The 285,415-nt window shown below is 43.3% G+C and overlaps 6 protein-coding genes across 27 annotated transcripts in view; 3 read left to right on the plus strand and 3 right to left on the minus strand.

Moving 5' to 3' along the window:
* Positions 1-16,159: 16,159 nt before the first annotated feature.
* Positions 16,160-34,794, minus strand: TM2D1 (TM2 domain containing 1). Of its 3 annotated transcripts, none has more exons than XM_042874080.1 (7): positions 34,652-34,794; positions 33,976-34,049; positions 32,251-32,359; positions 27,987-28,078; positions 24,651-24,724; positions 23,358-23,476; positions 16,160-17,372 (listed from the first exon to the last, which is right to left on the minus strand). In XM_042874080.1, the coding sequence occupies exons 1-6, from the start codon at positions 34,792-34,794 to the stop codon at positions 23,366-23,368; spliced, it is 603 nt and encodes a 200-aa protein (XP_042730014.1). In that variant the 3' UTR covers positions 16,160-17,372; positions 23,358-23,365. The 3 variants fall into 3 exon arrangements, with proteins under 3 accessions (XP_042730014.1, XP_042730013.1, XP_042730012.1); XM_042874079.1 differs by lacking the exon at positions 16,160-17,372 and adding an exon at positions 21,728-22,186; XM_042874078.1 differs by lacking the exon at positions 16,160-17,372 and having other exon boundaries at positions 21,728-23,476.
* A 154-nt stretch (positions 34,795-34,948) lies between these two features.
* On the plus strand, positions 34,949-177,796 carry PATJ (PATJ crumbs cell polarity complex component). Of its 8 annotated transcripts, none has more exons than XM_042873691.1 (46): positions 34,951-35,314; positions 41,709-41,791; positions 42,949-43,004; positions 43,083-43,249; positions 44,871-45,062; positions 46,404-46,543; positions 48,258-48,456; positions 50,104-50,232; positions 51,768-51,980; positions 53,922-54,024; positions 55,695-55,786; positions 57,008-57,143; positions 57,390-57,482; positions 63,470-63,546; positions 66,222-66,278; positions 67,604-67,738; positions 70,807-70,971; positions 72,692-72,826; positions 86,666-86,875; positions 87,431-87,562; positions 90,099-90,464; positions 91,059-91,179; positions 92,448-92,598; positions 93,863-93,934; positions 94,780-94,957; positions 95,831-95,941; positions 96,688-96,765; positions 99,758-99,875; positions 121,991-122,187; positions 129,399-129,490; positions 136,657-136,729; positions 139,920-140,012; positions 144,042-144,113; positions 144,585-144,702; positions 145,137-145,270; positions 157,894-157,977; positions 159,857-160,050; positions 161,875-162,022; positions 162,817-162,903; positions 165,575-165,692; positions 167,138-167,175; positions 167,452-167,574; positions 168,675-168,779; positions 171,751-171,854; positions 173,431-173,554; positions 175,064-177,796. In XM_042873691.1, exons 3-46 carry the CDS (start codon positions 42,983-42,985, stop codon positions 175,208-175,210), a joined length of 5,643 nt encoding a protein of 1,880 aa, XP_042729625.1. In that variant the 5' UTR covers positions 34,951-35,314; positions 41,709-41,791; positions 42,949-42,982; the 3' UTR covers positions 175,211-177,796. The 8 variants fall into 8 exon arrangements, with proteins under 8 accessions (XP_042729629.1, XP_042729628.1, XP_042729625.1 ...); XM_042873688.1 differs by having other exon boundaries at positions 34,952-35,314; positions 167,135-167,175; XM_042873692.1 differs by having other exon boundaries at positions 34,952-35,314; positions 55,698-55,786; positions 167,135-167,175.
* Positions 177,797-181,567: 3,771 nt separating this feature from the next.
* Positions 181,568-199,604, minus strand: KANK4 (KN motif and ankyrin repeat domains 4). 4 transcript variants are annotated; one of them, XM_042873698.1, is made up of 10 exons: positions 199,541-199,604; positions 191,921-191,998; positions 189,373-191,265; positions 188,205-188,316; positions 186,729-186,959; positions 186,055-186,142; positions 184,995-185,214; positions 183,393-183,535; positions 182,557-182,757; positions 181,568-182,401 (listed from the first exon to the last, which is right to left on the minus strand). In XM_042873698.1, the coding sequence occupies exons 2-10, from the start codon at positions 191,934-191,936 to the stop codon at positions 182,309-182,311; spliced, it is 2,997 nt and encodes a 998-aa protein (XP_042729632.1). In that variant the 5' UTR covers positions 191,937-191,998; positions 199,541-199,604; the 3' UTR covers positions 181,568-182,308. The 4 variants fall into 4 exon arrangements, with proteins under 4 accessions (XP_042729632.1, XP_042729630.1, XP_042729631.1 ...); XM_042873696.1 differs by having other exon boundaries at positions 189,373-191,268; XM_042873697.1 differs by lacking the exon at positions 199,541-199,604 and adding an exon at positions 194,111-194,351 and having other exon boundaries at positions 189,373-191,268.
* Positions 199,605-206,991: 7,387 nt separating this feature from the next.
* On the plus strand, positions 206,992-217,852 carry USP1 (ubiquitin specific peptidase 1). Of its 2 annotated transcripts, none has more exons than XM_042873229.1 (8): positions 206,992-207,077; positions 208,348-208,471; positions 208,826-208,933; positions 209,392-209,552; positions 210,080-210,798; positions 211,520-211,690; positions 212,695-212,896; positions 216,260-217,852. In XM_042873229.1, the coding sequence occupies exons 2-8, from the start codon at positions 208,409-208,411 to the stop codon at positions 216,987-216,989; spliced, it is 2,154 nt and encodes a 717-aa protein (XP_042729163.1). In that variant the 5' UTR covers positions 206,992-207,077; positions 208,348-208,408; the 3' UTR covers positions 216,990-217,852. The 2 variants fall into 2 exon arrangements, with proteins under 2 accessions (XP_042729163.1, XP_042729161.1); XM_042873227.1 differs by lacking the exon at positions 206,992-207,077 and adding an exon at positions 207,315-207,484.
* Positions 217,853-219,825: 1,973 nt separating this feature from the next.
* The window catches only part of DOCK7 (dedicator of cytokinesis 7), an 88,709-nt gene continuing 23,119 nt past the window's right edge, over positions 219,826-285,415 (minus strand). Inside the window, exons 8-50 of one of the 9 annotated variants that reach the window (XM_042873224.1) lie at positions 283,738-283,804; positions 282,416-282,565; positions 280,406-280,486; positions 278,719-278,884; positions 277,904-278,046; positions 275,901-275,994; positions 274,167-274,329; positions 259,705-259,822; positions 259,136-259,206; positions 258,307-258,445; positions 258,012-258,113; positions 257,429-257,515; positions 256,442-256,673; positions 255,103-255,267; positions 254,046-254,215; positions 249,785-249,877; positions 248,514-248,603; positions 247,412-247,507; positions 247,144-247,284; positions 246,860-246,973; positions 246,345-246,515; positions 245,154-245,293; positions 241,510-241,679; positions 240,089-240,243; positions 239,344-239,526; positions 238,740-238,875; positions 237,914-238,010; positions 235,704-235,800; positions 234,899-235,033; positions 234,032-234,184; positions 233,474-233,632; positions 233,136-233,236; positions 232,433-232,625; positions 231,742-231,885; positions 230,947-231,078; positions 229,961-229,975; positions 225,404-225,529; positions 224,404-224,493; positions 223,463-223,699; positions 222,915-223,058; positions 221,962-222,068; positions 220,815-220,982; positions 219,826-220,346 (exon numbers count right to left, since the gene is read on the minus strand). In XM_042873224.1, the coding sequence (XP_042729158.1) occupies positions 220,304-220,346; positions 220,815-220,982; positions 221,962-222,068; positions 222,915-223,058; positions 223,463-223,699; positions 224,404-224,493; positions 225,404-225,529; positions 229,961-229,975; positions 230,947-231,078; positions 231,742-231,885; positions 232,433-232,625; positions 233,136-233,236; positions 233,474-233,632; positions 234,032-234,184; positions 234,899-235,033; positions 235,704-235,800; positions 237,914-238,010; positions 238,740-238,875; positions 239,344-239,526; positions 240,089-240,243; positions 241,510-241,679; positions 245,154-245,293; positions 246,345-246,515; positions 246,860-246,973; positions 247,144-247,284; positions 247,412-247,507; positions 248,514-248,603; positions 249,785-249,877; positions 254,046-254,215; positions 255,103-255,267; positions 256,442-256,673; positions 257,429-257,515; positions 258,012-258,113; positions 258,307-258,445; positions 259,136-259,206; positions 259,705-259,822; positions 274,167-274,329; positions 275,901-275,994; positions 277,904-278,046; positions 278,719-278,884; positions 280,406-280,486; positions 282,416-282,565; positions 283,738-283,804 (5,578 nt within the window). In that variant the 3' untranslated portion in view covers positions 219,826-220,303. Of the gene's footprint in view, positions 220,347-220,814; positions 220,983-221,961; positions 222,069-222,914; positions 223,059-223,462; positions 223,700-224,403; positions 224,494-225,403; positions 225,539-226,156; positions 226,164-226,218; positions 228,438-229,960; positions 229,976-230,946; positions 231,079-231,741; positions 231,886-232,432; positions 232,626-233,135; positions 233,237-233,473; positions 233,633-234,031; positions 234,185-234,898; positions 235,034-235,703; positions 235,801-237,913; positions 238,011-238,739; positions 238,876-239,343; positions 239,527-240,088; positions 240,244-241,509; positions 241,680-245,153; positions 245,294-246,344; positions 246,516-246,859; positions 246,974-247,143; positions 247,285-247,411; positions 247,508-248,513; positions 248,604-249,784; positions 249,878-254,045; positions 254,216-255,102; positions 255,268-256,441; positions 256,674-257,428; positions 257,516-258,011; positions 258,114-258,306; positions 258,446-259,135; positions 259,207-259,704; positions 259,823-274,166; positions 274,330-275,900; positions 275,995-277,903; positions 278,047-278,718; positions 278,885-280,405; positions 280,487-282,415; positions 282,566-283,737; positions 283,805-285,415 lie in introns of those variants that run through there. The other 8 variants (XM_042873219.1, XM_042873225.1, XM_042873222.1 and 5 more) reach the window with 8 other exon arrangements.
* On the plus strand, positions 264,869-273,418 carry ANGPTL3 (angiopoietin like 3). The gene is made up of 7 exons (XM_042873230.1): positions 264,869-265,449; positions 266,402-266,512; positions 267,290-267,410; positions 268,062-268,175; positions 269,034-269,129; positions 270,335-270,607; positions 271,884-273,418. Exons 1-7 carry the CDS (start codon positions 264,952-264,954, stop codon positions 272,063-272,065), a joined length of 1,395 nt encoding a protein of 464 aa, XP_042729164.1. The 5' UTR covers positions 264,869-264,951; the 3' UTR covers positions 272,066-273,418.

The following is a 285,415-nucleotide window of genomic DNA, read 5'->3' on the forward strand; positions in this document are numbered from 1 at the left end:
ACCCTAAGAATTGCAGAGCTTGCTCTGAAGAACATCCCATAAAGTTCAAATTGAAGGGACGGTCCTTTAAGCCCCCCACAAACGAGATGGAGCTCATCTCGCAGGAGATTTCTTAATGGGCAGCAGTTAACCAGGTACCCATGCTTGACCCTTCTTCACACCAGACTTCCTCATATTAGAAGAAAAACCCTTTAAAAAAAAAAAAAAAAAAAAAAAAAAAAAAAAAGAAAAAAAAGAAAAAAAAAAAAACCTCATGTGGTTGTTTAGTTTCATGCACAGTTGCAATATTTTTCTTCAAACAAACTCTGTACAAACTTTGGGCCCGATTCATAAAAGCTCAGTTGCTATTAACACGGGACTCTGGTGGGCTTTTCTTGTCCAAAATTGGGGCTCCCTCTCTCCCTAGCGCACTCCGGCCGGGCCTCCCCTGCAGCTCTCACTCCTCTCCCTCCCCTTCCCCTCTCCACCTCCCAGACTCCGAACAAAATCCATGGGAGTGGATGTGGAGACGGAGCCGAGAGCAGCGGGGCCCCGAAGCCGCGCTCTGGCCCTGGCGGGGTTCCGTCACTTCGTGGTACAACGCTATTCGATGGCAAGGGACATTTTGTCTGTACCAGAAAAATACGCTAGATTGCTACCTCTGAGCTCTAGAGAAAACCTTCGTAAAGGACAACACTTGTATACAATGTGAACTTTTGTACTTTGTACGCTTTTTTTTAGGGAAGACTATTTTCCACTTAGTTAATCTTCTATGCTCGAGCATGAACAAAAACAATTGTGTCAGTGAAATCCCTCCTTTTATCTGCATCCACAAATTAATATGAGGGGAAAAAACGAAGACGAGTTTCTAGATGGAGCACGGTAGGAAGCGTCCCCAGCTTAGCACCTGCCTCGCTGCTGTGGGCGGCCCTTGGGGAAAGGCTGAAGGATTCCTGGCTTTGGGAACGCCACCCAGGAGCAGTCCCCATTTGGGGCAGCTCCACGGTTTCCCCCATGGCAGAGCTCGGCCCCAGCCCCGGCCGCTTTCTGAGCCTGGTCCAGCCGAGTCCCTCGGTGTCACTTTTCAATCCAGGGCACTAAAATTTCCACTGGCCGCGGGAAAGATGTGCTGCAAATTCACTTGACACCCGTGTTAATACCATGTCGTGTTCATTTTTTTATGAGTCAGGCCCCTCGTGCCTCTAGTATACTTGTATTGACTCTCATAGTTACCATTTTAGTTTTACTGTGTTCTGTGAAAAAAATTGTAATTGGTTGAGAATCACTGTGGGCATCCATTCTTATTCAACTAAGTCTCCGCAGGTTTTTTGAGCTGGTGTGGATTAGTTTAACTCTTGTATTCAACCATTAGTGCTACCACCTTCTCACATTACAATACAATTACTGGAAGCAAGTACTGCATTTCCTATGCAACAAAAAAGGAAAATAAAAAATTGCTAATGCTACCAAGCCGTGTTGTTATTTCCTTCGCACAGGGCTCGGGCGCGGACGCGGGGCTGGTGCGTCTCCGTGCTGTGGGGGCCCCAAATCGCGGCTCTGGGTTCACACGGAACACATCGACGCTGAGCCTGGATCTGGCTGCACCTCCTCACAATTATCTGAGATTAATTCACTGTGCGTGTATCTCTAGGTGCAGTGCAGTGGGAGATGTCACCTGCTCCCAAAGCTCGGCTGTGTGGCCGCGCTCTGCCCATTGCGGCACCTCCCTGCAAGGCTTCTGTGGGTGTGTTGGGCAGAAAATGGTTTTCTTTACTGCACTTTGAAGCTGTCATGCATCACGTGGCAACTTTTCCTTAAAAGATGGGTGCAGAAGTTAACATTTGCAGAAAGTAATTTCTCTCATTTAAGCAATTCTGCCCATTCTCTGCTTAAAAGGCAGCGCTGGAGCTGATGGCCAGCTCTGCGAGAACAGGGGAAGGGGACAGTTGGGCACACAGCCCTGCCCTGGGCAGCTCTTCCATTCTCTTTTGGGGAAAATTAGTGCTTTCTTACTCTAGCAGCTCGCAGAGCACCAGTATTTCTTTTCTGACACTTCCACCTGATTTCAGTCTGGGCTACTCGAACAGGACGGGAGGTTTGGGTCACGCACAGATTTAATGTCACTGTCCTTTGCGGTCCCCTTGGTTCCCCTCATTGCACCTCTGGCCCTGTCCCAGCCAGCAGCTCTGTGCAGCATTAGGACAGAGGCACATCCCAGACCTGAAGGAAGGAGCCGGGGTGGTGCCAAGTGATGTCCCCAAGTGCCACATCCACACAGCTCTGGAACTCCCCAGGGACAGCGACCCCACCACACCCTGGGCAGCTGTGCCAGTGCCTGTCTGCTCTTTGGAGAAGAAATTTCCCCTTACATTCAGTCTTTGATGTGGGTGCGTGCTGGGCATGGTGAGAAACACACCCTTCGCAGGCAACACGGGTGGGACCTCACAAATACACATAAGGTTTCATTTGTCACCATCTGAGTTTTCACTAATGGAAGAAATAAGGGCTTCCAGCTCCAACTGGCTAAAACAGCAGCCCGTGTTTCTCCCCTCCTGCATGGCACAGAGGCAGACAGGCCGGTGGTGAGAAAGCATTCATATGGTGTTTCCACCTTTCCCTCCCCAAATCAGGTTGTGCCCAACTTTTTTTGTTATCAGTGTTGTACAATCTTCAGAAATTTTCAGTCTTACTTATCACAGAGATATCCCAAAGGGACTGTTTACACGCCACAGAAGAGCAGCCCTTTAAACTGACATCGGTGGCAAATCTGACTCCTGCATCTCTTCCTTAAATGCAAGAGCTCCCTATGGTATGGAAGGGGAGAGGCTGGGGGGTGTGAGCACAGCAGCGGGATCCTCTGATGCCTTTCATCTGCCGCAGACAAGCTGAGACTGGAAATATTTATTGGTTCGGTCCTTCAGCAACATGGTATTAATTGCCTCCGAGTCTTTTGATAGGTAGTTAGCACAAGGGTATTAATGAAAATAGCACCACTTCATTTCAAAATTAACTACTTGGCCATTCAGCAACATGAGCTGATAAATTATGGCAATAAATTCGCGACTGAGATTTATGCAACGGCGACGCGCGCTCCCACGGCGCAGGGCCCAGAGCCCTCAGTGCCCCACACCTCCCTTGTGCATGGGCAGCTTTACTGGTACTTTACATCCTTGCTTTAAATGTGGGACATCTGAGAAGGCTCTGGTGCTCTGCAGGAGAAGCAGGTGCTCAACGGACTGAAACCACCACAGGTTCTCCATTGCTGTTGCGCTAGTTCTCTCAGTCCCTGGGTTTGGTGCCCAGCTGCTCCCAGATAAACCACGCAGTCCTCCTCAACTCCCCACACCTCGGAAGCAGGGAGGCGGGCTGCAAATCAGCAACATGCAACGTTTTTGTTGTTATTATTTTTGACCGAGGAACGGCCTTGTGCTTACCAACACTGGACCTTCGCATTTGTTCCCATCCCTCTCTTCCCTTCCAAGAAGCAGAGGCAAATCAGCACTGCGATCCAGACCAAACCCAAGCCCACTCCTTTCTCAGAAATTGACTGCACCTTCTGCTTATGATGACTTGTGCTGGTCCTGGGCTGCATGCAGCCACTGGGGCACAACCAAGGAGTAAAACTCACAACACTCACAGCACAAACCTGCCCCGGCCCCGGCACAAACCGCGCTCACCTGGGACGCAAGCCATTCATGAGCACCCACCATAACCCACTTCTTTTGACAAAGAAATATTAATCTGTGAGAAATGAATGGCAACTCCCTGCCTTAGGCAGCAAAGAAATTGGAAAATGTTCCTATAAATGTGATTCATACGACATCATACCTGCCTGCATATTGCATTATCCAAACCCATTAGAATGGAGATGCAGCCAACTATTTTGTCATATGGGGTTTAATCTTTTTCCCTATTGTTCATTATTGCCCTACAGAAATTTCATAACCCAGTGTCCTTTTTTTTCCCCCCTTGTTAATTGGGCTGGTGAGTGCAAAAATCTATGACCAATGGGATGGGAAATACCCCAAAATGCGCTCAACTCCTGTGTGCTGTGGGGAGAGGATGCAACACGGCCAGTGGCACAAATCTGGGATGCAGTGGATGGGAATTTAGGTGGTGGCACCTGGCTCTGGGCAGGAGGGTGAGCAGTGCTGCACATCTCCCTGGGCACTGTGCTCCACAGACACACAACAGTGTGCCCAAAATGGTGCATTCTGCTACTGAAGGGAGACGCGTGAGTTTTACAGAAAATTCAGCTAAATATTGCATTTATTTATAAATGTGACAAATTTAATAGGGTAGGAAAGGTATTTGAATTATTGATTGTTAAATATTTAAGCTCCGAGTACCCATCCATCAGCATGTGTGAGAAAGCTTGGGACAGATTTATGATGTTGGAGTTTTCCTGGTTAGCTGGCACTTGGCATTTCTATTAATTATAGCCCACACACTCATTTTTTTCAGGATTTGTTAGAAGTATTTATAAAAGATGTCCCTATTATACAATTTAAATATTGTTTGTGCAACTGGAACATGTTTTCTATTGGGGATTAATACACTGTTTGATTTAGGGGAAAATTAAATTAGAAGGTGTAAGTCCCAGGAGACGGGTGCTTAATTTGAAAAGGGTTTCCACCACTGGAAAGCACAAAGTTTTTCTTTTACAGATAAATATTTTGCTCCCGGAGTCCCTGGTGGGAAGGAAGCAGTGGGCTCAGCCGATGTTTCTCTGCAGCCCAGAGCAGGTGGGAGGCTTTTGGCCGTGGCTACTTTGACCTTAAATCACGCAAAAGCCAACAAAGTTCTTTGGTTCTCCCCAGCATGGTGTCAAAGCTCTTGTTCCAGCAGGTGGAAAAGCCTCCGCTCCCCATTGTGGGGTGAACTCTCTGTCACTGATGGGGATGGGACCTTCTAAGCCCAGGTGTGGAAGTGTTCTCTCCACCTTCTGAACACATTCCTGTTCATCCTCAAACTCTGTTTTTGGCAACAGGAGGGTGGGTTTTGTCCCTTCCTGTGCTTGATGGAATCTTAGAAAGGTTGGGTTGGAAGGGACCTGAAGGTCCTTGCCATGGGCAAGGTGGGGGCAGGATGCATTGAATCACGTTTGTTATCTTCATTATAAACACTCACCTGGACCCCAGTTGTTTCCCAGGATGGGGGAAGGACACAAACATCCGCGTGGCAGCCCCACACCGTGGAAAGGTTCATGCAGCAGGAGGAAACCACCAGGAGCAGCAGGTCAATAATGCACCTCCTGAAAACCAGCGCCATAAACGTGCATTGGGATGATAAATTATAATTGCTCAAGAAGAGCCATTATGGCCTGTTAGGTCAATACTCTGCATTTCCAAAGTGCTTTAATTAATATATATTTACATCAGGTAATAGCAGAGATTTCTCTGAGCCATGGTATTAGGCCAAGAAAGGCTCCTAACTTTCATAATTCAGGGAGAACATTATTGTAACTTGCAGAAACGCATCTGGTGCCACATGGAGCATGGAGGCGTCCCTCCAGACAGCACACGGGGCGCTTCGGGGATGGGCACGGGCACGCAGCAGTGACACCAAAGCTTTGCCAGCTGCAGCCACTGGTCCTTCCTCTGCTTTGTTCTCAGAGCCATAAATAAGTTAATGGCAACATCTATTGCTTTGCTGCTTGCAGGCGCCATCACAGAGGTTGGCCTCGCCACAAAGCAAAGCCCGCATTCCCATTCTTGCCTGGTTTCCTTGCCCCAGAGGTGTGCAGTGCCCCAGGGTCGCAGTGCCAGCCCTACCACTGGGCAGTGCTGGACTCATCCTGGTGCCCTGCGGTGGTCCCAGGGCCAGCCGGTGCCCCAGGTGACAATGAGCACACCAGCGGAGTGAGGTTATTGATTTCTATTTTTCATTTTTTTTCCTTTCCCCGAGACCACAAATTAGAAACGGCGCTGCTAAAAATCACTGCTCTCTCCGCAAATTTTAATTAAAGCCCAAATAAATCATTTCGGGCGCTGCACTTGCCTATAAACAATGAGGGAGATGGCACCCTTACAACTTCTTGTCAACATTGGGTGACTAATGAGTCACTGTGAAAATACAATCTGAAGCGACCGAATTGAAACCAGATTCCGGTGCTAACGAACGGCACATGCCCGCTGCCGCAGCACGGCGGCCCGGGGCCCCCGACCGCCCTGGGGGGAGCTCCGCCGCACAGCCCCGGCCCTTATTGAATAAAGCACAACGCTGTAATGTGATCTTGCAGCTGCAGCCTTTTTGCCACGTTGTGGAGTCATGTTTTCCCCTGTCCTTGCAGCAAACAATAACCATATGCTGCGTGTGTTACCAAATGTTTATTTTATTTCTTCGTCAGGACGCGAAGCGGGCTCTGAAGAAGGGCTCGCGCTGCTTCCAGTGATCGTTAAGCAGACCTGCGGGGCTCAAAGAGTCCTGGCCGTGCTTCAGCATGCAGGCACTGCTCCTCCCAACCACAGCACCGTGGGGCCAAAGAACACCCCAAGTTCAGCACCTAGTCTGACTGCCTTTGGACAACTGCCCCATATCCGCTGGGGCTCCAGAACCCTAAAACCACAGACTGGTTTGGGTCAGAAGAGGTTGTAAAACCCACTCAGTTTCACCCCCTGCCGTAGGCTCAGGTGCCTGAAGCCCCATCCTTGGCCTTGGGCACTGCCAGGAATGGGGCATTCAAACTGCTCTGGGCAGCAGTGCCTGGGCCTCACTGCTCTCATGGGGAAGAATTTCTTCCTGGCATCCGATCTACACTTACCCTTTTACTTTAGCCTTTTACTCTAGTCCCAAACTCCCTGACAAAGTGCCCCCTTCAACTTTTCTGTAGGCAACTTTAGGTGCTGCAACAGTGAGGGCTCCCCAGGTCTGCCTTCTGGCTGAACACCACACCTCCCTCAGCCTGTCTCCACACCTCCAGCCCTCTGAGCATCCTTGTGGCCTCCACCAGGCCCTCGGGGCTTCTCCTCAGTGCAACTCTCCATCTACTCATCCCCCAGCCTGCATCTGTGCTTGGGATTGCCCCAACCAAGGTGTGGCACCTTGCACTTGGCCTCATTGGACTCCTTTGGCCCACCTCTCCAGACCCTTCTGGATGGCATCCCTTCCCTCGCTGGGCCACCAGTCGTGCTTAAACCAGCAAGCTTCCACAAATGCCTTCACTTTGACTAAACAATGCTATCTTAGGGAACTTTTTCCCCACCAAACAGATAAAACAGATGTAATTTTCAGAGTTTTTCCACCAGAAAGGCTATCTATTGCACAAAAACTCCCTGGACAGCAAAGACCAAAGCAACAAAAGTCTTCATCCTAAAATGCCCCAAAATTATGTCATTTCCACACAAGATTGAGGCCGTTTCCACCTAAGAATCCCACTGAGCCGCCCCGGTCCCACGCTGCTTTGCTCTTCTTCATTCCTGTGTTAATGCTGCCTTACGGATACCAGTGCTGCAGTCATTCAGTCCTGAGGAACCTGAGCAAGGAGCTGTTCCTGTCCACCATTTCACCACACTGCACCTCTTGCCTTGGTGACACCAAGGAGCACTGGGGGATTTTGCAGCTCCCAGAGCTGCTCTTCCCACACATCTGGGTTATTCAGCCAGAGCAGCAGACAGACAGACAGCCTGTGTCCAGTGCATCTGATAGCTGCTGGTGTCTGCAGCCTGATTCCCAGATTCCCAATGGGTCTTCTCCAGGGTCAGAGCTCAGCCCTGGTGCCACAGAAATGGGAACAAGGCCTGCTTAGCTCGCCTTTTTTTTATTATTCTCTCTGAAGCATGCTCGTGAAAAGAAAGAAAAATATTATGTTCTGTGTGTCGCTTCTGCGAGTCAGAAAATGATTCTGACAGGGGGAAAAGAAGGGGAAAAAATCCAAAAGCTCCCAATTGCAGCACATGCTCATGGAAACAAGATGTGGAGCACATGAGGCTGTCCCAGAGAGAAAGTTTTCTAAAAATAACATATGCAGATTATGTACATAAAATGTCATGAAATATCAGCACATAAAAACGTGTGGTAGTTCAGGCTGTTGCAATTACAGCTAAAATGTGCCAGATGAACGACACGCAGCATTTGGTGCTGTCTGCAGCCAATGCCAGCGGGGCCGGCGCCCAGCCCTGCCGCAGGCCAGCGGCAGCAGGAGTCAGCACCGGGCCGGCACCACCGTACCACAACCCTGCATGCTCTGGTTGACCAACAGTTGACCTGTGGCTGACCAAGGGTTGATCAGCAGTTAGCAAAGAGGCAGCAGTTGGCCAAGAAGGCCAATGGGACCTGAGGTGAGCATGGCCAGCAGGTGAGGGAGGTGCTCCTCCCTTCTGCTCTGCCCCGGAGAGCACAGCTGGAGCACTGCAACCGGCACAGGGCTGCCCAGTTCAGGGCAGAAAGGGAACTGCTGGAAAGCCCAGTGGAGAGTGCAGAGATGGTGGGAGCCTGGAGCACCTCCTGATGGGGACAGGCTGAGAGCCCTGGGGCCGTGCGCATGGGGAGGAGGAGGCCAAGGGGGATCTGATCAGTTCTTATCCATATCTAACAGTGGGAGTCAGGAGGATGGGGCCAGGCTCTGTTTAGTGGTGCCCAGCAACAGGGCGAGGATTAATGGGCACGAAGTGGAACACAGAAGTTCCATACAAACACGAGGAAGAACTTTATTGCGAGGCAGCAAAGCCCCGGCACAGCTGTCCAGGATGACAGGGACCCTCCTTCTCCAGAGAGACCCAAACTCACCTGGACGTGTTCCTGTGCAGCTGCTGCAGGGAACTGCTGCAGGGGAGTTGGACTTGAGGAGTGCAAAAGTCCCTCCCAACCCCTATGGTTCTGCGGTTCTGTGACCTGCAGACAGATAACGTGCGGGAGCAACCAGGCAGCGCCAGTGACCAAGGCTGTGTGAACACCAGCCATGTTAGGAGGCACCAGGCCTTGGCCATAAAGCACTGGTCATGAGTCCAGTCCTTCGGCCTGTCCCAAAGCTGCATCTGAACTCATCTTGGCTACTCATTTAATAAAATATTCATTTCTTTATTTGTTATGGGTTTTTTATGTGGCATTGGCCCCCAGCAGCCCCCGCACTGCATCCTGCACTGAGAGACCCCCACACCCACCATCACACAGCCCAATATTCCATTAAGCTGCACATTTCGACCACTTTTCTAGCAAACAGGGGTTTGATCCAGCTAGCCGGCCAGAATTAAATTACTTCACAGCAGATTTTTTTCCCCCCAAGGATACTTTTTATTTAGTGCCGCAAATGCGCGCTGCCGGCGGCTCTAGGGGAGAACAAGGCCTTTTGTATCGAAGTCCAGAAAAGCAACATGATTCATGGCTTTCTCATTATTTTGTCCTTTCGCTGGATATTGCCGGGGAATTTCCCCCCTCCTTTCTTTCCAGCCCGTTTGAAAGGAGCTAATGGAAGGAGGAGAATATTCCTCTCCCCACGTCGCTCACGTGGCTGTTGGGCGGCGGAGCCTCTGCAAACTTTTATGGCCGCCCAAAAGCGGGGATGGCCGCTGGAGCTTCGTGCCCTTGGTTTGCCTGCAGAGTTGCAGGAGCCCCGGCCTCAGTCGCTGCCCGGCGCTGCGGCGCGTTTCCCTGCAGTGCGGGGTTGGCTGTCGGCAGGAGTGAATTGTGTACTGCGGCAGGCGGGAGCGTTTTATTCCCATTGATTTCCTGTTAATCGCTTTTGCCCTCCTGAGCCGATGAGGCGGGCTGTGCCGCGCTGCAGCGTGGTGTCCAGGGCTGGGCAGGGGGCACCGGAGCTCTCATGGGGACCTGGTGGGGACATGGTGACCTCAAGTTTGTGGCTGGGGAGTTTTTGTCCCACCCCATCCACAGGGAGCCCTCACTGCAGCCTCGGTGTGCTGAACGGCCTCTGCTTCTCCATGCGAGGATTTACCTCTGCAAAAGGGGTGACAGCACCAAGGTCCTACGTTATATCTTACCATGACCCTGCTCCCTCAGCACCACGTGCCTGGGCCACCCCAAGTGCTGCCTGGGGAAAATCTCTTTTGCTAGCATTTCTCCATCTGGGATGCTTACCTGGTAGAGATCCCACATCACTGTGCATGTCCCCTGCTTCACAGCCTTACCGTTGCATTTTGGGGATGTATTATCATAATGAATCAGATGTGTGGGACACAGGCCGTCTGTCTGTCTGTCCGTCTGTCTGCTGCTCTGGCTGAATAACCCAGATGTGTGGGAAGAGCAGCTCTGGGAGCTGCAAAATCCCCCAGTGCTCCTTGATGTCACCAAGGCAAGAGGTGCAGTGTGGTGAAATGATGGACAGGAGCAGCTCCTTGCTCAGGTTCCTCAGGACTGAATGACTGCAGCACTGGTATCCGTAAGGCAGCATTAACACAGGAATGAAGAAGAGCAAAGCAGCGTGGGACCGGGGCGGCTCAGTGGGATTCTTAGGTGGAAACAGCCTCAATCTTGTGTGGAAATGACATAATTTTGGAGCATTTTAGCAACATACCAGTGTTTTGGTCTTTGCTGGAGATACTCAGCTGCAGCTCGCAGTGCTGCCAGCAGGCACGGACAGGGCTTGCAAGGAAAAAGCCTCCAGGTCCCTTGTGGGAGAAAAAAAAACTTTGAAAATGGGGTCTGCTTTAAGTGTTCAGTAGAAAAAATGTTCCCAACAATGATAGCATTTTGTCAAAGCGAAGGCATTTGTGGAAGCATTTTTGTTTAAGTCTGACTGGTGGCTCGGCATTACTCTCACCCCAACCCCAACCCCAACCCACCACACTCCCAGCACAGCGTAGCTCTAAGGAACACCAGCTGAAGATGTGCTGCAGCCATCAGCTGTATCCCATGGGCTCCTGATTGCCCCAGGTGGGTGGGGAAGGGCGTTAGAACAGAGCTGGCTGCTTGTTGGAGGCTTTCTCTGAAGGTTGCAGCTAACGGTGCCAGGCCCAGAGGAAGGCTGGTGACACGTGGTGCTCCTCAAGGGGGTGAGTACTGAGATTCTGTTCATCTCTGTTGGTGATGTGGTGGTGAGTGCATAGGAAAGGGGCAGAGACTCAGCAGGACATGTGGAGCTGGGCATGGCGCATCCCAAAGTACTTCTGCTCTCTTGAAGGCAGTGGCTCAATACTTTGTTGCACTCATCCCAGAAAATCCCCATCCTTTCTCATTCTTCTAAGCGCTGTCTCAGGTGTGTTCACCTGGGAGAAAGTTGTTGGTCCAATTATATTCAAGCTGGAATCAGTTAGAAAAAGTTGTGACATACAGTGAAGTCAGCAGCCACTCCTGTAAGTTGTAAGATTTCCTCCTTTGCCAGTACTGGTTTTAAGGAAGAAATGGCTCATTTGCAAGCTAAAGGTTTAATTAGGAGAAAAAAAAAAAGGTCAGCAGAGATCAGATGTGAATTGCAAAGTGCTAAAGAAGTTTACTGCAGCCTCGTATTTATTGAGAGGCATGCTATAGATCTGCTCCTTTGCTGCCCAGAATGCTAATAGCACCCCTTTCAATTCTTAACATCAACAACAAAATCACTGATGATACATGGGATGCTTTAGAACTGCTTGGTACCTGCTTTCACTTTCTGATAATCAGAGGGCTTTGCTAAGACCCAGCAACTCCCTTACCCATCTTGTTAATTGTGGATCGCACTTCCTGGGTCAGGTTTCCAGAATGTGACACCTTTCAGGGTGCTGCTTCCTCTCCCATCCGTTGCAATCTGAGCTTTGTGCAGGGTATTTATTGCTCCTACTGATCAGGGACATAGTCACGGAAGTAATGTAAATTGTGCCAGAAATACCAATGTGATGAAAATTCATGGAGTTTCTTCCTCACCTCGCTGTATTCTGGCTGCTTTTTACGGGTGTACAAGCTGCAGAAATAGGGAGCTCTGTGAAAGCTCTCCCAGAAGCAATGGGGAGGTGATTGCAGGAGGGGTTGGCTCATGGGAGAGGCACAATTGCTTGCGATGGCTGCTGGCATGGAGATGATTTTGGTGACTTTTGTCTGGGTGAGGAGACTGGCAAAAGGCAGTGGGCCAGGTGGGTTTTGCTGCTCCTCAGTTGGGCTGAACGGGGCCTGAGCGTGCTGAACTGCACCAGAACATCATGGTGAGGAGCTCTGTCAGATGTCACGTGTAGCTAATAGCTCCTCAGCAGCTTGTGGCAGTAGGAATGTAGCAACGGACCAGATACAGCAATCAAAGTGGAGTGAAATCAAAATGGCATCTGGACTTGGCCAGGGGAATAACAGTGATTTTTACAGTCGCTTCCATTTGTTCCAATATCATTCAGCCTAAGCCCAGTTCGATTACATACTTTGCTTTTGGTTTGCTTTAAGAAGCACCATGTGAAAAAGGACAGACTGGAAACCAATGACAGTAATTTCAGTGGGCAATGTTAATTCTCTGAGCACCTGAGACTCGAGTCCATTGCTCACCTTTGATGACATGAATTTTAATAATTCCAGCAAAGCAAACTTCATGAGCCGCAAGCTGAGAATGGAGGTGGCTCCTTGCTCTTTTGGAGGATCAGAACCTCACAGCAATTATTGGCCAGCAGTTCAGTAACTGAAGAGTGCAACAAACACTGAAGCTCAGACCAGAATCAGAGAGTCACAGCATGGTTGGGTTGGAAGGGGCGTTAAAGCCCACCTGGTTCCAACCCCTGCCGTGGGCAGGGCTGCCACCCACCAGCTCAGGCTGCCCAGGGCCCCATCCATGGCCTTGGGCACCTCCAGGCATGGCACAACCTCAGGAGAGAGGTAATTATTTTGGAGCACAGCTGTTGCCCATCTTGGTGAAAAGAGGGTGAATGGCACAGACCTCAACGCGTCTCCCTTACCGTAAAGGGTAAAAACGCTCCTTGCACGCTTCAGGTGGGATCCCTCCAAACCATTGACCATTCCTTCTTGATGCCACCCAGAAGCTGTGCTACCTTGGGCAAACCACACTGCTATTAAAAGAACTGGGCTTCTACGAGCGTCTTAAGAGGAGCAAGAGAATCGTTCTGAGCGTGCAGGGAAAATTCAGCAGCTCTGACAACCGCACTGTGTTTGGTATCATCTAACTGCCTTGATAGAGATGTCAAACGTGAGAAGATAGCAGAAGTCTGCCTGGCAATTTAATTGGCTTACACTTTTGTATATCATATTTTAAAAGTAAGGCCTTTAAAATGTGATTTGGACAAGAAACTTGTGCGGGGCTTTATCCCAGGCAGTCTCACAGTCCTCTTAGCAACAAAAACAGAACAGCGCTTAATACGAGCTGCATGTACGGTTGGATTTATGGAGTATTCATTATTTTAATAGCACTTATTGACTTAGGGTCAAATATCTTTTTCCAACATTTTTTTTCTTTAAGGAAAGAGCCCGTATGTCACAATCTCATGCCTCATCTAATTGGATAAGTGTTTCCTTTGTCCTTGAAACCGAAAAGTAGAATGCGTATCCAGGAGCTACAGAATGAAAAAGCATCTGCCTTTGGTATTTGGCATGCTTCAATTAAAAAACCCGCTGCCTGTGCTATAATTTTTTGAATTCTGACCAGCGCACTTCTGCTCAGATTCAAACAGACAGTTCTGAAGGTCGAGCTGGGGGCATTTATAAAACAAATCCTTTGGAACAATACGTAGAACATTAATGTTTTACATACAACAGAGAAGAGGCCTGGAAACGGCGGCGCTAAGTTTGCGGTCGTGCTGAAATCATGAGTCCGCTTTCAGCATTCCCTCCTGTTCCCACGAAGCCATGCTCTATGCATAAAACACTTCCATCTTTAAAAAAAAATAATTGAAAAGATGCACCCTGAAGTTCACCGGATCAATCCCTCTGAATCATTTTATTTAGGAGACACTTCATTGTGTCAAAGATGTAATGGAGAGGTTACGATGCCCAGCCTTCAGAATGTCACTGCATTAGAATGGAGCGTTGTGGGGAATGCTAAAATCCCCCTAGCCGACTCCCAAGCAAAACTGACAGATTTATGAAATATGAAAATTCTTATGCAGAGTTCAGAGAAGACATAGGCTGCAGAGAAAGGAGCACTGCAGCCAGAATCCTTCTACGTGAGTCCTGCAAGCGTGGGGATGAAGCTCAGCAGCCCCACTTCCCGGTCCTTTGCCCTTCCCATCCGACCCTGGGAGCGTTTGCTGCATCTCTGACATGCACATCGTTTTGCGAGAGCAGTATTTCCCAGCACACTTGATTAAATACCTCCCCTTGTTATTTACTGCCCATTAAGCAACATATCTTCTGCATGTACCTTTGGCAGACAGAGATCTTTGCTACCAACTGCAGAGCTCAGCATGTCTCAGGCCACAGCATTTACTGCAATGATCTCGATGTGGGGCTACAGCTGAGAGCTCCAGCGCTGCAGGTCAGATACCTGCTTCAGGTTTGCCCTACTTTGCTGTGTTTTGCATGTCTTGGTACGTGTGATAACACAGAAGATGTCCAGAGGCTTTTTTTCTCCTCTCTCCTTGGGGAATGTCTCCCCTCAGTGCTGCTGGAGCTGCGATCCACCGCAGCACTTCTGGGCTGCAAAGTTTCAAGTGAAACGGAAGGGTGGGGGAAGGAATGACAAGTTCTTTTCACTGAGATTCTCTCCCCAAATGGATTTGGCAGAGCCCAGCTCTGCTGATCTTACAGCAAGGTTTATCATTTGTGCAGGCTGCTGCCTGAAGGGGGAGAGGATCTTTGAAGTTCTGACTGATGGAAGGGTCTCCCCCCGCTCCCTCTCGCACATATTTTAAGGGTGGGGACTGAGAGATGCTCAACTGCCCTGAGTCAGGAAATTACACGACAAATTAAACAATTACGTGTTTTGGTGCCGAGCAGCTACTTAGATGCTTAGTGCCACACATGCATTTAACATGAGCTCCACGGGCATTTATGGGTACCCCATTACCTGCAACTCAACACCGCATGGCTTTGCTGCATGTCGAGAGCACCCTTGCTCCCCTGTCTACACCTTGAGGAGATTTCTTTATCATTTATTACAGAAGGCACTGCCTGGGCACTGTTGGAGTGACAAGGACTATTTCCTTAATTACTGTACATTGATAATAGCATTTACTCTGGCAGCTCCAGTACTATTCAATCAAGCAAGATTCAATACAAAAAAGCTGATTTGCCAAAAAAGAGATTAGCATAAGTGCCTACAGTCACATTCTATTTTTGAAGGTAAAGCTACTGTGTCTGTGAGCTTGCTTGTGGGAACTTTGTAAGGAGAGATTAATCTAGTTTATCTCCTTCAAAAGATGTTTGGGGAAATCACAGAGAGTCAGTGTTTAGATTCCTGATAATATTTTTTTTATAAACACACACGATAAAGGACTGCACAGAAAGTGCTAATCAGAAGCAGGAAGGTGCATTTTTTTTCCCTTACGTGAATGCAGATATTTGTTGTGAAAAATTCCGCGCTCTCTGGTTTGCTGTTGCTGTTCTTTGTCATTTGATCAAGTGGTGACTGTGGCTGCTGCACTTTAAAATTAAATGCTATTATTTATGGTAGAACTTGTGCTAGTTAAAAATGCAGAGCTCAGCACTATGTGCGTTTGTAAGCAGAAGGTTAAGCAGGACGTTTTAAATGGTAAAGCAAAGGGCTTAATCAAGGCTGAAGAGCAAAATGCAGTGGGATAACAGATATAGTAAACAGGCATTAATCACCGTACAGGCTTAATCCAGGTATTAGGCAGTCTTGGGGCTAATACGAAGACTCACTTACATAAGGGCTCATTCTATCAGCTCTTAAGTATGTGAATAACTTTATTCTTGGGAGAAATTTCCACGAAGTCAGAGGCACTTGCAAGACCGGGCCCATATTCTGCCTTTGTAAAATGGTCATTGCACAATTATTTTGCTTGAGGGGGATTTCTGAATTAGAAGACACATGCAGGGGTGTGGCTCAGGAAGGAAAAGATTGGACAGCCAGAGCATTAGGAGCCACTTTTCCATGTTTTTTCCCTCGACGCTGTGCCTGTGACATCAAAATCCCAGCTAAGTACTGCTGGTCAAAGATGGGCCAGATAACATCACAAAGCTGCTATCATCTTGTGGGAGACAGCTCATTGTCTTAGTGACAAATTTAGTGCCTACAAATCCAGGCTTAGAACATAGTCTTTCCCTAGCCATAATCCAGCACTTGCAGACCGGATTTGTGTTAGTTACTGATGAACTGAAATTCCAGTTTTAAGAAGATAACAGCACATCCACAGGCATGAACTTCACTCAACAAAGTTCTTTTATTAGATGCTTAGAAAGATTGAAGTGCTTCCACCATTAACTTGACATCAAAATTCCAAGCCTTCATGTGAATGTGCACATCACATATACTGACATCCCAGCCCCAAGGAGGGATGTGGCATCCTGGCCAAGCTTGCTGCCCCTGCAATGGAACGTGTAGACTCACAGCAAGCACAGAGTGACCTAATGTGAGGGAAGGAGAATGAGATGGAAGTGGGGAATGGGATAGATGGCCGCAGTTTATCTATTCAAGGAGCAGCAAGATGAAAAAAAAATCCACAAACCTTTAATTGTGAATGTGGAAGAGGGACAGTGATGTAACTGTTCCCAGGGAACACTATTCTTATTTTGTAGAGGGAGGTGAGCCAAGATACTTAAGCTCTAGAGAACCTTTAACACAGGAAGCTATTTATCATAACAAGCTTGGTTGATACTGCTCCCATACTGAACCAATTAGATTAGCCTATTTCGTCATACTTCATAACTTGGGATGATAGGTTTCCAAGCATGGTACAGTGCAGTAATTGAATTTTGATCAAACACACATGGCCCATAACCCAGTATGTGAAACTTTCAGAACAGTTCACAGCTTTTAAATATCCAGTCAACATGTTGCCAAAAGTACAGGATGTACTTGATGCAAGTGGGAGAGGAGGGGGGAGCACGAGTCCACGCCGTAACTTGGTACAGCTGTAAAACAAACATTTTTTTGTTCCGATTCTGTTCCTACTTTAGTGAAGGAGCTGGGAGGAAGACAGTGAATGTCAAGTAAGTCGTTTTTCTCCCCAGCCCCCACGCCCCCCAGGCACACATTTCCCTTTTAACATTCTTAGATTACCACAACCTTTTAAATTCACTATACTGTACTTTCATACTGTATTAGACACACCAGCAATTATGTTTGTTAGCATGACACATCCATTGCTTACACTTAGTTAACAAAATAACTTAAAAGTCGCATGCATCATCCTCTTAATAGGGTTATAATCAATGGGACCATGGAACGAAAGCCCTAAAAATTACCCCCCACCTCTGCATTCCCTGGGCTCCTGCCTCTGCCAACACAATCCATATGTCGGGCAGTCTCTTCGGGCTCAAGGTGAATGCTCTGTTCTTTGCAGTCAGTGATCTCCTCTTACATGTTTCTGCTATGTTTTTCCCCACAGTAAATCCAAGGAACTTTGAAGAAAATTCTGCGTAAAGGAAACAGAATACATTAATAATTTAATTCCTACTACTCTCCTGACTGGGGGCAAAACACCCACCACAGAACAGGTTTGCAATGAGGAACCTTGTGCTAGGCTTTATGCTGAGCGAGTTATGGCCATCCATATCAAAGCTGCTCTCTGGCCTCACCTAACGGCCTGGCATGCCTAAGTGATAGGGCAGGGTAACCACAGCCCCTGCAGATGATATCTGCTGGCCTCCTAGCTCTGAATAATTTGGCCTGAATGGCAGCTGGAGGCAGAGCAGCTCTTCCCCCACCCCAGGGCATCTCGGCCACACAAAAGGGAAGCAACGGCAGGCAGAACCTCAGTTTCAGCTGAGCTGGTGCAAATGCCATAAAAGGTGGGCATTATTGCGAGAGACCTCCAAAGAGGGTAGAATCACACGCTTTACCCAAGAGCTTCTGACTGCGCTCTGTGGATCATCTGCCTCCAAGACATCTTGCACTCATGCTCTGCAGTACAGCTGTGTAAGAAAAGCAGCCGTGGGTTCCAAGATACTTTTTGGAGGTAACATTTCATTCAGCCATGCTATTGGCTGGGGATAGGTATACTGCACAACTACAAGCACCCTGTCTGAGACAGAGTGCAGGAGGATGCATTGGAACCCTTCTCCCTCCCCCTTCCACTCTCAACTAAGTTATGATGCTGCAGAGAAAGGACAAAAAAAAAAAAAGGTGGGGGGGGAGGGGAAAGAATTCAGTGTTCAACTTATCAAACTCGGTCTGGGTCTCAGCTCAAATCAAGGTGAAATAGGCCTGTTCTAAGCCTCTTAAAGATAGGATTTATATAGTAATTACAGTAATGGAAACTGATCTTGATAATTTTTATATGGCCTAGAATTCTGCTGTGTCATACGCATCTGCAGAGCCCAAGAAGTGCGCTTTTCGGAGAGCACTGCAGTCTTCAAAGCAGCCATTCATATGTATAACGGAGAATTATCAGAGTATGAGTATGGTGGAGGTATAATGAATGACAAAGAATCCGACATCCTGGGAAAAGCAAGGTGCACACGCTTGAGGAAAGTTGTATTTCCAAAACAGTTTGTTTTCTTGGAAGTTTCTGGAACTACACCTTCATCACCGCGCTGCAAACAGCACTGAGAATGCCCCTGTATTTTTATGTTTCCTCTCTTTTTCTTAGGTCTAGAGAGACCAAAACGCTTCTTGGCCAGCTGCAATCCTCACATCCTCTTTCCAGTTTTCTCTGTTGAGCAAGGAAAAATACAGGAGTGCTGTCTTTGCTGTACGGTAAAGAAAATCTTCAGGAGATTTGGAGATCTGATAGGGGGTTTGGCTCCACCTTCAGGAAGCAGAAGGCAAAGAGACAACACGATTTTAAATTTCAGACATACTTTCTGCCAAAACTAAGCCTACAACACCCTTGTTGAGACATTGATTCCTCCCCAGTGTGTCTTTGCTTCATACAGATAAAAGATTCCCTAACCTGATGCCGTGCTATTTCTATGGTTTTGATTCAGCTCTGAAGAGTCCAACTCCTTGTGGAGCTTCTTGAGAACTCGTGGAAGGATGTCCCAAACCAGCCAATAGATCAACAAACAGCTGACGTGTGGACAAAGAAAAGCAGCTTTGAGGTGAGAAAATTAAGCTGCCACACATAGAATGTTGCAGTCCTGTATCAATTATCAGTAATTTACACCCTCAGCGCTTAGGAAATTTTCTTGTATACCTCACAGAGATTAGAAACGTTCCCTGAGTAACACAGATGAATTGAGAGGAAGAAAGCTGGAGGAGTCTTGATCAAACTGCAGCCCAGCAAAATACCTGAGTAAGACTTTTCTCCCCAGATTCAGGCAGTGAGTGCAGAAGATGCAAACTAATCAATCTGTCACATTTCACCTCTTGGTTGAGGTTGAAAAAGTTTGAACCCGGAAAGTAGCAGCTGGTTAAAAAACGTTATTTAAATGAATTAAAATGCATTCTTTTAAAGAAGCTGTATAATATATTCTATAATGATGAAAATGACAAAGCAGTTAGAGCTGAGACTGCCCTTAGTTTGAAAGACTTTACCTTATCAGTGAAGTAAAAGGCAATCACAATTGGTGACAGTCCTGTAAGGCAATGGAAGTGTATGGCTGCTAGTGAAACCAGGCCCTTTCCCCAATGGGGCGCTTAAGCCCCCAACCCAACTTTATTGCATTCAACATCATTTTCTGGAGGAAACGGGTTTGAAAACTGCACAGCAAGCAGCAGGGATGGCTCTCAGTGCAGAAATGGACTAAACACCTAATGAATCTAAAAATAAAATAATAATAAAAAAAAACAGTGCTGAGAAGAGATGCGAGGAGACTGAATAGACATCGCTGTGTAAGCAAATATAACTGAATATACTCCTGAGGAACAAAGGAAACAATTCTTGATGGGGTGACAACAGATGTTCTCCAAAAAAATTCTAACGGAGCATTTCAAACACAAAGACTTTCCTGTGGAGCTGAGAAGTTTTACTGGCAGGCACACTGGTAATCCATCTTTGGAAACATAATAAACCCTAACATTTAAGGTGCTATCACGTCCTGAAGGCAGAAGTGATATCTTCATGTAGTAAGCAGTGGGTGGTGGTACAGAGGGAAACAGTTAAGATAACAACATGCTGTCACAAGAAGTTGTTGTAGCATGGTCTTGATTTAAATGGCTGGAGGGAAAACTAGTCAGAGAACTTCTAAAATAGTCTTTTGAAAACGTGCTTTCTACTCAGGCTAAGGATGTGCAGGTTGGTCTTATAGAACAAGCACAATCCACAACAATTGAATTGTGTGGGCACACCTAAGTGCAGCCACTTGTACTGTGTGAGTGAAGGCAGTGCGTCCAAAGCCAGATGTTCCTATGGGCTACTGCCCTTTCACATCGTGGTCAAGTGTATTGCAGAAAACTCTACAATGTAGATTGGGGAGAAAAAAAAAGTCCTCTCTGCAATGACTGAACTGCCCTGTTACTTTGGGAAGATCTTGATTTAATTATTTACTTCCTGGCTTCGTTCTGCAGAATCTTAACTTTGCATAGGCTTTTAAATGTGAGGCACTTCAAATTCTTTTTTTTAAACTCTTTATTTTTTTTTAATGCCTAAGATAGAGAATAATACTTCTGTCTTTTGGGGTTCTTGAAAGATCTCCTGAGCATCTGCAAGGCAAACATATCATTTTTCTGGAAACAAGGCAGGAGGATGACACAGTACATCGTTTAATTGCTTCTATTGCTTTTCAACTACTTTTGAGAAAAAGCTACAACCAAGAGAGATTATTCCAGTGCAGTAGGAGCCATCAGAACCACAGAAACGCTAAGATGGACAAGTTGATTGACAGGTGAATGCTAAAGCAGACAGCAACACAGAAAATCATCATAGGACAGACGTTTTGGTAAATATTACCGTAGCCAATTTATTATTAACACAGTGGGACAGCTTTACATCTTGCATCACACTTTTCACAGTCCTTATGGTAAACGTGCCGTATCTGACAATTACAAGATGAAAACGAAGACCTCACTAACTCTGTACTGGCCCTGCAGTACTTATCTACTTATCTACTTACGCAGTTAACCCTCTCTAAACTTCAGCTGTTCAACCCAGCACGCGTGTTCAGATATAGAACATAATTTCAGTCATGTGCTATACAAGCTGCAAGGGTTATGTCATCTGTGACATTAATTTCTACAGGACGCTGCAGAAAATGGAGAGGGTTATGGAAGAAGTGGAAAGTTGTTAGTTCGGGAAGAGGATGATGTGGAATGCCATCATCTAAAGAGAAGAGAAAAGCCTTGTGCTGATGCTCCAAATGCCGTTCTATCTGGTCACCCTTCTGTCTTGCTGCTACGACAGAACAGTGCAGTCCTGAGAACTGGGGAGGCATTGTGAGACATCACAAATGGAGGATTGGGATGAAAAAATCCCACAGTGGCTTTTTTTACTCTTTGGATTGGTTCTGGATTAATCTTCTGTTTCTACAGAAAGACTGTAAATTAACTTAGAATAACTGATCTTTCCTTCTGCTGACCACTTTATTTCTGGGAGTAACAATCTATCTGACAGACCTCTTAACTAATCATATTTTCATCTGATTCACACAAAATGGTCCCGGCATTCTTTTAAAAATAATGAAGCACAAGATGGACTGCTGCAGTCACCAAGTCGAGCCCTCTGCTACTTGTACATATGGAGATCCATTTTAAAATGAAATCTTGTGAGATGAGTTCCCCGAGATCTTTTTTTTTTTTCCAAATTGAATTGTGTGTAGTGTTGTGCTATTTTCAGAGCTATATTATCAGCTGCAGCGTTAGAAAACAAAAAGCAGACAAATCACAGGATGATATGAGCCACGGGATTTTATTTGATTCCAGCATTTATTTTCCATCCACTTCCTGTCTGGTTTTGAAAGTGCTCATTTCAGAAACTGAAGCTGACACGCATAAAGAGCATTTGGTGAAAGACAAAGGGGAGATGCAACAAGTGTCAGGCAGGTGAACGAATCTAATGGAGTATTCTTGTCTCTTTGAACCCATAAGTAGAGTGTGTTAGCAAGTATTAACAAAGTTATGTCTTTTCATGTAAGTACAAAGTGTTGTGTGTAGTTGATTCTCATTACATCATACGTCAGGTTTCACTGATTTGGAAAGCAAAACAGGATTTTTATTTTACAAAGCTTCCTGTGCACCAAGTCTTAATGTAGGTTTAAAAGAGACTAACAATTGTGCATTGAAAAATCAATTCAGGCATCAATTTTTGTAAAATATTGGTTGCAGACACTAACAACGTTTCGAAAGTTTCATCTGAAAAGCAAAAGGACAGCCCAAATTACTGAAGGAAATCTACACTGAAGTTTATATAGCGTGGATGTGTCATTCAGTTACTGCTGGTTTTCATAAGAAGGTGAAGGGAATGTTTAAAATTGGTCAAATAGCATCAAGATTCTGTTGACACGTTTTCTGTCTCTGTGTATACGTTTTTCTTTGAAGAAACATCCACGTAAATCTTGGCTATCCTAAAGAATTTGGTCAAAATGCTTTGAAGGACACAGGATTTATTTCACAGAAACACAACTGATTAAAAAGAAGAACCTTCTAAGGGCTTTATTCAAACAAAGAATTCACTTTTTGGACATTCTGTATCTGTAAAACAGATGCATAAGTTTCTTTTCAGGAAAAAAAAAGGAAGTATGTATCTTACTATGGGTAGTTGCAAGAGAGGAGGGAAAAATATTAGTTAAAAAAAAAATCAGAATAATCATAACAGCTATATGGTATTCTAACCTCGGTGCACCCAATGGTCACCTTTCTATTTTGTCACCCATGGTACTATTTTTTAAGTAGACATGTTTCTACTGTTGATTAGCATTGATCAAATTGTACAGCTTGCCCCAAATTTGTCTTCAAACTTTACAGAATTGTTTCAGTTAAAAGGATTTCACATGCTATGCCAGCACAAGTTTCAGGGCCACCTGGACTTTACCTAACAGGATAGAAAGAAAGGCCATCTGCGGTTTTGGTTCATTTCCAAACTGTGATGCTTGTTGCAACACAACAACATGCAACAGTTCTGAAGACAGATCCAAGTGCCTTCCTGGCCCATTCATGATAAAACTCTCACTGGTTTCAGTGCACTGAAGACCAATGCAGTTCTTCAGAACTACCTCCTTCTTCCCTTCAACCCTGTAAATTATGCTGAGGCACGGAATAACATTGTGCAAACAGCAAAAGCCTGCTTATTTCATAACTGTACAACCTCACCACAAACTGTGTGCTCACAGAAACAGAGCAGTCAAAGAAACCTGGCTCCTTTGTGGTAAACTCATGCATTTGATGAATTTTCGTATTTTATCATCTTTGTTCAAAGTGTGTCTAATCAGTTCTGATGAAGTGTAATTAATAAGTCACCAGCAATTCCAGTGGACGACTAGATCCTTCTGTAAAACTAAAGCACACTTCTGCATGTGACACTTACTGCCAGGGTTAAGGGTAGGTCTGCATCTTCCTGAACGTCGTGTTGGTAATAGTGAGCCGTGTCAGCCTCGCTCCATAATAATCTATAATGTAACTAGAGCCATCAGAAGGTCCAACAATCTACAAGAGAAAAAAAAAACAAGACTTTTCAATATAAAGTGAAATATATGCTTTGTGCTAATGTCTCAATTATTGCTAATTTTCCCATCATAAAATTAGTCATGCTTAATTACCCAAACAGAAACTAGATTTATTTTGAAGTTATGCCGTAGTTTAACTATTTTAGCGAGCGCTGTCTCAGGAGGAACATTTCCCTGGGGTTTCTAATCAGCCAAATTATAGAGCTGGGCACTGCTGCTAGGTTAAGCTGATGAGGATTTGAGTCACAAAATCAGGCTTACAAATGAGTGGGTCCCAAAGCACTTTTCTTGAACAAAGGCAGGCAGGTAGGAGAGAATTAGGCTGATGACAAGAGTATTTGAAATACTGCACAGGTAAGCAACAGAGAGACGGAGAGAAGATCACGGTGTTTTTGTTCTGGAAATGCTAAACTGATGGAGAGTCACCAGGGAGATGAATAAGGAGAGATGAAAGATACTCTCAGTGTGTCAGTAAGCCATGAGGCAAAACACACTGATAGTAAAGAAAGAAAATTGAGGATACACGTATTTCAAAAGTTAAACATTTTTCTATTCACCCATATAAATAACTTCTATATCCTCAATGTTTTTTGAGTTCACGATAGGCGATGCATAATTTGTGCTCAATGGATGCACTGTAAAGTAAGACAATTTGGCAATTTTATGATGTCACAACATGTCACCCCAGCTGGGAATTTAACCATCAGGAATCCTACAGCAGCAGCTCTCTGGTGATGTGGGACTTCAGTTTGAAGAGGCAGGAAGAAATGGGCAATGTCTTCTCAAGCGCATGCTGCCTAAACATCCCAGGTCACAAAGCAATGTAAATGCAGAGCTTCGGGACTCTGGGAACACCAGGACACCTCTCAGGTGTCACAAAAAGAGCTCAGAGGTTCTGACACTGAATTTATGGTGCTACAGATTCCGAGCTATTCTTTCTAAGTATTTAAAGACAGTTCATTTTCTCATTTTAATATAAACAATAAATACCTTTTGCCCCTGTGTTCTACAGCATCAAGCCGGAAACAGAGCCACAAGAAATGCCTTGATTTTTCAATACACAAGAGTTCTTAGGTTAAAATGCTAACAAGGAATTAGTAATCAAAAATTTAGCAAATACAGATTTGTATCTTGCTTTGAAAGCACCGACTTACCTGCATTGAAATAAGTATGAAATCAATTAAGCTACCAATTCCACAAAATCCTACAGTGCAGAACTTTAACAAACCTAAAAAAAGAAAATAAAATTCAACAGTAGCTTTACCAGCGTTTATGAAGTCTGTATGCTGCTGGTTGCAATCACATCCCAACCCTCCACTATATATATATATTATATATATATATATATTTAGAACTGAAGTCAAATATCTTTAATTATCAGGGGAAACACCATCTGAACATGCATCCTGAATGCACTTGAGAGACTGAAGTAATGTTCTTTCAAACAGATATCTATCCTTGAACAAGTCAAAAGTTGATAATCAAGATACTGGAAAATTTCATTTATTTGCAAACAGAAGAAAATCCCAAGTTGGGCTACAAAATTTACTTATGAATAGAATAGAGGGAGACTCTCCATTGTGACTTGGAGCATGTAATGATTTGACTTAGAGAACATGCTACTTCAGAAAATTGTTTTAGTATCACTCCTGTAGTTTTGCTGAAATATGAATTTATTTTGAATATATATACATGTACATGCACAGAAACACTTCTTTTTAATCAGTATTCCAAAAAGGGTGGGGGGCTTTTATACAGATAAATGAAAGATTCATAGAAAATATATGGGAATAGCAACTAGCAAATAAATGTTTCATTGAGAGGCGGACAACTTTTGGAAAGTGTGTTTAGAACAAGATTGACTCATTTTTTTTTACTTTTTTTTAATATCAGTAGTTTCTTGTACAATCAGTATAATACAAAGAGTACTATAGATATTACAAGTTGATAGTTGCTGAGCTAAGCAAACATCTAAGTTATTTTGAGAAGAAGAAGACATTTGTCTCTTTACTGCATCCTCACTGTACTTCCAGGGACCAGTATGCCTCTGAGGTGAGGAACAAGCATGCTGATAACAGCACACAGGTAGTATCTTGTGGCACTTCTTGCCCACCAACAAGTCGTGCTGTGCTGCTAATGCCTGACATTAGTGAGAAAACACACCAGTTTTCCCCAGCCAGCTCTCAGTCTGACGCCTGAAGGTCTCCTGACCTCTGCCTCCTCCTCTGAGCTCCCCTCTCCCTTGGAAGCAGCGATCTGCCCAGCACACCACCTCCTCTCCCCCATGCCCTGTTTCTGAGGCTCCACATGGAGAAGAGTGGGGGAGTAACGGCTTGCACACTGTGGGAAGAGCATCCCTCCGTCTGGAGACAGCTCCCATTGCTGACAAGATGAAAAGAGCTGATTTATAAACTTTAGTGAGACAGTTTATCATCATTCCATGGAATGACAGTGTAGTCAGAGAGAACAGAGAAAATACATCTAATGACCAAGAGGATGAATAGCAGGACGGTCTTCCAGCTGATTAAAAGAAAAGCCCACCTGCATATTACAGCTGAAGTTGTGCCACTTATATGTGCAAAAACTCAGGCTAAAACAACTCATCCCCAGAAACTGACGGGTGAGATTTGCTGTGGTCAGATATGGTTTGCCTGGTATCAGTGCAAACGTTACGTAACAAAACAGAAGGGACACAGCCACCAAAAAAAAAATAACTAGCCCTAGGAAAGAGCGGTTAACATGATTAAATACTATCAAATCCTTGGTGACCACATTTACTCTGTTTCTACCTCACCACTGAAATATTTCTTTGTGACTCTCACTATGCCATTTCTCTCCAGCTGCAGTCCCAGAGCTCGCCGTCAGCTCACCTTTTAGGAGCCCAGCAGTTCCCTTACCATGCCAGTTCCAGCAGTGGCTCCAGTTCACTCAAAGAACTGTCTGCATCCTGGTGAGCCACCCAGTGTTCCGTTACTGGATGCAGAAGTACTATTTCTGAATGTGGCACAGGTTTCTGGAGCATGGAGTAAAGTTGATTTTTTTTTCCCTGCCCACTAGCAGGTCACACTGAGAAAATAACCTGCTCCAAAGCATGGGGGTAAAAACAGCAGTCTTAGATGGTAATAACTCATGTTTAGTTCACAGTGTGTGGGGGAGGAGGAGTTGCCCTCCTATTTCTTCACATTCAGTAGCTTGTTTGTATTTGTGCTCTCTTTAAGATAAGAGGAGGGGGAAAAAGGCAAGTTTACACACTTCATTATGTTTGCACAAAATATTTAAATGCTAATCCCTTTCTTTATCATTTTTGCTAAGGTATGGATGCCCTAAAAAAATAATTTGCCACCACGAAGGAGTCCAATTTATTGATTTTATTTTTCTTTTCAACTGTTGAATTTTTCTTGTTTGGCTTTTAAAAGACAAATTTTTGTCTTTAGAGGAGTTTAATTTTAAGTCTTTTGAATACTGGCTACAGTATATTCCTGTGGGGTTAGTAAGCATGAGCCATACAGAACTCTTATATAGGAGCAGAATATTTCCATTTACTGCACTGCAATATACTGCAAAATAAATACTGCAAATTATTATTCCAAATCCAATGATACAACAAAAATGTGCACCTGAGCAATTCCCAAAATATCTTCTTAAGAAACAGATGGACAAAATCAGAGCTAATTATGGAATCTCAAGGAAAAAAGACACAGATGTGAACCTGAGATTAACCAGAAGGAAAACAAAACAAAACAAAACAAGGATTTCTATTTGATGGGCAGAAACTCAAAACTCCCAGCTGAAAGGACAGTAACATGTCCAGCTTTTTCAATTCACTGCTCCATGCTATCTAGACTTAAATTTACTCCATTTGTCTGGCTCAGAAACAGAGAAAATCCAAGACAACGAAAGTAATTCTAACATACTGAAGTCCCCACGTTATTTAAAAGCCACTGGCACCATCTCCCTGGGAATCAGGTCCTAAAAGCTGTAAGAAGAGGCAGTTCCTATTAAAGGTCCCAGCTTCTGCAGAGCTACTACTAATACCATGCGCCGTCTTGGCAATAGCACTTGCCAGAATAAATCTACATCCCCAAACCCTGGGTTTACCATAAAGTTTGTCCCCTATTTACCTGTTAGAACAAAGCACCATTTAGGTAGCTGGCACATCAGCCAAAACGACTTCTGTTCCACTGGCTGACAGAGAATGCAGAGTTAAATACCAGCATAAAGCAGAACAAATGGCAATAATCATGTTTGCTTGTGAAGGTTTTGTCTGCTGGATAGCTATATATCCATTTGTCATCACTGACTCCGACAGGATAGGAAGCAGAGGCATAATAACCCAGGATTTTATCTTATTTGAAAATGAAGTAAAGCTTCTAGATGTAAATACCAAAACTATGACAGCCAGCACTTTTTATTCAAAATATATATTCACACAAACAACTCAGTCATTACAATAAGCTTCACCTCAAAGTAAAAATAAGAAATAAACTTACCTAAGGCAGGATAGCCTAGATAAAATCTATCTGCTCCCAGCCATCCAAGGAATAAGGACAGAGCCACTGCCACTTTGTAAGAGTATCCATTACTGCCAAAAGAAACGAGAAATGTAGACTGCAAAATATATGCACTCCTATTTTTGAAAATTAAATAGTGACTCATTTGCTGCTTCGGTTAAAATAATTCAAGTCATATTTGTTATTTATCTTAAATTAACAAAGACAGAATTGATGTTAAGCTTTCAAACTTCACAGACATCCTCCATAAAGCAACCTCGGCTTTCCCAATTCTAGAATACTCTTGCAGAATACTGATTCTTTTGATGGTTATTCTGGAACTAAATCATCATTTCTTGTCAAGAAAGACATAATTCAGTTGCTGATACATTCCCAGTTTTACAGAGCATTTTCTAATAGGTCAGCCCTATTGAGACAACACCGGAAAGCTAAGAGGTGTACGCACACTGTCTGTAGGCATTAGCCTCACATCCAGCCAAATAGAGAGGAACGGGGTAGACAGGTGAGATGTCAGCAGAGACAGTAATTGCAATGAGATCTGAAGGAGAAACGAACCATGGCCACGGGCTGAAGAAGCCGCAGGAAGGATTCAACAAAAAGGGTAAGACGTGCAGCTATCCACGTACTACACACTAAGGGCAGTAAATGGCACGCGCTCTTACAAATGAAAAGGACTGTGAATTGTACGAGGATGTCAGTGGCAGACAGACACCTGGAAGCTACGCATCCCACGGCCAGTCACACCGAACACACAGATACAACAGGCTTCCTGAGATCCACACTAATTGGCACCGCTCTTGCCCACAGCTGGAGTGATGTGGCCACCGAACCATTTGCAATTTTCAGTCACTGCTGATGTGAACTTTATGCTAATAGGTAAGCCAGAAATGTACGGCTATCGGTACTAAAACCATCCTCTGCTGCACTGGCGAAAAGCTACCCTCTGAAAAGAGCAGAAACCCAAATGTAATTAGGACTTTAAAAAATCCAACAATTTACTGTTCTGATATGTGCATTAATACGTGCCAGCAATTACTTAATAAGCCCAAATTAAACTCTTGGTTGACAGTTGAATAAAACATAAGAGTTTCACAAAAGGCAGTAGCTGAGAATGGTCCAAGCACCTTCATTAAGCGCTTTCAATGCCAAATAAAGATCTACATTTTTGCTTATTATCTAGATTTACCGACTTTAAAACTTAATGGCAACATTAAGTGATTAAACGATGACTCCTACCTCAATATTTGTTATTTAGTGCTTATTGGCGACATAGGACATAGTGGGCATTTCTGGAACCTAATGTAATGTAAGTGACCATCTTTAGAACTGTCTTGTTTCCACTGTAAAGAACACTACTTGTTTTACTTAAAAGTTAAGGTAAAGTTGGAAAATGTTTCTCAACTGAGATGCGTCAAGAAGTCATCCAAGGACACCAATACATAGAACTCTCGCATAAAAGGTGGGGACACACTTTTAGATGCTCCTGATCAGAAACAGTAATGAAGCAAACTTAGCATCAACGCTGCATTGAGATGCTTTGAACAGGAGACCAATCTGCACCTCAGCAACAAAACTGAAGGGCAGAAGAAATCTACCAGGAAGTGGAAGCATGTAGATGCTGTTAGCAAGGGTGCATCCACTCTTGTATATCCTTTCTCATTCATTCTCTCAGATAAAAATATGTGCCGAAGACTAACGCAGCAAGTAAGAAAAGAAAACTTCCCATTAATCTAAAGCAACTTCTGCAATTGGGTAAAAATACAATTCCTTCCCAGTTGCTTTTCCAATTTTTCTTATTTATTGGCCTATTCAGTCTTTCTCTGTATGTTTCTCCCAGTTTCTATTTAAAAACTTCTCTTCCTGCTCTTCACACCAGTTGATACTACACATGGGGCTGCTATATGTGATGGTGTTTTCTGTGCTCTTTCAACATCTCTTAGCACTGCTGCAAGGCCTGCCCACACTCAACTTCAGGACTTGCACAGCCTACCGCTCTAAGGGCTTCTTGCTTGGAGCACTAAAACTTGAACAATATATATTTTGAATAATCAGGGCTTGAACATATTAAATGCAATAAATGATAAGTGTGCCAATTTGGGGAATTCCAGAACTTGGCAAAAATCTACCTCCAAAACATTAAATCAAAACCAAATCAAATCAATCACAGCTCCCACTTCTTTGTTGTAGCAACAGGATTAGTAATTACAAGCTTTTCCATGAACAAATACTATGAGCAACTGAATTTGAACACATCCTCTTGAAACAGACTCATGGCCTTGCTCAAAAAGAACAGGATCCCTGAACTGCTGGTAAATTAGGGTTTTGGCCAAGGACAGCATGCTCATCTGCCCCTTCCAAAAGCCAGGGACAGACATTAACCTGCTGCCCCCACACTAGGACGATCCTGCTGTAGGAAGATGCCTTCTCAGACCAATTTTCTGGTTAAATGATGTGCGGTTATTTGTGCCAGAATACAGCTAGTTTTCATCACATCTCAGATAAGATGTTGGAAAATCTCCAAAAAGCAGCAGAAAGTGAAAGCGTGCCGTTGTAATATCAAGCTGGAGAATTCTGCTTAAAATAATGTTTCTAAGACTTAGGTAAAAATACCTTATAAAATGTTGATATAATGAGAAATAATCAGACTTTTAAACAAACATAAGTACGAAGGATAGCCATTTTAATCTTGCTGCCAATTTTACCTGGTTTGGAAGCTTTACCAAGGGCATGCCTATTTAACTCTTCCAACATTTACAGCTGAATTTCTTAGAATTTCCAACAAGCCCACAAAGGGTCCTCTTCCATGTCTGTCATACAATCATAGGATTGGAAAAGCCACAGCAAGTTGCTTTCATAGTTGGACCACTGATTATTTTATTACAAACAACAGTCACTGTAAAGTGACAGACATCAGAAGAACAACACATTTCCTGCCTACGTAGATTGCTTTTACAAAAAAAAAGAAACAATTTTATTAAATGAGTGTAGTTCATCTTATTCTCAGTCCCCCTCGCAGATGGGACTGAAACACAATTGCTTCTGGACAAAAATGTGACTGAAGTCTATTTTGCTAGCATTTAAATTTGATTAGATTTAATAATATGTTTTCTACAATTTGCTGAGCTCTGACTGTTGAGAAGACTATATGCAGAGAAAATATTTATGAAACTAAGAGGCAGAGCTGTCCTTCTGAGTTAGACAAATTATTGAGCAGTACCCCATCAGAGTTATCTGCCTACTAGAGCAATACCAGGGTTAAATTCTAACCCTAACCCTGTGAATACGCAGCAAACATTGCAACTGGAGTTGTAACTTCCACAAATTTCACAGCTGGACAAAAGAATAAGATTCCTGTGTGAATCTAAAAAAAAAATATACTAAAAAAAAAAGAGAAACAAATGGTGCTGACAGGTGTTCACTGATCATTACCACTGGCCAGTTGGAACATTGATTGGTGTCCTGAGCTTTCTGTTGCTCAGTGTGTTTCAGTAAAAATACTAGGTTCACCATTTTCAAGTTTCAGAAGCAGGCTCTTAAATAACATGCAAGACTTGATTAAACACAAAGGTTATTCAAAATTAGAGAGCAATTCCTCTAGAAGAAATTTTCGGGGAACTGGAGAAAGACCAAAGCTCCCCAGTATTCAGGCATACAACCTAAGCTGCAGCTACAGGCACACTTCAAATCAGCACAAACTGGCTGCTGAGCAGTGTAGCACATTCCAGCCCTCCTTCATCCACTCTTTCTTACCTTGATTTAGCCTCATCCCAGTTGCTTGCTGGCACAAGCACTTGAAGTGACTGCACTGTGACTCAGACTGGGGAACTGATCCACACTAGTTCAAACATAGATCACTTCCCAGACTGAGTATACACTGGAGTACCTCAGGGAAAGGGATGGAGAGGAGTCCCCAGATAGCTCCTTTCAGCAGCTGTGCTGATTTTAAGCATATGTGAAATGTAGCCTTAGAATTTGTAGCAATTCTTTGCCAGAGTAAGTACTAAGGTAGAGCAAAGACACAAGCATAAATAAACAAACAAAAAGTGTCCAACACAAAGACAGATTTACTTATAAACACACATGTTGTATCCTTTTATTACTTATAATGTTTATTTGGAGGTGAAATACTGGGCAACACGTGTACAGTATTCTATATTCTTCCCTCTGTCAAGGCATTGTACCGTTTTAGGAAAATTTCAATGTAAAACAGGCAAAATATGACAAAAAACGATGGCGTACTTACACATTACGGCATGCAATAGGCTTGTAAAATCCAACTTCCTGACCAGTAAAGACTTTTTCTATGCCCAGGTAATCTCTGCAAGTAATATTTGGTGCTGGCAGGCACTGAACTGAGGACAAAAAAAAAAAATATTTGAGATTAAGCAGTTACTGACTGGGTATTGTGGAATTTTTCTGGCAAGACACAAAATTACACTGTACAACAGCTTTGATACAGAGCACACACAGGCATGTTATGTAAAAAAATTTTTTAAAGCAAGACCTATGACCAACTTGTCTTTTTGCACAACACAAAACAAAATAACAGAAACCGAATTGCTGCCAATTCGGTTGCCATTTCCATTTTTGCTGCATTAGGAGACAATGGGAGATCTAATAGAGAAAAAGGATCATGAGAACAGTCAAATATTGGAACAAGCTGCCCAGAGAGATGGTGTAATCACCATCCTTAGAGGTTTCCAAGATCTGGAGTGGACAGAGTCCTGAGCAGCCTTCTCTGAATTCATTGCCAATTCTGCTTTGAGCTGGAGGTGGGACTGTATGACTTCCTGAGGTCTCTTTCAACCCAAATTATTCCACTATTCTAAGCTGAGGCTTGATTTATAAAAGAGCCAAACTGGAAGGCATAGCAGAAAATGACATCTGCTAAAAGTCTGCAATGTATTAGAGGAATATTTGACGCTCTTCAGTGTTTTAGTGAGTTGTTTTAAAAGAAAAGAAATGCAGTCCTTTACACACTTTCTGTCATCTTTCAATACTTGCAAGTCCTGCTGATTAGTTGCAATGGAACTGCTAGCCAGGTTCAACATTTCTTTCTGGATTTTCCAATAAACAAGGATTTAGATTTTTTTTTTAATTATTTTTTATTATCTACTCATATTGCATCCCAAAAAAATTAAGTAGAGTTTGGATGCTTTGAATTAAACCCCTATTGGTTTGGATGATGAAATCCAGAAATGTTTATAGACTGCAGTAGTGTTCAAGGATGAGCTATATGACTAACTTTTTATTACACAGATAACACTGTAAGAGGAAGCGACTGAGATAATATAGGGACAACCAAGCCTGCTGTATCTGTAAAAATTCTATACAGATATAGAAAAGAACATGTTAATTAATTTTGCAACTTTCCCCTCTCTGAAGAAAACATATGGTGTCTTAAATGCAGTAATATGGTAATTGGTTAGACACAACTACCAATCTGATCAAACTGCAGAACGTTCAGCTCACTGACTGGCTGTTTATCATCAGGAACACATATGAAATAAACTAAGGGACCAATTTCAGCATGTTTCTGTTGTACGCCAAAGAACATCAAAATAAATGTAACTGCTTTCAAAACAGAGCCTCATGGCACCAAAAAATCTTGATGACGGAGGGCACCATCTTTCCTTGAAAGAAATTGTGAAGATTTTGAGCCTGTTCTGTCAGTTCTTCTAATAAGTGTGTGCAAAACAGAGTATGACAGGGATGGTTTGTTCTTATCACAGGAGTGGAGAATGGAGCCTGGAGGATATAACATACTTTGAAGAAATTTATTAGAAACCTCACTTACAAACGCCCCGATCAGAGTAATTCTTTCAGTAAAGCATCCAATGTATGCAAATGCGTAAGCTTTCATACTAATGACATTACTGATTCCATGTTTTAGAAGCTCAGCTAGCAGGTACACGAATGTATGAATTGGAAAATGCAATTACCATCAATATACGTTAGAAATCCTTACCATATGCCGTGTGATTTGTGCAATTCATTGGTTCCTGTGTGCTATTGTCTATTTTAGGCTCATCACACATATATGTTCAGGCAGTTGAGGAAAACATTTTTCATATCAAACACTCCAACAGGTTTAACGCTCATTTATTCCTCCCTCTCTCACCTTGGAGGATTTAAGACCTACCTTGATGCCAGCTTCCCTTCTTCCCCATCCCCCCAATAGAACAGCACATCGCCATGCTGCAAATCTGCTAATCCAATTTAATACACCACTATATTGCGTAAGCTGCGCGTTAATTAGCACCGCAGTCAGGACGACCTGAGGGAACCACAACATTTATTTGTCACAGCCTCTGCGCTGGGGCAGCACCCCGACCTCATTTCCTGCCTTATTTCAATACAGAGTAGCTTCAAACTGAGGCTCTGGGCTGAGCGTCCTGACAATAAAAATAAGAAGGTAGTGAGGACGGGGGTGCCTCATCCAATAGGATTTTTTCGTTGAAAAACAAAAAGCCCGACCATGCTCGCGGCCACACAGCACAACAGCCCCAGATAAAAGCGTGGCACAGCGCTCGGCTCCCTCCCACCCCTTCCTCAAGGGGTCCAGGGTTGCTCTGACCCCCTCCCGTCCGTCCCTCACCCCGGCCCATCGCCATAGCAACGCGCCCCGCCCGCGCTCAGGATATTGCCCCAGCCGCAGCTCCTCGCATTTGGGCGGCGGCTCCGGGCTCGCCGCTGCGTCCGCGGCTGCGAGCCACAGGAGAAGCAGGAACAGGGCCTCCAGCTCGCCTCCCCGCCGCCCCGGGCCGGCCGGCAGCCGGGCGGCCATGATGGAAGGAGCGGCGGCCGTCAGCTGACCCGCGGGGAGGAGCGGGTGCGCTGCGGGGTGAAGCATTGCCTTCGGGGGGGACGGAACGGGGGGAGCTGAGCTTATGTCTCGGGTTGCTGAAGATGCTGCTTTGATATTTCTTTATTTATGTTGTTTGTTCATTTTGAGGGGTTGAACTTAGCAAACATGGCTCCCGAGGCACTTCAGGTCAGCGCTGAGGACGGAGCGTGCCCGTACTAAAGATGGCGCTGGCACAGCCTCCTCAGCGAGCTCGTTCCCTGAGTAAAGATGGCGGCGCCCGCTTCAAGCTTCAAGCGCGTGGCGGCGCCCTTCTGCCCTCACTCAAGATGGCGGACCCACGGAGCGCCGTCTGAGGGGGAGGCTGAGGGCTAGAGCGGCGCGGGGGCGGTGTCTGGAGGAAAGGATGGAGCAGGGAGGTGAGCACCGCCCTCCTCTCCTGAATACCAAAGTAGTGACTACAAACAGCCGGGCATCCCCGTCTCCTGCAGCGCTGGGGCTCGTGAGTATCCCGTGCGTTGTCCTCAGTGCTCTGGGCTCCTCTGGAAGAATTTGAGGAATAATTCTCAGCGCTGATGAGATACAGCAGGTGTCCTGTGCCTGCTGTGTGCTGCCGGGGCAGTCCCTGCAGGAAATAGTTTGAGATTGTTGTGTTTTCACATAAAAATGGTTCTATGCTTCTAGAAGTTTGGGGTTTTTTTTTTTTGTTTTGTTTTGTTTTTGTTTTTTTGAGGACCTGGAGCAGGCAAGCTTTGTCTTCAGCGTGTGCTTTTTGTAAGGTGTTTTGTGGTGATTCCTAACCTTTCCCTTTTCTCACTTTTTTTTTTTACAAGGTCAGTTCCTATTTTTCTAGCATTTTTGACAATTCCAGTTTTCAGCTGTGAGCTGCAGGGGACTCCAGGCTGTTGGCATGGGGTGAAGGAACACTGAATGGCAGATGCGCCCAGGGCAAGCAGCGCTGCTGCCAATAGGCTTCCTTCTGCTCCAGAAGCATTTCCTGAAAAACACATGGGGACCCAGAGACTGAAAACAATCACAGACTCATTAAGGTTGGAAAAGACCTCTAAGATCTCCAGCCTACCCCACTCACTAACCATGTCCCTCAGTGCCACCTCCACACATATCAGGAACATCTCCAGGGACTGTGACCCCGCCGCTCCCTGAGCAGCCCATGCCAGCCCATTGCCACTCCCTTCTGAGAGTTTTCTGAAGCCCTTCTGAAAGTCTTATGTTTTCACGGATGGTTATTTTCTTGAATGAATGGTGACTTAGGAATGGATTTATGGATATGATCTGTTGCAGTTCCAGGCATTCAAGGAATCGGTGAAAGTGTGGACTCTTAAAAATACATGCATGTCTGACAAAGATCTCAGTGATGTGAAACAGTGCTAACAGCTTCTGGGAGATTGGTGTGTACTGAATTTACAGTGCAGAGTTCAGCAGATAAACTATGCAAATGAAAATTGATATTCCCTTCAGCAATTGGGAAAGAAAGGCCATGGACAGAGTGCACTCTGCAATGAACTCAGCCCTCCGGATCGAGACTAGGGTGATCCGATGGGAAAAGTGCTGTGCTTCTGTGTCTGCATTGTAACTCGAGGATGGATAAATACCCGGCTCGCTGCTCATCACTGTCAGGAATGTTGTCACTTCTCACAAGCACTGTGTTAATTAAAGTTGAGAGTGAGAGCTGGGAAGATAGGCATCGAGAAGCTGAGGTTTTTTTTGTTCTTAAAGGGAGGATGGAATGGTGTGTTCTTAACATGTTGTATGCTTTAGTGCAACTGCTATTGAATAGAAAACAAATTGGGGGGGAGGGAAGGGGAAGAACATTAGGAAGTGTGTTGCTAGTTTGATGTTGAAATTCACTACAAAAGGTTTGAAAGTGCTTACCAAGTGCAACTGGCAGGGCTGTGAGAGAGCTGCATATGAGCTGGGTAGCAGAATAGAAAGGTTTTGGTTTGTTTTTTGTGAGCTCTCATTTGATGTTTTCTCCGTATGTGTGTGTGTGAGCAGACATAGCCATGATCCAGAGGCACTCCATATGAAAAGCATTACAGCTGCTTAGCTCCGTCCTGTCCCCACACTTCCCAAGGCTTTTCCCATCTCTGTCAGCGATAGGGTCGGCGCTGCAGAGCACGAGCACAGCTCGTGTCATCCCTGCAGGATTTAGGGGCTCGGACCGCCTGAGCCCAAGTTTAGGCGTTGCTTTACTGCGCATAAGCACACGTATCGCTTCTCCACAGCTTCTTCGTTTTGTTCTCGGCTGACCTCCCGGCCGGCACTACTAAAGGCGGCTGAGGGCAGCGGGCCGCTCACGCCCGTCCCATGGCCGCAGCCCGGCCGTCCCCCGGGAGGCGGCTCTCTTTCTCTCTCTTTCTCTCTCTCCCGCCGCGCCGCCCCGGCTTCCTGCGCCGCAGGTGAGGCGCGTTGGCTTCCCGCTTCCGCCCAGGTGAGAGCCGGCGGCCATCGCTCCACTCCGACCGCCTCCTCTTTCTCTTTCTTCTCCTCCCGGCCGCAGGTACCGAGCGGCCGCCGGCCCCGCGCCCACCGCCGCGGTGCGGCCCTTCCCTTGGCAGCGTCCCGAGGGACGGCGGGCGGCCCGTTCCTGCCGGCTGCCCTGCCGAGGCTCGCGGTGCTGCGGGCGGAGGGGTGAGCCCGGCCCGGGGCGGCTCCCGCCGCTGTGAGCACCATGGGACGCCCCGCTGCGCCCGGTGCGGGTGTGGTGTGTGTGTGTGTGTGGGTGGGGGGGGGGGGGGGGGGGGGGGGGGGGAGGGGGGGCAAAGCCTTTGGGGGCTCCGGCTCCGTCACTCAGCGGGCTGTGGACAGCTTCCACCGCTTGGGGAAACGGTACCCTTAAGTTGCAGCGCAGCAGGTTCCGGTTGGATGTTAGGAGACTTTTATTCTCCCGAGAAGAGTTGGCCAAGCATTGGGACGGGCTGCCCAGGATTACCGTCCCTGGGGTGTTCCGTAGCCGCAGGGATGTGGCACTGAGGGATGTGGGCTGGGGGGCTGGGCTGGGATTGGGGACCTTAGAGGTGTTTTCCAGCCTTGGTACATTTGTGACGCCTTTCGTCAGCGCCTTTCAATTCCGAGGTTCTTAACAAAATGATGTTTTTAATTACTACTTATTTAGGGATTGATTAATGGGAAAGCTGTTCATTGCGTTCTTGTCAAATTTTCAAGATTTAGAAATGGAGCATGGCTCCAGGTTTAACAGTTCTCCTCCACAGCAGAGTGGTTTATCAGCTGAGAGTGCTGTCATCACCAGAACTGGAGGACTCAGTGTCCTGTTCCACTCAAATTAGCTGCTGTTTAGATCCCAGAAGCAAATTTTCCACGAGTTTTGCTAGAACAAGTTTCATAGCATGTTCACTGTTGCACTGAGTGGCCTCAGTGTGAGCTCAGCTTTCAGTCAGACATCAGAGGCTCTGTGGCAGTGCTCCCCTCCGGCCCGGAGCCCGCAGGAATTCAGGTTCTGCCTGTGGGAAGCTGGCATGCCTTGGACATGAGTAAGGCTGCTCTCCAGGCTGCTAATCACAGGTACACCAGATTCTTTTGCTTTCCTCGTCCAGCAGTCACTGAGGGTTTCTGACGCAGAGACAGTTTCCCCACAAAGGTGATTTATGGATATTTGACGGTATTTAGCTTTGGCCTGTTTTTCTCTGAAGACCTTTGGTGTGTTTTCATTGATGTATTTGCAGCACCATTCACTTGTTTGTTTCTTCCAAGAGCCTGGAGCAGCCCACATACTCTGTAGTGATTTTATTAAGACTGTAGTGTGACACAGCACAGCAGTTAGTGGTGGTTTCATCTGAGAGGTGTGGGCATGTTAAGTTTAGTTGGATTGAATTTGTCTGTGTGTTCTAAGGTGGAAAACCAAGCAGAACAGCAAAATGTGCTACAGTGTTGTTGTTTTTTTAATCAGTACACAGCTGCTTGTAAGCTATATTATTTTTAATACCACAGGTTACAGTTGATGCTGCATTAGGACCATTTTAAGATTAAATTCACACTGAGAAATGCTGTTTTCTCTTACTTTTGCCGTTGCTTAGGTTGAAATTTTTCGAGTTAGAGATGTTCCCAGGACCGATGAAGATGAGCCGTGCACAAATCAGTCATTCCTTGTAACGGGGCTAGGAAAAATTACAGCTGCACCAGTGCAGAAAGGTGACTTTGGATCAGGATGTATCCTTGGCTGTTCCCTGCTCAGATGGCCCTGTAAGGAGCCTTTGAAAAATAGCAGCAGTTAGCACTTGTGTGGTGAGGACTTGAGGTGTTTAATGGCCCAGAAGGTTACAGTGACACTGAGACAGGATTTCCCCTATGAGCGCAGCTCTTGGAAGGATGCAGGTTGTTGGGGATGAAGCCATTGTAGTTGTTAGGTGAGAGGGGGCAAATGGGCAGAAGCATCTCCGTTGGCTATACCATGCCCTCCTTCAGCTCCCGGCAGAAAGCCCCTTGGTTTCGTCTCCCAGCAGCCTTCACAGGGCAAGTGCTTGTCAAGGCCACTGCCAGAGGTGCCGTGTTGCTCTGAGCCTGGGATGTGCCGGGCTGAGTGCCCCGTGGCAGCTCTGGGGGGTGATGGCAGGGGAAGACTTAAACCTTTCAGCTCTTCTGATGACCTCTGCTGGCACCAGCATGGGGGAATTCCTTTTTTCTTAGTTTGCTTTTGAAGGAGATCCAAGTCTTAGGATTTCATACAAAACCTTATGAAACTTTCCCGCTCCCTATGATGCGTTGAGTTCAGCTCTCAAAAGTGAAGACAGTAAAAACCCCGATGCATGCTGTGCTGAAGAGTGAGGGTTTTTTTCTGGTGTTACAAAACACTAAGCTTTCTGAAATTCATGATTTTCACAATGATTTTACGATTACACTGGGAGTTGTGACATGAATTTTGAACTTTGAGGTTTGCAGCTTTGTCTACCAATAAGATAAATAAGTGGCTGTAGAAATCTGAGAATGGAGTTGAGGAAGTTGAATGCAGAGTGGACAAACTGTTTTTAATAGGACAAACCATGGCATTTTGGTTTACTTCAAAATTATCACATAGGAATGGACCTCTTAATTTGTCAATAATCTGTTGGCACCCTGCTCAGCATGGGTATTTGGAAATTGGTTAATGATTATCTATCTGGGTCCTCAAACATAAACAGGGCTACAGTGGGTGGAGCTGTGTGCTTCTCTGGAGCCCAAACTTCGGTCTTAGGGACTTGTTCTCAATTACTTGAAAACTTGGAATTAGTTTGTATTCTCAGGGATCCCCTCACAGCAGAAGGAGCTGTCTACCTTAAAAATAAAGCACACTTTCCCCCTTCCCCCCCCCCCCCCCCCCCCCCTCCCCACTCTTTTTATGAAAGAAAGGAGAACAAAGAAACACTGAGAGTGGTTTTAACATATTGCAAGCTGTCTGGAGGCCAACTTTAATCACGAGGGATCCCAAAGTGCTGTGTAAACTTGAACTTTCCTGCTAACTGTACCTGAGGTCCACTTCAGCATCTGCTGTTCTGCAGTGGCTCTCAGCAGTGCTTTGGGGCAGCTCAAGCAGGAAGCTGATGCTTTCTTCAATGTATTTCTTTTTAATTTTATTTTACATTTTCCTTTTTTCACCTCCTTCTCCGGGGGGACTTCTGCACGTTAGATGGAGCCTAGATATCCTACGTACATTTTTCTGCTCTAGTTTTTCTTTCTTGGATCTGCACCCGTTGTCATAATTGCTATTGTTACACCCGCCGTAATGGAAAAAAGATTAATCTTGGAGACTGTCAGCGCGGCTCTTTGAGGCTGCCTTTGAATGACGCAGGCTATTTCTCATGGTACAGTTTGCCAGCGCAGCTGAGCTGCTGCAACTGCTAGCTGCTGCTGCAAGGTGCGGTCCTGTTCCCAGCCCCATCCCATGTGCTGTTGTTTGAGCACTAGGTGGGCAGGAGGCTCGGGCCCATCAAAATGTGGGGTGCTTGTTGGGTGTTTAACTCCCTGCTCCAGTTCACTGTGGGGTCGGATGAATGAGTGCAAGCCCAGGTGGGATGGGAAGGAGAACAAAATGCACGAAAGAAACTTTGGCTTCTTGGTTCCAGCTATCGGATGGGTACAATGTTGTCCAGTTGTCATTATTTCCTGCCATGCTGCATTTCTTTTCTGGGTTTAATCTTCACCCTGCTGCTGCTATAAAGGTGTTTCAAGTCGCTTTTCCTCATAGGAGTTCTTCTGTATCTCGCTGTTGTTGGTTTGCTTTATTTTTGACGTGAGGTGGGAAAACGGGGAAGTTATGTTGAGAATAAAGGGGAAAAAGTTATGTTGAGAATAAAGGGGGAAAAGTTATGTTGAGAATAAAGGGAAAAAAGTTATGTTGAGAATAAAGGGGAAAAGAAAACCCTTCATATTCCTGTTTCATTAAGATTTACACAGTATTTTTAGCTAAGGGGAAGTTTTGTCTTTTCACTTTAGGTGAAGACTCAGGGATATATAAGGAAAAGGTATTTTCATCTGTACTTCAGAATCAGATCTCAGTGCGGAATCAAAGGCTGCTGCTGTGTTGTTAGAAGTGTTTTATTTCAAATAGAAAAGGAAATAAAGCTGCAAAACTTACATAAGTTCAAATGCATTCCTGAAAGTCTTTTAGGAGTTGTGTGCCTCCTCAACCCCTCCTATGAATTTGATTTAAAGTGACCTCTTAAATCTGTTAATAGCCTTGCAAAGGGAATCATTTTGTTTGGCCCTGGGTGGAAACCATGCGAATCTGCTGAGTTCTGCAGGGATTCCTGTAGAAGCCAAAATTGCTTAGATACAGCAAAGTGTACCTAAATTTGAAACTGTGGTCAGTGACATACCACCTATATTATTTTTTTTTTCTTTCTTTTTCATCTGCTTAATTAATATTCTCTTCTCTATTGCAGTGTCCTCCTGGAACTCCAGACGTTTTCAGCTGGGACGTGGATAGCATCAGAGGAAGAGCTGAAAGGCTCAGAGGCTCTGCTGGGTGAGCAATGCACATATGACCATACTTGCTCTTGGACAGCAAGATTAACAAAGTAAATGTAGAGCTTTTTTTTCAGTAGAGATTTTTTTTTTTCCCCAAGTAATTCCAGATGTATATTATTCTGAAGTTACATTGTTACATACAGGACATAGTTTAAATTATGTAAACTGAGCTATTAAATGGTTGAGTTCTTTCAGAAGAGCTTGTACTAAGTGAAGAAATCTTGTTTCTTGTGTTTTTGATATAACTACCTTGACAGGTTTCAAAATGACAGGCTCCACATCAACATAATAACTTGCAAGTGAAAGTACAAATTTATCATCAGTGCTAATTGCAAGTCAGTTATTCTGCCATCTAGGCCTCAGCTGCAGACCTGTTCTCTTTTGCATTGCAGGGAGGGTGGGAAAGGATACTGTGTTCCTTCAAAGATTGTCTCAGACATAGGAAAGAGAAAGGCAAGCACGTGGACGAGGACAGAGTTTTCTCTCACCTGTTTGGCACCGAAGCTGTGATTAAAAAGATGTTGGGCTAGGAATTGAGTTAGCCAATTTGGGGCCTTAATGCTACACTGTCCTGTGAGTGGAGGGAACCTCATCATTTTATGGGAACTTCTTGAGGAGTTGTTAAAACAAGGTTTCACCTGTATTGGCATGTGGCAGGGCCAAGCTTTTGTGAGAACACTGCAAATAATTAAAGCAAGTGGAAGTGCCTATTATATATATAGGTTATATATATATAGGTATATAGGTATATATACTATATATAGGTATATATACGAAGATTTAGACTGTGTGTATATTTGAAAAGATGACAGTTCTAATGCTCTCACTCCAAATGATTTGGTTGAACATACCTGCTTCAATTTCTTTGACCAGTTTGTTGTTGTCTTTGTTTTATAACATGTATTATTCTTCATCTTTGAAAGAGTTGTTCATCTTCCTTTCCCAGTGTAAAAGAAGCAGCACACAGAACAAGGAGAAATTTTTTGAGTGTGCTGGGCTGCTCTGCAACTGGCTGAACTGGAAAGCTAACAGCAGTGTTTTTTAATTAATTTGGTTATAGTTGATATTTTATTGCTGCTTTTATTGACGTTCTACCTTAAAGTGTTCTACTCAAAGGTATCGTTTGTTTGTTGTTGTTGTTTTTATCTCATCTAGATTATTCTGAGTAATTCCAAAAATACCCTCCAACATGCCTGAAAACCCTGCTGCAGGTACGTAGTCTGAAAGTGAATAGTGCCAAGCGGTGGGAAACGAAGCTCCGTGCCTAACATAACTACTTTGTGGTGCAGATAAACAGCAGGTGCTGCAGATCATTGACCGTCTGCAAGCAAAACTGCGTGAGAAAAGAGATGTCCAACATAATGAGAACCTGTCTGTTCTGCGCAGCACGCTCAGGAGCCCTTTGTTTAACCAGATATTGACCCTCCAGCAATCCATCAAGCAACTGAAAGATCAAGTGAGTGTAGAATTACAGTTGTTGGTGTGATTCTAACTGTACTGAAGTTGGAACAGAACAGTCTGTGTAGGCGTGTATTGATGAGGACAGTCATTAATAAGCTGTGACTTGGTGCTGGCCTTTTTCTTGTCAAGCTGGTATTTACCAAGTCACTACTGAAGTGAGAAGTGATCTTACAACACTCTAGTCGTGGGGCAACATGCTTTGATAGGGATGTAGAAGAGTGAGATTCTGAGAAAAGCATCTGCGAAAGACATCAGCTCTAATATGAGTTCAACTGTGATCAGAAACTGAGATTCTTTGTTTTTCTCAGAAACTAAGTACTGTTTATCAGCTGACTTGCAGCACCTTCTCTCCTATCTATTTTTAATAGATATAGATTATTAGTCTGTAATTAACTGTCAGTTAATTGCTGCTGACTTGTACAGGAATGGTTATGATGCTTTGGAAAATAAAACGTAGAAAATCACCCTGAAGATGTGCCAAGCTCTGATGCTGACATATCCAAGCTAGCTTTAAAGTCAGTTAGGTGTGGCAGTAGAAGTGACTTGCATGGATTGGTTTACAATGCCAGTAGGTGCTTAGATCTTGTGGGCAAGGATGTTGATGACACCTCCACCATGCAGTTTGCCAAGTCAGGCATGGAAGCTTAACACTCAGGGACTAACTTGGCACACTCTATGCAACAGTAATCCCTGTCTTTGCAGTTACTGAACCTGTCCAGCTGTAGATACGGTGGGGTAGGTCCCAGGAGAATGGAGCCACCGTGCTGTCATTGCTAAATACATTGCCAGTACTGCTGCCTGGATGGCATATAGTGGCTCTGCCATTCATACTTGTCTTCTTCCCTTGTTTGCATTGTTGGAGCATCTGTTCCCATCTTCCAAATCTTGAGTGCACGTCTGCAAGCTGTTAAAAGTGAGCAAAAATCCAAATCTAGGATCGTGCATCCTAACTGTGGAGTAATGGATTTTTTTATCCAGAATGCTCAGGCTTAGTATGTCTAAAAAATTAGGTTTTCTCATAGTTTTTTCTTAAGCTTGTCCCCTTTGAAAACTTCCGTTCAGGAGGGGAATTTTTTGGTTTACTTTGTTGCACTGGGAGTGATTCAGCTTTTCTACCAGACTGAAAATTGAACTGCCAGTTGTAGCAGTGGTAGCGTGTTCAGTAGTTAGCTTGTGCCCTAGGCTCTCTCTGTACAGACCAGGCATTTGAGTGGTTAAGTGACTCTTAAAATTTGTGATCCTTGTGTGAAAACTGTCTGAATTTGCCTGCCACTTCCACCAGTGTTGGAGTGCCTCTTTAAATATCAGGGAGAAATGAGGAGGATGGGCAAAAGTAGTGAAGAAGAATGGTAGAACTGACAAAAACGTGTAGAGTAGAAACAGAAACAGCTGAATCATTTAGGGAACATTCCTTTCTGTAAAACAGTTTGAAGTTGGTATGCTAGCTTGATTATAGTTTACACCTTAACATTACCTAAATTATACAGGTGAGTACCTTTGTAAGAATATGGATATATAAATGTGTGTGTCTTTGTCAGCCTTCACTCAAAATTATGTACGTTGAAATCTGTGTTCGTTTTTGAAAGTTTTACTCCATCTCTGTTCATTTTTAACAGCTCAATTACATGCCACCTGACCGGTCAGTGGATTTTGATTTTACTAAGAGAGGACTGCTGGTATTTGCTGACAAATCAGTTACTGCTGGAAATGTGTGTAAACAGAGCAGTTTACCGGAACCCAGAGCATCTACCTTCATTCCAAACCTGGGGGTTAATGAGTTCAATACAATCATCCAACAGATGGCAAAGGTAAGGCTCTTAGGTTCAGTCAACCAGGCTTTAATGTCAAATCATGCAAAATCTTGCATGATTTGGAGTACTGTTTTGTTCTATATCCTGGAGTGTGATGCAACCTAAGCCTACAGAGGTACCAAGGGCTCTTTTTTCTTGTCCCCTGTGAAAGACAATGTCAACAATGGAAAGTATTTTCTTTGCCATTTTTTGATTTTCTACCCAGCACACCGATGTAGAAATGAAGTCTCAGTTGCCAGAACACTTTTTTTTTTGGTATTGGATGACACTTAATTGAAAATGGATGTTTTCTGCAGAAACTTGTTTTGATGGAAAGATTTTTTATCAAGTACATTTTGAATTGGAAATGTACCAGCTTTGTTGATATATGAACAGTGCAAATGATTAAAAGAGCTGGCATGTAATATTTTATTTAACTCTTCATTTAATATGTCTCAACTTTGCCAGACAGATGCTGATTTCATTAACATGATGTAGCATGTACCAGATGCTTATGGAAGTCGTACAGGTGCAGACATCTACCCATGTGCAATTGGCATTTATACCATGAGTGCATTGTTCTGTGTTACTTTGAGCCATTAATTTAATTGGTTAGTCGTGCCTTTCTATATTAAGTAACTGTTGCTAATTGACTACCTTAATGTAGCTGTAATATTTTCAGCATAACTCTTCTTGTTAGCATGTCATTAACTCATCTGATAAAAGATTTAACAGTAAAGGCTGCACATTATTTTGGATAAAACAGCTGTGATAGAAATGCTTTCTCTAAGTAACGCTTCCCAGTAAACAGCCCCAGAAATTATGTGTTTGAACTGAGAAGCAGGCAGTTGCAAAAGCAGAGTTTTGTTGTTGTTTTGATTTTTTTTGTCTAGTTTGCATTACCTGTGAAGTTGCAGGAATGAGAAGGAAATTAATTTCTTTATTTAAAAGCTGCAATCTTTTGAGCGTGTACCTAAAAATCAGCATTAAAAGCTAAGGGAGCCAAAAGACAAGTAATTTAGTTTAACTGTGCAGCATTTCCAGAAACCCCAAATATATTGCTATAAACAGCACTTTGTTCATAGTTTTCATCCAGTTTGGAATTCATCTCATAATGTGAATGAAGTGTGAAAGCAGCTCTTAAATTCCCTGAGGTTTCAGAATCTCAGAGTGCTCACATATCCAATACTCTGCTATATTAAAAATAATAAATGGAGGAGCTTTTATACGAATAACATATTTAGTATTTTGCCTTTGTTTAGTCTTAGGAGGGGAATAATTCTCCTGGTGCATGAATTTTGAACTAGCTCATTCTATTGCATTAAAAATTAGTTAATCAGTTTTTTTCTGTTTTACTAGGGGAGACAAATAGAATCAATAAAGATTGAAAAGCCTTCTGTCGGAGGTCTCGGATTTAGTGTTGTTACCCTTAAAAATCACAACTCAGGAGAAGTTGGTATCTTTGTCAAAGAAGTTCAGCCAGGAAGCGTGGCTGGCAGGTGAGATCTTTATAATTGGAAAAATTGCAGCAATTCTGTAAAAAGAGAAGGCCTGATTTTTGCATTGGTGGCTGTCAATGCTAACGTGTTTGTTTGGGTTATCTGGTGGGATACTTTGGTGGTGGTATCTCGAGTTCTGGCTTTGCAGCTAAACAGACTCATGTTTTGAGGATCAGATTTTCAGATGAGTTTCAAATATCCATGCTGTTCACAAATGGAATTTCCAGAAAACATGACTCACTTAAGAGAATCTTGAGTGCTGATTGAAAAACAAAGGCAGCCTGGAAAAGAGTACGAGGAAAATAAAAACTAGTCTCTGGATTTTTATTCATTGTATTACTGAAAGATTTTTTTCCCCCTTGCTTCTTTATTTATGTGCCTATGACAGTGCTCTATTTATAGTTGGGCTTACTGCACGTTTCCTGTGTAAATTAAGATCCAATCCTTCCAGCAGATCCCTGCACAGATGTCATCATAGAACCGAGGCTTCGGGCAGTTTTTTCTGTATTATCTGTGAGTTCTCACCCAAAAACAAAAGACAGAGCAATCCTGGAAAAACAAAATGATTGTAAAACCACAAGAGTTGGCATGAGACAAATGCAGTGCTTGGAATTATGTTTAAAGAAAATGTGTCTAGATTACAAGTCACTGGTGTCACTTTTTAAATAACACATGTCAGGAAGTGCCAACGCAGGATGACAAAGAGAGTGGGGAGAGGTTGGAATGATAATGGCTATGGGCCCACAGAGAACACACCAGAGAACACTTGCAAGAAAAGCATATTAGGCTCTTTCAAAGTGGAGACAGATGGACTGATCTGGATGTCAAAGGAGGGTGAATATCTCACTTTAGGATTTGATGACCTGCTGCTCACTTTCTTTGATGAGAGTCTGAAATATGGCGAATGCCTGAAGAAAGGCGTTTCAGGAAAACATCTTAAATGTGGCACGACAATAATGAACTTGAAGTGCATTAGTTAAGATGTACAGCTATATTGTTTTGGAGGTTTCAGAAATCTCTCCAGCATGTTTCACGTTTTGGTTCTGAGATGAGATCTCCTGGAGCCTTTTTTGGATTCCTACAGAGCTTTGAAGGCAGTGTCTGTCTATGTAACAGTTTGGTCTCGTGCTCAGAATGAATATTTAACAAAGCAGAGAAGTGATGGTTTCTGTCTTGTCACAAATCGAAATTCATCACTCAGATAAATTAACTGTGAGATTTATATTATCTTAAGGTATGATGTAACTTGAACTGTCTGCTGCCTGAAGAAAGTTTGATGTCTGAGTTTTGATAATATAATTTTTGAGTAAAATATAAATATGCAGCTTGACCATCTTTAGGATCAGACGATGGTATGAAATAATATTGTAGCCTGAGCTGTGGACACTTAGATATAATGTCGTGTGATGCTAAAAGTAATGAAGAATAGTTCCTAGTTTGCTGTATAACTGCAACTTTTTTTTTTGTCCTATAGTTTAACATCATCAAGAAAGTGAGGAGATTTAATTGAATTTTAATAGTCGAAGGAAAAAATTGTCTAAACTTGCATACTGTGATAAAGTTAGGACAAACTTTGGCTGGGCAGTTCAGCACGATGTGTATTCATGTCATTTGTAAGTTGAAATCACTCTAATGAGTAGATTTTTTTAATGTAAACTTTGCATGGGAAGTCACTGTGCTGCATTTTGAGATTTCTTTTAATGTTTTTGTTAAGGGATCAAAGACTAAAGGAAAATGACCACATACTGGCCATTAATTGCACCCCATTGGATCAGAACATTTCTCATCAGCACGCTATTGCTCTCCTCCAGCAATCCACGGGATCTTTGCATCTGGTTGTTGCTAGGGAGCCAGTTCAAGGAAACAGCAGAACTTCGCCTGTCTCACTGAGTGATACAAATCCACCTGGGACTGTAAGTTGCTGTAATACAGTCAAAATCAGATTTTGAACTATGCTGGATGCCTTTTTTTTTTTTTTTTTTTTTTTGTAGTTTTAAGTGTTTTACATACAGGGTTTGGGGATTTTTTTTTTAATCATGTTTTGTCTGTAGGGACATTTGGTTTAGAGATCATGCAGTAAGTATAACACTTCCATTGCAAAGCTGCATGAAGTTGTTACAAAATAGGTCCTGGGTTTTTATGTGCTAGAAGTTTTAGTAAATCAACATATTCCTAGCAGCAGGGGCTGTTCAGCATAGTCTGGATAAAGTGTTTTATAAGTGTACCCAGCTGAAAAATGCTTGCACTCAGCAATTATGCTCTGATTACATCTTAAAAGACTGTAAACATAACCTATCGTGAGCGTATCGAGTGCTTGAAATACCAGAACCAGTGTAAACTTAAATTGCTCAAAACCAAATGCCTTGCCTTTGTGGGTTTCTGAAAAATCTGCTGAAGAACCTATCCATTCACTTTTTTTATCTTCTTCTTTAATCTACAGATTTCATTCATTGTGAACCCTTTTGTTGTCTTTAACAAGGAGTGATTGTCACTCAGATCTAATAAGCTAAGGCTGAGCTTGCATCTGTGTTCAAGCCATATGGTCCAGGTGGCTTCATTGAATTTGGTTGAAGTGCACACCTAAATCCAGGGTTTGCAATATTGGAATCTTAATTTATTATGCTAGCAGGTTTTGATGAAAATCTGGTTAAGAGCAGTGTTTTTCCTTATTCTCAGTAATTATTTCCCTTGTGATTATTACAGAGGTAGTGAAATCTGAAGGTTTTAGTGCGTAATCAATATTGTTTATTGCACTGAAAATTTTAAAGAATTAAACTTCAACTGCTTTTTCATTGAAAGATCTGCACTGAACAGACTAACAAAATAAAATACAAATATATATCTCTACAGGGGGTCTTTAAACTCCTTTTATGATATTTAACTGGCTTTGGCAAAGACTTTCAGTATGCTAATAAATCCTTTATTCACAGAAGACTTAAATCTGCCTACTTTGCTCCATTTTGGTTTCTATGAGATATTAATCTGACAGAAACACTGCCTGCGTTTGGGTTACTTAACAGCTTTGTTATTTTCAGATTGTCTTGTAGAACATAAGGTCATCGTACAGCGTAGCTTAGAAACATGCTTCCAATTCAGCATGGAAGAATTGATACTGCACTAATAATTCAGCATGTACTGTGTTGTTTGGAGTGTGTGAGTGACATAACAGATAGAAGAATTTGGGCAACGCTAAGTGAAAACTAGGCCAGTAAAAGCTTCTGGACTGTTTTTCTGCTTGCAGTATTCTTGATTTCTGAAACACTGGAAGGATAGTTTTCATTTTGGCTGAAAATCTTAGAATTACTTCTTCTTAGTCAAGCTTTTTCCTAGTATCCTGTTATGAAAGTAAAGGACAAAGTGTATGCTTAATAAGAGATGAGAAAATCCCACTGCATATTTATAAGGAAATGAATCCAATGGAAGAAAAATCCAAGAGATCTCCAGTAAGTGGCAAAGAGAGAAGAGGTGCTTTGATTTTTTTTCTTGTTGCTGGTACAGGTGAAACTGAGAGACGTTAAAGATGGACTGAAATTAAAGTCTTCTCTTCTTATTAATTGCAGATTCGTTGGGGCCACGTTGAAAACGTTGAGCTGATTAACGATGGCTCGGGATTAGGCTTTGGAATTGTAGGAGGAAAGCTGAGTGGTGTAGTTGTAAGAACCATTGTTCCTGGAGGATTAGCAGATCGGGTAATTTGTTATATTATGTCACTTCTTATTTGATTGCAAAGTATAATTAACTGCTTTTGACAGCCTTAAAATAAACTAGTATGCTTAAACAAAAGGAAGCTGATAGCATCAAAGTCTGAATGCCAACATATACTTTGTAAATAAATATGTTGAAGATATGATTGAGGAAAAAGTCCGCACCTGATACAAATTAAGTTGTTTCTCAGATGTGCTTTGGCTTATACAACATTGTTGAACATGCAGAAATGCTAAGAAGTTGTCTAACCTTCTGATAGTTTCAGCACTTCTGATACTTTCTGCAAGACTTTCTGAAGTTTCTGATATCTTTTAAAGTTGTGTAAGTTTGATTTGCAACTTTTGATTGCCAGTCTTGAAACATCCAGCACTGAGTGTTGCTACATTTCTGGGGTAGAACACATGCAAGATCTGGATTTCTAATGTGAATTTGGTCATGAAAAGTTGTTGCATTGAGAACTGGAGCCCATGTAGTCCATACAGTCAAGACCCAGTAGCATATAAAAGAATGTATGTTCTATTAAATTACTTCCTCTAGTATAGGATGGAAACAAAAACTGGAGGTTCGGGAAGCTTTAATGGAAAATGCTGGCTCTTATTTTACTTACTTTCCTAAACCTGACATGTATATATGAGTATTTTTTAATTATTGTGTAGCACCTGTTTTGCTGTAAGGAATAAAGTGTCTTGGCTACAAATGAAGCATGTAAGTTAAGAACTCACCACATCATTCTCAGCTGAATGAGACATCATTAAGAACATGTGAAATAATGAGTGCATATATATATGTTAAAATTGGATGGATTTGTAAATGAGTTTGAGTTAGTCCTGGAAATAACTCCACTATGATTGCTATATAAATCAGTGCACCTAAGATGGTAGGGCTGTGCTGATCAATACCAGCTGAGCATTTGGTGCTATGAATGCTTGCTTATACTAGGAGTGATGATGTGGGCCATGAATTATAATCATCACATGAAAGATGGTTTGTGTGTGTGCAAAGCCCTGTTACCTTCAGTGGAGTTACTCGCTTGAGTTGGAGCCGGTCGTGTGAAAAAAGAATTGCCAAGTTAGTACAGAAGCATTATTAGCAACTTTAAATTCTAACCCCTGTTCTGTGCAGTTTATTCCAGGAAACTGCAGTATGTAACAGCCTATAAGATTATATATTTTGGGGTTGGAACTGTATGTCTTTGAGATCCCTTCCAACCCGAGCCATTTTATGATTCTAAAATGTTGTTGCCCTTCTTTTCCTAAATAAGAAAAGCAGCCATTTCCTTAGGAACAGTGGTATTCAACCTGTGCATATCTTAGTTTTGAAAAGCCTGATTTGCCATGGTTTACTGCTGTGGGAAAAACAGCACTTCATATTTTGAAAACATCCTTGAATTACTTTATATGTTACGATGATGGTCAGCCTGATTGTGTTCTGTCGTATTGGCTATCATGAAAATTTCCATAGGCAGTTTCAGCTTTTACATCCTGAAAAAAATTTTTTGCAATGTTATTTATGTTTGAAGGATGGGAGGCTGCGAACTGGAGATCACATCTTACAGATTGGAGGGACCAACGTGCAGGGAATGAGCAGCGAGCAAGTCGCCCAAGTGCTGAGAAACTGTGGGAATTCTGTTAGGATGGTTGTTGCGAGAGACCCGAAGTGTGAGATTACAGAGAGTCCACCAGCTCCTGCGAGCTGGCCAGTCAGTGCACTGCCTTCATTTCAGAATGGAAATGTAAGTATCTGATGTCTGCTGATGGGTTTTGTTTTTTTTTTTTTTTAAGTATGTTTGTGGCTTGGGACCAGAAAGGAGGGGAACAGAGAGCATTTTTGACACCTGAAATGCTTCTCCTCATTTTCCAGTTCTTATATTTATATACTTAAGTGATCATTACTTTAGCTCCATCTTCTGTGATTTCCTCCTTGTTTTTAATGTTATTAATGCCCCTAATCTTGGGATCAAAATGACCGCCTGTGTGGAATTTATTTCAAAGCATTCACTTAATTATCAGGGCCATGAATGTTATCAATAAATGGTGCTTCTAGTTCTCCTGTTTCATGAATTACATTTTTTTGCTAATCAATCATTTGTAAGAGGATTTAAAACCTTGGTGTGAATTTCCCTAGTCTGAAAGCCAGAGTGCCATGGCCAGACCAGAATTATTCAGCACTAACATCTTTTTATGAAGCATAAGTGTGATGTTTTCATAGTCTACACTACTGTCTGTGATAGGAAATATATCTAAAAATTTTGAAACTTGTTTTAGCAAATCTTAACATGGTCATATCAAAGTCTCTTGTTTTTGAAGTCATTCTTTTCAGTTTTGAGTAATTAAAATCAACAAATGCTACACTAAGTGTACAGTAGGTCTTGAAACATAAACAAAGCTGTGCTTGTGCACCATCTGCTACTCCTGTGCTGCTTAGATTTAGGTGTAGAATCTCAGTAGCCTTTTCTCCCTTAACTAGTTTTCTGAATATGAGTGAAGTGAGTGAATTCTTTAGAGCCCCATCTTTAAAGGTCAGACTAGCAGTCATGTTGTTAGAAACTCACCTTCTTGCTTACTGGGCAGTCACTGCAAAGGCAGACATCAGCTTGGGGCGAAGTGCGTACCTTGCATCTCTTTGGGCTCCTGTGGCTGCAGCTCCTTTTATTGGAAGCATAGTAGGAATTTGGAGTGGCAGAGAAATGGAATGGGTAGTCTGCATACCTTAAGGCTAGAGTCTTAAATGCGGGCCCCTCTCATCAAATACTCTGTTCTTAAGAAAATAATGACAGAAATTCATAATCAGAGGAGCTATGAAGAATTACTTTCTAGCTCTATCATATTTTCTGAGGCCTGTGCTATGTAAAAACTTGGCCCAAGTTTTGTTTCCGGTACAAAATACTGTTTTTGTGTTCCTTGCCACAAAGAAGGACCTGTATGTACTAATTGATTGTTATCATTGTCGATGAAGCAACCTTTCTAAAGACTGATTTTTGATATGGTTTTGTGGTTTGGAGTGTAGCATAAAAACAAAGAATAAGCTCAGGCACCTGCATGGTCACGCATAGCTGCATTTAAGAAGGCAACTGCTTCTGTTAGTACAAGTGTGTCTACCATGTGTATGTGTGATTGCCTTTCTTTAAGGACATCAAACCTACCTCTGCTTTGAAATCCCTTTTCTGTTGCTCCTCACTTCCTTAGCATCGCTGTTTTCTGACAGGAATGTGTGATGTGATAAGCCTGCATATTTATCCCAGTTTTGTGACTTCTTAACTGTCCAGCAGAAACAGCTTGCACAAGTGGATTTGTGACACTTCTTATCAGGAAAGGCGAAGGTGTTTAAGATTTCTGTTGACTTTTGGGGTTTACTGGGAAGTCTGTTATTACCAAATGGCAGTGGAATCCAAGGGCCTTAAGCAGCCTAATGACAACTTTTGTTTTCAATGAAATATGGATATTATATGTCTGTCAAGTATGTGGGGAAATAGTGGCAAAGAATTTTGAAAGCAATTAATGACTTTGGGTGAGACGTTGAGAAAGTCCTGGACGTTTCACCTTTGCAAGTGTAAAACCTCCTAAAATAGGAAAATCGATATCACTGCTCGCTTATGAAGATCTTAACCTGCAATACACTATTGGTACTGAGAAACTGGCTTTTTTTTTTTAACTGCCTTGTGCTTTATTTGTAGGATAATACTGCTCTTTTTGAGACCCATGATGTTGAACTTATAAAAAAGAACGGGCAAAGCCTGGGGATAACAATTGTTGGATATGCTGGAGCATGCGATGTAGGTGAGTTCTATGAGGTTTAGTCAAGTCCAGGACAGGAGCTTTTCAAATGCTCTTTATTCACTGCACATCAAATGGAGAGCACTTCTTTGAAACAGTATAACCTACAAAATCTATGAAGATGATGTTTAAAGAACTTGCTACAAAGTGAAATTGAGCCATAGATTTTTTTAGAGTTGTAATTATCTTATTAAATGGCTCCCACTTGACTGCTGGACTGTGGATCTTACACCTTTGTGTTGTTACTGTGTTAAACTGTAACAGGGAGTTCCTGCTTATGCAGGCTGCCTACAGTATTCCTTGCTTTGCCCTGTGATACCTTTCACATTTCAGATGGAACGTTTTAAGAAGAGTTTAAAAAACAGAGAATTGCACGTCTCCAGTTTGCATCTGTTTTTGAATGACATCTTCAGTACGTCCAAAATAGCTCAGCGTGCACTTTCATTTATTTAATGAATTGTAGGTTTTAGAATAGACATGATCAATCGGATTAAATAGTCCATTTCTCTGCCAGGCAGGGGGTACAGAGATTCTCAGATGAGTGTGATGTGTATGCCACTATCACAGGGTGATTTGTGACTCTTTGGTGGATGAGTGTTTCTGTACCTAAACTTAGGGAACAGCTAAAAATACCTTTGCTAAGATATTTTTTCCCCTTTTAAGACTGGATGACAGCTTTAATGTGAACTGTTGGTTTCACAAATGATAGAATCTTCTCATAGCACTTGATAAAGTATGCTGGGAATGTGATGCAGGTAGGATTGCGTTACTGCTCTCTTGATTGCCAGGGCATACTGTGGGCTTGCTGTTGAGGAATCTCAGGCTGGTGTGGTGGGTGCTGAGGACTGGGTCAGGGAGGCAAAGAGAAAAGGTGGGTTTGTAGTGGCAGCAGGGGAGATTGCTGAGCGTGGAGAAGTCGTGTTGGACAGATATCAGAGGAACTTTAGTGTTGACAAAAAGATGGATGAAGTGCCAATATGGTTAAAGATCAGCTTTTTTTTTTTTATATGGGGACTGTGGGGAGGTGGTGGAAGGGAGAAGTTACTATTTCAACTGGTGATTATACTATTGTGGATTTGTTAGTTGTGGGTTTTTTGTTGCTTTTTTCTTTTTTTACTTTCCTACATCTAATTAGAAGTTAAAATTAATAATCAAACTTCAAACATGACAAAGGACAGCTTTTCTGATTACCATGTTTCCCTTTTTTTTTTCTTTTTAAATCCTTTTTCATTAAGACTTAAAGGACTAAATTCTTTAGCTAGAAGAGGATGATTGAAGTCTTGATCAAAGTACTTAAGCACATACTTTACTTTTAGCTTGGGTAGTCCTGTTGAAATCAAATGCAGCATGGATTTATGTGATTGTGGTTTAAGGCCCATGAAATGAATGAATCCATGGAGGAGGTGGCCTTCTGTGAGCCACTTCTAAGAAAAAATATCAAAGTCAGCATATAGGTTGTGTGCTGCTTGTGCCACTGCTAGTTATTTCCTTCAGATGTCCTCAGTTACTCCATGTCGTGCTGTGTAAAGTGGTCATGTGCAAATGTTGGTTGTTTGCAGCATTGTAGCTGTGTGGACAACTGCGCGAGAAATGCTGTAGTTAAAAAAGCTTAATAAGGAAATAAATCAGGTTATCTTAATGACTTGTTTCCCTTCCTCCCTTGTCACTGCCAGCAGAATCCTCAGGGATTTTTGTGAAAAACATAATACCTGGCAGCGCTGCTGACCACAATGGCCAAATTCACGTTCATGACAAAATTGTTGCTGTAAGTAAAATATTCTGCTTATGTACTGTAAACTGATGGTCCATTTCACGTCTCAGCATTGAAAGAACAACTTACTAGAGACTTTCTAAAATTAATTAAGCCTTCTCTGCTTTGTAAAGTAAGAATTTGTTTAGGTAGAATAGATGAAACATCTTAAAATGTTCCGTTTGAATTTTTACAGCAATGAGCTTCGGCTTTCTGTGGTTAAAATATTTTTTGTCGTTGTTCAAGTAAGTATTAAATGGTAGTTAACTATCAAAGAGGCAGGCATTTGGATTAAAATGTTTGAGTGGAGAATCTTGGCTTTTGGCCTAAAGTAAAGATGAGAAGCATTAGCTTCTATTGAATTCAACGGGATTTGAGGGTAGTTAAGATTTTGCAAGATGCAGCACACTTTATGATCTTAATTAGTGTGTAGAATACTGTGGATACAATCAAAATATTAATAGTCACAAGTAATATTTGAAAGCCCAGAATTTATCTGTAGAAAACTTGAAAGCTTTGAATAGGACTGATTTGAATAATGGGCAATATTGCATTCACAGAACAAGCAGGAATGAATCGCACGATCTTTTTATTTCCAGAAATAACATTTATGATCTAAAAATGCTCTTTGCAGTCGTGTGCTGTACCAGGACCTTCCCAAGTCAGCTTCTCCTTTACGAAAGTGAAATTTTGATATCAACTTCAGCTTTTATCTGCTGTTTGCAGGTGAAGCCCCTATAGATGTGTGATGTAACAACAAGAGTATACAGTAATCTAACTGTAAATTGAAACATCTGAATTTGTTTATTAATTAAGCTGTTCAAAGTTGATTATACAGTTGTGTACATAGGGCTGTGTGCAGTATGCTAGCAGTGATTCTTAACTGAAAAGATGTCTAGGTTGACTATTCTTGCTTCATCCGTGATGCTTTTCAAGTTGTTCTTTGCAAATTAAAAGAAAAAATCGTAGGGAGAAATCAGTGCACACTTAGAATAGCAATCTCCTGTTTTATTGTTGGCCCATGAACACAAGAGAAACTACTGCTGTGTTTCCTTTCAAAATGCATTTTGAAAATTTTGTCCAATCAGTGAAATGTAACTGTTTTCATGAGATAGCTTTTGCAAAATCTTGGGTGAATAACCTTGTAACATCTGCACAAAATAATGTGGACATCCCTTAAAATGTACGGTACAGCATAAGCATGGGATGTGACAACTGCTATATGATGTGATTTAGGTTGATGGAGTTAATATACAGGATTTTACCAACCAAGAAGTGGTAGAGACGCTGCGTAACACCGGGCAGGTTGTACGCCTCACCTTGCTCAGGAGGAGGCCTTCGACTGGTTCTTCAGAAAGATGTTCAGATAAAGGTAAGACTTTTCTTTTCCCCTCCCTTTTTCAGTAACTGATTTATCTGCTGAATTTACAGTGACTTAATCTAACAACTAGGACTAAGTCCCACGTGATTCTAGATTTGGTAAGGGCTTACTGTAGAAGGTGAAATACTCCTATGTAACCAAAACGCAAACAAAAATGGCAGAAAAAGAAGTGTTGTTACTTCTTCATATGTTTTGCAGGATCTGTCTGATTTATTTTTTTCCCATCTATTTTCACAGTGCTGCCAAGTGTTCCAGCTTTAGCATCTTCTGGAGCTTTAGGGACTGAAACTAATGTGGACAGTAGGAATGAGGAAAACCAAAAACAAAAGGGTAATTTTCAAAATGGAACTAAGCAGATTCTGCATAAATCAGGTGGATAGAATGTCTCACAGTGTTTCTTCTAAGTCTTTGAAAAAGCCTTTAACCTAGTTTCAATACTGATTATCTGTCATGGCCTGTGTGGTCTTCAGTCTTTGTTCCGTAGGGCCTTTTATTCAAGTCCTTTTTGAAGTAAAGCATTACCTGTTAGATCTATCAACTCCTTCGCCCAACCTCATACCCCAAAAGTAACACTGTCCACAGACTTGCTGGCATGTTGGTAGATAACATCCATGGATGTTACAGCCCTTTCAGGACTATAGAATGAATCCCGTCGGCTCTGTACAGCTGAATTGCTCCAGCTCACTTGCTCTTCTTTCTGTCCATGATCTTTCTCTGATGATGTGAGCTGTCCTGCCTGCAGTCTTCTGACAGAATTTTTTCATCATCTCTGCTGTCAGGACCTTGAACCAAATCACTAAGTGAACAGCATGGAGATGGAGCATTCCTCTTCCTGCCAGAAGTCACAGTCAGTTTCTACCCTCTTGGGAGTTCACCTTTACTTGGCAGTCCAATCTTTCCTCAGTCATGTCTTCCCTCTTGTACTTGCAGGTCTTAAGCTCCCACCTCTGCAGAGCCTTGTCTACATATTTGTTAGTTCATGATGCCCATTTGTTTTGTCTTCTGGCCCTGCAGACACTTGATCAGAACTCACCTCCTGAGCTCCTTGACCTGGCCTCTGGTGGCCTGTGACCTGGGCTGCAGCAACTTTTCAGGAATTTGTAAATGAACAGGGCTTGCTGAAGTACCAGAGCTGACTGCAGCACCAGGGATGGGGATTCATGTCTTGTGACATCTTCATTTGTAGGTCATTTTCCATGAGTAACTTCTGTCTCATCTGTGTACCAACTGCCTCCCTCCTGTTTGCTTGCCCTGCTTATTGTGCTCCTGATCACTGATATTTCCTGGAGTGCCAGAGAAGCAGGAAGCCTGGCATAAGTTACGTTGACCTCCTGTGAGATTCCTGACTTGGCAATGAGCCTCTCATTGCTGCCTGCTATTTCCCAGACCCAACTCATTTATCTTGCAGCGCTAATATCGTTGCATAGTGCTTCCTCCCATACTACTGCTGGAAACTAGAGTTGAGTCCCTGGCTTGCTTGTCCTGAGCATACTAGATGGACTGGAAGGCTGTTGACTGCACACTAGTGTAGCTAGATGAGAATCTGGCAAAGGCATTATAAAACCTGATAACTGGAATTGGAAGCTGGATAGGAGTTGAAATTAGACATGCGTTTTTACCATTAAAGGCAGTTGGGCATAGAGACAGATCACAAAGGCATGGATTTCTTCGGGCTTGGTCTTTCCAGAAGGTATGCTTCAGTTCTCTGCTGATTTCTGGCCGTATCTACAGTAACTTCTGGGTGAATTTCTACAGATTGTGTTGAAGTCAGCATAAATTATCCTTATGCCTTGTAGTTTCTTAAATATGTAGATGCAATTGAGGAGTCTAAATTATGACTGTCAATGAATAACAATTTTGCTATGACTGTGGAAGATCTGTCAGTATTAAAGACAACCTGGAAATGAGAGGAATGTTAGCAGTTTCTATGCTCCATTCTGTTTTACTTTTCTGTCCAAGCCTTATAACCAGACATCCTTTGTTGTGACTTTTGCATGTTCCCAGAAATAGGAAGCCAAAGCAGAGGTGATTGAGTAGCTATGGTTTAAGGTTATCAAATCATTGTTTTAGCTGCATGAGTGAAAAGTGTGTATTGATCTGTGTTTACACTGGTAGAAGAATTTAAGGACTTAGCAGTAGGATGTATTTAGGAGCTGCAGAACGTTTTTAGGCTCAGAAGAGCCAGGAGGACTTAGGCTCGCTGTGCCAGAGGCTGGAAGAATAATACACTGTTCTGTTTCAATTACCTAGTCCTTTCTTTGCTCTAAATCCTATTGAACTTTCTGTGCATAAGGTCTTCTGGTGAAGTGAACAATATCTCTGTAGTCAATTCCTGACTACTTGTGATTGGGTTATTTTGTGTCACAGATGTCTACTCTAATACAAAGAGAACTTCCTGAGGAATTTGTTACCTGGCACCTAGCACTGTGCTTGTACAGTACATCAATGCCAAGACCAGTTTGTATGGGGAACCAAAATGGCTTTTACCTGTCTTGAAGTTACCAAACCCTTTGTCTCAAGATGCGATATCTACACCTGTCTTAGAGCTTTCTGTCCCGCTAAGAGGCAGCTTGGATCTAACTCTATTCTTGAGCCCTTTTCACTGCATACTCAGTTTCTTTGGTATGGATCCATTGCCTCTCCATAAATGCACCAAAGCTCCTAGTTTTTGTAGCTGTTTGTAACCAAATTTTATGTATTTGAGCGGCTCCCCCTCATTTCCAATGCTGTGCTAATCTCATGATCCCTTTCTTGGAGCACTATGGAGTATGGTGCAGATGTACCTGAGTGAGAAGAACCTTGATGCCTAGAATTCATACCTCCTGGCTAGACCCTTCCTGTTTGCTAGCAGAGACAGTATCATGGTGCATCAGGGAGCAAGTATACATGGAAGAATGGAAAAACCCATAGTATAAAAGTTCCCCTTACCCTGGATAATGCAGATTGATGTGTTTGTTTGCACAGTGTGTCTTGAGATATCAAAATTTAATCAGTGCAGGTATTCTTTGTCTGAGTTGGATGTTGCCCTTGGTGTCATCTGGTTGTGCTGGTCCTTTTGGGACCTTCAGGAAAATGAAAGGGACGTGGTTTTATGATGGAGTACAGAATCGGTGGCCTTTAATAAGCAAACATCATTGCTTGATTAAACTGATTTTTCATAGGGAAAAACCACGTTAATTTACAGGGTTCTGCAAAACCTTTTTGCTATAAAATGTGTGTATCTTTGCTAAAAAGTTGAAATACTTAATTGCAAATTCTATCCATGCTGAAGTATGATGTCTAAGATTTCACCTCTGTGTCGTCGCCAGATTCCAAAGATAGGTGCTTATTTTGGACATGGTGATGGACACTTCATTATAATGGTGCTAAAGTAAATACTGCTAATTGGAGGCTCCGACTGTTCTCTGGAAATGCTTTTAAAAGTTTAATGCAAAAAGTATGTTTTCTAAATTATGTATTGCTTCCCTTTAAGCCCAGTTGCGTGAAATTCTTATTAAATTGTGTTTCCTGGAGAGGTATTAAATACTAATTCTGACCGGGCTAAGATGTGCTTAAACAATGCTGTTACAAATGCAACACGGTTTAGGATGCAGTGCGCACGAGGCCTGAAACTTTCTGCTAGCACACCAAGGGCAATTAACTTAACAGCTGCATCTGCAAGGCTGCAGGCTGGGCAGAACTGCTTTCTTCTACCTTGAAGCAGCACTCAGGATCTGAAGATGTGATGATGGTAGCCAGGAGCTTAAAGATGGCTGGAGAAAAACACCCAACAGTAAGGGGAGATGAAGTGTGTTAGTGAAATATACTAGAGTACAGGAGATGGAGGATGAAAGGAGTCCTTGTGTAGTGAGTTTATGAAATCCAGAGGAGATTGCAAGAAGAAAAGATTCCAGTTCAGAAGAAGCCAGCAATTTTGCCCCCAAAAATACGATTTTTACAGTACGTGTGATTGTTTCTTTTTTAATTGATGCTGCCTAGTGAGAAAGGAAAAACTGTGGTGAAGTGCAGGCAGAAGGACAGGAGTGTAATGATGTTGAAAGTTATTGCTAATAGAAGCTGTTCTGGGAAGCGTTTTCATTTCTGAAGCACATTCCAGAAGATGTAGTACATATCTCAGGTCATGAGAAGTCCAGCTGGGTGAGAAACTAAAGAAACCTTCTATTAACTATCACGTGGAAAAAGCTGTTTGGGGAGGAAAAGGAGCATTTAGGTGAATTGAGCGACAGCGTTGGAACTAAATGTATCTAATCCAAACCTGCTCGTCCTGCTGTTCCACAGTTCTGAGGAAGTTACACACAGAGACTTCCAAGCGTGTGTGAAATAAAGGTTCAAACTTCACGTGGAGATGTGCGTCAGCACTCGTTCTGTACAGCCTATAGAGTTTTGGTAATGTGTTTAGGAACTGATGAAGAAATCTGTTTTCAGCCAATTGGAGCATAGTTTACAGTTGCTGAACTGAACTTTGAGCCTCATCCTAAGATTTATTGCTCCTGGTGAACCTTAAAATCCGTATCAGACTGCACAGGGCTTTGCAGATTCTGAAGTCATGCGTGTTCAAGCTTGGAAATAGTCAGAAAAGAAACTGCAGAATTTTTGTTTCTAAACGTTTATGCAAATAGGAGGAATAAGAAGATGCACTGATGTTCTGTTTTTGCTACAGTTGGGAAGTAAATGATAGCGATCAGCCTGTGCTGGATAATACAGCTCATGAAGAAGACTTCTCCCTAGGAACTTCAATTAAATTCAGATGGAAGAAAAAGTCTCCAGACGTGTTCCAGAATTGCAGTACAAATTGTCTTCTCTTGTATAAAGATAATTTATTTCAAAGAGAGCTGTGGTCTGTACCTAAAAACAAAGAAAGAAACAAAAAAAACAGCACCCAAGTTTTCATGATCGGTGGAGTTTCTTTTGGTGACAGAAAACAGCCATCTGAATTGCTGGAATCCTTGAATATCTAAGTCAACTTGAGACTGTTGCTTAAAGGCGCACTGGATGTTCCCAAGTGAAACCTCGGTTCCTAGGCTGTAAGCAATGTAATTTCTCAGAGCAGGCCAGACAGAATTTGCCTGTCTGACATGACAGAAAGCGATGGAGGGAATGCAGTTATGTTGTATAACTTAACTTTATATCTTTATTTTTAATTAGTGGAAAACTTCAAAGTTCTAAGATGATGAATGAGGATTCTATTGCAAAGCTCACGTTTTATCTTTGCAATCTATGAAGGTGTTGAAAGCAAAGGCAGCTGGGCATCCCATGTGTCTTTGCTGTTCCTACTAGGTAGGTTCTGAGCTTCTTGGTGATGACTTCGAAATCTATCCCACTCCCCAAAGTGTTTTGCTTGCTCATTTGCGTGCACAATGTGAGGTTGTGATTTACATTCTAAGTTTCTGTGTGACACGTGGGCAGTACTAAGTGGTCTGTGCCTTGTCTAGACATCTGACAAACTATTACAGTCATTCAGGGGGAAAAAAACAGTTTTCAGTAATTCAGACCCCAGTTGCTGCTGTTGTAGCTGCTAGATGGAATTTGTAGCTGTGGAGTTTGATTCCTACCAGTTAAACATTGCTTCAGCTTGGAACTTTATATGTGTGCTGAGCTTCTGGAGGAGGTCAAACGCAGGGCAGCCAGTCATTTTATGCTGTCTAGCTCTGTCAAATTGTCTTACATGACTGTAATACTGCCTTGGTTGCATAAGTAAGAAAGCTGAAAAGATATAAATGTCAAGATAGGCAAGTTCCCACGGAAGACTGGTTTAGAACTGGAGCTTATATTAAAGCTCATGTTACTTACTGGCCTAATTAAACTAGACAAGCCTTTGTACCTGCCAAATGTATAAATACAGTGTACAACTGCATTGTGCTTACACAGCTCCATGATAACAGCAGTATCTTGTCAGGTGTTTTACTTCTTCAGGGGTTCATTTTGGTGGAAGATAATGGTCCCTTGGAGCAGCATGCATTTTTATAGCAACAAATTATGAAGTCATGTGAGATTTATTTTGCAGCCTGAAAGAATGATTTATTTACAGTACTATATGGTACAGAACTCACATCTCATCAATGCAAGCATCACCTCTTCTGCCACTCAGCTGAATAAATCACACTTTAGCACTAGCTGACGTTTTGCATTGTTTTCCTTAGAAAGTCATTTTTGATTTGCACTGCTTGATAGACTCAGCTTAATGCAATTTCTTTTTTTTTTGCATATCTGATTATTTCCTCTAATCTTTTATTTACACTGAATTTTTACCAAAGCGTTTAGAAGCAAATGTATTTCTGAATGCAAAATGTAAATTTAATCCTGCCTTTCGTATTTAGGAAGAGACCCATTCCCTCCTGCATATGATCTAAAGTCCAAGTGGGAAAACCTGCTGGGCCCTGAATATGAAGTTATGGTATGTTACCTTTCAGTAAACTACATTCATGTGTGTTATTTTTTAAAATTACAGCTTTGTGAGCTTATTACAGGCTGTTTATAGAACAGTTCAGCATTTGGAACAGATCAGTAACATCAAGTTTTGTTTCCATTAGCATCGGGGCTGAAATACAGAAATGGTATAGCTGATACTTTTTGTAAATACTGTTTATATAAATACTATTGTTAAATCGTTACACAGATACTAGACAGAAATGGAGATTTAAGAAAATTGGCAGTCTTTTTAAATCTACATCACAGCAGCCACTTAAAATATGTGGCATTTTTATGATTTTAGTTAGAAACTGTTAGGTTTATTGCACACTGAAAAGAAAAAAAAAGAACAACCACCACAGTTCAAGATAGAATTGTGATGTTTCACAAATAATCTAAGGATTTGATTAGAAAGATGTAAGAATGATTTTCAAACATACTGGAAGCACAGGAAGTAATTTGAGGTAATGTACCTTCATGGTGCCAGTGCCTATTAGATATTTCTTCGCCTTGTATTAAATAATTGCCAAGCAAAAGATTGTTTTGATGAATTGTCATAAGGAGCTGACTGAAATGGTAATTTGCTATTGCTCTTCAGTGCCACGGTAGCCAATGAGTACAGATTAAAAGAAATTCCAGCCAACCTTCCTTCTGAAGCCTTAAAAAATTCTCGCCGCCACCAGCGAAATGCCCTGTTTGTCTTTGCAATGCTTGTCCAGTTGATTTAGAGACACTTATTTTTACTGCTTGGAGTAGCCATCATTCCAATTGCTCGCTGGAAGATTTAAAGTAGCTTTAAGAATTGTCTTGAGAAACTCGCTTCGCTTCTTTCCATTAGCACTGCTTTAAGATCTGAAGTTCGTATAGGATTATGTACATGGTGTCATAAATCTGGTTGGCTGCCCACTTCAGTTGCTTGGTATTCCCATCCTTACATTTTGAGAGTCTGATATTTCCTCCTTAGCACTATCGTGCTTCCCACAGAGGACAGAAACCTGCTTAGTTTGTGAAACTGTGCATTTCTAATTCTTGAGCTGCTGCCAGGAAAATGGCAGGAGTGAAAATCACGGAATCACTTAGGTTGGAAAAGACCCTTCAGACTGAGCCCAGCCATCAACCCAGTGCTCCAGGTCCAGCAGCAAGCCGTGTCCTGCGTGCAGCATCCGCATCTCTTCAAGATCCCCAAGGACAGCAATTCTGCTGCTGCCCAGGGCAGCACGCTCCAGTTTATGTGAAGCAATTCTTCCTCATACCTGATCTAAACCTTCCCTTGCACAACTTGAGGCCATTCAGTGCTAACTGTGGTTGAGACGTTCATAGTTGGTCCTTTTTAAAAATAGAAGGAAGCTGTTACAGCACCCTGTTTTGAAGGTCAGTTTTTGGTTCTTCCAGTTTTTGTCATCTGCTCTGCTTGGCTGCATTCCATAACAGTGTTTAGTTTGATTGCAGCCTAATGGCTCGCTCCCTGTTTCTCACTGTCCTTGCCCCTACACTGAGATCCCCTGAAACTCACCCTAAAGGTGACTGTGAGTCAGAGGACTTCTCTTAAGTATTTCTCTTCAGAGGAAATCGTTGTTAGAAGGGAGGATTTAGTGTCGCTGGTGGCTTCCAGTCCTTTGTGGCAGCAACTTAAGAACAAAACTGAGATCCTGTTGAAAGGAAAGAGACGCTGGGAGCCTGTTTGGGGATTTATGGCTGTGTGGTGTTTGTTGCCAAGTACCTAGCTGAGAACAGTCGGGCTGAGGAGTTATCAGTCCTAGATTCATTTAGTTACAACTGAGTGGACATGGAACAGATTCTGTCTGTTGGGAAAAATACCCGAGGTACAGGGGTGGAAGACAGGACTCTGGAAGCCCCATTTAAAGTGAAGCTGAAGGAGGGAGCCGAGACTTAAGGTTGCTTTGTAGATACTTTGTTACGCTAGGAATTTCCAAGGAAGCCTGAATGGAAACAGTTACTTGATTTTTGCAAGGCTGTGTGTGTTTCCAATCTAACCAATAGAGCTGGCATCCCAAAAATCTCAGTGACAGTGACCCAGACTTCAGCCTTGGACCGTAGATCACTACAGATTTCATCTGATTACAATTAAAATTTGAATAAATATCCTTCTATGGCTACAAATGAATTCTGTTAAGGAAGAGATCCACAAAAAAAAAAAAAAAAAAGGTGGAAAACATTTAGAGTTATTGCATTCAAATTGGAAAAAAAAAAATCCTAAAGAAGGACTGAAGGGATTTCTTCTACCTCTTGTATATGATTCATTTTGCATTCAAATTTGTAATTAAACTCATGTATTTCAAGCTGTGTTAGAAACGTTCTGGGGAAGATAGTGATTTAGTCTAGATGTTAGATGGTTCTTCTGGTGTCTGAAATAATAACTTAGGCCATTGTAATGTTCAGTTCTGATTGGCAAGTTGCTGTGGGTATTTGTGTCAAATGTAATGGCATTTTGTGCTTATAGAGGATTACTGGACTTGACTAAAATTGTCACTCCGGCTTCAAGAATAGGATAATATTTGAATCTGCTAATAAAGCATAATCACAACATTGCAGAATGTAAGTGTTGGGCATCAGAGACTTTCTAACACTCATTTAAAATTATTCTGCATCAATGTGACATTGTCCTGGTATCAAAAATAGTTATGCTGTATAATTCCTTAGGTTGTGAACGTGGACATGCCCATTACAGATGACTCAGAACTGCAGAAGTACTCAAAGGTATGACTTGCATGTTTTTTTCCTTCATGGCACATGTTGACATCTATGACTCAAAATTCCACATTTGTTTATTTCATAAATATTTTCATAACTGTTTCATAAATTTGGGGTGATTCCACTTTTCAGTCTCTTTTCCAAAAGAGGCTGCCTATGGTCTGCCTATTTTCTGTTGTGGTCCAAAGCATTTTTAGTGCAATGGGCAAATGTTCCTTTAAAAAAAAACAATCAATCAAAAAACCAAAACAACCAAGCTAAAATTTTGCAAAAGCCTCAAATTACTGGGTGCTTAATTGCATTGAAATTCAATTGTAGAATACTTGCTGAAAGTTGCTGCAGAATGAAGTAGGGTTTGAAACTCTATTCAGTGTCACAATCCTGTGCAGGGATTCAGTGCAGTGATCCAGCCTTGGGATGGAGTGTCCTTTTAGTTAGGATGTTAGAATTCCTTTCTTCTGAAAATTCTGGTAGACTTTCTAGGTATGGATGCTAGTACTGCAAAGCAAAGGTTTTGAAGTGATGCGTTTATGTGCTTCTGGGGATTTCTCAGTGAAGAAAGACCATGAAGTCAGAATAAGGCATGGCTGTGGGGAAATGATGATGAATGGATTGCTCCTATTTGCTTTAAGCATCCAGAATAAACTGGGGAACCAGGAGGAGATTCGGTGTTTCAACTTAGGTAATAAAGAGCCAGAAAGTTGCCCAACTGAGGGAGCAGCTGCTGCTGATCATCTCTGCCTCCTCTCCGTGGGTTGCTGTGATCCCTGCTGTCTTGTCTGGATCACACAAAGACAATAAGAATCGGAGGCTTTCTGAAGGGGAGAAAAAGTAGAATAAAAGGGATTCCACAGGAAAAGGCTAACACAAAATCAATGAATTTCCATTGCAGAAATAAGATTAAACGTTTGCAGAGGATGCCATGGATATTTTTCCTACTCCAAAAGTAGTGTAGATCCTCAAGGGTCAAGACAGCTGATCCTGCGATGGGTTGGTGTTGACTTAGCATTAAATGGTCGTGTTGGAATTTCTGTCAGCTTTTTCAAAACTCACTGTTTGGGTGGGATAGACTTACGTGAGTGGTGCTTCTCTTCTGTGTGTTTTTTTTCAAATGGCAGCATTGTTTAAGAGTACAGTGCAAAGGATTCGTGGATTGTTTTTACTTGTGTAGATGGTTTGTATAGAGAAATTCTGGACACTTGTGCTGTAACACAGCCAATGTGAGTCAATAATTAAGACAATAATTTCACCGTGTTTAATTTGAGCTGTTAAGTCTTAAATGTGTTCGTATCATAGTAGGTGCAGATGCACACTGTCTCATCTTTTGGCAGCTATTACCCATCCATACTTTGAGATTAGGAGTTGAGCTTGACACGTTTGATGGACATCATTACATATCATCAATTGCTTCAGATGGTCCTGCTGCAACACTTGGTCTTCTGCAACTGGAGGATGAACTTCTAGAGGTAAAACAAACAGAAGTAGTGCATTCTTTAAACCTTTTCTAAAATGCTCCTATTAGATTTTAGTTTGGTTGCAGTGTGTGCAGTACTAATTTTAATGAGTTGATTGTGAAAGCAGAGCAACTCTCTGGAAGCCTCACGTTTTCTTCACCATTTCATTCCTCCCTTGTGCACCTCCTTGTGACCTCTTAGTGACTTCGTGCTTTTTTCTGAAGTGTTTAACACGATTATCAGGAATCACAAGGGCAGAGATAATAGTTACTGAATGCAGATGTTTCTGTGGTCCTTCAGTTTTTTGAGCAAACTGGCATTAGCTTTTGTACTCTACCTGGTGGATAATATTTTTCCACTCCTGAAAAAAATGTACAGCAGTCTCAGAAATTCCTGTTAAGCATTTTAACTTGCTTGTTGAGTCTTGAGAGACATCAGTGTCTGAGAGGTAGTACATCAGTTCAAATGTGTATAGAGAAGTACTGCGATAGCTTGGAAGTTATCAGAATCAGACCAGACCTATCAGCTCAGGAGGAATATACCTTTAATCAAATTAAAATAATACCTGTTTTGTGTTTGTGTCTATCAACATCTCAGCCTGCAAATAAGTAGTCATTAATTTCCTGTTGAACCCTCTTTATGAAATAGTTTGAATATTTTTAGTGGATACGAAGAACACTGAATTGACATCAATGGGAACAGAGTTGAGCCTTCTGAAAGATTAATTTGTTAGCTGTACTGCTCTATTGCCTTTACTTGTTGTTCACCCTTTGATGTTGATCAGAAATTCATACTGATATCACTAAGATCTAAACCATCTCTTTCTTTATCGCTTAATGGAGGAAATCTCGATTCCTGAAGGAAGAGATTAATGGAATGCTGAAAGTGTCATTTAAATTTCTTGGCCACTAAACAAAAAGTTGTATGGTAAAAGCAATTACTGCAAAGTAATTTAGGAAACTTTAATTCTGTATTTAGTTTTTATCAATTTTGCTTATTACTGTGTATCTACAGTTAAGTACACAGATATGTCCAGACACAGTGAGCATATATTTTCCTTTTCTGTAGCTGGAAAAAAAATAACAAAATCAAAATGTGCTCCAGGGCTAAAGTTATATATGCCAGGTTTAACCCAGAGTATGTTTTTGCAGCCAAGTTATAAATCCCTTTAAGTAGAGGTTTGCAATGGAAAATGTGACAGCCCCATTTCCCAAACAAGCAGCTCTACCTGGGCCTGATACAAGTGGGATTAAAATGCAATCAGTACAGGAATTTTCTTTAATATATAGTGAGGTTGACTGCTGATTATTTTTAATGATGTGTTTGAATTATGATAGAAAACATGTTTTTTTTTTTTTTTCTCTAATTTTAGCTGATTTCATTGTGTTCTTTTTTAGAAGTAAATTGCTTCCTCCTGTTCTTCCAGTTTTGTGAGAGAAATTTCACTGACTCCTATTTGATATCACAACTAACTGGAGGGTTGTGGTAACCGAAGGGGGTGCTTGGCACCTTGCGTGTCTAGAGACCAATTTCTGGCAGCTGCAAAAGCAGAAATGGGAGTCCCCAAGTCTGCTTGGGAGTGAGCAGTAGCTCTTCTCCATCCATCACAATATGCTGAGAAATGCTGGTAACTTTCCACCGCACTGCCAGTCTCAATGCATTAAAAAATCCTTACGCGTAGATACTTCTGCTTAAATAATTAACTAATGGATTAGCCTGATAGCTCAGCAATTGATGCAGTTCTTACAGAAGAAGCATGGCAGTTCATCTTACAACGTTGCAGACGAGCTTTAGCATTCTGAATTTTCACCTTAGGTGTTCTTTAGTAGGAGAGGAACTCTGATCCTCAGCAGTATGAGCTACATTTATACTGTAAAGCGTGCGAAGAAAAGATGGAAAAAATAAAATCTGATGAAAAAATGGTGTGTAACGTGAGTTTGCTGTGTAATCTTACCAAACAACTTCAGTTATTTCCACTTTGGTTTGGTCTGTGTTGTGGAGTAGATTTGGAAGTAGATTAGTTGAAATCCAGCCATGCTGGGCATTTGGTCACAAGAGCAGATTTGAGGTGGCCTCAAAGAGAGCCCTGAGATAAAGGCAGGGTTGATATTGACTCCATAGCACTCACTCAGTTAAACCTCTTCTCTTTTGGGGCTGCAGTGCTTGTCAATGGAAGTCTTCATGTTGACACCCACAACACACACTGACAGTTTGCATGGCTCATATTCAGCAGCATTCCTAGGGGGCAAGTTAGATGTAGCCTCACAATACTGCATTAGTGAAGCATACAAAAGAGGATCCATCCCTGTATTTTTATTTTCCTGAGGGAATGTAACTGCAGTGTCCCATTTTTAAAGCAACGTTATTACTTTTTTAGAAGTGTATGGCTTAAAATATTCATTAACAGTGGCCTTATCGTCTTCTTTTGTCACTTAGGAGCAATAAAGGGTGTGGGGTTGTAACCTTAGGCCTTAGTCAGGGTTTTCTGATTAATTGCTCACTGTACTTGGCTTTTCTACTATATAGCCATTCTTCCATGTTTTGTGTAGGATCTGTATCAGTTTCAACCAATTTGTTACAATTTGAAGCACTGACAGATGTGCCAGTTTTGACTTCAGGTTTTTTATTGGAGCTGAAATCTGTGTTTTCTTGAACGTTTTTGAAAACTGAACATTTCTGTTTAAATTCAAATAGATAAGCCTAATGGATTTGGAAAAAAAGAAAAAAGAAAAAAGAAAAAAAAAGGGCTATTGCTAACAAAGAAGCAAGTCAGAATAAAAGTAATTTCTAGAAGAGTTTGCGCTAGGAAAAATAGTGACTGGAAAATGAATTGTAGGATGTTGAAGAAAGCAGAGAGCTGATGTAGCAGTAGTCACAAGATCAAGTTTAACATTCATAGTAATGTGTATATGTATACTTAAGGAGCACTTGTTAAGAAAACAATGCAAGCTTTGCTGGAATCCCTAGGTAAAATGATCTTCACATGCAGCTAAGTAAAGACAAGTACACCAAAACTGATGAAAGTAATCTGGTTGATATCCTTCCATATAACTCTGTGTGGATGTGTGTTTTCTGTGTAGGTCAATGGAGTTCAGCTGTATGGCAAATCACGCCGTGAGGCAATCACCTTTCTAAAAGAAGTGCCACCTCCATTTACAATGGTTTGCTGTCGGCGACTTTTTGATGACGGCAGTGAGTCTCTTGTGGATGAACCCACTGCGAGAGTTCCATCTCCAGAACCAAAGGTAGACTTCTCGTGGCATTCAGTTGGGTACAATGAAGATCACTTCACGTGCATGTGGTTCTGAGAAAGTAATTTAGCCTTCTAGAGAGAGTGTTTGTTTTCTTTTTTTGTTGTCGTTGTTTGGTCCAGACTTTTCAATCTTAATGTTTCTAAATATACATTTGTAGGTATTTAAACCCAGATTTTTTTAGTTGTCATCTGCAGTTGCCTTTGTGACTCACTTTGGGCTTGTAAGGGACTGCTGGTTTTTCAATGAGCGAGAGTTCATGTTTGCAGCAGTGTTACTTATACTTCAGTTTATGCAGGTTGAAAGGGAGAAACTTCATTGTACTATAAATACAAGGCAGGTAAATCACCAGTGCATGCTGACTATGTACATCCTATTCATCATTCTTACACTTAATAGGTGAGTGAGAGCTTTGAATTATACTAAATCACATCCTTGCCACCATTAGCTGATTACTTCCATGTTCTGAGTAGGTTTTTTTTATAGAACTGGAAAAATATTAAACTTAATGTTTCTTTCCATTGCAGAAGCTTTAAAGTCTTGAACTAAAGCTTGACACTTGTAATGGCTGTTCCTATTTATAACAAGTATTTACACCTTGATTTCTCATCTTTTCTGATCTAATTTCCTGGAAGGTAGGATTTCTGGGAGGAGAGTTAAAATGAAATATGGACGTTTAATGGAAGAGTAGAGTGTGCAACACCAAACCTTTTTGTAGAAGGATCTTTCCTTTGCGTACAGAAGTTGTTCCAGTGTGGTTTTGATGTTGTGTCTTATTGAAATCTTTCTACGTGCATACTGTTGTTTGCACGTCTTTGCCATGAGACAGTACTGGGTGAAAGGAGGTCTCTGATGAAAAGGAGTAATCCCAGAATATTTCTACTTTCTTCTGAGAAAATAAGACAAAACAGAGGAAGAAATCTTTCCTTTTGCCTCGTGGATGTGCTCTGTGCAGAGAAATAAAGTCAAAGCAGTGTGAAGTTGCAACTAATGTTTTGCCTGTGACATCGTGTTTTGATAGTTTGTAAGGATTTAACTGGTAAGATCAGTAGCTAGATTAAAACATAAGTTTTAAAAAACAAACAACAGCAACAACAAAAACACAAAAAATTAAGTATTTTGGTATATGTACTTGTATAACAATAAATGCATTCGGAAGTTGTCTTTACATGATGAAATTGAGCAACTTTGCTTCTTTCATAGTTTTTCTGCTGAAATGTAATAGTCAGAAACTGTTCTTTCAAGGTAGATGTGACTTGCATAGTTACAATTTAAGGACCATTTTTTGTCTACATATCAAATGCCACAAGTGTCAGTTCATGTCTAACATCTGGTCTTTCCAGTATGTGACTGTGGTTGCTTAAATCTTTTATGCTAAGATATTTATTTTTTCTTTATGCATCTAATGGGACAGCTGAAGTTCATCAACATGTAACAGGTTAGTAGTATTGCTACAACTAATTTGACTAACACAGGGATGCTTATATGCCAGGTTGGACCCCAGTGCTCAGGATGCTGTATATATCCAAGGCATCTAGTTGGAGAAGGTACAGATGTCTGAAGTGAAACTCATGGTGTTGGATCAAGTTCTACTTCAATAAAAATTCATATTTTAGGGCATGTATGAGTCTTTAATAGTAGTCCAATGTTGAATTAGTAGTGCTTGTAAATAACTGCAAAGCATAGAATGTGAACTAGAGTTCTTATTTTTTAGGTGAAACCTGAAGAAAACATTAATCCTGAGGAAGAAGAAGAAGAAGGGGAATTAGCGTTATGGTCTCCTGATGTGAAAATTATTGAACTGGAGAAAGACAAAAATGGTTTAGGATTCAGCATTTTAGACTACCAGGTACACCTTTCTGTGCCACTAAGCATTAAAAATCCTTCAATCTTTTTTTTTTAATATGTTGCCTCAAAATGTTTGGTGACGTAGATTACTGCGTAATCAACTTGGCACTTGGACCAAGAAACTGTATAGGGAAAAGTAATTCATTTTTAGCTTTAAAGTATAGTGTAGAGCTTGTTCTAAACCAGTCTGATTATTGGACGTGATAAAGTGCAAAGTCTTTAATCAAACTGTACCTCATAACTCCAAGTTTAAGGGCTAAGTGCTAGGGGAAGATTGTTTTTTGTTTTATTTCAACTTAGAATGACTTCTCAACTATGAGAGAACTTTCTTAGGTATTGCAATGTCATTTTCCATATTTAATGAGTCTTTTTCTCCCTCATTGCCTTAAAGCATTTTGTTCATCAAGTGCAGTACTAGCCTGCAGTTTGTGGTCACACACAAGTCCTATAAAGATTTGCCATTTCAGGCATTGAATCAAGCCATGAAAGCAAAACTATCAGATTTTAAAGGAAAGTTTATGAAGGTGGAGCTTTACCACAACTGTCCTTCACAGTCAAAAGGGAATGTCAGGGCTGACAGGTGAACTGGTGTAGCAAACTCACATTTATGTAAATACAAATATGCTTTAAATGATTAGTATAAGATTAGAGCTTGAAGAATCGAATTAATGTTTCTGTTTTGTTTTGTTTTTCAATTATGTTTCCCTGCTTGAACTTTTAAACTGGTATGCTGGCTATGCATTGACGTTCAGGAGCCATTTGTAGCTTAAAACTGGTTTCTCCAAGAAACACTTTGGAGTAGGTTATATATGTAACAATGGAGCTCTTTAGAAATTAACAGAGAAATCTTTAGTTGTGGGAAAATTCTACTAAAGGTCATTAATCCTTCTTACCAAAACACTGCTTTATAGAAACTGATCTGAAGTCAGAATGAAATGTTCTTAATTTTTCTTGTCAAAGTGACGTATTTTTAACATCTAGCCATCATACTTAGAAGGGAGTAAAATAGTTGGATCACTCCTCATAATAATATACACATCACATCTGAATGCTGCCTGAGTGTTGGAGTCTAATAAAACGTATTCAACTGTTACGAATAAATGTCAAGTGCTATAAAATTCAATTATATTTTTGATACAATACAACATGCGTTGGGAATGGATAAAAAAAAAATCTGAAGTATTATGCAAAACCATTAATTCTATATTTTACCAGTGTGATTTAAGATTACTGAAAATAGATCCTGTTAGTCATTTTCACTGACACATGTTGTGTTACAGTGCCAGCTTTACTGTAGAGTTGCTTGGAGTCTTTACAGAGCAGTAATACACAGATTTGCTTTTAAGTTCTCATATAATCAGAATTAATGAAGGCTTTAATAACAGGCTTTTTATTTACTTATTCACAGATGCAAATACATGAGCAATGTTGCGATACTTTCAGCTAAATTTAAATGCATTCTAATCAATTCTAAATGAGTGGTAAACCACTTAATCTCAGATCTTTATAATTTCAACATATTTATGTATAAAGTATGCTCTTTTGTTTGGGATTTGCCTCTTAGATCTTCTACTCTTTTCATCGTCTGCGGATTAATTTTTATATGGAGATGTCTGTGACTGTGCACTTATGTAAATACATCCATCGTATTCTTGAGTTCAGGGCAAAGAAAACAAATAATTGTCCATGCTAGATTGGAGAGGGCAAAAATTGATGTGGTTACTGGGAGACTGTTCAGAAATGCCAGAGGAAGGTTGCTGAGTTGCACAAAATTACAGTGGAGTTTTTAACTGTAGTTTAAAGGATCTGGAGATCCAACTCTGTTTTCGACGCTTCTTTTTACCCTTTTTAAACAGCAACACTTTTGAGATTCATACTTGGCTTTGCAAGAAGAGATTCATGCCTTGTGACAAATACACTGCTTGCACTTATGTCCACCATTCACTGAAAAACAACCAACAGATTACTCAAAACAAAGCAAAGCCAAGATGGATGTTTGCATGGCTTTGTGCCAGTGAGTTGTGTCAGGAATGGACCAACCTTTGTAGGCTGTCGTTCGTGTTGCTGGAGGCAGGGTGCAATGGCAAGACTTGCTGAGAGAATCCTGGAATGGCCTGGGTTGCAAAGGAGCACAATGCTTATCAGTTCCAACCCCCTGCTGTGTGTAGGGTTGCCCCAACTGGCAGACCAGGCTGCCCAGAGCCACATCCAGCCTGGCCTTGGATGCCTCCAGGGATGGGGCATCCACAGCCTCCTTGGGCAACCTGTGAACAGTGCATCACCACCCTCTGAATGAGAGGTGAGTCTGAACAGAAGGCCCTCTCATGCTTAGACTTGCACTGATTGACATTCTGTTATGGAAGCTTTAGGAAATGTACGTTTCAAGTACCCAACTTGGAGGTGATGTAACCGTGTTCTGGGTATTTTTAAGATCAAAATATTTTTGTAGCTGTTGGTTGAAATGGAACTTCATAAATAGCAGTAGGGCTTCAGAAAGTATTAGTAGGAGTGTTTAAATTAGCACAATAGGATAAAAACTGTGATGTGCTATTATTCTTTCTTACTTTCCACCTATGTCAAGTTATGATAATGTCTGAGGAATCCTATTGAAGTACCAGTGTATGCTGACCCACTCCAGTTCCTTCTTGTGGGAGAATGGCGACTAATGGCAACTGTTATCTGCAGGGTTTAAGAAGCCCTGAAATCCTGCTCATCCAGATGTGTTTGCACTGGGGTCTTTTGTGACAGTGAGCAGTGCCAGATGTGCTGCAGAAGTAAAAGAATGCCAAGAGACCAGGCTGCTCATGGTGCTGTGGAATTATCTTCCCACTGCCTTCCGTTATTGTGCTGGATATTGTGCTTCAGTTGTCTGAAATGCTGCAGTTCCCATGTCATGCTCTGAGAAGACAGTATTAATAAAAACTCTTAGTGAAGAAGAGTAGGCGTCCGAGTACTTAGAAAACTGAATGCTGAGATGGAGAAATTATTGCTCTGGTGCATGAATTTTTAATGGGCTGTCTTTCTAATAATGTCTCATCTATCAAATAAATGATAAGCATATCCCAAGTGACTTGCAGGATATTCCCAGAAATGTACAAGCATAATTCCAATGCCTATATATTTTAATGAACTAATTACAAATTAATTATACCAATTATGCATAATCAATACTATCACTACTTTGTCCCGTGTTTTCTTTCCTCTGTCTTGAGGGATTTAAGTGCTCAAGACAGAGCCTTCTCATTAATTAATTAAGGTCCTCTATGAAGGACTGTTCAGTTGTTTCTAAAACTTTGGGTTACTGTTAAAGAAACGGGTGAGATTTAGGCTTTTTATTATGAAGGCTGTATTTGTATACGATCCTATTCAGCTTCACATGATCACTGGATAAAAAGATCTTTTTTTCCTCTTTTGCTGAACGTCCTGATTTCTCATTATATAGCAGGAGATCTTAAAATCTTTGAAAACTGAATTCTTGCTGGCAAGGTTAATACTGGATGAGAAGGGAGGTGGATGAGGAGGGCTGATCTTGTGGTGTATTTCTTGAAATGGTCTATTTCACTGTTTTGTTGTTGTGTTGTTTCTTTTCTTTCCCTGGAGCGTTATGTCTTACTTAGAATAGCAAACATCAAAGAATTATTAGAATGAAATCTTCTGTGTATTTTTCTGTCGTCGCTGCTGTGTTGGCATCCTGTCAAAGCTAGGTGTTGCCTTTTCTGACTAACGCATAGGGACAGGGCTGCAGAGGGAGGTGCACATCCCTGCTGGTGGGCTCGATGTGCTGCCCTGGCTGATACAGCATCAGTAGCCCTGGGGGACCTCAGAGGAAGCAGCCTCCTTGCCGGCCGTCCTACCTTGAACGAGGAGCCTGCCCCATTCCTGGCCATTAAAAAGGTGTGCTGTTCGGTCCTCTGGCCAATTTCTCCACAAAGCAATATACTCTGCCTCCCTTAATTTCCCTGTAATTTCACTTGGAGAAGCTGCTCTCTTTTTTTTCACCTCTTAACTAACTTTTATGTAGTGTTGCTGGCGCAGTTAGCGGCAAGTGGGTCTTGATGGTGAGTGGGGGACCTGGTATACTGTTTGTTAAGTGCTTTGGGATCAACTGATGCAGAGGGCTACACCAGTAGATGTAAAAGCATCTGGCTTGTTAGTACCTTGTCCAGCCTGGAGCTAAACCTAACCAACAAGCCAAGAACTAAGCCGTCATTACTGAGACCCAAACCACCTTCTTACAAAGAAGCGGGAAATGGAAGAGGGCGTGGTGTGTCAGCAGGTTAAATACAGGAGGAATGCCTCATAAAACTAACTGCCATCGCAGGAGGTAGAGTGAGAGGAAGAAAAACTCACACACTTTGAGAGGTAGAAGTGGTGGCAATAGCAGCAAGGGCGCTTTGAGTAGCCCTGAAACTGTTCAGCAAAGACCCAGCGCATGCAGGCAAATAGATTCTGTCAGTAATGTTTTACAGAAATATTGGAAAAACCACAGGTAGCTGAATTGCAGATTTCTTCAGGCAGTATTGACCAGAAGGGAGCTTGAATGGTCTGATGAGCTTTTATCAAATTAAACAAAAAAGCTGAATGGACTTTACGTGAAGCTTAATTTACTGTACTTTGAAGTCAGAGTATTTTAAAGCAGCTGTTTTAAAGTGTGTGAAACTAGAGAGGATGAGGGCTGGAATAGAGAGGGCTGACGTTTTGCATAGCTCATGTGAGATGCTGCTTCACCGCAAGCTGTCCTTGAAAGCCAAGGCCCAGTGCTGGGTGCTGCCGCCCCATAGATCTGTGGGGTGCAGGAGCCTGCAGGGTTAGCTGTGCCAATGTGGGTGTGAATGACTGCCCCTGCATGCAAGAAGTGACAGGCATATCCACACTGCATGAGCCTTGTGCTACCCGGACCTGGAACAGCATGAATTGTCCCTGCCTTCACCCTCCTGGGTCAGTGCTTAGCGGGCTTTCACTTTGATCTAACCATAGGGACTCCACAATCTTCTTATTCCTGGGCTTATCTTCATTATCATTACCAGTATTTTCTTACTGTTGAACTAAAGTCTTTCTTGCTGCACATTCAGCAGGTTATGTTTTGCCCTTTTCCCAGGGAGCATGGGAAACAATCGTTTTCTTTTTTACAACAAAATCACTCGCAGTCATTCACAACAGGAAGTGAAGCAATTTAAGCGTCCCCAAATATCTTTTCTCATTTCTTTATGCCCCAAACAAACAGACTCCAGATGTAGAATTACAAAAAAGCAGTCTGACTTATTCGTAGAAGGTGGTATCCAACCAGATTATTCTTTTCTCTTTTTTGGACTGTCTGACAGCGAGATGGCTGGAATGCTTTGACGAGTTGCTGGCTAAACATTTGCCCTCTTGTGATAATTTGAGCTTTGTCTGTCTTGTGATAAGTTTGTTATGAACAAAGGAGCATATTCATGTCCTTGTTAAGCACATTTTCACCTGATCATGTGATGGAAACCTGTGGCTTACTAGCAAAAGCTGCACAGCTGTATTAAAAAGCAGTTTTACAATGGCTATCAGCTTGGTACTGGGAAAACTGATAAAGGCTGCTTTTCTCCCATCTCTACAACCCATCCACATTCATTAACATCAAAGTTCCGTAAGCCTCGGTACCGACTGTGTTGGTACTCATCTCACGGAGGATTTGCTTCTCTCCCCCTATGGGAAAGTTCTGCATCCTTTAAATCATATTAAGCTGCTTCATTTGTGAAATAATTCTTAATAGTGTGTCATGAATTGAATTCAATGTAGCTTTTTGAAAAATTCTCTTGGAATTCAGCTTAAATACTACTTTTCAGGATTGAAGTGCTGGTGAATGCAAGTGAGCACATTCCTGGTGAAGTTTCTAGGGTGTTCGTGATCACTGGTTTCCAAACCTCAGTACAACAGTACTAAAGGCACTGGGAGACCAAAAACCAGCTCAGTAAGAAATCGGAGAGTCTACGTACCTCAGCATGAGATACAGACAGGTGCACGGGGACAGATTGCTTAGGTAGAGCAGCTGAAGAACATGGATGCAGGAGGACACATTGGGGTTTGGGTATACCCTGAAGTTGGGCTTGAGGAAATCGTCAGCCTGACTTGGAGTGAGGAGGCAGGGAGGAATCTCATGCACAGAGTGGAGTGTCCTATGGGCAGCTGTCCTGCACAGACCTCTTGTGAGCTGCAGCAGACAGGGCTGCGAATGAAATCCGAGTCTGAGGAGAAACGGAGCGTTGCTCAGAGCTCCTGGTTTTCTTTGGTTTGTCACACATCCTTGAAATAAATGCTAAGCAGTGTTATTGTGAACCTTTATAAATGTTTTCCCTATTCTCCCATGTTCTACCAATCTGGTTGTTCTTTTTCATTTCCTGCTAGAAAGAATAGCTTTTAATAAAAACAAAAAAACCCCAAACCAAGGAAATTCATTATTATTCCACAGATGTCTTCTGCCAGCAAGAGAAGGCTAGAATTTAAAGGGCCAAAACTGTAGTTAGACTCTTCTATGATGAACACTTAGCAAGTCTCAGAAACGGTAAGAAAATTTAGACAAGACCAGAGGGAGCTCTGTAATCGAGTGCTGCTTATCTGAAAGCTGTACTGGTCTTTCAGTGAGTGTGTAGAAATGGAGGAGCATGTAAAAGTTCAACCCAGGCAGTTCTGAATCTGTTGCTCTGAACTGATGAGATTTGAGGGCTATGTTGATGGATAAATGTGAAGATTTCTGAAAACTCGTGGAAGTAATGAGGAATTCTGTTTTCTTGATACCTCACCCTTCTGGAAGGTGTCTCATCACCTAAATCCAAATAGTACTGTTGGACCCAGAGCTTTTCTGCCTGCTCTCCCTGCTTTTCGTAGTGGCCATAAAATTCTCAGCAACCCTTCTGCCCATCATTCTGTCTTCTCCACCATCCATACTGTTGCAAGCTTTCTTTGGCCCATGTCATGGTTTGCAGATCCTAATTGCAGGAAAAAAACAAATGTAATCTTCTGTCTCACTCTGCTTCTTTTGAAGTTTTTTCTGTAGCGAATTTTCCATCATTCGTGTGTTTGCTCTTCAGGATACAGGCTCTCCATGCACAGAGCTCTAGTCAGTGTGAACACACACACTGCACTGCCGCGGGCTAACAGTGTTGAGTTCAGTGCAGCTCCCTGATGGAAGTGCCTGCTTGGCTACCTGGGTGGACTGTTTGGATCTGAAAGCTGATCAGATTCAGTATGTGCGTTAAGACCACCAGCTGTAAGTTGTGCAGCTTGCAGGTTTTTCCCTTGGCGCGTTGGTATTTTTTTCTTTATTCCCACGCATCTTTATCCCTCCTTTTATCTCATCACACAGTGGCTTTCCTCCATTTCCTTATGAGTTCAGGGTTTTTTCTTTCCTTATCTCTATGGCTTTTCCCTGCAGTCAGCACTCAGTGTGTTTTTTCTGGAGCTGGAAGTCTGAAACTCTAAGCTATTAAGAGACTAATGAATGTAATCCCTGTGACTTTAGCTCTGTTGAGAGCAAATATGAAAGGTGGATGAAACCTTAAGTTGACTGAAAAGTTTGATAAATTAAAAGATAGTGACATGGGCATGAGTCCACTGCACAGTGCCACTTTCAGAACTGCCATAGTTAATGCCTATCTTTCATCTTATAATTTGAGGATAGCAGTAGAGAGCAAGTGCTTTTTCTTTTGATCGTTCTCTGGAGGCACTTTTGTCCCAGCTGCCTGCTGGGCAGATGAGCTCTGGCTGTGTGGTGCTTGCTGTAGCTCTGCCAGCCCTGCACTGCTTTGCGTGGCGGCCGGCCGCCGTGCTGCTTCTTGCTGCAGAAGGCCTTCAGATGGCAGGCAATGAAAGGCCATTGTGGGAAATCATTGTGCTGCTTACATTTACTGTCCTGTTATCTCTTCTCCTTTAGGTATGGCTCTGTTTTTCTGTTTTTGTTTTGTTTTTCCTCTTTGAGTTCCTGTTTCTTTGCTGACGTTTCCCACAACAGAAGTTTTGATTAATGCTGGCTCCAATCCTGAGCTTCTGAAATTCTCTGCTCTATTCCCTTACTACGGGTCAATAGTTATCCAGTGCTTCGCCTTATACCACAACGAAGTTCAGTCATCTTCCTTGAATGCCTTCCTGTATTTAAGTTTGTGTTGTGTTAGCACATTGGCTTGTGTTTGTTTGGTGCAGTCAGTGGCTGCTTATGTTGTGTAGACTTCTTTCTAAGTCGTCCTGCTGACTTCAGCCTAACAGGAGTGGGAGAGGCAGAAAGGAGTCTTAAATGCTTTACATTTATCTGCCTGCCCATGATACCTTGAATAACTTGAAGAACAGTGGGTCTAACAAAAACTGAGTGCTTTCTCACAGAAGGTTTTTTTAGGCCTTAGAGTGTCTTTGGCAGTTCTGAAGATCAACACCTGTAACTCTGCTGGTGGTGCACGACCAGAAGGTTTGGACCTGGAATCTCCTTGAGGCCACCTAAGGGAGGGAATTGGATTTCATTTCTCTTGCACCCTGCTGTTGGTGTGCATGCAGAAGATGGCTCTGTAAAGGCAGCGAGCCACGCTGCACAGAATGAGATGAGTATCAGGAATGCTATCGCAACGCTGAGCATACAGGTGGATGACTTTGTGCTCTGTTCTATCTTTGATCTACCTAAACAGTGAGATGAACATAGAGCCTGGTCCTTTTGCTTGTTGATGTTTGTGTGCTCCTGGTGCAGTATGCTGCAGTGCTGTGTTTGGGAAGCTCTCAGTCTGGTATCTCACTCAGAGATTGAGTGAGACTGCAGACTGGAGGGTTTTAAATATGTATATGTATGTTAGACCTGGAAGTGGTCCCATGCAAAATGTAATGAAGCTGAGCTGCTCTGACCTCTGAGCTCTAACATGTGTTTGTTTTGGCTCTTTCGCAAGTATACAAATTGGCACTTGTAAAATTGTTCAGATAAATCAAAATTGGTACAGGAAAAAAAGTTTCAAACTGTTTCTTTTGGGATTCTTTGCCATGCTATTTTTGATGTGTGTTTTCAGAGCAGTGTTTGTGTGGCAGCAGGCAGTTTGTTGCTCGAAGAAAGCTAAAACATTCTAGGAAGTCGGGCTAGCTGAATTTAGATCTTAAATGATGCCAAAACTAATATAGCCTGCAAGTGAGTGAGGGTGACTTTGTGCAGTAAATGTCAGTCACCCGCAGCTTTGCCTTGCATTTCCATAGGAGCCTTTAAAGCAGGAAAACACCAACCAGACCCCAGCAGTGCGGTAGCTGCCTGCACCCGGCGGAGCCCCAGCGCACCGCCTGCGGGCCGAGCGGCTCCGAGCTGCAGCCTGAGGGCGGGCTGTGGGCCGGACCCGTGCTGCCCTCTGGGGCCTGCGGAGGGAAGCTCAGCGCTCGCAGGGATGCCGACAGCCCGTTCTTTGCGTTTCCGTTTCCCAGGAAGATGGACCGAGGTGATTTGCGTTAGTTATGTTTCCAGTTGTGTTTCTCAAGGAGCTCCGGTCGCTGAGTGCAGACCCTGAGTGCGTGTGCCCAGCATCGCTGCTCAGCCCCCCGCTCAAAGCCACGTGAAATTACACACCCCGGCAGCGTTGCACATAGGACTCTGTTAACTCGGTGCTCCTGGGGCTCCTAACGTATTTCCAGAACTCAGGGTTTTAAGAGGCTCTGTGCAACCCTGAATGCAGGGATCCCAGAGGCAGCGACGGCCGCGGCCCCTGCCTGACTCTGAGTGCTGCTAAATGGATCCAGAACAAATGAGGCTCTGAGAAGGAAGGGAAAAATTTGACACCTCGACTCCAGGAAACGTTTGTGGATTTTGATGAGGAGCGGTAGGGGGAAGGGAAGAACTACGGTTCAATGCAGCTAAATATATGGTGTGCGAAGTATGAATAAATTGTGACTATTGTGAACAAGTTCATGTACTCTGTGACTGGCTCAGGAGAGCGACAGCTACAGCATCCCGGTTCCTCAGAGGGTTACATGGAGGCCTTGCATGGGCTGCTGCTCTGCACAGCAACGCTCAACTTTCAGCATTAATTCAAGTGGCAAATATTCTTTTTTAACACGTGATTGTTTTTATTTTTTGGTTTTTTTTTTTTTTTACTTTTCTAAAAAAGTTTGTATTGGTGCCTTAGAACAAGGAGGCTTTGTCACAAGGAGGCTTTAATTACCAGTCTGATTCCTTTTCCTCATTATTTATAAATATAGATTCCTTTGTGCAGTAAACAGAAGTTAAAAGTTGCCTTCTATACATTCCAGTCCTGGTTTGTGCCCATTCTAAGATGACCGGCTTACTCAGGGAGTGTGGAAAGATAAAAACTGCTTAAACTGTTGACGTTGTGCCACTTGTGTATTCTAGCAATGCACTGTTACAGCAACAGCTCTGGGTTTGGGTGGGGTGTTCCTTCCCAGCCTGTAACAACATCCAAGCCAGTAAGCAGACTGAAACACAGACCTGACTGCTGGTGACTGAAAATTGCTATTAGCTGGCTTGCCATAAGCCAGGTGAAATGAACCAGAAGCCTTCGGTAAATGTGTGCAGTCAGTGTTGCTCTGTGACCTCAAATGGCTCTGGCTGGTCTGTTAGCATGGATGTGGCCCCAGAGCCTGGCAGGGCTCTCTGCGAGTGAACTTCCCTCTTGCAGTTAGTATGGAAAGAAAGAATCTGTTTTTCAGCTGGCTGCTAGCACTGCTTTCTTTATTTAAAAAAAAAAAAAGAAAAGCCCACTCAGTGCCGTTGTACTCGCTGTTTACAAGATGTGAATTCATTGTTTGCAGTCTTGTTTTAGCAGGTGTTGTTCTTTAGGTGCATTTGGGCTTGAGTTTAAATCATATGCTAAGTTTGCAGAAAACCACTGCTCCTTTGTTTTGGTAAGAAAAGCACTGTGCAATCCACAGTTGTAGTCACCCTGAAGTTACAAAGAATATATAAAAAGGTTACACCTTCAAACTGAGTAGGTCTGTCTTCACATGTGGCTTTTGTTACATTTCTTGTGGCAATAGCATTGTGATTCACAGTCGTGGTAACAAACATTTGGGGTTTTTACAGCAGTGCCCGCATTACAGACTTAACCCTGTCACCGTGCAGTTTACGTTGCTCTTCTCTTCCTGTACAATAGCTCCCTCTGCTTGAAAACAGCAGAGTAATTATAACCCTTGCTTTGTGTTCACCTGATCAACGATTTTTAATACAGCCCTCTTTGGAAAGATTTCTTCCGCTGCTTTTTGTTCTGATATATTGGCCTATGTTGCTGCACATGAGGTGTTACAAAGCAGTGCTGATAACCGTGCTGCTCTCAAAACATTGCTGCGTGGGAACTGTGTGCATTTGCAGGAACTCGGTCATTTTTCATTTTAACGGGAGGATTAGAGTCGGTTGGAACACTTCTTCAGCTGAACTAAATCTACCAAAACACACTGATTTTACTATTGCCAAAATGTTCTGATTTCAGTGGAAGTTCAGGTGAAAGCAGGACTATTTGTCATCAGAAGCGTGAGGGTTACGCCTCTGACCTTGAGTGTCTGTGTAGGAGAAGCTGATGGCAAGATTCCCACGTACTGTTTAATTGATTCTGATTGGGAACCAAAAGAAAAGAAAAACTTTGGATCAGACCGAACGGGATTTGAACCTGGTTCTCCCACATTCTCAGTTAGTGCCATAATTATTGGACCAGTCATTCACTTGCAAATGTTTTGTCAGCTTATCTGCATCAGTAAAGATGAGTGCTGGTTTTGTTTTGTTCAATTATCATTTTTTTTAAATCAATATAGCTAAGCCAGCAGAAGTCATAGTATAAAAGCTGTTGTGTCAGCAAAGGTGGAGTTTTGCTGAGAGCGCAGTCACCCTTTTAGGGAGCAGGCACAAACCTTGCTTGCCATGGCAAGATGAACCCGTGATTGAAAAATAAACTTGCTGGGTTAGTTCTATTAGCAAGGCCTTCCTAATGTGAGCAGTCCTCCTTGCGTAAAAACAGCTGTGTTAATGTGGTCCTGATTTTGCAAAGAAGCCTAAAAGGTTATTTTTATTTTGTGTTGGAGAAAACCCCCCAAATCAAAAACATCTCAAAGGTCTGTGTTAAATGGAGTGTTTTGTCCTGTGCTCTGCTGTCATCAGGATGCTTGGGCACATGGTTAGGAAGGGCAGGTAAAGCAGGCTGTGTGTATACAGGGCAGCAGGAACATCACATTTTCAAAATTTAGCTCTTTTAAAGCAAATCTTTCTTTTTTTTTAAAATCTTCTTGGAACCTTTGAGCTTTTTGGGACTTCTGGCATTTTTCTTTCTCATCATTATTACTATTTTCTTTCTCAAGTAATTCCCAAGGCGTGCGCAGAATGTGAATCGCTTGGTGTTTGAACCGAACGAAATCCTCTCTGCTCTGCATTGCACAAGGCAGGTCTGAGCACCAGCAGTCAGGCAGCCCATGTGTCCTGGCACTCGTTCAGTAGGCAGAACACCATTGTGCAGCAGAAGGAGGTTGCTGGGCTTGATTACTGAGACATGATACCAGCAAGGAAGCCTCTTCCTACGGCGCGGACACCTAGTGCTTGTGGAGATTATAAAATGGGGGGATTAAGCAGGAGAGCAGGAGAGAGTTATTACTAGTTATTACTGTATTACTTGAGTTCAGTTCCAGCATGGCTCTTCCTGCTGAACTCCAATTTCGCTCCTCTAATTTCAGCCAATTTGCAGACATTACATTCTTTGCCTCATATATTTGTACATACCTTAAACAAAAAACGTTCACTTGGAAAGCAGCGTACAGTTATATGCAAGAGAAAAACATTCCTGTTTTCAAATTAACACTGAGCTGTAAAGTCGTGGTGGTCTTTGTGACTTGAATTTTGCCTGTTTGGATCCTTCCCGTGTGCTGAATCAGATGCAAGTCCTGAGGAGCAAAAATAGTACCTGATTATGCTTTTGAAGTCATACTGCGTGCAAGGAACATTTCTGAACTTTATGAGCTCTTAGCAAAGGGGAGAAGAAGGGCTTGTAATTAAAAAATAAAAGTAAAATTAAAGTCTGTGTTTTCCTGCCACAATATAGTTACTTTGGATTATCTCATTGGATTGAGAATGGATTTTTAAATGAGACTGAATATATTCTAGAAATGGTACCTGACACAATGCAGAGGTAAATACTGGGGGGAAAAAATGTATGAAAAGTGGTGTCTTTGCATCAATTTACAGTCTCTCCAACGTGTATAATATTGCCTACTTCATGTTCCTCCTTATTCATCACTGCAGTGTTCTGTGTCTTCATTAATGATCTTGGTTACTCTTCTGTAGCTGACCCTCTGTTCTCAGGGAAGCTTCACAGATAAATTGATTTCTACGTGTTGTCTGCAGATTTCACAAAGCAGAAATACTGCGGTGGTTCAGCAAATGCACAGTGCTGCTTCTTGGATGTTGTGACTTTAATTCTTTAATAACTTTAATTAAATTTCTGATCTTGCAGTGATTTTTTTTTTTAGACAAATTTAGCTGCCATGAAGCTCTTGAATTGCAAGCAGGATGGTTATTTTATGTAATGCTAACACAGAACAGACTGGACAGAGGGCTGTGGACGAATGCCAGCGTTGTTCTTCTATTTCCAGGTTGGCCTGGTTGTTTCTCTGCGTGTGAGAAGAAGGCAGGCAGGGCATCAGCGAGCTTTAGAATTTAAAATTTCTTAATGGATTAAGCAAGGGACAGAGTATCTTCCTGCTGTAAACCTTTCTTTTTGTAATCTTCAGGCTGTGGCCGTATTAGCAGGCAGTCCTTTTTGCAGGCGTTGGGAAGCTTCAATTTAGTTGCATAAGATGAGGAACGTGCTTAACTCCTCCTTATACGTTGGAAATAATCACCACCTTTCTGGGGCTTCTTTTTCAGGATCCCCTGGATCCAACGAGAACAGCCATTGTGATCAGCTCTTTGGTGGCAGGTGGAGTAGCTGAACGTGGTGGTGAGCTTCTACCCGGTGACCGCTTGGTATTTGTAAATGGGAAATATTTAGACAGCACAACTTTAAAGGAGGCAGTAGAGGTGTTGAAATCTGTGCCCCCTGGAAGAGTTTCTCTTGGAATCTGCAAACCGTTGGTGGTAAGCACTTGGGTTTTTTCTCTCTCATTCTCTGATGTGTTTCAAATGAGGAGTGTAAATTCAAGTAGAAATTTTTTTTCTGGAATTAGGGTTTAGCAACAGACAAGAGTTTACTTGAGGCTGCAGTGTTGCTTTTTAAGGGCAAGCAGACACAATTAATTGAAGCAAAGCACCGTCTGATCGAAAGTGCTTGTAATTCAAAATGGTAGCAGAGTGGTGAAATGAGAATGTAGGGAGGCCATTCAATAATTTTTTTTTCCTTTTCTGAGATAGTGATATTTCATCCTTTGTATGCTTGTATTTGTCTTCCCTATGTGTTTTTGAAACTATATATATATATATATATATATATATAAATATATCTCTCTCTAAAAAGAATAAAGACTGTTCTCTTCACCTGTTCGATCTATGACTTTTTTTTTATCCTTCTGTAACTTTTTCCAGCTTCTTTTCCAATGGCTGTTTCTCCCTCTTCCATTTAGTTGAAAAATGTGAACTTTTAGGTTTTTTGTTGGTGTTGTTTTCCTGACTTAACATTTTGATCACTTTGCTTAGGGAGAAAGCAAAGAGGAGAACGTGCATAGTATGGATACCAGCAACATGGATACCAGCAACATGAAAACCAGCCCTGGATCTCCAGAGTCAAGAGATAATACCAATTTCTCAATAATCCTTGAAGCACCACAGGTATTTGTTTATTCTTTTGGTTCAGCTGAAGTTTATGGAGACAGGAAATAACATCTTACAGTCAGAAGATAAAATAGTCTTCAGGTAACATTTCAGTTTTGGGTACACTCCAGGATGGATTCCCTGTAAAATAGATACTAACAGCTGTTGGTTTACTAATTGCATTGTGGACACCAAGCTTACCGTTGCCAATGCAGTTCCTAGACTGTCTGATCAATTTTACTAACTCATTAAAATACCTTGTGTTATCTTGGTTATGAAATGGGAATGCTACAGCACTAATAGTCATAAGTCACTGGCTCAGCTTTGCAAGAAAGTTAAGGTATGGAATAGAATGTTCTGTGCTATAATGGATGGAAACAAAACAGTAGTCTGGTGTATACGGCAAGCTTGAGATCTGTTTGTCTTCACAGACTTTCCTGTGGGGCCTAGAGTAATTTCTTTAGTCTCTTCTTCTTATTTTCCATTTTGTAAGTAATAACATTATTGGGGTGGGATGTGACACTAAAAATAGCGAGAGCAACTCAGATACCAGGGTAATAGGCAATTGGATTGCAGGAATAAATTGTCTAGAGTGAAAGATCTCTGAATTGTCATTTGTTCTCAAATACTTCGCGAATGTGAATTAATTCACATTGGTAAGTGCATTCTTTTCAGATTTAGGACCACCAAAAAGAGCAATACTATGGGGCAGATGTAGGTATGTAATGTGTAGGAATTGGCTTGGATGTATTACTGATTTTCACGATGCAAAATGGGGTTTATTGTTTACCAGGTGCATAGGAAGAGTTCCTGGCAGAGCAATTAGTCCTCTGCTAGCTCAGATTTTTTTCCTACTTCCTAAATTAAGCTAATGTTATTACCTGCTTTTATACAGTGTATTTCATCTTACTCCTACTGAATATAGGAGCTGTAATGGTCAGTTGGTACAGAATACAAGCAAATACCATTGCTTGTATTTTGTTTTACTTTAGTATAGCAGAACTGATAGTAGCATAGAAAGGTGGTATAAAACTGCCATTATTTATTACCTTATCTGTTCATATAAGAGCTGAGAGCAGTGTGTCATGATGGCTTGAGTTCTTACTTTCTAGCATAGTGCTGACAAAGCTGACTTCAGGGGAAAGAAAAAAAAACTTGAACATTTTATATGCTACAACAGTAGACTTTATTGTCGTGCTTGTGGTATTCCCTATTCCATTGGTGGAGTCTGCTACTGCAGTGCAGCAGTCTGTGATTATGCCATACCTAAGTGCTGTATCAGGAGATGGCAATACAAATTGCTGTGTGGTTACTGAGTGAACTGTTTAATGTTACGGTGAAGTTGGTGGCTCTTACAAGTCTGCAGCGTTTGGAGAATGATGCGGCAGGAGTGAGATGAATTGAAGTAACAATGAAGAGAATTAGAATCTCTTCAGATTGGATATTTTGTGAGATTGAAGTTCTCAGGGCAAAAAGAAACATTTAATGCCTATGAAAAACGGGGTAGCTTCTAGACTGCTAATGTGATGCGTTCGTGCCAGCTAGTGTTACTGCACTGTTTCCTTATGCTCTCGTCTGTCTCTTGCTTTCTTTCCTGACTCTCATTTGAACTGTGAGCACTTCTTGGCAGTGTCTGGGCTTTTTCTGACAAAACAGGATTCTGACACTAAGGGTCAGAAATAGCAAAGCACCGTGGGGAGCCGGGGAAGAGGGAGGAAGCAGAAGGGAAAATGTTTTGGTTCAGGACCCCTGAATCTTCAGAGTGGTTTCAGCGTTCAGGGTCTCGGTGCCTGAAGACCAAGTTTGGGCACACGTGCTCGGTGGCCTGAAGTAAAGAATGAAAGGCTTTCAGCCTGTGGCGAGCTTTCTGACAGCTCCCTAAGGTATAAAATTTCAGGGATGTCCATGCAGTGTGTAGCTGCAGTCAGCCTCACTCCGTGGGCCGATGAATTGCACCTCATTCAATTTAGGAGAAACAGAAAGCATTGGAAACTGGGAGGCATGTGACAAATCCCAGGATAAGAACTGTTGAGCTAGATCCTTTGGGTAGCTGGGGTCTGGAGGAGGGGAGGCTTTGAATGTCTTTTTGGTTTTGTTGTACCTTGCTCTGTTGTTTCAGCCCAGAAGTGTTTTATTTAACTGGTGCTGTGGTGTTATAAGAAATGTACTTGCGTAGACAGAGCAATAGCAGTCAGTCTGGGTTACAAAGATACTTTAGTTGGATTTGTATGGTTTTTTTCCAGTTTTTTTTAGTATTGTTTAAAAATTCTCATTCCTTACTTCAGTCCAGGGTGGTTATTCTGAATGGCTGCAGCAATATCTGAACTGTCCAAATGAAATTTCTTTATATATAAAGGAAATGGCAATGGTTACTTTTGCAATTAAAATCGTAAATCGGAGAGTGCATTTTCTTTGGAAAAAAAAATGCAAAAGGCAGAAGATTCTCACTTTAAAAATCAGGATGTAATTTTAATGTGATTTAACATAAAACACAGTTTTAAGACTAAGCAAGAAAAATAATGAAAAATCTTTATTCCTGTAATGTTTTACGCAGGGTTTCAGAGATGAAACACCTTTTAAAGAAGAAGCTGTTGATGAACCAATTTTGGACTTGGGAAGGTCATTTCAGCTTTCTCAAAATGACAGTGGATATGAGAAGGAGTCCTGGGAGATGCGTGAATTCTGGAAACCCACAACAGAAGAAGTGGATGAAGAACGGGAAATGTTGGTGGATGAGTATGAAGAAGATGTAGACTTTGTGAAATATAGCTCATCAGATAGACAGAAGGCATCTTCAGAGAAGAACCTGAATACAGAATGGGCAGAGCAACTTCAGACAGCTAAAATACAAGACTTAAGATCTAGTGCCAACTTAAGTCCAAAGCAGTCCCTGGAATATACATTCAATAGGGAGCAGATGGTAAGTAATGCTGGGTTCATCTCAGTGCTGTACCCTGATGGTAGGGACCTGTATTCCTCAAGGCAAATTCCAGACCTAAACTCTGTAATCAGTCTGTCCTGTGTTTTAATTAATAGCTGAGATCTGAGTGCCTCTAATGGACACCAGTTTATCTTTTAGTAGGTTTTGGAAGGTTCTATTTTGTTATGATTGTGCATTTCCTTGGGTGAGGTACATCCTCTGATTGGTGTATTTATAGCTATCCTATACTGTTGTCCTCTTTCCCATCTGTGACATCTGAATTCCCTTCTTTTCTGCAAGTTCTGCTTGTTTGATATGTTTCAGTAATAACCAAAGTCAAGTCAAGCCAGGGCCTTCAGCAGCAGTGTCAATGAAATGAGCTCCCTCTTTTCCTCACTCTCTTTAATCTCAATCAGTTCCTACAACCAGGTGATGGTGCAGCTTTTAGGTACTTCCAATAGTCCATAGTTGTGTGGATAGGTAGTTACATAGCTGAGAAAATGTGAATGTTTGCTGTACAATCAACATTCCTGTCAAATATATCTATAGTTGATCCTACTGCTTGCTTTCTTCACTTTTTTCTCCTCTCTGAAGTATGAAGAAAATGCTAATATAACTTCACAGTCTTCTGGAACCATGGCACACAGGGACTACCAAAAAGGCCTATTGGACAGTGGAGCTACCCAGTCAGGATCAAGAAACAAAATGGATTTAGGTTTGTAAGAAGTTTTCTTTCTTCCTTTCTTCTTCTTCTTTTTTTTATGCTGTGTTGAACTTTGTATTTACAAATTTAACTTTTATACTGAAGCATGAATTTATTTTCAAACTTTCAGATGATAAAATATTCAAATGAAGATCTCTACAGGCTAATGGCAGTTCCTGCTTCATTTTCTTGCTTTTTCCTCCAAATGTTTACCTACAGTTATCATAAGTAATACTGAAAGTTGCAGCAGCTTTTTCCTGCCTGTGGAGAGTCACATCCCTGTGTATCACCAGGAGGATTTCATGCATGGTCTGCTTTATCTTCTCTGGCAGTTTCATGTGCATCTCCAATGATGTCTGACTTTGAAACAGGCGTGAAACTTTCTATTTTCCATACTGTCTCAGGGCAGTGAGGTTGCTGTGCCTGTGTGTGAGAGCTCTACCCTGTGGGTTTATGTTTATGTGTGTTCTCTGGGCCCTCACTGGTGAGCTCTTAGTGAGAAACTCAGTCAAGGTGCATGAGTGGTAATGGACACAACAAAATAACAAAGTGACTTCTTGGCAGAAGAAAGGTTTGGAGGTGGATATTTTCACAAACGTTTTCTTTAGACTTAATCTGGGTTGCCACAGTTTCATTACACGAGTATATATAATTCAAGGTACCTCTTCAAGACCAAATGAATTTCATCCCCCCCTAAATCAGTTGTTAGAGTTTGGTATGTTGTCAGCAAATTAGTTTATCAGCCTGCTTGTGGTAGCACTCACTGGGAGAAAAGGAGTTCTTTCTGTTCTTTGTCACCTGCATCTTGTACAGCAGACACTCTGTTAACCAAAATGGCAGACTAATGACTTTAGCAAGGAGCTCTAGTGATTTAATTAGTGTTTATATTTATGGCACTGAAAGGACATTAGTCATCCATGCTGGATCAGGGCTTTGTACAGCTCTCCTTGCATGAAGGATGGATACAGTATTTCTAATCATGTTTTTGTGAGAAGCATATGCCATGCAAGCTGTATGTAAGCATGTCTCGATTCCAGTAAGATCTGGCATTTTCTCTTATTACCTGACTGCAGGTCAGAAGCAAGGTGCTATTAAAGGTAGATAAATCAGCATGCTTTAAATTTCCTGCAAAAATAAATGCTCTGTATCTCTGAGCTTCTTGATCATCTCTCACCATTCACATCTGGAACATGATGAGCTGAGGGGTTTATTTGCACAGGCGATAGGTAGATGCAGAGACAGAGGAAGCAAATTTTACATCTAAACCTTTACTTCATCAGGTACAAAGCTTCATACAGACTCTAAAGTACCCGGTTTCACTGTTGACCTAGAAGGTGTTGAAAAGGAAGAAGGGGAGGATTACATGTTTTCCAAGAATGAAAAATCTGTGAGAGTGACCACCTTACCTCAGCCTAGCACAGTTTTGTACAGGTATGGAGAAAGATTTCAATTCTCAGATGATTTTTGGTTAATGCTCGTAACTTTTTTCTTGCTTTACCTAACTGATGAATTGCTGAAAGCTGTGGGAAACACTGAGATACAGGCCACCCCCAGTGTGTGCCTTTTACCCAAGGAGCTGAATGTTTGCCTTACAGTCTTACTGAATTCTTACATCCCGTGTTTCTTCCCCTGAATGCTGGCCCACCTGCATCACTTACCCCACAGTTAGGTGAGAGCCACAAGAGTGGACGTGCCCTGGAGAGGGATGTAGGCTTTCCTGGCAACCCTGGACATCACCTCTTTTAAGAGTTCTCCCCTTAGCTCTTTATCACAGCTTTGTCCTCTTGTTTTTTGCTTTCTTTTGTTCCTTCCCTTCCAGAGTTTAGCTATGACCCTCATGCTTGTGCAGGAACAGTTTAATCTTGCCGTAGTGATGACGAACCTTGAGCTGGCACTGCTCACAGATAGTTGCCACTACCATAAATTCTCCTACACTTCTCCCACCAGTTTTGGGTGAGCAGGTAGAGGATCAGCTTTCAGGGTCTGTTGGCTCAAATTCTCAATGCTTCTCTAATTAAGCTGTGATTTCCCTCGGTCTGAAAGCTGCTCAGCAACATGTTGAGGGGATTATTTCTCCAGTACAACATCCTACTTCCTTTTTGCAATGTAAAAGTAGCGTTTACAGCTCTCAGGGTCTACAGAAAATGTGTGCAAGGATGTACTGCTTCAACCTTGCTGTGGGGGGCCCGCAGTTTGATATTTCAATTCCTATTCTGTGACTAGATGAGTCATACATATTATAAAAGTTTAATTAACACCCCGTTCTGGGGTGTTTAATGGAACACACAGGACCTGTTCTCCAAGCTGCAATACAACTGGCTTTCTGGTAAGCTAGATTGGCTTTACCATGTTTATATCCCTCTGTAAAAGTCACAGCATATTTATCAGAAAGTAAAAATGACTGCTTAAATAGACATTTCGAATAAGGTACAGCAGTGGAGATGTGTATTTCACAGCACCTTGTACATTTGGCCAGTCCATCATGTTTCATTCATGGTGCATTCCTTAGATACATTTAAACTAAATACAAAAATTCCTGCTTAGTCTGTTGACTGCACATTTAAACTGGACTGTTTGAAAACGTGTTGCTGTCTCACTGCCAGATAGAAAATATGCAAGGAATTGTGACCTGGGACAGTTAATACCTTTTCATTATTATTTTTCTTGTTCTTCCCCTCTCTGTGCCCCCAATTAGTGAATTACCTGAAAGAGAAGAAGGAGAAGGTGAAGAAACTCCAAACTTCAGCCACTGGGGACCACCTCGGACGTATGTTCATAAAGTTGCACCATTTCTTCTCATTTGTGTTATGTCTTAATTTTTGTGAGCCTGATCATTTCTTCTTTTTTCTCTCTCATCCCTTTTCTCCCAGTAATTTAAGGTACTTTTGGACCTTAGGCTTTCTTAGATACAGTGTATTTTTAACAATGTTCTACAGAGCTGTAATTTCTAGTTCTATAACTGACTTGGGAAAGCTTGATATGTTTGTTGATGACCTACACATTTACGTTCATTTCATAACTGTTAAGTGTGAACAGTGTACACAGTACTTCTGTCTTCATTTTCATGGGTTTTCTGCTAAATTCTATGGTGTAATTGGAATTGCCAAGCCAACTTTAGCCCCATTCTCATTATGCTGCTAACACTTTTAGGTGAACTGATTTTATGGTCCTACATACAAAATGATTAAAACAGTTCTGCTTAAGCTGATTAATATGCATCTGACACGTGGAGCCAGCAAGCTGCATTAAATTTGTTTATTGTTTTATCATTTCTAACATATCATTTGCAGTTTTTGCCATTTCCAAACACTCTAATCAAACTGAAAACGACTGAGTTTGTTTACTTGAAGACCTGTCTGTTTTACTGTGACTTTTTCTAAAATAAAAACCTACTGGAAGAGCAGTAGGCCTGGGCTGGCAATAACTCTTTTTCTTATTGAGGGGTGAAGACAACTGAGGGTGAAAAGCAAGGTCTTTTGTGAGCATTCATAGGCTTCTGGCTTCATCTCTTCACTCTGTTAGATAGTCTTGAAAGACCAAAAGCTTACATTTATTTGAGGCTTTGTGTTTAACTGTTTCAAGCTGTTAGACTTCTGCATGTATTTTTTTCAGTGTTGAAATCTTCAGAGATCCTCATGTGTCTCTTGGAATAAGTATTGTTGGTGGACAAACTGTCATAAAGCGCCTAAAGAATGGAGAGGAACTTAAAGGGATCTTTATCAAACAAGTTTTGGAAGACAGCCCAGCAGGAAGAACAAGAGCTTTAAAAACTGGAGATAAAATACTTGAGGTAAATGCAGACAAACCTACCTTTTCATGTGAAAAAATAAAGTTTGACTCAGCTTTGGAAGGATGGAGGAACAAAATACAACCACTGCTTTGTGAAGTATTGATGGCTGTGTTTTGAAAACCAAAAAAATACCCCTGCTGTCTTTTCTTTTTTCAGGATTTAACTGTGGAGATTGTTTAACATTCTCCTGTATATTTAAGAAAAGACAGGCCCTGAGAAATGAAAGAAAAGAAAAAGACTTATATGAATGAATAAGAAGTAGTAATTTATGTTATAACTTGCTATGACTTCTAGGTGTGCGTTACAATATATGGAAGAGTTTGCTGAAATATATGGGTTTTTATTTTGTGTGTGTCATTTTGTATTTGTTAGCTGGTTTGTTGTCTGGTTTGCTACCATTTAAAGGAAATGGCTGATTTCAGCAAGTGCCTGAGATTAGAATGGCACTGTCACCTTGGGATTCAGAGATAAACGAGTGAAAATCAGGCCAGCCAGAGATGAAAGCCAGGAGTGGCATTCCTGTGTGTACTTTGGGGTTGTGTGTGATGTTTTGAAAGATGTTTCAAAGCAGATTTAGTTTACAAACAGGTAAAATCTGAACGTGTTATTATACCTACCATTCTCTGACAGTCTTGTTCTTTGTTTTTTGGAATAGAACAGTTGTTTGACAAAATATGTGGCCATCCTTATTGTGAATGCTAGCTAAGATGCTTTTCTTTAAACCAACCAGGAAGAATCCTTCAAAAATAATTTCTATTGACTGCTTTTGGAACCTTCCTCATATAAACTAATCTTTTGTGAATGTATGTGATCTCTTTAAAAGGTGCAGTTGAAATAACAAACTATCTAATAAAAACAAATGATATTTGTTAGGTTTCTGGGATAGATCTACAAAATGCCACGCACGAAGAAGCAGTAGAAGCTATCAAGAATGCAGGAAATCCTGTTGTGTTTGTAGTTCAGAGTTTGTCTAACGTACCAAAAGTGAGTTTATTTCTATTTTTTATTCTAAAATTTAACAAATTTGTTATATGCATCTTATTTTAAACTTGGCTAAATTTCTTTTGGCAAGATCTGACAATCTGTGTCCCCATCCTTTCTGTTGGAGTTTCTGCTTGTAGACTACATCCTTGCTTACCTGGCTTGATTCAAAACCTTGTTTCTTTGTTGTAAATCAAGTTGATGTCAATTTGTTGACTAGATATTAATTCAATTTGTCCCATCTGTAGAATTGCATCTGGCCCTGTGTATTCTAATTTGTTTATATTTCATAATGTAAAAATACACTCAGTTGTCCAAATGAACAAACTATGAAATGATGAGAAATAGCCAGATTGGCACCAGCAACTCCGTGTAAAATGGGTCAGCAAAAAACCTGAAGTAGTCCTTCAGCAGTAAGTTGAATTTCAAGAGATTTAGCATCTCCTCATCTTCAAGGTGAAGGCAAGAAACCTCTTAATGCTTCTCTAAGAAAAGGCATATGATTCAGAGGAGTGTTTAAGTGAATGAGGAGAAGAGGCAAGATGTCAAACAGTGAGCACGAGAACTCAGTGTTTGTAATTTCAGTGAGAACAAACTCCTCAGATGCACTGCAGTGCACTTCTACGTAGAAAAACATGAAGAGTGCAGAGTGTGCTGGATGGCTTTATTATTGTTATTACCTAACTTTCAGGCGTTTTGCAGCCATAACAGTCTTTTCTAGTGTGTGTGTAATATGTATTGTTTTACAGGTGGTTTCTGCCATACATCCTAAGGGATTCAAAGTCAGCAAAGATCAGGATGCAAACAAAGAAAGTAAGAGTGAAAAGGTATTTATTCCGTGTAATGCTACACCCAAGTTTTCCTAAATCAAGTGATACAATAATGTGTTATAGTGGTATGGTAAGCCTCAGTGAAGTCTGAAGTGAAACCTCAAGTGCTTTGTTGAAATTTTTTGATTCAAGTAGTTTTTGCCAAATTTCTGCCAAATGCAAGGCAGGATTCAGGCTCCCCTGGTGGTTCTCCCCTGGTGCTTTATATTGGCATTTTTCTGGAGTTGCTTGTCTTGCTCCACGGGGAGGCAAATTGATTCTCCTTTTGCAGTGGAAATAGAGAAATAATAACATGCACACGGATGATATCCTTAATGCGAGGCTGTCTGAAATTCAGTAAAATTCTGTTATAGGATAATTAAATCAGGTAGGTCTCCCATGTTTCCTATTGCTGTGTAAAACAAGGAAATGACCAAGTGGTCTGCTGCTGGCTTGCTGATTGTGAAGCCATCGCAGTAACTTCTACAGCAGATTTAAAAAAAAAAGAAAAAGAAAGAAGGAAGGAAACCTGTTTGATGTAAACCTGTGGATTTGTTTTAATCACCAGAGTATGGGAAAAACTTAATTTCTCATTTTTCATTCTCAGCCAGGTTGCTTTAATGGCATAAAGTATTTCCCTGGATGCCTTTCTTCTAGGAACTGAGTTGACCTCTGTAGGTTAGGCGCACCTTGGAGGATGAAGAAGCAGTGACAGAATTAGAGTCAATACAATAACAATAAGTAATAGAGAACACAAAAACTCTTGCTCAGTGCAGTTCAACGTGCCAACAACAAACATGGCGAGCTTTTCGTTTGATCCTGCTCAATAATTTTGTGTTTCTTGTGTAACCGAGAAGACCCCCTTATCTCTGAAAGTTTTTGTAAGACTTGTATCTGTCAGATCCAGATGCTACGAGGCTCGGTTATTCCCCTCTCCCTCCCCCTCCCCAAAAAATCAAGATGTTGAAGCTTTGCTTTCATGCCCGTGGATAATGCTCACAATGAAGCAGTTACAATCCCCTTTTCTTGGTTTTGTTATCGATATTTCTAATCTCAGAAGCACTCATCCTCTTGCAATGTGCCGCCTTTAATCTCTAGGACTCCAGTGTGTTCCGTTCTATAGCGTTTGGAGGTTAAAGAGGGAACCTAATCTTTCTCAGACCTTTTTCATCTATTGGTGCTGTAAACTGGTGGGTGGAATATAGAAAAGCATCAGTGCCTAAATACATAGCTCCTTTTTAGCTTTGAACATGAATTCACAAAGTAGTCATACTGTGCTGCAGCAGGGGCATCTCAGAGTTGGAACGATTTGCTATTAGTGGATTACTGGTCTTGTGTCCCTGTGGGAAATCACTGATATTTCTAGTCCAGTCTTCAAAGTCTCACAAAAGAGTTTGGTTTGAAAGTTGCTATTTCTGTCTGAAAAAATCGGCTTCTTCCTGTATGCTTAATGAGCTTTTCAATAGTGAAGATTTTTCTCTATTTAAACACTTGAAACAATTGAGCTTCTTGTGGACAAATCGGCTTTAAATTCTTTTGCTGATGAGCTGTTTTTAGCTGTGTTTTTTTGCCATTGTCTTTGCTGGGAGAAGCTGTGCTAGTTCAGAAACACTGTATAGCAGTGTAATCGAACATAACAGACACACCTGGATTCTTGGTGGGTTAGAAGTGATGTACAAAGCTTGTCCTGAGCCATAGCAAGATATTGGGTAAGCTTATGTGTCTCGTGTCAAGTATTTACTGTCATAAGTGACTAAGGGTCAAATTTTAGGCTTTGAGTTGTTAGCAAATTACAGAGATATTCATTTGTCATTGGTAGCTGGAAGAGGAGCTGCAGGTTTTCCATGTCTGTGTGTGTGGTAATGTTCTATGTGAGTCCTCTGACGCTCCTTGAACCTTCTGGATTTCGTACAGCTCTGCCTCTACCGAGATCAAGCTAAAAGTGGCAGAGTTATTTGGTGTACTGTATGCTTAGGGGAAACAGCTGCCAGGTCTCCGAGTGCAGGGGTTTTGCTACCATTGGACATATTTCATTTATTAGTGTTATGCCATCCTCAGTGCAGCATTTTTCTGTAATATTTTTTTGAACCAATGGGATGATGCCAGTCTTACCTCAGAAAACGTGTGTAGCTGACAGTGCAGTTGGCTAGTTGAACTGATCCACAGAGATTTAGGCTCAAGAGTTTAGAAATCTACATGCAGGTTCAGCTTTCATTATACCCAATGGAAAATCTTATTCCAGATTTGATGTTTGGGTGTTCTGCAATTGCCAGCTATAGCAAAACTCATTATAGGCATTCGGGCTGCTCTAATGGCACAACGCACTCGGTGTTCCCTTTCTAAAGTGCATCCTGCTATTAGCAGTGAGGTTGCATGGGATACGGTTGAATGCAATTTGGTGAAATCACATAGCCAACTGGGGCACTATGAGTTACTGTGAGCTATAAAACTGTTGCTTGGATGAAGGAGTGGCTGTTGTCATTAGATCCAGAGCCTGTTCTTATGCCTGCCATGCGCCGCTATATGCATCATTACAGGAGCTGTCTCTATTTATGCGAGGTAATAGAATTTGATTGTACATTATAATTCTATTATTATTATTATTAATTTTAACCAAAATGAAGTTGAGGGTCTGAATGTTACTGTGACACATAAAAACTGAGTTCTTACTTTCAATATTAAAAGTTTGTTGGCTTCAGACAGTAGAAGACTTGGAGCATTTCTAATGAGAAATGAGGGTATAGTTTAGTGTTTATTTTCAACCCTTGGTTAATATTCATATTTTCATGCCTGATACACAAGTATTTTGTCAACAACTGTTCGTTCTCAGTTGTATTTTTTTGATGTTTGCTGTTCCTTCTTTTTCTGTTTTCTTGCCTGAAAAGTCTGTGCTCCAGACTTCAGTGTTGTGATTAAGTGCTATGTATGAACACATGGAGCTAATAAGATGTTTTTTTTCTCATGCATGGAGGATACAAAGCATGTAATTATTTTACTTTGAATCCATCAGAGAAAGTATGGGGCCCCACCTCCAATGAAACTGCCACCTCCCTACAGAGCGCTTGAAAGGCTGCACTCGGAGGAAGCCAGCGTGGATGAAGAGGAGGAGGAGGATGCTTGTGCAGAGAGTAAGTGGTGCTGCAATCGTTGTGTCAGATGATGTTTGTGTGATGTAGATGATACAATAAGCACATCTGCCTTTTTTCTGCTTGTGTTATGGAAGTAGTGCTGTGTGGCAATAGGATCGAATCCTTGTCCTCACTGAGGGCTGCTGATTTGTAACTTACCCGGCCTTCCCTTCCCAGCCAGGATCCTATAGCTGTCTTCTGAAGAGATAAAACAAGGGCTCTGTTTTCAGTCTAAAAAGGTCTAAGTGAGCTGTAGAGTGCTTGCTTTGGCAGTGGTGTCAGCCATGGAAGTCAGACTTTGTGCTTTACCCTTGTAATTTTGGTGGTAACTAAGTAGTCCTAGGCTGAGAACCCTGGGTGCATGGTCCTCACCCAACAGAGCCTGTGGTTGATATGGGGCATTGCTATTCAAACACAATAGTTTCCTTTAAAATGGAAATAGGTTGATTTATTGTTTCAGTGCTGTTCTGAAGCTTTGTAACATCTTCTAGGGAAAGGCTCTGCAACTATCTTTGTTTGTTTGTTTGTTTTAAAACAAATTGCAATGATTAGTGCATTCAGTCATTCAGGGACTTAGAGGAGGACATGGTGCAACTTGAGAGTTTTCCACAGCATGACTGATATTCCACAATACTGCTTTATGAATTCCAACTTTGGGTAAATGTAGCACTGTTATCATAGCTTGTCTTGCACAAATTGTTTAGGCATATTAAAATCACAGATAAGAATAGAAAATTATTTTCTTAAATGAGACGTCATTGTTTTTTGTTGTTATTGCATTCTCATGCACCAAAACAGCATACTTGTTTGTTAGCAGCAATGACGTTTCTCCTCATCTGTTTCTTGGAGCGGGTTTTATTTTCCCAAGGTAGGCCCAAACCAAAGCAGACAGATGCCATTGTAGCTTTTGCCTTAGGAACAGCAGGTATGGCTCCCACCCAGTTTAAGCTCTGATCCTGAGGCCTGCTGATGGGAAAGCTCTTCCAGCTGCTCTTGCTGACTTCCTCCTCCTTGCTGGCAGTGGTGTGCCATTGGAGAGATAATTAATGAGGTTGGTTGGTTTATTGGTGGAGATCAGAAGGTTTTGGAAGAAGAGGAAGGTGGTTTTTTTGGTGTTTTGGGTGGTAAGTGGTAGTCAGGAGGAACACTTGATCTGAAACTCAAGCATCTCAGAAGCTGTGGAATGGACTTCCACAGTTTCTTTTCTGTGATGACTTGAAAAACAGTTTTCTCTGTAAATTTGAGCACAGTGTTATATTTGTGACCTACTTAGTGTCCCTAATTTTTGTCCTGATTCTTCATCACCATCCCAGCAATCTCAGTCCAGGAAAGTGCCTGCCCTCTTGACAGTGCCAGTTTGCGTGTTCGTATCGGTCTATTTCTTGTCCACTTCATATGCTAGTTCTGTGTTTTTTGTGAACTTAATAATTTACTGAGCTTCACTGAACATAAGGTGAACTTAATGATTGTCTTCTGCGTTTAGAAGATCAGGTGTCCTGAAAGGAAGAGGTGTCATTTCAGGTGAATTCATGTCATAGCCTCCCCTTCTTTCATTTACACCCCGTGGTTCTCAATCTGTGCCAGTAGTGTGGAAGACCTTAGAAGGGCATTCTGAGGTTGTAGAGCTGTTAAGTCTGTGTACTCTACTTGTGCTACTGATGGATTTAGTTATTTACTTATTTAGCATTCTTATTAATACAACTTAAATGTCATGAGCCAACTCATCCATTTCTTTCATACGACAGAAATAGTTTACTTGCTCCACTTCACACTTTTTCTTCATGCTTCTATACATACTCTCATATTTTGCCTCATGTTCTTCATCATTTCTCGTACTGAAAATGAAAGCAAAGCACTGTTAGACTTCCTACTGTAAAACAGAAAATATTTCTTTCCTTTCTACCCTGTCCTCAATGCACTGCAGTTTCCGTGTTCAGTCTGTTTTCCCCTTAAGGTGGCTGAATAACCTTTTGATATTGATTTCCTTTCCCCTCTGGGGTTTAAACTCACTTGCCTTTTTGCAGTGCTCCCTTTTATTTCTGCTTTTCCATCACTGAAACTGTGGCTTTCATTGCTGGCTCGCTGTAACAAACAGGCATTTCTTGTAGGTGTTCTGCCTTCTCTTTTCAAAGGTAGTTTTTCATCAGAAAAGGGTAAATCCTTGTTGGGCATCGAACTTGGTTTACAGACATTTCATGCATCCTTCATGTTTCTGTGGTTTAAATGCTGAGCTCCACTGGCCCTGCAAAGGAGATCCAGAGTTTTCTTTATTTTTTCAAATAAGTCTTCTTGCATCCTTAACTTCAGACCTGCTTCTCTTTATATTCCAAATTAATTCGAACCATTAATGTCTCAAAGATCATTTTCCAAGCTCCTAAATAGTGTTTTGCTGCATATTGAAGGCAAGTTGAAAATAGCATTTCCTCCATATATATATATTTTTAATTTCCAGTGATACTATCAAATGTGAATCAGTCTCCAGCTCTGACTGTGTAGTGCTGCTTGTTTACTCTGTGCTTTGACTTCACTGTTTTAAGGCTTCTAGTTCACATTTTAAAATACTTTCGTAAACCTTGAATCCTTTGGAGAGGAATGGCAGTTACATCTGTAACAGCTGGGGAAGACTAAGCTTACAGGATTTGTAGAAGACAACTTGTTTCCTTGCTTGCTTATTTAACTGTTTGGCAGACCAGCTTGGTGATTCTTCATCCTGCTGCAAAAAGAGCCTTCAGGAAAGAAAAAAAAAACACACAAAAAAACCCTGAAAATATTACAGTGCCAGGTGATTTTGGAGGATGCCACTCTCCATAAAGATTTATTCTTTTTTAGGTTTCCCAAATGTTAAAAACATCAGATTTCGGATAGAATTAAAAAAAATAAATAAATCAAAACAAATAGAAGGGAGGGAAAGCATACAAAGGAGCCATTTGTACGTAGGAGCAGCTGTGCTCCAGACTGTGTCAATAGGCACTGGTGTGTTCTTTTTCTTTTAGAGGCGGACGGCTGTAGGTGTGCAGTGAGAGTCTGCTAATAGACTAATGTGCACCCTGTTGTGGCTTATTGCTGTAATGAGGGGTTAGCAGTAAAAAGAAGCAGAGGAAATGGATGGGCAGAGCAGTTTGTAATGGAATGTTTTGTAAGCTTTTCCTTGGGGCATTCGTAGCTGTACAATTTGGGTATATTTTTGTAACGGAGTTGAGGCAATCATAACTTAAGAGAGGCCTTTAAAGACAATTAGAAAACTGGAAAGACAACCACTGGAAGAACTTGGAAACTTGAATTTCAATTGATAAATTATTTTTAGTAAAAGATCTTGTCTAGTTAAGAGGCTGAGATTGATCCGGTGGGTTTCAAATAAACTTAAAATAATAAAAATAGATAATAAAAAATAGTGAAAGGTGACTAAGATAATGGACTAGATGCTGCAGCGCTCAGACTTCCTGTCTGCAAGGATGTTTGACTGTATCTAATCAGGGGATAATAATGTCCCCTTCTTTTTTTTTTTTTGTCTGCAGATAATGCAAAAATCAATGGAGCTATAAGAAAGCATAATTATTTATCTTCCTAACACACTTTTGAGGAACGGCGTTTCTTCTACTGAATCACAACTTCTTTAGTGTTTCAGCCACGTGTTCTCTTCTGTGGTCGACCTGTGGTTGCTTAGGGTGACAGAGGGGCAAGCCTCCCTGTGTGCGTGGGTTGGTTTGGATGAACGGACCCAAGGCTTTCACAGCTTCCACAGCATCGGTGACGTTGGTACTCATGGGAGAGGAGGATGGCTTTCATCAGAAACAAAAGCTTAAACGATGGTAGAGAGGTCAGCTGAGGCTTAATGGAGTGTATGGCCGAGCACATGGAGTGCTTTAGGCGCGCCCTCGGGTAGGTGTTTGGGTTCTGCTGTGGGTGAAGATGACAAAATATCATTGTGCCTTTGGAAAAATGCCAGAATGGTGAGCAGTAGCTAAACAAAAGCTTTTGATAAAGCAGCTTAAGCCTTGAGTATCCAACAGTTTGGAGTTTGCCTTACGTAAAAATGGTGCTAAAACAGAGGAGAAGAAATTTGAATGTGGGGGCTGGGGGGTTGGCAAGCCAAAACCTGTGATCTCCAGGTGAGGCAGCTTGTGTAGCCAAACACTGCCTCTCCAATAGATGTCACTGCAACCAACAGCAAATAGAGAAGATGTTCAAAGAGTAAGATGTAGCCTGGAAAAATGCTTCAAGCATTAGGAGAATAAAATTTTGGGAAAAAGAATAACAATTGCAATAATTAATTGTCTTAAATATATTAACAAGCGTATTTAGTGCAGCGCGTTTCTAAAGACCGTGCAGGAGTCAGGATTAGACAAATAGAGCAGTGACTTTATTTTCTTGCTGTGTTAATCTCTGTTTAATATGACTGTACTGCTAATCTGCTTTCCCTTTTCTTATTCTGACCCATAATTAGCTAAAAATGTGTAAGTTTTGTAGCCAGCCCTAATAGAGCATCCAGAAGGGCTGTGCATTCCAGGCAGACAGAAGCTGCTGCGCCACATGAGGATAGATTACAATGTTGGTGTCATTGCAGTTTGGGGCTGGGGGTTCGTTTGGGTTCCTGTAATTGTGCTGTTTTCTTCTCTATTTGTGAATCACGTGCACAATTTTCAGGATCTGATGAAGTACTGCAAAAGGAAATTACTTTTTTGATGAATTAATAGTAAAATTGCAGCTGGGGCTCCTTGTATTTTTTTTCTTTACTGTGTGCTTGTAATAATGCACTGAACAGATGGCTTTGTGTGTGCTGTGATACATGTTCTAAAGAAAGGACAATGATCTTTAAAAATGAACAAATTAATGGCATTACCAAAATAACTGAGAATTTTGAGTTAATTTAAATGTGCCGTTTGGAACAGAGAATTAGGAAAGAATTCCCAAAATGAGCGAGTGTCTTTATAAATGTAGGAAGATGTTTTATCTCTTTAATTACTAAATGAGGGATTGTGATTCTCTTCAATATTTTGGTTCAGCACGCTTACTGCCGTGAAACTAATACTGCTATTCAGAGTTGCAGTGAAATCCAAGTCAGGATGAAGTTTGAATTTTTCCTGTGCTTCTGATAACAGATGGGTTTTGTTTTCTGACACGCTAAAAACCAGCAGCAAAAATCCATGAATTCCTATCAGTGTTGGGAAGCTGCACGATTTGCAGCATTGGTGAACAGGGTGTTTAGTGGAGCCGTTTGACTGAGGAATGCAATTTTTAACCCCTGTTGTTTGCCTGAGAAGGATGCTTTGATAAATAACGCCCATTAACCGTTCCTTTGCCATGCGGAGGGCCATTAAGCCTGGCAGTACCTGCAGCTCGCAGTGACACAAACAACCATTTGAGGTGACTCGTGTTGGGGATAGAGATGTCATTTGAATGCTAGCACAGCCAGGCAGTGCACAAACAGCAGCCGTGGAGCATCAGTGGGTCAGATGTGGGAAACCAGGGATCTGCTGCTCCCTGCATGCTTGCATAGGCAGCTTTCATCTGCTGGCAGATGTAACTGTTAGCTTGTGGGTAGCTTGAAATTAATATAATTGATGGCATCTCATAATAGAAACAGACAGACGGTTTGCCCTTAAGGAGAGAAAAATCTCAGGAAAATAGGCCCAAGGTCGTCAGAAGAAAGACGAGCACTGAGCCTGTGTATGATGAGGATTTGAGCTGCTTACAGCACTGAATGTTTGTCAGGAATGCAGATACCTTGAAGTACATGCTGGTACAGCAATGGTACAAGGGGGTTTCCCAGGTAAGGATTCGAATCTCTCTCTGTGTTGTGTTTGTTTCCAGCAAGTCATTTTGAGCATGTTTAGTGATATTTTAGAACTAGGGAAGTGCTGGAGATGAAAAAATAATGGCACGGATCTTTTTTTTTTCCTCTCAGTTTGAAGCATGGACGTTTAGCATGATTAGAATATTGAATGCATTTAATATCTTTAATGTATTTTGTCTTCTGTTTCCTTATAAATCATTGTTTCTGCTGTGTGTTGCTGCTGAACATTCTTCTATTCAAAACTGGTGCGAGCACGCCAGTGCTTCAAGTATAAGAATTCCTTGCATTAAATTCCTTGCTGTATAGAATAATCTACTCTTCCATAACTGTTATTGTAATGTAGAGACAGATGGCTGAATTTTCTTCACTTTGCTTGTTAAGAATGTGTTAGGTAAATGTTTTTAGACTAAAATAAAAAGCTGCTGGGAAATCTAAACTGAATATTCAGCATTTTCGTGGTACAAAGAGGCAAAACAAGAAGAAAGCAATGTGATAATAAACAAACGAGCTATTTGCAATGAAGGATAATCTAATCCTTAAATATTGCCTTAGATTGCATTTGTTCTTAGGTATGATCTTTTCTACAAACACAACCCAGGTATCCAGAGAATAGCATTAAAATGCAAGGCATGAAACATCCCGATTTGATGCTTTAAGGTTATTAAATGGTTTAAGGCACGGTGCAGGAAGCTTGCATTGCTCGGGATCTTTGATCTTACTCAGGTGTCACAGATAAGTAATTTCATGTAACTCAGAGATAAAGATAACATCTGTGGTATAAATCTGCATACGCAGGTATTGCTGTGCAAACTTGTTAAGAGATGATGATACAGGTACGTCTTTATATCGCTCAGTGAAGAGCACTTAATATCACTGCAATGACCTGCAACTAAAAATATGTAGAAAGGATGCAAATGTTTAAAGAAAGAAATGAAAGACAAATATTAGCCTGTAAAAGGTTATTATGTGCTTATATCCTTAAATGTCTGATTTTTAGATAGGAAGATCTCTTTCATCATTACCGTCATAAATTATGTCGATCAACTGCATCAAAAAAAAATAATAGAATAAGCTCTACTTGTGCATCGTGCCTTGTCCAGACTAGCAGAGCATTGCTTTTAGTTGGAATACAGAGTACATTGTTTGCATAATAGCTCTGTTCCAAAATGGTCTGTTTGGTTTAAACAGTAACTCGTCCAAGTATGTAGTGGGAACAAGCTTCTAACAGCAGGGAAAGTAAAAATGTGAGATGACGATAATTTTATTCATTACAGATGTTACTTAATTTTCCACAGTACTGCAGTCATTGAGACAGCTGTCCAGAATAACTTCTTTAACTGTTTGAGGAAGTTGAAGTATTTTTTTTCTCCCTTGTCTTAAGACTTGATTTTCCCCCGTTCAATGCAGTGGCTTAGAGGCTAGTCATCAATTTACCTTCTGCTTTGTGAGACATATAATTGCTCTTTATGAGACTAGCTGGCATTGAAAAGCTATCCAAAATATTTCTCTGTAGGTATGCTTGCTGGAGTGTGCTGTGACGGGCTACTAAAAATTGTTTTGTGGCATGTAGTGGTCACATGCACATTGAAAACAACTGCTAAGTTAAATGACACTAGGAAGAAGATGTGTGCATGAAAGGCTTTGATATCTAACCCAGATGAACATATCAGTTATATTAGCGAATTCAAAATACCTCTACTATATTGGAGTTGGAAGAGGAGTTGGTGATGGGCTGGAGGACAGGTAGTTCTTTCTGCTACCCTAGAAATAACAATGAGCCTTTTGTTATCAGGGTATTGATAGATACGTCTGCTTGCCTCATGAGTGCTTAGAGATCGCAGCTTGAGCTTGCCTGTCTCTGTTTCTCTCAAAAAAAAAGTTACCGGAGGCAATATTTAAGCCTTGAATTTTTGGGAGGAGCCCAGTCAAAAGAGCAGCAAATTTCTGTTGCTGTGAATGTAAGAAGTGCAACCTCTGCTGGACAGGGAAGGAGGGAAGGTCTAAGGAGCAAAGCCCCCAGAGCCAAGGATGCTGGGTGTAATGGCATCCCTCTACAGACAGCTCCAGCGTGGGCTCCCGTTCTGCATGGGTCTTCCAAGCACCCACAAGCAGCAAGGGGCGAGTGCTTCTGTCAGATACCACCACTGCAGCTGGGCAGCTCCACAAGGGAACATTTTGCCTCAGGAAGGTGTTTCCTACAGGCGCGTGGCATGGCAGGTACATCAATCCGTAGCATCTTGGTGCTGTGTGCTCCTAGCTCTCTCTCTGCCTACCCGCAGACCTACAGCTGTGATTCAAGATTCATAAGCATCATTGGCTGGGGTCGTGTTGAGGAGGGAAAGGAAGGGGGAGAGCAGCATGGAGGAATGGGGGTTGTTGATTAAAAAGCGCAACTGGAAAACAGAGAACGTCAGAGGAGTGCTGGGCTGTTGTCTGGGGAAAGGGCAGAACTTAAGTGTGCAGGAGGACACTTCTGCACGTTCTTCTGTGTGCGCACAGTCCAGCACAGAGCCAGCAGCCTCTGCTGTCCCTAGCAGTGGTGCCTGAGCAGTCCAAATTCAGCATTCTTGTTCCAATGATGAGTACTGCAGCCAGGTGACAGAGCTACCTGTGGGTTACTGCTGGGATGAAAACTTGACTTTGTCATACTGTTTTGTGATTGTTCTGTTGACACCAAGTGTCTTCAACTTTCTTAATGCTTCACGTATTTTCAGAGATCTTTTCTCATCCCTTATCTGAAAAGTGTGTTAGCTATCACTTCTGTACAAATAGTTCATCTTTTATCTGAGAATTCAGGCCCACCAGCTTACGGAGTATTTTCTGACCTATAAATGTTAAATTTACGAACCAGGTGCTCAATAAATGAGGTGGGAAGTTGTCATTTCCATGGTGTGACAATCCTAGGAGTATTAGGAGATATTGAACATAAGCTCTCATATCTGTAACACTCTGTTACTTAGAGTGGAACCACATAGCTGAATTAGGAGTAATTGGAGGGAAATTCCACAGAGTATGTCAGCACAAGGCATTCGTTTGTGTCTGCAGGTGGGGTTCAGTGGTGCCTCTTTACACTGTGAGAGCAGAGCTTTTACTCCATCCAAACTGTTCTTAAAGGTACTGTGCTATTTGGTGTCCATCCCTCCTGGTGCTCTGGGAGCAGACAGCAAGCAGTAGCATTCGCTATACCTTCAAACAACATCACAGTATTCCTGTACCATATATGCCTTCAAACCTGAGCAATTTTCCTGTGCTAAACTGTAAACTTGAATACACGCTGTGTTCTGAACCAAGAAAGTTAAATTAATTTTAAATCACATCAAGTCTAGCTGTAATTTCCTCCATTTTGTAACCTGTTATTCTCTTAGGGATGCAGCAGGTTATTTGAGGATTATCACAGTATCGTTTTGTTGTGCATCGTTAATGCTTTTGAATAGGCAAAGCAGCAGTTTTAGAGCAAGACCTTGTTCCAGGATTGAGTTGTTAGGTGCAGAAGATGTGATTTTTGAAAAACTGTTTCTCAAGGGAAGAAATCCATTAAGTGAACAGCCCGACAGAATGGCGAGCAGTCAGCGAGGTGTCACCGGAGGGATGAGAGAAGAGCAGATGGGAAAGAAATGAGATGAGCCCAGGACTTGATGGATGAGGGAGCGAGTAGAGCTGTATGCAAGGATGAGCACAGGCAGCAGAGGAGCAAAGACCAAGGATGATGTTGAATGGGATCTGGGGAGGCGTGTGGAGCACAGCAAAGCCTCTCACTCACAGAATGTGGCAACCCTTCTTTGTGCACACTAGAAGTTTGTTGTGGTGCGGTAAGTTGGTGGGACGTATGCTGGCACATGCTGGGCAGCTGGCCTGCTGGGAAGGGCAGGGCAAGGCAGCAGAACTCTCTGCAGCTGTTGGCATTGGGGCAAAGCCATAGTGCAGCCCTTCCACCAGCCCTTGCTGGGTCGGTGCTTCTGCTCCAGTACTGCCTGGTCCTGGGTACCTGAGGACAGATCCCTGAGACAGTTGGGTGCTGTGCACGGCAAGGAGCTGAGTGCAGTTGTGAGGAGTTTAATGAGCACTTGTGTGAGTGCTGCAGCTAAGGAAGCTGGATTCCTACAGGTGTGCGTCTCCTGCTGACGTGTGTGTGTTGAGGAAGGTGTGAGCTCTGATTTAAGCTTTTTGTGTGACTCGAGCATTTCTGAGGGCTTTCTCTCGTGAATTCTGTGGTGCTTTAATAAAGTGTGATCTCACACTGAGGCCTTTCCCTCAGTCTGGGAATTTATCAGATTTTTCTCCCCTGCACAGCTGCCTATTTTTGTGAACCTTTTATAGTACCTTTGAGACCTCTGTTCCACTATCAGATCTGCATTAAACTTGCCAGCAGGTTCAAAAGTGCTGGGACAGGAGCTTGGACGCACAGCTTTGTTTCAATAAGGAATCAGAATAAAATGATTTACCACCTTCGAATTGATATTTTAAACTCTTCATTTGTGTTATTAATAAACACTGGAGTGTAACCACTGCAGTGCAGTTGGGAAGGCTTGCTGTCTGTTGCAGCTTGGCTGGTCTGTTGGCCGTCTTGGTTGGGCATGTGAGGTACACAAAGCATCTTGATCCTTCTGGAGCCAGTTTCTAGAGGTTAGATGGCCATTTGAATTTTAACATAAAATCATATTGAAGGCAGGATCCAGGGATTTCCAGCTTATAAAAATGACAGTTTATCCTTGAGGAGCAAGACTTGAAAGGCTCTGGGTCATCCACCTTTAGGCTAAACTTGCACAAAAGAAAACATCAGTTGAATATCAAGCTGAAAGAATTACAGTAAAAACCGCCATATCCCACTCGGTTTTCCTTGGAGCATTTGTTTTTTAACTCACTCTCTCAGTTGATTTCCTTCTCCAGTCAGAATTGGATAAGTCTATTTAATACAGTGGAGTTTATCCCTTCAGCTCTTCCTCTTTGGATAAATCCTTGGAGATGGATTTTTTTAATTATTTCTTTTTTTTTTTGCCAGAGGGAAAAGAGAGTGCTTGGCATACTGCAAGTATTTTTTGCAAACACATCATCAATTTCCTGATTATAATTATGCTCATTTAAAAATGCCCAAAGCTTAGTGCATTAATATCTTTATTTCATTAAATACTTTGAAGTGAAGCTGTTTGTTACCTGCTGACATATTTTTGGTACTGAAAAACCTGTTAAAATTCTCTGTTTGTGATTTTATTTTTCTTCTGCAGAGAACTGAAAGCCTTGCTCAGCACTGCTTAGGTGCAATGTGCTATAAGCAAAGGTGTCTGACGGTAATCCTTCACTTTATTTCACTCCTTGATGGTGAGAAATTAGGTCTGCTGCTTTGAAGAGGTTTAGAAATTTCAAGATAGTGTTTCTTATACAAAATGCTGTCCTACTTAAGTTATCAGGTTGTGTGATGTCATAAACCGGATTTACTGCTTGAAGAGACTCACAGGACAGCTGATTAAGTAAGACAAATGATTTACTTGGGAAGAATATACAACTGTGTTCTGATTTCACAGTGATTTTAGTTGGTGGGTTTTGTGTGGGGACGAATTATCCATTCATCTGTCCAGGTCCCCTCAGCTCTTGGAGGAGAGCAGCTGGCTGCAGAAGTGTAGGAGCCGCTCTTTGTCACCAACATGCTCTGCCACATCGATCCCAGTTCTTACAGAGCTGATACTTTCTGTGGCAGAAAAATCTTTGTTAGCAGAGAATATACATTTATTTTCAGTTTATATCACATAAGAGAATTTAAAATAATTGTGAACAATAAAACCTTGCTTCCTCAGTTTAGTTTTTCAGCTATATTCAAAGTCTTTACCTTGTCATCCTCCTGTAATGCTCTGTTGTTTCTCAGCCTGAAGCTCCTCAACATGAGACAGTCTCACAGCCGACAAGTCCCTGCTCCCATCCTCCCCAGCTGCTTCCCATGCTGAATGCCTGTTGCCCTTCACTTCCTCAGCCTGCCCAGCTCTATCATCCAGCAGCAAGCTGTGCCCTGCAGCTCAGCAATGGTCCCTGGGTTACTGACCTGCACAGGCTCACAGAGGATGGAAGGTCTCCTCCTCCAACTCTGCTTCACATGGACCTTCTCTTGGGCTAAACCCATGCTCTAAAAGTAAGAGTGCTGTGTTCGGATGCTTTGCTTTCTTTTCTTCTGTAAGGCTTGGAAAAGTCTTCACTTTGGTGTACAGTTTGAGCTGAGGCACCGGCTCAAAAGTGAAGCACGTGGGCTGAGCACAAAACAAGTGATGGAAGCTGTGGGCTGTGTAAGGGTTGCTCTACCATGCCAGCTGAACCCAGCTGAAAAGCAGCCAAAATGTGTATGTGGGGGTTTGCAGATTCCTTCTTCTGCAGCAGGAGGGGAATGAGGGTCTGTGTTCAAGGTGGGAGGTGCAGCCCAGCTCTCGTGTTGGCCCAGCTTTGTAGCTTGGTGGCTGGCTCCAAGCTGCAGTTAGCACACCACAGAAGCACTGAGCTATGTGTCAGAAACCTCGCTCAGAGATGCGGAGTAGGTCTCTCTCTGCCTGCTTCATCTTGGACACGAAGCTCTGTGTAGTGAGCCAACAGTTGCCCGCTGCTGGCTCTACCATTAGCTTGTATATCTGTTTTACATGTAATGCTTTGATGAATGCATTAGATAGCATAAACAGGATATGCATGTGAGCTAGACACAGAAGATAGGAAAGATAAAGTAGAAGAATTGTTAGTGGGTATTTTTGTTAACAGAAGAGGTTTTAGAGTGAATTTGCAGGTACATATTTATTTTGTTTTTAGGCATAGAGCTGGAAGCCTCCAGCACTGCCAGGTGTTGCAGTCATTTTTCATTTTCACTCTTCATTTTACCTCAGCAATCAAAGGCAAGTCATGACATTGGGAAACTCAGGATTACGCTTGAGAGAAAATCAAAACCTCCAAGCTTTCCTTGATGTTGTAAAAAGCTTGAAAATGTAATTCAAGTGCAATTTGATAGCTCAAAGAAACCAGGGCCTAGAACCAACCCAGGCTTTCTCGTTCTAAATATCACGTTTATCTAACACGTGGCTTCCTGGCTGTGTACCCAGAGCTGTTCAGTGCTGGGCTGGGTGTGCAGCACCCCAAAACGCAGCACAGGGATGGCCTTTGGGGACGGACCTCTCAGCAGCAGAGGGAATGGGAGAGCACAGATCCTGTGCAAAAAGCGTGGCGGGTCCTAAAATGCACCAAGTAAGTTTTAAATGGCGACCTCTAATCTATTAACATAGCTTAAGCAACACGAATAAAATGTTTGGGAAATGTATGTGTGCACCTAGAGAACTGGGAGAAATCTGGACCTAGAGCTGCCTGAAGCAACGCCCTGTTCTATCTGTAGCTTATTCAGCTAAGTCAGTGGGAATAAAAATAGATTATCAAACTCGAGCAACTTGTTAGAAGCTGGAAAAGGATATTTTTCTTGTCCAGCCTGTGCATAAAACGAGGGGTGTGAAGTTGAGAATTGTCAGTTTGCAGATGATGGAAGTGTTTGTGGCCATGGTGTGTGAGGGCAGAACCTCCTCCGCAGTCCCTGCGTGGCGCTTTCCCTTAACAAGGTGTTGGTGAAGGCCCAAGGACAGACAAGAGGAAATCCTTGACAGAGTGGGAATTAGGCTGTTTAGAAATGCTTTGATCACCATACAACCTTGGCTGCTCTCTGCTGTGAGCAACAGTACTGTTGTTTAATATTCCAGTTTTAAATGAAAGCATACTTTAGTAAAAAAAAGTTTTCTTCTGTTAGTCCTAATTGGTATATTTATTTTGTTTTGTTACAAAGCTATTGCTTGTGTTTTAATTGCATTCTAATTTCCTTTCCTATTCAAATGTGATGTATCACCAGGAAAAATATCTAATACATAAGAAATGTTTTCAATATCTGATATAGGTAATAAATATTGAGCATATCAACAGATGTGCATTAAATGTTGTTTTCTTAAGTACTTCCACAGTGTTTTATCCCCAGAGTTGGCATAAGGATGGAACAGACTATATGAATACCAACTTTTATCGAAGATAAATGTATTTTAGTGGTAAGCAACCTGTAACAATCAGCAAAATAACTGAAAAGTAAATATATATAAAAATAATGTGTAAAATAGCTGATTGTTATCTCTCTTTCTTGGGCCTTCTTGATGTAAGGCATTTTCCTCCCTGCATTTTCTGGCATAGCTACGTGGGTGTTTTCTAGGGCCTTCCAAATCTGGATGAGTCATCTGACTTCAATATTTTCTAATTGTTGTCACAGCATATTAAAAAAAACTTCTGCATAAGCAGACCTCGACCACTGTCACTTTTTTTTTTTTAATGTATAAAAATTGAATTCAGTCTTTGCCAGCTCAGTGTGTCACTGCATTGCTTTGCTGCAATGCCAGGCTGTGCTGCAAGCCCTTGTATTGTGTTCCTTTCTGCCCTGCTCTGACCTCCAGCACAGAACAGTTTCTCCATGGCGTGGTCTTCAGCCAGTTCACCAAGTGTGGGTAGTGCAATGGCTTGTTTCTGCAACGTTTTCAGCTTTATGGCTTTTGATCTGTGTTTCACCAGCAGCGATGATTTCCCTGGAGATCTTCCTTGAAGGATTTTCTTTAGATCTTTGGGCTCATCAGTACAGGTGGTGTTCTCTGGTCACAAAACCTTTGTTGCTAAGTCCAAAAGCTTCCTGTTTTTTACATCCTGTCTCCCTTTAGATGCAGGAGGCTCAGGCTCCTGTTGGAGGTTCCTGACTTAGGTGAGTCACTGTGCAAGAAACATCTCAGCATCCTGGCTTTTGAGAGGTGTCCTCTGCTTCCCTTTCCAGTTACTTGGGGCTCTTCTGCAGAGCCATCATTAGGTAACAAACTTCCAATTTTTGACTGTACTCTGGTGCTGTTCACTTTAATTAGGTGTGGTGCAGAAAGATACCGAGATAATAACTGTGCCGTGGTCTTTTTGTGGGGACATCATTATTTAAAGATGAAATACCATCAGCTCAAGTTACACTGTATTACTTTCAAGGGAGAGAGAATTTAAATGTTGCAGTGATAATTTATCAATGTTGAGACCAAGCAAAGAAGCCGTGGATTTAGAGCTCACCCAGTACTCCCTGTTCAGTCGCAGCCATGCTTAGTCTGCCATAAGATGAAGGAGCAGCTCTCAGATACATGCAGAGAGAAGGGACTGGGAGCCCAGCAGGGCAAGGTGGGCCAAGGGAAGCCAGAAATCCTGCTCCTACCAGAAAGAGTTGCTTAGAAAAGAAATTGCTATCCCAATTGTGAGACTTTTTCCAAAATTTCTGTGTGATATAGATCATTGAAATGTCTTCTGTTGAGCAATCTGGTTTTGTGTGCATCGTGCATCCTTACAGAGTGTTGACAGTGCACTGTAGCAGCCACAGTGCAGAGGCCAGGACAACAAGCCACGTGTTCTTTGAGCTGTTTCACGTTTCCTTGAGCCTTTGCAGATGGCAATCAGTATCTCTCAGTGTCTTACGTTGTGAAGATGTCCTGGGTTCCTGGAGCACTGTGTTGGGTCTGTTCAGCAAAGCAGGACCTGCTCTGTTCTCAGGGTGCATGTTGCCGTCCCCATAGGTCAGCTGGGGAGCTGGCAGCTGTTGTATTGTGGCCTCAGAGGAGCATACTGTATGGCAGAACGAAGAGCAGTGTTACACAGTGCAATATTTTTCTGTGTGATTTTTTTTCAGTTACCTCTTCAACAGCTGAAAACAAGTCTGCATGAGCTTTCTTTGGAGGCTCCCCCATTTTTCTGGTTGTCGCTGGTTTAAAGTGCCTCTGCCTTTTGTGGGTCTGAGCATCAAACATGCTGTGATATATTTTTATGCATAACTACTTGTTTCTTAGACAAAGTGGGCTTTGTCTAAGAAAAAATGCCACTGCTGCTATCTGCATTTGTTGCTATTTCTGTTCCATTCTGTGGACTGTGTTCAAACACCAAGGGGCAGCGTGTGCTGAGACTGGAGCAGTTCTGTCTCCAGTCTGGATGCCACATGTACCAGCCATGAAGCAGGGCATGAGGTGCATGTGGGCAGCCTGTGCCGGTCCTCTCCACAGAAGGCTGTGGGTGGTGGGGCCTTCAGTGGAGATCAGTGCCAGTGCTCCATGTGAGTGCCTGACTGCGAGACTGTGGCACCCAGAATCGCTTCTGAGTGAACCCAAGTGCTTTAATGAGGGTTAATGTCTAATTTGCAAGGCAAATGAGTGGAAGTATTCTGTATAGAGGAGGGGAGATTCCCATATAATTAGCAATTATTCACATCAGGATGCTCAGCTTAGCACACGTTCACTAAATCATCTTCAATGTGTTCAAGGTCTCGGATCAGCACGAATAGGCTCGTTATGTGCTTCTCATCTAACTGAAAAAGCAGAAAAACCTAAAATATGCCTTCCTCCCTCCTCTGAGATCTTAAATGTTGTATAAAGAAGCAACAGCTTCTAGAAGAAGCTTTGGATCTGAAATGGGGGAAAAGTAGATGGCAAAACTCCATTTGTTTGCAGCGAGGTGGTGCAAGCAATGGAGATGCTCCATTATGCTCTGGGCTGCAGCCAGGGCTGAGCACCACTTCTCTCTCCTGTTCTCTTGGCTGTTACAATTCCTGGGTTGCAGGAAGAAAATAAATAAATATGATAACTGTTTCTAAATGTCAGCTGCTCATGGGAATGAAACAAAATAGTACTTGTTATGGATTGTGGTGGCTCGTTATACCTTTCTTCCTCAATTAGTTAGAAATGACTGGTGGGGTCTTCTCTCTTCTCTCATAGGAAGAGTGATGTCAGAGACAAGAGGGACAAGTTTTTGTGGCCATCTGCAAAGCCATTGCGAGCATTCGCGTGTTGTGAAAGGAGCAAAGCAGATGGGAATCTGAGCTGAAGGATGCTGTTGGAAGAGAAGGAGCTCAGAGATCCCAAATAAAGCCCTGAATCTTTCAAACATGCAAAAGAAGCAGTCCTCATGCTAGGGTATGGATTCTGTCTTGTGAGAGCGTAATGATTGTTTTCACTGGAGAGCTTGGGTGAGTTGTGTTTGTGAGGGTAGGAAAGCCAACAGTCACTGCTCCTTTCAAGAAGGCTGGGCAGCAACTTGTGCTTGTGCTCTCCTCGTGTGTTCAAAAGCAGTGCTGTACTGTTTTGGTGCATGGTGTTGTGGGGAGGAAGGGGAGAGGTCAGCCGTGCAGCTCTGTGTGTATGGCAGACTCAGGCTTGAGATGTGGGCATTAATTAAATTATTTGCCAGAGAATAATGGGAATGCTGGGTTTTATTCTTCTCTGGGAGTCATTGGTAAATGACTTCTGAATAGTGTACATGAAGCAAAGCATCACCAGGGAGGGGGGGGGGTGGCTTTCAAGGTGAGACTGCAGGAGATGCTGAACTTCTGGACCTCAGTGGAGCCCCTTGGCTGCCCCAGTCCAGCCCAGAGAACTTGCAGAGAACTGCAAGTTTTTGGGAGGGGAATCAACTCTTTGAAAGGGTTGATATGTGTAGGATGAGGGGAAATGGCTTTAAGTTGAGGGAGGGGAGATTTAGGTCGGATATCAGGGGGAAATTCTTTACCCAGAGAGTGGTGAGGTACTGGAACAGGCTGCCCAGAGAGGTTGTGGATGCCCCGTCCTTGGAAGTGTTCAAGGCCAGGTTGGATGGGGCCCTGGGCAGCCTGGTTTAGCATTAAACGTGGAGGTTGGTGGCCCTGCATGTGGCAGGGGGGTTGGAGATTGGTGATCCTTGAGGTCCCTTCCAACCCTGGCCATTCTGTGATTCTGTGAACTGCACCTACAAAGCTGTAATCACCCTCCTCTCACCACTCAATGGAGGAGTGGCCATAGCACAGAGTCTGGCTCTTCCATTTAGATGTGCCAGTTTTGAATAGATCTGCCCTATTTTCCCCTCGTGTGTTTGTCATTGAGAGAGGAGTGCGAGTGATTTTACGGAGTTTAAGAAAGCGTTACAGAAATCATCTTCTCTCTGTCAGTTCGAAGCTTATGAAAACAGATGAGGGCATCACTTTTGAGATAAGGTTTGAAAAACTGTCTGCCTCCTCGGAGCTGAATAGAGGGCTAGTGGGAAGATTAAAACAATAAGCTTATGATATTATTAGTAGTGGGAGAATTCTAAACCCCATTTGTTCAATTACGGTCCCTTAAAATATGCTTATTTAGGTTCTTGTAAATTGTAATCAGTAAATTAGACACGCTGCCCTCACAGCTTGAGGGTTAGCTTTCAAGGGACTTCCTACTTCTTTTTTTTTTTTTAATGTTTATAGTGAAATGAAGAAGGGAATTAGTTGTTTGATATGCAGGGCTGGCTCTGTTGGAGGATGCTGGCTGCATTCTGATGCCTATCTTTACTAAAGCAGAACCAGCAGCCGTGGTGCTGCAGCACTGCTGCCTCAGACTGTGGCCAGGTTATGTGCTATGTGATAAAAATGGTAGCTGAGACCATTAGAATGAATGCAGGCTGTTAAATAAGACCATGGTAAAGTCTCCAAGAGGCCGCATACGTCTGATAGTTATCTGAGGTAACGCAAAAGGAATGGAAAATCCTCAGCGTCACCTTTTATATACAAATCTCATCTGTTGTTTCTTTTTGTGGCACATCCCCCCCACCCTCCGTTTCTTTCCTCTCTGCTTTGCCTGGGCAGGTTTAATACTGAGTGCTTGATACTAAAACCAATCATCTGGCTGAGTCATCCAGAGCTGTTTCTTTCCTCTTTTTTACCTCTCTAGATGGACTCTAATTTGCATCACGCAGAGACACCATTTTCAAGAGAACTCCCTCTCCCTTTCAGCTCATTTAGCTGAAGATTTCAGCAGGTTTGGGCAACAGGCTCCCCAGCCTTCTGCGATGCTTTAAATGTCTTTGCAATTTAAAGAGCTTCTTGCCTTCCTGGGAAGCTGGTTCTGTTTTTTTTCAGCACAGATTAAATGTGCGTTTGTTGCAGTACTACATCATGCAAACTCCAATATCCTGGCCATATCTTCCCCATTTATTTCTTTTATCTCTCCATTTTATATGGTAGGAATAGCGGCTGAATCAGGGAAACACGTGCAGCAGCATAACAGCATATTGTTTGAAAGCAGTTGTCTTCCATTTCCAGGGTTTCTCTTTTGAAATGTAATTGTCTGCTAATGGAACTGGGGAATGCTATTGTGGGAGTGATCACTGCGGTGTGCCTGTGCTTTTAGTTCACATCATGTCTGCACAGTATTTCTAAAGTAACAGGATCCAACCGTGGCTGGTTAAATACGGGTGCTGTGTTTGCAGAAGTTGTGATAGTTGTGTTGTCACCGATCGTGGAAACCGCTCGGCGCAGCGCCAGCACGAAGCACCACGTCCCATGTGTACAGCAGTAACAACAGAATTACAATTGCCTTGTGTAAGGGATCTGGTAATGAAGGCAGATAATGGGATTCTTTGCAAAAGCAGATGCTAACTGGCTCCCCAGTGCTAGGCAGAGAGCTGGAAAGGAATACCAGCTGAAAGGGGGGAGCAGCTGAAAAAGGCATTGTAAAGAAGATGCCTTAGATGCACGTTTGTTTAAGCAGTAAATACTTGTTTAAAATAATCTTATGAGATTCTTATTAAGAGGCAAACTGAGAATGTGATTCCAGCATGATAGAAATCAGCTGGGTACCCAAAGGAAATCTGAATGTAGGCTGGATGAGCAACACAACGGCGGTGCTGGGAGCAGACCGTGCTGCTGCTGGAGGATGGGACAGTGCTCAGTGCAGGGAGATCCAGCTTTAAAGGTGAAGTGACCCTGCTTGTCCCTCCACATCAGTGTGTGAACGCCTGTGGTGTCTCCTGTGATGCTGGGCATTATGCCCTCCTGCCAGGCTGGCAGCGAGATGCAGTGGGGACTGCTGGCAACTGGAGTGCTGAGCTGGGCACCAGCCTGTCAGCCCCAGCCTGGCTGCATGCAGGCACAACAGAGCCTTCCCTGGGGCTGCCTCACCCCAGGCAATTGTTCCACCTACTACTTTTTGGAGAACTAAAACTCATTTTGTGTCTAATGCCAGGATGGAGTAGGAATGTACGTGTACTTATGAGCCGCTGGCTTTTTTCCCAAGTGAGAAGACAGACTCTGCGCCACCCAGCAGAGAAAGCCCTGCAGAGCTTTCAGGTGCATTACGCCTTGCTGACAGCGTACTTGTAGATGCTTGCTGTGCTCTGAGCAAATGGGATTGAGATGTGCTGCCCACAGATAACATGCAGCAAGGGCAATGGTCAGCAGCGTCCCTCTGGGGGGTCCTCTTGTCCAACGAAGCGCATTCTCCAAGAAACTTAGTTCTGCTGCTGTCCTCTTCTTACAACTGAGAAACATCTAACCTGTCTGGGTTGCTCTCCAGCTATGGTAGGCAGGAAGCAACTGCGTGGCCATCAGGGCTGGGAGTGGCTTAATGGCAACAGAAGGTGAAACTATGGTGGTGAGAGCAGGACGTGCGTGGCTCTGCTCACATCTGCTGTGCTTCCACGAGCATCATTTTGAGACCTTCCTCACTTGCTGCTTTCTGGCAGGAGGCATCCTGCATTCCAAGCAGGAAAATAATGCTTTCAAAATTTGAGTAGCAAATCACTCCCCTAATTACATTTTGACCCCATTAGTTCAGAAATATATTAAAGAGCCACGCATCTGCATAGGTTACTGTCTAGTGCAGTTCAATGAACTTTTAGCATATAATTGATAGTAACAAGCAAGGTTTATGATTTGTTATGATATTCTGATTTTGTGCAGACCTCTGAACTTGTAGCTTTACAAGTTCAACTCTCCGGGGATAATGTCTAGCTCTTAGCACACGCCTCCCAGACTTTTAGGCTCAGGCCACCAGGATTTGGGCAAGGCAGGAAGATGCCCATAAGTACAGCAGCAGGAGAGTTGGTTCTTGCCATGCTGCCCGGAGCATGGGGCATGCCCTGGGGTGCAAATGGGCTGGAGGTGAGAGTGCATTCCTCTGTCTGTGCTGAATTGGAAGGGCTGCTGCAGCTGGAAATCTGCTGAAAGGACCCTGAGAGCAGAGCTGGGATGGTACGGTCACTTAGCAGCCTGCACGCGGGCTGTGCTGCGCTCTCTTCTACTTTGTCCTCTTTCTTCCAGCTTTTATTGACTTTGGGATGCTTCTCTCTCACCTTCCCCAGCTCCTTCCCCTCTCCTGTGTTGTCATGGAAACGTGCTTAAATCGTGCTATCGAAACGTGCTTCCCTGCGGTGGAATGGTAATAGCTAATATTGCTCTTGCAGCTGCTGACTCAGGGATATGGCTGGGCATGTAATATCTCTTCTCGCTCTCCTTAATGCATAATGCAGCAGTTTCTTTCACCTTGGGCTTTATACTGAAGGTGATCCCCAGTCACAGCAAAACACAGCAAGCTGCATTTATAAAGCATGGCCCAGCCATAGGGTGGGATGCGGGTGGGGCTGGGGAGCTGCCTTTCAGAGCTGCAGAGGATGATCAAACAGACAAAAAAATGACCCTTGCTGTGCATGCAAGCACAAGTAACAAACGTTTGTCTGCCAGTGCTGAAAACAGAAGACATTCAACTTGAACCGTAAGCGTACTCGCTTCCACAGGCACACACTGTGCTCCAAATAACTTTGTGAGTGTATTGGATTCTGTCACAGAAATGGTTGAAATGTAGATGAAAGACAAGTAACTGCCTTAATATCATCTAAAAACATAATCGGTCATGGGCATTGCCACTGACATCTGTTTTGAGTAATCATCTACGCAGCGGCACATAAAGGTAAGCAGAGCATTGGGAGCATATTCCTGAACCACCAGAAAGAAGCACAATAAAAGGCTGTATTTTTAGATGTGACTTTGCAGTATGTCTATAACGTAGGCTTTTCAGCTGCCTGCACTGGTTAATTAACCAGCTCTGACTTTGAAAGTTGCCTGAATTGATAGTTTTTATGAGGTAAATTTGGGGTGACATTGGAATTCCCTCATTTCTGCTCTTTCAAAACATTCTTGTTTCAGGACCAGCCTGTTGTATAAATAAAGCAGTGTAGTTCTTGTGTTTGGCAGTGTTCTTCTTTGGCAGTGTTAGTGATATCAAGACAGCTGGGTGGTTTGCAACAGTCCAAAGTCACCCAGGCTAAAGATGCACAACTATGAGCGGTCTCAGTTATCTCTCTTGGTGACATGATCTGTGGAGGCAACACAGGGGTTAGGTACATCGTATGTCACTTCAGATTCTGTGCTGGAAAGACCTCTTAAAATATAGATACTGAGAAGCTATCTGCTTCTAGCATGTTTCTGCGTGCCCTCAAGAATCTACATGCAAGTTATTTCATCTTGTAACTTCATGTTTCTTGACCTTTGCAGAAAAAATCAGGCAACGATATGCAGATCTACCAGGAGAGCTGCACATTATTGAGCTTGAGAAAGACAAAAATGGGCTTGGGCTGAGCCTTGCTGGCAACAAGGACCGATCTCGTATGAGCATCTTTGTAGTTGGTATCAATCCAGATGGACCTGCAGGACGGGATGGAAGGATGCATATTGGTGATGAACTTCTAGAGGTGAGTGTTTCCTTTAACTACTAAATAAGGCTCATATGGCGAGAGGGAGAGGCATATGTGAGGCTATCATTTGAACCTTAAGTAAAGAAATAAAGCCTGCGAGTGGAATTAGGTGGCTAAGGGAAGGAACTGCACTGATTTATGCCAGCTGAGAACTTGGCCTTTGGCAGGTAAATGTGTTCTCGGCAAAACAAAAATCATTGGCCTGTGAAAGCTAATGTCTTGTCAGTGAGGTCTGTGCTCTCAGCATGTTCACAAGCTACACACGGCGAGGGACTGCTGAAAGGCAGGCAGAGAATAGTAAATCTGTCCTTGTAGTGCCTGTGTGGTTTTGCAAGAAAATTCACACCTTGCATTTATGAAACAAAAATCGGAACACCCTCAAAGTTACCATATGTGTTTGTACAGATGACAGGGATATCCCCCATTCTGAAAATAAGCTAAAATCTCATGCTGTAATCTGTTTCGTTCCGGTGTAAGTTAGAATGCTTATTTTCTTTAGTCACATCCAACACAAGGCAAGAGAGCTCAGCAGCTTGTAGGGTATTTTGTCTCCTTTTTTCCTCCTTTCTTCATTTTGGATAGATTTGCTGTATCTCGTGATTTTTGGCTGTTCCAAAACAGCACTTTTCTGCAGTACCTGCAGTGGTTTCCCATGTCATGATTGCTTCAGCAGCTTAAAAAATTAGCCATTGCTTGGGATCTTTCCTCTAGAAGGAAGCCTTCACCAAAGAGCAGGTGTACGGTGGCCCACTGCTATCTGTGGGTGGTGATTTCTGATCTTTCAGCAACTCACAGCGGCATCAGAGATCCAATAATTTCCTCACATTTCTTGACTTGAAAAAAAGCAATTGGAATGCCTGGGGATACCTCGGGAGCAATCAGAAATCTCTAAGCATTTGTCATTTTCCAGCAGTTCTATAATTACGGGTTTTCAATACACATGGTTCAAGAAAGGCTTGTTTTGCTATAATAATAGCACCATCTAAAGTTTATTATTATGTTTTCAAGTGTGATGAATGGTATGAAGGTCTGTGCCTTGCTGAAATAGTATAGGTAAATGACTTTCTCCTTCAAATTAGTTTTCTTTCCCTGGCACCTGATTCTAATAGTTGGAAAAAGTCAAATTGCTGAATTCTGGGTGTACAGCAATTGGAAGTCGCTGTACACCAACTGGAAGGTACTGCTTTGCTCTGTGTATGTCGTAGAAGAGGTAGTAAAGGAGAGACATGAAAGAGCTTTTCATATCGATGCATTTCCTTACAAAGAAGGATCCACAGAGATTTCCTTATTCTCATGAGTTATTCCTCGTGGCGTGTGTTTGATCTCATGTTAAATATTACCGTACTTGAAAGATGCACCATCTGTGATTAATCACATGTACCTTGAGGCTCAGGATTTACATGCATGAGCCATGTTGTGAGTAGCATTTCCAAAAACACTGCGTTGCCCTAGTTCCTCTCCCTGCCAAGATGGAGATAAAGTGTTGTTTTTCTTCCGTAGGAAAAGAAAAAAGAGTGACATTTGCAGTCTCATTTCAAATAAACCGAAGTTCAAAGTTTCAGTAACTGCCTCTCTCGGTGAACTTTGCCATCAAATGGGAGGAGTGTCACTGGTGGGCAGAAGTGTGGTTAGTTGTGTGAAAGGATGTGGTGATCTCATTCTGGTCCCCGGTGGGTACGTATCCCGTGGCAAAACATCCTGCAGTACAAAGGCTGCGCATTACTCATGTGCAGACGTCTCGTGTTCACACCGGTGGTCAATCGTTCACAGCTCTGTTTTTTTGCCCTTTGAAAGCATTTCAGTGTTATATGTGAGCAGCACTGAAATGAAACTAATGGGCGTTTACACTGGCAGAGTCTGTTTTAATAACTTGGGTTCAATGACCAGTTCAGTCACCATTAGGAATACCTGAGAAGCCTACCATTGCTGAGGTAGGAATGTGGCTCTCTGCTTTTTTTTTGCCTGCAGTGCAGGGGCTGTGGTTTTACTTGCAGCATCAGTTAAAACAACAGAGTGTGAGAAGAGCACTATTGGTTAACTGAAGCATTGACAAGGTAGGAGGTAGCAGATCCAGGCTGTTTGGGTTTCTCCAGCTAAAGGCTTAGAGTTGGACTATGAGTACAGCCTTTAGGTGCAGAAATGCTCCTATGATTCCTTGCCTGTTGCTGGTGAACCAAATTCTGTTCCTTGGGGTGGTGTTTCCCTGCATGGCTCTGCCTGCAGGCTGACTGCTGTCCTCTGATAGAAAGCTCTGGGGCTTGGCAAGCACTTGGTAGCATTTGAAGCCATTTTCCACCCAAATTGTCATCTGTTTGTCAGCAGGTGGACAACCCTCTACTCTTTTCCAGCAGAATCTTTTAAATATATTTATTGCTGCACCTCAGATTGCACATAAGTTTTGAGTAGGAGTCTTAAGTGATGTACTTTGGATGGCTGTGCCATTGGAGGGAGATGGTGATGTCATCCTCTCATACCTTTCGTAGTCAGGGCAGAATGTGCACCCTGCACAGAACAATGTAATTTTTAACATGATGCAAGCCGTGCTGATCTGTTGGTTTTTTTCCAATCAGAGATGCCATCTGCAGTGCCCCTGCCTGGCCCACCGCTCTCGTGCAGGTGTCCACGCTGCATGGTGTCTTGGGGTGCTGAGCCCCATTGCTTCGTGTTATTCACACTGAATAACCCACCCTAGGACTGTTGTCATCGTTGTTCTATTTTACATCAACGTGTTCTGTTAATGGAGCAAGCTGCACAGAGCCCTGCTGTGCTGAGTTACTGATGCTGGGATTCTCTGCCTCCCTCCTGGCCCTGCTTATCTCGCTGCAAGGAAGCAGCAGAGGATGCAGCACTCCTGAAAGGAGCCACCTTCAGTGCTTGAGATGATTCATGGCAGTGCTGTGTTGGTGGTACCTCAAAGCCAGAGGGCCTTTGTGCTGAATGCTTCTCCTGGGATTTTGTTACAAGAATCTTAGATAAATAGAAGTGATGCTACACATCAGATATGTCAGTATTTTGCCCAAACAAATGAGCTGTCCATCCAAACTCGTGCCACTTCTGTCTTAGAATGGAGACAGGTTGGTATTTTACTCTATTCATTTGTTGTGGGATTTATAATTACTTTGGATTGGACCAAGCAGCACCAGCTGTCAAAAGCAGCAATAGCTTGAACATGGTAAGAAGGGCTCTCCCGTAAGAAAAGTCCTGTATGATTAACTCTGGTGGTGACCTTTTAAATTCCTACTTACAGGACAACACTCTCAGCTTCTGTTCCTGTTCTCAGATCTGTTTCCTGAAGGTAACAGCAGAACAATAGCCTCTTGGCTTTTCATATCAGATGCCACTGCTTTGCATCTAGGCTATCAGTGGAGGCTAGTGCTGCGAGGTGATTGCTGATGCTGAAGGATGAAGCTGAGGAGCCAGTGGCTCCCTGGGCAAACCCCCAGGTTTGTGTTCCCCTTCCAGGAGAAATCTGGGAAAGAGAAAAGAATCCATCCTCCAAACAGCATTTTTCCTTTCCGCTGTTTTCTTTCTGCCTATTGCTTTGGATTTGGGTGTATTTGATAAGAAACTTTTTGAAATTATTCTGTTGTTTCAGAGAATCTGATTAAATCTCAGCATGTTTCGATTCCTGTGGTTAGAGGGAATCTAATGCGTTGTTACAAAGGAATAATAACTCCAGAAGGCTACGCCAGTTCCTTTGGCTAGCTTTGGAATATTGTCTGACTTGAATTTCATAAAAATCTGATAATACCCATTTTATTGGTTTTCATTACTGCCACATAGTAAAAAGAACAGTGCTCTTTTTAAAATACCCACATTTTATGTTCCTCCTCAGCAAGTTAAAATTTGAGAAGCAAACAATTGGGTTTTTTTTTTTTGCTAATGTTTCTTTCTTAATTTGGGTGTTTGTGTGTGAAACTGTAAAACAAAGCTGTGTGCATGGGATGTGTGATAAAGCCTGCTGTAGGCCTGTGCTGGGCTTATCAGGGATGGAACTTAATTCCATCCTGATCTGACCTTGTACTGTAGTGCACTCATGGATTTCTTTCTGCTCTCCTGTCCTTCCATGAAGTTATGTAAAGAGGCAATATGTAAAGAGACTTAACAAGGAGCTGAGGCTTACATCTGTTTGTTCCTTTTCATAGAATCATATCCCAAGTTGGAAGGGACCCATAAAGATCATCAAGTCCAACCTCCTTTCATAGAATCATCGAATGGCTCGGGTTGGAAGGGACCCCAAGTGTCACCAAGTTCCAACCCCCCACCACCCACATGGCTGCCAACCTCCATATCTGATATTAGACCAGGCTGCCCAGGGCCCCATCCAACCTGGTCTTGAACACCTCCATGGATGGAGCATCCACAACCTCTGGGCAGCTGTTCCAGCACCTCACCACTCTCTCGGTCAAAAACATGCCCCTGACATCCAATCTAAATCTCCTGTCCTCTAGTTTAAAACCATTCCCCCTTGTCCTATCACTATCTACCTCCATAAAAAGTCGTTTTCCCTCATGTTTATAAACTCCCTTTAAATACTGGAAGGACACAATGAGGTCTCCCCCCGGCTTTCTCTTTTGTTTGGTCAAACCTTTGTTATTCTTTTCTAATCTTAAAGGGGGGCGTCCAGGGAAGCTCAGACGGACAGCATTTGACTCACGAGGCACTCTGTGGTTGATCCTTTATTTAGTTTGAAAGATTAAAATGACGCTGCTGCTGAAACCCTGGACTCCCCCTTTTTGTCTTATTTAAGGAAACTTTTGTGCTTTGCTCTTCTCTGTGGTATCTGAACCTGGAGTGTCACTGATTTACTTTGCGAAAGAAAGTGACCTTTTTGTAAAGAAATACAAATATTACAAATCCTGGCTGTAATAGCTGTGTGAAACAGTCCAAAACCTTGTGGAGATGTATTACTTTGATTACCCTTTCATTTTGGTATAATTAAATAATTATAACTTACAGACCTAGCTCAGAGCTAATTAAATTTTGGACTATTTGATGTATCTACTGAATAGCATTAATTTAGCCAGAGTAAAGACTATAAATTTTAATCGAAGAAGCCTGCTGTTTTGAAAAATTGATGGTAATGTAACTAAATACAAACAATTAGTAAGGCATCCAGCGTTCCCAGCAAATAACTTCTTTGGAGGACTGAGACAAATGACATCACTAAGCGTGCAGGAAGGTGAAGCTCAGCCCAGGTATTCTTTGTGCCCCAGGTTCTGAGCCAGACGTGGGCTGGTAATTGTTTGCAGGTCAATCTATGTGAATAATCAGGCACTGGGCATATGATTCTTGTGCTCACATTGGTTATTGAACTGCTGACACGAGGCTGTAAGGCTGGCAGGTTGTTTCTTCGTTGGGTGAAAAATTCTTCTAAGAACACAAAACCGCAATCCAACACAAACATTTCCAGTAATGAGAAGCCCTGCTGTAATCGCTGGTAAATTGTTCCTGGGGTCCATTATCCATATTGTTTTAAGCAGCATTGGTGTATCAAATGTGAATGTAAATATTATGTTGTAAAGGAAGAGTGGGAGGAAAAGACGAAGGGTTGCATGGAGCGGGCTGCTCGCTTTGGGGGGCGTGGGATTGCAGCAGCTCTGAGGTGCACTAATCCAATCAAGATGCTCCCAGTGAGGGTTTTTTGACAGTTACGTGATATATGCTACTCATCTCAATGCCATCTTTTTTAACAAAATAGAAATGTGGCCTTGAATTAGTTTCTGTATTCACATTGTTTTCTTCTCCATCTGGAACAGAATAGCTGCTCGTATAACAAAATGCTTTGCCTTGGGTTTGGTAGCAGGCAGGTAAAAATTGCTCTTCCACGGAGCAGCGTTACCTTCATGTTTATTCCAGTCTGAGTTGTCAGAATTGGAGACCGATTCATTCATCCTCACTGTAGTGTTTGGTTGTGTGTTTGGTTCAGCTTAGTTCTAAACCTGAAAACCATCAGGATGCAGCTGAGAGGCTCCTTGAGGGTTTTGCTGTTTGTCTCCTTGGCGCAGCCTTCTTTTTGCCATGGTGCTCAGCTTTTCCTTCATTTACATTTGGCGTGGCACATCTGGCTGCCTCCTGCTCTGCTTACAGCCTTTGTGGCTGCACGTTGCTGTCAGGTCAGCATCTCCAGGCTGCCAGCAGGCAGGGTCACGGGGTTGCACCAAGCTGCTGGGAGGTGAATGAAACACTTCAAATGTTACACCACGGGTGGTCTTGAGATAGGATGCCTAGTATGTTTTTGGTTCACCTTGGAGCTACTCTTGTGATTGTCAAGGTGCCACTTGCCAAGCGTGGCAATGGAAGACAGCAGGCACCTGATTTCCCTCAAAGTGGGAAAGGTCTTCTGTTCTCATGCAGCCAGGGGGGTGTTGAAGGCCATGGGGGGTGTTGAGGGCCGTGCTGTTTCCCCATGAAAACTACAGGATTGGCTCACACTCAGAAATGGCATTCAAAGCAGTACCTGGTGTTTGTTGCAGTGGTTAGGTGTTTGATTGTTCACAGCAAGAGTAACGTGGGCTATTCTGAAACTGGCCTTTCTGTCTCATCTAATTCCTGAACTGCTGGTTACCTGCAGGTGAGGTGTGGGTCACTAATAGCATTAAATTAGCTCTGCACTGCTTACTCTTTTATATTGGTCTAGAATAAAATGTGGAACGCTTTGCTGCTAATACAGTGGGTTTTGGTTTCTTTCATTATATTGGACTTGATGATGTTGAAAATGTAATATCTTAAAAATCAGTTCTGCAATTCTGTGGTCCATCCAGGAACCAGCAGGAGAAGGAGGTTGAACTTGAAATCTAACTAATGCCTGCCTTTCGAAAGGAACGATGAGAAACCTGATGTGAAGGTGTTAGTGTTGCCTCTCCTTCTCCTTCTCCTTATCCTTCTCCTGTGGCTGGCTGATGGTGACAGCCTTTGTTGTGTGTTTGTCATATGGTGTTTCTGCGGCAGAGCTGTGCCCAAAAGCAGCTCTTAGTGCCTCAACACCAGTGTTTCTGTCTCTTCAGCACTGTGCAGATGGGTTTATCTGTCAGTACTTCTGCAGTATTCCTGTCTGTAAAAGCCTCAAGGTTTGTGATTTGTATTTCACGACCCACTTTTTCTTAGCATCTTGTCTCCTTGTCCTGGTGCCTTGATGGTGTAAATTGAAACAATGCATACTTATTTTGGAACTCCATTTACATGAAACTTTTGTTTCCTTTGAACAGATAAACAATCAGATATTGTATGGAAGAAGTCATCAGAATGCTTCTGCAATAATTAAGACTGCCCCATCAAAGGTCAAGCTAGTTTTCATACGGTAAGAACAGTTCTCATCAAAACATTTGTTCATGCTTCAGCCTATTCTGTTACGTATCTGCACATATAACTGACCTGCTCAGCCTGTTCTGAAATTGCTAAACTTACTCAGTTCTCTGTGGTATGAAATATAGGTTTTCCTTGACTATTCATCTCAGGACTGCTGAAGGTCCAACATTAATATATTGGACCTTCATGAATGCCACTGTTCCAGGGGTGGCTTCCATTGGCACTATCAATTTCAACCATTCCAGTTTATTAATGCGGTCTTCTCACCAGTCTATACATCACAGTTGATACTGGTTTATATTCTTTGCTCATATTCAGCTTACCTGTGAACAATGTAATAATCTGTGGATGAATGCATATAAATGTGTACATTTGCTCGCATGGCTCTGTCTGATACAGCATACACAGAAATGATGGAAGAGCAGCATTAGCTCGGTGAAGAATGACTTGCTATACTTGGCAGCACAGAGGATCTAGAGGAGATTAATGGTCTTGCCTGCAGCTCCTGTGTTACTTTCCCCAGCTATTGAAAATTAAATGTCATGTACAACAACTCACTCACCATTACTTAATTGCATATGGAAAATGTGTCTGGTATGGAACCTCCAGAGGCAGAAGCAAAATGTATGAAACCAAAACCCGGGGCACAATTTAGTGCTGTCAGGCAGCACTGGGAGCGTGGGCTTCTGGTGAGCCTGCCCTGCTGCCCCAAGCAGCAGCTGCCTGCTGAGGGTCAGGCTCTGCAGAGATGCAGCAGGGCTTGCTCATTAGCTCGAGTCTCCCATGGATATGGGAAGAGGTGAAAACAGTGTTAGTTCTATCCATATTTCCCCTTTTCCAAGTTCTGTATATAGAAGTAAATTTCAAGGCATAAAATTGTTGTGGCAGGCATAATTAATAGATACTGGAAATACCATTGGATATTTCTTGTCGCTCTCCCTAGCACTTAAAAAAAACTTGTCATACATGCTGCAGTTGAGGCTATAAGCTTATCTTTACACTTACAAAGAGCGTGCATCTTGTCCCTGCTCTCTGCCTTGCACTGGAGCACGCTGACAACTGACAAGTCTGCTCGCTTGACCCCAGCAGCCATTCAAACAGCAGTGAAAGGAAATTCCCCCTGTGAGAGAACATTGTTGGTAACTAGAGCACTGTCTAGAATGCAAGGAAAAACGGTGCTTTTAGTAAGAGGGGGTATCAAAGTTTCACCACAGCTAACTTGTCTCTCTTCAAACTGAAATTTAAGGAGAAGGTTTTTCTTGTGAATATATTCTATGAGCCTTGATGCTACCAATTCCTGTGCTTTAGACCTCAAAGTGGGTGGGTGTGATCAAATGCATAAACACAAGGCTGTGCCAATTGCAGAAGTCTTGCCCAAGGTGCAGTTTGGTAGAGGTCTTTGCTTGCTTCATCAAGCCATTTTAAAACTATGATCTAAAATGGAGGTACTGAAATGCCTCTACTTGATGCACTGTGGTGCCAGCTCTACTAAACGTGAGGAGCTGCAGGCATCGTGGGTCTCCATCCATCTCTCCCACGTATGTGTGCTGCAGCTTTCCAGATGAGAACAGAGCACTGAGTGCAGCCAGCTGAGAGCATTCCTGGTCACTTTGCTGCTTGGCTGGGTTCAGATGTGTTCCCCTCAGCTTTAATGGTGTGGAAAGAGCAGGATACCGTTACGTTTGTTACAAGAAGGAGCCCTCGCAGCAGAAGTAATACTTTCTTCCTCTTGAGTGCTGTTACTGATTCTGCTTCCTTGTAAAGGTAGAAGGCCTGTAACGTTGAGGAGCTAAATTGCATTCTGGAACACATGGTAAGAGGCTGCAGCTGACCGTAGCAGAGTGATGTGTGCTGCAGGAATTAACAGGGAGTTGGGGCTGGTCTTCGTGAAGATGCTCGTATTCTGATTTCAACAACATAAGTCCTGAGTAGATCAGTTTTCCATAAACTCACTTTTCTGCAGGCTAAAAAGTTCCTGCGTGCTTGAGTGAGCTGATCTAGGGCATGAAAGCAAAACTGGTGGGCCTCCTGGACTATCTATTACTAAAAAGTGTTTTCTCTCATTTCCTGGGGCCTTACTTTCTTCAAATGAAGGATGTTCTGTGATAAGCAAGCTGCTGCTTTGCTTTGAAGCAGGAAACTGTGTCAGGAGTTTCCTATTCCTGATGTTTTGGTTCACTTGCAGGGCAGGGGGATGTTTTCACCAACTTCTTAATCAGTTACAAAAGAAGCCCAGAAAATCCTGGGCATTAAAAAAAAAAAAAAAACTTTCTATGGGAAATGTAATATATGTCATTGAATAGATTATATTGGAGATGCAGGGAGGGAGGGGATGATTACAGGCATGGAAAATAGGTGTCCTCAGTCTTTTTGACTTTCTATTAAAAACCCAATTGCAGTCTGCACCATAAAAGTCTTCAAGCATTTGTTTTTACACTCAGGTGGTGTTAGGATTGTATTCCCACTCTTTCCTGAAATTTTTGCTGATGAGACAGTGCAGAAGTGTTGTGAGAATCACAGGCGTCCCTTTGTACTTGAGGGTTTCTTACTCTGCTTTACGAGCATCCTTTCCTCAATTAAACTGACAATGGCTATTTAAAAGAGTTGATTTTGGCCAGATTCCAAAATATAGATCTTAACACAGCACCGGTTCCCAGAGGTCTCATTAATTACACAAGCTTGTAACAGCATCTGAAGGATCTGCAGTTAGTCACTTTTTCCCTCTTTTTGAGATTTGCATCTCATGCTTCATTGCCTTCTACAGGAACAAATTCAAGATGTTTAACGTGCTCACCCAGTCTGACAGCCAAACCAGTTGCCCAAGCACTGCATGGTCTTCATGTGCTGAAACAGCTCTGTTCAGGTGTTTGCTCTGACCCAGTGTCCGCTGGCATTTCTGACCACAGTCATACAGCACTATGTTAGCTTCCATACTCCTGTGGCGAATGCAGGCTGCAGTCATCACAGAGGCTTGCTTTTTGTAGGAGTCTCTATGCCCTACTTCCCAAAATAGAATGGGTTTTGTGTCCTTTGAGTTTTTGGTTCACACGTTTAATGTTCATCCATTTAAGATGCAAAATAAAACCGTTAGATTGTGCATTTGGAGTAGGAGGACCAGTTTATATTGGAAAGTTCTTCTGCAGTGAGAATTCTATGATTCAGCAAACTCGGTGTTTTGTCCATGCTCAATTAACTGCCTTTAATCTGTGCTGGTGCTTCAGTGCTGGTATAATAAGCAGATCAAATACAGTTTGAGTGCTTGAATCAAAGTGAACGCCACTGATTTCAGACCATTATCCCACTGTGTTCAATTCTGTGACTGTGTGTATACCTTTTTTTCTTAAAAGAAAGCTGTCTTATGCTGTGATGAAAAATGTTTTTGGAGTAAAGTACTGTAGAATTTTGCCTGCTTAAATACAATCTGTTAACAGTCCTGAGTTGTTCCCCCACGCTGCAGGGTTTTGTCCCCTCGTCACTGCTTTCTGATGAGGAGGTTGGAGTTTCTCAGGGAGGTCCCCCCATCTGTCTGTTTCCCCCTCCTTCCACTTCTAGGTGTAGTTGTGAAGGCAAATCCCTTGTTATTTATGGTGATGTGCAAAGGAAAGACCTCTGCTCTGAGGATCACAGAAAGGAAAGGTTTGGAAAGAGAGACCTTCAAGGTCATCCAGTTCCAACCTCCTCACTACAGGCAGGGACACCTCCTACTAGACCAGACCACTCAGAGCCCCATCCAGCCTGGCCTTGGATGGCTGAGGTGAGGGCTGCACGACAGTCATTGCTGCCACTTGGTCACTGAACCAAGATGATGCACAGTGCAAACATCTTTGCCTTGACCCAGCTGAAGGGACAATTCTGTGCGTCTTCAGTCTTCAGCTCTTCTCCAAAGAGGTGATTCCTGGAGGAAAACAAAGGCAAGAAAACATGGGACCCCAGACTGATTTCTGTTTTCTGGAACAAGTAGGATGTGGGTGATCTAGGTTTTCATTAACTTACATGTGTGTGTGCACACAGCTGTCACAACCAGAGGGAGTCCTGATGCTGCTGGACAAGCATCATTCCCCTCACTTGCTCTTCAGATCTCTTCTAACTAAGAAGTCTTAATGCAAAGTTACTGGGTTTTTTGGGTTGTTTTTTGTGCTTTGTTTTGGTTTTGTTTTTCCCAGTTCTAGGCATTCTTTCTATTGTGAACAGCAGCATTCACAGCCAGCTTCAAGCTTTTGTGAAATGATCTTTTTAACAGCTGACAAACTATGGAGCTGAAGTTAGTTGAGGAGGATATCTCCCTTTGTTTGGGTGTCAGGGAGTCACCTGGACTTCTGTTAGCCGGCAGCTTCAGGAACCATCAGAGAAGAGTTCAGTTCTTCCCAACCTGCTCAGCTGGATTGCCCTTTGGAGTGCATCTGGCTTGGGGTTGGTTTTGTTTAACATTGACTATAGAGGAAGTGTGGACGATATCTCGAATGAGATGCTCAGCTTCAGACAGGAGATGAATGCCATTCAGTGTGCTGAACAAGTATTTTAGCACCCTGTGGCAGTGAGCTACACCATCACAAACCAAGATAAACACGAGTCATTCCAGTAGAAAAAAAAGTTCTCAAATGAAGGTGGGGAACCTGTATGCAACAATTACAAGTATGTTCATCCTCTGAGCAAATTAACCTGAATTTGGCTGAGGCTCTGGCTGCAGGTTATTGTCTTTAGAAGGAAAGCTTTCAGCAGAGGTGCGGTCAGGTGGAGCAAAACTGGGCAGTGAGGATGGACAGGGAACGCTCAGGGGTTCCGCTTAGACTTGGAAGGAAAAGAAATGCAGTGAGATTCGGCAGTTCAAGCAAGTAAATCTGTAAGTGCAGGAGCTCTGTAACCTTTACAGGGCCTTTGCTACTTATGCCCTGCTTTGATCTTGCTGCCAGAAGGTCGTTTTTGCAATGAAGAAAGCCATGCATTCCTGTGTTTATGGTGTGGGCTCTCAGCCTCCAGCCAGGTCTCCTCACTGTCACTCAGAGGCTCATCCTCAGAGGTTACAAGCAATGAAAGCACGCTGAATTCTGTCCCCCTTTGCTTTATGCAGAGTTGGTGAAATACAAACAGCTGCAGGGAGGGCTGCTGCCTGGTGCTTTGCACAAACCAGGGTAAGGGCTGGACGAGAGCAGGGGATGTTTATTGTTTCTGCGGATAACGGAGGGGAGCGCCTGAGCAGCAGCTCTTGGCAAATATATCAAATGTTCTTTTTGCAGTTACTGTAATTTGAATGTGATGTTCAGACGTCTGAGCTGTCTGCTCCAGCATCAAAAGGGAGCGATCGCTCCTTTTAGTTGTAAATAAATACATGTTTTAGTTGAGGACACTCAGGGAAGTGGAGAGCAGAAAGAGCAATTTATTATTAGCTGCGTCACTTTAAAATACGCTCACTCTTTGATTCAGCTTTGAAGCATTCTCCTTTGAAGCAGCATTAAAGTATTTAAATATGAAGGAGCCCTAGCAGGGGGAGATTACAAGTTGAAACATTTTGTAACCTCATTTTTTTTTATTATTATTTTTGCTTTTTTTTTTTTTTCCTCCAGAGGAACGGTGGCTGTAAGGGGTTTTGTTATTGCTTGGAATAAAATCGGCCATCCGCTTAAAGCTGCAAAAAAATGTTATCCCAGCAATGAGGGGGAGAAGAAAAATACCAAAAAATGTTGTGTGTATATACAAAATAGAAACTATTTTGTATTAATTGCATGCTCCTTTGTCATGCAGATCATGAAGCTTATGTCTAATAATTCCTAGAATGATGCTTCTCATGCAAGTTTATAGTAGTTTATAGTTATTTCCAAGTTTGCTGCTTATTGCAAGTCGCACAGCCCATGTTGGATGCTAGGGAAGTGCTGGTTTTCCCAGTTTGTGCTCCAAATAAAGTGTTGTCAGAAAATTTTGTACAGTTCAATAATTGCTTGGTCTCACAGACACCTTACGTTTGCTGATTTATTCTTTTGGCTTAGAACAGCGATGTCATTAGATTGGTGTGACTGAAACATAAGAGGAAGCAAAATGTCCTTGCCTAATGTGCTTTATGGAGTAAAGTGAACTTGGAGATTCTGAAACGCTTATGAAATTTGAGGGCTTCATTCTGTGTGTTGCTCAGCTTTCTGCATGGCCCTGTGCATGTGTGTGTGTGCACCCCGGGCTGGTTCTGCTCACGGTGCAGCCTTCGAGCAGGGCCAGGAGGAGAGCTGGGAGCCCATTCAGAAGCAACTGAGCAACACAGAGCGGATCCCTTTGAATTGTGTGGCTGGTTGGTTGAAGATAAGTAAATTAATTCACTAACGTTTGCCTGTAGGATTTATCATGTCAAATGCCTGTGATTGAATTTCCCATACGCTGCTCTGCTGAGAGCTATTGATTTATAGCATTGACTTGCAGTAATCAGAACGTACGAGCTTCGTGAATTTAACTCTTGAGAGATAAAATGACACTTCTGGGTTTTTTCAGGCAATTCTATAAAGCATTTTTAACCACATGCTGGTTGAACATTAGCAAGGCAGAACGGTCTTGAATAAGAAAGGATTTTGAAAGTTAGAGTAATCGGATGTTGTCCTGACAGTGCAGAAGTTGCCATAAGTAATAAGCATCTTTGGAAATCAATGCTCTCTTTCATAAGGGAAGTTCTTTTGGCTAAAAACTTGTCTGACTTTTTGTGTTGAGTCTTTTAGAAAAGACCACAGCAAGTATGGACAAAAAAAAAAAAGAGAAAGCAGTCTATTTTTGCAGAAGGTTTGATGTTTCAGCAGTGTGAATGTTGGTCAGCCTAAAGAAGTAGTTAACAAGTAAAGACATTATTAGAAGAGGCTAACAGAGCATTAGCACACCTATTGATATGTTGGGGCCATAAATTCCAGCTGCATCCTCTGATAATCCACATTAAATTAGATTTCCAAAGACTGCAGTGTCAGGATCTCTCAGCTGAAACTTCTGCAGTCCCAAGAAGGAATTTAACCTGTGTGCTAGCAAAGAACACAAGCAAAAATGAAATGCTTCTCTAACTTCTAACTTCTGATAAGAAGCAATTCTTATGCAAGTAGTAATGTTTCCTTAATGAGCAAAAACAACTCAAAGGAAACGTTTGGCCATTGTGATTTACCTTGTAATAAGTTGGTTGTTTGCTTGTTTGTTGTACAGAAATGAAGATGCAGTCAATCAGATGGCTGTTACTCCTTTCCCATTGCCTACCAGCACCCACCCTTCTATTGAGGTAAGGTTCATGGGTTGGGACTTGTTCTGTTTCTGTTTTTCATCTGGGGGATTGATGTTATTGTTTTAATCTGGGGTTGCTTAATTAGATAGATTAATCATCATTACCAGCTCATTATAAATACAAGCACCTTGTCTAATTATACCCTGGATCATAAAATGCATTGGGTAGGAATCTGACCTACTGGGTGTGCTTTCCCCATCTCTTTTTTTATTGTTCTCATCATTACTGAAAGAGCCAGCGTGCAGTAATGACGTCTGTTAATCAGGTTATTGCTGTGCAGGAGGAGATGTGTCTGAATGAAAACTTTGCTGTCTCCTGTCCTGCTTCTTTCTGCAGACTACAGCAGCGGTGCTTGGCCTGGAGCATGGATACCTTCTTACAGAATATAAATATTTTGGCAGGGGAAACCTCACACTTTTTGTGTTCTGTTTCTCTGCGAATATTCTGCATGCAGCACTAAAAATGAAGTAGGGGTAAGCAACAGCAGTGCTGAAGAGTTCACTGCATACATGGCTCCAGTCCGAGAGGCATCTTGAGCCAATCCCAGCACAATGGGGTGCATTGGTCCACAGTTCTGTCCTGTGCCCCAGCACTGCTGTCGCTCCTTCCTGACCAATTTTTTCTGCTGTAGAAGCAGGTGGGCTGGTTGAGCAGAGAGCTTCCATGCTCTGATGTAGCGTGCAATCTTCCAGTGTAGAAACTGCCTTGTCGTGGTAATGTTAGCAGTGTTTTTCTTTACTGTTCTTGCTGTCTTGGCCCCTGATTGCTCCCTTGTGCATCATGAATCCCTGCAGTGTCACCCCATTGTTATCATTTTGACATCTCAATACAGTGTAACTAAATTTTATAGATAAAGCACGTGTTTAGCCTTACTGTTGCTTTTTAATTCTATTTCTATTTGCGCTAATAAAGCAAAAGATGCTTTATAATTCAATTGGGGTTTGGTCTTGCCTTGAGTCGACAGATGCAGGTGCACTAAACTCCTGGTACTTCAGTGGGCATTACTGTGACCCTGCAGCAGCAGGCCACACTCAGCAGAGCTGGATGCTTTTCCTGGTCCCACCCTTGCTATTGCTTTCTGGATTGTATGAACACCAATGGCTGCTTCCATACAGACACAGAGCTGCACTGCACTGGGAGAGAGCTGCTCAGGTTTTGTTTGGATCTGAGTCATTTTGGGGCAGTGCTTTGGCTTTTCTTTCCCCATCAAAGCAGAATGCTCCAGGTGCAGCTGGTGGATTGCAAATTACTCTACAATTAACAGCGCCCGAGTTCATTCCATTTTTGTTGACTCCTTAATACCTGCATTTGTTCCAAGCTTTGTTCAATATTTGTGTCTTTGGGATGGACCACAAAGCTTTGTTTAGTCACATGCTGTTCTGTGGCCAAAAGACTGTAATTAGACTCTCCCAGCATGTGGAAGCAAAAAAAGCTCAGTCTTATGTGCAGTGTTTGCCTTTCAAGGTGGATGTGTGGGCTGAGCTTCGTGCATTTCTGGCAAGCTCTTACTATATGCGTTTCAGAAGTAAATGTGGTGTTTTACTTCCAGTTTGGCATTTTTTATTCAATGAAATACATGTACCCCAAAGACACTCTTGTTGCATAGAATTTGACAATGCTTTCTTTTGTCAGCTGTTTGTGTCTTAAGAAAGCCTGACTGTGCTTTTGTATCTTGAAATGCAGAGTAAATATTTATCATGGTAGTACATATGCTGAACGTGAATCTAAGCAGATCATCTTAAATAGCATAACTAATGTTAGATGTATCAGGGAGCCATAGGTACCACATACTGTTCTTCATCTTTTCTCTGTCATGCTAATATGGAAATGCATATTAATATGCATTCTAATATGGAAAATGCAGAATAGTAAATAAGTCTTAAAATAAATCTTCCTCCATTGCATGAAAGACGGGATAAGACTGCATGGTGGTGTAGTGCTGTGGGCATACTCCCAAAAGCAAAGTACGTTGCTCTCAAAGATCAGTTTTCAAAGTGTTTCATCCATCAGTAATCCATTCAGTTGGTGGTACAAGATGTTGTGCTGCAGTCCTGAACAGGGTGGAGGTCTCTTTAGAAAGAGAGAAACCTGTTATACCTTGGATGCAGTGCATGTGTGCAGCATGTGTTCATAGCCTTCTAGTATTTAAAGGGAGTTTATAAACACAAGGGAAAACGACTTTTTATGTGGCTAGATAGCGATAGGACAAGGGGAAATTGTTTTAAACTAAAGGACAGGAGATTTAGATTGGATGTCAGGGGCATGTTTTTGACCGAGAGAGTGGTGAGGTGCTGGAACAGCTGCCCAGAGGTTGTGGATGCTCCATCCCTGGAGGTGTTCAAGGCCAGGTTGGATGGGGCCCTGGACAACCTGCTTTAGTAGCTGATTTAGCAGCTGCCAGCCCTGCCTGTGGCAGGGGTCGGTACTTGATGATCCTTGAGGTGCCTTCCAACCCAAGCTATTCTATGATTTTTTGAAAGCCAGAGCCTATGCAGAAGGAGCTTCAGGAGCACATCTTGGGCCTAACCACATCAGTATTCTCCCCATTAATTTCACTCATTCGTTCTCCATCAGCTGTCTCTGAATGTTCTTCTCAGTATTCTCTCAGCGATGCGCAGAAGTAATTGAATCCTGAGGAGACATTTGCTCTTCAGGTGGAGGACAGTTCAGGTGGCTCCAGGCTGAAGCCTGCTGAGCAAGGTGGCCACGTGCCCTGAGTCGAAGGGCTTTGGCCTTGGCGATTCCTCCAGGGCAGAGCACTCGGTCCTGATGCTGCCAACCCGCTCAGCAGGCAGGAAGGAACAGTGGGATTTCTTCAGCACATTGAGCGTGTGGGGAACTCGTCCCCTCTCCAGTGGTCTGCAGGAAGCTTCCAGTTTGATCTGGCCTTGAATGTTGATCCAGATCTGCTGCTGGGTGCTGCTATCAGACTGCCTCGTTGTACTTGGGGCTGGCTGAGAGCAGACTGAGGTCTGTCTTTCAAAACTTGTGTCACTTATTTGTCTCCTGACATTAGGATGCTTTAATTGTGGATTTTTTTTTTTATTATTATTATTATTTACTTTTTTGTGCTGCTACTTGTTTAGAAAAACAAAAGGAAAGGTAACATTGGCTTTTTTTTTTTACTTCAGCTGTTATGGGGGTTTGTAGCTCTGTTTAAAGACTGCTTTTCATTCCTTTCTACCAGGATCACAGCTGCACTGAAACCCCAAGCAGTGAAGAAGACCCAAGCTTGGACGTTGTCATGAAAAGCCTGTCTGATGAGGAGCCTAGCAAAGCTGTAAGCGACTTAAATCAATACTCAGTAACAATCACAGCTTAGAATTGTTTCGGGTTTTTTATCTGCCTTTGGTTGGAGTGTGACAGCACACTTTTGTAGAATAATATCCAATATGTGTAAGAGCACAATCAAATCTTTTGCTTTACATACATAGCTTTCCTTGTGTGTTTTGATGAGTTGTGACTTCAGTATAATTTGTTAAAATATTGAGCTAAGTATTTGTAAGCAGTGTTCTGGCTGTCTCTGGAGCTCTTTCTCTGCTAAGGGATTTGGTTTCCACTCTTGCTATCCACGTGTGACAAACATCAGAAAAAATATACGCTCTGTAAATCATTTTCTTATTTATATTCATAGCTTCATAAATTCTAAGGCCAAAATGGCTGTTATCATAATCTGGTCTTGCCTCCTGAATAACATAGTTATAGAGTTACTATCAGTAATTTGTGCATTGAGCCCATAACTTCTGATTTAATGTGTTACTGTCAGTATGCACTGTAATAAATACTGAACTTCTCATTGATACAGATAGGTTTTTGTTGCTGTTGTTTAGTATGTCAGGATTGTGCATTATGAGAAACGTGAAAGTCCTTCAGGGTTCACTTTTAATCTCTTCTTTGGACTCTGCGTTGAAAGTTTAAAATGGAAAACTATGTGCTGAGAAGTGACTAACTTAGAGGTACATACAATGTGCTGAGACAATCTATTCCCAGCAGTCCACTCACTCTTTTTGCAAGGAGAGCATTCTCTGAGACTTGCTTTATGTGCACACTTTGTATGTGCAGTCCTTCAGTATGGAAAACTGACACTTGTTTTCCTTATTTTTTTTTCCCTAATTTCTTCTGGCTCCATCATGTTCTGATGTGGTGAACAGATTTATAGTGTCCTATAACAAGTAAATATTTCAGTATCAAAATTAACCAACTTTCAAATGAATTTGTTCATGTTGCTAACAAATTGCAGATAAATTGAATTATTTATGTAAATATTTCTTAGCTTTGTTCAGAGGTCCTCATTTGGGCTGAGATGTACTAAATGAATCAAGAGTTTTCTTGTGTTCATTTGTAGGTGCAACTCACTTGCTTTTATTGCTGCTCTTAGTCAACTTGGCAAAAAGAAATGATGGGTTATGGACTAAGTGGAAAAAAAGATGCAAAATAAGTTTTTTTATGAAGAGATCTTTTTTTTTAATGTGGGATATGTACTCTTCATGTAGGAAATGGTACTGTGCAGTTTTTTGAAAGATAATGGAGGAAACATGAATTTAGTGCAAAAAAACTAAAAGTGGAAAAAAAGTGCAGCAACCCAAGATAGGCATGGAGGTAAGATGCCACTGGGACAGCAGGAGGCACAGAAAATATTGGCAGCTTCTTTTCAGGCTTGATATGAAGCAAGAAAGGATAGAAATCACAGGCCCAGCCGGGAAGGAACCTGCCCCAGGTCACTGGCAAGACCAGGAGTGCCAGTCTTGGTGCTGCTGTGCAGCTCTGCCTCTGTTCCATGGCACTTTGCTTAGATGTGATGTATTGATTTTTATATATATATATTTTTTTCCATTTAATAAATAGATACCAAAACTTAAGGACTGGGAGGTAGATCTAGACAAGTGTTTGAATGTCTGTGAATGAGACTGCTCAGTACCTTGGGGCTTCAGTTGGGCCAACCCTTAATTTGAGAGCATAAATGGATGAAAAATACTGGAGACTAGCTTCTGAATGTCAGATTTTAAAATTACATGGCAAATGTTTCTAGAAAGCCTATCTTATTTTCATAAATGCTGAAAAATTTTAGTTGTCATCAGACTCATCAGACCAGCAGGATATGGGTTCGGAGTCATAGTGGCATTAAGACTTCAACACTGCAATTGCACCACAAGATTTTGAGGTGTTTTGAGGAAGACAGATTTCTGTTGCAATCTTGTAGTGGCTGTTGAGGCAAAAGAAAACAGTGCCTTGTTTTTCATGGCGTGATGGCTGCTGCTGGAGCTAATGCTGCTTCAACATTGTTATTGAATTTCTCAGTCTTATGTCAGGATAAATCAGGAATGTAAAAGTCAACATGTGAGATCAAGTTCACTGAGTAAACAGAAAGTATGTGCTTATCAGCAGATCTTCTGCAAGTGCATGCAGTGCAGATCACAGACAGGATGTCTCACCAAGCGACAGCAGCAATAAAAAAAGTATTCCTGTCATCCTGTGCAGCTGATAAATTTGTCAGCCTCTCCCGAGATACTTTTTGTTGTCACTTCATCACTTTATACTTATTAAAGTTATGTAATGGACATTGTTGTGGACTTGGATGATAAGAAGGGGAAAGAAAACAACTTTGTATCTGAACTGGAGCCAGTGGAAGCGTTAGGCAAAGGTTGCACGCTTATTAGCTGCTGTTTGAGGTGTCCTGATAGCAGGCCGTGGTGCTCTGCGCACTGCTGTCCTACTTTCTGTACGGTGGTGCTGGGGGGAATCAATAGATTCTCCAAACCTCTAGCTTTATGAAGGTGAAAGTGGCTTGAACAGCTGTTGCATGTGCTTTGAAACACCTCATATCCTGGCAGCGCGTGCGTCACTCGCCGGCGGGATAATCATACTGAGCTTCATTGGGGGGGTGGATTCACTTTGCTTAAAGATCTGAACTTGGAACAGCAATCTGTCCTTGAGACAAACAGAAAAGGTGTTCTTAAAGCACTAACAAAGAGGAGGAGCTTTGTAAGAATGCTTCTGAATGTAGCTGGGAAAATGAATCCCATTAAACCGGCTGGGTCGCAGGCTTGTGGCAATTGCTGAGTGTGCAATGCAGTGTTGGAGTGGCTGTAAATTTCTTCATTTTGTCCGGATGGCTCCAGCATAGTCTGAGCTTCAGTGGAGAGGATTAGAGGGTTTTAAAGGTGAAGTTTCACATTTTAGTTGTGTATCAGAATGGAAAAGGGAAGTATGGAATTATTTTGCATTGCTCATTAAAGCAATCTCTCATAAAGCGGCAAAGCAACCTTCCCACTTCTCTGCCAGTACTCCTGATAACATGAGATTCAGATCACTCTTTCTCACTTTTTTTATTATCCTTTTGGGTAACAGTTTCTGTTGTATGAGCACAGCAAGAAAAAAAATCAGGAGTCAAGCCTATGGGGCTTGGCATGAATAAATGTAATATGGCAACAGGAAATAAGGCCAGTATTTCCAAGCTTGGTAACCCAACATTTGATTTATTTTATGTATGAATTGTCATCTTAATTAGAAATTCTTTTGAGCTGCAGAATATCTCTGTCTTTTGAATTTGGTATTCAGCTTTTCAGAAAATTTGCTTATCGGTGCTTTTAACATGAGGTAAGATAACCAAATCTAATGCTGTGATCAAAGTGGCCCAGGCTTGGCATAGAAATAACAAAGGGAGGGCACTGTAACTATCTGGAGACACTTGGAGAAGAAAAAATGTTCCTTAGTGTATTGCAAGAGCGTGGAAAGAAATTAGGATACAAGTGGTGCCTGTGATTGTGCCATTGTTTGAGACATTCCTGATGAGGCTGCTTTATGCATTGTAAGCAGTTGCTTTATTTAAGTACAAGCAGTATGTTCAGTTCTACTGAGAAGCAATTAAAAAAAAGAGAGAACAGATGACTTTGAATTCCTTTCAGCTATAGGCACGGTATGGTCTATACCTGTGTGTTTCCATGTCACATGGGAACGGCTGATCCCATCACTCCACAGATGTGTTTCCATCCTTTCTAGTTCCACGTTTTTCAGGAACAATAGAAACAATGCAGGATAATCCCTTCCCAGAAAATCCACTCCAAAAATGTTATGCATTTTTAGTAATTCTTGTTAATCTCTGTATTCATAGTAATTTCCAGTAATTCTTAATTCTTTTCTAAGTAACTTTTCTAACTTCTGGACTTCAGCTGTGTGCACTAGAAGTGTACTTCCAGTGATGATGAAATGTCACTGTGTTGAACCAGAATAGCCATTTCTTTGGAAAATATTGTATTTAAGATAATATTACATTTTCAATTACACCTCACTTTCTGTTTTGACTTTTTAGGATGTGAAGTATAAAGCTGACAAACCAGTGTTGGTGGATCAGTTGGAAGTAGAGGAGCAGCTCCCAGAAAATGTAGGTGTATTTATGTTAGAGAGCTGGATTTAGCCATGGATTGTGTGATTTAGGGGGGCCGAGGGGTAACTGGAGAAATACAAGAATAATTTTTGAGAGAGATGGGACTTTAAAAATGATTTCCTTCTCCTTCAGTACATCGAATAGTCAGACAGGCTAACGTCAGGAATGTTCTTTGTTCAAACAAACAAAGCAGTTACTTGGCATGAGAGGCACCACTGAGGAGGGTGAAGTTCTGTTCACACAAGCTTCCTACACAAGCATTGCTGGAAGCGCAGTTATCCAGTCTTTCTGATTTGTCATTTATTTTTAAATTGAATGTTTTCAGTTCATCACCTATGCTTATTATATTTCCTGTCTGTTGACTTGGTAGATTTAGTAGGTCATGCTAATCAGGGAGACAACTGGTCCTTAACGCGTTTTTCTGTTTGATAACTGATTTCTTGTGCTTCCACTGTGCTTCACTTTTAGGTCCTTAAACAGATGAAACAATCCAAATCTTCAGCAAAAGTATCAGCCAACTTGCAGGAGATATCCCTGGTGTCAGCACCTACTTATCTCTCTCCAGACACAGAAATCACAAACCGCAGTACGAAATACTATTTTTTTTTTTCAGTGATATTGTATGTATTTAATACCTAATCTGAGATTTTGAAGGTGTTGCTCATTTTTTTAATGAAAATAAAGATAATCTGAGACGTCCTGGCATTTCTATAGCGTTGGGAAATAGCCTTATATACCCTGACTGGAATACACCTTGCTATGGTTATCTGACTTGCATAGGTCGTATCTGAATTAAATGTCCTCCCAGACATATTCTCTGAACATTTCCTCCTAGAGCTCTGGAGTTGTTCTAATTTAGAGACTTGAAAAATGACTCACCGTGATCTTCAAGGTTGATTTAGATTGGATGAAGAGCAAAACAAGAGAGTTTAATTAGTTGCTCTCATATGACTTCTTAAATTGTTTTATTTTCTCTTGTCTGATAGTGTGACTTATTCCTCTACCCTTTTGTGTTCTTAGATATCTTACCACCTCCATTGCCCGTGGACCCAGCGACTTGTCCTATTGTTCCTGGGCAGGAGATGACTATAGAGATATCTAAGGGTCGATCAGGACTTGGACTCAGCATTGTTGGAGGGAAAGACACCCCACTGGTGAGCTCCTGTTAAACTAATATATTATTGTCCCTGCTAATTAAGAAGAGGTAAAGAAACTATGCCATTAGTCTCTTAATAGCTTAATTAATTGGTCAGTACGTGGAGGAGAAACTAGAAACTACAATCTTCGGAATCACGTTGATGATTTTGCCTTCTATCATTTTCTGTTGCAATTCTGTGTCTTCAAGCTTAATCTGACCTTGGCTATGCTGTTCAAGAAAAGAAATTGTCTTCATCTATTTTAACATATAACAGTTCAAGTGTAAACTCAGCAAGTTATTTACGCTAAACCCGTTTCTGCCTCCGCTGTTGATGTTTTGATTCCTCTCCCCATTTAGGAGATGCTATATTTTTAAATAGCTTACTTTTAAATGCCACGTTCATTTCTTTCAGTAAACATGTCTGTTACAGAGGGGTCTTTATTGGGTTCTTCTGAATGCCACGCCACAGGGAGATTTGGAGCAATAGACCTGCTTTGTTATCTGCAACTGCTCCCCAAAATATCATGTTGGTTGATAGTTAAATAATAAAGAGCTTTGACTGTCAGCAGGCACAGATTTTAAGTAGTTGCAATGTAATAATCTTTTTCCAGACCAAGGGAAAAAGCAAGTGTAAGGAATAGTCATTTTATTTTTGCAAATCGTAGGCTGTATCTTCTACAGCATGAAAGCTGAAATTGGAAAAGGTTCAGCTTGCCATCCCACTTATCTAAGTCTCTGACTACGTGGAGACCAAATGAATTACTGTTTCACATGGAGATAGATCTGAGTTACTCTGAAGGCTAAATCAGCCTATACAATTTTCTCTCTGTCCAGCCATGCACTGTTCTGTATCTAGTCTCTTTTTTATCTAGCTCCTCAGTGCTGAGTAAATTCAAATGGGAGTTTCAGCATGAATCATCTCTCTGCTTTTTTCATTTAACTGGAATTTGGAAATAATACGTGGCAGTCTGTCAGACACAATCTGGTATGTGTCTTTCATGAGATTTTCATATAAATAAATGAAAATTACAAATACCTATTCTTCAGAGCAGATGAGAAAAATGCAAAAGTTTTAAATTAAGTAAGTGGTTTTGGTTAAGTTTTGTGCTTTTATTACATAATCATTGAAGTGTCTTTGTAGGAGTTTTTATTTAAGAGGTCTATGCAGTAAATGTGAAACTCATGGGGGAGAGAGGTCTGAGTTCCAACATTTCTCATTCTTGCATTATAAGACCTCCCAAAATGAGTCCCTGCACACTGTTCTCAAAACGGGGATGTGTGATGGTGGGATCAGCATCACTCTGTCCCGTACTGCCAGTCTCTCCCAGATTATTTTGAGATTTGGTGTGGGTTATTTTTGCCACGAAGTCAAAAAGCTTTGATAAAAATCTGAAATAATTTATATAACAGATTGGAGAGAGGTTAAGAGGTTAAAAGAAGATGGTAATCAAGACTAAGACATCTTCTGTTTGGGTTTCTTGGACTAGAGTAGAAATACAACAAAACAGCTAATTGATGCTGAGCCATCTATTTTTTCTTACTCTCCATCATTTAAATGGTGGGGTGTATTTCACTTTCAAGATAGGCAAAATAAACTGACTTAAGGCTTCACTGCTTATGCAGCAGTGCTGTAGAAGTTCATCACTTCCAGAGGTGCAGTCATGTGACAGAAATTGTATACCCAACACCCACAGTTTTTTTCAGTGCAGTGAAGTTAATGCTGAGCTGTAATAGGTTTCAGTAGTTTTGGGTTTGCTTGGGGTTTGTTTGTTTGTTCGTAAAGGCACTTTTTGAAATGGGAATTGTCAGATTGGAGTCAGAATGGGAATAGAACCTTATTTCTGGAGGCGTGAAGGAGGGATTTGCTGTCTTTCATGCTCCTACGGTTCAGTGCACACAGACCACAGAGATGAGATGCCATGACAGGGCCGTGGAAACGTTTTCCACTGGAGGCAGAGTAGTGGCAAGTCAGTGGGGCTGATGCTTGTATCTGCTGCACAACTGCAGAAATTTGTTCTGCCTTTCTCTTCTGTGAGAAAATAAGACACAGACACTTGTGTCTCACTCCTTTTCCACTGGAGTATCTTTATTTCATACCTGTACAGCTGTGCAAGCAGCTATTGGATGATGAGGAGACCCAGCTCCAGTTGTTTGTCAGTGCTGGGGACAGAAGGAGGCCGTGGTTTTCAAATGCACTCAATCTAAAAATGCATAACTGGCTACTGGTAGTCAGCACTGATGCACAACAGCAGTTCATATGTGATAGGACAGCTCACTTCAGAATGTTCTGAATCTATTTTAAACAGTTCCAGCTTTTGGAATAATAAACTTGGCAGCCTGCAAAAAGGGCACATCAGAACGAAACACGGAATATGACTTTTAAGCCATAACCTGAAGAATTTCATCAAAAGTCATCAAGTAGCAACTTGAAAAATACAGCCTGTGAGCAGGAAGATGGAGTTGTTTGGTAGGTTAAAAGCGATGGCTCAACCCCTGTAAAATGTTTTACTGTTGAGAAGATGACCATCCCATTAAACCTGCAAAACCTTTTGGGTTGCATGGATTTACCACAAAGCATTATGACTGCGTGCTTAGAAGAGAGCAGGGGAGCATCAGCTGGAAGGATGTGCTCATAGAAAAGGCACATAGAAAAAAGGAAGGAAAGATTGTCCTGTGGATTTGTCTTTATGGGGTCGAGTTCCAGGCTGCTGGGGATCCTGCTTCCTTCTATTCTGAGGGTTGGTGGGGTTTTGGTTTTGTTTTTATATTATTTTTTCCTTCACTGTCTTTCCTTTCACCTTCTCCTTTACCCCTGAGAGAGCACAACACATGGCCTCTCTTTAAAGCAATTAAACTGCAGAGCAGAGCTGGCTGAAGTACAGGGCTTTCCATTTGTGAGAAGTCGTCTTTTATTTGGTTGCAGTCCAATCAAACTTGTAAAACTTGTAAAAGTGACTCTGAGTGGGAATTCAAAAAACAAAACTTCCCCCTAAGAAAAGAAAAATAGATCCCAAAATGAGGTTTGGGGCTCAAACGCAGCTCCCCAGGACACCCTCCTGCCCTCTCCCTCCCCTGGCTGAATGATTTATAAAAGCCTGTCGGTCCCACTGCTGCAAATAGCAGCCATAAACCTGACAGGAGCGTCACTGTCACTTGGCAGCTGCCAGCACTCCCAGGGCGCCTGAGGCACTCCAGCCATGGGACGCAGGCCTTCAGGCCCCGGGAACACGGCTGACCTCGTGCAGTGCTGCTTGGGGCCTCGAGCCTTCTCTTTTGTCAGAGGATCGAGGGTTTGTTTAAGAAAGCTGTCCCTGTACTCCTCCATATTGCGTGTGGGGCTCATTGATCCTAACCCCACTCTCGCCCTTTTGTCACGCTGCCACGTCGGGGCCAGTGAGCAACTTGCAGTGAAATTTTCCCTTAGTGGGCATGGATGAGGGGTTGATGGTGGGACTTGATGATCCCTGTGGTCTTTTCCAGCCTTAATGATTCTATGATTTTATATAAATTAAATTGTCAGTTAAAAAGGACTTTAATCTCAGCAGTATATGGAAAAAAACATTGCTCTGAGATAAAAACAGGTAGGTGAGAGCAGTGTTCTGCTTCCAGCTGGGTTATTAAGTAATGGTCAAGTTGATAACTCATAGTTATGGCTCTGTGTGCTGCCTGGGCAATGAAGGTGCTCAGACATGTCACAGGGCATTCGGGGCTGATGGAGGCTGGTGCATGGACATTCCCCTCAGGCTGAGTTAGAAAACCATAGGAAAGGAGGAGATTGCAGAGAGAGGCTCAGGTGGGGCTTGAAGCCACAAATCAGTGCTGAAGATGGAATATAAATTGGAAAAACATGTTATAGGAGCAGTAACCTAAGGGCTCTTTGGAGCTAGGAAGCCAGTCAGGTATCTTACAGGAGCAACAGTGAAGGAATAAAAAGCAGTCTGTGTCCTGTATCTTTTTTATTGAAGATGACGACAAACTTCTTGTGTAGAATTTTTGTTCTGGGTTGTCTGCTTCGATATATACTTTTTTTTTTTTGCTTTTGCTTTCAGCTGGCTTTAATAAAAAGTATTTTTAAGGCAATTAACAGACTTTAAGGTATTCCATCTGTAAAATAAAGTGGTCCACAAAGCCAGGAACCTGGAAAACTTTAGCCACGATCCAAAAAGCAGCAGAGTATGCCTGTGCTCAGCTATAATGCTAGTTGCTGTAAGAGCTGGTAACACAAGAGTCAGAAAGGAAAGTCTTTCCTAATCACCTCTGCTAGCCCAGGAGGCTTTCTGGCGTGCAGCAGTGCAGGGGGAGTGATGGTTGGGATGCAGTTTGACAGAAGAATATTTAGATTTATTCTGTCAGTTCAGGTGAGTCATACCTTGCATAAACCCCATCTGTTAAGGAAGGGCAAGGGAATAATCAAGAAAACAGTGACTTTAAATTGCAGCTGTTCAGGGCTCACTGTTTGCCCCTGGAGCTGTGAGGGCTAATTACCCTGCTAGGATCTCCGCTGCCAAGACCAGGCTGTTACCAACACCAGACTCAAGTCTGCTATCTGTGGTTTGTGCTGCGCTGCACATTCAGCAGTGAAGACGTACCTCAATGTGCAGACTGATGCGACTTCTCCATTACTAAACAAACAATTTCTCCATCGGTTGGGCTTTCTTTCCCCTCCTCCTCCCCTGCCAATCTCAGTTGTATTTATATTCAGGCAAAAAATAGCTCCATCAGTTATAGACAGTCAAGGTCTGAGCAACTTTTCATGCAGCCATCAAGTCCAACTAAGACTGAACTGTTTCAGTGGAATATGCTTACCTTGTAACCACAAATGAAAAGCAAGACATTGGCCTCAGGAGGATTTCATCAGTGCATTCAATATAGATACTGATGCTGTTAAATCTATTACACAGTGAATGGAGCAAGAGAAGAAAAATTGGTAATAGGAGTTCCAAGGTTGTTGTTGTTGTTTTTTATCATGACTTGGGTATTATAGGAGAAAAGTTTGTGATGGAGGGAAAAACATTCAATTACTTGTTAGCTGTCACTGACATGAATTAGAAGAGAATTTATTGACAGTGATAAACATATTTAGCTTGAAATTGTGAGGAATTGCTTTGACTCCTGGTTGGGTAATGTAAAAATGAAATTGATGGATTCATCATGATTCCGAAAAGGACATTATGTTGCACAGCATGAAAAAACCAAACTGCTTTGTACATGAGTTATCACAAATGGGAACTGAAGCAGTAAGTTTTGCAAATCGTATATTTGATAGCTCTTTGGCAATGGTTGGGCTTGACTGTACAGCTAGCAACAATTTGCTTGGAGAAGTTGGTGTCTTCCAGGAGTGTAAATCAACCATAACCTTCAAGCTAACGATATACAAAAGCAGTAGGACATCAAAATGGACTTCAGGGGTATCTTGTTTGCTGGCGGTTGAAACCCCTGACTTTGGCTTCATATCTTGCATGTGTTCAGGATCTCAGGCATCCTTTCCATCCCGTGTTATGCACATACACTGTAAATGTTCATATTTTTTTATTTAATGAAATAATGAGAGTGAGAGAGTTAACATTTTAATATGTAGCTCTGTGTTTTATTATTCCCTTTAAAATGAGCACGTATACTTTTTGAAAAACTTGGGTTTGCTTTGGCATGTGATTCATAGAAACATAGCTCCTTCTATCATTCTGACTTAAGTCATATATTTTTACACTAAACATCTTATTACCTTAGTTTTATTATTTCAGAATCAAAGGAGAGCTTGCAAATGTCTATGACTGCAGACCGAAGGAATGTTAATGAATAGTGCCATTGAATTTTCAGGTTTGAGCTTTTCTGATCTTAGAGAATATAACTGTAAGCAAAAATATTATGCAAGCTGAATAAAATTTAAATAAATAAGGACCAGATGTAACTATAGGGGCCTATAAAATGTAATACAAATATTATCCACTTCCTTAAAATAAATCTGTATTTTAGTATGAAAAATTATATTCATATTGATGTTGTGGATTAATCTTTTTTATGAAAGCTGGCAAGTGAACACCATCTCTTGCGAGGGCTTGTTCTTAAATGGGAAACAGACCTTTTGTTTTGACCTTGAGTGGAGAAGTTTTTCAGTATCATGCAGCGGTAAAGCATTTTTACATTAACACAGTAATACATTTTTACATGATGTAGTCTGTTTTATTACGGTAGTGTTTGGCTTGGGATTTTGGGTGCCTGTTAATGGCTTGCGAATGCTAGCGGAGTCAAAATATTTGAGTGTTGCAAAGAAGTGCACGCAGCACACAGCATTAGGTAAACTTCTGTGAGAAGTCAAGTGATTTGCTTTGAGCTGACCTGCAGCTTTTGTTGCTGAGCTGCTGCCTTCTAAGCTCCATTTTGATCTGCAAGTGGAAGATCCCATCAGAATGGTTGTAATTTCCTGTGCCTACAAGTAAGGAGCAGCTGCCTTTATTCTGACTACTGAAAGATGCTTATATGGGACTAATTCTTCAGCAAAACACCCTGTGCAACTGGTCGATTTCTACTTTATCTGTGAACCAGCCTGTAAAAACGAAATGACAATTTTACTGCTCTGGACAAAGTATTATAAAAGTTGAAAAGGAAATAACTAATGACGTTTTACTTGTCCTGGGAAAGGGATAAGTCTAATCCTGTAGTCAGCAAAAGCCCTTGTAACTTTATTATCTATACTAAAAGTTAATTTAGTGTAACGTTTGTAGCTGTGTAGGAAATTTGTCGAAAATGCGTAATAATAGCTTAGGAAAATACAGCTTGTCAACTAACTCTGCAAGTATCTTTTCCAGGATGTTATGTAGCTTATTTCTTTGCTTCCTCAGGAAAGTACTCAAATGCACACAGAAAGCTTTTTTCCTTCTATTGCATACCATAATTCTGGCAGTGGAAAGATTGCGTTCACCCAACTACAGCCCAAACTGAGATACAGGCACTTGGGATTAATACAGTCCCAACAGTTTGCTCTGCCTGCTTTCCATCACTGCCCAACAATGAAGGTTCCCAAAAACCTGCCGTCGCTGTTTTGATCTGGACGTTCAGCATGAATCTGTGTGCTCAGAAGTGTCTGCTCTGGGAGACACGTACCTTTTTTCCACGCAGTGCTTTGTTGTCTGGGACAAATGGCTGCTGGTGCCTGTGGTGGCAGAAAGAGCCTCACAGCCATAGGGGACAGAGCGATGGATCTGGTTTCTACGCCCACGACTGTTCTGCTTTTTGTCTAATGATTGCAACTTTAAAAAGCACAGCTTGGAAAGCACAGTCTGGGATTTTAAAACAACCTGTTTCCAACTGAGCACCTTACGCAGTGCTGTTTTGTGCTGGTGATTATTGCAGTCCTCCACGTGTAGTGGCTCACTTCACTTCTGTGAAGTGCCTTTGATCCTGTCAAAATAATGGCTGGGTCTCAGACGAGTAGCAGAGCAAAGGCAAACTCCAAGTTAATAGTAGTTCAGTTAAAGGAATAGCTTGTTATGAATGATCTGAAGTAGTTAAGAACTATTCAGTACTATGGCAAGAAGCCATAGAGAAGGAATAGGCAGAATTTAGGCCTTTTTCTCTCAGGTTCAGTCAGCTACATGGGGATTTCTCTGCCCCAATTCTTTTGAAATTTCCCTTCTTGTATACTCTTCCACCTTTTATCAAATGATTCCACTTCATCAAAATACCCAGTGTTTACTTCTGAACCTCCTTCGTTACTTGATTCCATTTACTCCTTCACTCTCTGCTCCCAGCATTTGCAAACAACCCAGGTCTTTGGGTTGATTTTCCATTGAAAAGGGCACCTGCATTGCAAACCTGTCCTTCTGCAGAATGGCTGCATAGAAGAAACTGGCTCAGATGCAAGAAACTCGCAGCAAACGTGCGAGCAGTCTCAGCCTAAAGCCGGACAGCTAGTGAGCCTTCCTCAGCACTGTTTATGGTCCTGCAGGCTTTTAAAGTTTGCTTGGTCAGTGGTTTTCCTGAATAGGAAGCTGACTTTGCCACCTTTCTCCCCAAGGTTCAATTAAGACAGTGCTACGTGGTCACTGCCTGAGGTCTCTGCCTTCGCGCGTCTCGACATTTAAGATACAGGGATTAAGCTGTCACTCTTACTGAATGTAATTCTTAATGGGAGCGTTTCTATTTGTGCTCTCTGCTGATGGTGAGTTGATAGCCTTCCCCTGCCGGGTCTCCAAAGTTGTTATAAATCAAGAAGAAATACCCACAGCTGGGGGGGAGTTGAGATCAGATTCCCCAAGAGTTCAGTGCTGTTCCCCTCCCTTAGAAGGAAACACGATGTGGATCACACTTTGTATGTTTTGTGCATTGTGGTTCCCAAGAGTAAATCTCAGATAGGCAAGCTTGCAAAATTTAGCAGCCATGCACTCACTGTTCGGTAGTCATTACCTCCTCACTAAAGCTGCTCTGCATGGTGTTGATCAAGAACTCTACTGCTTCTCAGTCCTTGCCTTTCCTTCCACAGCCAAAAATCTCTTCTGTCAATGTGAGAATTGGCGCTCCTTTGCCTGCCCTCTGTTTGCAAGAAGGCTGTGCAACACCCATAATATTCTGGTAAAGCAATAGCAAGTGGGGCATGGCTGTCCCACAGCCCAAACCTGAACCTTCCAAAGCTCTGTCTGATGTACTGCAGGGCGCATTTGATAAGCACTTCACTTATCAACCAGGTTCTTGCTGTGGTTTAGAACCACTCTGGTTGGGTTTTTAGCAATTCAGTATAGATAGCGACAGTATATTCAGCTTCCTTCCACTGAACTGCAGCCCTTCCATTTCGTTAGCCTCCAATAGAAGCTCAGCAGTAGCAGACAGCTTCCCTCCTAATTCAATTTCCAAAGTTTTCATGGTCAGGTAGTCTTGGATTACACCTGTGAGCATGGACTTTGTTTAGCATGAAATTATGCTGATTTTTTGCCCTGGCTTGTTTTGTGCATCCTGCCTTCACATATAGGAAACGTTAAACTTTGCATTAATTCCTGATTCTTATAATGGTGCCAGACGAACGGAGAGTCTTTGTCAAAATATGCAGAGATGAGAGCTGTAGGTTTTGGAATGTATTTGTAAACCTTACGAAGCGTATGCTTTCAGCAACAAGGCATCTTTCTTTAAATAGCGGTGTTCTTGGTATGGTAAGAGTGTTTTTATTTCCCCCTCCTGCACTAACAGATTCTGCAGCTCTGACAAGCTGTATAATGGGCTGCCTTAATCTGTACGTAACTGGGAGTGAGAGGAGGATGTGAGAGAAAATCTGTCTATGGCCACTGTTAACATACAGCCTCCAGTTGGACACTGACACCATTTCCCTTCCCTCTGCATTTGATTGATTGATTTTTTTTCTTAACTACTTAGGTCTTGACTTGTCAAGATTCTTAGCGCACAACTGAGTTTGAAGCTAGTGAGTAGGAGCTGCAGATGTTCAGTTACCAGAACCCATCCTTCAAATAAATGTTCTGTATTGGCTTAGTCGTGGTAGATCCCAGTTTGTTTTCTAATGCACTGAGATGAGTGTTACAGCCCCAATCTGGCATTACAGACTGGGGCTCAGTAGTTAGACGGCTGGAATAATATGTTATGTCTCTTGACTGTGTGTTCAAACTCCTTTAAAATATTGATGTCAATAAAAATATTAAATAACATCAGTAATTTCTAGCCATTTGTCATGGGTGATCAAAACTAACAGAGTCTGTCCAGATCCCACTAGATTCAATGGAAAAACACTACTTCTGGGTTAAATATGTATTGAGCTGATGCCAGAAATAACAGAGGTAAGGCGTCTTCTGTCATAATTCATAACCTAAGGAAGGTAAGGCTAATTGATGCTATGGGCCACTGCAGGCATGTTTCTTCATTCTGTTTTTTAATTGATTCAGTAAGCCTCTTACAACTATTTTTTTTTTTTTCAAAGAAAGCAAACTATTTGAGAAAACAGTACTTTGGCAGGTCAGCTGGGTGTTTCCTTCCAGGATAGGCACAGGCTGAATAGGAATGTACCTTTTCATGCCATATGTATTTTTAGTTCTATGTCTGGCTTCTAACACGTGTAGGAACCGCAGAGTGGAGTTGTTGCCTTTGCAAATAGATGATGCAGATTGCTCAAACTGATAACGTTTGGAGGTTCCCAAATCTAAGCTTTGGGTATGTGTGGTTTTACATTTACTAAAGCAATACTGGAAAAACCTGGTAGCTTCAGGGATTTTTATTTTTTTTTTTTTTAACCATTTTTAAAACAATCACAGGTGGAAAACAGACTTTAAGGAATGGGGTTGGAAGTTCCTTGCTCAGAGGTTAGGAAATATCAGATTAAATAGTCTGAAAGGGTTTAATGAACTTTCTTGTGTAGATGCCCAGTCTGCTGTTATGCCATCACATGCCATTTTTCTTCAGAACGTCTTCTTCATCCACTGTCCTTGCGTGCCTGACTTGAATCATGGATTCATAGAATGGCCTGGGTTGCAAAGGAGCACAACGCTCATCAGTTCCAACCCCCTGCTGTGTGCAGGTCGCCAACCAGCAGCCCAGGCTGCCCAGAGCCACATCCAGCCTGGCCTTGAATACCTCCAGGGATGGGGCATCCACAGCCTCCTTGGGCAACCTGTGAACAGTGCATCACCACTCTGTGTGAAAAACTTCCTCCTCATATCCAACCTAAACCTCCCTTGTCTCAGTTTAAAACCATTCCCCCTTGTCCTATCACTATCCACCCTTGTAAACAGCCATTGCTCCTCCTGTTTATGTGCTCCCTTCAATGATGCTGTCATGGTAAGCTGGTCAATATTTTGTGTTCTGTTGGCGATTTCTAAATGCCTTTTGCCAGAAAGTGTTTACAATAGTAAAAGCAAAGCGTGCTGTTGAAGTTCTAAACCTAAGACTCAGCATTTCCCAACATTACCTATGATCAGCCTGAGGTGATAAACTACATGTAAAAATACACATCACTGTCACCCTGATGGCTTCCTCTCAGACAGAAGTCTCTTGTGTTGACTAGAGTTAGGTGATCATTTTGAAAACAGAGGTAACAATCAAAGAAAAAGAGACCGAGAGAAGATCTCAGATGTGCAGCAGAGGCACGTGGTGGTGCTGCTGATGAGGACGTGGACATGTTGCTCAGTCCCTTTGGTAATTGCTGCTCCAGTTACTTCAAGAAAACCCTGCATTTGCCAATGGTTTTATGTTTTTTTTTAAATCAGACCGTTCTTTTGATTTTCTTAATTACCATGGTACACAGCTCATAGTATTTTGCCTTCATTTATGTAGATTGAAATCTCTTTTTCCCCATCTGGGACACTCGTATCAACTGTAATCCATTTGTGATTAAAACCCTTCAGGCTTTTTGCAGTGACTGGTGTACATGCATCAAACATGAAGCTTATGATGGCAGTGCTGTGCTTCGGCAGCAGCGGAGTGGCTGTAGATACAAGCTTACATCATTAAATAAGGTGTAGTGGGAGTGAAAGAGAGTAATGCTGCCAGTGTTGTCTTGATCAGAGCTCTAGCTTTAGGGCATTCAGCTTCTTTCTGTTCAACATACACCATGTGTGCTCGGCCCCCCCCCCCCCGCACCCCCCCCCCCCCCCCCCCCCCCCCAAATCAGTGATGAGAGATGTACTATCTACAGTGTTGTCAAAACACGAGTGCGCTTTGTTCTCCCACGGCCTCTATTTCCTGCTCCTGCCATGGGAAGGCTGCATGGCATGGCATGCGCCCTGCCAACCTGGCACAGCGAGAGCCTTGTGCTTGGCTGGTGTGGCAAGCTCCTGGAGGAGCTCCATAGCCACAGCAGCTTTGTTGGTTGTGTTTGTCTGAGGGCTGGGTTGTCTGATACCTGCTAAATAAATTGCCTCATGTTTATCCACAGCGATGGTAAAGGAAAAAGTGTGGCTCGTGGCCCTGAAGTGGGCCATCTATTTGTGAGCACTGGTAGTGTCACAGCTGAAGCTCTGCAGCAGGATGTTCACCTATTTGTTTCAGGGGGAAAGAAAAAAAAACAAAAAACCTCAAACCAGAACAATGCAAAGGGAAAGCACCAGCAAGAGAACAGTATGTTCTTTGTAATGCTTTTTCTTTGGGGACATCTATTGCTGGCAATAAGATTAAATCACTGAAACCTTCCCTGAAGCTACATCTGCCACTGCCTACATTTTCCAACCTCAGTAATAAACTAACATTTGCCATTGTTCGTTTCTTCTGGATTTCATTTCTTACAGATTTAACCAGCGCTATTTACCACAAGGCATTCGGCTCTTGCTTAAAGCGGAGACCTATGCCAAGTCCCTAAAAACATTCAGCTCTCCAAAGAATCTGGTTTTAAATTATATCATAAAAAGTAGACGATATTAATGCAGCGGTTCACACCGAGTTCATGTATTGCTCGATGCCAATGTATAAAACTGATAGGAGCCACAGAAGCCTAAAAAGCTGTAGCTGAGGCTAGCCTGCAGTGGTGAACAAAACCCTTTGTGCCTTTTTATGAGCTGTCTGTACATTCTGAGCGCGGTGGTATTTTTCTTACTGGGGACGATGGCAGCTATCTCTGTATGGTGGTAGCACTCTTTCTCCCGACATGGTGTGTGTGGGGTTGTGGCACACGTGGGGTTGTGGGGATTGCTCAGCAGCCCTTTGTCCCCACAGGATGCCATCGTGATCCATGAAGTTTATGAAGAAGGGGCGGCAGCCAGGGATGGCAGGCTGTGGGCCGGAGACCAGATCCTTGAGGTGAGCACGTCTCTGTATGCATGTCTGTCTCATTAGATTTGCACTCGGTTTGGCATAGCTTTGTCATGGAGAAAGCAGGTATCGTTTGTAGGACTGGTACACAAAGCTCTTCTTCCATCGCTGAGAACACCCTGATGCATTCGTATTTCCTTATGGATGCATATGAACTGGAGGTACCAACTGAGAATACGTTAGATGTAATTGAACAAGGTGGCTCTCAAAGAACGTGGATCAGCTGCCACGTCCGATTGCTTGGCACTGCTCAGCCTTCTGCCATCACACCGAGGCCTGGCTGCGGCTCCCACGCAGGCACCACGATGCCGAGCACAGCTCTGCCTTCAGCCAGCAGGCTGAGCTGGAAGGGGTTAAGAACGAGGGGCTGCTCTGCACATGAAGCTTGCGTCAGGCAGCAGTCGGCGCAGCTGCTTACAGTGTCTCGCTGTCAGCTCAGGACAAATTCCCAGCATGGCCATTAAGGCGGTGGTGCGTAGGGTTAGAAAAATAGCGAGGGGTACTTGGGGAGCTGTCTTTACAGCTCTTGCACTGCAAATATTTTTTTTAGCGTTCGGGCTGAATGTTGTTTTCATTTTATAAATAACTGCGCATTAGCAGAGCACGATAATTAGGCAGGGGATAAAAATGGGGAAGGTTAATTAATTCTTCACTGGCCAAACAGGAAAGTGCTAATGTTTGTGCGCCATAATATTGTTATTATTTCAGCTTTTAAAAGCTGTACTAATGAAGCAGAAGGATGACTGAATTAGTTTCAGATTAGTGTGTAAAGCACACGTAGATGCCTGTGTCAAGAAAATAATACTGATGTGTACAGAGTTAGTACAAAAGAATATAATGACGACAGACTCGGTTTAATTAAGTTGAAATTAAGTTAAAATGGTTATAGCTTGGCATACTTGGAGGAACAGAGAAATATTTTCCTTGCCTTAAAATCTATTAGGTTGTGTAAATGTGTTGAGACTGCATTGTTAAAACAGCTGCAGCCCATGCTAATTCCTACAACATCCAAACGTTGGTAGGAGTTGTACGAGATGAGGTTTAGTGGGGACATATTGGTGGTGGGTGGATGGTTGGACTGGATGATCTTGGAGCTCCATTCCGACCTCGGGGATGCTATGATTCTGTGGTTCCTAACCAGACTTGGAAAATGAAATGGATATTTCTTTGGTATTGACAGAGAAAAGTTGGTTTTGTCAACAGAAAAAACAAACACTTTAAAGGGTATCCTAGTATGAGGCTTGGCAAAGTTAGGAGGTTAGATTTCAAGTTGCAATAGTTTTTTTTCTGGTACTTTAGCATTCAGTCAGAACTTCTTGTCGACATGGTAATACTAAAACATTGTAAGAGAAATGTACCTTAGTGCTCCAAGAGTGGTCTTGTGTGCCATCTATTGGAACAAAGCAAAATAACCATTCAGTGTGTCCTGCCTGGGCTTCACCATGGCCATTGCTAATGACACTGGTTCCTTGTGCCCTTAAGCTGTACGGTGTCACCCAGCCTGGGGCAAGGAACTTCAGCACTGCTGCCTGGAAGGGAAGGAAGGCTGCAGAACTACAGGAAGAGTGAAGGGAGCACATCCTACTTCATCTGCTTGTAAAATTGTAAGCACTGGTTGTAAAGTTGAGGCTCCAGCACTTAGAAAGCAGGATGGAACCCCCGCAAAGCTTAGGATCCAAAATATTTTGATTCTTTGAATTTAATCAGTGGCACAATGCGCACCATCTCATTCAGTAGGAAATCAGAGCGCTTAATTAGAGTGCCAAGAGGTGTCGGTTTGACAAATTCTGCCTGTCACACCAGGGTAGGATGTGATGAAAGGATCGTTGGTACGTGTCGTTTGGAAAGAAAACGCTGATTGTTTCAGGTGAACGGGATCGATCTGCGGAGCGCCAGCCATGAGGAAGCCATCACTGCGCTGAGACAGACACCTCAGAAGGTGCAGTTGGTTGTTTATAGAGATGAAGCTCATTACAAAGATGAGGAAAACTTAGAGATCTTCCATGTAGATATTCAGAAGAAAACAGGCCGAGGACTGGGGCTCAGCATAGCTGGAAAACGGTAAGAGTGTCTCTAATCAGAATGCACTGCAAACAAGAAGTACCTTGCTTTTTGCTGTTTGAACAGCTGTAGCCATTAAGTGGAATATGAAATAAAGGAAGAAGTCCTCAAGCAGGAAGATTTCATCCTTGAAGGTTCCTTCGAGGATGTTGTGGGGTTGTGGTACTGGCTCCTCCATTACAGCCAAAGCAGAGCTATGTAACAAAGGCTGCTGTTCCCTCTGGAAGACTCCCAGTTTGCAGCATCGTGTCCTACTCTGTGAATGAGCGAGGCTCAGTGAACACATGCAGAACTGGTAGCTTAATGTTATGATGGCTTAAACATAGCTGTGGCTGAGCCTGAGAGCCCTAACCATGGCAGTTCTGATTTCAACATAGGGGAAAAAAAACTCCTTGTTTCCAAATACTGGGACATGCCTTTGAAAATGAATTTATTAGTTAGATCTTTATCATACTCTGTTTCAAAGTGACCGGTTTTGGTGGAAGATAGGAGCCTGGTAAAGAGAAAGACCCCCATCCCTGTCAGCTGTGTGAGTGACTATACAGCACTAGAGGCAGTGGTGCTGTGAATAAAGAGCAGAATCCGAGATACTGTGGAGGGTAACAGCTGCTTAATAAAATGTGACTTTCTGCTGATGTATTTCTAAACCATTGCTATTAGATCATTCGAGCTAGAGCACTGATAGATTTAATCTTTCATTGCTAGAAGAGATTTACAGCATGACACAGGCAAGCACTCATTCAGTGCTAGTGTGTGCGAATCATATGGTTCCTCTTCTGTACTGCCAAAAAAAATGGTATTTTCTCAAGTACAGATCATGGTGTTATTGTGCTGACTGCGAATGGTCAGTAAAGTTTCTGCTGCAGTTTGGGGTTTTTGTTTGCTTTTTTTTTTTTTTCCCAAGACTGGTGATGCTTAACCCAGGTGTTGAGAGCAGATTGTGGGTTGGGTAATTAATTTAGCTTATGTAAATTACCCTACAGATGGTAATCGCAATCTCCAGCTCTCCCTTGATTGCTTCTGCACAAAACTTTCAGTTACTAACAAGTTCTTGGCATGTAGGGGTTTCCACCTTAGAGGTAACCTAATTTCCTTAGTCCATCCAGCAAGAGCCAGCTATCAGCCAGCAAAGCATTGTGTCCTGCTGCACTCAGGATGCCAAACGCCAGCCCCGTGCCTTGCAGCCTGCACCAGCTCATCCACAGCGAACCCTGGTAGCTGGGGCTGGGCACAGAGGGGTCCTGCAGTGTGGGGAAGGGAGTCGTGATGTGGGGCTGCAGCTCGTAAATCTGCTCTGCCCCCCAGCCGTGCTCACAAGCCTCGCTGCAGGCAGACAGCCGTGGGGTTGGATTTTCTGCTGCATAACTTGTGTGCAAACTATAAAAGTCTTTTCTGCAGGCTTCTCTGTTTGGGGCCTCTAAGCTTTTAGAGAAGAAACCAAGCTGAACCTTTAGGGGGAATATAAAAATATATACATTTCTAAGGCTGCATAACTCAGATCAGGCACATCAGGGGACGGTTTAACTCCATCTTAGACTGATCCTTGGCTTTTTATTTATACAAGTGCTATTTTTCATGAATCTTTATGGATCGGACAGTCAGAACTAACAGATCAAGGAGAAAGACAGCATTAAATGTAGCAAAACATGCATTGATTTTAAAGCTCATAGATTTTCTTACACTCAAATGGTTGAATGGGGTGTAAAAGTCATTCTTCCTCTGCTCACAGGTTTCTTTTTATGTGTCTTATATGCAAGTAATCTAAATTGTTCTCCCAAAGAATATTGGATTGTGTAATTAGCCATATGCTTCTTGCATTGTTAGAAATGGAAGTGGAGTGTTTATCTCTGACATTGTTAAAGGAGGAGCTGCAGACCTAGATGGAAGATTAATTCAAGGAGATCAGATTTTGTCAGTTAATGGAGAGGATATGAGAAATGCCTCACAAGAGACTGTTGCCACTATACTTAAGGTGAGTACATAATACATTTTAAGAGATGGAATTGCAGTTACTGACGCCGTGCAAGGTAATTATCCTGAAGTGCTATTTACGCATACCCAGGACAGCTCAGACTGATTACAAAGACAGGAATTTCATCTGGAATTACTGTGCAAGGTCCATTCAGCATCACTTCTTCTAGTATATTTAGAAGTGAAATGATATGAAATGAGAAAACAAAGAGACGTCGCATTTAGGCGTTGATTTGAAAATGCAACTGTGAACTTCATATGCTAGAAAAATATTTTGAAACCTGAGAGGCATACAGATCAGAGCTGCCCTGAAATAAAATGCCTTTGGCTTCACTGTACTAGCTTGCAACTATAAAACTGCAGTTTAAATCCACCATAGCTTCTTTACGCGCTGGGTTGGTTTTATACTTTATATGGCCAGGGAGAAACTTCTTTTCTCTATTGAAAAGCATGTGGCTGCTTGATGGGCTTAACTGGGAGGAGAGGGCACAGGATGCCCTGCCCACGGGCACCTGTTGGCAGCTCCTCCATCAGGCTCCCAAGGCTGTCAGCATGTACCAAGGGTGGGAGCAAGCAGAAACATTCATACTGACTTCAGCATTGAGGATAAACTGCACTCTGGAAGTGGGTACTTCTGATATACTCCAAATGAAAATGTGAACATTTCAAGCGTTCAGTGCATTGTGGTTTTCTTCAAGGGTCTGTGATGTTGAATGTGAACATAGTTCTCTCCAGGAGAGCAGGAAATATCCTATGTCAATTTAAATGCTGTACGTTGTGGTTCTTTTTCCCAAGTGTGCCCAAGGCCTGGTGCATCTCGAGCTGGGGAGACTGCGAGCTGGATCGTGGCTGTCATCACGGAAAACACCCCAAAACAGTCAGGTTAGTTACAAATTCATATGTATGAAGTGAAGCTGTGAAGGGCAAGGAAGGGGAGCGGTGTGCAAGGGCTGTCCAGGAGGGTCTGTCCTTCCATAGACATTGACTGCTAAGGGTGTGGAACAAAACAATTTATAACTCAGCTGAAAAGAAAGTGTCATGCTGTAACGCTGAGTAAGTGGAATAATCGGTTAATGATTCTTTTGTTTGTTAGAGGAGGGTTTTTTTCTGAGACGATGTACCAAAAATTTGTAATATTTTCCTCAAACAATGATGCCCAGGAATTTTTTAGGCTTGCAGAAAATGCTGAATGCCTCTTCTGCAGCTGTTTTGTCAATCAAAATGAGTTAATGAAACTGAACTGTATCTTTGCCTATCTTGTGGCAGAACCACATGAGAGCTGCTTTGCTCTCAAAGAAAACACAGAGCAATTTCCTGCTTCACTTGCTTTTTACCTGAAGCGAGGACAACAATTCATTTTTCAATCAGTGCAGGGCTTTCCCCCTCTCCTCACTTCCCCTAATCCGCTCAGACATTGATACTATTAGTATTAAAGTCTACAGCCAGGGAAAGATGACTTGGAAAACTTTTTAAAATGGATTCTCCTGCTGAAGACCAGCTGCTTTGCCACCATATTGTAGTTGGGAGCATCCCAGAGACAGGCAAGCCATGGCTCACAGGGGTGTAATTCTGTGGAGTATTTGGCCCCTGTCTCTATGGGGGGCATTCCTGGTGGCCTCCTTCTGCTCAGCACACTGCTGGGATCCAGCCCAGCCTCCCCAAATGCTAAAAGAATGGCATGGAAACAGCAAGAAGAAGCAGTAGGAGGCTTAGGGATGTAAGTTAAAGCAGGAATGACTTCAAGGAAAAAATAATCCTAGTGATTAAGTCAGTAAGAGTGGAGCCCTTCCTTGTTTTCATCCATGAACAGCCCAAAAATGTGCCAGATCCTGGTCACGTGGCATGATTTCTTCACTTTATAAAAGCCAGCAGTGATCCAGTTTGCTGCCTGTGTGAGTTAGTGTCAGGAAGGGCTGGGGAGCTCACAGCCATGTGTGCTAAGCCCAGCTTTAAAACTGTGCCTAAATACCGCTAGAGAATATCAGCACTGCATGTAGCAGTCAAGGAAAGATGGAACAACAAAGGGAAATGAGAGTGACTGCAGTAAGTAAAGGCAGGAGTCATGGTTATTCCTTGGTTTAGTTGTTGTGCAGGCAGCAAGGTGATGGTTAAAGTTACTACGTGTTGCTATGTAACGCTCAGAACTGAAGCAATGCTGTCCCATTTCTTTTGTACCACACCACACCTGTTAATTTCTGTATTTCTTCATCTTAAGAGAAGTCTTGATTGCTGTTCAAGCAGAGTCGTTTGAGGGCCTCCATCTCAGTGTTCCAAAGTGACTGGGGACTTGGAAAACCGAGTGGATGTTTCTCAGCAAAATAGTTCCAAGAGTTATAAAACTCCTGGCAGATAATATGGCGAATCAGCATGAATGATTTGCACAACTGTGAGCAATGCTTCAGAGCCCTCTGGGCAAGAGCATCCCGAACTTTTGTCCTCACTTGGCTTTTTTTTCTGGTCTGTTGCATACCTTTAACAGCAGAAACATAAGGCTTGTGGTGCAGGACAGTGATTTCTTTCACGTGCTTTGCAAATTGTGTTAACTGACCCGTGAATCGGGAACGAGACGTGGAAATTGTGCTCTGCCTGTTGTTTGTCACTGACAGCTGCACGCTGGTCAGTTGGGATGAATGCTGCCAGGGCTTTTGATTCGCCGCCTAATGCATTTAAAGGGAGAGCTCAGGTCTTTGTTTTGTGTCTGGCCTTGGTGAAATCTGTTGTTCAGACGCATTTCCTAAATTGATAATGATGTTTCCTCTGAAGGGCAGTCTGAAGATAAGGCCAGATAAGGAAAAATCGTGCTGGAAATGAATGGCACAGAACTGAGAACATGCACAAGCAGCTGCCCGCCAGGTTGTGCCTCCTGTTGTTAGCTGTAAGGCACGGGCATCTTGTCTTGCACCTGGGCTGCTTTTCTGGAAGTATCGCCATCAAATGAAAGGAGCAGGGCTAGTTCCAGGGCCTTGTAATCACACAAAATGTGCAGCTACACCAGCAAAGCCTGTAGGTGACTGCATGGGAATTATCCCCACTGCCTGAGAGGAGCTGTCAGGTCTCCTGCTGGGTGCCTCGCATACATTCAGCTTACAATGAAGTATCTGTGGGTCTGTCATGACAAAGATGCCCACAGCGTTCATCCTCAAGTTTGGAGGCCGGCTGGCAATAAGCAATGGAGGAGGTTCATCCTGTTCTTTCATGGCCTCCGCAGCAATCCGCAGGATGGTTGAGGGTGGAAGAGACTCTGCAGGTCGTCTGGTCCAACCCAGAAAGCCTCCCAAAACCAGACCCAAACAATGTACAGATCAGGTGTATATGCTGAAGTGAAATCCAGTCCTGTAGTACTATGAGCAGCTCTGCACGCATGCCTACAACACAGGGGCAGATTTGGTAGGTTCCATCTCTGGAAATGAAGTTGGCGGCTTTCACTCGAGTGGCCAGTGTGGTATTTCCAGTCTGGTTGCACAGAACACAGCTGCAGCCATATGTTGCAGGGGCTGGCTGGTAGTTAATGTTTGGGTTTGACTCTCAATTTCTGATTTATGTTCAATTTCAGGTGAACCAACAGAGTGCCCACAGCCACTTCCACCCCGCACTCGCTCCGGTCCTCTCCACGTTGCAGAACTTTGTCAGCACAAAAAGATCTTCAGCAGACGTGTCTCAAAGAAACTCAGGTATGATCTGGATGGATTCGTTCCTTGCTGCTTGCACCGCTCCTTTATTTTTGTGCTTGTTTAATAACAACATTAAATACTTGAGACTGATTTTCCTGTGCAACCTCCCCAAAGACATACCACCGATGTTTTAAGACCTGTAACACTTTCCAGCACATGACATTATTTTTACGCTTAGTAGAAGAGTAATGGCTCCTCTATTTTAAATGCAGAATTCCTGTGCCCTGCTATTCCCCCGCGCCCTTGTTGGAGGCTTAGCACAGGCAAGGTTCTTGTATTAGAACAAGTTTGCTCGGGGAATAAAGCTGCCACCACTTCATTTATATCTGTGTTGCTCTTCAGTGTATAAAAGGGTGTTTTGTAATGAGAAAGTCACCATGCCCAGATTGCAATTCACACATTTAGCGAGTGCTGAATCTGCAACCTGCAGTAACTTGACGGGGAGCTGTGCATTTGTGTGCTCTGACCCACATCAGAGACCCATAACAGCCCATGCTTGTGCCTGACCGTGGGCAGAAGAGTTTCTTCTGGCCATTCACAGGTGTGTGTGGCTTTTTGGGCAGCCATCCTTACAGATTTTGGAAGGGCCCATGCGTGCATGCCCTGATGCAGCATTCCTGGGGCTGGGCTCCTTGCAGTGCCAGCCCTTGTGCTCTCATCTTGTGTGCTCATGGCAGGTATCAGCACAAGCACAGTGTGTGCAGCGGTAGGAAATGCCGCTGTATGTTAATGGCAATCGTTAACTTCTGAAAGAGGCTAATGCTGCCTGCCTTGTAAAAGGTTCCTAAGGTAGTTTAATTAAAGCTGGTACAATTAGGGATTATTATAGCAGAGCCCAGGACTACACCGTAAGCTTTTAGGCTATTTAGTCCCAGTTCAAATGATTCCTTTCAGTGGTTTGGTTTTTTTTTTTCTCTTTTTTTTTTTTTTTTCCTGAATGTTTTGAGTACTTCTAAATGTCCTGTGGCTAGATATATGCCAGCCAGACTTCCTGGCTGTCTATTATTTACTAATACAGCACAAATTAGAACAGGAAATCAATGGAACCTCCACAGTCTGCGCGTCCTACCCTTTGTGGTGGAGACACTGTGATTTATGAATAATAAGGCAATCTTTAATTGAGTGAAATGCACAATAGGGCTTTTCTTTGGGCCGGCAGAGTGGTGCTGTTCAATAGATTGTGGTGAGCGGCGGCTGTGCTACAAAGAGCATCACAGCAGCATCCGTCAGGCGCTGTGATTGCATCCGTATTCAGCTCTGAGTGAAACAGAAACCCCGTCCTTCTCACGTGAGCAGCCCTGCCTGATTTGGCACAGGAAGGCTCTGCTTCTGCTTGGTGATAACTCTGACTAGGCAGCAAGGGACCATTGTCACTTGACAGCGTTATCTCTTAATTATATTATCTCTTAATTACAGGAGCTAATTGTTTGTTTCTTTATTAGTAGGAGCAGATACGGGCCCAAGGACTGTGGAGATAACAAGGGTCAGTGAGTTATTTTCTACCAATTCAAAAAGCTGACACCTTAGACTGAAGTTGTCAGTTTTTATAGTGTTCCTTAGAAGTAAAATTGTGTTATTTATGTTTGCGATAGGCTCTTGAATGTGTGCCTGTGTGTGTGAGGGGCTGTGTGTGTGTGTGTCAGACCTATCTATTGTTTGCACCATGACACATAAGTCAAATGGATTAGTTATTCCTGTACCCTAAACATTGGCCTCTCCTAGTGGCTCCAATCAAAAATGCTTTTTTGCTTTGTTTTAGGGACCAAACGATGCTCTTGGTATCAGCATAGCAGGAGGAAAGGGGAGTCCATTAGGAGATATTCCCATCTTCATTGCTATGATTCAGGCTAGTGGTGTGGCAGCACGGACCCAAAGACTCAGAGTAAGTAGAAGTGCCCTCTCAGTGCCTTCTTTTCCATCTGCTGTGCATGTCTCTCTCAGAGAAGGAGCCTCAGGCACTTCTGTATATGCCATCTCTTGGATAATGTCTCATAGACTACCCTGTTTCTTCTTTAAAACAAACTAACAAGCCCTGCACACATCTTTCCCTTTTGATTATATTGCAACTTGGGACAATTGCAGTGGTTGCCTACGTGGAAGAGAAACGTTAAGGAAGAGAACACTTATAAGTAGTCTTTGAGTGTGATTGAGCAAAAGAAATAAACTGGAAGATCTGCAGTGGGTGTGCATCCAGCTCAGAGAAAGCAGCAAGCTGTCTAGAAACCACAGGCATTCTGGAGACTGCAGACTGGGCCTCGCTTAGAGCTCAGGCAAGGCAGAAACCAGACCAGAGGTTGCTTGTTTGATGCCAAGGACCTTATAAGGAATTGCAAAAATAAAATGGTTGCATCAGATTCATAGCACATGTGAATTTCTAGGGATGACCACAGTGATCGTTTATCAGTTTGGGAGTTTCAGGAAATAAGGAGTACTGAAAAGAATTTATTGTGCAGTTGCACAGGAAAACTTTGGCCCATGAGATTCACTACGTAACCACCTCTACGTTCATGCTCTGTCTCTAATAGAAACACACAGTAGCACTAAGTGTCAGTGTCAGGATCAGCTTTATACATAAAGAGAAGAAATAATGTTGGTTAATTAGGTTAATACCAGAAGTGTCTGCTTTCATCTTGTGCTCACACAATCTATGAGAATATGAACTTGTCTGCACGTATCGACACAAATGAATCCTTTTTGGATGGGAGAGAAGCAGTCCATCTTACCCTCTCTGTTTGCAAATGGAAATAGTAAGATACAGCCCACCTTTTTTTCTCTGATCACATTGTTATTAAAAAAAAAAAATCTGCATTATGCTACCTCTGACAAATGGTAAATGATCACTAGCAGCATAGAATTCTCACAGAAGCAATCCTGCAAAAGAGAAGCACGACTGTGCAGTGCCAAGTTCATCAGGAATTTTAAGCATTCTTAATTTTAATTTTCCTTAATGCTAGTAATTTTCCATTACTGTTGTACTTCTAGGTTGGAGATCGGATTGTCAGTCTTAATGGGCAACCTTTGGATGGGCTGTCGCATGCAGATGCTGTTAATCTACTAAAGAATGCTTATGGGAGCATTATCCTGCAGGTATGGTGATAAATGGAACATGCAGCTGCATGAGGGTAGATAAATGGCATTTGGGGAAAAAAAAAACCCTGAGCATCATTGGCACAAGGCATCACAGAATTGCAGGGTGCTTGCTGATGGGAATTACACAGAATGAAAGCAAGAAATAATTTTCATTCAAAAAATTCTCTATTGCCACTTGTACAGGCTGTGAGCACGATTATATAAAAGCGTAACAAAGAGAACAAAATAACTTGTTGCTACACCTGATAAATCAACAAGCTTCCAAGTTTGTTTTTAATTTGAAGTTAGCTAAGAACAAGAAACTGTGTCTGTTCTGTGTGCATGCATGCTACTGGACTGTGACCAAACTGTGTTGTTGGTTTTCTTGTTCTTGAAAGGGAGAGAAGAAAGGATGCTAATAGCAATTAGCAAAAATGATAGCATCGTCATTAACACAGTGCCATCTAAAATTGATTATCTGCAATTCTAGATGTATATTCTGTATATAGTCTACAGTAACACTTGAGAGAGAAGAAAGGGTTTATCACTGCTGCACATATATGCTAGCTAAAAGGAAGCCGTGTTCTGCCACTTGGGTTCTGATTGCTGCTTGCCAGCGTGTTCATCTTGAGTTTATTTTTATGTTTACACAAAGAAATTGGAAAAATACATGCCAGAGAGAATTCAAAATGCCACCCGTTTGCAAAATTATTGTAACAATTGGAAAACAAGCTTAAGAGTAGAATCTACTGTAATTTTCTTTATCATCGCAGCATATTGGGTTTGAACACATCTTGAGAGATTTTCACAGGCTTCTTGCTTTCATTACAACATAAATGTGGCTATAAAAAAAAAATTAAAAAATGTGAGAGGAAAAGAAAACAAAGAAAGAAAAATGGAACGATAATAAACTTAGACTGCTTATTCTTTGTCTGCCCGTGAACTGCTGACCTGGTAAGTGATGAGCCAGTTCCAGAGCAGATGGTGTATTTGTGTAGTTCCATTGAAGTCAAAGGAGCTACACAGAGACACACCAGCTGAGGATTTTCTGTTAAATTATAGTTATCATATTGTTACTAACATTGAGTAATTTCACTTTTCATGTCAACAGTATTCCCTGAATAGAAAATGAAAGCTTGCTGCGGAACCCAAAATTGCTAATCTTGAAAGCTGTAATACAGCGAATTCCACCTCATCATGTATTTAAAATTATTCCTGATGAAGCACGCTGTCAGTTGTTGCTCGCACAAACAAAGAGGTTGTTCTGGAAATGTCTTGGCTTTTGTCAGCTGATGGTTTTTCTTCCACATTTTTGCCATCTAGCTCAAAATGTGTTGAGTACTTTTACAGATGATACCGTTCTTTCCTCTGATAGAATGGGGTCTGTTTTCCTCTGCTAAAAATCAGTGATGGGAGGCTGTATTTTAACAGCAGCAGTGGAGCAGTGCTGCAGCCACGCTGTAAGTAGGATGCTATGTCTGCAGCGTGTGCCAACTGCAGGTACTTCTCAATTGCTGGGCTGCTTTTTGATGAAAACAATCTAAATGGAATAATCCTATCAATGCGATAATCGTGACTGATGTGTCATTAAGTAATTCTGTTTATTATCAGGTTAGACCACTTCATGGCAAACTGCTTTGAAAGGTCAGATAATTGCGTTCAGTGGTGTGGAAAGGCTTATTATGGGTACGTCCTGGGAAGGATGGTAAAGGAGTTTGCAAATGCTGTTTGCAAATGGGAGATTAGGGTCTCAGGGGAACAATCATCCCTTCCGGCTGTTTTGATGCTTTGGTTTAATTTAATTTCTTTTCGACAGGTGTAGTAATGAGATAAGGGGAAGCTTTTTTACAAGGTTGTTGAACTCTGATGCGTTCTTACTGCCGACTGAAGATTTTTTGAATATAGATTTATTTTACCCTATTTTATTCAACAACAAAATACGACAAGTACTGGCTGGCACTCTTTCCCCTGCTGCGTTGGGAAGGGAAGCTTCAGTGCCTCTGCTGCCTGAGCCAGGTGCAGCCATCTCCTCCATGGGACCCCATCACTGAACCTGAGACCTGGGATGTGAAATTTGCACGAGTGTTAAGCTTTATTCCTAGAAAATGCTACCAGCCTCTCTTGGCTCCAAGTGATTAGAAAGGGGGATACAGTACTGGGGAAGAATTGTGAGCGTTCATTTAGAACGGGGGATTTATATAATGCATTTTTTTGTTGTTGCTGTTTAAGAAAGGTATGTTTCCCTTCAGCTGTGATCCCGGCAAGGAATGGGAAAAGCACATGTTAATTTTGATAAAGTAAGGCCTCAGGTAGCTGGAGGACGCACTGAAAAGGAACTTAGTGGGTATTTGTCACTGTCAGTGAGCCAAGCCCCTGTACAATAGGCATCAAGCAGAGATGAGTATCAAGTATGTCATCAGATGGAGATGGAGGTATGGGAGAACCACTGCAGGCAGTCCTTAGGAAATTATCCTTCTAGCTGTGGACACTTAAAATCCTGAATGCTTCTAGTTGGTTTCCTCAAATGTTTTCCAGAAAAAAAGATCAAAAAATAGAAAATCAACTTACAATGAAAGATTAGGAAAAAGAAAAAAAAAAAGATCTAGAGTGGGTCTTTTCCCTGTCTTTCATGAGACCCATTGGGCCTGCATCCTGCATCCCATCATCCGTGGGACTGAGCTCAATGAACAGCAAAACCCAGCCCTCAGTGCTCTCAGTACATCTGCAGCTGGCTTTGTATCCCCCTGCTCAGCACCTGAGTGCTGGTCCTGTAAACGCAACAGAAAGCTCCAGAGCAAAGTCAGTGTTTGACCCCCAGATAGATGGGTTAGTAATTAGTAATTTTTAACACCATTACTTGAAAGCATTGAAGGAAATATAAGAGCATAGGACTTGTTTGAAATTTGATATTAGCTGTTTTCTGTGTAATTATTGAAGTGTTTCAGCATTAAGTGCCATGCAGAGTACTTCATTGCTTTCTCCTGTTTAGGTCGTGGCTGATACCAACATCAGCGCCATTGCTACCCAACTAGAGAGTATGTCTGCTGGATGCAATGTCAACTCTTCTTCTGAGCATGCTTCTGAAGATCCAGAGTAAGTTTGTATTAGCATATGTAACAGATATATTTCTGTGCCCCATGCAAGGGAAAGCCTAGGGTGGTGAAGGAGGCCTCTTCCCATTCCTTTTCTCTCTAATTTACATTGCCTTTAAAATGGTAACTGTGACCTTCTCCAATCTGATCACAGATCTGTCCCTTTTTACCCAGTAACAGATACTGATTGTCTAAATAAGGGTAAAATGTATTTCCAAACACTTGCCTTATCTTATCTTTCCTAACGTGTTATGCTGATACGATAGTTCTGCCCTTGTCTGTTGGCTTCCTCCTTGGTCATCAGCAGACGAAGAGAAGAGATATTAAAAAAAAAACAACCTGGTAACAGACAAATCTTTCAAAACATGTCCAAGAACTTTCTTTGTTTTTTGAACCTTTTTACAATTCTAAAAAGTCTCTTTTTTTTTTTTTTTTCCTATCTGTAGCACCTCTGTATGGTGGCAGACCTTAGAGACATAGCCCTCCCATGGCCGTGCATCATTCTCCATCATATGCTTTTAAGGGCAGCTTACGGCACTCCAGTTGTCATTTAGAAATTCATTTGATCTTCGTATGGTTCCTTAGCTTCATCTTGTCCTTCGTTTTCATTCTTTGATTCATTATATTTATTTTATGATGCTGAGATGCAAGTGGCTGCCCTGTCTCAGGGATGAGCATAGAGGTTGAGCTATTTATGCTGCATTCACTAGTCTTACAGTGTGAGATACTGTTTTTATTGCTGCCCTCAAAGGAGAATTACTTCCTTCCCAAAAGGATATGAATTTCCTTTCATATCAAAATAGTAATGAGATCTGAATTTGAAAATATGAAGTAGACTTAAGTAGGTATATGTGTCCAAAAGAAACTGATAGATATGAGTCACCATGGGCTGTGTCTTAATTTGGTAGAACACGCCAAACAGCTTTAGTCCAGAATATTCTCTCTACATGTATAGAAATGCCTGTTTCAGACTTGAGGTGGATAAATAGAAATGAGCAGTCGAGGTTCCACCAAGACTCTTCCTCCACTCGGCGCAGGCAGCACTGAGTGAGGGGCTCTGGAACAGCTCTGGGGCTGCAAGGTGCAGGGATGTGGGTGGGATGGAGGTTAGAAACAGCCCAAAGAACTTACAACAGAGCTGAGACTGTAAAGACAAGTGCTGCTGGCTGCATGCTGTCTGACAGACTCACTTCAGTGCAGTCACAAAATAAAATTACCCCGTGAGGAAGCTGTTGCAGTGACCACTTACTGGGACGAAGGATGGCAGCTTGGCCTGTAAGAGAGCAAACTCTCCTTTAAGCAACTGCAGATTAGAGGAATGGCACTCCTGCATCAGAGAGGAGTGCTCTTGCTGAGCTCTTTATAAATAAGTATTTTCAAAGGGAGGAGCTGAAGGATGTGGAACAGCTTGTGAGCTCTGGGCTGCTCAGGAGCGTGTTTCAGCAGCAGGACAGGAATCATGCTTAGTGACTGCATGAGATAATCTTGATAGATAAATCTCTCTCTAAGTGTTCCTTCTGCAGAAAATCCCCACAGACAGACCGTGTTATTCTAAGTGATATTTATTGTGTTTTCAGAGCACCTCAGCCTAAGATTATTACTTTGGAGAAAGGCTCTGATGGACTGGGATTTAGTATTGTGGGGGGGTATGGAAGTCCCCATGGAGACCTGCCCATTTATGTCAAGACTATATTTGCCAAGGTATATTTGTGTTTCGTTTTTTTCCTCCCTTTTTCTTTATTATCTTAAAAAAAAGAATAATAAATGTAAGATTTGGCTTGGGTGATATATGTGGAATCTAAAGGAAAATGAACTGCCTAGGTACGTGGATGTGAGCAGACCCAGAACGCACCTCTGGCTTCTTGGTTTATATTTCACAGTACTGATGGCTGAAACAAGACACTTCACCTCAGCAAAATTGTTCTGTGTCCTTTGGAAACTTGCTTTTATACATATAAATATTTATAAAGCAGCTTTATATCTGCAAACCTCACTGTCTTCCCAGAAGTACGGAGGCATCATTTTTCTCACTGTACACGACTGGAGACAGTTGCAGAGATACTGTATCCCTGTGGCCAGGCTTCAGTTGCAAAGCCCTGTGCCCAGATGGTCACCTCAATGAGAAAAGCCACTGGAAGAAAGAAACGCCACCCCATGTGGCTTGTTGATGAATTGGCTTCCACATCAGTCCTGGCTTTAGTTATCCTCCCTCGCTTCCAGCTCCGTGCTCATGCTCTCCGTGGGCACTGCCTTCCCTGTGCTGTTTGCTTGCTGTCCCAGCTGGTCCCTGGCCCTGAGCATCAGGGGAGGGCATGGGTCCCATGCTGAGGAACCAGCACAACACAGCACCTTGCAGCTGGGGCTGCTCTCTGCATTTGCCAGCAAGATCTTTTCGTGGAGTCGTGACTGATGTAGTCCTGAAACGGGGGAGGGAAACAGTGGGGATTAGGGAGACCTAACATAATGCAACTTGGAAATCAGTCGCAGAGAGTTGTTTGTTCTGTAACTGTTTGCATTTCTGACAGGGTAGGTGATAGAAAATGAACAACAAAAAAAATCACCTTGTCTTTAAACAGATGCTAAGATTTACAGATCTGTAGATGTGAGCACAGCTGAGAAACTCCCAAACTAGGATCCACTGATGGGGCCAGGAGGCAGAGGCAGTCATCGTGAGCTGAACTCTGGGCAGGGCCTCTGGATATAGGGAAAAGAGCCATGTTCAGGAGCTCAGGAGGGGAACAGCCACTTCTGGAGCTCCATGGGTGATTCCCAGGGCCTTTAGTTAAACCTAATCCCAGAGCCGGGGGCTCTCTCTGAGCTCTGTCTCCCTTCCCACATTTTAACCAGTTTCTCAGTACTGAGTGCAGAGCCATGTAGGTATTGCTTTAACAAGTCTCTATGTGATCAGAAAACACAGAACCAGTCATTACTCTGCCTTGTTCCCAGGGAATGAGCTGATTCTCCTTTTCCTGGAGATGTGTTGCCTGCCCGTGCTGCCCCAGACCTGCAGAGCTGGCTAAGCAGCAGGGAGCAAGACTTCAAACACTGCAGATTTTGGCCCCGTGTTACTGCTCCCTCCTTTTCCACATCCCCCACCCCGTTACGGTGGGGTTTCCAGTGCTGCATCCCTCCTCATTTCATCCATCAGCATTACAGAGACGGGAGGGCTCCGTGCTACCAGCCAATAACGTTTCCTTTTGCCATTTGCAGGGAGCAGCTGCGGACGATGGCAGACTGAAGCGCGGCGATCAGATTTTAGCAGTTAATGGGGAAGCTTTGGAAGGTGTTACCCATGAGCAAGCTGTAGCTATTCTGAAGCGCCAGAAAGGAACTGTGACATTATCGGTGTTATCATGAATGTCATTGCACTTGCAGAGATAAATACAATTATTTTAAAACATCAGTAGAGCTATAATAATACAGCTCAGCTCTGAGCTGGGTGTAAAGCAAACTCTGGCCAGAATTAATCAGCGTTCAGCCCGCTGCCAGAACGGGCAGTGTGCGTCTCGAGCTTCGTTTAACCTTCCACACCCATCAGCCTTTCTCCCTGCCCTCCCCTGACTTCTGGTGGCTTTTGAGTTTTCTCTGGACAACTTTAATTAATGGGCTTCAAAGAATAAGATCCATTTCGCCTTATTTGCACGTCAGTTTACCTCCACTAGTCTGAACCCCAGATACATTGGCTGAACCTGGGCTCTGTTCAAATACAAAGGAGAATTTAGATCATCAGCCAATCTCATCTGATGAGCAGAAATAAATGCTGAGTGACTTGTCATCTCACTCATGATTTACTTATGCTAATTGTCCTTTCAAGTATGCCAGAAAACATTAGCAATGTAATTAAATTACCACTGTTCCAAATGATGAAATATCAAATTCTCCTCTGGGAAATTATTTGTGTTCAGCACAGTAAGTCTGATAGTCAAATGTGAACTTCTCATGTTTATCTCTTTGGGTAAGTCTACGGAAGTTAGTCAGAGGTAATTACTGTGATGTGTCAATTTGCAGCCTTTAGCATGAAAAATAAACCAGGGGAGAGAGGAATTTATTTTTTTAGGCTTTTAAATGTTTGAGCCTTTTCAGATATTTAGGCAGCATGAACAACAACATATCTCGTTCTATTCCGATTATCTTTTTAAAGAAGAAATGTGCTGATACGTGCCGGGCATGTTGCATACAAAGGCAGTCGTTGTTGTGCCAAGCTGCAGCATAACTGTTCATCCTGAAACATTAATGAAGACAAAAGTTTGCTTCGGCCACATGATCCTGTAATTCTTGCCATGATGGCTGTCCCTCTGCACGTTGTCTTGGAGGCTAGATGGTGTTAATCCAAACCAGCACACCATTCCTCGTTTCCAGGAGTCTCTCCAGGTTCAGGTAGTGCTGGAAGAGGCTTTCATGGATAAGGAGGATGGCTCTCGGGAGCTCTGGGGCTCAATTTTGGGGGATGCCAGCCACTGCCAGGCGGTGAGGAGCTGCTGCTGCAGGAAGCGGCTGTAGGAGGTCACAGTGATGCCCTCCCTGTGGCTGGCTGCTCCCTCCTGTTTCCCCAGGGCACAGCACACTGCAGGGCTCTCAACCCCATCTCCCAGCCACAGGGTGCAGCTGAAGCCCTTGAGCTCTCTGGCTTGAGCTCAGCCCTCCTGTGCAGTGGAGGTGGGATGCAGCCACGTTCCACCAAGCAGTAGTGACTCGGTAACGCAGCCGTTCCTGCAGTGATGGTACAACCGTGGCCTTGGCGATTAAGCAAATGAATTTGGCAGGCAGATTAATGGCATTGCAAGTCATTGTGGTTTAATCTGCCTATCTAGAGGAACAGTAGGGCTTTGGAGGAAGCAACCCACTCTCATTTGGGCTGTTTGGTGTAATTTATAATGATGATGTAGCGGGGAAAAAAAATGAAGTGTGTGTGTGTGAAAATTGCCTGCTCATCTGATGTGAAAAATCTTTAGAAATAAATGGAAAGAGAATTGAAAACATGTAATATAATGACCAAGTAGCACAAGGAAAAGGTACTGTTAGTATGTATGTTTTAGCTGGGTGGGTATTCCCCCATGTTAGGTAGAAGAACACAGCCTGAAAGGAGCAAGCTGGGATTGCCTGCATTGAATTGCAATGAGCTTGCCTTGAAAAGGTTTTCTTCAGTTCATGTAGAAGTTTTCTTTGACTTTAGGCAATCACAAAGTGCATTTAGCCTGCTGGAACACGGAGGGGGTGTTCTGCTCATAGTGCCTGGAAGAGACTTAACGTTTCAAATGGGTTCTCACTGATTTGCCAAGCAAAGGGTTAGTGGGCCCTTGGCTGCAGACACAAAACTGTATCCAAATGTGTTGAATTGGACGATGTGTAGCTGCCTTTGGCTGCAGAGGTATCCGAGGTGCATGGAAGTTCAGTGCAGGTAGGTGAGCTGTGGAGAGGTACCTTCAGAAACATTGCATAGGATTTATGAACAAAATGTAATGGTTCCTCTGATTGGTTTGGTTTTTTTAGACGTTGCATTCCTACTTTAAGATGTTGCTGCATTTAATCAATGAAGTTTTACATGGCTATTTATTAGCCTGTTATGCACATACTGTTCATATACATAAAGAATAGAATTTATGGGCTGAGATATTTTGCACTTCTCATTACTCTGAATGAGATAACATTTTCTGCTTCTTGTAATTTGCACTTTGTGTCTTGAATATATTACTGCCAAAAATCATATTGCAACTAATTGATAAACCAGTGACCATGCGGAGAAGCGTGTGCTGTGTGTACAGGACCAAGTTAGATAATTAAATCTGCATTACGCTTGTCTGGGTCGAGGTGTTCTGGTTTATTTAAAACTTTATTTCTGTGCAAGGGAAAAGCAATTAAACCTCCTGATTGTACGTGTACATATATCAGTAAAATGAGACATTTTATGACTTCAAAGATTCGAAATAAAGCTCGGTTACTTAAGTAGCTGTGCATTTTATTTTGTTGTGGTTTTTTTTTTTTTTTTTTTCATTGCTACAATTTATTGCATGAGATATCTTTGTTTTCAGTTCCAAGCAGGGCTCATTATTGCCTTTGTGAGGGAGCAGGAGCTGCAGTACCAACCAAGGCCAGGCGCGGTCACAGGGAGAGCTCACATCACAGCTGTGCTACAGCTGCTCACCAGGATGGGCTCCTGCATGGGAAGGGCTCTGAGTTGGGAACGGCCACAAAGAGGTTGCTCACAAGAGGTATGCAGGCAGCAAAGCCAGGGAGATAAGAAGAGGATTAAGACGAAGGTGCAAAGCAGCCGCTGTTGTGACCAGAGGAATCCAACTCGGCACGAAGTGTGCTTGCTGGAGGCATCTCACAGCCGTTTGGAGGTGCCATGGCACCACGGTTTGAACTCATCATGCTGCTGGAAGGGCTCTCCTACCCTGATTGGTGGAACTTCTTTGTCAGAAGGGACACAGTTCCTCCTTCATCAAGAACAACCTCAACATCACCAGAAGCCATCTTCGGGCTGGTTGTATTTCTAGGCTAATTCTGCAAAGGGAAAGTTGTGCCTTTGTTTACACCAAGATTTTGTCATCCTTGCCATGTGAGTTCGCTGCGTGCCACAAAGTGGAGCCATCCCAGCATCACCCTCATGGCTGCGAGGGTCAACCTGCTGTAATGGGACTGTGGCAAATGGCACTGCTGCGTGTGGAATAGCTGTAATGCCTGTAAATTCCCTGTAATTAATCAAATGGCAATTACCACCCTGGAAGTCTGACTTACATAGAGCCTGTTGAGGTAATATGATTATGCTGAGATGGAGCAGTTAATGTACCTTCGCCTGAAAGAACTGGAATGAATTAATTTAACATTACACACGTATAAAACATCAGTTTTTACAGTTGTGCTGAGCATTGACATATAATTCCATTATCATCTTTCTCCACGGTCTCGCACTTCCATATCCATAATTTAGCTGTATTTACATTCTGGTTAAGCATCGTCACAGCCATTGTTTTTCATCTCAGCAGCAATGGGTGCTTTGTTCTCTAATGGACGTATTCCTGTGACACCTGGACCTCAAGATGGCAACAAGTCAGAGATCCCTGTGTTCTGCAGCATCCCGGGCTGGAAAGGGAGGAGGATCGCGTCCCTGATGCCTTCATCCTTCTCCCAACAAGACCCCAGAGGCTCTGCTCCACCGGCACATGCAGTAAAGCAGAGGGGCTGAAGCACAACAGGGAAAACATGAACTCCCTGCATCCCTGGTGCGTGTGCTGGAGGTGGTGTGCCTCTGGAACTGTTCTGGTAAAATTAAAAGTTACATCCTCATCAGAGTGATGGGACCAATGGAAGCTGCATTGACACAGGGTTATTCTGCCTGGCTGGGATGCCCTAGGCTGACTGCCTGCATGCTGAGCACGGCTTCTACTTTCCATCACGTCCTAAGAAACAACACCAGGCTGCAGTACTGCATTGCCTCACCAGCAAGCTGCCACCAGGAGGAGGTAAAAACAAAAGGGAAGAGGACTTGAAGGCCTGGTGATAGGATACTTCTGAAAAATGTGGTTTGGTTGTGCCTTGAACGCAACAACTGGCCTCTTCCCCTTCACTGATTCTTCACCCTGCACATGGCTGCTGTTGGTGTGTCTAGAACTGGCTGTGCAGGATGTGCCCTGAGCTGTGGGTCCCAGCAGCACAGCAGCCTCTCCTCTGCAGCTCAGCTGTGGGTGCAAGTTTGGAAATGGAATTTCATCTTTGCAGCCTTTGCATCATTTGTTGTACTTATCTGTCTCAAAGGGTGACTGCAGGTTCTTAAACAGAAACATCTGCCCTCAAACCAATATTCCCTATGAGCATTTTCAAGTTTTAAGAAAGCCTGTGTGTTTTTGCTTGCTGTTCCCGATCGCATCCCACCTCCCCCCATTCCTGGCTGCTGCTCCTGTGCCAGGAGGTGGCAGGGAGGTGACATGTCCACCCTGAACCCACGAGGAAAGCCTCCTGGATCCATGCTGTGTGGAGCTGTGAGCCCGGCTGTCCCGTGGCATTTTCTGCTGAAACGTCACTAGATGGAGCAATTGACAAAATAGTCCATTTCTGCTGCCTTCAGCCCACGTGGCCCAGGGCTCCCAGCCTCAACGCCTTCCCCTGCAGCAAAAAATGATCTGTGCCGAGAAGCTCATTCCCCCAAATGTATTAAATACTGAATTCCACCGCCAGCATCCCAGCTGCTGCTGGGCAGTTCCTGCGTGCGTGGAGCTGCAGTGTTTCTGGGGGTGAAGCACTTTGGGATGCCTGTGCCTGGAACTCGGATTTTTGCCTTTCCCAGCACCCAGCTGCTGCCTGCGGACACCAGAGGAGCTGAGCCAAGGCACGCCTGCCAGCTGCCCTGTAATTGAATTAACAGCACCGACATCGGAGTGAGGTGCTCTGCTCTCACTGTGCCCCTTTTTGGGGCCGCCCCTCGCCCTGTGCCGCTGTGCTGGGAGGCAGGAGAGCTGGAGGCCGCAGCGCTGGGAATGAGCTCAGCTCTAACAGCAGCCAACTGCTACATCGACGGCAGCCTGGACAATGTTAGCAAAGTGCTGCGGTGATTTCACCCCTTTCCTAAGATTTATGGGCTTGAGCCGATAGCCAGGAATTGTCTGCACCCTTACAGTGCAGATGAAGCCTGTGGCCGGGGAGCTTCCATTCCTCACGTGTCTTGGGGCCAGTATCACAGCAGTGCAGGGCTCTTCGCCTCCCCAGATTTCTGGATGCCACCTCGCAACCCAAGCAGCAGCTCCAGTGTGTTGGTCCCTGAGCCCTGCAGGGGCTTTGTTGTTCCTCTGGCACCAACCCCTGGGTACCACCAACCCCTGGGTACCACCAACCCCCTGTGCATGGGGACCAGGGACTGATGACCTGGGTGTCTCCAGGACACCTCCTGGCTCACATGCATTGGGACAAAGGCAGTGCTGGAGGGCTTTCTGCAAGGGTTATCTGTACGTGAGAAAAAAAGAGCAAATTGCTAACAGCCACCCACTTTTCCAGTCCTACTGCAATCCTGAGGGCTGTGGAGCAGCATGGCTCCAAAAGCTATGGAGATGCTCCAGATGAGGCTGTTGGGGTCCTTGCTCCCCGAAGAAAGACATTCTCTAAGTGCCCATAATGAGAGTGGAAAAATCCTAAGCAGTTGAGCTCTCACCATTCTTTCCCTTTGTAGCTAATCAGCTCCTCAATGGTGAGCCTACAACGATTGTTAGATTAATTTCTTTCCTTGCTGTGAGTTAATTGTCTCCATTTGTACTGCTCAGAGTTCGTGCTGGGGATGTATTTTTGCTTGGCTATATTTAGTTTGATTTCCACCATGATATCAAAATAGAGAAGTTTGGGCTGGCTCTGGTGCTCGGTGGCATTGAAACCCCACAGGTGATTTGCCACATGGGAGCTGCTCCAAGGGCCCCAGCACTGTTTGCATGAGTTTTGCCATATTTTCCATAGTACTTGGGCTGCTGCTCCAGGAGTATATCTCAGGCTGAGCAATCCCTCGGGAGATGGTTTGAGAGGAAAGAAGGAACTCTGTGGCCAAGGAATGAAAACAAACATCCGGAGGCTGTGAGGCTGTGGAGACAGAAGAAGCTAAAAAGTGATTTAATGGAGTGTGTGTGTATGGGTGCAGTGTGCGAGGGGCTCTCTTCCAGGCTCTTCTGCTTTTGGAAGTCTGTCTGTCCATCCCTTTGGCCTGCCAAGGGTAGCAGGAACAACAGCAAGCGCAGGTCAAAGTTTAACTTGGGTTTATTCATATGTGGGGGAGGTAACTGTGTTGGGGGATGGGGTTAAAAAAGGCAGGGGTGAGTGCTTCCACCTAAAGACATGGTGGAAGGAAAGCAAACAAAGCAGACACCAACCATCGGCTGAAAACAAGAGATTTGCTCTTAGCTGGGGTGAGGATGTTGTGCTAAATCCCTGCCCGTGCTCACAGAGTGGTTTGGGCTCCACGCAAACCAGTGGGCTTCATTTTCCCATCAGCTCGAACTTAATTAGAAAAAAAATAAGGGCCGTATGATAATTCTGAGTCCAGGCAAAACAATGTCTGCTGTACTCACATAATTTCCTACAGCATTAATTTTTAATTCTTACATCAGGCCGTGTGAGCAAACATAAATAGGATGTTATACTTTCTGTAATCCATCGGACTTGTGTTTGTTGTTTCCTATACGAACAATTGCTGCCTCCTACTACATCGGGGAGAGCTAATAATAAATATTAGGACACAAATTACAAGTTAAATGCAATACAGATAAGTGCTAAATTAAAAGGGCAGCTCCTGGTGAAGGCCGGAACAGCTCCTTCCCTTTGGCTGCTGTCCCGCTGGGGCTGTGCAGCGAGTGTTAACAGAGGGCAATGCAGAAACTGAATTTGAGCCGTTTGTGGCAATGCAGGTACAGAAGAGGGTTAATGAGAGGAGTGACCCCAGCTTGGTTGCCCTTCTCCCTCTCTGCCTCCTCCATGCTGGGTTCAGTCACCGGAGCCGTGCTGGGCGCTGTGCAGCAGTGCAGCGATGTCCTCATGGGCGCTCCTCTGGGCAATGGCCAGCGCTGTGTCTCCGTCCTGCAGGAGGGACAGGTGGTATTGATGTGAGCAGCACACAGCCTAGCCACGTTCACTGGGCCCAAAGCAGGCAGCCTGGCCTCAATCAGCTCAGCTGCACCACGGCACGTGTGTGCAGCCGGCATCATGCTGTGCAGGGCCTGAGCGCACCTCACCTGGTTTGTCAGCTCCAGCCGGCAGCCAGGCTGGGCCAGCAGCAGCCTGACCATGTTGGTGCTGCCCTGCTGGCAGGCCACCATCAGCGCCGTGCTGCCCTGCTCGTCCTGCAGGTTGACGTCGGCCTGGCAGGCCAGCAGGGCCCGCACCATGGCCTCCCGTTCGTGGCTCACCCCCAGCATCAGGGCCGTCTGCCCTCCCTGCAGAACACGCAGCTCAGGTCAGTCCTTTACAGCGTATCGCCCTCCTGGGCTCTTCAGCACTAACAGCTGGCTGGTTGGATGAGGGCATTGCTATCTCAGGGACAGATGTGTGAATCTACAGCAAAATGGTTGCCCCAACCTCCCCTCCCTGGGCTGCAGATTTGAACTATTTAGCTCAGAAAAAGGATTTTGCAAAACATTCAACCTTCTTCACGTTCCTTAGCTTTCACCCGGCTCTCACCTGGTGCTGCAGGGAGCTGTGGGGTGGGCACTCTGCAGTTGTGCTGGGGTTGCTCTTGTCATTTTTGGGAAACAACAGCTCCCACCCACTGCCTGGTTCGTTCAGCACGAGGCACTGGAATTACATCCCCTGAGATATTCCTGGAGACATGAGGGGAGGTTATTCCCTCATTCTCACAGCCACAGTCTGAACTGGTGCTGCACTCGCTCTGATTTCACCAAACCCTCAATGAAGATCCCGTCTCCTCTTCCAGCCCAGATAGCTGTGGGACTAACAGGAATTTGGCCATTGCGGTTGCACACAGATGGACAACAGGTTGGCCAGATTGGGTCTGGGAACGTTTCTGCCAAACATACATCCCCAAAGGCAGGCTGCCCTTCACCCAACACACCTGAGCGGCTCGCACATTGACGTCCCCCTCCTTCAGCAGCCTCATCACCACAGCCATGTCTTCATCTGTCTCAGCAGCCGCCAGCGGGGTGAGCATCACAGCCGTGTAGCCCGCCTGGTTCGGCAGGTCCAGGCGGCAGAGCCCTGGCAGAGGATGCAGGGGGACAAGCAGGATTCAGGCCAGCAAGAAGGGAAGCCAAGGGAAGGAGAACAAAGAGGTGCAGGGGAAAGGGGAAGGTGGCTGTGGCTGAAAGGCCAGCAGTGCTGCCTGGCTGAGGGGAAGGATCTGACTGAGCAATGAGGAAACTCAGCAGGAGGTCCCACAGTGACACAGGACCGAGCCTTATCTGCATTAAATATCTGTTCATTAATGGCTTTGTGAGCACGGCATTGAACGAGCTTTGGTGCTATATGTTGCTTCATTATAATTCTTGAGGTCAACTCAATTAACTTTGATGACCATAATCAAATTATATCTCCGTAAAAGATACGGTATGACATATGCCCTGGGCAGCCCCCAGGCCTCGAGCTGTTTGTTTTACCTCCTAAAGCGAGGGAGCAGTGGAAAGGTGAAGATCGCCCCGTGGTGGAGCACACCACCGAGTATCTCTACAGTTAATCGCTAAAGTCACGGACACATTTCACAGCAAAAAGCACTTTTTACTCTAGGAGTTCTTCCTCGTGCTGTTCTCGAGTGCTCTATTTGGTTTAATTTCAGCTTGAAGGGCCAGTTTCCAGCTACAAGGATCCCACTGGCAAACGCTCTTCAGAAGCATGCTGCTCCCGTGATCCGGGGCAGGGCAGGCTCCTGGGGCTGCCTGCAAGCGGCAGCAACAATGGCTGCATAGATGTGTATGATAATATGCCATTTTCCTAACATTTAGCAGATTGTCTTGCCCATGAAAAGAGGCCAAAGTGTCCCTATTCTTTCTGAAAGTGCGTGCATTTTTCCCCTCAGTACAATCTCAGCTGAAAGTCCCTTTCTTTGCCGCGTGAGCTGAAAGTTCAATAGTTTAAAATGCAATTTTCCTGTGGTGCTGTGGGGTTTGTTATGCTACCAGGGTTCTGAGCCTCCTGTGCCAAGCCACAGCGTGCCACTGGCTGCTACAAGAAGCTGTGGGAGCCACTGGCTGGGCTGAACAGCACGTGCTCCATCCCAGGGGAACCCCTCATCCACAGTTACCCTGAGCCATTCCCAAACCCTGAACACTAATGAGCCTTAATGCCCTCGATGAGCCTCAGCTGAGACCCTCATGCACGCTATGGGCCTGCAGCTGACCTACGTGGGAGGGTGCTGGTCTCCAGCTCAGCTGTGTCTCCTCAATAGACCTTGGCTCCACACCAGTCTACTGGATGTCAACTACACGACTGCATATTGGTTGTAGCTGGTTCCCAATCCTGTCTCTGTCCCACCTTGCTTTGCTCCCAACTAGACTTCCTGGGAGGGCCTTGGCTCTCATTCACCAATTGCTATATCTGGGACCATTGATGGACCCCATGGCCTGGCTCTGCCCACCAGGGCCCCACCAGGAGAGCAGCTCAAAACAACTTCCACACCCGTACCCAACAAAGCCATTGCTCAGCAAAGAGCTGCTGCTCCTACCTGTGTCCAGCAGGAGCTTTGCAATCGTGAAATTGGAGTGGGAAACGCTGTAGTGAAGAGCCGTGTTGCCATTCCTGTCGGCCATGTTGACCACTGCCTCCAGCAGCTGCGGCTGGATGGTGCCCAGTGCCCGCAGATAGGCCGTGACCAGCTCAGGGCTGGAGGACTTGCGACTCGACACGCGGAACCACTCCTGGCAGACGGTGCTGAGGACGTGCCGCTGTGAACACCAACGTCAGTGTTACCCCTGGGCTGTGGGTGAGCCTGGCACCCTGCCTGCCCTCCTACTGCATGCTGAATCCTCAGTGAGTACCTATCCCTGAGCCAACCTAGCTCTCAAAGGAATTCCTCTCACCCAAATAAAAGCAATGATACACGTGCAAACTGCTCTCCCATCTCAAATCCACAGTAACGACCGGCCCTGCCATTGCTATCCTCCAGCAGCCTCTGGAGCAGCCAGGCTGCAGTTGGTACCTTCCCCCATATAGCATGGACTGTGCTCTTCTTCTCCCCCTGATGTAGCAAAGCACCTCAGGGGAGCATCACCCTAAAAAAAATGCCAAACACCACTAAAGCTCAAAGCAGCCACTAGAGCTGATTAGTCACTTGGAGTCTCTCTGCAACTATATTTGCACTGCCATTTCTCAGAGGGGATGAGCACCTTTGCTTGATGTTCAGATGGAGAAAAATAGGAGAGAAAATGGTGCACAGCATGGATTTGGAAGAGCAGTGCTAAGGTCCCTTTCCAGGAGAGCAGAGGTGTTGTCATCCTGCAAACCTGCTGCTGCCCCAGCGCCTCGTCCTGCACGCTGGCATCCTCCAGCCAGTATTCAGCTTGTGGCTTTGTGACTGCTGATCTAACTGAAGGGGAAAGGAATTTCCTGTGGTAATTTGAATGAGTAAGCAGAAAAAGCTTTCATCTCCTTTTTCCATCTTGTCCCATCTCCTTACCCAGCTGGCCATGGAATGACAGGGCACAGCCTGCAGTGCAACATTACGACAATCAAAGGTAACAGAGAGTGGGAACTGCAGTTGGAATTTGATTGAAAAATATCTGTACCAGATGCTGGTCACTGGTGGTCCTTATTTCAGAGAGGTGCTGGCTGAGCAGCTGGCAGGCAGCGAGGAAATCTTCAGAGGGTTTGCATCTAAAGGGAAAATACTTTGTTAAGTCTATCATGAAGCAGAACTTAAAGTGGCATTGAAGAAGGAGGGATAATGTGCAGCTTAGGTCAGAATACTTTAAATGTTTGTTTGAACGCTTAACTTTATGGATACAAGTTGTCCCACTGACTTGAAACAGATTTTAGGTACACAGCCAAGCACCTTTCTAAGTTCTTAAGTCTAGAGACCCCAATCTGTAGGAACTTCATCTTTTACAAGAATCCCAAAGCTGGAAAAAGAATTTTTATCCCTGAATCTGCAAGGAACTTGACTTAAAAAGTTTACTTGAGGAGAAAGAAATGAGCTAATTCTCACCAAACATGACTCACTCCGCCTTTTCCACCGTCAACTGTGGGGCCTGAATCAATCCCCACTAGATTGTGGAGTAACTCCAAAAATATTTAGCTCTTTAAAGTCTTTTCCAGTGCCTATGGAAGCCAACGACTGCTTTTCCTCTGAGCACACGAAGCGCTGTCCCCAGCCCCTTGGGGGTGACCGAACACAGCGCCGTATGACCTGTGGGTTCAGAAACGTTATGGGAAACACAACTGCTACTTGGTTTCTGGTTACCTGTCGGCCTTGTGCTGAGTGCAAGGTGCTGCTTCTGCCCCAGGTTCCTGCAGGTCATCGTCTTTTCGTGTCTCCTGCAAGGAGGTCCCAAATGAAGCTCCCTCGCTTCCACCTCCACCTTGCTCTTTTGTGGGCTCCAGACCACCAGCTCCTCTCTCTGTGTCACTCTCCACATCCCCATCTGACGGGCTGTCTTCACAACTTGTGTCTTCACTTGAAGTTGTTTCGTAGCTATTTGGGGATACCACATGTTATTCACTCCTTCCCCACCTACAAACGCAAGGCTTGACCAAGACTCATTGAAGACACCTGCTGACTCCAATGGGCCTTGAATGAAGCCCGGAGCGATATGCGAGTTACAAAGGTAGAGCCACAGCCAGACCTAGGGTTAGTCTTTTTTGGCTTCCCAAACCAGCAGGTGCATGATAGAAGCAATCAGTTAGCAGCAGGCAAGGTTACTTCAGGGACTATGTGGACTCTGGCAAGGTAAGACAGGCAGTATGCCAACAAAAGCATGCGTGCAGCTCCAATGGACTTGAGTCCACCATTCAAGCAGCCCTGCTAGAGAGACCTCTTGTGGTTGTCTGAAAGCATTCATATCAAAAGTATCTTCTGTGAGAATGCATTCAGCTGTGACGAACCCAAAACAATTCTGACATTAGCCAGGACTCCTCTGCTTGCTACACACTGTGCCATTTCAGTGGCTGTTAGGAGAAGTGCTACTCAACAGGAGCAAGTAAAGCCATGAGCAGTAGCCACAGAGCTGGAAACTGGGTGGAGAAGCATAGATGAGCAGAAACCGGCATTCAAACTTGCACACTGAGCTTCACGCAGGGAAAGCAAAATGCCTTCTGCCCTCTCCAATACCAAGTATTCCTTGGTAGGACAGGGGCACATGCTGCTCTTAGAAACACATGTAAAGCACATGTTGCTGCAGCCAGTTAGCTAAAATGCCAAACTAAATTAGCTACTAGATACACAGGGAATGGTTATCAGAGCACAACTGACATAGGGGTCTCCTTCCCACCACATTAAGTCCTCATTTACAGAAATGGCCTTTTCTCTGTTCCCGGCCCAACTTTTGTTGGCTGTTGCAGAGGCAACTCAGTGGCAGCGCACCCACCCAGCCACCGCTGGCCTCCTCCAAACCCCACAAAGTTAGTGGGAAGCCTCCCACAGACTCAGCTGGGCTCTGGAGGAAGCCCCAGGAGTTTGGTGTGCACAGAGTATCAGTCCCCAGGGATGTCCCTCACTGCCCTGATGACCCTGATCCCCTGATGACCATCATCCTGGGCCTGTCGGCAGGGTTACTACAGGTTATCAGTGCTGGGTTAAAGAAGGGAGGAAAGAGGCTCCATTTCAAATGGCCTTTTAATCAAAAGGTTTCGAGAGGAAAAGAGGAGAAAAAGAATTTCTTCAGCAATACAGAGGGCATTACACATTAAAGGCAGTTTTATCTTCGTAACGGATGCTTACCCACCATTTACCCCAACAAACTGAAGATTCTTTTTGGTCCCATTGCCTCCTGCATGGGAGCCATAACCTTTCTTTTTCATGATAGATTTAAGACTTGTGGTTGGTGAGGTTTCTAGCAAAATACAAAATAATAGATTAATTAAGCAGATGTGCCATAGTTATCAGTGATCATTCCCAACTTGCAGCAACAAGCTAGAAATCATAACTGTAAGCATCTTTTTACTTCATCTTAAAGGATTCTTTATGCCTTGCAAAAATGCGGATGCACCCAGCCACAGTCTGAACCTGCCGTGCCATCTTTACCATATAGGTCTCAAACGTCTTCAATGGCTGTGAATACAAAATATACAGCTGGGAATTACATATGTACTCTGTGAATACAAGCAGGCCTTACTCTCGTAATAATGTTATAATGTTTTATCTTTTTTTTTTTTTCAGTACTAATATTACAACCTCTCCTATAATACTACACAGATAAATCTTTCCATCAGAGTTTGAATAGCCTCTCTACGTATTGCATGTAAGGGGTCACTTATCTATTTGCAAAGTCCTTCTGACAGTGAACAGGGATTTGGTTTTACATTCTACTATCAGATAGGAGGTTGGTGGCCCTGCATGCAGTAGGAGGGATGGAGCTTGATGATCCTTTAGGTCCCTTCCAACCCAAGCCATTCTATGATTCAATGATTCTCAGCACCATACAATTATTCTAGCTGAACAGCTGTGTGACTGGGGACAGGTCTGTTCCCAACCTGGCTGCTCGGTCAGCTTGAATTGGTTTTGGTTCTTCTGAACTTCATGCTAATTTACCCCAGATGAACATCTGATCCCCATATTCTTTCAAATTAAGACATCCAATTGAGAGGAATAGCAAGCGAGGTTATTTGATGGAATAGCCACAAGTATGGCCAGTTGTGGATATGATCTTGTGTATAACTGAGTCACAGCTTTATCAGCTCTTACACGAGTTTTATTTTATTTTAAGATTGTATAGCTTATGGTGTGTAGAGATCTGCCTTTCTCAAAGACACATTCTGAGGAGGGGCTATTCCCAATCTCTCTGATACTAGCACCCCACTGAGCTCCACCACATTGCACCTGTCCAATACTCCATCAGATGGCAAGAGATTCGGCGGGACATGTTGAAACCTATGCCAATGTTATTTACCCAGCTGCTGATAGTGCGTGTTTGAATTCTCCTTATCTGCTGGCCTCTGCGAAGAGTAGGCAGACAGCAACGAATTTAAGGAATTAACTAATTGGTTCTGGATGGAGCTGAGCTTAGAGGCCGGCTGTTTGATAGCGCTCGCCAGCTCAGGGTAGCCGTGCTCCAAACACATCCACTGCTCCTGCAGCAGCTCCTGGATTTTCTTTACGTATTGGCCTATGGGGTCAACAGCAGGAAAATCTTTGGGGTCAGGGAGAGCTTCCTCTCCCATCCCATCTTCAGTTTTGTCTTCGCCAACGCCTGCCTCGTTTTTGCCTGCACTTGAGCCAGTTCTTTTTGTTCGATAACTTTCCGCAGCCACCGCATGAGCAGCGAGACTCTGGGTGTCACAGCTATTCCTTTGGTTTTGGTTGTCATCACTGAGCTGCTCGTTGATCTTCAGCTCGGTGAAGCCCAGGGCATGAAGGCCAGGCTCCAGGCCAGCTGCAGTCTCTGAGAGCTTGGCAAAGTGTCCGTCTCCACCACCACTGGTGCCAGCATCAGCCCATCCCTGAGCACTGTGCTCCGCTGTCAGCAAGTTTCCATTGTCCGCTCTGCGGATGCCACATCCTATGGATTTAGTGGAAAGTGGGATGTTTACATTGATGCCCTTATCGTGGACTTGCTTGGAGCCATTCACATACGAGAGTTCAGTGTTCACTGCTGCGTCGCTGTACTGCAGAATGCTGCCACGCCGCATGGAAGACACCGCATCCTCCCGCGTGTTCTCCCGGCACAGCTGCTCCTCCAGCTGGGCTTTGGAGCTGGCCAGTAACTGAATGCTCTTCTCCTTTTCCTTTATTTTATGATCCTGCTGCTTCAGCACTGCTCTGATCTGCTCCAGCTCTTCTCTCTTCCTGTCCAGCTGCTCCTCCAGCACAGCAATGTGCTGCTTCAATGCGGCGATCCCACCGGACTCTCCTGCATCTCCTCCTCGCTCCTCCTTCTCTTGGGCACGGGCACACCTGTCCTCACCTTCCTTCAGCACATTCACAGCAATTTCACTTACGCTTCCCCCTGCTTTCCCAAGGTTTGTGCTTTCATCTGCAAGCTGGAGGGTACCTGATGAGGCTGAGACCAGGGTGCTACCATTGGTGGCATCGCTGGCATCACCCTCCTCGCCCCGGCTCTCCACCACCACCTGTAGCTGAACGGCAGAGTGCTGGCCCTGCCACAGGGGCTGTGCCCTCTCCTTGGGGACGTCCCGCACAAGGCTACCTTTCCCTGGTTGCAAGGCCAACTCTGTCCCAGGACTCAACATGGGAGATGGCAGCGAGGCGATGCCGTCGGGTGAACGTGGCATGGGACGGAACGTGCTTTCCGGGCAGCTCCCATTGTCACTGGGCCGGAGGGGACACGGCACACAGCCATCGCCAGCCGGGGCCTGGCCAGGTGGCAGCGCTGCCGGCAGGCTGGATGCCCGCAGCAGCTGCGGCCGCCCCCTCAGCTCATCCTCACAGTGCAGCAGCTCGGCGTGCCGTTGTGTCTCAGCCAGGAGAGCCTTCCTGCGGTAACTGGGCTCCTCGCCGGGCAGCGGGGCCCGTGATATCTCCTCTGCCCCCAGGGACGCCTTGCGCTGTGCACGGTACGTGGCAGCTGGCCAGCCAGGCCCAGCAGAGGCTGCGTAGCTGTGGGAGCCGTTCTCGGGCAGGCTGAAGTTTCGGGGCAGAGTGCTGAATTTGGGCTGCTTGGCTTTGCGGTGGATGTGGACCCTCCTGATGGTGTTCCCTTTCTCAATGTCGTCCACGTACTTGAGGAAGTCCAGGTCCAGGTGGAAGCCGTACGGTGTTTCCAAGGAGTAGGGGAGGCTGCGGGGCTGCTCCCCATCCCCATTGGGCAGGGGTGGCTGGCCGGCTGCTGGAACAACCACAGGGAAAGGAAAAAAGATAGAATGTTGGTAGATCAAAAGCAAACAGAAAAATGAAATGGAGGTTTAGAGCAGGAGGGAAACGTTACCACTTCCTTCATCCGGCCCATTCATTTCCGACCTCAGCCCATCCTTGGCCACAGCTCTAGGGGCAAACCCTAGGCACAGCAGCCTAAGGACCTGCTAATTTAATGAAGACTGGCTGCTTGGCCCAAGGGCCACCACAAGGCCAGGGGGCTGTGCTTCCTCATTGTAATGCTCATGGAGATGATGCACCTCCAAGTTCAGACCTGATTCTCCAGAGGTGAATTGCGGAAGCGCTGCACTGAGGAAGCCCAAAATTGCCTGAGATCATGGGAATGATCAAGTGAAAACACCCTGCTGGGAAGGCAGGTGTGAAGGCAGAGCCAGGAGCAGAGCAGGAGCAGGGAGGGTAAATCTGTGCAGGGCTCCAAGAACTGCACACAGGCTTTGCTGTGGTTTAGGTAATGCACAGATGATGCAATTTGGTCTCCTTGTTGTAGAAGAATGTATCTACAGAAAATGGTTAATTTACTGTTTTTCTGGTAAGGAAATGACTTCAGGGCTTATATGGTTTACTTTATTTTTTCAAGAAATAAATGAGCAAAGAACCATCCATACCATCTGTCTTCTCCATGGTGTGCTCTGCTCAGACTGTCAGTGTCCCATCCTCTGACACACTGGGGCAGATGAGCCACTCTTGGAAAAAAAGAAACAAATACCTTTAATTTAAAAATACCCCATGATCTGAACCAAGTCCATCTGAAAGGCTCCCACACCTCCACAGGACCCCTCGCTTCCCACATTCTACAGCCTGGCTGGGCTGCTCAGCGCTTCTAGGCATGCTGGAATCAGTGGCTCCTTCACCAGCAGGAACAGCCAGCTCCCAGGTAGCTCGTTCTCATGGAACATCTCAGCACTACAGCTGGGTTTGGCTGCAAAAGTGGGGTTTTCTGTTAAGATTTTCCTTCAAGTTTCTGATGTGGTTCCTGGCCACATCTCACAGCAGCTCAAAGTCTTATCCTCCAAGCTGATCCCTGAGCTACAACAGGTTTTCAAGGCAGGCACACGCAGCACGGTCTGTACCAGGCCTGCCCAGCTGCTGGGAAGGACACTGGGACTCTTCGTTTCAGAACCCTGCTCACATTTACCTAATTGATCAAACTGTCAGGGTCTGACTTCATTTGCTGCTTTTAATATTTTGCCTTCATAAGAGCTTTAGCACTTGGCTGAACTTCCAGAGCTCCCCTTCCAGGGCTGCAGCCCACCTTTGCCCCTCGCTTCTCCCAACGCCATTCTTATCTAACACTGGTCGTGCTGCTCTCCGTTTTCAGTTCTGCAGCATCCCCAGCAGAACTGTCCCAGAGACCACTTGCTCGTTCTCAGGCTCAGAAGAAGCTCTGCTCTCTGCTTTTCTCTGCTCTGCATCTTCTAAATTCTCTTTCTTATTTTTGCTTTTTGTATCTCCACTTTCTTCATACGGACATGGCAAGATAAATGGATCCACAGTACAGATAAGGATATATGGAATAGAGAGGTGCTGCTGCTGTTCCCTTCTAGAAGCGCAACATTTTTAAATGACATATTAACTACAACAAAGACCAGAGGGAAAACGCAGTCACATCCTGCTGTATTGTTACCAAGGGATGAATGCTTTGAGGGATCAAAACCTTTTGAAGAAACAATTAGTTTCTTTATTAGGGCAAACAAGTTCATTGCCAGTTTATAGCCGGCTTGTAGGGCCACCACTGCAGAGAACATCAGTGCTCCCAACACCTCTGGGCTGGCACCTCCTCCAGCTCAGCCTGCTGCAGTACTTTGGCCAAATTAACCACACTTTCACTATAGAAGGCAATTCTGTTTCCTTCTGCCAACAAACAGCATGTGCCAAAATGAACACTAACCTCTCCCTCAAATGTTTTTTTTTTTTTATTTTCCAATTACAGCCAATTATAGAGCAATTATGAATCCCAGCTACAGTCCGACCAGTTACATTTCACTCTTCTAAGTCATTTATTTGAAGGGAGGGAAAAAAGAAAGCCAGGCAATAGGATGTTTTTTAATATCTAGATAATTACACTTAATTGGTTCGTTCATGAGCTGGCTGGGTCCCAACTCTGCAGTCCAAACTGATGCTGTCACTTTTCCCTTTCGACCAACCTCCTCCAGAATCGCCTCGTGCACAGCAGTGTCCTCAAGCATGGTGATGTCCTCACACACAGCAATGCTTCGTGCACAGCCTGCCCTCACCTCCCAGCCCTGAGAACCCCTGCTCAAGGCTTGACGGAGGACAGCACTTTCTGGTAAGTCTCTGTCCTGCAGGCCCCACTGTGCTGAGCAGGGCTGTGTTTTGTATGTCCTGCCCCTTCCCATGCTGCATAACCCAAAGGACACCAGCATTAACACACGCTGCAGTGCTGAATTTTAGCTTTTAGGGGAGGATCAGTGCAGGTCTGAGCAGCATTTCTGTTCTCAAGTCAGCCATAAATATATATACAGAAAGGGAAATCGGGGAGGCAAATAAGCAGGAAGGCAGCAGCACAGACCGAAGGCACCTAATTGCCTGCCCCTCAAAGTGCCCAGTGCTGCCTCATGGCCATGCCTGGTATTGTTTCTTTAACCCTTCCCTCCCTTCCCCTGTTTCTTGCTGCTCCCTCCCTCACTCCCCTCAGCAGCAGAGCCAAGAGCAACAGATTTTCAAAGCAAATAACCGAGATAGAAGACACGGGTTTCTTTCCCTGCAAGCATCTTGCTGGTGACTTTGAATTAACAGCATTTAACCCTGTGACAGCACCCAAGCAGATAACTCACCCCGCGGAGCAGCGCAGTATCGCAATCTCATTAGCTACAACACCACATCTTTTTCAGCTCTGTCATTTTCCTCCTGCACTGCAGCAACACGCTGGCACCTCATTGCAGAAGGACAACCAACACCAGGACAGCAGCTGTCCCACTACTTCTCATACCTCCTGCAGAGCCCAGGATGCCTCCCAGCCCCCAGCCTGCTGCTGGGACATTGGTCAGCACCCCAGCGACCTTGCTGGAAAAGCAAACACAAGTTTATGATAAGGAGCACGAAAGAGGGATTCATTTTCCAGCAAATCAAAGCATCGATCTCCTGTGACCTTCCCGAGGACAGCCCGAGCCTGCTGCATGCAATGAGCCACTCTTCACAGCACGTCTCTCTTTCGCACAAAAACACCTAGTGCTGCTCAAGGGCTGTCCCCTCTATCAGAGACATTATTTAAGAGACGGTCAATGATTAACACCACAGTTCCTGTTATACCTGGTGCTGCTTGCCGTGCCCCGGCTGGCTCCCTGCACGTTGCACCTCGCAGGCTGAGCACATCCATCAGCTACTGTGCCTGGCGCCTGGCGGGGACACACCAGCAGCTGCCTCAATTAAGAGGCAGCATCCTCATTAGCAGCCGCAGAAGGTCTCTGCATTAAGGATGAATCCTGCTGCAGCCCTGCAGGGCCGGGGCCGGGGACAAGGATAGGGACAGCCCAGTGCTGCCAGACACCCCAGTGACCCCAGCCCAATGATCTTGGCATTCGAGCCTGGCAGCTCCCCTATGCTTGCAATTCACAGCCGCTGGGGCTCTGCAGGGTTGTGCAGAATTGCTGACACCCCCAGGCTTGCAACAGGAAACAACCCTCAGCCTCAGCCCTGAACTTTCCAAAACTTGGCACTTCCCAAGGCAAAGTGCCCACACTCTCACACAGCCCACATTTGGGGATGGGCTTTCAGCAAGGACCCACGGCACAGAGTGGGGCCAGCACTGCTCCTCACCAACAGCACAATCCCAATGATTGTGTCAGTCGGGAAGAAACACATGGAGCCACTTAATGTCTGCAAAACAGAGCCGCAGGCACTCCGTCAGGCTCATTTTGCTTACATGACTGCAACATGGGACTTTAGCAGATGCAGCTTCAAGAAAAGCAGAAGGGTTTTGCCTCTGCAGGAAGCAGGCAGCCTGGAAACGGGCAGAACGGAAGCAGTGCTCCTGTGAGTGCTCCCCAGGGCCGGGGTCACTGCGAACTTGAACAGCAAGGGATGAGCCCTGCTGTCCTGCAGCATGGCTCTGCTCTCCCCACAGCTCCTGCGGTCAGGGCTCTGAGCAATCCTCAGAGCTTGTTCACTGCTCACTTTAACTCTTTTGGGTCAGATTTTCATATTTTAGCTACTCTTGCACCTTGCATCTTTTTTGAGCAAATTCGTTGGGGTTTGTTGATTGTTCTCTGTACGGAGCAGCATGATGTAAAACCCGATACGTTTCTGTACGGCACTGATTTTAAAGTGAGCCTCAAGGAATTCTTTCCTTCTTCCCATAGGAAAGGCCTCGCAGGAAGCTTTTACTTGGAGTATTTCCTTATTGCAGTTACACGCATCACACCTACAGCCCGGGCCAGATGGAATCCCCATGGGACTGAAGGTCTTCAGTTCTGCATTCCGGTGGAGTCAATGAATGAATGGAGTCGAAACACATCAACTGGGCTGGTGCTTCATGGAATCACAGAATCACCGGGGTTGGAAAAGCCCTCTAAGCTCTCCCCAAGCCCAACCCCAGTCCACCCCTACCATGTCCACTGCCCATGTCCCTCAGTGTCACATCCGCACAGCTCTGAAACACCTCCAGGGACAGTGACTCAATCACTTCCCTGCTCAACGCCTGACCGCTCTTGATGGATCTAAGACAGCAAAGGTGCAATGGACGAGCTGGGTGCCCAGACCTGGATCCTCGTGTGCTGCATCCCACTGAGCAGGAGGAGGGCACACATTTCCCGCAGCTGATGGCTCCGGATGGTCCTGCCAGAGTGCTGCACACTGGGGACACGGTCAGCTCATACCTTGTGCCATGGAGGACAGAAGTCCTGGCTGAGAGCTGCTTGCTGTCACACAAAGGCTGCCTCCACAGATGATAGGAACCAGATGGTGCCAAGCAGCTCCAAGCCACCGCCTTGTCCTTCCCCATCCCTACCGGTTCTACCTCACAGAAAGAATCCCATCCCCTCCTCAGTGCTGGTGGGGCTGATGGGCACAAAGCAGCAGAGCAGGAGCCCTGCGCTCGTCCTCAGCATGCGCGGTACCCAAAGGGTTACGGCAGCGTTCCATCCAGCGGCCTGCAGACTTGCACAACGCCCGCGCTCAAACACATGAACACAGCCTCTTGGGAACAGTTGTTGTTGGGCTTTTCAACGTGTTTTCACTGCAAAGGAAGAAAACCAGTGCGCTGCTGGAAGGAGCTTCCTTCCAGGAGGAGGAGAAAAAGAAGTTTGAAAACTTCTCGGTCCTGAGGGTTGGCTGCTGATCCTAGAAACCTGCATGTCCCAAAGCAGCAGTGCTGCAAAGAGTATCACGGCCAGGGTCTGCGCCAGGAGCCTCTCCAGGCACCCCGTCAGACGGCGGATACCGATTTTATTAAAGCTGCTTATTGCTGTTTAATAAATGCAATGAGCTCCCTGCCAGCGTGTCCATTAGGGACAGTTCAGGACGAGACGGGGAGGTATCGGATGTCCCAGCTGTGCCTCTTTTATGGCTCACCGGCACAGGAAAATGCTCACATTCATCCCTTGCATTGATAACCTCTGTTGAGCTGACCTTCAGCTCATTCCAGCTACAGTCCTAAAAAACCTCGGGTGATGCTCATGATTTTATCACATTCCTTGAAACCTGTGGTTTTCCCTGAAGTCTCCTTTCCCAGAGCCAGGTGATCCAAACGTCAATTGAAACCACGAATCCAAAGCACTCCAATGTCAGAAAGCAGACAGAGGTCAGAAGCGCCTCTCTTCTGGCATTCTAATCACTCTGATTCTATTGTGGCGCCAGGAGTTGGACTCAATGATCCTTTCCAACTCGGGGTATTCTATGATTCTATGATTTACTCTTTTTGCTTCAATGCCTTTGTTTTGGGGGCTTCTGGCCCCATTCAAGCTCTGCTTTCCATCTTCTCACCCTAGGGCAAGCCAAGACCATCCATGTGGTCAAAAAGCTGGTAGCAATTTCAGGACAGCAGGGCTGCCCTCAGCACGGCCTGGGTTTGGGGCACCCTTGGCTTACTTTCCATGGATGAGCCTTAGCTTAGGCACAAGCCAGGGTGGAAAAATCTTTGGTTCCTAATGAAAACCAAAGGGTCCTTTGGGTGTTTTGGAAGCTGGGTGTGGAGGTGACCCACCCAGCCCAGGTTTTGGAAGAGGCATTCCTGCCTCACCCTTCATCAGCCACTTGCTGTGCGGAACTCAGTGCTGGGGTGGGGGAAAGGATGGAGGAGGGTAAGAAGGGGTCTTGTGCAAAAAGTGCCTGCTCAGGGATGAAACCCAGAGTCTGTGGGACTGGAAAAACCCATAGCAACGTACAAAGCTTCCTATGCTCATCAGCCTTGAGGGACAGGGGCCTGGATGTGCCATCTCCCACCCTTCCCAGTGCCACCTCCCTGCAGGCAGCAGCCAACGAGGGCTCCCCACATTGTCTTACCAAGCCCCCACTGCACGCTGCCACTCTCTGAGGCCCACATTCAGCAGACGAACAGGCTGAAGTTCCAGATTTAAAACAAACTAATCCAAAGGACTGGAGCCACTCTGTTTCACATTACTGACTCCACCAACCCATTCATTTTGGCAGTATATTATCATAATAACCACAGTAACTCCGTCCGGCTTCGTTTTCATGTGAAACCTCAGATGCGTAGGACTCGCAGCCTCCGGAATCATCAATTCCACTGAGGCCTAAAATAAATACGGGCTAAGAAGGAGCTCTCTGCATCTGGTTTCTCCCCACGGCTTTGTCACAGAGATGGCTGCGTGTGAAAGCTGGAGCTGAACTTTCTCGCTCCCGCGCCCCAGCCAGGGTCACCGATTCCCTGGGACTGGACAAAACCCAAATCTTGTGGGACAAAACCTTCATCACACAAGTCCTGTTACATGCACCAGGGTGGGAGAGTGGGATCCTACGGGATCCATACGGTCTGTACCAGAGAGCCCTGCTTCTCCCCAGCACCGGGATCCGTCTCTGCTGTTCACAAGTGATTTGGGAATTCTCAGACTGGGAAAGGAGGGGGCCCATGTAAGCACAGCACCAGGATCCCGTACTTTCATATTCCAGTTTTGGGGTGATTTTGACAAAGCTGCCACCTCATCACTCCTCAGTCACAAAAAAAGAAACACTTCTTGAGGCACCATGTCCCATAGCTCACAGTTACGCCTCCAGAAATGAGATGAATGAGACAACCCCACTCAGGACAGTCCTAGGAAAGGGGACCATTGCGCCCAGGGCAGCCACCTTCCCACCTTGAGCCTACTGCATTGCACTGGAAGTCAATCACCAGCTTTCTGCCATCACCCAATGCCTCTGCCACATACTTGGGACACAGAACTCAGTGCTCTGACCATGCTGTGGCACCACAGCATTCAGTCTGAGCAAGCCGCAAATCATAGAACCATACTGTCATTAAGGTTGGAAGAGACATCCAAGACCATCAAGTCCACCCCCAGCCCACCTCCACCATGCTCACTGACCGTATCCTTCACTGCCACATCCCCCCGGCCCAGGAACACCTCCAGGGATGGTAACTCCACCACCTCCCTGCTCAGCCTGTGCCAGTTCATTACCGTGCTTTTGGAGAAAAACATTTCTCCCCATTTCCAATCTGAAGCTCCATCAGTGCAACATGAGGCCATCACTTCTCGTCCTATAGCTGTTACCTGGGAGCAGAGATGGACCCCACCTCGCTAAACCCTCCTTTCAGGGATTTGTAGGGAGCGCTCAATTCTGTCTGTATGGGGTACTGCACCTACGGGCCCTACGAGACTCGGGGGGTAAGGGAGAGCGAGCTCGGCAGGGCACTCTGAGCGACGGCGAGGAGAGTTTCTGTGGGAACGGAGAGAGGCCGCCGTTCCGGCTGGGTTGGGGCTCGCAAAACCGCAGCGGGGCGGCTGGGGAGGGCTGTGCCGCCCGCAGCTCCGCTCTCATGCAGTGACGCTCGGGGTCCCGCCTGCTCCCGGAGCCCCCTCGCCGCTCCCCAGCACCCATCCCGGCCGGACACCCCCAAGGACACTCCCGGAGCATCCCCCAGCTCTCTCTCACGCACCCCCGCAGCATCCCCCAGCACTGAGCCGGCATCCCCCCAGCGCCCCTCGGAGCATCCTCCGGCGCGCCCCAAAAGTCCCCCCCGCTCTCCGCCGCTCCCCGACCACCCCCGGACTCCCCGTTCTCGGCACCCCCGATACCCCTCCCGGCCCTACCTGGCACGGCGGTGCCGCGGCCCCGCTGCCTCCTGCGGCCGGGCCCGGGGAAGCGGCGGGGCCGGGGCTGGGGCGGGCCGGGGCGGGCTGGGGGCGGGCCGGGCACCGCGATCCGCCGGGAGGGGGTCGGGGCAGGGAGCCGGAGGGAGCGGCTGCTGCGGGAGGGGTGAAAGGCACTTCTCTGTTGTTGTTTTTCTTCTTTTCTTATTGCGCTGGGTTCCTTTTTTCCTCTTTTTTTTTCCCTTTTTTCTTTTTTTTTTTCTTCTTTTCTTTTCTAAACATTTTATTCATACTTTTCTAACCCGGCAACTCATCCCGTTTGCACAGATGCAGATAAAGGGGAACTGTGGGGCTGCAGGATTTGTGCTGCCCAACCCGCTTCCAATCGCACCCACACCTCAGTGGGATAACACGGCACACGCACCGCAAATGCACGCAGAGTTTGGGGTGCTGAGCTTCTTCACACATGATTTCCACGTTCCTCATGTGGCAGCACATGGCTGAGATGGCATTGCCTGTTCAGGGATAGGAGAAAGCAGTAGGATGCGCTGCGGTGAGCGGTCCCCAGCCCTCCGGCTGAGCTGCGATGGGAGCACGGTGCTTTTGCGGCACTCGGGGCACCTACAGGAAGCGCTTTGTGGTTGCTGACATTCAGCTGAACTTGAGCTTTGGTCTGATTTCCCCGGGGCTGAGATTAAAGTACTGAAAAATGAAAGCCGTGGGGGTGGCTGGGGGAAGGAGCAAAGCAATGCACAGCTTCATGCACTTCTGTGAGCGTGTCCTGCAGAGCAAGCGGGTCGGAGCACGTACCAAACAAAAGGGTTTTGAGCAAACCAAATACAAATCAGTTCCCTCATTTGATCCCTTGGGTTTTACTTGCTCGATATTTTGAAAACAAAGAACCTATGAAATGTATGCAACCAAAAATGAGAAATGAGAACACATAAAACTTCTGTGATCCCTCTTTACCCAGGGGAACAGCAGCATTTCAAGCAAACAGGGATACATCGGGAGGACAAATCCACTCCCCGAATCAGGAGGGTCTGAGTCACGGCTGGGGGCAGGAGGCAGCCCTGGCCCCAGATCCCACCCCAGTTCCACATCCCTTCCTGGCCCCAAACCACATCCCAGTCCCACATCCCATGCTCAGTCCCTCATCCCAAGCCCATCCCACACCACGTCCCCACGCTCCCCTGCCCAGCTCGGGCTTGGCGGGTCCGCTTGTTCTTAGGAGAGGTCATGACTCATTAAGGGCTTTTGGAATGTTTATCTATCAATGCCACAGGCACTTCGAGTTACTTCTGAAGCCAGACAAGGAGCTCAGAGAGTTTCTTCCCACTGCAGAAATTGCTGGGTGAAATTCCACTGCCAGAGGTCGGGTCGGCCCCACTGCCCAAGACCCTGTGGTCACACATTCAAAGGTTAACCTGGGAGGGGAGAAACACCACCAACAAAAATTTGGCTCCCTACAGTCTTTGAAGCCCTGGTCTAGTTCTAGCAATGTGTTTTTTAAGGCCAGGACCGGCCCATCCCTGTTGACTGTAACCCCCATGGGTGGGGAGAGACCAGGGCAGGGGCAGGAGGAGCAGTGAGCAGAGGTGGGGAAGCACTGGGTGAGCTCCAGGCTGCTTAATAGCTTACGGATGCTCACAGCTGTTTTTCCATGTGAGCAACGCTAACAGCCACAACCCAAGGTGGTGCGTGCCATGCAGAAACTGCAGAACGTCACCCATCTGAAAGCAGTGCCTGCCAGCTCCCCTTAAACAGGCGGCAATTTGGATGCTAAAGAAGAGGTTCCTGGGGAAACTGGAGTAATGCCCCCAGAAGACCTTGCCCTCACTTTGCAATGGCTTTTCCAAACTGCAGAGGGACAGGAGCTGGATGAGGCTCCTGCCCCATCTGCCTTCTGCTGGGAGGAAGAGCTTTTCCCCTTCACCTCAGGGGGGTTCAGGTTGGACGGAAGGAGTGGTGATGTGTTGGCACAGGCTGCCCAGGAGGTGGGGGAGTCACCAGCACGGGGAGTGTGGAGATGCGGCACTGAGGGACGTGGTCAGTGGGCATGGTGGGGTGGGCTGGGGTTGGACTAGGTGGCCTTGGAGGTCTTTTCCAACCTCAATGATTCTATGACCGTCATCTGTAATGAATTGTGCAGGGGTTGATGCGACTGAGTCCTCCTTGAACAGCAGAACAAAATCACCACTGTTCCATAGTATGTTGTGCTCGTGCCAGCATCCATTTCTGTAGTGTCTCTGCAGGCTGCTCCCCCTCCTCTGTGTGCACAAATCTGCCTTTTATGGTCTGCAAATGCAGAAATCATGCCCCGTCCACGCTCACTCGTTTGCTGTTACGGCCTTTCACAGCCACCTCTTGGTTGATGGGGGAGAAGGGGCAACGAGCTCTCATACAAAGCATCGTGGTGCTACAGGGACACCCACAATAACCCAGAGGCTCAGTGTAGGAAGGCATTGTGGACCACGCAAGGCTGAGCACAGTACTTCAGGCACCTGAGCTGTTTCCCTACGAGTGCAGCCTTTTGACACTCCAAGCAAACCCTACGCACCGCAGTGTTCAGGGCTCGTCCGGACACTGTGCTGGTCTGCAGGTAGGGATAAGAAATGTCTGTGCTCCTCGTGGTGCATGGATTGCCCTCACGATGTTCAAATGCAATACAGGAGCCCGCCTGTCAAATCCATTGGCTGGAACCCCATGGCCTAAAAATTGCTATGTCTTTGCAAGCATAATCTCTGTAGAGCATAGCCAGCATTGGTGCAGCTGGAAGTCAGCTACAAAACATCCATTTACAGACCCCAAATCTACTGAGAGAAAAGGAAATTCTTACTTCAGATAAAAATAGATTTTATAAAGTACAATTATCCTTCTTATTTTTTATTTTTTTTTCAAAAATCTGCTTTTATGGTTCTGCTTTCTGCTCCTGTCCATCACCCCAATCTCTGAATGCTGCTTATGTTAGGCCGTGAGCGCACTTTGTAGAACCATAGCATCAGATAATTGTTTGAGTTGGAAAAGGCCTTTGAAGGCCATCTGTTCCCACTCTCCTGCAACGAACAGGAACACCCACAGCTCCATCAGTGCTCAGTCCCATCCCTGACCTGGGGTGTCCACAGGGATGGGGCACAACGGCCTCTCTGGGCACTCTGTGCCACTGCTTCACTGCCCTTACTGTAAACAATATTCCCTTATATCCTGACAAAAGTCTTCTATGGGAACCACTGAGTCACAGCCTGAAGCACTGATGGAGCACCTGATGAAAGGACCCCCTCAGCCCTGGGAGCACAGGTGAAAGCAATTCAGCTGTGTGACCAGAAGGGGTGGAGCCTGGCTGCACCTCTCTCAGACCATTTAAGGGCTGACTGCCACCCTAGAGATCTCTTCTTGGTGAAACTTTCTTCTGTGAACCTAGAATCTTCTGATATGGGCGAGCAATCTTCCTTTTTAGTACCTCTTTCTCATCCTGGTCCTTCTGTCACTGCACCTTTGTTGTAACGCCTTTCCTATTGTATTGATCTGTTCAATTACTGCAAATCTTAGCAGCTTAATAAAGTTCTTGTGCCAGGATGATTCAGCTTGCTTCCCTCAAGCATGGTATTTCTGACAGGAACAAAGCACCATGTTTGGTTTGGATATATACTGTCTGGGATGGGCCAGGAACCTGCCAAGCATTGCTCGTCCTGCTCCAGCTCCCCGTTTCCAGCAAGAAGCACACTGAGTTTGATTTAAAAATAAATAAAGAGAAGATCTGTGTAAGGGAGGGCCTCACCTCTGTATATGTGGAGGTACCATCCACGTCGAGAAGGCTGATGGAATCAATCCGAGGTGTGTGTGTGTGTGTCTGCAGGGATGTGGCCAGCAGATGGTGCACGGCTGCACAGCGTTGGGATCTTCTGAAGCTTTGGTTTCTGCTTTCTGAAATGTTGCAGCTCTGGGAGGTGCTATCCCAACTTACACACAATCAGGGAGAGATTTTCATTTTATTTTAATTACGGTTTGCAATACAGCACCTGGCTTTTCATTTGAATTCCAGCCCACAATGGAAAGCTGCACTTCCTCTGCTACCAGTGAGGCTGTGGAGCCATATGTTACATTAATCTGAGCAGCAAGCTGCACATGGTGAAATAAAATATGCCCAGACAGAAAATAAGATGGGGGAAAAACCCCTAAGCAAGCAGTGAGACTGCTTACGGAACATCATTCTTTCCATAGTGCCAAACTGAACTTCCAGAAAGATGCATGGAAAAAATGTTCTGCCTTGGATCTACCTGCAGAGCCCTCCACACTGCGCAGATTTTCAGTGCACAAAGGCAGATACTGATATGGTTATGATCTAATCTGCTTTATCTCTATGCTGTGGGGGTAATTACTGTTTTCTCTGGTATAATAGATGCATGTGTAACTTGAGGAGTTCAGTGATTTCATCCAGCTGTGCTTTGTCCCAGGTTAAGAGAGAGAAATGAGAGTGAAGGCTGTGAGTATCCTGAAACGGATCTCCATCTCAGCAATTACAAACTCTGCAGCACAGAGGAGAGCACTGCTGCAGAGCTCGTTCTGTGCTCATGTGCTGTGGTTCAGGCTGACAGCAGAAGTTTGCCGTGTGGAAGCTTGAACAAAGAGGAGCTCACTGCAGGCTTCACCACGGAGTTTACAGGGCTGTGGCAAGCTCTGATTTATTATTTCCTGCTTTTCCTATATCTGTAAGGATGCCTAATCTGAAGGCTTTCCTCCAACATCTGGCCGCACACTCAGGCCAAACTTTTTGGCCAGGTTTCCCATGGAGGAGGCTGCAGTGGGGGTTTCCCTCCTGCCAGCCCTGCTGATTGGGGCTGGTGGAGGCATCCCATCACTGAGATGGGTTGGGAACCTCGGAAAGAACAAAGGATCTTATGGAATGGGAGCAGTCTGCAGGCTCAGAGGGCCCCAGGCTGGTGACTGTGGGAAGCCAGATTTCCTTTCCCAGGCAGCCAAGTGCCTTGGATGATTTGTTTCCATGCTTCAGTCTGGTTGTGAATGGGGGCAGGGTCACCCTAAATATTCATCTGTACCACCCCTACCAAAAAAACAGTCTGTCTTCAAATTTTATATTCAGTATTTTCATGTTGGTGAATGGTTTCTTACACTTCCTGCCGTAAGGCATTGGACCAAGAGCTGTATTCCTATAGACTGAAATCAATTTTGCTGGTACAAGCACTGCAGGGCTGGGGCAGGTTACTGGTGTTCTTGCACTGAGGTCCCCAGGTGACCCCAGGGACTGGGGCAGGGGCTGCTGAAAGAGCACATTGTCTGCTCACAGTTCACCAATGTTCACAAAATTCAGAGTAATTCTGACAGTACAGGAACCGGGCAGATTTATAGGCCTGATACAGCTCCAGGGTTTGCAAGTGGCTATAACTCATGTCACTCAGCAACAAGCAGAGGCTGTGGGGCTTTCTCCCTGCAGGGGACAGTGCTCTGTAATGGAGACTTCCTCCAAAGTCCCCAAATCCCATCTCCTGGGAATCCATTCTTTCCAGGCATTCACGTGGTTATTTTTGGCTGAGTCTGTGGAGATTTCTAGTTTCCCACTGCAGTCATTTTTATGACATGTGGCTGCAAAGCCTGTAGAATTAGACATAACTTCATGCATTTGAGTGTCTCAGGTCTGCAACCACGGCCTCTCACACCTGCACCCTCTTTGGGCTGTGTTTGAAACTCCTTTACTGTGAAAGGACCGAGCTGCACAGGCTCTGGACAACAGCCTCTTTATTGAGCTTGCTGAGCTGCCATAAATATTTAATTAGCTGTTGCTCTATTTCTGGAGAGATACAGAAAAGAAAGCCATTTTCTTGCATTTAAACAGATCCATTCCGGCACCATCCTGCTGGAAGGACTTCCCTGCATTAACTCATGACAGCAAGCCAGATAAGGGAGGGTGCAAAGAAATGCGTGCCAGGCTGAAGGGCTGGCAAAGAGGTGCGGTGCAGTCTCCTGCAGATCTTGAGGTGGAAAAGTAGCCTTGAGGGTGGAGATGGAGATAGGATGAGGGGTGATGGCCTCACGCTGTGCCAGGAGAGGTTCAGGCTGGGTATTATGGAAAAATTCTTCTTTGAAAGAGTGGCAGTGCACCAGCACAGGTTGCCAAGAGTCACCATCCCTGGGGTGTCCCAGAGCTGTGGGGGATGTGGCACTGAGGGATGCGGGCTGGGGGTGGATTGGGATCCTAGGGGGCTTCTCTAAAACTGACTTCTCTAACTGCCCTGAAAGAGTGGTCAGGCAGTGGAATGGGCTGCCCAGGAAGGTTGTGGAGAACTGACCCTGGAGGTGTTCAAGGAATGTTTGGACGTTGTGTTGAGGGATGTGGCTTAGTGAGAACTATTGGTGATGGGTGATGGTTGGACGGGACGATCTTGTAGGTCTTTTCCTTGGTGTTTCTGTGATTCTCCAACTGCAGTGAATCTGTGATTCTATGACTGAAACCTTTTGAAAATTGGGGTGGATATACAGCCAGGACCCGAGCATGGCTTAAAGTCAGTTATGAAACAAATCCTGCAAAATCTCTTGCTGATAAACTCAGACTTTTTTTGCAGTTTTCCAGCGGAGTCACAGACGTAATCGTGCCTTGGCTTGGGGGCCTCTTCTTGCAGCGTTAAGTCAGCCCAGTGCCTACAGATGTCACTGCCACATGGAGCTCCTCAGTTCTCACATCAAAAGATTCAAACATTTCTGACGTCGTGGGGCAAAACCAAACCGAGCATCGTGGGATGCAAACTTCAGGCATCCAGTTCGTAATTCCAAGAAGGAAACAAAGTTTGTGGGACTGCTCTGTTGTATGAGAAAAAAACACCGAGGCCGACGTGCTACTGCATGCATGTGGAAGCGGAGCGGACGCCGACCCCCAGCGGCGCGGTGCGACGGAGCGCAGAGAGGAGACGAGATGAGATCGCCCCGCCCCGCCCCGCCTCGCAGCGGCCGTTACTCAGCTCCGTTCGAACTGCGCCGCGAGGGGGGTCACGCGCCGCCCGCTGTGATTGGCGGAGACGGAAAGAGGCGGGACTACGCCCGGACCAATCCACCGCCGCGAAGGGGGGGGGTTACTTCTGCGCAGTGGTTCGGCCCGCCCGCTTCCCGCCCCTCCCCCTCGCGAGCCCTGGGCCCTTGGCCGCGCCGTTAGCGGCGCCCGCGCGCGCACGGGTAGGACCCCGCGGGCTGCCCGCCGTGCTGCCTGACGGAAGCGGCGGACGGGCGGCGTCGGTGCCACCGATCGGGCCCGCGCCGTGGCCTCTCTCGACCCGCGCGAGCCGCCGGGAGGCGGGCCGCCGCTGGCCGCCATGGCTCTTCGATCCCGGCGGGCGCCGTCCCCGGCTTCCGCTCCGGCGTTTGAGAGAGGCGGCCGCGGGCGCTTGGGCGCGAGGAGGGCTGCGGGCGCGGGTCCTAACGGCGCGGAAAACGCGCCAAGTTTCCCGTGGCGGAGCGAGCGGCGCCGGGCCGCCCCGTGCGGTCTCCATAGCAACCGGCGGCGGCCCCCGGGCGGAGGCACCATGTAGCGGTGAGGAGAGCGGCGGCGGCCCGCCGGTCCGTGCCGGCCGGGCGTCGGGAGGGCCCGGCCCGGCGGCCTGCGGGGCGGTGGGGCCACGAGGGCGGCGGGGAGGGAGCGGGGCGGCGGGCGGAGGGGTGAGGCGGCAGCCAGGGCCGGGCGAGGCGGCGGTGACGCCGTGTGTGTGCGTATGTGTGTGTGTGTGTGGCAGGTGGCCGCCCCACGCCGCCCGCCGCCGCCCGCCCGGAGATGCCGGGGGTGCTCCCGAGCGACGGCAGCGCGCCGCCGCGGGGCAGCCCGTCCAGGAAGAACCGGCTATCGCTGAAGCTTTTCCAGAAGAAAGAGGCGAAGAGAGCGCTGGATTTCACCGAGCCGCCGGAGAATGAGCAGAAGGGCGCGGAGCTCCGCGGCGCAGAGATGTACGTAGGGGTGCGGGTGCTGCCCGTTGGGATCCCGCTCTGTGCCTGCTGCCGTTTCCCTCTTTCCCGGCCGAGGTTGCGGTGCCGCGAGCGTTCCGTTGGCACAAAGTTGTGATGCTGGAAGAAAGTTCTCTTCTTTCGATCGTGCCGAGTTAGTTAAAGCGTGTTAAAATGCAACTTGTGGTCTTAGTGAAAGGATATTGGGCGTTCGGGCTGCTCCTGGCGTGGCTGGAAGCGGCAGTCCCTGCTGCCACACAGCGAGCTTCCCGGCCCTGAGCGCCTATCTGCTCTGTTCAGCACAGCCCGGGGGGGGAAGTTCCACTGGGGAGAGGAGAAATGGCCTGATTATAGCGAGGTATGGTGGTGAAGGGTTTAAGGCCCGGCTCTGTTGTGTTACCAGAGGGTCGTTGGTTCGGTTGTTCAGCTGTTTATTCTCTTGGTTCAGTTATTCAGCTGTTTATCCTCTTGGTATGTGTCCAGTAATGAAACAATGTGGATTTGGAGCAATGGGAAATAAGCAGTGGATGCTTTTTCTTGATGCTATCTTGGGAATGAATGAAGAGTGTGCGAAAGTAGTTGAAAGCGATCTTAGATGAGTTGTTCAGTCAGGCTCGTGGGCTGTTTCGTAGGGCAGGCGTTGGAAGTGCCTGCAGTAGTAAGTATGTGCTCCTGTAAGCCTGTCAGGTTGCTGGAGGAGTCCCAAGGAGACTCAGAAACACTGTGACACGGTTTTCATCTGGGTATTAATCATTAATTCTGTAAGCTGTCTCCTTATCTTCCGTAACCTACATGGTAGAGGCTAGGAGAGTTGTGTGTGTGTATGCCAGGCAGATCTCTTATGCTTTGTTTTCTCTGTTTGACAGTGACCAGGTTGTTCCTGCAGCACAGCCTCCCTCGCTTGTCAGCTGTGAGAAGAAGGACAACATGTTGCCCTTTGTGGGCTTGAATAATCTTGGCAACACCTGTTACCTTAACAGCATTCTTCAGGTAAGATCACATTCTGGGGCCTCAAAAAATATCACACTGTTCTGCTTTTGTGCAAGTGGATGGGTTTCCTAGTCTGACATTATAGAGGAGATGTCCGGATGTTGTACAAAGGGAATCTAATTACAGCGAGGGGAAGAAAAGTGATACCACAGGAAGTGTGTGCACCATAGATTGCTGTGATTGAGTCATCTGTCAGTTTACATACTCGGGCCACCTCCCTGCCATGAGTAATCCCATGCACTGTGCAGCAGCAGCCTTGGGAGATGCAGAGCTGGCTGGGTCCTAAGCATGGAGATGTAACGTTGAATAACTGGGTTTACCAATTGTTGTCTTGTTTTCCACTGTTGCTTCTAGGTATTATATTTTTGTCCTGGTTTTAAAACGGGAGTCAAACATTTATATAATATCATTTCAAAGAAGAAAGAATCGTTGAAGGATGAAGGAGAGCTAAAAGCAGAAAAGGTAACACATCTCAGTACACCTCCATTTCCTTGTAACAGTGCAGGTGAGGCTATGTGCCAGGAAGGTTCTCAAAATGGAACTGTTTTCTTCTGCTCTTAAGAAGTTGGGCAGTGTTGTTTTCTGTACTATTTCAGGTCAAAAAAGGTTTGAGTAGTTTTAAACTTGTGTTCAAAGCATCTGTAAGCCTGTAAGCACAAGGCTGAACTGGTTTAATTTCTGTTAAAATTACCATACCTTATGTCTGCGGGCAAAGATAGCTTGGGCTTTTAAAGTTCATACTGTGGCTTTCATGTTTCTTTTCTGCTGTCGAAAGAGCAGTGTATTGATCTAAACTCACCTGTTTCCCATTGTGGGGAAAAAAGAAATCTGTCAAGTGTTTGTTGGATAATTAAGTGGGGGCTACTTGCCATAACTGCTTGTTACAGACAAAGCTGCACGTGTCTTCATTCTCATTGCAGGGAAATTGTAAAGAAGATCCACTGGCGAGTTATGAACTGATCTGCAGTTTGCACTCGTTGATTCTTTCTGTTGAACAGCTTCAAGCCAGCTTTCTTTTAAACCCAGAGAAATACACTGATGAACTTGCTACTCAGCCACGAAGGCTGCTGAACACCCTTAGGTACAAATTATCTCAAACAAGCACCAAATCTTCACCTAAAGTTTTGGCATCATTATAACAGTACAGTACGACAGGAGAGAACTTGGGGGGGGAAGGGAGAAGATAATGGTAGATTTGGGGCATTGTTATGTGATTATACAAAGGAAGTTGTACATTTCAGAGGGGGAGGTTTGTGTTTATTGCTGCCTCTATGGTATCATAAGTTTGGAATTAAGTTTAGATTTTGTAAGAATAGAATTGAAACCCAGCAGTAGATTTTAAGCAGTACTTCCTCTGAAGTATTTAAGCATTCTCATTGACTTGAGAAGTACCACTGCTGGGTTGCAACTGAATGCATGTTTAAATGCCCTTCTGTGTAAGGCTGTAACTGCCTCCCCATGGGTATTTGTGCCAGAAAGGGCTTCTCTTTAGGTGCAGAGAGGATTCCCCCCGCCCTGCTTTTATAGCAAAGGTTGCCTAATTTAAGTCTCTGGCCACGTTTTCTAGTAAAGATCAGCTCATCTTTGGTACTTATTTACCTTTAATAGAGAGCTCAACCCTATGTATGAAGGCTACTTGCAGCACGATGCCCAGGAAGTTCTGCAGTGCATCCTTGGTAATATTCAAGAAACGTGTCAGCTACTGAAGAAGGAAGAACTGAATAAACTGCCCTTGGAAGAGCCCAAAGCTAAAGTGGAGGAAAAAATCAATCAAAATTCCGAGAGCAATGGAACTGGCCACTCTGCTGAGGAGGAGAAGAACACAGCAAGTAGCCACGGGGGAGAGGTGGCTGAAGATAAGCTGCCCAAAGGAAATGGGAAGAGAAAAAGCGATGCTGAAGGTGGCAACGCAAAGAAAAAGTCCAAAGTATCGAAAGAACAAATTGCAGCAGAAGAAAATCAAAGACAAACCAGGTCAAAGAGGAAAGCAACGGGAGAAAAGCCAGAGAATCAAACTGATGCCACTGCCAAGTGTTCCACTGAGAACGAGAGCGCAAAGCCAACACAGAAGAAGTCACGACTTAAATTAAACTGGTTAAAATCCTCGTGCAAACAGCCAAGTATTCTGTCCAAATTTTATAGTCTGGGGAAGTTAACTACAAATTTGGGATCCAAAGACCCGGTGAAAGAGTACGATGAGTGTGAGCTTGAAGAGTCGTCTGCCAAGTGTGAAAATGGTAATGATGTTAAAGAAGGTGGTCACGAACCAACATCTCCTGTGGAAAGCCATAGTGAAAAAGGAACTGAAATTGAACCAAAAAAGGAAGGTTGGTGAACAAGTGAACGGGCTTAAAATTAGCATGGTTAGGAAATTACTGTGCACTGGAAGTCAACCTTCAGATTGCATTGCAAGCAGAGCTCTCTAAGCATGGAGTTACATTTTCAGGAATTGAAAAATATTTTTATGAATTTATTTTTGCATGTTTGTAACTTTCATTCTATACCTTGACTTGTTTAGCTTAGATTATAAAAGGTCTTTTTCTAACATCGTGTAATTGCTGTTCAAGGTAAAAAATATTACCAGGTTTATATTCTCACTAATGTTCTTACTAATGATTGTCATCTCTAGAAATAGGAAGGGAATTAAAAACGTAAAAGAATGTTATTTAAAGGAGAAAACAAAATGAAATCCTACGGGCTACGGATTTGTGTCCTTACAAGCAGTATTCTGTCTGTAGCTCCCTATTGTAGGATGTAGGCTGTGGCTGACAGGTATGGATTTTGTTAGTGTCAACAGGAGAACACAACTCTTGAGGGAAGGGGTGCAGTAGGGCTTTAAGGCTCCTTCCAGCACAGCTGTCCTGTGATTCTATGATGATTCTATGCTGATTCTCTGATACTCCGAAAACCACACGTGATGAGCAGCTTTTTGGAATCCCTAAGGCACTGTGTCTGTAACACTCAATTTGCCATGAAGAATAGCCAGGTTTTTAGTATCTTTTGAATAAAACACACGTTGGTAAGTGATCTGGCATATACTTTCTCTAGGTACAGAGTTGGCTGTTTTTGAACTAGTGGAGAAATTGTTCCAGGGCCAGTTAGTACTGAGAACACGATGCTTGGAGTGCGAGTGCTTTACTGAAAGAAGAGAGGACTTTCAGGACATCAGTGTTCCGGTGCAAGAAGATGAACTTTCTAAAAGTGAAGAAAGTTCTGAAAGTAAGTATCAAAAAGGGGGATTGGTGTTTCTGCTTCAGATGGCTGTAGAGGGAGGACAGTGCCGTGTTTATCAAGGAACACTGCTCTTGTTTGTGCTGGTTAACACCAGAGGTTGTTCTGTTATCTCTTGTCCTGATTAACTTCTGACTTTGCAAACACAGCACTGATAACATAGGTGGATCCAGACTGTATTAAAGTTGCCTCAGGTCTCCAAAGGCAACAGGCAGCTTACAGTCCTTACTCACGTATGTGTTTTCCTGCTTATAATCAGGCATTTACTTTTTATCTGGGTCTGCCCTTCCCTGATAAAAGATTATTTTAAACTGAAGGATAAGCGGAAGAAATATTTGCATTTTTCTTAAAAATAAATGAAATTTACTTCAGGAATTGATATTTTTCATTACTTCTGGACTGTCGTTGTCTTAACGCTGTGGGAAATGTCCCCTGGTGTGTTCCACAGCTGGTAGTGATCCATACTTAGTTTTAAGATAAGCAGTAAGTGCAGCTGCAGCACACTGTGGTGTTCTGAATTCTGAATAAATCACCTTTAGTCCTCGTGGACTTGATTCGGAGCAGCTCCCGCTCTTTTTGCCTTCCCCATTGACCTCATTAATGGGGAGGCTGTCGGGGGGGTGAGATGCAAGAAATGGAAGGGAGCTGCCTGATTATTTTGGAAGCTTCCTGTAGGGAATAAAATCTTGGTCTCAAACACACGTGCCTTATTTCTAGACGTGACAGTGGGGTCAGTACACACATCTTGAAGACAAGATTTGGGAAGCCTGTATAAGTAAGCGTATCCATTAAGTGGTGCCTGCATCCTTTCCTGAAATGACTGGGAGAGCTGAATGCACTTTGTTTCACAAGTATTGGGGATTCTTTACGGTGTTGTTAGCAGTTATGGAACACAGCAGAACTTGATGCCATCTTGTTTTGGTTTTATTCTGGTGGGATTCCTTGGAAATGTAAGTAATAGCGTATCTGTGAATGTAATGATTCTCTTTCAGTTTCTCCAGAGCCAAAAACAGAAATGAAGACTCTGAAGTGGGCAATTTCACAGTTTGCATCCGTGGAAAGGATTGTGGGAGAGGACAAATACTTCTGCGAGAACTGCCATCATTACACAGAAGCAGAGCGCAGCCTTTTATTTGATAAAATGCCTGAAGTTATAACAATTCATTTGAAGTGCTTTGCTGCTAGTGGCTTAGAGTGAGTATGCCAATACACTCTATTACTAAACTGCTGTGGGAAGAGAAATCATGTACTGGAAGTGTATGGGACCTTTGGCACTTGACACGTAGCAGATAGGAGTTCAGTGATTAGCCACAGGGCACTTTAGAACAAGCACTACTAACTGAGGTCAACATCAACACGGTTTGTGAAATAGCTTAATATAATCCTTGAAAATAGTTCCTTTTTACGGGTGGTTTGTTGTGATTTGTTGAAAGTGGAATTAGTAGCAGTTGTTAGGAGTATCTTTCTGACAAGGCAGAAGGAAAACTTAATCTCTACAAAGGCTCCTTCCCTTCCCACAATTTCAGGATTGTAACATAGAACATAGGTGGTTTAGTGTTGTAATACTCACAACAAACAGAGCAGAACAAGCCAACTAAGTTGTGCACTTGTCAGAAGGTGTCACGTTGCTACTGGGTAGCTTTGATGCCAGATGGAGTGGCTGTGTGATGAGGTTATTCAAAAAATACAACTCAAGATGCTCACTGAGAGAAAACCTGGCTGTTCTCTTTGCTTTGTTCCTACATCTGCTGCTGTGCTTCTATGAGAAGTACCTGGAGCTTGCAGGTTCCCTAGCAGCATGCTGAGTTGCTTACCTCTCCTGTCCTGGCAGCCTTCAAATCCTTGCTTCAGAAGTCCAAAACCTGTATGCAGTCTCTTGTGGTCTTCTTCCTGTGCCCTTTACTCGTGTCCTGCATTTCCAGCCAAGTGCTGGCAGCCAGAGGTTAAGGAAGTCAGAGTGGACAATCAGACACAGTCCTGGAGACAGTGATGAAGCTGAAACTGTAGAAGATTGCTTCTTGGTTTTTGGCTTGGACGTTTTACTCTGGACAAAACAGTGGCATGTCTGAACATCTTGATTTGGAGTAATAAAGCACTGCTGCAAATCAGGTGGGGAAGAGCCAAGGATAGTAAATAAAAACACTGTAGCACATGAAGTTACTGCTCTTACAGTGTGTTTGGAATTGTAAGCTTTGATGGAGCTTTGCTTAGGTAAACTGGTAATGTTTATTGTAACAATACCGATTTCCCCAGATGAGACTGCAGTAGTCTGTCCTACAAGCAGTAACAAACTCTTCTTGCCTTAAACTAACATTCTTCAACTGAGAATGTTCACGTAACTGTTCTCTGTTGGAAACCTCCTCGGTTGTGATCTACTGAGTTTCAGGACAACTGAGTTTTAAATAAGAAATGAAACAGAAAGCGCTGATAAGTAAATGTTTGCTGTTGGCAGGGCTTTGCTCCCTTATTAGAGGGTGGTTTGCAAAGTGATTCTTTAACAATAAAGCAGCCACTGTGAAAATGTGCTAGCCTGGGGCTGAGTAATTGTTTGGGGAGGGCGGGGAGGGAAAACACTGGGACTGGCTGCAAACAGACCTGAGCTCACGAGAGCCATGAAGTGAGAGGTAGCAGGCTGTGTAAGGTGGTTCACTGATCGGTTTCTCTCTTTTAATAACGTCTGACCCTAAGGTTTTCTAGTTGCACTTGCTAGCAAGAGCAATGCTGATACCATTATGAATCTGTATTTGGGTTTGTCCAGTGTCTTGTGGATTAGGATAGCTGCAATAAGATTGATTTACGCCTTCAAGGTCTGGGATAATGTGAGGCACTGATTCAACACAGTAAGAGAAATTCCACTAATTCATGGCTCCAAAAGGTGGAGTTGCAAAGTTGCTTTTGTTGTGTATGAGCCAGAGCACTTGGCACGCCATTCTTGTCTTCAGATTCTTATTAAGATCAAAAGCTAACGTGAAAAGATAATGTGAAAAGATCTCTCTTATTTGCTCCTCTTCAAATTTTTCTGATGCTGGATCTTGTCCAGAAGAAAGGTAAAGCCTGCTTGCTAATGCTTTAAGGGTAATGTAGTTGTCCTGTGAGCTCCACTGGACCTGGATTTCTGATCCTGGAGCATCTGTAAGCGATTCCTGTTCCTTGACTCCTCTGAGTACCTCTTCCTGCCTTTCAGAAGACTTACACTGTATTAATTCTGATGATACCTTCTGTTTCTTTCGGTGCAGTGAAATGTTCATGGTGAGCCTGCACCTAAGGTGAGGAGGGATTGGAATTGATCAGACTTGAGTGACTGAGCACATCTGTGCACATCTACGTGCATTTGTGTGCACAAGGGTTTATGGTGGTGAACATCAGCAAAACTGTTAAAAGCATGGCAGAATCAAGATCAAAACCCTGTAAAACAAAAAGTAATATCCTGTGACTTCAGTAATGTCCTGTGTTTTCCTGGGATTAAAAGTAGCAATCGTGCCTGCTGTAGGGGGCCTGCTTTGCAAGGGGGCTGGACTCGCTGATCTCTGGAGATCCCAGCCCCTACAACTCTGATCATCTTTTCTCACAGTAAAGCATAGGTTGGACAATTGCAATTAGCTCTTTGCAAGCTCAGGTTTGGTTTGTCTGCATTCTGCACTCTTTTTCCCTATAAAATCTTTACAGCTGAGAAAGACTGAATCTACTGGGACACCATCATTAAATAAAGAGGTTAATTATGTTGGGCTGATGCAGTACATCAATCACATAAGCTCAGGTTATATGCAGTAATGCAAAGGAGGTGATGAAGTTGCAACACTTCTGAACTCTTCAGAAGTTCTTTATTACAGTGAAAGGACTTGAAACTTTTCTCCTTGTGTATTTGTGAACTATGAACAATTGCTCAATAGCTGTGGAATACAAGATGCTTCACCCAACTAAATCAGGTAGAATTGTTTAAAGAAACTGATTAAGGTAAGGCAGTTAATGAGAGGTTCCTGGCAATAAGTTACTAACTTAATAATTCCTAGAAAACTGTCACTTGTATTTACTATAGTAAAAACAGTCTTTGAGTGACATCTAAGCTACTTGAAAGGAATAACAAAATGCATTGTTTTATAGCTATCTTTTTCTATAAACGTGGGAGGAAGCAAAGCAACTTGCTTGCTCTGTCCCTTGGATGTTGGAATGAATGTTCTCTGATCAGCAGGTCAATGTCTGCAAGGAAATGCAATCCCAGAAGCATGAATGATAACCATGCAATGAAGGGCTCACTTCTCACTACTGGATGCTTATTGTAGCTGATAGTTCTCACAAAGGGCGTCTCTTACGTAGTGAAAACACACAGCTATGGAGCTGTCATGTTTAACAATATCCTCACTTGTCAAAATGCCTTCAGTGAACAGGGCTGCCTGGGACAGATGCTTGCGATAAACAAGTAGAAATGTGAGCAGCTTCTCACTGCAGTTCTGCTGTGTGTCTCTGGTATGAGAAAGCAGACTCGATGCCTGGGGCACTGAAAGCTGTATGCTGCGTGCTGGAAGCAGCAAGGGCTCTAACTTTGTTTTTCTTCTGAAGGTTTGACTGCTACGGTGGACTATCGAAGATAAACACTCCCTTACTGACGCCGCTCAAACTGTCGCTGGAAGAATGGAGCACGAAGCCAACCAATGACACCTATGGCTTATTTGCAGTGGTGATGCACAGTGGCATTACAATTAGCAGCGGACACTACACAGCTTCTGTCAAAATCACAGATCTCAACAGCCTCGAGTTAGACAAGGGAAACTTCATCACTGCCCAAACGTGCGAAACGATTAAACCAGAGCCACTGAATGAGGAGGAAGCAAGAACTGTTGCTGAAGACTACGACAACGGTGAAGTCTCTTTTAGAGTCAATGGCAGTGCACAGCCAGGTAAAGTTCTGAACAAAAAGAACATGGAAGCTGTCGGACTTCTTGGGGGACAGAAGAGCAAGTCTGACTGCGACCTGTACAACAGACCAGCAAACAGTGAGAAGGTTCTCAATGTAGTTACTGAGAACAGAAATCCCGAGTCCACCCCTGCTAATGGAAGTGTGGAGTGCAGCACTGAGCACGGCCATCAGAACGGGGTTGCTTTCAGTGGACTGGAAAACAAAGCTTTGTATGTCCTGCAGAGCCTGAAAGAGTACGAGGGGAAGTGGTTGCTTTTCGATGATTCTGAAGTGAAAGTTACAGAGGAAAAGGACTTCCTGAATTCTCTTTCTCCCACGTCGGCATCTACATCAACTCCTTACCTACTGTTTTATAAGAAAATTGTAGAGTGATACTGTATTTTGACTGTAAATATTAAGGACTCGCATACCCCTGGTGTCTGGTTTGCATCAGAACTACCTGGAAGAAACAGATGTTTGTCTTTGAAGCTACTGGATCCTACATTTCTGCTCTTTGCATTCTGTGTAAGTGGCTCAACTTGAATTCATAAACCATGACGTAGAACTTAACTCACCTAGTAACTTTTATGCTGGAGAATAGTGATATTACCTTTTAGAAATACCAGTTTGTATAGCTCCTAAAGGATGCCTACAATACACAGTAGTGGGGTTTTAACACAGCTCTAGTTCTCAGACATGCCTCTTGTATTATTAGCTTTTTTTTAATAAAAGTTATTTGTATTCATATTCTGGACTAAATGTATATTAACTAGCAAGTTTCATCAGAAGTTGTGTATTTTTGTAACTTGGGAAGTAATACTTCATATATAGTCCTTGAGTTATCTCTGTGGTTTACTGACAAAATGCTCCTTAGCCAATTCTAATACTGCTCTGTGCATCTCCAAGCACAAGAAAAGAGTGTTCACGTTAAAAAAAGAGAACTGAACTTAACAGGAATGTTTGAATGGTCTAATTTACATCTTGTTGCATTGATGTTAAATGGGCAAAGTGTGTAAATAGGTGTGATTAATAATACTTCCAAACAGAGAGTGTGTAGTGTAATTAAAATACTTTTGTACTTCTCAAGAAGAAAGCCCTTTAATATGCATATCTGTTTGGGTGGATTTGGAGTTTAGTGGTGAACATATAACAGTTAATTTGTACTTAAAGCTCACTGGAAGGTGGGAAAATGAAAACATTTGGCTTGATGCTTTGTTGAGAATGTATATATGAAATAAAAGAAGAACAATATGGTATGCATTGGAGATGACTAGATCAGACTTCTGTGTTGGGACAGGAAAGAGGGGACGTGGTTGGGCATCATTACCAAAAAGGCTGGGAAAGTGTCTGAATGAAAGAGATGATGAGGGAGTGCTTTATAAAAGAGCATGCCCTGCTGTTATCTGGTTCTTGTACAGCATGCCCTGCTGGGAAGGGACCTGATGACCAGAAGTAAGGCTTGGAGGCAAGGGTAAGAGAAATAAGTTTACTGTGAAAAGAAATGACATGTCTGACACATGGTAGTAGAGATGAAACAATCCCAGGTCACATAATGCATGCTACAAGGTTAAGCAGTATCCTGTAAGTTGCAGAGAACTAAAAACTGTATGGCATGAGATGTGCTGGTGTCACTGCTGCACTGTATGGAATGACATGAAGTGCTGCTGCAGAGACAGACAAGGGAGATGCACAACATGTGAGTATGCCCTGGTTTTTAGGGTATGTTTAAGCTTTTTTAAATATAAGATAACTAACTTACAAGGAAAGCCCTAGAACCCTGCACCTAGTTTATTCTCCAGTACCTTGTTCTTTGACAATCTTTTATTACACTGTAACACAAACACTGAGAGAACTCATGAAAGTCACATTGGTGCATCTGTTCTGATAGACCTCTGCTTTTTGTACAGGTTTGATTTAGAGTTAAGCAGCAAGGAAACTTGTGCTTCCAATAGAAAGCTGCAGTAAGGGCTGGACTCAACTGGCAGCCTCTCACCTCCTGCTGAACAGCTGTCTGGTAATTACTGCAGAGATGAATTACAAATGCCATGAGACACTGTAACCATACCAAATAATTTCATTGTCTAAAATGAGTATCCACATTAAAGAGAATAGCAAAATAGAACTGAAAGCTTACCTTGCCTGCTATAAATTGTTCCTGACTGCAATGGGGGGCTTGCTGAATTTCAGCCTGAAAATAAAAGTTATGTTGTTCCTACAGTTGGGTGAGGAAAAGGCATAAAGACATACATAGAACATGGTCTTTTGTTGTTGCTGGGATTTATTCAAAGGAAGCACTTACTTTCTGCCTTCCTGAAGAGCTAACTTGCCCCAGAGGCTGCTGTCCTATATTTAATGTGGCCCCAAAGACATCCAACAACCCCTTGGGACTGTGCATGGCAGAAACCAACAGAAAACCCATGTCAGGCTCCAAACTCCTACAATTATGAAATGGTGATTGTATAATTGTGTTTGCAACTTTAAGGGCTCCTGTCTGAAAGTTACATATATTTTTTTTCTTGTTATTCTCACCAACATAGCAGTATGTTCTTATTTTTCACCTACACATGCATATTTCTGTGTGGCTGTTTAGGTGTTCATGTAGAGTGAGCGAGCCGCAGTTAACCACTGCCCTGCCTCCCAAAGGACCTGCTTCAATGCAGAGAGGAAAAAAGACACCCAGACTGAGTGGCTGTAGGGTTGGTTCCAACTTTGAGATCAATTTCCTTGAAGGTCTGTGTCAGCCACCACAATCACTGCCTTACAACAGCTCCTTTCATCACACAATTAACAACGCGACGACTGCTGCCCATGTACGCTCGTGACTCACTTCATCTACTTTATCATTTTGTTCTTGTCTTGAAATTAGTTTTTAAACTGAAAAAGGGCCAGAAGCAGCAGCCTGACTGCAAGTTGCTGAGTTGAACTGCACACTGACACTACACTGGGTTTCTGTAGTTGGACTTCTAGTTGTTGTGTGCAATGATGGTGCTGGAATTCTCCTTCACGCTACCAAGAGAGGTGCAGCACCAGCAAGGTGTGCCTTGATTCTGCTGATGGTGACAGCTGGAATTATTTCCCTTAGCAGCAATTTGTATTCAGTTACAAAGAAGAAAGGGCAGGAACAGCAGAACAATCACAGCTTGGATAAGAAGTGTTAGTAAAGACTTACCTTGTTCTGAAAAGCTTCCCCAAGGATGGTGAGCTCTGAAGTCCAATTCAGCACAGGGAATTAAAGTGTAAACATTCACATATTTAATAGTACCATCAAAATAACCATCATCACTACATTAAAAACTTCAAAAATGCATTTGCGTATGGTCCTAATATAAATTAAATATATGAACTAAAAGTAAATAAATTTAACATTAGAGAATGCTATTATAAATAAAGGTAAATGCGTTAAGTGTACCTTTGAGTCATAAAAATGCCTTAAAAAACAGGTAACTTTACAGCTTATCACCAATACTCTGGATACCACTTGGATTTTTTTCTCAAACATGGATAAAGTAAGTCTACATTTGACAATTCAGAATGATTTGTTTTGGCCACTGAACACTCTGATGGAGGAGGAGGTGTGTGGGAAGTCCAGGATGAAGTCCAAGTTTTATTTCACAATAAAACTTCTTTGATTCCCAGCGCTGATAACAAGGCTCTTTCTTTTCAAAACCTTACTTTTAAGTGCTTTTTTATTTTGGTTTTTAACTCGTTTAGATATCCATTTTGCGAAGGCTCATCCTGCTGAAGGAGTCTCTGAGGGAGAGAAAACACAACGATGAGCTTGTGTTTTTCAGGGTCAGATAAGAAGCCTCTTCAGATGAGAGATACATAATTATTTCCAGTGTTTTCTACAGGAGAAGCAGCACAAACCCCCTGCACTCCTTAAAGATATGCTTGGAATATCCCTATCACACCCTTTCCAAATTTCTCTTTTTGCTTCTTTATCGTCCCTGTTGCTCTTTTCCTCTGACCAACACTTCCATGAGAAGCTCAGAACCAGGGCCGTGTTCTCCTAAGCCAACTGAGGAACAGAAGGGACCATAGCAAACACCACCTACCAGAACTGCCCGGAAAGGGACGTGCTCTGAGCTCAGGAAAGAAGGGGAAAAGGGACGGACTCAGCCAGAAGCCCCACATTAAGAACAGGTTTCACAAGAAGGTCAGACACCCCCTCTTTCCACCCTCCTTGTCTCTGCAGAAAAAATAAAAGCAAATATCCACCTGTGGCATGTGACTGGCAACACGGCCTTATACAACTGCGGGATCTTCCTGTTTATCAGCGGCTGCAGGGCTTCCTTTAAGCGGTGGTAATTCCGCTCGAGCTCCCGCTGGTATTCCTTTTGGTCCGGGCCGATCAAGCTCTTGTTCTTGCGCAGAGCATCCTCACATCTGCAAAACAAAAGCCTGTGAAACTTGGGCACGTAAAAAAAGGACAGATTTGTTAATTTAATAACACAACAGCTTTCGTTCTCTACTTCTGGGATGACGCACAGTATCCTTTTCTATCTTGTCTTTCGGGTAATAAAGACTCAGCTAAAGCAGCTGACCTCCGTGGGGAAAGGAGAGGGTGTCACGTTTCCAGTTTCCATTTCCAGAGTGGAAACTCACTCAGTTTTTATTTCTGTTTCATTCTCCAATTACATTCATCTTTGCTGAAGAGAAATGAAAAGCCCATCTCCACACAGCGCTTCCAGTCCAAGATTCAAAGACCTACTGTGAAGACAGACCCAGAAGATGTTCACTGGGAACTTCTACTGGGAAAGACGTGATTTAAATAAAGGGCATGAAGAGAACTCTAACATCACCACCACCTATTATATATGGAAAAACTACATTGCCACTGATCTGTCTGCACTGAACATTTCAATACGTATTCTTTTAATTCTTCACTGCTTACAAAAGACACTGGCTTAAGACTGCAGTTTGCATTACTCAAGAGGAAAGTACAGCAGCCAGTATAGTTCCTTGAGAGAATTCTGCCAACGTACTTCCACGTGGCTTGGACAAATTCACATCAGAAGGAAATCAGACCTCCTGGCCCTGCCAACCTGTGAGTTCATTTGTGCCAGTGTGGCTAGCTGTGTTCTGAAATGGGAACACTTGGTCACGACTGAGCTGTGATCACTAATTCCTTCCCAATATTCAGCAAAGCCAAATGACTTCAGCACTTGACCTGATGGAAGTCATGGACCAGCAGCACCAGAGAAACAGGGAGCCAAGTGGGAAGCTGAGGAATACAGCTGCGTATGGAAACCAGGCAGATGGTTACAACACAAGCACTCCTCTCCCAGACAGCCCCTGTGTTAGTGCTCCTGCCTGGCGCAGCAGTACTAAAGGCACCTGGCATCTGGAAGACAGCACTCCATACCTTTTTGTGAAGTCTTTGAAACAGAGCCGTAGCTTGTTATGATGCCTGAAGAGCTTTGGGTCGTTGGGTATTTCTGATAAGAAAACTTGTGCAACTTCTAATGGTCCCTTTAGGAGCAGAGAGAAAAAGTAAGTTTCTCAGCGCTGTCACATCCACTCACTGCAGAAACTTCTTGCACACAGAAACATTTGTAAAATGCAGCATTATTTCCTCACAGCGTGCTTCTTAAAGAACTGCAGCTGGTAGATCTGGCATAAATCACCAGACATCATGACTGCTGCGTGGCTTTTAGGCATTTGTAAAAATAAAACTCCGCTTTTGGAAAACAGGGTGAGAATGTGTGCAGATTCTGCATTTGTTTTCCCTTACAATGAATCCTGACAAACTCTGCAGAACTGACAACTAAGTTTAAACAATGCAGATGGAACCAAGTCTTTGCCAGCACTGTGAACTCGGCCCAGAACTTGAAACTCCAGCCTTGTTTTTCCCAGCTTGTTCCTTAGTGGAGGTTTACTCATATTCGCTCAATTTTTCCTCCATGTTTCTCCACTCTTAGCTTTGCTTTCCACTTTGTTCAAAAACCACAGCAGGACACGATCCCAGTTCCAAACACCAGTCCAGCTAACTGAAGGTGAAGCAATAAAATCTCATGTTTTTCTTTGAACAGGGGGAGGAGAAGCAGTCAGAAGTGACTGCAGATGCCAGGAAGGGACAGATAATGAGGGAGAAGGGCTATCTCTATCTACTCAGCCACTTCCCAGATCTAACCATGTTTTCAGGACTCAGTCAAATTGCAAAGTTACCCAGAGCTGGTCTAGACCCATCAGTGATCTTGAACACATTCCATACACCGAATGGTAAAAAAAACCCACAGTAATTTGGAAATAAGGCCCAGTGCCTGAGCAGAGCAATACACAACCCCACTTGTCTCCAATTCAGAAAACGGTTCTCACCTGATTCACTGTGGTACCTACTGATCCCTGTAGCACCATCTGCAGCATCTTTGGGTCTGCAGGGTCTTGGTGAGTTGCAAAAGCTAATTCTTGTGTTTTCTTCTGCATGTCCTCTATGGCAACTTCAATGGGTGTCAAAATGATCTAAGCAAGCAGCCAAAACACAGGACACTTGTTACGGTGGAGACAAGTGGCAGAGGACACCAACAGGACAGATATTGTGTGGCAGTACGAAGGGATGACAAGCATTGGAACTTGCTGCCCAGGGTGTGAGGTGGCCACTGTCCCTGGAGGTGTTCCAGAGCTGTGGGGTCGTGGCACTGAGGGACACAGTCAGTGAGCTGGGATTGGGCTGGATGATCTTAAAGACCTTTCCCAACCCAAATGGTTCTACAATTCTATCCATGACTCCGTGCGGCCCTGGGGTTTAACTAAATGATGTACCAAGGTACATCATGCAGGAGTTTCAGCAACATCTACTTCCCTTATTGTGTAATATTTCAAAGGAGAGCCGTGGGGATGTCTGCTGGGCAAAGTGCAGGCCTCACCTCCTCTTTGTGAATGACGTTTATCCTGGTTTTGATGTAAGGGAAAGCGTGGGACGTTGTCAGGATGGTTTTACGCTTGAACTGCTCGTGCAGCTCCCCGTGAGCTCGGCCATCCAGCGTGAAGGGCGTGCAGTACATGAAGCGCCGCAGGTTGTAGTTCTTGTCAAAGTAAGTTATCCTGTCCTTCATCTCATACGTGTCAAAGTAAGGCTCCACATAGGTAATCTGGATGTATGCCTGCAAGAAGGAATCCAGGTAAGCACAGAGATGAGACGACCTCTACTCCCTGCGCTGCCATAGCCTGGTGTAACTCCTCTGCAGAACTAGGATTGCTCCTTGCCTTTACTCAGAAACGTCACACTGATGTTGCTGGAGTGCCTGGTGAGTGCTCAGCATCTTCTGGACTAGATACAGCACTCTGCCCCTCTCCTCTGAAGCTCTTCACATGAAGTGTTTCCTCCCTTTCTCTGCAGATAATACCTTCTTCTAAACTGGAGTCTTAATTTCCTAGCCAAGCTCCCATTATTTCTGTTACGCCTAAAGGAGCTTAAAAGACATAGGACAAGAATGATAAAATGCTACAGCAGAAAAAAAAAAAAAAAAAACCCTACAAGGCCAGTGAATGGAAAACTCCCTTCCTTCCTTGCATTTCATAGAGATTACAGAGACAGGCAAATGCAGCCTGAGACTGCAGTGTCTCTTTGTCTCTTGACCTTCCCTTCTGCCAAGCCCACAGGACACAACACAGGGCAGGAAGGAAACGGCTCATTCTGCACTCCTTTGCTGGGAAGATTTTCCCCACCTCTCTTCTCTGAGACGTTCTCTAGCTCTCTTCATGGAAACATCACCTACTTGGCGAAATCCAGGGCAAGGATTTGGCCCACCATGTTCATGTACATTCGGGACCAGTTCTACTGCTGACTCTGTACTCGTGTTCTTACCTTGTTGGGATCTAGTTTACATTTGTCCACAGGATTTGAGTCCTTGATCACTTCAAGCACATCTTCACCAAACCGTTCTCCATAAAATCCCTACAATCAAGAGCAAATGCACTGAGATACAGCATCATAGGCATCCATCAAAGGTGGGGGTTGGAGAGACAAAGGGGGAGGTGAAGCTTCAAATGCCTTCAAGCGCATCTGCACCAGGGCTGAATGTGATCTGCTGAACCTAGGAGAATTCAATCAATCGCATTCCAGGGCCAACAGGAAACAAATGAGCCTAACACCCGGAAAGCCAAGAGAACTCGGGAGCCTTCCAACTGCACACACGTGCTGCAGGGCTTTGAACAGACCTCTGAGCTCACTGTGTGTCTGTGAGCTCAACTGAAAGCTGGGGTCAATGCAGGATCTGCTTGGAAATCAGGGGCCGCGTCAGAGCGCAGCTCTGCTGGGCCGGATGAATGGGTCTGAACTCAGCTCTGTGCGCCCAGACCTCAGATAACACTGCTGCTTTCAGTGCCATGTGACAGCAACTGAAGCGTGAGCAACAACAGGAGAGCAGATCTGTTCCAGCAATTAAACAGGGCCAGGTCTGAGGAACGAACTGGTGCTTACATTGGCACCCAAAGCCAAGGTAGATTTATGAGAGTTGCCTTCGCTTGCTCACAGCTGAAACAAACTTCAGACACCTGAGAAGCCCACTCTGGGGGCTCCGAAACTCAGCTTCTGTTAAGGGCACTGTCTCTAGGAGAAGAGGAACATAATGCAAAGGTGAGAACATGAGAATAAAAAGCAATGCTTTCCAACAGCTGGATTCTGAAAGCATCTCAGCCTTTTTTCAAGCCTAAGTCATCCCACTGCACTAGGCAGCTGATGAGAAATGCAAACACTGTGAAAAGCCACAGATCTTCAAGTGATCATAGCAGGTCTGCAGCACTCATGATTTGTGAATGACAGATGGAAAACAGATAAACTGCAGTTCACAGAGAGATCATCTCACCTCGAGCCTATGGGAAATCTCAGCTAACTTCGTTATCGCAGGCTCCTTGTAAACAAACTCTTGCTCATCCAGGTCTCCAAACTTGGTTCCATAGAAACCGACCCTGAAGTAGGTGCCAAACATCCTCTTTCCATCCTAGGTTTGGAGAAACAAAAGGTTGTTTCAGTGTAGGGACAAGCACAATCCAAATGTGGCTGCAGGAGGGCTCCTGACATTATGCAAACTCAAAAAAGAAATTAAAAACGAACCAAGAAAAAAATAGAAAGAAAGAAAGGAAAGAAAAACACACCTGGAACTCAGCATGAACACGCTTAGCAGCAGACACCGCAATGAAATTACAAACTAATGTGAGGTTATATGGATCCAGGATGACCATCAGCCCAACCCCGCAATGCCTTCTGCCACCCCAGGAGGAGCCTGAGGGCGTTGGATGTTGGGGAACAAAGGTGAGTTCCTACATTTGGGTATTACTTCAGGCCTGGCCCATAGCTGCCGACAGCCTGCAGCACGCAGGGAGGACACAGCACACAAACACCCCTAGAGATGCCCTTCAGGGCCCCATGATCCACCCTGAGCTAACTGCAGGGTTGGGCTGATGTCCATGTCCAGGGCACTCACACACGCACACACAGCAGTGCTGGAACAGCGCACGGCCCTGGGGGTGTCACAGCCTCCTAGGGACTGACTGCCAGGATGGAGGGAGGGCCAAAGTCACTCCTGCTGAAAGCAGATGCAATTCACTGTGTCATGTACCTGCTTCCTTTTGAGCCAGTGGTGAATTTGGCCCAGAAATGCAACAAAAAGAAGAGAAACAGAAAGATTTTTGCTGGAAAGTAACAAAGAAAATCTGATTAACAGAAAGAGGAAAAACACTTTAAAAATAAACCACACCTCTAATCTTGTTAAAACAATTCACTCCGCATGCACAAACCAGAAATGCTTTTCAGCAAGAAACTGTGAGATGTTCACCTTTACTCTCGTGAGAACGCGTGTGCACAGCGCTCTGGTTTGGGTTCAGAGAGCAGCTGTGGTGTCCTGGCTGCTGCACATGAGTCTTATCTGCTATTTATTTCTTATTTTTGCTATGGCAAAACTGATCTATTGTGATGATGGTGAACACGATCTATGGAAGGCAAGGAGTGTAAATAAGGATATCTCAGGAGAGCTCTGAAGCACTGCCATGGTGAGGTGCTGGCCTGAAGAACACGGTGGGCAATGCCTGTTTTTGGGGCAAAGGCTGCTGCCTGCCCCATGCTACAGAGGGCAGAGCTCAGCTGTGCCCAGCTCTGACCAGAACTGACCAGGATTTGGCCCTGTCTTTGGGCATGTGAGGTTTGGGGTACAAAGCATTTGCAGAACCTGGTTCCTACAAGGTAGGAGCCGCACAGCCATCTGCACACATCACTTCTTACAGCTGGTGTACGTTTATGTTGCCATAAAAATATCAATAAGAGGGGAAGAAAACGCTGTCTACTATCAGCTCTAATTAATAAGTGGTTCTGGTAGCATTTACTAAATGCATAAAATAAGAGCCATGTGGGACTGGGAAGTCCAGAGGCTGGGAAGCCAGGTGAGATCCAGCCCCCAGTGCACACTCCATCACCATGAAGTCCAGCTGCACCAAATTTCCCCTATCAATCCAGTTGCTGACCTTCAGTTATCATGAGGACCTCATGGAGAAGGAGCACTGGTTGGCCCAGGTGGGACAGAGCATCTCCACCACACAGCCCTGAGCCATCAGCCATGGGCTGAGCGGTGACAGCTCCCCAGCAAAGGAAGCACCAAACCCTTTGTGCTGCCCTCCACAAGGTTTTGTAGGAGTGTCTTTGGAGTGAAAGGGTCTGCAGTGGGAGGAGTGGAGCAGGAACGCCTCCATCCTCTTTGTAGAGGCAGTTTCCCAGTCTGAGGCCATATCTGGCAATCTCAGCATGAAAACACTCCTCAGGTGAGCGAAGGCCCACAGGCTATTCCCTGCCCCTTGGGGACACTCAATAGCTGTGAGCCCCGTGGGATGAGGAGAGCTCAGTTTCTTGCCTGGAGTTAACAGGAGACGGCTCTGCAAACCTCACTAGGTTGAAATTTAGCTTACACCAAAGTCTCTGGAATAACAGTACTGAAATGGAAACGTGTCACTTAAAAATACTCCATGGTCTTGTTTCTGAAAAGAGCTAAAATGCAGATACGAGGGAGAAAATATTAAAAGCATTTTATCTCCTATTATTTTTTGAAAAATAATAGGTCCTGGGGAGGAGAAGAGAATGAAGGTGAACACTGAATAGCCATCACAGAACCGGCAGAGCAGATAACAGCCATCATGACATATGAAGGTTCATGATTTGTTATTATGCATGGTAAATACCTTTCAAAATTGCTGGGAATCAAGTTTGAGTTATCTCTTGCATACACACAAAAAGCTTTGCCAACAAGATCCGAAAGAATCCAGCACTGGAGTTCTGCTCTGCTTTCTCCACCAGCAGAGCTGCAGCTGCCTGCAGGCAGAGCCAGCCCCAAATATGCATGAGGGAAAGTGACTCCTTCATACACACTGTGCAGAATGCAAAATCCAACCATTTCTACCAAAGAAAGCATTCTCTTTTCTTGCCCAATTTCACCCAAGGTCCTTTGCAGCATTGCCAACTACTGCAACTCTTTCAATATGCATTTTTCAATATCTTTTTGTTTCTGGAGTGCTGCCGTTCGAGGCAACATCACTTTGTATGCTTAAAAAAACAAGCAAACAAAAAAAAAAAAAAAAACCCACAAAAAAGGGATTCGATATTTATAAAACCAAGAGCAGAGCAGAAGAACCCACCACTCCAAAGGCATTGGTGCCACTTGGGACACTGAGGCCTATAGTTGGCAATGCTGCTTTTCCTGGGACACATGGGGTGTACCCTGCTGTTGGCATAGCTTGTTGCTACAATGAAACTGGGATTTCCACAGAGAAAAACAAAAAATAAAAAGGGGGTGGGGAGGGGAAGAGGGAAGGAGGAAGCAAAAAAAAAAACCAACAAAACAAATCCACAAGTAGGAACTTACCACAACAGACAATAGTAAGAGTGGGGAGGAGGGTCAGCAACCAGGGCGATAGAGGAGAAAACAGAAAGTATTTAATTAGGGAAATTCCAAAAAACAAACAAGCAGCAAATTGGCAGCAAATAAACCTTAAAATTAAAAAAAAAAAAAAAAAAAAAAAGGGTGAGCATCAATCAAGGTATTTAAAAATAAGGAAAATAAGGAAAAAAAACATGCAACAAATCTGAAAGCTACGAAGCACAAAGATCAGAAAAGTGTGGCAATGAAAGAGCACGATGACAGACGAGAACATAAACCATGGGTGTCTTTTACCATGCAATAAAACATGACTGAGTGATGTTAGAACCATAACCAATGACAGAACTTTCTTCAGGGGTCGATTTAGGGGCAGACTAATCAAGATAGATGCTCACAGGCCTTCACGTGCATTGGCTATTGGATGTGGATGGTTGACATTCCCATGATGTACTCCAAGTCTCACCTGCTGGGACTTCTCACAGGAGCAAGCAAATGATTTACAGGGCCAGTCCTTCAATAGCAGGGGCTATTTTTAAGCTACTGAATTTCACTTCTTGCTGGGCCACAATTAAAAACCATCTTTGAGACATCATCAGCCCAAATTATTTGTCACACAAATCAAAGAAACTTTGATCTTGGCCCCAGATCAGACAGTGTGGGCTTAAATGCTCTCCTGTGATGGAAAGTTGGGGTGAGATGGCTCACACTGAGTCGCCTGATTCACAGAAAAGCAGAGACTAACCGGACAGCTGAAGTCTATGTGAATAATGCAACACTCATGAAACATTCAAAGTTTCTTCTGTGACTTCTTGACACTCGTGTACCAACTGTGTCAGCTGGGCTGGGCCCTCACTGATCCAACCCGTCTGTGCTGGGTGCAGCACCAGATGAAGCTGACTGCTATGCTTGTTTCTAAGCCAACATGTGGTTCTCATGGTGTATTGTTGCAGAAATGGGAACAACCAGCCTCTACAAAAATGGAAGCAGCAAAACTGACTCCAGTTAACACAACTGAGCTGTTTTACTGCCAGATAAAGCTACATAACAAATGGATTGCTCTTAAACGAACAGAATAAAGGAGCCTCTTGTCTGAGATACAGTTTGCACATGCGATAAACCAGTTCTGTATTCCAGTACCTCTGAGCATTATTGCTTAAATCGACCCCTGTGGGTGGGGTGAAAATATGGCATGAAGGGATGTTGATGCTGATGAAAAGAAATATAAACAAATTATAAAAACAAACTAGTGATGATACAGTGGCTCATTCACCAAAGAACCTCATTAGTGGAATACATCAGCATCCATGCACTACCTACAGCTTCTTATGAAGAATTTCCTACTACGACCACGATCGGTTTATTGGTATTTCTTTGGTTAATGAATTCAGTTTTAACAGCAGACAGCAACAGAAATACCCACAACTAGCACATGTGGGCAAGCATTGGCGTGAGTCATCTGATAAATCTATTAGTGTTCTTTACTAACTAAATGGAGTTACCTACCTCCCAGCCAGTACTCTGTGTAATAGAAAGTAAAAAGGGCATGTCACAGAAACAAAAAAAAAAGTCCAAAGGCCAAAACATGACCATCAATGTAAGGCAGCATAAACTCGAAATGGTTTCAATGATTTTAAGACATCATGCAACCAAAACAGACTTCTCTGGCCCAGAATGACGCCCAATGATTGCTCCTTATTGGTTCATTCAACCTCACAAACCTGGCAGTGCCACAACATGGGAAACAACCAGGCCTTCAGCTGCTGAAGACCAGCTGGAAGTTGATGCACTGATTGACATCTACTGTTAGCATAAGGGTAAGTATACCAACAGGCAACTGTGCACCAAGCAGCCTACAGCCAGAAAGCTGGCAGGGGTGGGGGCTCAGAGTAGCACTGGCACTTACTGCCCACGCCTGCCTGCAATGAAGGCATGCACCCATCAAGTATCTCCTAGAGGCTTCTAGAAAGTTGCCAAGTGCTCTCATCCCCTGCTTAGCTGAGGTCTGCTGGGCTTTGTGAAGGCTGGTGAAGTCTGATGTCTCCCATCAAATGCTCAGCACCTATGCTGGTGGGTTTTGCACCAAGTTTAAAAAGGTTCTTTCAACAGCTTAGCTACCATTCTAACAGGCAAATAAAACTCCCAACATTCCTCTGCGTTACCTACCAGGCTAGAGGCAAGAAACAGTGGTTCTCCCAGAAACAGAGCATGCAAAATACATTTTAAAACAACATCTGAAAGAATTAACTGGCACGTGATTGGAACTTTTTAACGCTTGGATAATTCTGAAGTCACAATAAAACTTGGTATGCAATGTTCTAAGTTTCTTCAGTCAAATACACACAGAGAGAAAACTCCAATTAGTGATCCTTGCATTTACTGCAGATCACCATTTGGCAGTTCTTGTGTAATCTATCAAAATGTTTTTTTCCTTAATAGGTAGTTTTCACTTGACCACAATTCACACTGCAGCTGAAAATCCAAATCATTACCTGGTGGACGATCTTGCTAAAAGCTTCTTGGAGTTTACCATGAATAGTGGATAGCTTCTTGGCATCTCTGTTAGCTTCATGAATAGGAATAAGGACTTTGTAAACCTCATTAACTGCTTCATACATGCCAGCCTAAAAAAACAAGGGCCATCAGATCGCTTCATCAGTTCAGCAGCAAGAATGATACAGCATTTACATTTTAAGACTGCAAAATAAAAAGGTGGCTCACACACCAAAAGGCACTGTGATGTAGTCAGCACCTTTTCCTTACAATATAGCTATGTCTCTAATGGAGATGATCGATGTAAAGAGACAACACACCATGCAACTTAGCCAGCCTGCTACAGCACTTCTCTTTGTTCCAGAGTTACTGCTGCTTGTACTTAAACCCACTGAATATTTCATACTGTGTTGTCGGATATAAATCATTGTTTTCACTTGTTTCTGATGGATACACTACCACCAGCTCACTAACACTGCTCACATAAAGCTCTCAGCCTACCCACTTTGAATAGGAAGAAAAACAGTGAGGCCTTTATCTGCCACTGTGAGCTCCAAAATGTGCAGTGTTGAAATGAAAGATGCTAGGAAACCAAAAAGCCCTTTGCTCCCCGACCCCACTCACTGCAGTTCACTTGACAGGGCAAAATGAGCTGTCTTGAGCAGCTCAAACTCCCAATGCTCCAGTGAATTAAGCAGTTAAGAATTAACAGAGCTACACAGTTTCACTGAGAAAACATTTCCCATTCTTTTGCCCAGGAGAAGGAGAGAGAGAAAGAAATTCAAGTCTTCTACCATGGAGAAAGATGCTGCAGCCTGCTCCAGCAATCCCACCAGACCAGCTTCTGTGAAATACTTTCCAGAACAGATACCTTCTTCATCTGGTGACACAACATCATCAGAAACTGCTGACTCTTCCAAAACATTAGAAGATATGTTCTAAGGAAACATAACACAGGTAAAAATTTGTGCTCAATTTCAATGACATTCAACACTTTGAAAGCTTGATGATTTCAATCGAATCCTACAATGTTTAAAGCAGCAGCTGTTACGTGCTTTTTGTTTCATCTCCTTCTGAAACAACAGGATACTTCAGCACATGGTTGAGCTGATTGAGTGGCCCATGTGTTCACAGCTGTGTGCTTGTTTGCTCTGCTCAGCGTTGCCCTGCCTAATGTGAGTCACAACAACCCCTCCATAAGTTGCTTCGGAACAACTGCACTCACTTCACAGTGACTGGACTAAACAGATGGTAAAGAAGTACAACTTATATGAAGAAATAAACTCAATTGGATTCATTCAGCCTACAGATGAGAGGCTCAGGGGAATCAAGCCGCGTTCAAGCATAAAGATTATTTTCAGAACTTGCTATGATGCATTCTCCTCAAAATCAACTGAGTGAATGCAGTGTGAATGTCTAAACATAGGAATATCTGTCAGCAGCAGTGACAAAACCCCAAAATACACTACAGAAGATAACCTCTACCTGAAATGTAACGCATCCTACAGGGAGGTATTTTCGGTCCTCGAGCATGCTCAGATACTCAGCCACCAAGGCTGCAGAGTGGACCAAACACTGTGCTGACTCTGCATGATTGCTCCTCTCTGAGTGCTTTCCAGCCATGTTCTGTAACCAGGTCAAGCGCAGGTCAGGGGAATTCTGATAGCCCTTTGCAATCCTAGTTAAAAATAGGGAAAAAAAAGAGAGAGAAAAAACACACACAAAAAAAACTCTGCAATTAGTATGCAGTCATTTCTGTTTAAGCAACAATCACTTCACAGATTTCTTAGCTAGCTACTGGTGGGCGAGCAACTGGATCAAGCTAGTGATGGCTCACTGCCTCTAAGGGTGACTGCTGAAGCTCTTGACTAAATTTCATATTTCAGACTAGAACTGCAGCGTCACTGCTCCAAAAGGATGCTCTGTAAGGGCTCAAATGCACAACATCTGAGTTCAAAACCAAAGAGCAATTACCTGTGTTTATATTAGGTGACATGTGAATCACAGGAAGCAGTGCAAAACAAGCTTAAGTTAAAAGTAAAATGATTGCCAAATGCATGATCAAGATTCACAGCTACACAATACTCAGTGCTCTAAGTACAGAAGTGCCATAAGTACTAAGCTTCTTCAAACACCAGCTGGACACTGACATCTACTGTTCCTGCTGTGCAATGAGTATGGACTCTACCTGTACATCAGGTCAATTAGCATTTCTGGATCTTCCTGGTGCTCCTTCATTTTAACTGTGTCAGAGAGGATCATGTGCAGGTTGAATACTAGATCTTGGACCTGTAAAAAATACACTGCTGTAATGAAGTAGCAATGGGAATCAAGCTACTTACTGCTATGCCAGGGCTACAGCTGCTCTGAGCCTCTGTGTGGTTACCTCACTGTCAGAATTAATCAAGGATCTGGGTTTGGTGTACACAGGTCACAAAAAAAAGTATGAACCTCCTTCGAGGAATGCATGCAAATATTCCAGGCTGGAAATAAACTAAATGCCACTTATTCCTGTGGTTCTTTTACCTGATCAGGAAATGTTGTCTCTCTGAGTTCCAGATCTTCTTCAGCATATGTTAAAATAGTCTTCAAGGAACGTCGTAAAAATTCCTCATTGAAATTCTGGGATGTCCCCACCAGGGATGAGAGAGACATAGTCACCTGCATTTTCACTCTGGCAAAGTTCTGCAACAGAGAAACTGTATTTCAACAACCTGCCAATACTGTGCACTCACTGTTATCAGAGTCAGTGAATCCCTCCAGTTCTGCTGCTCAGCCTTGGTGAGCACTTTGTGACAGACAGGCACGTGGGTACTTGCAAAATACCAGCTGGAGGAGCTGAAGCTGAGAACTTTCTTAGCACTTTGAAGCACATGTGAGTTAGTAAACCTAAGATCTAATTAGAAATTAGTAACATCTGGAGGAAAACAAAAATCCCAGTATTTCTAATTCATTTTCATGCTTGTCTAGCTGATAAGCCCCCTAACAGCCTTACTTTCACATGAATGAATACACAGTGCTCCATCCAGAGGTCCCCAACCAGTTCCCATATAATAACCTAATGAAGTGCAGCAGGACACTCACATTCCCAATCTCAAAGTTTTGCCTCATCAGAAGGTAAAGTGAGGCACTCGCGTGTGACCGTATTGTGCTGATGCTGCTGCTACAGTGTCTCAGGAGCCTCAGGCACAGATCTGCACACTGCTCTGTCTCCTCTTCAAACAGCAGCTCAGGGAACTGGAAAAACAGCATATGAGAAAACTACTGCCTGGACAGACAGAAACAAGCACTCAGACATAAAGGCCACAATGATCCTATCAAGCAATAATACATCAAGCATACATCAGCATTAGAAAAAGTTCAATCCCCTCAAAGCTTCCTTTGAGGGGAATTGTGCTGGTTTGAATCACTTCACTTTTACAGTTAGAGAGATGCAGAATCACTGGTAACACTGGTAGACATTTTACCTACTATTCATTTTACCTACTCCACCACTCCTTGCTCCTGCATATACACCTTTCGATTGATTCACACTGATTCCAAAAACTCAGGCTTAAACCTTTGGGCTATTCCCAGTACATATGCAGAATCACAGTTTAAATTATGGTACAAGTGAAAAAAAAAAAAAATCAATTTTAAGCAAGATTCATCCTTAATTTCAGCTGTTCCTTGCGCTGCCTGCTGGCTAAGTACATCTGCTAGCCACACCATACTCACTCCTCGTGAACTGCACCTTTGTGCACAGCTATAAAACCCAAACTGCATAAAAAGAGCGCCCCAATCACAAAAACCATTCAGGTTTTATCCATCCCGAGACCCCATTTCCTGAAAATTAGTCCTGCACAAAACAATAAATGCTGGGTGAAGTGACAATGATATAAAGGGAAAAAAACAGCCCCATCCTCCATCTGCACTGCTCAGGATATATTACAGCCTCTGCAGAGAATTCACCTTTGAGACCAAAGCTCTCTGTGTGGCGAAGCAGTGTTGGAGATAAAGTGCACTTTGGTTGCAGGCCATGCTGTGCAGAAGCACCTTCAGCACCCCGCCAAGGATGCTCTCTTTGGACTCCGTCACAGAAACAGTCTGCAGGCAAAAGAAAACCAAGGGTCATACGAGCACAAGCAAATCTCCTGGGGGAGCTGTAATAACTCTGCTGAAAACCCCTTTGGCATGGAAAAACTGCCCACTTTGCTGAGCCTGTGGAACAGTCGCATTTCTGAATCGGCTCCAGGTGATGGAAATCTGACCCATGAGCTGAAGGAGATGGAATGACACAAAACTGCCGTGTGTCCATGCTCACTAGTGGGTAAAGGGGAAACAGACAGATTTTGTATCACAGCGAGGAGCCTGGAGGCTTTCCTGCACTGTGCCACCGTGTACAAACACAAGAGACCGACCTAGAACTGAATGACTGGAGGCAAATTTGGGAAGGAACCAGAGGAGTTGGTTGTAATAGGGCAATATTAGCCAATTTTCACTGTTCATTAATGGAGTTTTAGAAACAAATACTTCTTAAACTACAAAAAAGGAACAATTTTCAAAAACCCTGAAGAAAGCTACAGTACTTAAAAACCATACTGTAAAGGGCTGAGGATGAGGAGAGGCATTACAATCCTTCCTGCTGCAGCACTAGACCTGGACAGTTCTGACAGTGTTCAGGCAGTTAGAATGGCAGGAAGGCTCTATTTAATGAACTGCTGCCAGGCCAGCTGATCCTAATGGTATCACATCTCTTTTCTTCTACCATCCTTACCTGTACAACTATCTCTAGTGTATCCAAAATAATTAGATTTGCTTCTGTTGCAAGATTTCCATCAATAAGTGCTTCATGTTCTATCTCTGCTCGTGATCTATTCGGAGAAAAGAAAGCAATAAAATTACCTTCTGTTTAAGAAGTAAACCCAATATTATTTCTCCACTTGAAAATATTTCCTCATTGGCAGGAACCCCTTGATTACAATGCACATACTTATTGCTGGACAACACAACGATCCTTGAATGTATCCATTAAGAGGACAGGAAGACTTGCTTTTTTTACATATACAAACTTACAGGTGATTTACGTTCATCATGCTCAGGAGAGATCACACTACTTCTGACACTTCATTACTCTCCCAGGAAGACAACAAGCATTTAGAATCAAAGTCCAACTCAAACTGGTTTAGTAGCATTGTAAGGCATGCAACAGCGAAACCAGGAATAGAATGAATGGTTTCATGTTGTAGGCTATGGACACACGGTGGTGCTACACGAGCTGGTATTTATGCACTTTGTTCCCAGCAGCCAGACTAGTTGCAGGGCAGAGTGCACAGTGTGGAGGTGTGATTTCTGCCCTCTTATGCTACGTTACATTACAGTTTTTGAAGAATATCTTCCATGCCACGAATAAAAAGCCCACACAACTTTGCTGTTTAATACCAGGCACTCACTTCCCTCAAAAGGCTGACAAAGTTCATATCCCCACTCACAGCAGAGGTCTCAGGAATTCAGCAGAAACCACCTCCATTCAGTGACAGGAGCTGCACTTGGCAAAGCCCCAGTGCTACATCTAAAGGGCCCAGCTACAGCTTGCCCGACTCAGGTGCTATCTCTGACAGATTCAAGCCAGGCCAAATGGCACTGAAGGCATGATGCAGAGTACTGACAAAATCCAAACAGAGCACACATCAAGGAGGATGGAGCTGACTTGGTTGACAGTGTTCCTGGAACCTGTATTGCAGCAACACTCCTGTGCCACACAGCTTCCCATGAGAGCTGGGTCATACACTCATTGTCTACTCCTCAGTCTCCAGAACATGAAGGCTTGGTGCCTGATCCTTCTGGGCCAAAGAGAGAGGCCCAGCCCCTGTGTCAGTAGTGAAAGGATGAATTCTGCAGGCCAAACTTTAATCCAGTATAAGTGCCCACGGCTCAAGTTGAACCATGGTGAAATTTATACCTACATCACTTTGTGAGGAGGTTTAAAACACACTGTTGATCTGGCTTTCCTGATGCCTCAGCCAGACTGCAGTCCTGGACAAGAAGCCACTACCTGACATAACAAGAGATCTACACTTCTGTGTTGGACAAAATAATGATAAACTGTAAAGATGTACTTTCAAATCCAAGAAGTATCTTTACGTCTTTGTGGGTAAAATTTGGCCTGACTTCCATCCAGGCTGAGGACCTGGCTCCTCAGTTTCTTCAGAGCTTCACTTGGGCTGAGATTACTTTCCTAGGATTAGGAACAATTCCAGACTGCAGACTGCAATTTGAGGAAACAGAAAACATGCACTGCAAAGCTCAAACACAACTCCTGAGCCTTCCAAATTAAACCACACTGGGAGAGGGAATTATAAAGGAAATGGGTGTAATAAGCAAGAGGAGCTCATTCCAACCAGTTGCACACACACGCACACACACACACACACTGAAAACTTCTGCCAAGCATCACAAACAAGGCTGTGATGATTGAATCTGCAGATGTATAAATGGCAATTTATAAGAACTGCACACCAACACTACAGTACCTGGCTGGTTTGTGGCTTCTAAAAGCACAGCACATGTGGAAAAACAATCAAAGTGATGGATTAGGGAAGGAAAGGAAAGTGAGCTTTGACAACTCCAGAATGCTCTTATGTAATAAAGGAAATATGACATGGGATATATATGCTATCTGTGAATACTGTTCATGAATCTTCTCTCTAAATTACAGCTTACTACAGGATTTTTAGAAGGCCATGGATTGTATTAGTCTTGTTAAATCTCTTTTAAAAATACAGAGAAAGTAAGGAATGGTGGAAAATAAGAGTTAAAACAGGGCAGTGTCAGGCAAAAATCTATTTGTACATTGCCAGACCTGCTCCAGTGGAGGGCTCAAACAGGCTAAGTGGACTGCTGCCACTGACCATCACTGGTGAGAGAGACCCTGCATTCCCACAGGCACTGTGACATGGTTAAAATAGAAGAATAAGGCAGAGTTACTTGTCAAGCTTCTCCGTGTTTTGACGCCAGTGAGTCATATCCTTTCTCCATCTCAAATTCTCTTGACTTCCAAAAGCGCTCCCAGAAGGACTTCTCTCTGTAGGATAATATTAAAATAATAGTAGCCATTTAATTTTTATTTTTATTTTTTTTTAAGTAGCAACTCTACGTTGTTAACAAGCAACAGGTGACAGCAAGCTATAACTTATTCCTTAGATCCAATGCTGTGGCACTCAGACCCAAGCTGTCTATATGGTCTCTCACTAAGTGCCATGAGAGGTAACTTGACTTGCAGTCATTTTCACCCAAGTACTCAGTACAGACTGAGCCAACTGAGACAGACTGCTGAGAGGTAACTATCAGGGTTGCTGAGAAGCAACTTCTTTGGACTACTCAGGAGCCTAGGTTTAGCAATCCTCAGCAGTCTGACACTACTGTTTGTCAGCTGAAAACAGTGATGTCTTCAGGATGGTGCTGAGATCCCATTTCCTGCTTCACAGGCTATCTGTCTTTATTGCCACTGCTGGGAGGGCAGGGAAATTTCATCACACAACATCCCAGATAAGGGATAAAGGCAATCAGATCAGATTTAGGAGAAGAAAAAAAAAAGTACAAAGGTCCCTAACTCTGTGAAATGACTCATTAATTATGTCTCTAAAATATTTATTCAATGTAGCCCACTGTGAGTGACTCACATGTACCAGGAAGCCTCCAGCAGAGTAGGAGACTGAACCCAGCTGATTCTTGCCCTAATCCCTGGGCCATTTAAGGAAGGGAGTAGCAGCTTTTGAAAAATATGTAGAGTGCAGAAGACGTCTTTACTCACCTAACTGTCCTCTGCTTCTTCGGACCATTTCCTGCCTTGCTCCTATGCTTCCCAAAATAGCCTCTTCAAGCTTGGCTCTCATGTCTTTTGACTTCTTGAACGTCAGACTGTTCATTCTTTCAAACACTTTCTTGCCCTGCAAGTTTCAAATGATAGTGAGGGAAGAGACTTTCAATTTGGATTATTTATTAAGTGCAACAACTCAAAATATCATTCCTGTATGAAGAGAGAAAGAAAGGAACATAGCTTTAGTTGCTAACTAGATAATCTACCCAGATCCGGCAACACTTCGAAAAGCTCTCTTATTGTTGGGAACAAGCAAAATGACCAAGAGATATTTCCTTTACAATGCTGCAGCTCCCAGATGAGTGGCAAGCAACACAAGCTACATAAAAAATGAAAGGAGACAGAAACACTTACATGACTGAAAAGTAAACATGGAAGAACGCCAGAGGCTGCACAGAGAAGTGCTTAGCCATGGGATTTAGATTACAGGAAATACTGAGAGAACAGGAAATGCCTTTCTGGAATTGTACAAAGGATGGGAGTGTTACATTTCTCTGCGAGCCTTAGAAGAAACTCCAGGAGGTTTAAATACCAGTACCTTGTATTCAAAACAGGATACGCAAAGATAAAGCAAATCCAGCAGGCGATTGAGCTGCAGCACTGACAGGTCTGTGAACCACTTCTGTAAGACACTTTCATCTGCATTCTTGAGCACCCACAAGAGACAGATCAGGAGGCTGCGGCTGGACTCTGTTGAGAAGGTGGAGTGCTGCCTGCCGCTCTAGAACAGATAGGACAAGACATCTGTCACACTGGATTTCACATCCAAAAATGCTTCAGTCACCACTAAAGGATTTCCATAAGGTGCTACTCTGGCCTAAATAATTGCCAGGTAGGAACAGAAGTGAATAGGGAGAAATGGAAGGGTCTGCTAGAACTGAGGAGATACCCTTTCCTGTGCAGAGAACAAGGGAAATGGCCCATTTACATCTTCAGCTAGGTAAGACTTGGATGTGGTAGGAATTTTTGCTTAGAACTTATAACAACCATTGTAATTCAAAGAGCTTTTATGCAATTGTTTCAGAAAGAGAGAATCTTTATCAGAAAATTCTTACATATTCTGAAGTTTGTTGATTCTCATCCCTGCCTGACACCCCAATGAGACAGGTACAACAACATTCAGTAGTGATTTGTTCCCTTGTCTTTCACCCTCTACAACACCCAGCCACAAACTGATACGAGTTTCTGCTGCTCACTGATCAGCCCTACAGGGCGTGCACATGTAAATATTTGCTTATTGACACAGGGTGAGGGTCAAGGAATAGGCAGAAATCGCTTTGTACCGATGAGGTGAGTAGAAAACTGCTGGGCCTGGTGAGCTGAGGGACCGATGTTCCTGCAATGGCCATGGCAACTGTCTGGCTTATCATGCTTCCACTCTCGCCTTCATAATCATCAGCAGTGACGCAGCTCGGCCTCCCTCGCTGATTGTGACTCTCTGCCAGAAACACACACATCCTAGTTAATCCCCAAACTCAACACTTTAATCCCCAAACTCAACCCCAGCCTCCCTCCGCAGTGCTTGTTTCACTGAACCATCTAGGAAGGCAAACTGAGAAACATCACACCCACTGATAGGGTCCTGCAAGTAAACAAGGCTTACTATTATTTGGGATTATGCAAGGCTAAGACAGTAACAGTTTGTAAAAGCAATCTATACAACCTCAGTATCTAGAACACTTTTGAAAATAAGACTTTTCACTCCTTTGAAGTCCCAACACCACAACTTTACTTTTTGCTTTACTGTGCCATTAAACTCAAAGGATGGCAAGGACTCCAAATCCCAAACTACTCCAGACCAGATCACCTGCCCTGAGCTGACACATCTCACCTCTGCTTCTCTGCAGGACACACCTGAAATGACCTGCTGATAGAGCACACACAGAAAGGAAGTAGAGGAACTCTGCTCCTTCTTTTTAACCTTTGAAAGATTGAGGGGTCCGGGCTTGTTTAGTTAGGAGAAGAGAAAGCTCCAGGGAGACTCACTGTAGCCTTCCAATACTTGAAGGGAGTGTATAAACAGGAGGGGGAATGGCTGTTTGTGAGGGTGGATAGTGATAGGACAAGAGGGAATGGTTTTAAACTGAGACTGGTTTAGGTTAGATATCAGGAGGAAGTTTTTCAGCCAGAGGGTGGTGAGGCACTGGCACAGGTTGCACAAGGAGGCTGTGGATGCCCCATCCCTGCAGGTATCCAAGGCCAGGCTGGATGTGGCTCTGGGCAGCCTGGGCTGCTGGTTGGTGACCTGCACACAGCAGGGGTTGGAACTGGATGAGCATTGTGGTCCTTTGCAACCCAGGCCATTCTAGGATTCTATGATTCTAATTGTTCTGAGCTCTGCACAGTATATGGGATGACTTTTGAATCAGGTCAGAGCAGAGAGACAGGCCAGCCTTACGTAGATAGCAATTAAAATGCACTGCTCACTTTTCACTTTATGCAAACAAGTGGCCAAATGCAGCTTTGAGTGTTCAGCCATTTTGAGGATTTTGCAAGTGCACTTTAGGAAACGGATGTGGAAACACATCAAAGTTATTATACTTCAGAAATACAAACGACCTCATCCACCAGTAACAGGTCTTGTTTTAGAACCAACAGAATTTGCTCTAGACAAGAAACGCTCAAACTTGGTGAGCAGCTGAACATATACCCACAGCACAGAACATGAAATACCTGTAAAATCATAGCACAGAATACAAAATACCTGTAAAATCATAGAGCTGAGGCACCGTTTCCATGATCACACCAATCAGAGGTAGATACAGCATTGCCACCCGGGCCTTTACCTGCGGGTCAGCGTACCGCGGGTCCGAGTCGTGACTGGACAGTAAGTTGTGTACCATATTGATGACCTTCTTATGCAATCCAAATAAACTGTTAAAAGAGAGTTGGGTCACGCAGATTAGTTAATGCCTTCAAAGCAAACTGTGTGTTGTAACTGAGTGGTTTCGGTTAAAAAAAAAGGAAGAAAAGGAATCCTAGTTTGTATTTTTAACTTTGCATAAACTGTCACTGCACATATTCTTCCATCACCCAAAGATTTTACAAATGGCTGGCTGCTGACCATGCCATATAAAAGGTATAAAAACATCCTGCTGAGGTGTACACTCAACATGATGCAAGCACTCTCACATTTTCCATACAAAGCCCCAGCTTTGCAATGCTGCTGTACCGAGTCAACTGAAGAATGCTAAGAGAGATAGGGAAATACAGAGGATGGGGAGAGAAACTCAAGAGTAGGTTTAGTGACATCACTTGTAGTGCTCTTTTCTGTTTCTATTTAACTCCATTCACAGAGAGAAAAGCCCTCCTAAAACAGAACATTGCTTTTATCAGATGATCAGGAAGATTCTGCCTCAGTTCCCTGAATCCCCATGCAATTATTCAACCGAAACAGACTACAGCTCAGTAGCTGAATGCAAACTGTCAGAGAAATGGAGGGGCAGAAGGAAAAACCCAGCAAGAAGTGGCCTTCCTCATTATTAAGCTGCAAACAATGGCAGGGCCCAAGCACCATTCCCTCTTGCACAACACTGTGTGTAAGCCTACTGGTGCTCATGCCTTATGAACATAAACCCCTTTGACTCCTGACAACTCACTCTGCTCCTCTCAGTCCCCTCAGCCACCACACAGAGGGCAAACTCTTCCAGAGCAAATAGCATGTATCTCTGTAGCTATTTGCTTCTGGAGGCAAACCAGTCCAATGCAACAACCCTACCCCATGCACAAAGCAGCCAAAGAAGCTCATACATGATGCAGTAGCAAAACATAAGCTTCAGTGTTCAGACCTGTGGTATTAAAACAAGGGCCGAATTTCAGGCAGTATCCACTTTACCTGAAAAGTAGAGTTAAGTTCTGGTTAAAAAAGACGAGAGGATCTGACTGGATTGTTGTGGGTTTAAAGTGGTTATAAAGACACCAGTACAGGTTAGGAAGGCATCAGGTAGGTGAAACTACATTTCTCTCTGTGTTTTTTACATCACACCAATATAAATCCTACAGCTGCCTTGTCATTATCAATGAGATCCTAAACAGCTAGGAAGGAAATGCTTATGTAAATAACTGGCAGCACAACCTTCAAATTAAGGTTAAAGAAAAAGCTTTATATTGTTTTGAAGGAGTGGCATCTAGGCTGCACTTGAATAGCTGGAAACAAGCTATCCAACAGGCAATGGAACTAAGCACAGGGAAAGCACATTCAAACAATGCAGTGTAATTAAAACCTAGGGCTAGATGGGTTTCTTTTTCCCTTTTCCTGAACAGAACGGGTACAGGATCAATCTGTATGGAGGAGGAAATGTGACCTGCTTATCTTTCTGTCTGATAACGCAATGAAGTGATCCTGCTGCCCTGCACCAGCCCCTCTGACATCTCAGCCTTGGATTTGTGACAACAGTGCACACGTCTGCAAAAACGGACTTTTGATGGTGAATACCCAGGGTCAAATCTGATTTTCTCATATCTGCCCTGTAATGTCAGTCAACACAGGCACTATGAAATGAGCAATAATTGTTGTTACCACTGAATAATCAAGACATGCAGTGCTGTCAGCAAAGAAAACCTGTTCAAGGTCTATCTGCCTGGGCTAACTCTCTAGCTTCTTTAATCCACATGCTGTCTCCTCTTTTAGACTACAGGTGCTCTGGAGGAGGACTGTGACATGTTGTGTTATTGTACAGCACCTAGCACAGGGGGATGTAACCAAACCTCTAGGCAACACAGCACTGCAGTCTTTCCTTTTCAGTGGAATCCAAGGAGCTCTTATACAAGGGGTGAACTAAAATGTAATGTATTTTACCAAGGGAACAAAAGCATGGAAGGAACAAATATAAGGCTCTAGATCACCTAACAAGATCTAATGCAAAGCTCTACTGGAATGAGCAGCTAAATGGGTGGGCATCCCTCTCCACTTCTGGGATCAATTGTAAGCTTTTTCCAACAGTGGCCAAAATACTTTAATGGTAAGCATGCTTAAAACCTCCATTAATCATCTGGTAATGATCCTCACACCTGACCATTAGAACTCTTCTTAGGCATGAGAATGATAGACCCCATGGTGCATCCATCAGGGCAAAGACAGATTTAATCCTGAGAAGAGCCAATAAGCTGCAAACCACAAGTCATTCTGGAGAACTGTATCAAATAAATGCTTTACTGATACACATCTTCACCAAAATTCAGGAGCCTTTGATTAAAAGGGATTTCCAGAACTGAACTGGTATCAGTGGGCTTTTGCTGTCTACAGAGGGCCCAGATAGGAGCTATCTTTCTAGTGGACACAAATCGTACTGACAGTACCTCTGTGCAGCTGGACAAAGAGGTCCAGCACCAAGGTCCAAGCTTAAGGGCTGAGAACATCAAGGTGACAGAGCTCAAAAAGTAGTATGTGAGAAAAGAAAGGTTGTGAAAATAAGGGGAAATGAGACCAGAGACAGGGAGTAGGATATTCCTATGCTACAAATAGGATTTCTGCAGCGTGTGAATGGGTAAAGATTTGCTGCTTTTTCAGACCAAACAAGTGGGACTACAATGTGTTATGCACTTATACAGGACAACAAACTCATTTATGGCATCACTTTCTTCTCCAACAAGAAACAGAATTAATGTTTAACTCCTGAGACCTCTTGGTAAAGGGGCAGAATTACCCATGAATCATCAGCATTCGTCGACTCTGCTGATATTTCTGGGTCCACCTTGAGAAAATGCCTGTGAGAGAACTTAGGACTGCAGAAGCAATCAATAATTTCTATTGAAATCCATTTGAAAGGAGCAAGGCAGAAAACAGCCCTAAATAATACAAGTAACAGACTGGATGTCAGGTCTACAGGCTACACTCCCACTTCAAAAAATTATTTGCTCCACAAGCCAGGCAAGTCACTGACCAACTCTGCACACTTGACTCTATTTGTCTATTTATGTAACCCATGGGGGTCTCACTGATGCATAATTTATGTTGAACAGAGGGGACTACAGGCAAAATGCACTGTAATATTTAAAAACACCAGCAACAGAGACTTCTTAAACACAAAATTATTTTTTTGTTATAGTTGATAAAAGCAGTTTTCCTGTTGGAACTCCACTGGTGCCCCTATGGAGCTGGGGGCTCCAGAGGGAATCTCTTTCCTCCCTCAGCTGGAAAAATATGATTGAAATCATGTTCACAGTGCCAGTGCTAAGGAACTGAGAAACAGAAGCAGCAAGGAAAAAGAGGATTCTCAGAGTTAAAGGTCCCTTACCTTCTCAACTCACAAACATAACTTAATTCTGGCCATGCCAGAATTTGCTTGCTATCCACCATTTACTTGGAGCTACAGAAAATTCTTGAGGAAAAAAATTGCAAAGATTTACCCTTCTGCATCAGGATCTAAAATGACAGCCAGTTCTGTTAACACAAGCCCAGCCAAGTAATGCTGTTGACGGAAAGGCACAGACAATTCAAACATATTTGCAATCTTCTGGTCTTGGACATTTGTGGAGAACCCAGAACTCTGGAAAAAAAAAACAAACAAAAAATACAACTAAGTTTCACCAGCTGCATCATAAGGATCCTTGGAACACAGAGAGTCAAAGCCCAGGAAACACAACAAAAGCAGTTTCAGAATTAAACACGATCCCAGGTGAACTATTTTTTTCGTGTTTTGTTTGGATGTAGGCACGTTTAACTACAATATATCCAAGCTTTCTACTAATTTTCTTAATTGTTTGTCATTATTGCCTTCTCCCCTGCAAGACAGCCTTAGAGAAGTTAAGCCAAAGTACCTTGGAAAGTGCATTAGTTAAACTTTCAACTCAGGCATGGATCGTTTCCTCAGGCTTAAGAAAGCTTTAATTTGAGTAAGTTTAATTAATTTTTCAACTAATTAATCTACCTGAACAAAACACTTGTTACTCTACTTTTTCTGAGCAGGTTGGGACAGCACTACAGTATACAGAAAGTCCCTTGTTTTATAAGAAAAGGCTAACAGTGTACAAAGTCTTTTTTTAATGGCTCATTTATGCTCATGCATAACATGGAAAGAGATTAGGTGCCTTGAGACAAAAGGGTGTGTGGACACTATGGGGGCACACATATGGGCTTCTTTTTTTTTTTTTTCCAATTATACAATATCAAAACAAGTGAAAACCAACACAGCAGGAAAAACTGTTACACTTCCCTCCAAAGTCTGAATGCGAGAGATGCTTCCAGGTTCAAGATGTTGCAGAAAGAAGTAAAACCAAAACTGCTGTAGCCAAAGTCACATCATCACCTGAACTGCCTGCAACCCTTGCATGGTTCCCATAGCCCTCATCCACCCATTGCAGCCTTTCCCCAGCACATCAGTGGCAAAGGGGGCCTTTCAAGTGAGAACTCTGTCTGTGTGCTTTCCAGCTGTTCACCCGTTCTTTCCTGAATGAAGTTAATTTCTAAATAAACATTTCCAACAAATACTAGCAAGCAGAGACTGAAAATATGGGTTACACATCTTCTGCCTCATGTGAATCAAGCCTCAGAACAAAGCTCAGCTTGAATTCCCACAAAGGGCCCTTGTTGCAGGGTACCTGGGAAGTTGCTGAAGACACAGACGGTGATGGAGACGCAGGCGGTGTGAGCAAGCTGCAGGGTAAATTCAAGGTGACATAGTGTTCATGGCTGCAAATGATGCGAAGGAAGTCCAGCCTCAAAGATGCCAGGTTACTTGGGTTTGTTAAGGAATACAGCTTTGAAGACACCTGGCAAGTTTAATCCGTAAGACTGCAGTTAGCACCAAAGCAGATTACAAATGCAGCACTGGCTCTCCTGCCCCACTACCGCTCCCAAAACTGCTTCCAAAGCAAGAATTAAACAACCTGACATCATTACATGACCCCATCCGCATTACTTCTCTGTGCTACAGATTCAACTTCTGAGGTGCAGGAGTCACACGCCTCCCAGCCAGTAACAGCACACGTAGCAGTACAAGATGTACATACAAGTCATATTTTTACAAGCAAATTAAGTCCATACTTCACTGTCTGTCTAAAAGAAGAGTTATGCCGTGGATCACAGCTAAGTCACAACATTTATCTGCATTCACCTGTTTGTAGCAGGTCTTAATAAGAACAAAAACAAATCCTCTGTCCATGATAGACAATAGATCATTGAGGAAAAATGCAAGACTGGTGTTGAGCCTTTCAACCATTTCTGTATCCTGGAGAGAAGGAAGAGAAAAATGGAAAATGACAAAGAACACGCTGAGCAGTAATAGAGCAATACAGTGAATTCAAATGGAAACTCCTGCTCTAGGCATCAGCAAAGAACACACAGTAGGGTCTGGTGCCTGAGCTCTGATGTGAGCTCACTTTAATTGTTTGTCATTACCTTCTGAAACCGAGAGACTATATCACCAGCAATTGTGCTGACCAAAGCAGTTACATCATCCATGAAACGCTCAGGAAAACGATTCTTTCTTGAAGCATCCAGTTTGTCAGCAAAATACAAATGATGCACCATGCTCTTCACCTATAGGAATATAAATTACAGTGGAGTCACTCGTGGAAATGAAACAGGATGGAGACTCGGTTGTTGCTGTTTGTGTTTTAAATGATGAATGTTAAAGCAGTAAGCAAAGTGCTCCCAGTTTGCTCACCATCAGCTCGAAGAAGAACCAGGCCTGCTGCAGGGCTGCCTCCCGCACACTCCCACTGCACACGACCCACTGTAAGGCCAGCTCTTCATGGAAAAGCTACACAGAAGCAAATCCAGAGTTAGTCCAAGCCTCAGCAGCAGCTCACAAAACAGTCTGCATGAGAAATGGGAGCACGGTCCATGGAAAGTATGGCAAACAATGAGATTAAGCAAAATAATAACTGAGGACATGACAGCAGTGGTGGTTCCTTAAAGAAATCCCCAACTAACAATGAAAGATGATGTCATGATATGGAATGTGAGAAACGTTCCAAAGCATCTCGCTTCAAAATTGAATTTCAAGTGTCAAAAGGATTTTCCACCCACCCAAAAGGAAAAAAAAAGGTTTGGTGCTCATATTAATTTATTTTAAAAGTCTACCTTTCTGCCTGGTCTGATTTTTGCAGGAAAAAGGAGTAAAAAGTGGACATATAAAGCAATTTGTACAAAGATAAACATTTACTGTGAGAAAGGACTTAAAACAGTAAGAAAGAAACGTGGGGCTAAGAATCAGCTTTTAGATTTCTTTTCTTGGGAGTACCAATCCACAGACTGGACACTGTCAGCGACCACATTTCCCTCACACAGAAGTCTGGCATTTTGCCTTTCTGATGTTGTTCAGTACAATCTCATCTCCTTAAAGGGAATGCACTTCCAAGGCAACTCCCTCCCACTTTCCGGAGTCACTCTAGATTAACACCTACGTCCCTGAGTTCAGAACACATCTGCAGTGCCAACCATCAAACACACTGTAATTTTGCACACAAGGATGTGTCATTTACATGTCTAGACAGTGCTATCCGTAATTTAATGTAAAGCCACAGATACTTTGGCTCCAAACAGCACGGACATTAAATCAGACAAGCTACTCCTGATGATATTATTCTTCCCAATTTGGCTCTGTCAGAATACCTCACATTCACCACAGCCTGGATGTTCAGAGGTGTTAAGCAACAGCGGTTCCTAACGACCTCAGAAAGAATCAGGCTATAGATAAAACAGATGTTTTCAGAATGACTTGACCTCCCTGCCCCACAACATCAATTGTCTTCACTGAAATCTACCTTTTTAGTTGGTAACCGTCCTGTTAATGTTTGTAAGAAACTTGACGTCTCAGTGTGCGAAGACATACGATTACAACTTCGATCCGTAGCCTACGGAGTGGAGATGAATGAATGATGACAGGACATTAAAGTTTGCTGTGGATGGGTTTTGCAGCTCAAGGACAACGTACGTTTACAAAAATACTGTTCCAACTGTAGGCTTTTACTGCCTTTACACCTTTTTATGCATTCTCAAAGTCTTACTCATTTACAGACCTGCTTTAAGCAACATGACAGAACTTTTTACTGTTTTAAGACACATAGGCTATTTAAATAACTGCGTGTTCTTATGCACAAGGACATTTAGTGCTGCAAAGCATGAAACCTTTTCATCGCTCTATTTTATCAACATGCATATGTCAAGGAAGTAATACTTGTAATTTCAGTGCCATACCTCTCACTCTACCAGACCAAGTACGTGTGGATGTAACACTGCTACTGGCACAGAGAACGAGAAAATCACTTAAGTTATTTCTGGTGGCAATAATTGGCAGGAGTACAAGTGACTGGGTACTTGTAAAAGTGGCAAACTTGAAAGGAAGTACAGTTGAGAGGTATGTTCAAGGCAACCATGCAGTGGAAAGCAGCAGGCAATGGGGGGCTAAAATAACTTAAGTCTTTTTGACCAAAGCTGCTATAAAGTTTTCATACTTTGCAACATGGAACAGATACAATTGGACCCAGAGAATCACTGGTTCCAGCACTTAAATTTACACCTTCCAAGAGAGAATTTTACATGTGTATCAATTTTGGTTTAATAATATTCCACTCAAACAGACATGAAGGATTACTTGACTATGAATACTAAATGCTTGATGAAAATGGCAAAATGGTTCACATTAAAAGAAATGGCAAACATGGACAAAACTATGAGGCTGTGATTGATGTTCCCATTTAGAAATGTGCTCCACCTGAAGCTGAAACTAGTGTTAGAGAGAAAGAGAGAAAAAAGAAAGGAAAAGCAGTCACAGCATTTACATTTCACAGACCAGCAACCACTGAAATGAAAGAAGGGGACACGTTCACAAGTTTTGGGGTTTGTCATGCAGTGCAGTGAGGTGGTGGGGGAGAAGATGCTGATTTATACAACGAAACTCAAAGTTTACAAAGAGCAATTAAATAAGTAAGTAAATAAATAAGCAAACCACCAAAATCAGAGTATGCACTGAGGATATTCTACAGGGAAACATCAGAGAAAACAAAGCCAGAAAAACCTCTACCGAAGACACCACCTGTGTTGACTCTGCACTTGGGCTGGGGTTGGATCCCCATGGGGCTGCTTTTGGACCACCAGTGTTTACCCAGGAATTGGAGCGGTCTAAACCCTGGGCATGTAATAGAAAGCAGTTGGGAAAGGAAAGAAATATTACATGTTGCATGCCATACAATAGTCAAATCTTAGTCCTCAAAAGCAATCAAACAGGTGCACTGCAAACACATCGCCAATTACAACTGTTAAAGCTGCATTTGTTGAGAGGCTTACTTTTGTAACTCATCACACATGTACACCACATCAATATTCCAGTCCAACCTGTTCTATCTGTAATGCTTGACATTCAAAAACTATCATCCTCCTGAAAAATCCCACTTCTATCAGATGAAATCCACTTCAGTAGATGGAGCCAGCCCAAATTTTTTATGTGACAGAAGAAAATTGGTGGTCGGATGTGAAAAACAAAGAATGCTCTCAGTTTTTCCTCAGATCTTTTTCATAAGGTAGACTACTTGCTAGCCCACAGACTATAAGCTCTACAGATCCCATGGAAATGCTACGGAAACTCAAAGAGATCCAACTGTCAGCTCTCACAGGTTTTCATGGAGGAAAAATCCTGCACCATTGGTGGAGTAACCTGTGGAGAAGCTTCCACGTGGACTTTTGGCCATTTCCTCTGGGCACTGTGGCAAACAGAGAAAAGAGGACATACCTTTTCTGGAACCAATCTGCTCTGCCAAAAAAAACATTTGAAAAATTACCTTGCTTTTTAAAAAGATTTATCTCATTTGTACTTCAACTTTAACTCTCAGTGGATCATATGTGCAAAATTACTGCAGATCCCTCCTCTCCCTCCACTCTCTTCTCCTCTCAAGAAACTCAGAATGAAGAAAATGAAAAAATCAAACTCGTGTTTGTCATCCAGGCTGTTCCCATGTCAGGAACTCTCAGTGGGATGCAGTGGACATTCATGGGTCTCAGGATCCAGCTCTAACGGAGGCAGTTGTGCAATGCCACAGACATTCCCTATAAATGTCACACATCATTTTTGACCCTCACCCGAGAGAGCTTTTATCTCAGCTCCCATGCCAGCCCAGAGCTTTTTTCCAATATGTGAGGCAAAGGTGCAGACTATTTCATCACAAAGATTATCAACTGCAAAGTCCATCACGCCTAAAAGTTTGTTTCTCTCATGAAGACAAATCTACCCAAGGATTGAGCCTGGGATTCAAATCATTAATACATCAAGCTATCCTCTATGCAAAGTATAGCCATGCTGTAATTTTGCTTAAGTTGTCCAATAAAAATATACTGAAGAGACAGAATGAGTGCTTTAATCTCAATTACTTTTTGGAGATAATAAATCAAACCTCTCCATCTTGCGTAGATCCATACAAAAGATCTCACAAAAGAACTGTGCAGAATGCTGAACTAAGTTCACCTTTTGTAAAGCAAGGTTTAATTCTGAAAATGCCTTTCTCCCACTTCCTTTTTCATTCCTATGCTTTCTGATCACAGCTCTCTGTACATGTCTAGCCTCAGAACCAATGTTGGCAGAAGCAGATTTTGTAAAAATCTGAAGAGATTCCTTCATTTCATACTTCTCTGGAAGATAAAAGAGTGCAAGAGCTTCTCTGGCTTGGTAAGTCACTTCCAAGTGCACAAAACTCTTGTTAAATCCTGTTCTGTTTCTGGGTTCAACCTGCAGCTGGGCACAGAATGCACATCTGTGAACATCCATCATCAGAGCCATGACACTCAGAGTGTTCTCTTTCTTCCCAGCACATCCCCAACATTTCAGGAATACTTTAAGCATAAAAATCTCAACATACTCTTTTTAGACAGTTAATAAATCCTCTTCAGTAGGGAATAAAATTTACATGGCTTCAGTTCACAAATGAAGGCAAAATAAGTGACAAGACCTAAACCCTCCTCTATTATGCAAAACCACAGAAATCTTCTAAATCCTTTAAAGGGGATGACTGCTTCAATGCTCAGAATTAAACACAATGCTGATGTAAGAAAGACCAAAAGCAACTTTACCAAAACTATCAAATACATTACAATAAGAAACAACAGAAGACTGAGCTCTAAAGAGTTCCACCACACATTATTTTTTCCTTTTAAAAGCAGAAAGACTCCAGATAGATTCAACGTGAAATATAAGTTCCTTGTTTGGGTGTATATGTGCTTAGATTTTTGCTTGGAGAAAGAGAACAGAAATTTATGCATCCTGTACTCCTTTCAGCATCTCAGGAAGTATTCGTGTTTCTAGTGACATCAAGGAACAGAAACAATTACATTAAACCAACATTCTGTATAGTCAGACCAAGCTTAATTTCTGATACTATCTGGCTAACATGGAAAAAAAAAAAATCCCCATCAGCAATTATGGATATATTTGCATATTTAAAGCCTGGAGTACCTCTAGAACAAAATTTCTCTTCATTTTGTACTGTGACATTATTCACTATGCCAGCACATGTAAAGCTTCTGATACCCTGTGTGAATTCCATGTGCACATTACTGCCTATGGCATTTCACGAAAGGTCACAGTTGATAAATTAGCAAGATACTGAGGTGGTCTTTAAAAGATTTTAAGCCTTTGAAGTCCAAACTTTGATGAAACAAATAACTATTTGCCTATCCATGTTACTTCAGCATCTTATTTGCTCAGAAAAGCAAGTCACCATTAATTTCTCAAAGATAAATTTCTTTCTCAAAGAGGTTTCCCTTATACAACCCAGGACTGTGTCAAGCTTGCCTGTTGGGGCTGATGGCTGCTATTTTGCCAGAAGGACCAAATCAAAAGATCAGACTCATCTGTGCTGGAAGGGACACAGGTGGGGAAAGTGTCTCATCTCGGTGCAAGGTGTCTCAGTTCAAACACAAAAAAAGAGCCCAAACTGAACTAAGGCACTCCTCTCAGGTAACAGATCTACCAACACAGGTTTGTCCTGCCTCATGTCACCTATTTTAGGCACAAAGTATTGGTAGCAGCTCTACATACTCAGAACTCACAAGAGTGGGACAAGAAGGAGATTCATACCTTGTGTGGCATAAATCATCTGCTGAGAAGCTTTTTTTCTCTATACTGATTACACAGAAAGCCCTGACAACCATGTTCCCAGAATAGACAACATAACTGAGGTTAAGAAAATCTAGTCCAAAAACCATGCCATAAACATGCACACATATACCCAGAGCACCTAAGAGCTGGAGTAAGACCACACCAGATGCTTTGTACTAATCTGCCCCCACTCCTTGAAAAGCCACTTTCAGCAAGTTACAAAGGCCATAGAATCATAATAGAATCCTGGAATGGCTTGGATTGAAAAGGACCACAAAGATCATTTCATTTCAATCCCCCTACTACTTGCAGGGTCGCCAACTAGCAGCCCAGGCTGCCCAGAGCCACATCCAGCCTGGCCTTGAATGCCTGCAGGGATGGGGCATCCACAGCCTCCTTGGGCAACCTGTGAACAGTGCGTCACCACCCTCTGGCTGAAAAACTTCCTCCTCATATCCAACCCAAACCTCCCCTGTCTCAGTTTAAAACCATTCCCCCTTGTCCTATCAGCATCCACCCTCGTAAACAGCTGTTCCCCCTCCTGTTTATATGCTCCCTTCAAGTACTAGAAGGCCACAATGAGGTCTGCCCACCATAAAGGTGGGGAGTCACTGTGGATGCTGAGTGAGTACATCAAAAATTCATACTGCAGCTAGACTGCAGCTCAGTTGCTAACCAAGTGAAATCTTTCTGGCCATGGAATATGTCTGATGCGTGCAAGGTACTTGCTTTGGACATAAGTAACACAGAGAGCATTTGAGCAGCTGTTAGTGCTGAACACAGAGGAGAAGAGAGAGTTTTGGTTTGGGAGGTAACACTGGGATCAAAGGGTAGCAAAGTAGGGGATGCAAGGTTTGGGGAGACATAACAGCTAGTCAGAGGATACAGCTGCTGGCCATGTGAGAAGTGAGAAGAAAGCTGTCCTTGTCTTACTGGTCTTGGGGAGGCAAGTCCAGAAGGACTCCAGCCCCAGCCATCATACCCATGGAAGTAATACTGGCAGGATGGTCTCTAATAAATCAGAGACAGAAGCAGCAATTTTCAGGAATATCAGGCATGTTTTCCATAACCACCAGAATAAGCCTGAGATGGGGCTGCTAGTGAGGACAACTTTTGATAGGAAATAAAACACGAGAACTTCCCCATCATTACTTTAGATGTGAAATAAAAGACACTGCCATCCCCGAGCCCCTTGGCTGTGCATTTGTACCTTACTGCCAATGATCGAGCGAACTTCATCATCAGGTGAGGTGGGGGTCCCAGATATATCTGGGTTGCTGTTGCTGAGGCTCCGTGAGCGGTTCAGGTTAAGGCTTGCTGGTCGGACAGCAGATCGAGCCATGGTGGCATAATGCACTGATCCCCCTAAGCCACCGGGACCTACAGTGCCATACAAAGAACATCTTGTTGCACCTCCAGTCAAAGCCTCCATCCCGCCCTGCTTTACACCTTATTACTACAAAACCTTTGCATAATCAGTAGCTCTGGTCCATAAGGAAATCTCCCGTGCTTCCCCTGCCTGGTGCTCCAAGGTTAGCAGCTGGGAGATGGGATCAACATGCTGTTTTATTCTGTGATCTGTGGGAAGCAGGAAGCTCCCTGTGGTTTCAGGCAGCCAGCATGAGGTCTGCCTTTAGCCAGATCACAGACTGGAAACAGTAAAGCACTGAATTCTGAAGTATAGTTCTAAGCACACAACTTTTCCAGTCTCCTCAGTGGCCTTCCATTCCATGCAAGAAACAAGTGCTGTGAACAACGGGCCTTCCAAAGCCGGGTTTTCTGTATCTCTGTATCTCCATTCCAGTAGATGCCTTTCTTGTTCTCAGCAGAGGTAGAATCAATGTGATTCCCTCCTGTACACATCTGTATTTAAGTATTTCAGACTCCTATGCCAGCGCATCAACTTCTGCTGGAACTGAATAAAAGTCCTAAAGTACCAATGAAAGAGTCAGGGAAGCAGGATAGGCCACAGGGTATCCCATCCATTTGTCACAAAACAAAGTAAATAGAACAGCATTTTGTCATAATTTCACCTCAAGTTCTTTCAGTAATGGCACTTTGAGACCACTGAATAGTTAAATTCCTGACATGGCTCTAACTGTAATTAAACTCATCATTTAAATGGCAACACTGCATCGCAGAGAAAGTTAATAACAGGACTTGGCAGGGAACCAGTCATGCAATTGGAGCTCAGAGCATCTGCCAGGAAGCACTTTCTGCTTGCTTTTAACAAACTGTGACTTGAAATGAAGTGAAAAAAGAGCTACCTGGTGATGGCGAGTTGGGATAGGTATTTGGTAGGCGAAAAACATAGTAAATATAGGAAGCAAGAAGGCTGTTTCTGCCATGCTGGTCCTGGTTTCCATCCAAGTTCTTGTGAAGTCTGTTTATGATTGAAGCCATTGCTTCAAAAGATGCTTGGCCCAGGTTTACTGAAAAAAAAAAAAAGAAAAAAAAGTTGTTTTAGATTTCAGCAATCCCCACAAACAAATTCTGAATTTGCATTTCATCCACCTTCTAAAGGATAAATGGTGAAGCTTGTTAGAGTACAGCAAGCATTTCTCAAGAAAAACTGAAGCTGGTATTTGAAGTAGGGCTAATAAACAACTTGACAAGAAGGCAGGTGTTGCAGTGTTGCAGTTCCTCTCATTTTAATAACACTTGATGAATTTAGGTTTGATTTCTGGAATCAGACCAACTTTGGCCCCCCAGTTTGCAATGGTAACAATATCCTAGTTCACCTGATGCCCTTTGGATATTTGTCACGCATTTCTCAGTAAACTCTTGGCTCCATTTAAGTATCAGTCAAAATACAAAGTGAAAAAGAGCAATTCCATTCTGTTTTCAAGTAACATTCTGTTCAAAAAACTAAGCATAGAAATCCACACATGGACCTGGCTAGACATTTTAAACAAATGAGGATGAAGCAGACTGCAGCTGGAAACAGTAAATCTAACGTAAGTTGGTTCACAAAGTCCCCCATGTCAGTACATCTCCCTTTCCTCTCTGCAGTCAGCACCTCCCTGTATATTGGTGTGTTCAGAAAACACATCAGCAACTTCCTCACCAGTGTTTGAATTGCAGGCTTCCTTTCTGAGAAGTTTAATTAAATGCTCAGTTAGGCCATTTAGGCAAAACCCTAACAGGGAGCAAAAGAAGGGATTATTCATGCTGACAACATCAGACTAGAACAGCTACAGAAACTACAGCATCTACGTCTTCTTAATTTACCTACTTCAAAGTTCTCCAAGGTGACTAGTGAGACTGAAAGACTCAGTTTCTGAATGTCAGTACGGAGACACATTAACAGGCTCCAATGCTAAGAAAGCACTGGGCATCCAACTTTGAAAGTCAGGCTCCTTTCTGGTGTCTCAACTCGGACACCAAATTACCACCCATTTTTGAAAACCTTTCCACTGAATGTTGCTCCTGTGTATATCATCACTGGTCTGGATGCCAGAATGTTTTACTTTGAAGATGCATGGTATATCAGTGGCACTAAAGTAAAGGATAAAAATGGACTTATTTATTTCTACATAAATATGATAACATTGGAAGTGTCAAATTCTCAGCTATGTAATTCTCTATAAAACTTAAATAGAATACCTATTTGGCCTGCAATGACAGGAGGTCTTACTACCAGAAGAATCAGTTTGTCAAGCAGGAGATGAAGAAATCGCACTACCGGCTCCAGTTGAGAGGAATTTAAAGCTGAAATGCTGCTCTTCAGTTCATTTTCCAAGTTGTTTTCCATAATTCTCATGTCTCCTATTCGCACAGGGAACATGTGCTCATCCAGAGCATGGACAAGTGCAAAGAACTTGTCAAGATAAGGGTCCTACACACAAGCACAGAACAGAAATCAGCAAGAAGCTCCCACATGAACACCGCTCTCTGTGGACTTGTCCTCACTGATGGATTCTCTCTTTCCCCTCTTATATCTGGACATTTAATTCCACAAAATTACCAGAAACTCAACACTTGTGAGAGCTCTGCCTATTTAAGCTCAGCTTAAATCAGCCAGTTCAGAAAGCGTTCAGGCAAAAGTAGAGAACTCACAGACTGTGTTCTTTAGAGAAACAGACAGAAATGCACTGAAGTCATAGTACTATTGACAGCACAAACAAAATACATCAAAAAACCATCAAAAAGACACACGAGGAATTAATAAACTAAAAGTTGAAACGATGAGTTCAAAACGATTGCCATCTCTCATTGTGGATCAAAGACAGACAAAAAATACACATGGAAACAGAAGTGACAGGGAGGAAAAGGAAAAACAAGAAAACATCATATGCTTGGACAGCATGTTAGATCTGTTGTATTTAAAACAACAGTCAAAGGTCTGAAAACATTGTTGGCCATTCAACCCCTGTGAATAAAGGCCAAACCATTCATGTTTTTAAGCAGAACTTCTCAGATATACTCACAGCAGAACGTGGAATAACAGGTCTGCTGGCTCAGAACTGAAAATGAGATTGTAATTTCACTACTGTAATTGCTGTACTCTTCATTACAAACTCTTTGACAGTGTTTCAACTGCCAACAGATTATCAAGATTTTTTTATTAAAACGACAGATCTTAACGCTTACCTGAGTATGGAGGGATGAGACAGCAACAACTTCTACATTGAAAACTCCTTTGTGATTATCCACCCACTTCATTCCAGGAAGTGGAACCTACAGGTGAGCAGAAGGATGAATGGAGATGTGACAGAAAGAAAAGCTACAGTACTTCTCATTACAATTGCCATTTCATTTTACTGTCAGACCATACACGGTTTTAAACTGAGACAGGGGAGGTTTGGGTTGGATATGAGGAGGAAGTTTTTCACCCACAGGGTGGTGAGGCACTGGCACAGGCTGCCCAAGGAGGCTGTGGATGCCCCATCCCTGCAGGCATTCAAGGCCAGGCTGGATGTGGCTCTGGGCAGCCTGGGCTGCTGGTTGGTGACCTGCACACAGCAGGGGTTGGAACTGATGAGCGTTGTGCTCCTTTGCAACCCAGGCCATTCTGTGATTCTGTGCACACACACACAACTATACTTAGCATTTAGGAAATACAGATGCATGCACACACAAGCTTATAAGTGCACATATACTTCTCACTTTTTTTTTTTTTTTATTTAAAAAAGAAGTATTCTCCTGCTGATTTTCAATGTGAGAAACTACTCACCTCTGGAGAAAGCACTGAATATGCCTGTGGTGGTTTTTCCAGTGAGACAGGGAGACAGAACTGACCAGTCTTTAACCGTCCATTTTGAAGCATCGGAATCCACTTTAAGTAATTGAAGAACAAGAAGAAATGAAAATACAAACTTCTTAAGGCTTTACTGAAATCCACAAGCTTGACTGTCTCAAACTCTACAATGGTATACACTGACAGTTATGACTAAAAAAACTGCAAATAAATGCATTATCCATCTACAGAATATTATCCTGTGCTGAAAAAGAGATTGAAAGCCACTCACGGTGTATCCAACTGGAGTCTCCAGGGGAGTGTTTTGTTTTTGTTGGCAGCTGACATGGTAGAAAGTAAAAAGCAGATGGTGGTGATCGGTTAAAGTGGCTGGAAGCTTAATCTTGATTTCCTCGTGAAAATCAGGTGACCTGTGCAGAAACCAGACCCTTTGTTTAGTCATCAATATAAGCAGTGTGGTTTTCTATCTTGTGCTGCAGATCTTTTGAGTTAAACTATCTGGAGGGAAGGAGTTATAAGGAATACTCTAAGGAATTTAAAGCTTTACCTTCTAATCATCAAGGACTGGAAAAACTTCCATAGTTTATTTCCAGTCTACAAAAAAAATACAAGCAGCATCCTGGTGGGCTGCAGTGCAGCCCCTCCTCACACAGGCATTCTGAATTGTGTCTCTCCCCATGAGGCAATGAACTTTTCCCTGATGCCACAATACCCAACCTGAAGGACAAGATTTTCTCTCCAGAACAGCCACAGAGACAGACAGTATGTTAAGGTCAGATTCAGCACTCCTTACCTGAGCTGCTCTGACATAAGTTTCAAGACCAAGTATTTCTAATCTGTAACTACATCCTAGAAAGCTCTAAATACCTAATTACTCAACACAATAGCAAAGTATTTGCTAACGAGTGTTTATATCCTACATTTTCAGGTCTAACTTGAAGCTTATCCTTAGAGCATCTGCTGAGTTGGGCTAAATGCTCAAGATCACAGCCTGACACAATGTTCTTGACACTGGTGAGCTCCACAACTGTTTCACTGGTAAACAGAACAATACTATCCTTAGGGACCCATCTCCATTTACAAACTGTCATAGATTTTACCTGTTATGATATACTACAGCAGTGTATGCTTCTTTGGAAAATTCAGGACAGCTAGATTTGCCAAAGATGACCTGTAAAAAAGAAGAAAAAAAAGCATACAGAGAGGTGCCACGAGTCTGTTCCATAATCCCATTCACAGCTCTATTCCATGAAGCTGTGTACAACACCAACTTGTTACATACTCCTTTGCTTCTATGCTTCTATTCTACTCAGTCACTGAAGATTTACAGTTTTAATAGTCCTGCTCACACATGCACACAGATAGAGCTAAGGAACTGATGATGCATGTAACCATCCCCAGACAGAGCCAACAAAGATCAAGATGATTGAGAATTCAGAAGTCCCACTGCAAATATCTAAGGTCAAAATACCAAGTGCTATACTGTTACTTTGTATACCCAATACAAACACCCCCTGGGTTCAAAAACACTGTGACTCTATGCTTCCTGGAATTTATTTGGAAGTGTATTCCATTGAGTTTTCTTTAACACAGAGATTTTATGGCTGCAATGTGTATCCTGTCTTGTTGGCACGAAGCATTCACGTTGAGCACCAAGCACTCCCCTCACCGGCATAGCATTGCTTGGGTCCTCTCCATACATGAACTGGACTTTCACAGTGATATTCCTGGCAGATCCTTGGCGGTTGGCAAAGTTAAGGCTCTGAGGATAGACATAAAGAAGATTCCTGCAAGACACAAAAGCATTTCTGCATGAGAATAACGGGGTTCACACTGTTATTAATGCTGTTACTTCAAACCCCAAAGAAAACAGAGTGACAAAGTGAAGTGTTTGACATCTTCCATTAGTCAGGTGGTCCTCTCCTGATCAGAAATGCACACTCACACAAGTGACTTGATGACAACCTCTCCTTTCAGGAGACAAAAGTCACTTCTTTAAGCTGTGGTGATATTTTGAAATAGTTCCTGTTTATAAAGATGCTTGAAAAATACATCCAAAAATTGTTATTTGGCAAATTCAAGTGGAAAGAAAACATCTCAATAGGGTGGCTGGCTTTTGTTAAATAGTTGACTTGTTTTGACCTTTCAGTTTTTACTTCAAATCTCCCTTTATCAAGATGACTTCAGGTGCAACACCTCTCCCTCCAACAACAGATTGGATTAAATGAACATCCGCATCTTCAGCAGACACGCAGTCTTTGCAGTGACTCAGATGGGATGGCGTCTTCAATTCCACACCTGAGTACCACACTCTGGGAAGGACAGGGATCAGATAAAACAGATGGCTAAGAAGTGAGAACACTCAGTAGCCCTGGAAGCACCTGAGGTGACCAGCTAAATCATCATAGAATGGCATAGATTAGACATTAAACAATCTAGTTCCAACCCCCCTGCCATAGACAGTGTTGGCATCCACTAGAGCAGGCTGCAGAGAGTCCCATCCAATTTTGTTCTGACATTTCCAATTCCAGTTGCTCCCCGATACTCGTGAGTAATATTATCTGCACTGACACCAGCTAACACTGGTCCTAAGGAGTGCTCCAAGAGCCTCAGAAGATACTTCCCTGAGGTCAGCATCTGCACAGGGCAGTCCGGATGCACAGCTCTAGAAGGCTCTGTGGGGCTGCACTATGGAGACCGACTTCTTTCCACCTTTCCAGGCAGAGAAATATGCTTAGCTGGCACATGGGAAATTTCTTCCTTTTCAAGTCCTTCATGCTGAATTAATTTTTTGAATCCCATCCCCATTGTCGCTTTGCCTAATCAACGCTCTCCTACTATTTCAGAGAGGGCCTTTGCCATTTTTGTGACTCTACTAAATTACTTTGTTCTGGCATGAATACATTTGCTCCTTGATGTTCTTTTTCAAATGAAAATGGATATGAAAATTTACTCTAAAATGTACATTGCTCATAAAACTTTTATTAAGTATTATTAGTGCTCTAAGAGAAGGATTTAATGTATTTGGGAAGCCTGGCTGCAGGATCCCTATATTAAAGGCAGTTCTTATGCGTGAGACTGATTTACGAATAGCAGAGCTGAGCCTGAACCAAGCCTCCAGTTCTCCTATCACCTCTTCTGCTTTGGTTTGGGAGCAAAGACGACATTTCAGCAAATTGCTGTCACTCTATAAAGAAGGTGGAAAGCTATAAGCAGACACCAGACCTGACATTACATCCCAGCCACAGCTTCAGCTGACTTCTCAGTTTTACTGTGTTACCCTCTTTCCTTCAAGTCATTGCACTGTAAATCCCCACCCCACTATCTGTATGCACAAATACCAAAGCTCAGTAGAGTCTGGAGGACACTGGAGGTACAACCACCATCCTCTGTGATGGGAAAGGATCTGCCATGGAAATAGCACCACAGTGCCACAAACACTGATATAATACAAGGAGCACTAGTCCTCATGCTTTCAAGCAACAGCTACTTCCTGGTATTATTTGCAGATTTCTATCACTAAAGATAGGCCAGAAGCTTTAAACTCAAGGATTTGCATCTGGAGCACTTATTATAATGCAAAACATATGCAACGCTTACATTATTTTCTCAAACAGATCTCAAAAGTACTTCTACCTCTGTAAAATAAACGGCCAAAGCACAAAAGGCCAGGCCTTGGAAATAAACATAAAGACTTGACCTTAAATCTTAAAAGAGATGTCTATAAACATTATTAAAATTCCCCTTTCTGGTAAATCCCAGAGGCCTTTTTCTCTGCTTTATTCCCACTATCAAAACCATGCAAAGCCTACTTAAAGAAGGTCACCTAGGTGTATGAAAGATCCTTAGGACCATGTCTATTAAATACATCTTTTCTTGGTTAGGCCAGCAGAGACAAGATTCACCCTTAGGGTTTCTACAGCTCCTAAATCTTACAGTTTCATCGTGCCAAAGGGTTTTTCTTCTCTGTGCCTTCCTACGCCCTACTTTGCTTATGGACTCTGTGACTGTCAAGACATCTGAGAACTGGAGGGTGACATTTCCAAGCGCACTTATCACTGCTTGATTTTACTGGCACTGGCATTAACAGGGAGAGTTCTACAGCTGCATGTGCTCGGCAGCCACTTGTGATGTTGAGACATTTGACATCAGAGCATTCTGACTGCCTTTCTCATTCATGAAACGGCAGTGTCACGTCTGAGCAGCACTCAGGCACAAGTGAGCTCCCATTTCGTACTCAGCTACTATGCAGCAGGACATGCAGGGAACCTGCTAACATTCCTGACCCCAACTGTTTGGTTACTTGTGTAATTTTTCTGAAGATTAAGCCAAGAATAAAGATTTTAGGAACAACAGGGGCAACATAAATCAGAACTGAGAAAATATTCTTGACAGTAAGAAATAGCTAAGACAGAAGAAAACGTTTCCTCTGAAATCCTGTAAACCCAAAGCCATCCCAAGTATTCTGATGTGGACTGCAGGAAGTATTTATTTTAAAAAAATATTTTACAACCAATTCTTCAAGTTTTGCAGCCCCAAATTCCTGTGTCAGACACCAGAGACTGGACTTTGCTCCTTATCACAGAGCAGCGCCAGGCCCAGATAAAGACTTTGTCACTTGTGCAGAGGAAGTTCAGCTAATCTGATGATTTTCCCTACAGAAAACATGTACACGTTGAAAGCACACCTTTTATCTTCCTTTTTCAGACCTGAAGTGTCTAAGTGGGGTTACCACTCACAGTGTATCTCAGTCAAAGCTAAAGTATCAAACCTTTCATAGTTCAAACTGTTAAGGTGCCCAAGAGCTTCCCACACAGGCACAAGACAGGACCAATTCCTAGGATATTGGATCCTGCACATCCTTGGGTTTTTTGAATAGCTCTTCATACGTTTCCACTGGTATTAACAGATGAGCAAATGCTGCAGAAATGATGACTCACTGCAACCCTTACAGGCTTATCAACTTCCAATGAATTACTCTAATTGTTCTGACTATTTTCCTAACAGATTTTCATTAGGGCTGGGTAAATACTAATTTGATGCGTTCCTTTAATGACAGCCCATAACCAAACTCCCTGTTGCTCGCAGCCTTCCAGACTCCAATGAGCAATTAAATAACTGCCCTCCACCATGCCTTGCATCTGCCAACTGTGAGCAGATGCAGCCCCGTCTCACCCAGCTGGGCTCAGTTCTTGCTTTGCATGGGTCATCAATGAGCATTTAATTGGTAAAAACCTCTTTCCATACCCTTCAAGTGCACGTTTCTAACCTGACTTACGTAAGCTGTGTGGAATCGAGCAGAACTAGGAGAACCTTGGGGTATCTCCATATTGGCCTGCACCTACTACAGCTCTTTCCAGTTTGTCAGCCTGTCTCAAAAGGCAGAAGGATTGTATAGCTGCAATATCTGAAGGGCCAGAAGTACCTGTTACCAATACACTGCAATTCAAACAAAGCAAAGGCTATCTGAATCCTTGGCAGAATGCATAGCAGAGCTCAGGGCTGTCCTTGCCCTCCTGCTCCCCAACTCTTTGCAGAGCACAGCCAGAGTTAAGACCTTCAAGACAGTCTGTTGCAGCAGGACACCTTCCAGGACTGGAAATTACTGGACTATTCTTCACAAGGCAGCACTGCACGTTTGGGTTGTGAAAATGCAGTGCTGCTTCCCATTACAAAACTCTGATTATTGACTGTATTTAGGGACAATTCCCACATTTGCTCCCAATCTATGCCTACAAATCCCTTTGAATAAGTCCCCATTCTCTCCAGTGTCAAGACTGCTGTTTTTGTATGCATTGTGCAGATACTCCAGTAAGTCTGATTCAAGTCATGCTGGTGCAAACAATTCACCAACTAATCAGAGACACTTTCATGTTATTTAATTATTAGGGAGGAAAGCGCAGGTTAACTGCACGTTATCAGCCCTTCATCAGACACTAAGCCCAGGCCAAGTTGAGCAATGACCTAAAAACCCTTCAAAGTAGAGACTATATTATGCATGGACTGATTTCTTGGATTGCTATGAGAAAGAAAAATACCTTTCATTCATACTGCAATACGCCCTGAAAAACAAACACTTCCATGCAGAGACCCAGTGCAGAGCTGGACATTTATTTCAAAGCACCCGCAGACTTGCTTGGTTCACTGCGAATCTTAAAAAGCAAAGGGAATTGTAAGGTGAGAAATGAAAGCAGGACATTATTTATCTCACCCACCTCTGGAAAGCAGCTCTTAAAAAATAAGCTTTATATGGTGTAAATTACTGCACAAACCTTAAGATAGTAGAATCACATCCAGGCAATCTCTGGACCTAATTCCCACTTTCTCACTTAATCTGAACTAGCTGACAAGCAAATCCACTGCAGCACGATGAGTTACATCAGAAAATGGTACAAGATGAAAATCAGATTGTGTGAATCATTGGAGAGTATTTTGCCCTTCCCCAGCTTATCTAAAAGCTGCATAACCTGAAGTGCAGCGTCCAGTGCTCCTAAGTAGGGCAAATCCTTCTACATTCCTAAGGGAATAAGAAAAATCACACAACACAAGAAGCAATTTGGGCTCTTTAGTGAGATTATGTCTCACAATTAATCCATTAACGAGTGCTGTGTCAGAAACGCATCCTACATCATCAATAACATTTTAAAACAGACTGTTTGGCAGATGGAAAAGTTCAGAGCCAGTTTTATCAGCAACGTGCCTGCCTCTCAGGTTTACCTTCCCAGGCATCAACCCAGATTCGAGTGGGGTTACAATTGTTCAAATTTGTTCAGTTTAATGATCAACTTCCTGGTCTGCCTCTTCTAAAATGAAGAGGAGTATATATAGATTAAATTCTTCAACAGAGCATTCACACAGTGAAAACTATCTGGAAAAGTCTCTGCTGAACAACCAAAGCATATCAGGAATAGAAAACATGAAAATCATTCTACTCCTTCTATTCATTGCCCCATTTGCTCTTTCAGTTAGGGCTGAAAAGGACTTCTCTCTCCTTGATTCTGCTGCATCTCCTGAGACAAAATCAAGATTTGCCATGCTAGATGATGTCCGAATCTTAGCCAATGGACTCCTCCAGCTCGGGCACGGTCTTAAAGATTTTGTCCACAAGACAAAGGGACAGATGAATGATATCTTTCAAAAACTTTACATTTTCGATAGGTCTTTCTATGAGCTCTCACTGCAAACCAGTGAAATCAAGGAAGAAGAAGAACAACTCCGACAAACTACTGCGAGACTGCAAATCAACAATGAAGAGATAAAGAATCTCTCGCAGGAGATGAACCTGAAGATTGAAGACCTCATACAAAACAAAATCCAGCTGCAAGAAAAAGTATGGGGACTGGAGGACAAGGTCACAAAGTTGGCCATTATCCAGCCTACAGTGCAGGAGACAAATGAAATTTCTTCACTCAAAGTAAGTAGATTTGTGAAAGTCCTTTACACATAAAGCCAAGTAAATTGCAATGCTATTATCTGTCATTATACATTAGAAACTGATGTTTTCCCTGCAACTTCACTGCAGTATTACTGTGTATTGAGAAACAGATCACCACAGTAATCCTAAAGAGTCAGAGAAAATGGTGAAATGATTGGGCTCTGCATCATTTCAGTACATTTTGCAAATCATTTTTAAGAAACTGTAATAATAATGAGGATATAAAATTAATTGGGAAAGTGATTTGCTTATGAAGTCCAAAGCTCCATATGTCATTGGCTCATTATGAGTCAGTGCACTCGGGTCTGTCTGCTCAGCATAAAATTAGGAAGTTTTAACCTTTAGAGAGGGATATTTATAGTTCCTGTATGACACCTAGAACAAAGAATTTTGTATGTGTTAACAGTTTTAATGTCAATACATGCAAATACGAGGGTGGGTATAAAATTTCCACTGAAAAAGGAAGTATGAAATGGATTCTGCAAAAGCATAAAGTGGTCAAATAACTTGTCTTAGAAAACACTGGATATTCATGTGAGAGAAGAAAGAAAAAAGAAACCCCCAGCTAATACCTTGAACACCTGCCATCACTTCTCTTTATGGTCACTGCCATATATTTACTTTGAAGCAAGGACCAACTTCACAGAACGTAAATGTTTTGCACATGGACATGGAAGGAAAGTGACAGCAACAGTAAAAGCCTACGAAGCTGCCAGCACTTTTCCTCCATCAAGCATTAAAATAACCTGGGTACTCATTTCAGTGGCAAAGAAATGTGTGCCTTTAGAGCAAAAGCAGACAATCCTATGGAGAATGCAACGTGAAATGGTTTGTGCCTCTCACAAGTAACCCCACGATGTGTTAGGTTGGCAGTGTGACAGCCTTATGCTGCCTTTCTCTAACTGCAGCCTCCCTCCTTTGCTGCCCTCAGGCCTTTGTGGAGCAGCAGGACAATCACATCAAGCAACTCCACAAAATCGTGGAGGACCAGCACGTGCAGCTGGACAAACAGCACAACCAAATAATGGAGCTGGAGGACAAGGTACGTGAACCATCACATTCCTCGCTTCTGACTTTTACATCTCTTATGATGTTTTGGGAGCATAGAGGATGCTAGACATGATTCTGATCACAGCTGGGACCTCTTCAGTTGAGAGCCTGCTGTGCTGCCAGGGTGGAGGCCAAGGCCATTGCACACAGCAATGGAGATCACAGCCTCAAACCACTGCCCATCAGTAATAGGTTGTTCTATTTCCTGACTGCTGTTTGTAGGTTTTTTTCCTCATTATCTATTCTGTTATTGTTCTTCCCTTGGTCTTCTCAGCATCATCACTTTCCATCTCTTTCTCCTTTTCCAATATTCACTCCAAAAGGGAACCATGTTCTGCAGCCCCACATGTGTAACCAAAAAAATGGGCGTAACTGACACGCTCATATTTAGTTTATTCCTAAGAGGAAGCTGTAAAAGGGAAATGCCTTTTACAAAAATAACTGTGTTCTGTGCTTTTCAGGTGTTGCTATTATTTGTCTAAGTAATGAGAAAGTAAGCTAATTATATTTACTCATTAACATGCACCTCATGAGAACTGGTCACATACCTTGTGAATCCTGTGTTGTTTGGGCAGTGGAATAGCTGACATATAGAACTGAAGTCCACCAGTGTGCTTCTAAAGTACTTCTATGTACTAAGTTGGGTATTTCAAATGCTTATGTTCATGTAAAAAATTACTATCTGTACTACGTTGCTCAGTTTGATACATGAATCCAATAATTTCAGAGCCTTGGGAAATTAACAGTCTGTAATTACGGTTCTTGCCAGCTAAACCACATTGAGCTCCAGGAACTCACAGAGAATTCTTTCACCGAGGAGCAAGCAGAATCAAATGAGGGCAGCCCCTTCCTTGGGCACAACTCCACAGCCGTAATGCACAAAGTGGAAGGTGAGACCACATGCCTTACGTGCACTACAAAACACCTTGCTGGGTTTTAGTAATCAAGGGCTCTTATGTTACACGCAGCACTTCTGCAAGGAGCTGCATTTTCTGCTTTGGAAAACACATCATCTGTTTAGCCACTTCATGTGTATACTTGTCTATGGGGTGACATACAAACAACATCCAATTGTGCCATCATCCTCAATCTTTAGCCTCCATTCACTCCATTTCAATACATGCTGTGACAATCTTTGCAATCCACTTACTGATGCCTGTCTTGGAGAGTATGAGCAGCCAACTAATTTACTTCAGCTCATTACAGGATTTGGAAGACCCTTTTTTGAAGTTGAGATGCATTTCCAAACTGCAGCAATGGGAACAGAATTTATTGGGAAAGTTTTAAGGTGTGGCAAAATCCATTTGCCAGAGTCCAATCCCAAGCCTTAAAAATTCTGCAAAATTCACTTAGAAAACATACATCAGCTGTATTATCAAAGCAATTTGTCCATTTCATGACATTTATTGTAATAATGACCAAAAAGTCTCTTTGAGTTTCTGTATCTGCCCTGCCTTATGAAAAATCCAAGTTACAAAGCTGAATTAAAACTCACCACGTCCGAAACAGGATTTGTAATTGCCTGGTGTTTGCCTTCCTAGGTGCCACTCCTGACTGCACTGCTCTCTACAACAGTGGCACACGCTCCAGTGGTATTTACACTATTAAGCCCAACAGCTCAGAAGCTTTCGATGTCTACTGTGAAATGAAATTTGGTAAGACAGCTGTGCTAGCAACAGTCTAATTTTCTGATCTTCCTATGAGCCAAAATACTGTATATCATCCAAAGTGCATAAAAACTTACTGTCTTATGCATCGTTTTCTCTTATATATATATGTGTGTGTGAGAGAGATGTGTCTCAAATATACTCACGCTATTATAATTCTCAGTAGTATCCATGCAGTTAACATGAGCACATTAATACTAAAAAGTCAAGTACTTTTTGGTATAAAGATGAAAATGGCAACTATAAATGTCACTACATTGCAACCATGAATTAAGTTTTCCAAATAGAAAACAAACAGTGAACAAAACTTGGGTTTCATAGCATGGACTGAGACTCAGCTGTATCAAACTAACCCGACGAGGTGAGCCCAGGAGGCAGGATTTCTGTACCATGTTTAGGGGAGCCATATATGTGCCTGGAACTGTGGCTGCACCTACCCAAGCTCTACCTTTGTAAGAAACTCACTCATTTGCCTGTTCCCTTTGGCACTGCCCAGAGATAAGAGATAAGAGCACCCTGCAGTGCTGCCCTGTGCGTGTCCTCTGCAGCTTCCCTCCTGAGCCTCTTGTCAAAGCCAGATGGGGAAGAGGCTGATGCAAACGTAACAGAGCAACACAACATGTTTGTGTGTGTAAACAGAGTGACACGCAGCTGCCCTGTGCAAAAAACTGCTTTGCTTACTTTTGCTGAAATGTCTGCCATGGGGCTGTCATGACCTGGGCAGGAGAAAGATCTCAGAGCAGCGCTAGCCAGTAGCAGCCTATTGGCTCCATTAAACTCCATCTTCTCTCCTGTGTTTTAAGAACTTAAGCCAGGTTTATGATTTATTTCCCTCTGCATTCACAGGCACTTCCTGGACAGTAATCCAGAACAGAGTGGACGGATCACTGGATTTCAACCAAACCTGGGATGCCTATACAAATGGTTTTGGTGATCTCAATGGTAAAAAACACTTCTTTTGCTTCATTTCTTTGTACAAATTGATTTTAGAAGGTGAATCTTCTCAATGAAAGGTGTTCACATGAGAGCAGACAAAACCTACACACAAACTTAAGCAGCTTGCCTAACTATTGCCACACCAGGAAGAATAATTTAGTAAAATTCTCAATGCCGCATCTTTGGATGCATGTACAGAAGCTCCTGCTGAATCAAGGCAAGGATGTGCTAAGTGCTGTTTTAATAATTAACAAAGCAACCCTAAGCATTGTGGAATACAAACACAATGCCTCACCAAGATCACTACTTTCTCCCAAACTTTCTGCAACCATGTCTTCCTAACAACCCCCAGACCGAGCTGCCCAGCCTCAGGCTGTGTGTGCTCCCTTACACAGCATCACTGGCTGCCCACGAGGTGCCCAATGTCCTCCCCCCTGGCTGGGCAGGCTGAAGAGACACCTCTGCTCACCTATTAACCACCAATTCCGAAGAATTTCCAGCACCAAGAGCTGCACATCAGCCCCCCTGCTTTGAACACTTCCCCTGTTTTTCTTTTGGTTTAGAACATATTTTTAACTTTCTAGGCATAGATTAAAACTTCACTAATTTGGGCACCACAACTGACATACTTTCACCTCATTTACAATAAGGAGCTGCAGTATCTCAACGCCACCCCAGTTTGGGATAGCAGCTCACAACTGAGGTAGACTTTTGCCTATGCAGTTTGTCTGATGCTACTGAAAGCTACGGTTGCCCCTTTATTGGTCTCCAACTCTCATACACTAAACCAACATTAGGAAGAGGTAAACTCAGAATGCAGCAGGAGACCTCTGAAAAGATCAACAGTTCCCGAGGCTCATATTACCGATTTAATTAAAGCAATGAATAGATCCTTTTAAATACTGTATTTTCACATGCACCAATTGCAGGTTACCTGTAAAATTCAATAGCAGTTCGAGTGCTGTGGGTTTTCAGGGAACGTTCAACCCATTACACTAAAAACTCTCCTCCAATAACATCCAACCTCAAATCCTCACCTCTGGCATACACTGATTCTGACGCTGTGCTGCTTACTCAAACAAATAGTCTCAAATAATGCATTTTAAAAGTGAATGAGTTACCTGAGGTACGGTTTAGATATCTGAGAAACATTGTAAATGCATTCAGATTTGGCTCCATAATCACACCCACTATTTACTATGATTTCACAGAGGAATTCTGGCTAGGCCTGAACAAGACCTACTCCATCACGAAACAAGGGGACTACATCTTACGGATTGAGCTGCAGGACTGGAAAGATAATAAGCGTTACATCGAGTATGCATTCACCCTGGGAGGCCCTGAAACAGACTACGTGCTGCAGCTCTCACGGATCTCTGGGAGCATCCCCAATGCACTGCCAGAGCAGACAGAACTGCGCTTCTCAACTGCAGACCACGATATGGCCGTAATAAATGACCTCGACTGCCCACAAAACTACCTAGGTATCAGTATGCTGGGTGCACGAATGTGGATGTTCCCTTGCTAAATGAAGGATGGCAGTATGCTTTAGTGAGTGCTTACTGATATCTGGCTGGCTTTAGAAGCAGAAAAGAGACAATAGCTGCAGGAAAGAGTGGGAGATGCTTTTTGTTGGGCTCTACAACAATGAGGTATCACTTTTCTACTTTATAGAAGGGAAAAGAAAAGCAGAGTGAGGCTGAGTAAATAGCCAGAGTTAGAACCAGCAGAAGTGGCTGAAATAAAACCTAAAGCTGAGATAGTGAGCTACGGAGTACAGCTCCTTCTCTAAAGCCTGCTCTGCTGTGGCAGATTTCTTCCCTTCTTGCAAAAGAGAAGAGGACAAATTGACTCTTAGATCCATTTTGACTACAAGCCAATAGCTAAGAATAGAGGCAAGCTTCCACTGAAAGGAAGACTTAAGCTGCTTGTCAAAAGTGTATGCTAAAATTGCTCTCAAAAGAAGAAGAGAGGTGTGAGGCTAAAGATATATCTCTCCTTAAAGATGATTTGTTTAAACATTTCCTAAATTCACTGATGTTATGAAGCTTTTACATTTTGCTGCTTTGCAGAAAAAAGCAAACAATGCAAAAAGCAATTAATGATTAAACTGCAGGATACAAAGTGCCCTGCCAGGCAACTGCTTCACACAGCAAACATTTTGTTTCTAGCATTCTCAGTTTGAAAACTGGGGATGTCTGAAACAATGTTGAGTGTTATAATCTGTAGTGGACATAACACAGATGAACAGACTTTCAAAATGCTGTACTTTTATATTTAGCACTGAGCCACAGCCAGTCCCTTACCTCTTGCCAGCTGAACTGGACTTCCAGTTCAAGATGGTGGTGAAGGACCTTGGCCAATAAAAAGTGATTTGTTTACTCCTGTAGATGCAGTACTTGAGAAAAATATCAGTAAATCAATAAGTCTGTTGTGGAGCTTTATGGGAAACTATATGGAGCAGACCCAAATGTCCCAGTTCAGTGGAAGCATTTGTGTGTGAAGTTTTCTATGCACCACTACTTCTACGTGAAACAGCCACTAACAGGTAGCACAACATTTGCACAGTGGCCTTCAAGTGTCAAGCATCAAGTGGCTCCACATACAAGCAACATTTCATTTGGGTACACTGGGTAATTGTCACTTTTGCTGGAACTGGCCTAAAGATTGATGTTGCTAATGGAAACTGTGTACTCAAGCTGAGCACAATAGGTTAAGGAACAACTGACAGTAAATGATATTACAATATTTTTTTCTCAGGAGGCTGGTGGCACAGTGAATGTGAGGAAACCAATCTTAATGGGAAGTATGTCGCACCAAGGTCAAAAGGAAGACTAGACAGAACAAGAGGCTTATACTGGAAACCTAGGAATGGAAGATACTACCTGCTCAAGTCAACCAGAATAATGATACACCCAACAGATTTAAAAATTTTTGACTGAATGCTCAACCGGATGCATTTCACAGCTAATACACTGAGCATCAAAGAAATTCCTATTATGTTTAATATCAGATGTGTGTCCAAATCCATACACTGTATGGTGCATTCTCCAATGACATAAACCCTGAGGCACATATGATGGTCTTACTGTATGTTTGGTGAGTATTCTCATTCATCCTAGCCCAAATGTCAGTGTGCTAGAAGTTCAGAAGGGCTTTCATCTCTCTAAGATCAAACCCCATCGCCTAGGGAACAGATGCCTATCTATTTATTAGATAACACTGCTTGGGGGAAAGGGTTTTATGGCTGCTGCATTAACTTCTGGGCAGTGCAGGAGGGTACAGGAAGTGTTCAAGCAAACAGAAAGTGCTGGCAAAGTACTACAGAGGACCTGTAGGTATTGAGACCGTGGGAAAAGAAAGAAATTGTGTTTCATACAGTAACTGATTAAATGTTTGGTTCAATTCACTGCTGTTGAATGCTCCTATGAGGAAATGAAAGATGAGGAACTCCCTATTTTAGGGTTCTATGTATTTCCAGACAAACTTTTGGCAGTGTACATTAGGCCAATTTTTGCTGATGTACTGTACTCACGCAGCTGCAGAGATGTACACACACATCAAGTAAGCCATGGTGTAGACCTAATCTCTTAGATATCACACTTCAAAAAGTAACTGAACCACTCTTTGAAACTGAAACTTAAGGGCTAAACTTCAAAGCTCACTGAAAGGAGTGGGAGATTTTCTCATTTGAAACAGCTTCAGACCCATCCCTTTGTGACCCTTCAATACACCTCACTGAGAACTTAATAAGACTAAGAGAGCACAGGACAAAACGACTTTCAGAGAACAGCTGAGTAACCTGTGCCTGTGGAGTCCATGGTACCATCCAACAAACCCTGCAGGCCAACCTGTGTGCTGCTGCTCCTGAAAACATTCATATTTGTTTAACTTCAGCTGCAGAATCCTCCAAGGCAGTAGGACTGTCAACATGTTTACAGATGGCTTGATGTGGAACCGTTTATTGACAAAGACCTCAATTCTACACTTACACTGAGTCATATTGACTTGTCTATTCTACCTTGTACAGCATGGATTTTCTATGTCAACATTTGCAACCATACAAACAGTGGTTTTAATACGTGATTTGTCAGGGTAAAGAAACTGTGAACAGAATGTGCTAATCACACAGAAACTGCAAGGATGCTACAACTTCCTATGGATTTACTGCAAAGCAGAAAACACACAGTGCTGCGCATTTGTACTGGAGTATTGTAGTGTATAATTACCTAGTTTCCACCAAAAAAAAAACCAAAATCCAACAAAAACCACAATAAATTAAATTTCTGAAAAGACATGAGGTGTGGAACTTCAACTCTTTCTTGTAAGCTGTTTTCTAAAAGCCTCGTCTGTATTTATCCAATTTCAACAACAAGAACTACTGATTTTGCAAGTTAATCTGGTGAAATTACTCAACTGAAGAAGGCACTGCCCTTCAGAAGTGTATCATCTTCAGTAATACAGTGAAAAATCTTTAAATTAATAAAGGAAAATAATGAAAAGAAATTTGCTCCTGCCTGCAGGATAGGAAGGTTATTGTTTTCTGAAAATGCTCAAAGACATTCTTCCAGATCTTTATTTTGTTAAAGCTTTGTAAACAAGGAAATTGCTTTTAAATCAAAGTGGAAATACGAATGGATTATTCATTTCCCTCACTTTTTAACCTCCACTGTAAATGAATGAAAATAAGCCCCGGAAAGTAACAGAAAGCAGCAAAGCCAATTAGAGAACATTGCCTTTAGCACACAGACAAAATGAAAAAGATCTGCATAAATGTGAAAAGAACTCCACCAAGTTTGACTTTGTATCTTGAGAAACTGAGAAAGCTGTGCCACCCTCCTGCCTACAGCCAAGTTTTACGCAGCTATGTTAATCCCTGCACATCTGTGTATTTTCTGCTGTGTCAGTCTGGACCCTTCCTGTGTCTCTGGCACAGCACACCAACTGATGCAGCAAGTTTTGCAACAAACCAGCTGATAAAGTAAGAATCTCTGGACCTGCCAATCTGAGGCCTTGAAATGTGAGACGTATTTCAAAACTAACCTGTATGTGGTATTTGGAACGTAGACATCCCTGGCAGGAAACTCCAGGATCTCTCTTGTAGGTCTGACTCTGCTGTCTGGGTAAAGTTTCACTTGCAGCAACTCTGGAGTTAGGCAGTAATGGGGATTCTCTGGAGCTGGAGATATGTCTATCTTCAATTGAGCTGTAAGAAGAAAATGATTTAATTATAATAAATAGAAGTTAAATATAAATCAAAAAGCAGAGTCACACTTTCTTTTGCTACGGTTAATACCCAGACTTCATAAGTAAACAGATTACAGTTTATGTGGATTTAAGAAAACAACAACATGTAATAGTGAATCAAACTGGTATCTAGGAGAATCAAAGCACTGCATGGTAAGAACCAACAGAAAAGAGACATCTTAACAAATCCCAGATGCTGTTCTCATAGCTAAGTTAAGGAAAGTCTAAATAATGTTACTATGAAGCCCATCTAGCACTAAATCTTGGGAATCTTGCTTATCAAACTGAAAAGGTGTACTAGGAGTCAATGAAAGCTGATCTGCAAGAAGATTATTGAATATCCTCCTTAACAAGTCAGCAGGCAGTACCAACAATACACATTATGTGCAGATGTCACCGAGGTTGGAATGATTTTTGAACATTTGGAAGACAGGAGAGGTGGAAAAATGGCATGAAATGATGAAGGGGAAACACAATAAAGAGTGAAGGGCGAAGAAAGAGAAGCTAAACATATAGATTAAAAAAAAAACCAACAACCAACAATTGGCACAGATCAGTTCTGTAGAAAAGTGCTGGGTGACAACAGACAATAAGGCAGTGTCCCAGAGAAAGTTATAACCATTAGGGAATGGCAGAATCTCCTGAGTTGGAAGTGAACTGCAAGGATCACTGAGCACAACTCCTCAGACTTCAAAGACACTGGAGACAAATTCATCTGCTGTGGACAGATGAAGTCTGAGAAGGAGGAGAGCACTCTGCTCAGAGCACCAGACTTAAAGAAAACCATGGACAGATTCAAGGAACTCTAGCAGAGTCCACCAAAACAACAAGCAATTTTAAAATCACAGCCCTTGAGAGAAGGTTGAAAAAAAGCCCCAATGGCTGCAAAATGAACGCAGGTAAGAATGAACTAATAAAAGTATTTGAAAGGTTGGGATAACTGCCCCAAGGGCATGACATACCATGGTCAGGTTACATTTCAGAAAGATAATTTTGGGAGGTTTTCTTAATACCTAACTTCACCACAGGGACTGGTGAGTGCTGGGAGATAAGATCTAAGGAAGCAGCAGAACTGCTGTCACAGGGGATTTTTAAGAATGGGTTAAGTAAATATTGTCAGGAATAGCACAGGTCAAGGACTGGTGATGTTTCAATGCTGGCATGCTAGCATTTCTACTTTTCTTTCTCAAACAGAGGTGGAGCCAGTTCTTACTGACCAACTGGAAGCCAACACACACCTCTCAGTTGGTGAATGGCGTTTTATTCAGAAAAAGAGAAGCTCTTCAGCCCTTAGGGGATTCAGGGCTTTGGGGTTTTGTGCCCTCTGCTCACAGATGCTACTCTCAGTGTGGCAAATGCTGCACGTGCTCATACATCAGTGAAAACACTGTCAGATAAAAATGCTGTTGGTCCACCAAGAATTATTGCCAACAATCTCCTAGGGCTTCTTTCGCACGCTTGCTTTTAAGAACTGGGTAGGACTAACCAACATGCTTAGTGAGCACAAGCCAGAAAGGTCTTGTTCAATACCTGTGATAGGTCTCAATCTCCGTAACACTGATGACGGCCGTCTCATGTCAGCCAGGAACTTGTACAGATCTTCATCACTCAGGCGATCACCCTCCTGTCAAAGAGATTATGTGCACAACTCTCAAGGACTACAGAAATATGAATAAACCATCAAATGCACACTAGCCTCTTACCTCTGACATCAAAATGTACCTTCACAGAATGAGGTGCTACATTAGCATGCTGAATTACTGCTAATTTCTTCATCCCTTTTCCTTTCTTTTCTTCTTATTAATCACCATGACAGCTGCAGGAGCTTTTCATTGAAAACCTTTTGTCTCCTCATCAATATTATCTTTTTTAAAACTGAGAATGGTTGTTAGAAGATTTCCCTAAAATATCCATTTTTTAGCAAGTATAATAGCTTGAAAAAATATCCATCATTCCAATGGTGATCCTCCTTCCTTTTCCTCTGCTTTTCCCTCAGTATGATTCTGAGAGTCATACTTGACAAAAGCATTGTTAAGAAAGGATGGGAAGTGAAAGGACTTTGTTGTCAATCTTCCCTGCGTCACATTCTAGTAGTTCAAAATTTTGTTATAACATCACAGAAAATGTCACCTTGCTACCTTCCAACTCTCCAAAAGTAGAAGACATCTGATAATAAAGGCAATAAAACACATAAAGAAGAAAAAAGCAACTGGAAAGAGAAAATGCTCAGTGGTATTTGGTTAATTGTACTTGAAGGTATTAAAGGATACAAGACAGAACTAGAAGTTGACATCCTTCTAAAAGGAATTTCCTGGGCTGTTCTGTGTCACTGAGGCTCTAAAGATACCATTTGCAGAGCCCAATTTCAGTTATGCTGAGTTTCATGAAAGCACTCAGCAAAAGAGGCCGTTCATTTACGTGCTTTCCGCCAGCATAACTTCAAACCCTGGATTACATTTCTCCTTCTTTACATTACTGAATTTAAGAGCAGAATGTGACTGGCTTCCCACAGTGAAACTGGCATACAACCAAAACAGTCAGAAAAAAAAGAGAGCTTAATCAGCTTTCAATATATAGAACCCACATCTTTGTAATCCCAATGACCGAGGAATCAGTCCAAAAAATATCTGGTTGTACACTATTAAATCCATCTTATACACGAAGGTGACATTCAAATAATAATTTTCCTTAACCAGATGTGGCATTAAGCAAACCTTAGGGAAAATTAATGAACTGAAACCATTTTCTAAGCTTCACTACAGATTTTATTCTGTTTAATCATATTTTCTACTGTTTTTCAGGAAAATCCCAAGCTCCGGATAAGAAGAACTGCCAATCAGCAAAGAAGCATGAGAAATGTTCTGATGTTTTGGGCATCACTGGATGTGCCGACTGCAAATTACATTCATGAACCTGTTTCTGAGCCCTCCAATGGGACTGGAAAGGATTCTCTGTCATCTAATGAAACCAACAGCATCAAGCAAGCATCAGGACAGAGACTATGCAACTCTTGGACTAAGGACTACCTGGAATACTTTTTGTGACATACTAACCCAAAAAGTTATCCTCAGCTTTTGTGCACTTGCTTTTAAGAACAATTTGCTAAATATGTTTACCAAAAGGCCAAACAGTGATTTTCCCAGCACACAGTAGAACAATCTGGAGCAAAACACACCAACATTCTTCTGGTCATTCTTCTGGACCGTTTCTATTAGAGCGGGTAACTCACTGTGCCATAATGATGGTTCACTCTTCAAGCAAAAACAGCAAATAGTTTCAAGTTCTGTAATGTAAATTACTCACAGTACACTTCCTGAAAGAATCCACCTTTCAACTGCAGACCTGCTGGTGGCAGGATGAGCACACAATCTAATAAACTCACAGTATGTTGCTCAAAGATATGCCACGATGAGGAAACAGACATTACATACTGAAAGTATCACAAAGAACTTATTCAGATCTAAACTGATTCCTCATGATCCAATCACTCTGTACAAGAAGCAACTTTTTGCTCAGATGGTTTCATACAATACCTGCTTAAAGAAGTTTGTCACTGTCAGAGTAGCTGGCCTAAAACTGGTCAAATTGCAAGCCTCATCACCGCTTGTGGTTCTCTCTAACGAACGCCGCCCAACGATACTGGAATTCCTTCTCTCTGACCACGAGCCTTTGCGTTCTTCAAAAAACAAAATAGAAAGGGAGAGTAATTTAAAAAAAAAAAAAGGAAAAAAAAAACAACTGTCCAAGAGCCTACCTTTGTTCCAAGCTGGATTTTCTACACAAGAAGATAGCTGCCGCCTTTGGAAATTATGCAATAAGCGTGATAGAAGAGGTGGTTATGCTAAGACAATCACACTCCTGAGGCATCAGGAGGCTATGAAGCACAGCCAACTACTTCTGCTCCTCTCACAGCAACCTCACCCCAGTGCCTTACTGCTATTAAAAAAGTCTTTATCGTGTGGAGATTTATGTGTTTCCCTTGCTCTGAAAGATGATGAAGTTGGCAGTTTTGGGGATGCTGAAGAGCAGTTTCAGATGAGCTGTGTGGTTTGCAAAGATTAATCCACTCCTTTGGAAAATGTTCATCAGCCTGTAACACTCTCACACTTAGAAGCCTGGTTTTAAATAATATAACAGATGGTTTGCTTGTAAAATCCTTGAAAGATAAATCCATTTGTTACCATGGACTTCTCTGTTTCACTTCAACCATGACCTGAGACTATCGGAAGGCCTAGGGCAGGGGGAGAAACAGGATTAAAGGAGCAATGGCAGACACAGGGTGTAAATCAAGACTTCCTGACACTCTGGATTTGTCCACGCTCACTTATACAGATGCCACACACTTTACCTCCTGTGCCAACTTCTACTTCTGTGGAATCTCTTTCCAAACTTCCAGCACTGCTCACAATGTTCATTAAATGAATGGCTGTCCACGCAAAAGGCATCCGATATTTGCCCAGTCTTTGGCAAAACTGTTCTGCCTGGCATTTCAGTTTTTCCAGCTTTTCCTTATTCTGCGAAGAAAAGATTAAACCAAGAGTGTTAAAAAGAGAGGTACAGAAACAAAGGTTCATTTCACAAAATCACTACATAACAATGGCATCACTATGCATTATGCAGGCTTCTGCTTCACAGAACTGCAATCCAACCAACAGCGCCAGGTACAGGACAACCTGACATCCAGAGCAGCTGACTCTGTGCTCTTCAGCTTCCTCCATAGCCTGCACAATCCCTGTGAGCTCATCTGGCCCACCACCCTTCCAAAAAAACCAAATTTTACTCTATGAAGTCTGAAATGACCTCTCTTAACATGATTTCATGCAGCAGGCGCCCAGATCACCTGGAGCCAAATGGGAAGCAGAGAATAGTCCTCAACTAAGCAGTACCATATTCATGCCACTAAGAAAAAGGGATATGAAATGACTGCCACAATTCTGCATTTTAAGCAGCAACTTTTTGCTTCAATTTGTTAAAAAAAATCCACTGACAGAGAGCTCAATAACAACAGTAAGCTGTGCTACTTGCACCCTTGTAGTTCAGCACGTGCTCACGCACCTCGCTGCAAAGGAGACCTTCATTACCTTTTCACCTACATTCCCTGCAAATCCAAAGCCTAAATTTCACGTAGGCACATTCCAACTTGTCAAACACAGGAAACGGAGAGGTTTTAATTTCTGTTTGCTGAATACCTCAGGTGAAAGATAGATGTTTTTTTCAGTGTGGTGCAGTGACATAGCTTCTTCAGCTAAAGACACGTTAGAACTTTAGCAAGGCACAGCTTTTTTAGTGTTTCAGGGCTAGCCCAGGCTATCCACTGCACTTTAGAAGCCAATGCCCAAACTGCCAAAGAATTAAAGGAATGTTAATGAAAAAAATAGAATACTAAGATACAGATTTTCTTATCTACCCTTACTATGTGTAAGAACAAAAGCTTTACCCTGCTGTTGACTATGGACCTTTAGAATATTAACAAAAAGAAAAATCAAGAGAAAATAGAGGAAAAACAATCAGAACTGCAGTGTGACTCAAAACCAGATTTGATGGAGAATCCCCTGTTGATGTATTTTATCAGTTTATAACCCTTCTAGAGCAAGGGAGAGGTACTATGATGGAGATCAGCAGCAGACAAATTGAAATCTTGCTGCACATTCACATCCAAGCCTGCCTAAACCACAAAGACATCTAAACCATCTGACCAAGCTAAAAGCACAGAGCTGATCCTTTGGGACACAGAATTACAGATGACTGAGCTTGATGGTAACCACACATCTCCTCTGTCACCTACAAAAACTGATGACCTTTAACTACTCTTTCCCTGTGTGGCATCAAGATTCAAGGGTCCTTGACTCTTAGCTACCGTTTAGAATTTGACAAGTTCCTTAATTAAAAATGGATCTTCTTAAAATAGGAGCAACATCAATGACCCTTGAGATCAAGGTGAAAGAAAACAATGTGACAGTGTGCAATTTGTTAGCAAGAAAATACCTGAAAATGCTCATAGCCAAATTTAATCAAAACATGTAAGAAAATCTTACCTTTGCTGCATCGGATTCTTTAAAAATCATGTAAGGCTCAGCACATTCACCAATATCTCCCTGCTGTAATACTTTTTCAAGCTGAGAAGGGAAAATGAACCATTATAAGAACATGTATCCAGCAAGCATTGTTAAATTAAACAAACACGAGGAAACAAAAACATTCTTTCAGAAGAGTTGAAGCTTGATTTCCCTTTGTGTGTCAGGAACAACCACTGCACTCAATCTGTTAGAGCCATTAAGTTCCCACATTTCCAGCTATAATTAAATCAGAAGAGTAAAATAGAGTTTCAGAGGGAACATATACCAGTTCACTTCAGTTTAGTATAGTTCTATAGTTCTAGAGCCACTTCCAGCTCATTTTTCAGGTCTTACAGACAGCCTGCACTGTCACCACCATCATCATTTACAGAAGACTGTTCTTATTTCCTTATTAAGGAACTCCTGCAGCATCACAAGAAGGTCACTTCCATTGTGTTAAGACACATTGTGTTAAGACACACCATTCTAAATCAACGTGTTTTCAAATCAAATAACGAATTATAGCAGCCAAAGAGTACATATTTTCTTCTGAAGCCTCTGAATAAGTCAGTGCCCACTTAGCAAGAAACCCAGCTTTTGATAGAAATTCCCTCCCTAGCACAAGCATGCAGACTGCTTCTGTTTAGAAGCATCCTGGTACTGCATTCCATGCTTGCTACTGTGCACATGTTATTGTTATTGTTTGACTACAGCAGCCTTAATGCTCTCCCACACTCAAGAAGTGCCATTTGCACTCATCAATCACTAGAGGCACAGCCACACAATATGAAGAACAAGACCACTTCCTTTCGTATCTTACACTCTAATGAGTTAATGCCAGCAATAGTATCTGTACAAAAACAGGATTCACAGTAAATAACAAGAAGACCCATGCAAAAATTCACCTGGATAAGCACACCATGCATCTGTCTCCTTTATCCTTGACTTTATCTTTTTCATCATCAAATCAAAAAATCACTTAAGTAAATCACTACCAGCTCCTCTTGGATCACTGGTTTTACAAGCACTGATGTGCAGTCACAAGCTCTTTTGGACAGATCTCCATTTCAGAAACACAGGGTTATCTCAACCTCCTATCTTGTGAAAATCAGAAAATCATGTGTGTAAGACACGATTTTGAGAAGAAATTTAGAGACAAAAAAAAAAAAAAGGAAATCAAATTATTCCCTGAAACACTGACAGCTTTTTTCTCATCTGGGAATTTTCTGGCACGCTAGAAAGTCTTACGTCACCTTCAAAAGCTTACACTTCATGTAAGATGCAGTTCAAGAAGAACTTGTACAAACTCATCAAAAAACGCTGCTAGAAAGCAAAGTATCCACTGTCTGTGAACTGAAAGTATGCATCAAAATCCTCATTAGGGTAGGATAATATTTATGCAGAGACAAATTCAAATGCCAGTCTGACCTCATAGCATTTCTGTGCTCTTTCAAACAAATGAAAAAAAAGAGAAAACGTCAATCTTTGTATACTTTATTCCAGGAGTGACCAATGTGGTATTTAATTTCAGTTATGGATCACGCTTTCTCAGCAATTCAAATCTGTAAAGATATTTCAAAATCTGACTTAAGGGCATATACCTTTCTCAAAGGAGATTCTGATTGAGATATATTTTTAAATGATTCATTTCTCCATCATTTTAAGAAGGCTGCATGTCATTTCACCTGAAAACCAAGGTCAGATTCCAGAAAGCTGCCCTGTATCAAGCAAAGCTATGCAGTTTCTGCTCTTTTTCAATAATAATAATGTATACCTCCACTGAACTGCTCCTGTTATTAAGGAACTCTATGTGCTAAGTGAGAGGATTTGAAAGAAAACAAAAATGTGTTGTTCCAATGTTTATACTTCTGAGAACAAAATACTGCTTTGCAAGTGGAAGTAACAAGCTGGGGAGTGACCCACACTTGGTTTTACTTTAATATGAATAGAATTGACAACAGTAATTAAAATTTCTCAAGCATTTCTTACCTTTATTACCAGAAACACATCTTGAGAGGGATAGGTGATTGAAAAGATGGCAGACCTGGCCAGCGTGGATATAGCAGCAGGGGGGACATGTGGACGGAGCATTCCCTTCATTTGTTCGGAGTTTAAATCAAAGTAGAAATTTTCTGAAATCTGAGGAAGAAGTTGGGCAGAGTCAGCATCAGTTCTTCCTATTGTCTGTGAAATCCTCACCAACATCACGGGTAATTCAAGACACAAGTGAAAAAAAAATACCTACAGCATCTCGTTTCTAATCCATGCATGAAAAGATAAGTATGGCATTAGAGCGGGACAGTAGGAAAAGAAAAAAGAAGAAGAGAAAATTAATATAAGTTTTGTCTTCCTCCTGTAGGACATGCAGTTCCAATCACAGGATGAGGAAACAACTGCTATCTGAATTGAAATATCAAAATATTAAAATAGAAAATGATCTTCTGGAGGAGATCATCCTGCAGGAGACAGAGAGATCTTCACACTGAAACACCAAATCCTCTACAGCATCAAGGCTTCGTTCAAGGCCAAAAGGAATGTGAGCTGGTTATCAACACCAGAGGTCACTAAAGAACTGACTAAGAGAAGGGAAAAAATGGAGTAATGAAATGATAAAATTGGCTTATGAAATGTGATTTAAATATTAAACAAAGTTCACATAATATTCCGCATGTTCTCATCTACACAACTTAAAACTCAATGCATTAAATTCAAGTCTCAAAGAGATAAATGTCAAAATGCATATTTTTAACATTTTTCTCTCTGCTATTGCTAATATCTTGAATTAGGAAAACTAAGAGACTCTTTAAATATTAAAGATAGAACATAAATAGGGAATAAATGGATTTTGTATCTCCTAGAGCTCAGACACTGAAGACTGCTGAGTTTTGTTTCAATTTTAGCACATATAACTTTCTCGTGCATTATTAGAACGTTACTTGGACACACAGCGTGCTGAACCTCAAAGAAAAGAAAAAGAAAGTCATAAAAACTTAAATAACTGAAACCTTTTATTGAGATTAAATTCTCTCCGGGGAGAAGACTTCTGAAAGCCAAGATTGGAAAATATATATATACTGATTTCAGGCACTCACATATTAAATAACATTTTTAGAAATGTAGTTATACTTCAACTGCTTTGCTAAGCAGAAGGAGAACACGTAAGGAAGTTCATGATGAAATGCCCTCATCGCTCTTTCAACCACTTGTATCTCACTGTCTTCCTGAAGTGTCTGTTTTCAGAAAGAAACCCCTCTGTTTTATAACACAATCTGTAACACCCAGGCTGAAATGTAAAGTAATAAGAAACATACCTTTTTCTTTTCTTTAACATCATACAAAGCCAAACTTGCAAAAATGGGCTCAATTTCTATCTCAAACCTTGAAAGAAAGAAACATATAGAATCAAATGACTTGCATTTTGTACCAAAAAACAGCAATCTACACACTTCCCAAATCCTGCCTGGGTAAAGCGACCACCAAGCACTGTTAGTTCAGATATCAGGAGCAGCAGAGCCAACCTAAGGGCTTCCTGTGTTGAAAAGAGGGAGGTCTCACTCCCCTTTTCTCCCCCACTCCTCACCTGTCCTCGCTCCTATACAAAATTAAGACTGAAATGCAATTCTGCCTGCACAGTCAACCTATGCAACTAATGTTGAATCCACAGCAGCATCCCCCAGCACCTTGTGTTCAGAGCTCTGCAGGCTGGAACCCTTTCTGCCATCAGGCAGAACAACATATAGGGCTGTATCATCAAACAGGTATTTTCTCTAGTTCTAAAACAAAAGTGAGATTAACTTGAAAAGGAGCCTGCTGATGTAATTTTACATTGAAAAGTAATCTTTCTCTTTTACCCACATTTCTCTTTAGACTGAAAAATTCCCTGGGGAAGAGACTACACACTTCTTGTGTCATTAAGACAGCACAACCTTGGATGCTAGCTATTAAAATGATAAATAAAGTTTCAGAGATTACTGTGGTACACAAACAAGCATGTATTTGGGCAGATTAGATATAAATTTAGAGCCAGCTCAAATAGCAGAAATCATAAATTTCCAGAATTTAACTTATTTGTGCTACAGACACCATCCTTTGGAGAGGAAGCTCCACTGCTACTGCATATTATGTTGTTCCAGTTCATAAAAGGCTGCAAAATCAGTTCATCTCTACGGCTATATTAGGTCCTGGATTACTCTACAAGCAGGAGATACGTCCCACACATATATCTCAGTTATGAGCTGCAATGTAGTCTAACTGGGGCTCTCTAATAAGAAGGGTTGACCTAACTGAGGACACAGAAGATGAATACAGCAGTGTGGAAAATCAGTTTTGTACTTTATTTCTCCAAGGGAATAACAGTAAAATTTTACCTTGTGTTATTAGAGAAGAGTTATAGGCAATGAACCAGCTGCAGGTAACCCTACATTCAGGAGCTCCACTTCATTAAACTTGTTTAACAGGTTTCTATTCCTTCAGTTAATGCTTGCTAAGTATATAAAGTCTTCACTCTTAAAGGGACACAGTCAAGGTTGTTGAGCCTAAACTTTGACGAATCTTTGATTTTCTAACACTGTAAAGTGTTAACCTTATGTTTTTAAGGCTCAAGCACTTTTAATATGTTTTTCTTGCCCCACTTACATATCCTTGTTACACAGCTGAATACCAATGGGTGGCCAATTGCAGAGCCCTACACAAGCACAGCCAAGATGTATGCTAGCAATATGGGACAGGTATAACTACAGATTGGCTGAAAAAGAAGGCAAAAAAAGCCAAGTCGAGTGAAAATCTTCTATGTCAGACCAATACAAAGGAAGTCTCAAAGATAAAATCATATGATGCACATTACTGCGTATGGTGCACTTCAGAGAATTAACCTTTAAGCCCATGACCAAATCAAAGTTACAATGTTTTAAGGATATGAAACAAGATGGCAGAGTTATCCCAGAAGCATCTGGATGTAACAGACTTAAATTCTCAATTTCTATAGCGTAG

Source organism: Lagopus leucura, unplaced genomic scaffold (assembly GCF_019238085.1).
Source record: "Lagopus leucura isolate 7727_CA_CO unplaced genomic scaffold, USGS_WTPT01 Super-Scaffold_100009, whole genome shotgun sequence".
Taxonomy (NCBI): domain Eukaryota; kingdom Metazoa; phylum Chordata; class Aves; order Galliformes; family Phasianidae; genus Lagopus; species Lagopus leucura.

Excerpts from the sequence above, each read along its gene's own strand:
- TM2D1 (XM_042874080.1), bottom strand. The coding sequence starts at position 34,794 with ATGGCCGCCCGGCTGCCGGCCGGCCCGGGGCGGCGGGGAGGCGAGCTG. Across the intron at positions 32,360-33,975 it reads CACAAATCACACGGCATATG|TTCAGTGCCTGCCAGCACCA; the intron begins GTAAGGATTTCT and ends TTTTGTCCTCAG. Across the intron at positions 23,477-24,650 it reads TCATACTTATTTCAATGCAG|ATTGTTGGACCTTCTGATGG; the intron begins GTAAGTCGGTGC and ends TTTCTCTTGTAG.
- PATJ (XM_042873688.1), top strand. The coding sequence starts at position 42,983 with ATGCCTGAAAACCCTGCTGCAG. Across the intron at positions 67,739-70,806 it reads TGGAGGATGAACTTCTAGAG|GTCAATGGAGTTCAGCTGTA; the intron begins GTAAAACAAACA and ends TTTTCTGTGTAG. Across the intron at positions 122,188-129,398 it reads TTGGTGATGAACTTCTAGAG|ATAAACAATCAGATATTGTA; the intron begins GTGAGTGTTTCC and ends TCCTTTGAACAG.
- KANK4 (XM_042873696.1), bottom strand. Across the intron at positions 185,215-186,054 it reads CCACCAGTGACCAGCATCTG|CGGCACGTCCTCAGCACCGT; the intron begins GTACAGATATTT and ends TGGTGTTCACAG. Across the intron at positions 182,402-182,556 it reads GGCTGGAGCTGACAAACCAG|GACGGAGACACAGCGCTGGC; the intron begins GTGAGGTGCGCT and ends TCCCTCCTGCAG.
- USP1 (XM_042873227.1), top strand. The coding sequence starts at position 207,315 with ATGCCGGGGGTGCTCCCGAGCGACGGCAGCGCGCCGCCGCGGGGCAGC. Across the intron at positions 207,485-208,347 it reads GAGCTCCGCGGCGCAGAGAT|TGACCAGGTTGTTCCTGCAG; the intron begins GTACGTAGGGGT and ends TCTGTTTGACAG. Across the intron at positions 209,553-210,079 it reads AGGCTGCTGAACACCCTTAG|AGAGCTCAACCCTATGTATG; the intron begins GTACAAATTATC and ends TACCTTTAATAG.
- ANGPTL3 (XM_042873230.1), top strand. The coding sequence starts at position 264,952 with ATGAAAATCATTCTACTCCTTCTATTCATTGCCCCATTTGCTCTTTCA. Across the intron at positions 268,176-269,033 it reads CTACTGTGAAATGAAATTTG|GCACTTCCTGGACAGTAATC; the intron begins GTAAGACAGCTG and ends CTGCATTCACAG. Across the intron at positions 269,130-270,334 it reads TGGTTTTGGTGATCTCAATG|AGGAATTCTGGCTAGGCCTG; the intron begins GTAAAAAACACT and ends ATGATTTCACAG.